The sequence below is a fragment of the Sitophilus oryzae genome, unplaced genomic scaffold, assembly GCF_002938485.1.
Source record: "Sitophilus oryzae breed Bouriz unplaced genomic scaffold, Soryzae_2.0 scaffold_177_pilon_pilon, whole genome shotgun sequence".
Classification (NCBI taxonomy): Eukaryota; Metazoa; Arthropoda; class Insecta; order Coleoptera; family Curculionidae; genus Sitophilus; species Sitophilus oryzae.
In genome coordinates this window covers 4,650,669-4,918,106 of record NW_022146479.1, presented here as the reverse complement: position 1 = coordinate 4,918,106, position 267,438 = coordinate 4,650,669, and the positions used below count along the sequence as shown (strand labels likewise).

Genomic DNA, 267,438 nt, shown 5'->3' with positions numbered 1-267,438 from the left:
CCACAGGTCTATAGTAAATTTAAAACTGGCATGTCATTACGGTCAATTTTATGAGATTTTAACACCTTGCTATGCTCTAGGGTGTAAGCATTCATAATACTTCGAATTTTGGCCTTTGCGAAATTTACTTCAAAGTTGCTGAGAGAATCAGACATGACTCTAACAATCCTTCTTAAGGCTTCATCCCTTTTATTTCGGTCCTTATAATCACTTATTTTATTGTTCCATAAGCAAGGATGTTGTTCGTAGGCTTCCAAAAACTTTATTATTAATTCAGTAGACCACTTTTTTGAAACAAACGACATTTTTACGACTGGAGATGTTTGCTGTATTGTTTACACACAAAACTGGCGCCAAAAAGTAGGAGCGTTGAACTTTACTGGCACATGAATTAGTGGCGCCACTAAACTTGCGCCGGTCGATATTACAGGTTTCCACATACAATAAAACTGGCGCCAGTAATCTTTGCATGTGGAAACCCCGCTTTACTGGCACATGAATTAGTGGCGCCACTAAACTTGCGCCAGTCGATTTTACTGGTTTCCACATACAATAAAACTGGCGCCAGTTGAATGGCGCCAGTAATCCTTGCATGTGGAAACCCCGTTTAAATGTCGAACATAAATAAACAGGTTTTATGTCAATTTATCGAACTATAATTGTTTGCATTGTTTGTGGAAAATAAAAAGTATATAAGGAGTACAGTGACAGGAGTAAAAAAAATCTTTATTGTACAAGAGAGCAGAATGCAATACAGAACTGTATATCGGAAAGTAATTTTTACTGTAGGAAAAATGTGTATCACTGCAGACAAAACTGTGCTATAAAACTGCGTGTGTGTGCAGAATAGGCAGTAGTACAAGTTTTATTAACTGATGGTCTGTGCTATATAAAGAGCTGAGCCTCTGTTGGGGATATCATAGTCAGAACACTTCCCTAAGGAGATGCAAGACCTTTTGTAGTTGGTGGGGAAACTATCCCAGTCAGGTGCTAGGGGAATCCCCTCTGGCACTTAGCTGGGTCTAAAGAACATCTCGCAGTCTTGTCCCTGGATGATGTCGTGGCCAGGGAATTGCCCCAAAACATATCTTATCTTCTTGGCTTGTTCGACCAAGAGGAAATTACCTCACCAAAAACCTAAATCCTATGATGGCGGGACCAGCTCAAAGGGATACGTGGCTGGATAAAAAACTAGCCTCTACTCTCAACTTAATCTGGTATACGCCATTATACTTTGCCCATTGTACCCTTTCTTCTACATGAGAGTCACGGGTACCTCAGCCAGAGACTGATTTGAGATGTTCCTACAGAAAAAAGTCCAAGACTCAAGACTCTTTGAAGTCTGGAGCGTCAGCTGACGTATAAATGAATCTGTTCACAAGATTAACAAGTTTTTCAGTCTATGAAATTGACCGATTTTTTTGGATTTACTTAAATAATTAATTACTTATAACCATTTTAAAACTCATGAGCCTAAGGTGTTTTTATGACGTATCAGAGAAAATAAAGAGGAGAGGGTTAGAGAAATAAAACAAACTGATTATAACTCTTGTTTATTAATACAATGATTAATCGTCGAAAAAACAGTTAAACCATTAACTGAACTTCAACTTCTACATATAGATACAGTAAACAGATTTGGTCGTTAAAAATAACTCATTCTATTAAATTTTTTGATTAACACTGATTTTGAATTGTCGAAAATGTCATCAAATCATGTTATACATCATATAATGTTACATAGAAGCCTATATAATTACAAAAAAACTTATGACTAACAGACATAAAATTTAATATATCTTTTTATACAATTTACATGTAGTTATAAAACCAAAAGAATATACATTAAGAGGCATGGTTAAGTCTGGTTACAATTACAGACACAATTTACTTTTCTTATTAAATGACCCGTGGAGAAGTCAACGCAGCAGGGAGGTAGTATTTATATAATTCTGCTCTAGAGGAGTAACGTCACCACGGAAATTTTAAAGAAATAATTATTTATTATTTAGTTTTAAGGAAAAATCATGATAACGACGACAGCAAAAAAAAAGTTTATATAGACAAAATACTTTACTTTTATTGGGAATACAAATATAAACATATAGATATTTACCTACATAAATAACTAATACAGTTAAAAACTACTTTCTACAGTTTTAACCATGCTTCTTTTGTAATGTCTTTTTGATATAGTAAAAGCTAAAAAATTTTAATTTCAAAACTTAAAATCAAATTAGTAAGTTTTGAGGCTCTCCTATAATTACATGATTTAAAAACATTAGAGCTAAATCATACAAGGCAGTTTTGAGACGGTTTGCGCTGAGTAGGCTGTCGCAAACTGCTTCGTCTCTTCTAGCTCTAATTCAGATATAAAAATTATTTAAAATGTTTTTAACAAATACATATTCTATAAAGTAAACATTAAATACTTTTGTACATATATATATCATGTTGCAGTATCAAAGGCGCCAAACCAAAAATCTAAATAGATACTATAAAAATATTTATTCATTTATCAAAAAAATAACATTTATTTCTCTAGATCCTATAAATTAACATAGGTATATCTACAAGTTTAGCCTTCCTCTATGTTGTCAATATATCAGTGTCCTCTCCCATGATGAATTGTCAACATAGTTATATTATAAACCCCAGGGCATGATGATATTTATGTTAGTTTATATGATATAGATTTGTATGAAATAAGAGAGAAAGGCTTATATACTTCTGTATATAGCAAATCATTTTATTCTAAATACTGCGACGTCTTTTTATTTTTAAATAAAATAATATATAACTCATGATGAAACAAAAGGAATCAGCATGTTTTATAAGTCAATAGTTTAATAATAGCTGTATTAAAAATTATAATTATTAATATGGAAAACAGAAAGTGAAGCAGAATGAATCAACATTAGATTTTTGGTATGTATAAAAGCCATAATGACTGAACATCAGGTAAAAAATGAACTTACTCCTGATCCTGCTTATTTTTATAGAGCCAGTAGCTATAGAGCAAAGATCAAGTGTCCGGAGGTTTCCCATTCACGTTGGCACTTCCTGGGATAATGTTTAGAGAATTGCTACGGTCTTTATCGTGGTCTTCGAGAAACCTGTCCATAAAGTCCGTCAAACCAGGATGAAGAGCGTATTTTTTCTTCTCTAAACGAACCTTGTTGGCGAAGATGTCGTGGCGTTCCGTTTTCTTCCACAAATAGTAGAACTGAACTAGTTCTCCTACAGATCTAGTCCTAACCTTAAAATAAATGAATCTGTTCACAAGATTAACAAGTTTTTCCATGCAACTGATGCGGACGAAACAAAACAGAATTTCCAAACACTTTTTCACACACATGCATACATGGTTAGTTCTTATTGTCTGCAAATAGCCGTATATGCTTCAGGATACCTATTCTTGATCACTCGCAGCTCCAAGGAAGCCATATAACAATATGTAATGCATATATGCAAAGTTGCGAATGATGTCAAGAATAGCACCGCAGGCGCAGGTCTAATTTCAAATAACACAAAGCCTCTCCAAAGTATAGGAGATTATAGCGGAGGCGCCGAGTTAAATTTTCCAGCTTTATACTCGTGAACTTGTACACACATTTACTGTTAAAATTTGCTCCATTTACTGGTTGTATAATAATACATACATTTATTGACACGACAATGACAATTTCTAAACGATACTTAGCTGTATTATAGTGATGAAATATACAACAATAAATATTTCTATTAAGAGGTATAGATAGATTTATTCAGTTCAATAGTATTGCATAACACTGTGCGATATATTATTACAATGCAGTAATAAAAATTCATCGTCCAATAAAAAATGCTAAGCACTAAGATTTAATGGTTTTTGATTTAAGTTTATCTGTAAAGTTTACTGTAATTTCTTACAACAGTAATCATGGATTATTTCTTGGAAAACTACATTTTAAAACTGACAAGGGGTCTGGCTTTCATTATTATAGTGATGAAACAATGCATAAAAGATACTTATTACTAATAAAATATCAATAAAAGGCCATTTTTAAAAAAATAAATCCTAAAGTTTTTCCTGGTAATTTGGGCGTTATTATAGGTTATTATATAACAGACAAAAAAAAACACTCAAAATTTTCTAATAAATTTAAAGCAAACCAAGAGGTCTCTACCACCTGTTAGAAATAGGAGGAAAACATATTAAGTTCAAACTACAGTATAAAACTTAAAATTTTTAAACAAAAAATTTACCATGTTCTGCTGAATTTGATGGAAATTCTTTCCAAATGAGCGAATTCCAGATTCAAAATTTCGACACTCCTCCTCAGACCATAAAGTATCCTTTGACTCAGTTACTGCTGAACTTGGTGGTGCGTTCATCCGTAGCCTTCTCAAAGCCTCTTCTGTATTATGTCCTGTAATGATATTTCTATTTTTACTCGTTTCCTCAAATAAGTTTAACTTAACTAAATACTAATTATTATTTTGAATAGTTCTATTAAATATATATTCTTACCACATTGCTGTAACAAATATAAAGCTTGTTCATCATCTCTTAATAGTGTTCCTTTTGGTATAGGTGGTTTACTAATTTCATGTGCTTTTCTTAAATATTCTTCTACATTCTTGTTAAAAATCTTTCGGGGGTTCCATAGTAACTTATCTTCATTCTCATACGGTGGAGCATTATCATAATAGTGAAGACCTTCGGGTATTTGTGCTTGGTAGTCACCACCAACCATAATAGTCTTCCCATAAAAAATATATCTTACAAAAAACATTCTTAATTGTATTTAAAAGACTTACTTTTCGAATTTTTTGGGCCTCTTCATCATCTGGACCTGACTCATAATCTTCTTCATCATCATCACTTATTCTTGATACAGCTAAAAATTAAACATAGTACAATGTCTTAAAAGATAAAACCGAAAGAATGGCAATGCTTACACCTAAGTAACCGAGACGAATCTTCTGTTTCATCAGCCATTGGCTCATACAATAAACTTAACTTGGAGTGTTTTGGCGGTGTGGGTGACCTTTCCTTTTCCACTAGTGGTTCACAAATTTGTGCCACTTCTTGAGCAGTTTCTTCTTCTTCTAACTCTGATTCAGATGAACTTTCTTTTTCCTTAGCATTGGAATAACCATAAAGGGCTAAAAGTTCCTCTAATGGCATATTACCCTCCTAAAGAATATAATCTCTGTAATATAATCTATTTAGAAAACGAATTTAAATCTTTACCTTCTGGAGGCTTGAAAGTTCAGCTGATGGATCACTGGATTCTCCAGCGGCGAGAGCTTCTTCTTCTTCAAGAGTCCTTTCATCATCAAAATCATTAACGAGCATGTCTATTGATGGATCAAAGAGTTTATCCTTTGAAGGGGATTCACTGCCATTATCACTGTTACTTTTTTCACCTGTATCATTTGGCACACGCGAATCCATTCTATTGTGTAGCTTTCATTACACACTGAATTGCCTTATACACTAAAAAAGTGTTAAACCAAATGTGATAACAAAAATAGATCAACATAAAAAAGATCTAAATTATGTCTTTACTACAAATGCAAGTTTATAAAATAATAATGCACTCTAGTATAAAATATATCAGAATATATATTATTACACCGCAGTATTCTTAGATATTACAATTTGAGTAGTTAAATATTGTTGTAAGAAAAATGCATACCAAAACTACTTACACGTTAAAAATACGTAGAGTTTTCAATGAAATATTTTTCTATCAATAGTTTGCAAATATAACTGGATATTTAAAGATTCTCTAAATTGTTTTTCGTTCTCAAACAACCTTCTTTTTAGCAAAAAACACAAACAAAACCATAAACACAGACCACAAACCATCCACAAACAAAAACGCTATCCCTGTTTATAAATGTCATATCACTGTCAATCACAACTGTCAATTTAGGAAACGTGTTGTTATTAGATCTGTGGTTACTATCATATTTTCAAATTTTCATTTATGACGAGAAGATAAAATCTGACGAAATCATCCTATATCTATGTTCCATCCATAGGTTCCATCCCTCTTACATTTTATTATAGTCTGTGGAAAAATCAATAAACAATTATTTGTTTTTGTTGTTAGAGGACAATCATAGAGGACAATTAATGTTTTTATATTAATAAAATCTAATTATGTGATGCCATTCATAATTGATGTGAAAAACACACTTCTTAAAGAGCGATAAGAACAGAAATATAAAAATGCTTTTTGGTCAACGTGCAAATCCAGCAGAAAAATAGTTTTAGCATATTGGTAGATAGATTTTTAAGGACTGATTTAACAAGGATTTAACAAATATCACTTTGAAAATGAGCCAAGACAGAGATTCTTTGTTGAACAACGGGAGTATAAACTCAATTTCTAGTAACCATTTCGATAATATTGTAAGAAAATTATTCTCCATCATCAAATGATCTGATTCACATTGTTTTATAGGAATCCCATGCTGCAGATAGTGGCAGTCAGGATACACCTTCGTATGCACCTCCAAAAATATTTAGGCAATTATTTGCTGGCTTTTCAGGTAAAAGATATAACAATTTATGGACACAACAATTTCAATGTAACTTTCATATTCAGTTAGTATTTCTATACAGTCCTATGTTAGAAGATTTGATACTGTTATGATAATAGTAATTTAAGAATAGATTCCTTTTTAGCTTGTTTATCGGCATTAAGTGCTGGTGTTGTACTAGGATGGACATCTCCAATTTTAGATTACCTCACCTCTGGAAAATATAATGATATTCCAATTGATAATAATACAATGGGATGGATAGGTATTCCTCTTAATTCTTTTTAATTGCCAGTATGTTAATTATTTTTTTGTAGGGTCCTTCGCAACATTAGGTGCTATGGCAATGTGTATTCCAGCAGGATTTATATGTGATCTCATAGGTCGTAAAAAAGCATTACTTGCTTTGATGATACCATTCTTATTGGGATGGAGTCTTATTATTTTTGCCAGAACTATTTTGGAACTATATTTTGGCAGGTATAACAATTATATCTTATTAGCTTAAGGATTTTTTTTGTTACATTTAAAGTTTAATTTGTTAGGTTAATAACTGGAATGGCTGTTGGTGCTTGTTGTGTAGCAGCTCCCCTTTATAATGGTGAAATTGCTCATCAAGATATTAGAGGAAAACTAGGTAGTTTCTTTCAATTAATGATATGCACTGGCATTTTTCTCGCTTATTTAGTTGGAAAGTTTTTATCTCCACATCAGGTATTGTCAATTGTTTTACCACTTTTAGAAATCTTATTGTACAATTTGTTCATGATAGAAAAATAATTGTGCTATATATATAATTCGATTACTATTTTTAGTTCACTCTGTTTTGTGCCAGCATGCCTTTTGTATTTTTGGTATGTTTTGTGTTCCAACCAGAATCACCAAATTATTTGATGAAGAAGTTTCAGTATGAAAATGCAAGAAAGGCACTCTTAGTATTAAGAGGGGAGAATTATAATGTTGATGAAGAATTATTACAGATAGAAGGTAAAATCGCCATTGAATTATTTAATCAAAAATTATTAAGTGATTTGAAAAATAATTATTATGTTCAACCTGATATAGTAATGAAGTAGTTTTTAAAGAACATAGTATATTAACATTTATGTTGTTTCAATCATCAATACTAAAGTTTCATTACAATATAATTTTTTAGGTCATTTAAAGGAATCCTCTCAGTCAGCTGTATCTTTAAGATCTATATTCTCAAAGAAGTCTGTGAAAGTAGCTATATTAATATCTTTTGGCTTAATGGTGTTTCAACAAATGACTGGTATAAATGCTATTATTTTGTATTCCAGCAACATGTTCAAATCAGTTGGTGTACATTTAGACCCAAATCTAGGCACTATAATGGTGAATATATTCTTTATTTTTATAGAAGTTTGAAAATTGCGTTTCTATTACTTTTAGATTGGTTTGTTCCAAATGATAGCAACATTTTTGGCTAGTTTATTAATTGAAAAACTGGGTAGAAAATTGCTTCTGTTTATTTCAATGTCCACAGTTACAGTTTGCTGTGTGGTAATTGCTATATATTTATCAGTTAAACCGCATTTGGATAATGAAGAGCTTAAGGAAATCAGCTTTTTACCAGTCACAGCTTTTTGTCTATTCGTAATAGCTTTCTCATTTGGTAATTAATATTATTTATTTGTAATACTATCTAATTAATTTTCTTATTTTACAGGAATTGGTCCAATACCTTGGATGATTTCATCCGAAATAATACCAACTGAAATAAGAAGTATGGTCAGTTCCACAGCTGGAACCCTTAACTGGTTTTTAGCTTTTATGGTGACCAAAGTGTATTTACTAGTCGCAGGTGAAGCATGTATATTTTATATTTTTACCGTTTTTACATTGTTAGGAACAATATTTGTTTTACTGGTTGTGCCTGAAACTAAAGGAAAAAGCATAACACAAATTCAAGAAGAACTAAATAATGTTTTTTAGAATATTTTGTTATACCACTTGCTTTTGTAACTTAGGTGTTCAGTTCATTTTAGTAAATGTCTATGTTTTCACCTAAGCTAGAACAAATAGATATAAAATCAATGGTAAGTATATTAAAAAAAAATGTAACTTGCCATACTTTGCAAAATGTGGCTTTTAATGGTTGATAATGTGATACTCAAATTTTTTATAAAAAAGTAAATCTGTATATATTGATTTTGTTCATTAGTCTAATATTTATATACTTCTTTAACTTTACACTTATAGAATTATCCAACAATTCAAATCTAAAACATTATTTTCTTTAGCAGGCCTCCATCAATTTTTTTTTCAAAAATACTGTGTCTCAAAAACAGTGTAGAATTAACTTAGAAATGATGGTTGATGACATCTGGGGATGACATTTATGTAAAAGTACCGTATGATCGAAAAAAAAACGGCGTCCAGTTGGCTGGGAAATGAACATCAATGACATTTCCCATATAAATTTACATATAAAATGATAGCGATCTTCATTCCATAGCCATCGCTGATGCCGTTTTTTCTCGATCATACGGTATTTACTAAATGTTATCGATCGTCATTTGCAAGCTAACTTGATAGTTTTTTTTTCGATTATACAGTATATATCCTTAACTTATATTCTGTTGATAAATTTGTATATGTATGCCCTTTCTTTAATGAATTATTAATATTCGTACTTATATATAAAACCTACTTATTACTAGTTTGAATTGTGAAATATGAAAAATTTTGGAACATAAGAAGTGGCTAAAATGTTATTAGTTTACATATATGTACCTACCTATTTATATATTTATTAATAGTGATTGAAATTTTAAAAGATTTATTTTACAATTTTATAATCTAATCAAATCTATATGTGGTGTTAAAATATATTGAACTATTAAATAATTTGTGTTTTATTATTCTAAAGTAGTCATACCCCAATACTGGCCAAAACTTTAAATAATTATACTGACAATCCAATATCTTACGTTATTTATGCTTATATCCTCTGAGGAAAAACTAGATAACAAGAAACAATCTTTTATTCTTAAATTAACAGTATATTACTAATAATTCATAATGCAGATATCTTAACAAATTCTACTTGTAATTCACTGTCTTTCCAAGAGGGCAACCAGTTAGATCTACTAGTAAAAAACATTTTTACTTGATTATTTGAAGTTGATTTCCATGGTTTTAGATAAGATTTTGATTTGTAGTTATCAGGAAAATCTCTAGGCCCACCAGCACCAACTCCTATTACAAGTCTCATCTACAAAGAGAATCGATCTTAATAATTTATTTAAACCTTACATAGATAACAGCTATCTATCAAAAACAAATAAATTCTTGTACATATTGTTATTGCAATGCATCTCATTGTTATCTAGGTAATACAAATTCTATATTAAAAAGTTTATAATACAAATTCTTACTTTTCTTGGCGAGTTAAATCCAGTTTCTTTTAATATTGTCGAACTTACTGTTCCATAGTTAATATCGTCGATGTAAAGAAGCATTTCATCTAAAATATAAACAGAGACATTATTAGTCTACAATTTTAAATATATTCTGACTAGTTGAAGCCTGGCGCATCCGCCACGACGTCAGGAAAAAAATACTATTTATTTTTTTTTTAATTAAATGAAAAACAAAAAATCCGGCGTCGACAGTTTTTAAAAGAGCCAATTAGCTATCTTTTAGTAAAAAAAGCAACTTTCTAGAGTAAGTCGTTACTTCAGTAGAGACGACACAGATAAACATTAGCATTTTATATATATATGTAGATTATATAATTATACTGTATATAAAAACAATGTAAAAATTTCGGATATATAATTATATATATTATATTATATATTATATCATTTTAGAATTTTTTTAAAAATAGTTTTTTGAAATTTTTGGAAAAAAATATCGAACTTGACAGTGAAATTATTACATAACTATAATTATTACTGTTTATACTTTAAATTGGTTATTTTATGAGATATTTACCTGAAGTCCAACGTAAACTAAATGTATGCATCTCATTTCCAATGAATTGGTTGTTTCTATAGGTTTTAAGATAGCGACTCTTTTTTGGTTCTAATGGGTCTACAACCGGTCCTCCAAATAATAACTTTCCTCCAATATCATCTCCATTATTTCCCGTTAATTCTTCGTTTCCTCTTGCATACGAGATCCATATTTTTTTCGACAGATCTTCAATATCTTCCAAGTAAATTTCTAAAAAAATGTATAATATATAAAAATGATAATAATATGTATTTTGTACTCATTTTAAATATGTTTATACCGTGTCAACATTTTATATTGTTTCATTAAAAAAAAAGATATGTATATTGCACATACTCTGGATATTTGTTAAAAGTAGGTATACGAAATTTGATTTCTTCAACAACTAAAATGTGCTATCTAATATTTGTGCTAATATACTTTTAATATACCGGTGGTGCATTGGCGTTGATAACATAGGAAATCCCATACAAATTTTGAACTGTCCAAATATTATAATATTGTATATATATTTACCTGGAAACAGCCAATCTCCCTTTGGTAGTTTTGCCCGAACTTTATACTCCCCAAATGAAAATGTTTTCTTTGTTACTAACCGAGCAGATATAACTGGATGTTGATACAGATTGATAAACACTCTTGTGCACTCGTGTTGCCTTTTTCTTGTACATCTAAATATAAAATTATGATGACTATTAAATTAATAGTACTTTATGGGGTATTTATATTTTTAAACGGGAAGAATAATCAAGTTCTGTCACACACATTTAGAAAAAAAATCTTTGTATGATAGGAATGATTATAAAAATATTAAAACGGCTGTATCTGTTATTATATTCAAATTCAGAATTTTAAAATATGGTGAATGCGCCAGGTTAGAAAGAAAAATCCATTCGTGAATATATACTCTATGATCGAAAAAAAACGGCGTCCAGTTGGCTGTGAAATGACGATCGATGACATTTCCCACATATAAATTTATGAACATATAAAAAATGACAGCGATTTTCATTTCATAGCCGTCGCTGACATCGTTTTTTTTCGATCATACGGTTATTAATATTGCAGATCATAGAAATTCATATTTGAGGCTATTAATTATTATTTATCTCTTCAAAATCATTATATGTATATGTTCAAAATCTTTAGTTCTAGACATAATTTTTCATTTTTTTTTATTCTGGGTTGTTTAGTATCTTATGCTAAACAGGGTGTTTCCATTTAAACGTCTTATATTAAATAATTTTTAACATGGTCGTGAGCTTATTTTTATTTCGCTTATTTACTATATAAACAGGGTGGTCCGAATTGTATTTGAGAAAATGCAGCAGCATATACCGGAGCCGGAGGCCGGAGGTGTCCTAAAATGCTTCGTTTCAGAGAAATTTTAATTTACACCCTGTAGCTCCAAAACGAAGCATTTTGGGACATACATGTAAACATTATTTTTTTACTTATTTTTATTTTCTGACGAAGTTTTCCGAATACCATTCAGACCACCTTGTATGAACAATATTTCTTGTTTTATGTTCTATTCATTCAGTTTTCTCTTGGACTTGATCATAATAGTGAAATTGATTAATAATCTATAAAAATAGACTGTACAACATGAATAAGGTTCTATGATGTCTTTTGATAATAACTTATTTTGTTGTTTTTTTCTTTTTATATTCTACTGTATGAAACTTACCCATCTATGTTCACGTTACTTGTCACAATATCCTCATCAACTTTAGGCTTAATGTGAAGTAAATTATTTTGGGAAGTTAGTACACTCGAATCGTTTTTGTAAATGACATACTCAAAATCCTAAGGAAAATAAATAATAAGTATATAAAATTTAAATATAAATAAATAATAAAAAACAAATATAGTAGTAAATATCGAATAACTTAATATATATAGAAATATGCATAATTAATTTTTTAAATCTTTTTAAAGTGGATGATTTAAACGTGAATTTGTAGCAACCTACCGGTTCATCAGCATAATATTGTTCAATTAACCATATATTTTCATCAATCGTGTTACTAACAAATTTGGCATCTAAAATCACTTCTCCAACGCAACTACTTTCGCCATCGACTATAGTTATACTCGGTGCACAAGTGCGCGCTTTTTCGAATTGATCTATAGACAGTAGCTCTAAAAGATGTTCCTCAAATTAATTATCAATTATCCTTAAATATTAATTTTTATAATTTTAATCCCAATTTTTTGGATTTTTTTATATATAACAGTATATAAATATTTAGTTTAATTTATTGTAAAGTCAGTTTTTTTATAAACTTTAGCATTGGGCTTTATACAGGGTTTATCGAATGCTTGTTTTTTTTGAGAACCATATATGTCTCCTCAGCATTTTGTTTTTTGTCACATGCCAACACATTAGGGTGAGCCAATTCAATTTTCAATCAAAAATCAATAAGTTTTAGTGCTTATTGATTAAACATTTTCATATTTAGTAAAAAAAAACTAAATTACTCTCAGATTTTTTAGTAAATTTTATGCTTTACAAGAATCTGCGATGTAAATTTTTTTATCGTAAACCGTTTCAAGTTATGGTAGTTTTAATGGAAAAAGATTTTTACGTGTTATTTAAATGGAAAACTTTGAATGTTCACCGACACCTTTTTAAATTGAGCTAAAAATCCGGCCTTCGGGGGATATTTTTTTCTCGGTTACTAAGGTGCGTTCACACCGGCTACGCCGCTCCGCGCCAAACAAAACTTTGTATTTTTTTAGTGCGCACAAAAGTATATGTTAAATAAATGATTTGCGCGGTGCGGCGCAGAGGGGCGCTGCGGATGTGAAGGCACCTTTAGGTTCATTTTAACTCTTTTTAACCTATAAAATCCATAGGTTAATTTTTTTGGCTCACCCTACCAACATATGCCTTGGTTAATTTTTAAGAGCGAAATGAACTTAATTGCCACCAACAATTTGCAATTTTTTCATTGCATTATCATTACTTTTTGGTGTTATTTTTCAATTTCAAAAACTAAGGTATATACCCATATAACACAACACAATCCTATAGATATCTTGAGGATATCCACCAAGGATATAGTAAATATCTTAGGGATATCCAAAAACCAGAGGAGGATATTTATGGGATATCCAAGTGGGACAAAAAAAGTCATCTTCAAGACATCCCTAGGCAAGCCTTTTACGATTATTTAGAATATTTCTAGGATAATACAAGGATGATGTTGGGAGCATTATAGAATATTTTTAGGACATTATATGAGGACTGTTATTTGACAATACTTACTTCATCCTTAGTTTATAGTAAAAACGTTCGCGATTTAGTTTTATTTAGCCACATTTTGACGTTATTCATTGGATATTTTTATTAACAGCTCTAAAATATACCTACATATTATGTCAATGAATTTTGCGTCAAAATTTAGAAGTTTATTTGTATGAGTTAAGAGCTTTCAATTTATGCTGTACCATCGAAAAAAAACGGCGTTCAATTGGCTTGAAAATTACGATCGATGACATTCCTCCTATAATTTTACGTACAAAATAACAGCAATCTTCATTTCCAAGCCACCTCTGACGCCGTTTTTTTCGATCGTATGGTATTATACCAGATTATACTACCCTTTATGGAGTTTAGCAGTTTATGTCTAGCAGCAGAGCTAGCAGCAACAGTTTACATCAAAGTTAGCACACAGGATACAGGTATAATTTCTAACACCACACATTCCAGAAACTCACAATTTAAACCCAAAAATAGGATTTCTGTTTGAATAGATCAAACACGAAAATGGGTTTAGAGATAAAGAACAAGCGATTTTCAACAAATTTTCACCTATAATTTTGTCACAAATTCTTCATTGTGAGAACCTGAGTTGTTCGTCGTTTTTTCGACATTAGTTGAGGTTAGGATAGAATTTCTGCTAGAACAAGGCTAGAACTATGAGTATAAGAAAAAAACTAAGTCAAACTCAACCAGTTTTGTTAGTTTCAGTCATTTTTAAGCCCATCCAATATCGACAAACGACCGAATTCACCTCGAATTTCACTAAATCAAAGAACTGAATAATACACGATGCAAAAACCATCAAAACTAAACAACTGTCGAGATGGACTGTGGGAAATTTTTTGCGCGGGCGTTTTAAATTCTCTGTATTACTGGGAGTGGCCAACCTCATAAATATCCAGATTATCCAGAAGATACCAACAGGATATTTTGTTGCCTTGACGTAATATATATATATATATATATATATATCTATCTGTATGGTTTATTGCATTTTATGTAATATAAAAAGTACTACATAATTGATTTTTCCTAAATATCTAGACGATATTGTTAGGATATTTTATTATCATGAGCATGTTTGGATATCTCAGCTGGATGTACATTAGATATACGACAGAGATATCCATAGGATATTCTATTCTGAGACATCTACAGGATTTCAGGATGTTTGGAGGATATCCTATAGATGTCTTTATAAGATGATCTTATAATGGGACATTCCGACATTCTATGAATATCCTGCGGATATTGTGTGTTATATGGGTATTGATATGAACTAAAAAAACAAAATGCTCGGGAAACTTTTCAACGAAAAATAATGTTTTAGGAAAATTTCCTCTCGAAATTATTGCACAGGGTGTTTTAAAGTTAGGTTAAAAAAACAACCCTTCGATTAATCCTCTATAATAAGCCAACTACTAAAATTTATAATCTTTTAAAATTTATATTTAAATCTAAGTTTACGAATTAAAGTTGATATATATATATATATATATACAGGGTGGTCCGAACTGTATTCTGGAAACTTCGGCAGCATATAAATGTATGTCCTAAAATGCTTAGTTTCGGAGATACAGGGTCTACAAGTTTCATTTTTATTTCGAAAACCATATTATTTTTTCCAAATAATTTCTGAAGTAACGTAAATATTTGGATGAAAATTGGTGTATGGGAATTTTTTGACATGAGAAATACCTACATATTTTTTAACCGGTTTGAAGAGTAATATATTTTAGTCCATACCTGTATAAAACTACTGAGTAAAAAAATATACATTTACGATGTTTTCTACGTGAAAAAGATCTCTTGGAAAAAATCGCTACGAGTAATGGTTTTCGAGATATTTGGAATCTAAATTATGAATACCTGTGATCATTGAGATAAATTAAACATGTTGACTAAATAGTTATTAGACTGAAATTATAAATTTGAAATGTTTTTGTGCTAAAAGTTCAACAGAAACTGTTTTATCATCATTTTTTACAGAAAAATTTATAATTAATTTAAAAAAATAAAAATTTCCCAAATTTATTATTTCAGTGAAATAACTATCTACTCAACGTGTTTATTTTTCGTCAATAATGACATGTATTGACTATTTCCATTCTAAGTATCGTGAGAACGGTGCGCGTAGCGATTTTTACAAAGAGATATTTTTTACGAAGAAAGTCACAGAGATGTATATTTTTTCGCTCGGTTGTTTTATACAGGTACGGACAAAAAGTTATTACGCTTCAAAACAGTCAAAACACATGTAAGTGGCGCCCTCTACTAGTAGGAGTCATATTGACATCAAAATCAAATTTCTCATGTCAAAAAACTCCCAGACACCAATTTTCATCCAAATATTGATGTTACTTCAGAAATTATTTAGAAAAAATCGAAATAAAAATGAAACTTCTACACCCTGTATCTCTGAAACTGAAAAAACGGCCCCTTGTTATGGAAAAAAAACTTGTGTGCTTATATTGTATATGACTCATTCATATTAACTTACTTGTAACTGTATATTTTTCTCCATCTTTCTTATACCCTAAATCTCCAACTTGGAGATAAACCCAATAATAAACCGTATCGCCTTCTTTCAGTTTTAAAGTGGGATTGAAATAAGTGAATTTGCCATTTTCAGGGCGAGAGATATCTTCGTTATATTCTCCCGTTTCTAACTCATGTATGTCTTTATTAATATTGAAGTGAACTCCAAACAACTTGATTTCAGGGTCAGCTAAAAATTGTTTGGGTTCATTGAACATCATTTAAAAACAAAATAATTCCAAGTAATTAATTAATTAAGTAGTGGACCAGGGGTTTTCATTTATGCATCGTTTATGTATATGCACAATCGTCTATTTTTAATCATGCAGATAAACAATATTAGTTAAAATATCAATTTTTGGAAAGTAAACACAACATCAATGTCTATTACAGGATGTCCATAATAATACAGGATGTCCATAAAAGCCAGCACAAAAATACAAGTTATTTATGTTAATTTTAAAGTCATTTTATGGTGTTTGGAATCTTAGTTTAGAATATTCTCCTAAATAACATCTATAATTTTGTGACATAAAGCAGAAATAAAATGTTTTTTGCTACTGGATGATTTTTTATGACTTATTAAAAAAACTCCCATTTTAGTGTTTTAGCCTTATTAAAAACATACAGGGTGACAATTTGAATACGAACAGTATTTAATATTACCTCTACCGATGATAGTATGAAAATTTGGCGATTTTTTTTTGTATTCCTTATAAAATTCTCAAAAAAAATAATGCAGTTTATGTAGACTATAAGACAAAAATGATAAAAGAAATAGGGGTTGATATTTATAATTTTCGGGGTAGGTGCCCTGGGGTTCAAGGGGTTGAAAGTAACACGACAACAAATGCCTCAAAAATTGTCCCCCTTGATATGTAAATTGACGTGTTTCGCCAAATTTTCATACTATCATCGGTAGAGGCAATATTAAATACTATTCGTTTTCAAATTGTCACCCTGTATAATGCGAAATGCCGCATGATAAAAAAAGTTTTTTAGTTTACTAAAAATTGACATAAAATTTGGATAAAATTGACACTATTTATAAAAAGATTAAACAAAAATAGAACGGTTCAAGACGCACAAATCTATTTCAAAAAAATATATATTTTCTGGAATTTTAAACTAATACCGTATGATCGAAAAAAAAACGGCGTCCAGTTGGCTTGGAAATGACGATCGATGACATTTCCCATATAATTTTAGATATAAAATGACAGCGATCTTCATTTCATAGCTATCGTTGACGCCGTTTTTATTCGATCATACGGTACATCATTTGAAAATAATTTTTACTCAATATAAAAATAAATTAAAACCTTCTTAAGGCCAACTGGCAGTATATATAGATAAAGAAGAGTACGGGCTAAGTAAATGACGTCTAGGTGTTGACCTCGCCAAAATTATCATGGCTTGTCATTCCCCAGCCGTGTTTGTCGCCGTTTTATTTCGAATGTATGGTATGTGATTTACGATTAAAAAAATCTGTAACGTGCTTTATCTGGAATATCGACGAAGCATATTTAAACTTACTTCATAAAAAGATGCTCAATTTTAAAATTTTCGCAAAAATTAATTTATTCCTTACTTATTAATGGACATCCAGTATATATTAATTTGAAAATGAGTGTATTTGTTTACTGATGCAATGCTGTGTATATACATGGGGGTTCCCGATTGAAAACAATTATTAACATAACATTAAATTTAATTTGTCATAAACTATTTTCTATGCCTTGTTATTTTTCTTATATGATTTATTACTATTGTTAGTAAGTATATATTAGTATTGCAAGAATTTGAAAAGCTGTTTTTTCTTATATACTATGTTGAAGTTTAGTTCAGAAAAAGTCCCCTTAATTTCAAAAAGTAGGTATTTATATGTACTTACATCAGGGTCTACCCTAAGGTTTTAAAAAACTATTATATTTTTAAAAAACTGTATGTTGTATATATTTCTATAAGATATTAGCAAAACTTTATAAAATACCTTGAATTATTTTTTTTCAAACGTCACAAAAGTGTTAATTTTTGCGACGTGATTGACAATATAAAAAAGTCATTTTAACCCCTAGGCATAAAAGTATGAGAATAATATATTATTAAACTGACATAAAGTGTCAAATTCAACGAGCGAAACCATAGTTTCTCGATAAATAATTACTTACAAGGTATTCCTTTTAACTATTTTTATATTATTTGGAACTGTTTAAAAATTATTTGTGGCGTTTGAAAAAAATAGCATGTTCTATATGTCAAACGTACAGCCTCGCCACAAAAAGTGTCATTTTTACTCCTTATAAAACAATAATATACTATTAAATACTAATAGTACTAGACATTATCATCTGTTAATTATATAGTATCTAATTTTAATAATGACTGAAATGATGCATGTTAAAAGTTTGTTCTTAAAAGATATGATTGAAAAAATTGAAAAAAATACAATATTTAATAGACTTACCTGGAACAGATATTCTCAGACCACTAGGTGTAAAAGCTTGAAGTGCTATGTTAGGTATTTCATATGCGATGTGTCCTTGTATAAGTAATATTAATAATAATAAGACGAGTTTGTTATGGTAATCCATTGAAAATACAACTGACTTGTAGACCTCGTCTTCAAAGAAAGATTTATTTATCGGGTTTTCATTTTTAAATGCAGAAACCAGGCCCGTAACAGAAATCTTAGCATTTAAATTTTAATTTTCTTTTTTGGTGTTATTAGCTATTTGGTTTAAAAAGCTTTCTTCAATTTTAATTATTATTTTATATAATGCAGAAATAAATATGTTGTCTTTTTAATGTAAGTGTATATATTTTGTGTTTTGAAGAATGTTCGTATGTTAAATTATTATACAGGGTTGTTCACCACATACGACACGGAGTATTGTAGCTAAACGATAAGATTTTTACAAATTGTAAGTTTTGGGTCCGTTGAAGGACTATTAGAGCTACAATTTAAAAATATTTTTACAAGATACAGAGTGTCCCAAATAAGTAAAAAATATTATTGTTGTATTTTTTTAAATAGAACACCCTCTATATTATTCTATTTTTAGATTATACGATTGAAATAAAGGTTAATTTGATTAAGATTTATCACACTTAAACCTTACAGTTTTTAAAACATTTTCAATTTTGTGAAATTGCAATAAAAAATTTAAGGCTTCATTTCTCCAAGGGTATTAAAGTTTTTAATACTAAATATTTACTGAAGATTATTTATTGATCAGATATTGTGTTGCAATAATTAAAATTATACTATCTTATACAGAGTGTTCAAAAATTTATATATATATATATATATATATATATATATATATATATAACACTAGCTTTAAACGGCAATAACTTGTTTAATTTAAATGGAACACTCTGTATATTTTACCTGAATTAGATTCACAATTTTAATTGTCTATCAAATTGTATTATCTCTTCAAGTTTTCGTGTAAAACGCATTTTTTTATAATTTAGACCTCATTTATCACTATACCCATGGAATATTGCATCACTATACCCGTGGATTAACCCATTTTAGATTATCTTTAAAGATGTAACAAATTTTCAAACAGTACAGCTTATTTCATTAAAAAATATAAAAAAGCTGTTTAAATATTTTTTGTTAAAGAGGACCAATTAATATGATTCTAGTATTCAAACTATATTAATAATTGACTGTTTACGTTGATTAATAATAATTGCTCCAAATACTAAAAAACTGAATTTTGTATGTGTATTAGACAATGTGGTAAAAAGTAACACCTTATAAATTTTATATTTAAATTTTTGACGAATGCTTATTTATAACAACAGAGACATTCATTTTCATCTCTTATTATTATATTGATTTCTGAGTCAAATCCACATTTATTTAGAATAATTTATTAATTAAAACCTATGTAATTAACTGATTTTTGGGCGGAAATAATAGCAGTATACTTATTGTATATTTAATTGATATACTCTTTTACAAAGATTTAAATAGTTTTCTTTTTGTAAACAAATGGACATGCAATATTATTATTTTTATCACCTGTACAGTTTGTACATATGTTGCTTTAAAAAAATCTAAAATGTCAATATTCCATGGGTATAGTGATAAATGAGGTCTAAATTATAAGAAAATATATTTTCTACGAAAACTTGAAGAGATAGGTAAAAAATGGTATAATACAATTTGATAGACAATTAAATTGTGTATCGGATTCAGGTAAAATATAGAGAGTGTGCCATTTAAATTAAATTATATAAGTTATTGCCTTTTAAAGCTAGTAATTATTTAAAATAAATTTTTGGACACTCTGTATAAGGTAGTATAATTTTTATTATTGCAACGCAATAACTAATCGATAAATAATCTTCAGTAAATATTTAGTATTGAAAACTTTGATACCCTTGGAGAAATGAAGCCTTAATTTTTTACTGCAATTCCACAAAATTGAAAATATTTCAAAAACTGTAAGGTTTAAGTGTGATAAATCTTAATCAAATTAACCTTTATTTCAATCGTAGAACCTAAAAATAGAATAATATACAGGGTGTTCCATTTAAAAAAAATACAACTATAATATTTTTTACTTATTTGGGACACTCTGTATGTTGTAAAATTGTTTTTAAATTGTAGCTCTAATAGTCCTTCAATAAAACCAAAACTTACAATTTGTAAAAATCTAATCGTTTAGCTACAATACTCCGTGTCGTATTTGGTGAACCACCCTGTATATAGACAAGGGTTAAATGTTGTTTTCTTATTCTTATTTATAATGAAACATCCCGCATCTATTTAATTGTAAGTTGTGTATATTGTATATTGTCTTCACAGTATTCTGCCTAAGTTTTGTGTTTTATATTTCGAGTAATATTTTGTCAGTAAGAGATTGTGGATAATCTTTTTTAACAAGGGTTTTATTATTTATAACTAATAAATGTTATTTTCATTAACATTTTATTATTCATATTATTTTCTTTCTTTGCATTAACATTTTATTATTTATTATTAGTAGTAGTTAATCACAATGCAGTTATTTTAACAAATTCCACTTGTAATTCCCCGTTTTTCCAAGTGGGCAGCCATTGAGACTTTTGCTTGAAAAACATTTTAACTTGCTTGTTTGAAGTAGAATTCCATAGTTTTACATACGTTTTTGGATGGTAATGATCAGGAAAATTTCTTGGACCTCCAGCTCCGACTCCTAGCACAAGCCTCATCTAAAAGAATTATATATCATTACAACCAAACTTAATCATTATACAGTGTGTTTAAGATAATGTTTAATCAAAGTTTTTCAGTAATTTTATAAGTTAAAAATAAAATGCTTACTTTTCTAGGCGTGTTAAATCCAGTTTCCTTTAATATGGTTAAACCAATTGATCCTAATTTATTACCATCCATATAAAGGTTTATTTGATCTAAAATACGAACAGAAACTATCTAACAACTTTATATATTATGATATACCGTACATAAGCTACCATATACATAGCTCTAAGGTTCTACTAATAAAATATTTCATATTTTCTCATAGAGATTTCAAATCTATTATTCTTGCTAAATATACCGGGTAGTGCATCGTCGCGTCGTTAGAGACTTAGCAAATCCAATGCAAATGTTCAACTGTCTAAATTGGCTCCTCTATTAATTTTACAGCAGTAGAATAGGTTTTTTAAATGTCTGCCTATGGCTGAATACACATGCCAAATTTGAACAATTTTGGACAAGGCGATTTTCAGTAATTTAAGAAAAGCTGCATCTATTTTTCAATTAAAACATTTTTTTTTAAATTACGTAAAATCGGCTTGTCTAAAATTTTCAGTGTATTCAGCATACGCAGATCTTTTAAAAAACTATTTACAACTTTGGATATGTGATGAGATCGATGGCCAAAAAGAGCTATAGAATATGCTCCTTAAAATCGAAGAAGACGACCAGTGAAGAAGGAATTAGAAGAACAATGAGAGATAGAGACCCCGGCTAATTATTATTATGATATAAAAATACTCGTATGTCTTTGAATATGTAATTGTAAGTGCAGCATAGTAAAAAACAGGTGTGTAAGTGATTTTGAAAAAATGTGGTTTTAGGTAATTTTGAAGAAATTAGTTTTTCGAAATTTTGACAATAATCTCGAATTTGACAGTATCGAAAAAATGTTTTATAACGGATTCACCTGCTGTCCAACGTAAGGTAAATGTATGCATCTCATTCCCAATGAAATCGATGTGTTTATAGGTGCTGAGATAGCGACTTCTTCCTGGCTCAACTGGTTCTACTACAGGTCCTCCATATAATACTCTTCCTCCAATATCTTTACCGTCGTCTGTAGTTAATTCCTCGTTTCCTCTGGCATAAGCGATCCACATCCTTTTTGACAAATCATCAATGTCTTCCAAGTAAATTTCTAATAAATACGGTATTTTTTGTATTTAACAGAAATGAATCCAAGTTATACCAAAGAATTTTGAGGATTTACCTGGAAATAGCCAGTCTCCTTTTGGCAGTTTTGCTCGAACTTGGTACTCTCCAAACGAGAACGTTTTCTTTGTTACTAGCCGTGCAGATATAATTGGATGTTGATAAAAATTGAAAAAAACTCTATTGCATTCGTCTTTCGTATTTCGTGTACACCTGAATTTAAAATGAATCATTATTTAATGAATTACATATACTAAATGTTCAACAGATGGTAAAAAAAATTCTCAGTGATTTTTAGGGTTCCGTACCCAAAGGGTAAAAACGGGAACCCTACTAAGACTTCATTGTCCGTCCGTCCGTCCGTCTGTCACAAAGGTCTATCTTATGAACCGTTATAGATACAGTACGTCCGTCCTGTAGCTACGGGGTATCCGTGAGAGGGGAAACGATATTCTCTCCATGTTTTTCGTAAAAAATTTGACCACGCGTCCCATCAATAAAAATTCGACAAATTTGCAAGTAGCCAATAAAATGAGTGGGCGGAGCGATTTGCGGTGACGTACTCGTCAAGTCGACGTATAAAATATATTGTTGTTTATTTAAATGTTTTTTGTCCGCATTCCTTTCATAGACACAGATCCAGCAGACGAACTGTAGACAGTTGAAATTTTTACAGATAATGTATCCTAACAGATAATGTATACCTAACCTAACCTAACCTAACGGATCCCTTCGTCCGCGAGTCCGACACTTGACCTTTATATACCGTATGATCGAAAAAAAACGGCGTCCATTTGGCTTGGAAATGACGATCGATGACATTTCCCATATAATTTTACATTTAAAATGACAGCGATCTTCATTTCATAGCCATCGCTGACGCCGTTTATATTCGATCATACGGTATACCCAGCTGGCAAGCGAACCTTTAGGTCGGCGTTCACATGTATAGAAGTGAGTCGTTATGGCAATCTAGTAAGTCGGAGTGAGCAAAAATACTAAGTATTTATTACATAACTACTTAATCTGACGCTAGATTCCATGCGCTTGGGAAAATACTCTTCGCCTTCTGTCTTTATTCAGTACATCTTATTTTACTAAGCATGTTGACCGTACTCTTCGTACACGCATGAAAACCGACACCCAAGACCAAAAATGCCGACTCTTAGTATATATATACAGGGTGGTCCGAACTGTATTCCGGAAACTTCGGCAGCATATTCTGCAGATAAAAATAAGTAAAAAAGTTTGTATAAATGTGTGTCCTAAAATGCTTAGTTTTGAAGATACAGGCTGTAGAAATTTCATTTTTATTTCGATTTCTTCCAAATAATTTCTGAAGTAACGTTAATATTTCGATGAAAATTGGTGTCTGGAAGTTTTGTGACACAAGAAATTTGATTTTGATATCAAAATGACTTCTATTTGTAGGGGGATGTGTGTCTACATGTGTTTTAACTGTTTTGAAGAGTAATAACTTTTCCTCCGTACCGGTATAAAGCTACTGACTGAAAAAAATTACATTTCCATGACTTTTTATGTAAAAAATGTCTCTTGGTAAAAATCACTACGAGCAACCGTTCTCAAGATATTTAGAATGGAAATAGTCAATACATGTAATTATTGACAAAAAATAAGCACACGATGAGTATAGCTATTTGACTGAAATAATTAATTTTTATTTTTTTAAATTATTCATAATTTTTTCTGCGAAAAAATGATGATTAAACAACTTCTGTTGAACTTTTGGCACAAAAAGATTTCAAATTTATGATTTGAGTTTAATAACTATTTAGTCAACAAGTTTAATTATGTCAACGATGACAGATATTGATAATTTCGATTCCAAATATCTCGAGAACCATTACTCTCAGCGATTCTTACCAAGAGACCTTCTTTATGTAAAAAAAAGTCGTAAATGTATATTTTTTTACTCAGTAGTTTTTTACAGGTATGGACGAAAAGTTATTACTCTTCAAACCAGTTAAAAAATATGTAGGTGGCGCCCTCTACAAGTAGGAGTCATATTGACATGAAAATCAAATTTCTCATGTCAAAAAACTCCCAGACACCAATTTTCATCCAAATATTGACCAGGGGCGGCTCGTAGCACTGGAAGATGGTGAGGCACATTAGAAGAGAATTTTTATTAGTATGTATATAGGTGACCATTAGTACGAGGAAGTCCAATATCTTCGTAGTTGACCAATATATGAAAAAAAAGTTCTATATAAAAAAAGTGCATATCCTAAAAAAAATATTTTCTTTAAAATTGCAATCGCATTACCATTTTTCTGTACAGAATTAGGTTCAGCATAAAATTCAGCATACATCACACTATTGATTTATTTGAAGCACTATATATGCGGGATTTCCATGATAATTCATATTTGAAAAATTTCATTTTTTAAAAAGTGGTAAAAACCTGGAGTGAATTTAACTTATTGATATATTATTGCTTAAGTATGTATATAGCGAGGTATGCAGAACAAAAGAAGATATCCGAGAAAAAATTACATTATTTTATACAGGGATTTTTTTATGGCACGGCGAACATTGCAATATTATAATGCTATATCTCAATTTTTTTAAATGCAATACACACTGTATATTATTTTTAGTATTTTAGATACCTACAGACTTAAAAAGCGCACATTTTTGTATTTAAAATATTTCTAAATATTTAGCAGTTGCCTTAAGCCTTATGTAATATAATTCGCAATATTATACCGTATGATCGAATAAAAACGGCGTCAGCGATGGCTATGAAATGAAGACCGCTGTCATTTTATATGTAAAATTATATGGAAAATGTCATCGATCGTCATTTTCAAGCCAACTGGACGCCGTTTTTTTTCAATCATACGGTACCTATTACATAGGGCTATTGCAACAGTAAATTTTTATCAAAGCGGCCTCTGGATATTTTGTCTTATATTTTACTCTGTATGGTAAAATTTTGTTTTTCTGCCCATCCTATAAAATTAAATCTCTGTAACAGGTTGCTTTACTTTTTGACTATACGAGTACACAATTTATCTAGAAATGATTCGAATTCGAAAAACTTTACCTGGGGAAGTCCTCTGATGATGCATGGTCCCTCTAAATCATCATATCAATCAACAAGTCACTGCCCACTTTTTAGGTATTTACTTAATACGTTGTAATCAGTAAGACGAGTAATTAAACATGCAATTCACATTAAAAAACGTATATATTAATTAATTAGAGACCAAACAGTGCAATAACCGGCAGAGTTAATTCAAACTGTGATTCAAACTAATCTGTGAAACTAATACAAATTCCCAAATAATGCAATTCTGCATTTTCAGCCTGTCGCCTAAAATCTCTCGGACTGATCGGGAAGTGATACATATTTTTAACGAACGGCTTTTAAGGTTTAAATTTACATTTGAGGCTCGCCTCAATACGGTTTTTTTACGCGTTACTACTCCATACATTTTATCTCTCTTCAACTAAAGGTTTTGCCTATGCTTTTTCTTTTCATTCTATAGATTTAAGATTCCAGTGAACGCTGTCGCTCCGTCAATGCGATATACCACAATACGTTAGACAAGGAAAGGCGAGAGGCAAACCTCTGCACATATACTTCTTAAAGAACAAATGAGATGGATATATATATATATATATCGTGGAGTTTGTCGCATATGGGAAAGGAAGCGCGTTTAAAGGAATGCCATCGACGTAATTTATTGTAGAATGACGGACAAGAAAAATACAATTATTATTGATGCAAATAGGGAAAAAAATATAAAATTGTGATTAAAGATGTATCGATTAATACGTGTAATTCTTCAAATGTATTGGTGAGGCACTGCCTCATCTGCCTCATAGGACAAGCCGCCCCTGATATTGACGTTATTTCAGAAATTATCTGGAAAAAATCAAAATAAAAATGAAATTTCTACACCCTGTATCTCCGAAACTAATCATTTTAGGACATACATTTATACGAACTTTTTTTACTTATTTTTATCTTCAGAATATGCTGCCGAAGTTTAAGGAATACAGTTCGGACCACCCTGTATATCATAAAACTAGTCAGGAGTATGTCTTTATTTCAACACTGTAATATTTGTTTATAATTTGTTTGGACTTACCCATCTATGTTTACGTCACTTGTTACAATATTCTCATCGACTTGTGGTATAATATGAAGTAAATTATTTTGGGATGATAGTACACTGGGGTAGTTTTTGTAAATGACATATTCATAGTCCTGAGGAAAATATAAAAAAAAATTAAAATTTAAACTGGCCATAAAATTAAATAAAATTTATAAATCACTATAGACATGTATACTTTAAAAAATATGTTTTTCTTCGTGCTTTTGTGTATTTTTAGCAACTTACCGGCTCAGCAGCATAATATTGTTCAATTAACCAAATGTTTTCATCAATCGAGTTGCTGCTAAACTTTGCATCTAAAATAACATCTTTATTGCTCGTTTTATTGACAATACTTGGTTCTCTTATATTGCTGACAGTATTAGATTCTTCACTTGGCTTCTTTGGACTTACTATTTTGGAATCGTGTATTAAAAGCAATTCTAAAAATTTCTTTTGTATAAACTATCAACATTTTTGAAATTCACACCCAAAATACACTAATTTTAGAATTTGCGGTGTTTTTTAGGTCTATTAGGTGTTTTTATTTCTATTAATTTGAAATTTATTAAAAAATTGAAGACTAAACATAAACACTAAGGTAAAAATATTGCAAGATTATTAATTCAAGTATAAAGGGTCTTCAATGTTTCAAAGTTTTTTTACTTTCAACTTCATAAATACTATAAGAATAGAACATCTGAAACTTTTTTATCGTTTTTCAAAAATGGTTGCAAATATATTTACTGACTTATATGCCCATCAGGAACGTCTTCATTTTGAACTTGAACTTGGGCCCAATAATATACTATATCGCCATCTTTGAGTTTTAAAGTTGGATTGTAATAAATTAATTTGCCATTTTCACTTAGAGAAATATCAGCGTGATAATCTCCTTTATCTAACAGCGGTATCTCTTTGTTTATATTAAAGTGGACACCAAACAACTTAAAGCCAGGGTCGGCTAAAATAAGATAAATATCTCTTTTTATAGGTCCTACAACATCGGCCTGATATAAACACTGACTTGAGGAATTTGAAATTCAGTTTTTCTTGTATACCGGGTGCGTCTCAAAAGTGGCTCATCTCTATAACTTTTTTATTTTTTCAGTTAAAAAAACGAGATTTGGTATGTTAGTATATGACATAAATTAAGATTGATTGACGCATTCAATTGTTTTCGGTCACTTCCTGTTTCACCGGAAATGACTACAACTTTTGAATTTTAAATGGCACCCTCGGTATTTTTTTACTTTATTCGATAGAAAATGACACTCTAAATAGAATGACATATCATATGTCAATTTTTGACATTTTCGAATATGGTTTTTTTGAAATTGTAACATGTGGTTCATAACGACAATTTGAGTCGAAATACCAAGTGTATGGTATCAAATCATTCGTAAAAAAATGCTTTCTTCAAATATGCTAATGAGCCACACTCGTTCCATTTGAAAAAATTGAGATATGATTAAAAATACGATTTGGGCATCTTTTAACCGGCCAGAACAAGACACGAAAAACATTAGACGATCAAATATATTTTTCCAAGGCTCCTTGATTAAAAATTAATGTTTTTAACATAGTCATAGCAGTCTAGATTGAAATTTAAAATACGATTTGTTTTTAAGCGAAAAAACGTCATACGTCATTATATTCAGAGTGCCATTTTCTATCGTATAAAGTAAAAATATACCGAGGGTACCATTTAAGAATCAAAAGTTGTAGTCATTTCCGGTGAAACAGGAAGTGACCAAAAACAATTGAATACGTCAATCAATCCTAATTTATGTCATATAGTAAAATACGAAATCTCGTTTTTTTTATCTGAAAAAATAAAGAAGTTATATGGGTGAGCCATTTTTGAGACGCACCCGGTAGGTAAAAAAGCAATTAATATAAAGCAAAAATAAATTTAAAAAATCTAAGGGACATTAATTTTCAAGTAGCTGTTTATATTAACAAAAATTAGTCTAAGAAAAAAATGATTGAAGTTTCCTAGTCTCTGGGACAAAAAAGATATAATGCTTATTTAATTATTGAGTAGATTTTAGGGATTAAGAAAATTAGATTGTTAGTAAGGAAAAAATAGGAAATAAGGCTATATTTTTTGAGAAGAAACACCATAAATATGTTAACAGACTCACCTGGAATAGATATTCTTAGCCCGCTGGGTATAAAAGATTCAATAGTTAAAGGAGGCGTTTTAAATGCCTTTTGTCTTCGTATAAATAATATTAATAATAAAAAGACGAGTTTGTTATAATAATCCATTGAAAATTCAACTGATTGTTAAAGCTTGTCTTTAAAGAAGGACTCATTTATCGGAGTTATATTTTTAAACTAATTACATTATATACAGGCCCGTATATATAAATTATCTCATTCTATATTTATATTCTGAACTACTTAATATAATTCAGTCGTATAATTAAGTTTTCGTTGTCATACAGTGAACGATTGTAGATTCATTCTTCAGGGCTATCAGTGATTAGAACAATATGTTATTAGCCAATGACATCGAAATAAATATTATTAAATATTTAGAGGTCATTGTTATTAGCTAATATTATATGGTTCGCTAATATCATTTTGTCTCTTTTTTTTGCATATTTCAGTATTTCTTTTTTTCAGTTATATCAATATTTGCTGCTGTCTTAGAATTCTTTTTCCTAATATTTCCCAGAGAACTTCTCCACAAATTCATCCAGAAAATTTCAGAACTATGAAGGTTTCCTTGTTTACAATTTTGAACTTAGTAATTTTCTATCCTCCAATCTGTTACAGCTTGTCAAATATATGATTACATTTAGAGTTTCCATACGTCCGGATTTATCCGGACATTATTACTCCGGATTTTTAAAGTGTCCGGGACAGATTTGGAAAAGCGTTCGGGAAACCTGACTGTGTATTTTTTAGATTCAAGAATGGATTGGTTATAAGTTAGATCCTAACGAAATCCCTTTTATGGAAGAAACATCAAAAAGGCAATCTGACACCTATTCAATCAACGGAAGATGTGACGCCTCCTGACCTACTAAAATTAATTTTTTGCAATTGCAAAGAGAGTCAGTGCTCTAAAAATTGCTCATGTAGAAAACTGGGTCTTAAATGTTCTTCAAAGTGTGGTCAGTGCTACGGACTCAGTTGCACAAACTTTTGTATTTTAGTTGAGGACGAAAATGACGCTCAGGATGACGTCATAGCAGATTTTATTTAATAACTTTAATTTAATAATAATTTTTTTAATAATAATTTTATTTAATATAAACATTTAAACGTTATTTTTAATTGTTTTAATGCTGAAATTTATACTTGGTTTATCTATATTAACACTATACTGTTAATGCAAAAATTATAGCTGATTGTTTTAAAAAAACTAGAAAAATTAAAAAAAATGTATAGTAAATAATTTGCTCTATCTCTATTACTATTTATTTTAGAAAAAAAAATGATTGAAGGTAAAATATTATTCTAAATTTAATTCTCTACAAAAACATATCAATAGTTTTTTCGACTTCCCCCACTGGGACCGAATGGGACTTTTGAGGGGTTAAATAGGAGATCATTATCTATATATTCTCGTTGAGATTGGTTGGTTACTAATTTTTTCCACCTTTACATATAATACTCGGCTACGTTTACTGGCCTATTTGGTGCGCTCCTGGAAGGTGAATGTTTTTTTTAGTTTATATTTTGTTGGTTCTTGGCTTTTCTGATTTGCGTCCTATAAAAGTTATACACAGGTTCGCTGTTATGTATGGAAATGGTCGATTATTAGGTAAAATATAGGAGGTACCGCAAAAAGTTAAATATAAAAGTCATAGGGTTTATAAATATCTATTACCGGGTAATACATTTAAGTATACAGGGTCGGTCATAAAGTCGTTGCACATCAAATTATCCTTTTTTTTAAATGGAACCCCGTATATTATTGCATATTTCGGTTCTTCCTTCAATTCTAAGTAAAAATCGAAATACACACAATATACCTCAAACCAACCTTAAACAATTTGGTTTAATTAATTTCGATATGTTCAGTTTCATTTAACGATGCCATTCTGCCGAAACTGCGATACTGAATAATATTTGACATTAGTTCTCAAGTTAGCATTCATAGATGTATAAAATGAGAGTATATCAAGCCTGGAAATTACAAAAATTTTGTTTAACCTTTCAATTCTTCAATTTATGTACATTGTGTATTACGATTATTGCTTAAAATTGAAGGAAAAATTGAAATTTGTAATAATATACAGGGGGTAAGGGTAAAAAAAATAAAGTTTGATGTGACACAACTTTATGACCGACCCTGTATACTTAAATTTACTAGTAGCTAATAGGAATTTAAAAACCCATTACAACACAGTTTCGGCAGAATGGTATCATTAAATCAAACCTGACAAATCGAAATTAATCAAACTGAATTTTTTAAGTGATATTTTCAAAAGTCAGTAACTCGGAAACGGTTGGTTTGAAGTATATTGTGTGTATTTCGATTTTTGATTAGAATTGAAGCAAGAATTGAAATATATAATAATATACAGGGGGTTCTATTTAAAAAAAATAAACCTTGATGTGCCACGACTTTATGAACGACCCTGTATACTTAAATTTATTACTCGTTAATAGATATTTAAAAATCGTATAACTTTTGTATTTAATTTTTTGCGGTACCTCCTATATTTTACCTAATAATCGACCGTTTCCATACATAAAAGCGACCCTGTATATTATAACTTAAATTAACTTTACTCAAAATAAATTTTTAGTTTCTTTATTGCGACGCGCGACGTCCGGATTTCAGAGTTGATTTGTCCGGATTTTGTCTGGATTTCTGAGTTTACTTGTCCGGAATTTCCAAAAGCCTTTATGGAAACCCTAATGACATTTGAATATTTCGATGCAGTGTTCCTCCCTTGTTGCACAGTAGAATAGTGTCGATAAATTAAAATCGATAGAGATTTAAATGTCGAAATGCATTTGTTACTCGGATTATCATACTGTTCTAAAGGTGTATTTAAGCGACTGTCGAACGCGCGTATTGCCTACTTCATACCTCATGCTATCTCGGTTCAATCGGTAGTGAACCGAGATAGCCTGATATCATCCTAAATTTTATAAGTTATTGAATTTAATGATTGTCAACTCGCCCAATTTATTTTATCGTTGTTGCATAAAAATTTAATTGCCTTTTCAATAGGTCTTCCAAATGACGAATTGTTTTAGAGCGAAATAAATTTCAGAATGTAATGTTATTTAGCTAAATGTTCCTGTATTAATTTATTTTTAATTAAAGCACTGCGAAATAATGATATATCGACAGCAGCTGCATTGAAAAACTTAATCTATTCTGCAACAACATTTTTATTATCGAAAATGACTGCTCTTTTGAAAAATGGTGTTGTTTATATATGTTACTGTAAATGTCCGAAATGCGGTAAAACCTAGGATAACCGCGCTAAACCTAGGATTTACCAAAAGCATGGGGTAAAAGCCCGAAAACTATTTATTTTGCTTCCATTTCGGACTTTTACCAGACCCAAACAGTAAATCTTAGGATTTACCACACCGCATTGGTAAAAGTACGAATAAGTAAGTGGTAGTGAAAACCATCCATACCCACCAAATAACCACCAAACCAATGCATTAACACCCCCCAAATAACCAGACTAACCAATGCATTAACACCCTCCAACACTTAACCAAGCTAACCAATGCATTAACACCCTCTAAATAACCACCTAACCAATGCATTAACACCCCCCAAATAACCAGTCTAACCAATGCATTAACACCCTCCAAATAACCAGGCTAACCAATGCATTAACACCCTCCAAATAACCAGGCTAACCTAATTAGTTAATGTTTTTGGTAAATCCTAGGTTTAGCGCGCTTATCCTAGGTTTTACCGCATTTCAGACATTTACATTAACAAATATAAGACTGATACGTTATAAAAATCGATATTGTTAAACGATAATCGGTAAAATTTCAATGCCTAAGTAAAGAAAAACAGAGATGTCTTTGTATATCGACATTCTTAATTTGTCGATATTGTTGCTATAAGAAAAATAATTCGTACTTATACCAATGCGGTGTGGTAAATACTAAGATTTACTGTTTGTGTCCGGTAAAAGTCCGAAATGGAAGCAAAATAAAGAAGTTTTCGAGCTTTTACCACTTGGTTTTGGTAAATCCTAGGTTTAGCGCGCTTATATCCTAGGTTTTACCCATAGACTTAAAATAAAGTATAATATATTTTATTTTAAGTCTATGGTTTTACCGCATTTCGGACATTTACAGTGACATATATTTATTGTAAAGTTTATATCCCATCAAAAACATAGAATGTAAAAAAATGCAAAGTATCACAACACAATTCTTCCGTTATAAAAATTTGTCAGATCTCATATAAAATCAAGACAGTTTATTTTATTTAGTTTCTATTTAAGCACGTATTCAATAATTTTGTTATAAATTGTTTGTATCAATATTAGAATAAAAGAATAATCTACCATCTAAATAGTGCACTTAAAAATAAAGTCATTATAATTTTTGTACATATTTTTGTACCTCTCCTGTAAAAGTAGGAATAATGGAGTTAGCTGCTGAACACATTTCACCGACGATATTTACTGTTATAGAAATGCAAATAAGAAATAAGACACTGTTAAGAAATAAACGCTTTAATAAACCCATCGAAATATAAAAAAGTAATCAATGAACAGCCAACAATTTATCTTAGGTGCAGCGTTTTTAGTCAACATCAAGCTTCTTAAAATTGCCGTAATAGCCTAGAACTTCGTCATTAACTAACCTAGTAGGTCTGAGCGATTCATTTACTCTCATAGCCCCAAGTTTGTCGAACAAATCCTTATATTGTCCAAACTTTTCAATCCATCGATCTACAAAATAGAATACTGTAATGGCAACTATGATTTTACCATAGTTTAAGGAAAGTTTCCTTATACTGTGCTTTTACCCCACACTTAAATTGATATAATGTTATTTTTGTGTCTTACCTTAAGTATGAGATTAGAAAAATACTTACTGTTTAATTCATCTAAAGAGCTTTCATCTCCACCTATGTCGGAGGGTATAATTGATTTTGGAAAAATCGAGAATAAAGCCTCTGCATTCTTGTGATAGTGAAACTAAAATGATTATACGATATACATAAATACATCTTTTTTTTAGAGAAACTGAATATATCGACAGCAGCATTTATAAATCGAAACTGTAATCTGTTGTTACACGTCTTTACGAATCTTTCGTACAGGCTGAGTTTGCAAAAAAATTATTAGGTATCTCATTTGATTTGAGAGTTAGGAAAATATACAGGGTGTTTCAAAAAACATGTGCCATCTCTCGTGGGGAAATTCCTCACGTAAAAATAAAAATTATTTTTCATATCAACATAGGTAAGCAATTTAATGCTATTAAAAGTTGTCTCTTCATATTTTGTCGGTTTCTGCATCTTTGATGAGATAAACGCAATTTTATTAATTTGCCGTCATCCAAGTCTAATAAGTGTCTTGTGAAAGTTTTAAATAAGTACTCATTGATTCCTCATCTAAAAATATGAAAAAAAGTTCCTATAAACATGGGTATGGAAATGTATAGTTTTAGAGCTACAGGATGTTAAAGATTTTTAAAATTAGTTTTTTTGTCATTATCTTAAATACCTACCATTATTTTTTTTTATTTGAAATTGCTGTATGTTGGACTAATATTAATAATAACTAATAGTAATAATGTTTAATAATAAATTATGTAAAATATATAATTTATTAATTTAATTTTTATTTTAATTATCTTATTAATTGTGATTAATAAAATTGCGTTTATCTCATCAAGGAGGCCAAATTCGACAAAATATCAAGAGATTTACCCTAATTGGACCTTTAATTGGCATTAAACGGCCTTTACGATTTTAATATCAAAAGAAAAAAGTCAGTGGCGCACATGTTTTTTTTTAAATATTCCAGTAATAACCCATATGCACGTCCCTGGTGAATATATCGACACTTTTTTCGCATTAAAATATGTAGCACTAATAGTAACTTTTATCCTCAAAATTTCATTCGAATCACTTAAAGTACTTGGAAGAAAATGATAATAAATCGACGTATTATTAAGATTTTAACACCCTGTAACTACGAAACAAAGCAGAATCGGACCCATGTTGATATGAAAAATAAATATTATTTTTACGTGAAGAATCTCCCCACGAGAGATGGCACATGATTTTTAAAACACCCTGTATATTACAGGATATATCAACTGAGATATTTTTGCATATAATAATTTTCATTGTCCCTATAAAAATATCTTACCAATATTATTTTTTTAATATTTCAGTTTCAATAGTTTTAATAAAAAAAATATATAATTTGACGCAGAATCTGTAAAATGTCTTAGTTATTAATTAGCATTGCCTTAAAGTTTTATCTAATATATTTTACGTAATTCTCGATACATATATGATAATGATCTTTAGTCTATTGTTGAGTACCATCACAGAATATATAGCTACGCACGGCTATATATTCGTTGGTACCACCCTGTATATAAAAATAATATTTCCTTGTCTTACCCTTTTAGCAATCTTCGCTGGAATGATGCTTTTTATGATATTCATTGTAGTTTCTAAAGCTGGATAAAAATTAATACAATGAATCGAGGCAACTCTGTTGGTGTAAACTTTCTAAAAAAAAATACGTCCAGTTACTCTACACATACACTTCCATTCATGTAGACTTACTTCCATTATAACAGAGCTTTTCTTTAATGTCATAGGATTAACTTTAGTGACATGGCCCATTTTCACACTACCAGCATCGACTACAAAATGGGAGCCCAAAAATAAGTCTTCCCTCATAAGAACCTCGAAAGTATTTAAGATATGACAGAGATACTTTTCCATATCAAAATCTTCAGGTCCATACTGGTCTGAAAACTTGCAAAATATTATTCTTCTGTTATCAGGAGCAAGTTTGGGTAGTGGTACAATATAACTAAAATAATAAAACAGATATTTACTGCATTAGGCTATAAAGTACAAAAATAAAATTAGACTATTTAGAAGAATGTAGAATGAGTTGAAGGGGGCTCAATCACCGTGACCTTAAAGATCTATTGTGTCCCCCTTTCTTGAGTTATCATTCATCATATAGTTTTTAACCCCTCACACATGGGGACCTCCCTGTTGTAGGGGAGACAGGGTATTTCCCGAGGAGTGCACATCTACCTCCTACGATGGTATAAGCCCTTCGAAGGTTGGGGTTTGGCCCTCCGTGCCCTTCACAGTCGAGGAGCTTTTCTCCGGCTGAGGTACCCGTGAGGTGGATGCTGGAGGATCGATCTCCATTTTCTCCACCTCTTTAACTTGGTCTCTCCTTAGACCTGATACCGGTGTTGTCCCGAGTCTGTAATGGAGGATATATCTCTCTTTTTCTATTGCCTCCTTGGATTTGAGGTCATTTCCTATTGTGAGGACCTGACAATGGCCCTCTTACCTCTAGTTGATGACTCGCCTCGGTGTGAGGTTCTCGCTCGCTGTCTCTTGCCCATTGGTGGAGATGTGCCAGCTGTTTCTGGTTCCTTTAGTCTCCCCTTGGTTTTTTAGAAACTTACCTAACTTTGCTATTCTTTATCATTTCTGCTGATGCTGGATTATATTGAAACATTTCAGGTAGCTTATTTCTTATGGTATAATACATATCTAATTTCTCTTTGCATCTCTCTATGCTGAATTTATTGAAAAATAAAAATGCTCTTATTAGAGTTCTATCTGAAAATAATAGATTTTTAAATTTATTTCATTTTTAAAGCATAATTTAAAATCTAAGCTCACTTGGTTGTTCAGGCAAATGCGGTTGGGTTTTAAACCATTCTTCTAGAATATTTATACAATCTTCTATATCTGTTTGTTTCTTTCCAAACTCTGCTTCAATATGTTTGTAAATGATATTTGCATCTACTACTAATAAAGGTTTTCCCATTATGAATTTAATTCAGTACTGTAATTATTATTATTCATAATTAATATAGTGAAAAAAAACTCTTCATTCATTAAATACAGAATTATGTTACTTACCAAAAAAAATATTAAGTAATTTTTTTAAAACTGTGACTGTACAATCGTTATTAAAAATGTGTTTTCAACGGTTGCGAGCAAATGAAATAGAATTTTTATTTTTACTTTTATCTTAATTTTATCTATGAGATAAGACTCTCTATCATTTGGTGTGCAGACCAAACAAATATGAATTTAATTCGACATAAGCTGAATTAAAACAATTTAATAAAAAAAAAAATTTTATTAACCCCCAAAAGTTCTATAAAAATAAATTTTAATATAAATAATTAAAAAAAAAAATAAATTATTGGAAAAAATCAAACTTGATCAGGCACTAAAATTATAAATTTAATCTTCTGAATCACCTTGGAAATTTCATTGGCTTTAGCACATTCAAATTTGATTGACACATTGTTGGGTATGATATACAGGGTGGTCGGAATTGTATTCACGAAACTAAAAACAGGAAAAAAAAATACTCTTCAAAGTTACTCTTCAAACCAGTTAAAACATATGAAGGTGGCGCCTTTTACAAGTAGGAGTCAAATTTAAATCAAAATAAAATTTCTCATGTCAAAAAACCCCTAGATACCAATTTTTATCCAAATATCGACATTAGTTCAGAAATTATTTGGAAAACAAAATGAAACTTGTACACCCTGTATTTTCGAAACAAAGCATTTTAGGACACCAATACAATATGTCCTGTCATGTTTACCTATTTTTATCTGCAGAATATATTGCCGAAGTTTCCCGAATACAATTCGGACCACCCTGTATAATGAACAAAACAAACCATCAAAAATGCAAAGATTTTAAATCCTTTATTACTTCAATATAATTATTTTCGACGAAACCACTTTATTTTCAATTCTGACTATTGTATCAGTGCTTTTAGTTTTTAGGGCTTATTATTCTTTTGTATTGACTGTCGATTTTCAATTAATTTTTGTCTTCGTTCTATGTTTATAGATATTATACACTTTTTTCACTTTAAACTACTTTTTTCTCTACAGACGGGCGTTTTCTAACAATATCAGTATCAACAATAATAATACAGAAGGTTCGAAAAATAAAAGTAATATATTATTTATTCTAATCAGCTAATCATTAGGACTAATTACTTTAGTATAATTTGTAACAAGTGTTTTCTCGGATTTAATTAATTAAATAAATTAATATTGGAGAGATAAGCCTTATCTTTGCCAGGCAACAAAAAATATGAAACTATAAGATAAGCGATTAAAAGTAGCTAAAAAATGAAATTTCTGTATTTTTTTAATTGATTTCTAAACTTTCTCTACATTATTATATTTTTACGTTTAATCGAATTCAAGCTGTTTTGTCGAAATCTTCCCACACTCGTTGGACAGATTATACCACTGAAATAAAACACTTATGGAACTACTTTTTGTTATTATTTACTACTATTCCACTACTACTATTCTTATATATTCGCTTATATTTTTGTAATCGGTGGGAGTTGATGTATTTTTAAAGTGTTGGGTGTTTTTTGTAGGTCAGACAAATCTGACTTCAAGTTAAAATAAAAACTTACTTAAAAACATAATGTTTTCTTGAAATAAAATCTCAATCCAGTGGTTTTTAATATAAAACAGATATTTGAATTGAAGAGCAGTGTTGCTTTGGTTGATTTGCAAACAAACCAAAAAATCCAAGGCTTCAAATTGTTAAATACAACTGTGCTGGGGTCAAATTGAATTTTGTTAAAAATTAATATAATAGATTATTCGATACAGATAGAAATAAGTGCTATATATTCTATATAGATGAAAATCTATAAATCTTAAAGCCTTTTTCAAAAATATACAAAACATTACGTATTTACGGCCCTTTCTAATTTATAAAATGCAGGATGGTAGTTTCTATATTTTTATTATTTTAAACGATAAAATACCATTATTTTGTGAACGGATGAACTAATGCTCGAGGAAATTTAGTGTTAAAGTGTAAATGCGAGCTGTAAATCCTGCACATCCGCTATTTTAAAATATATAAAACGTAAAATGGGGCGCCATAAAGTTGAAAATTGATTTGCTTAATCGAAAAATAATAAAATATATACTTTAAAAAATTGCACATTTTTCTATGTTCAAAATATGCATATTTATTTAAAAGTTACTAGGATGAGATAAATTTCACAGTGGATATTTCTTGTACACAAATTTGCTTAGAATCACAATAAAAGAGTTGTTATTGAGTAAAATAAAAATAAGAAACATTGCACTAAAATATTTTAGAAGAAGTTAACTGGAGTTTTCCACTCCATATCAAGTTACAGCAATTAGGGGTCGGCTCTTAAAGGTTAGGAGAAAGTGTCAAGTTGTCGGTTTGCGTTAACTTTTGTTGTCTATGACGCTACATTATGTTAAACCTCTAATTACTAATACATTGTTTATAATAGATATATTGTTAGTATCGTAGCACAAGCTTAATCAAATTGTCATATTTACTAAATAAAAATAAAATAAATTAATAAAAAATGTGCTGGTATTTAAGCATTTAACCTCTCCTATAGGAATTCTACGAGAGGAACTCCAATATTGTTACTTGGAAAATCCTGAGAACTGTTTATTCTTAGGATTTTCCAAATAGGATATATCTAAAATATAAAAAATAATAAACCTACTTATCAAAAAGCTTACAGACAAAATATAATTTATAATTGTTGCTAAAATACTATACATTTTCTATTGGGAGGACCTGACCAACTCGATGTCCTTAAAATAGAGTTCAGGAAAAGCTGGTGATATGTCCTTACTTGTCTCCTGGTGTTAAATGTCTTTTCATCCTGGCTTTTTCTCTCCTTGCCAGTGCAGAGGTGAGAGGTTCTCGCTCCCTCTCTTGCTCTTTGGTGGAAATGCGCTAGGCTGTTTCTTGATTCGTTTACTTTCCACTTCTTCCAGGAGTGTCTTCGCTTTTACTTCCTCTGGAGCAAATCATGCCGGGTCGAGGAAACAGTAGCTTGTGTAGCCTGTTGTCTAGAGGTAGGCTCCCGACCCTTACTAGAGGAAGAGGTAGCTTCTGTGCCACTTGTGGAGGCTGGTGTCACGGAGTTACCAGCTGGTCGTGGAGTCAGCTGCCTCTCCTGTAATTCCCTTTGGGGTTGGTCCCTTGGAACTTGCACTGTTAATGTTCTCAGTGTTGCTAGGGGGTTTCCCTCCAGCTTCACCGCAAGGGTGAGTCAGGCTATTCACTTCTACAGAGGGTAAAAGAGACGAGAGAGGTAATGGAGACAGGAGACGAGAAATTAAAAAAAAATCAGCTAAAATGCTAGAGGGGATTCCCCCTAGCACCTGACTAGGAGCTTCCCCACCAACAACAAGTTCTCGCTTCTAGAGAAAGTTCCGTGTGGCTAATTTAAAGTCTTCAATGATCGTAGAGCTGGGCCCTTCCTTTTATTAGAACTGGGCTGGTTTTGTAACAATATAAACACAGAAAATGTTTAATAAACTTTTTCTACAAACTCGCATTATAATTTTGGTCTTCAAATATTTCCATTCGGGTATTTTACATCCATTGCAGACTTTGTGGGCGATTATTTATGTAGGATGCTTTTTAAACAACTAGAAGAGAAAATAATAAAATACGTACAATTTTATTATTTACGGCAATTAGGTGCATTTAGTTAGATAGTGTTCCGTTGAAAGGGAGCTCGTTTGCGGTCAAGGCAGGAAAAGTTGGCCATGGAATAATTAAAATCGCCCACTTCAAAAGCATGTTCAAACAAACTGTACTTTTGTCGTGAATATAGGATTAAATTTTGATTGAGTTTGAAATTGTTTCGTGTAAATGATGAGTCCGGCGATATTTCAATGAACGGAGTTTCGAATCAGATGAACATATATACTTAGCTAGAAAAAATCCCTGCGGATTTACGTAAGTCCTGGAAAAATGTGCCTTTTTTACCTTTGTGGGCTGTTGAAAAAGCGACGGGAATATGTGAGTGTAAATAAAAGCCGAAAAGGACTTAAATTTTCTTAGTTTTTTTCCATTTTTTCTTCAGGAAATATCTAACAATTTTAGAATTTTTTTGAAATTATGTTTAATTAGCTCTTTTTTTTTTAAATTTCGTACGACAACAGTAAAACTAACTTAATTACATTTTTTTGTTACCTTAAGGCAGCGGCAGCTAATTATTACAGCGTTTTATACAGGGTGTTTCAAAAAACATGTCCCATCTTTCATGGGGAATCCTCCTCACGTAAAAATTAGATTTTTTTTTTACCAACATGGGTCCGATTCTGCTTTGTTTCGTAGCATATAGGAGGTTAAAAATCTTATTTTTTTCGATTTATTATAATATTCTGCCAAGTTATTCGAATGAAATTTTGATGGTAAAAGTTACTAAAAGTGCTACATTTTTTTATGTTAAGAAAGTGTTGGTAGATTTACCAGGGTCGTGCATACGGGTTATCACTGGAACTTTTTTCTAAAAAAACATGTGCGCCACTGACTTTTTTTCCCTTGCTGGCAAAATTGTGTAAGCCGTTTAATGCCGATTAAAAGTTGTATTTTGATATTTTGTCGATCTCGATCTTCTTAATTAGATAAACGCGCAATTTTATTAATCACAATTAATAATATTAAAATAAAAATAAAATTAAAAATTATTTATTTATTCTAATTTATTATTAAATTTTATTAAAATTTATAAGACTGATGTTCAGTGCTCGATAGAGCAAATTAAATAAAAAAAAATAATGGTATTTAAGATAATTGAAGAGTGGATATACGAAAGGGGGTAAGTGGCCAAAATTCTTCTTTCAACATAAATGAGGAAAACACAGTAGAACTAAAAATAATAATTTTTTAAAATATCTCTTAAAATACATATAAAAAAAATAAATAGACCCTTTCGCTTGGCACTTGCATACTTTTGTTAGGACATGTAACAAGGTATTTATTACGTTCCTAATGTAATAACTTGGAATAATTGGAGTAGAAAAAATTGGTCAAGTGCGAGTCGGACTCGCGTACGATGGGTTCCGTACCATTCATTATCTATACAACATTAGACACTATATTATTATAAACTTTTTTTCCGATTTTAAAAAAAAATGAAGAAACACATTACTGAAAATTGTACTAATCAATAATAAATATGTAAAAAGTAAAAATAAATATGTAAAAATTAAAAAAATACGATTAAAAAACAGTCGCCTTGACTAGGATTCGAACCTGCCTTACTACGACTCCAACGTCATAGCAGCGGAAAGTCCTAACGCTTTAACCACGCGGCCACCGAGGACTTGAAAGATTTTATGTAAAATTCTTACTTAAAAGATAATGTTTAGTGAAAGTACTTTTTATTTATAACCATTTATTTAATTCTGTTTTTACTATTTGTTCTTATAGCGGCAACATAGATACATTATCTGTAAAAATTTCAACTGTCTAGCTATAACTGTTCATAAGATAGAGCTTTGTGACAGACGGATGGACGGACAGCGAAGTCTTAGTAATAGGGTTCTCGTTTTTACCCTGTTGATGGAACCCTAAAAACAACCAGAGTACTGTACCTACATGGAATTTCTACCAGCCGTCGCTATTTAAAGAAAAATTAAAATTAAATTATCAAGTAATAAGACGACACATTTTCTCACTCTAATGGTAAATGTTTGATTTTTAGTTATAGAACAAAAATAATATCTTTAATTCGCTTTCATTTAACTATTTGACCAATTATTTAATTTTTCCTAATTCAACTGGTTAAATGAAACATCGAGTTTATAAATGAACCGTTTAATTTTCCGTATTGTGGGTAAAAGATTACACAATTATACAAATTCTCTTACAGCTTATTAAATTAAATGGGAAAGATATGAAACGAGGATAAATATAAAGAATAAAAATGAGATATTTTGTTCGCCAGTCGAAGAAAAATGAGTCCGATTTAAAACGCATATCGAATCTTGGTTATTTACATATAGATTTCGATTCAATGAAATGGAAATAATACAAACAAAGGGCATTATTTGATGGTTCAGAAAAGCATCCGGCGATATAAATATACATACCGGATATATCACAAGGAAATAGATATGAAAGTTAGAGTTCTTAGACCCTTTGGGCAGTGAGAAATGTAAAAGATTTATACCGGCTCGGCTGGTCCAATAAAGAATTATCCGATAATACCTATATATTATGTTGCTGAGGTTTGGGATCATGCTTGATCCCTCACTCGGAGGCCTTGGGCCCATTGCGATACCCCTGTTATTGATATACCAAACATTCTTCTCATTCTTTCTTTGCGTTAAAGTACTTCCAGTTCTTTGCAAAGTTCCCGATGTCGCTGATGTTGGCTTCTGCTGCTTCCTCTAGTCCCCCCAAAAACCTTGCCATAAAGTTTTAAAGCGTCGCGTCGGTATTCCAGTGCCGGATAGTGGCACAGCAGGTGCTCTATGGTTTTTTCTTCCTCTCCGCATTCTCTGCAGTAGTCGTTGGAAATCTTCCATCTCACGAGGTTTACCCCCGTGGGGCAGTTACCAGTGACGACAACTACAATTATGCGTACTAGGTTCTTTTTGTGTGGGTGCAAAAACATGCAAGAGTTTTCTGAAGGCTCATATTTTCAAAATCGATTGCATTTTAGTGTTAAAAAGCAAAGGTATAGTCAGCAGTTCCAGTTCCGGGACACCTGGCGCTGAAAAGTGCGCAAAGATTTTAAGAATTTTAATTAACACCTCCAAACTGTTTTCTGAAGGCCAAAAATTTGTAGATATCATTCGAATGCAATATAAAAAAAAAAAAGCGTCAAGCGTCAGCGCTACCTTAAACGCGCTGTCAAAAAAATTTTGTCACTCAAAATGATTTATGAAGGCTGAAACTTTGCAAGGTAATAGTAAAAACAATATATTTATTAATAAAAACAGTCAGACTCATCGATAATAGAACCCCGTCAGTTAGCAGTCTGATTGAAGTGAGAATAGTGACAGTACGCGTATAGGCGGGTCTCTTCTCAATATACAGGGTGGTTCGAACTCTATTCCGGAAACTTCGGCAGCATATTCTACAGATAAAAAATAGTTAAAAAGTCCGTATAAATGTATGTCCTAAAATCCTTAGTTTCGGAGATAAAGGGTGACGAAGTTTCATTTTTATATCGATTTTTTCCAAATAATTTTTGAAGTAACGTCAATATTTCGATGGAAATTGGTGTCTGAGAGTTTTTTCACAAGAGAAATTTGGGGGGGGGGGATTTTGATGCCAAAATGACTCCTATTTGTAGGGGGCGCCACCTACATGTGTTTTAACTGTTTTGAAGAGTTATAACTTTTTGTTCCTACCTGTATAAAACTACTGAGTGAAAAAATATACATTTCCGTGACTTTTTACGTATAAAATGTCTCTTGATAAAAGTCGCTACGAGCAACCGTTCTCACGATATTTAGAATGGAAACAGTCAATTCATGTCATTATTGACAAAAATAAACACATTGAGTAAAAAATAGTTATTTGACTGAAATAATAAATTTGGGAAATTTTTATTTTTTTAAATTAATCATCAACTTTTCTGCGAAAAAATGATGGTAAAACAGCTTCTGTCGAACTTTTGGCACAAAAACATTTCAAATTTATGATTTCAGTCTAATAACTATCTAGTCAACATGTTTAATTTATGTCAATGATGACAGGTATTGATAAATCCGATTCCAAATATCTCGAGAACCATTACTCGTAACGATTTTTACCAAGAGACCTTTTTTACGAAAAACACGTGGTAATTGTTTATTTTTTTAATCAGTAATTTTATACAGGTACGGACGAAAAGTTATTACTCTTCAAACAAGTTAAAAAAATATGTAGGTGGCGCCCTCTACAAGTAGGAGTCATATTGACATCAAAATCAAATTTCTTATATAAAAAAACTCGTAGACACCAATTTTCATTCAAATACTGACGTTACTTCAGAAATTATTTGGAAAAAATCAAAATAAAAATGAAACTTCTACACCCTGTATCTCCAAAACTAAGCATTTTAGGACATACATTTATACGAACTTTTTTACTTATTTTTATCTGCAGAATATGCTACCGAAGTTTCCGGAACACAGTTCGGACCACCCTGTATATCCATATTCATCAATAATTTCACACATTTTTTAATAATTTCACACAATTATTAAAAAAATGATATTAATAATTTTCAGTATCGTTCATACTAATCTAAATTTCCTTCTACTGATTTGTATTGACCTGTATAACGTGAACCTAGTTTCTTCAACGATCATTGAGCTTTATGATTATCCGCTGACTTTTGTGGTCTTTTTATTAACTAGAAATCAGCAATCTAAACTATTTCTAAAGTTATCATTAGCTCTGTATGTTTAAAATACAGATAAAGTATTAAACTGAGCGCCCAAATACTCGAATGATATATTTTCAATACCCAAAACGTGTTAAATTCAGTTTCAATAGACTTTATAATCAAGCTTGTTAATCAAGGTAGAGAGAAACCATTCAGAGACTGGGTAAAGTTATAATTTGTTTCAATGCGTATCTCAAACTTATCACGTTAACTTCTAATAAACTAAATTATTTCTTATTTACGTTGTTTTGTTCTACTACGCCTACGTCTCTCTTGTTTTATGTAAACGATTTTTTGAAAAAGAAAGTTGTCGTTCATATATGAATATACAAATATACAGGGTTCGGCAATAGTGCGTCGGACACCTGTAGCTCCTAGAATAAAAAATTTGGAAATTTTGTTTAAGTGTAAACATAAAGTATGTACAAGGATGTATTTAATGTGAAACTATGGATATCGTATGGAAATATATTTACTCATATGTTAGAATTGCGTAAAGTGGTCTGAAAGGAAACCAAATATGCAATAATATACAGCGTGTTCCATTTAAAAAAAATAGTAGTAGTTAAAATATTTTCCGGAAATACATCCTAGAACATACTTTAGGTTTACACTTAAACAAAATTTCCAAATTCTTTATTCTAGGAGCTACAGATGCACGACGCACTATTGCCAAACACTGTATATTATTATTTTTTCTGCAATCTACTGATTGTTGCGTTACTAAAAATATTATAAATTAGGTATACCAATAATGTTTTTTCAAATATCTATAAGATCAAATATTTTGGAGTTCATTTTGGATTTTATACAAATTCTTATAATGTTGTCCACATCCTGTAACGATTCCAAAAATATTTACAATAGTAGACAATATAGTGAAGGACCTTATTAGACATCAGTATGGAGTTACTTGCAGACCGACTGTTCAAAACAGATAAATAAATAATAAAATAACGCATTAATAGTAATAACAATTTAAATTTTGTTATATTCGAAAACAGAGCTCTGTTGCCTCATGGAATTTAACTTATACAACTATTTTCCTGGACAAAATAATATATCTGCCTGGACTAAACCGTCAGTTTGGTTCCTGTGTAAACCGCAAACCTGTAATTGTCGTGCATATTTTATGTTAGAAAAAAGAGGCATGCCCGCGTAACGTGTGAAATATTATTAGCCATCAGCAAAATGTTGCAAAATCTAAATAATACTGGGTGATTTTTAGTTATGGTTTATTCGAAATAATAATAAATGAAATATAGAGAAATAAGAAATTTGTTTTGTTTGAGTTTTAGTCATTGGTTGGTTCAAATGAGCAGTTTAATTAATATTTGGAAGCATTTCTTTCATTCATGACATTGTTTCAATACCTGACAACCCTGAAAAGAAAGAAAAATCGTAAAAGTTGTTCATTAGGAGGCGTTAAGACAAAATTTAAAATACCAATTTTCTCTTAAATTTCTGTGTTTTAGGTATGTGGAAAATATAAGCAATACTAATACTCTTCAAAAAATAAAACACTAATTCACCAAAGGCCACACGTCACGCTATCACACGTGAACCCACGTGTTGCGACGTGGGAAAGAGTGTGGAGGGTACACATGAGATCTGGGACAGACGACACACGTGTAATAGCGTGGAATAGCGTGGGGTGGCGTGTTGCCTAGTGTGTACGCAATACATGTAATTAAATGGAAAAGCATACGCACAGATCTTCATGACGTGGCGTGGCGTGGCGTGTTGGCTAATGGGATCCCGAAATTAGTGTTTTATTTTTCTGTTGTAACACCAAAGATTCCAACCCCCGAAGTGTAATACAAATTGGTTTTATCAATTGTCAAATCGTGGTGAGGCAAGGTTAAACTTTTTTAGTTTCCAATAATCATTTCTTTGTTTTTGATAAATCAAAAAAATTTTACCGTAGAGCTAGATACTGTACCGTAATCCATAATGACTTTGTCAGTAGTATGATTCTTCACACAGGGCGAGTCTTAAATAAGTGCACATATTTTAAGGGGTGGTATATTTCAATCTCAAAATAGAAAATGTATCTTTCGGAATTATTGTGTGTTTTTTTTATACTTTCAGCTAAAGAACATAATATCTTGATAATATGGCATAATATAGGTAGTAGATTAAATTTAGAGAAACGAAAACAGAAAAACCCCAGTGATGATCCTCAAAATTTAATATAATAAAACATTTCTCTTTTTCTATGTTTTTAAAGTAAAATAACTCGATTATATTTTTCTTTGATTTTTGTAGAGAAAGTATTGGGATGACCCGCGTATTTAAAAATAAACATATTTCTTTAAATTAAAAACATTCAGTTTTAAGACACTCTGTATACATAAATAATTATTGATTTTTAAAATATTATTCGCAAACTCGAGAGAGGGGAATCCAACAACAAACAGAGATTATAGGTGTTAGGTAATAGCTTGGTGACTACCGTTCGAGACGCGTCGCGTCGGTATAATATATTATTTTGGTTCGTAAATTGTGGTTATCGTGACAAAAAGAATGTTGTTAAAGGTAAAGTAAATGTTTCTTTATTATTTAACTAATGTTAACTAAAGCAAATATTTTAATTTTTCTGTTGTAATATTCTGTACTAAAGTTTTTCCTTCTTTGTTTGATTTGAGAATTATATAACATGTGTACGTATTTAATGAAATCGATATGCTGTGAATAATTTCGGTTTAACAGTAATCTAAATACAATCCTTTACTGTCCATTCGTGCCGATGTTTTTGGTTCAGTGTGACAATAAGGGCCTCGTTGAGTGTACTATCATTTTTCGACCGTGACTGGGCGAATATCTTAGCAAACAAATGAGCAATCAAAACTAAAGAATGGAATAACTCCTAATCTAAAGATATTTGTCCCAAACCTTCAACTTTAGCTTCGAGACTCGAAACCAAAGACATCATCCAATACAATCAGACAATATCCAAGTGTGAGGACATCACACTTGGATTCTTTGGTATGGTGATCAAGGTTTTCTCTGCCGTGCTCTTAGCGCATCCCAGGTATGTAGTCACAATAAAAAATATTTTTAACACAACGTAGGTTTCTTTATTAATTTAAATTGTTTGTTATACAATTGCCAAAAGCTTACCCCTTCAACTTTGTTGAACGACCTTGGGTTGTTATATAACAGTATGATTTTTTATTCAGATCTACGATTCTTGAAAATATGTGCACTTTTAACATTCACACTGTATAGTATTTTAGATAAAACTATATTTGGACAGGTGTTCTATATTCGTCAGGAAAATGTAAGTACTGCAATATGTTCAAAATTGCCGCGAACATTAATATTTACTTTATATTAGATGAATATGAACTATTCGCTTGTCAGTAATAAATTAACACACATGAGGTTATATTTAATTGGTCCAGTTGACGATCGGTGCATGTTTCGATTTATAGCAATTTCTTGTAACAATAAACAATCAATAGTAGGACAATAATTTGCCTTAAAATTAATTATAAGTTATTAAATTATTAATAACTAAAAGTTATTAAATTATTAATAACTAATTAAATAATTGATTATGACCAAACTTACCTAAAAGACGTAGTTTTGTTACATATTAAGAATGTGCGTAATTTATTTAAAGAAGATTGCAGTGCTTTTATTTTCAAATTACCTTTTTTTTTATTATTATTTTAATAATTAGATTTTGAGTTGAGCACCCCTATCCACGGCTTCCGAGTTACAGTCGATGTTTTCTATCAATGAGCTTTTGTACAGGGTGAGTCAACGATAGAGTTCATTATCTCATTTGTTTCGAGATTTACAAAAAAATGTTAAATATAAAAGTTATAGGGAAGGTTAAGATACACATTTTACCAGTATTACAGTATACAGGATGCTTGAAAAAAGTGTGGCGGATATAACATATATAATATGTTTTTTTTAAATGCGACACCCTATTTTTTATTTTATTTTTAGATTCTGCGTAGAATTCTATATGTTTTTTTATATAATAGTGTTGTATACCTAAAATTAATAGTTTTTGTAATATTTCAATTTGTTTGAACAAATGTTAGATTTCAGTGCGGTAAAAAATTGTCAGCGATGTCATTGTTTCTGAAGTTGGATAACTAAAATTTGGTAGGAGAATTTTATAGAGATAAAAAAAAAGATACATATATATTTTTTTAAAGCAATTTTAGTTAGATGGGGTTAGATTATACGGTGTTCAAAATATATTTATGAATTTCAATCAATTTTTTTAAATGGAAAACCCTATACCTATATTATCATTTTTTTTGATGAACCTTTATAAAATTCTTCAACTTTTATAAGGTTAGCATATTTTTTTTAATAGTTTGGGACTTATTCTGATTTTTAATTTTTTATTCTTTTTCTTTAATTCAGTAATGCTAAAAGATCATAGTTGCCATAAAAAATAAAAATATTTATTATTAATCGTTAACGAGTAGTTTAGTAATTAGTTACAGTTGTTATTATTAGTTTATATTAATTAACTTTGCTGTAATAAACTAAAATTACAGTCGTGAATTTCTTGGTGTATTTCTATATTATGAAAGATGACACTTGGAATTTCCCTTGAGACGAATAGCCATAAATTAGGGTAATACTAGATTACCTATGTAGTTGTTAACGACTACAGATATAGGTAATTTCTTCGACATAAATGTTTTAGTTCTCGTTGCAATTCTGATTGCATTCAACTAAAGTAAAGTAAGTAATAGTAAAGAGTAGCATTTAACTAAATCTAACATTTGTTTAAACAAAATGAAATATTACAGAAACTATTAATTTTAGGTAAATACAATTATATATAAAAAAAACTTATAGAATTTTACGCAGAATATAAAAATAAAATAAAAAAATAGGGCGTTTCTTAAAAAAATAACATATGTTATATTCGCCACACTTTTTGGAGCACCCTGTATATTCTATAATAATTTTAATGTGTATCTTAACCTTCCCAATTACTTTTGTATTTAACCTTTTTTTTGGAAACCTCGAAACAAACGAGATAATGGACTTTACTCTATCGTTGACCCACCATGTACAGGGTGGGTCAAATTCGACGCTTTTAAATGGAAACATCCTTTTCTATAGGAGATAGACAAAAACTAATATCGGTGTCTGGAGCTCAATTTTTGTAAAAACCATGATGGTGAAAACCGCATATCGATATCTGTTACCGTTTCGGAGTTACGGGGTGTTTTTCAAAAATATGCACTTTTAAGAAATCGCTGTAACTTTTTTGCTATGGAAAATTTTGTATTTTTATGAAAACATTTCCAAAGCACCTTTTTACGTAGACTTTAATGGTTTAAGTATATTTTTTTTTAAATTAATAATTTAAGGATTATCAACAGAAAATTTGATTCTTTATATGGGACACCCTGTATATTTTTAATTTATTGAAAATAATTTAAAATTACCTTTCCAAAAATATAACACACTTGATATTTTGCTCGATTCCTCTTCGAGGTATAAAGTATATAAAAATTTGCCCGCTTCAAATGAGTAGGCTTTGAAAGGCACCGGCTATAATGCAAAAAATTCAAGCTGTGAGCATCAATTAAAACGAAAATAATATTTGTTATGAGAGATGCAGAATTTTATGACAATTTAAAATATATTTAACCAACATCAACACATTTAAACTATATCTAATAACAATAAATATAAATAGCAAACCAAGTCATGAGATTTTGCTACAGGTGTTCGACATATCGACCGTCTTCTGTTATGGACAGACGGGGCAGTTTTTGAACATTTCTCGCGGAATTCATAAACTCAGTAGGGGTGAAAGATACCCTCTCATAACTGCTAAGTATTTCTAATTCTTGTCTAGATTATACGGAATAAGGAACCTTTATTCTTCCGCAAATATATCCATAGGATTAGGTCCATGGGCACTAAGTCAGGCGGCCTCGACGGCCAACGGCTGAGTCTTGGTTAGTTATTCAATTATTCTTGAAATAAGCTGCAAAAATTTGCTGATAGCTTCAGCGTTCAGAGGCGGTGCGTCGTCTTGCTGGAAAAAGATGTTTTCGAGTTCCATTAAGGGCATATCATCAATAAGGGGTCCAAAGCCTACTAGTTAAAAGTGGCGAACTTTTAAAAATTCTGTATTTCGAAGGGGATTATAACAAAATGTCAAGTGTGCTATATTTTTGGAAAGGTAATTTTAAATTCTTTTCAGTTAATTAAAAATATAGAGGGTGTCCCAAATAAAAAATCAATTTTTCTGTTGATAACTCTTAAATTATTAATTTTAAAAATATTATACTTAAACCATTCAATTCTACGTAAAAAGGTGCTTTGGAAATGTTTTCATGGAAATACAAAATTTTTCATAGCAAAAAAGTTACAGCGATTTGTTAAAAATGCACATTTTTGAAAAACACCCCGTAACTCCGAAACGGTAACAGATATTGATGTGCGGTTTTCACCATCATGTTTTTGATAAAAATTGAGCTCCAGACGCCGATATTAGTTTTCGCCTATCTCCTATAGAAAAGGGTGTTTCCATTTAAAAGCGTCGAATTTGACCCACCCTGTACATCATTGGGTAATAACCAACTCTAATGCCATTAATAGAGACGTTGATATAGTCAGGGGTGTATTGTTTCTTGTGACATTTTTAAATATAGTAAAAACACCTTTACCTCACGTAAAGTCGGTTAAGAAATAGCAAATTAAAAAAAAAGTGGAATGTATGTGTTGAGCTTAAAATAACTGATGGGATCTCTCATAAATTTTTACGGAACATTACGATTTAATCCTAGATCTAAGATAGCCGCACTGTCAGAAGTTACAGCCTGTCTTAAATTGACATAATTGAACTCTAAACCTGTAGGAGGTTCCATTTCTTTCAAAAACTTCTTTACTAAAGATAATAAATAATGCATCGGATGGAGCACTTAACTTCCTGATTTATTTTCTTTTCCGTTTGCCAAAAAACCTTAAAACTTTTTAATAATACTAATGAAGGTTTCATACAATAGCCGGAAAACTTTTTTGATTCTTTCTGGTGATATTTGAAAATATTAGAAAATATTTTTGTAATTACCAAATTATACAGGAAGTGCCAAAACTGGAAGATTCTCATTCCAATTTTCTTTAGAAAAAATGGTAGTGCCATATCACAACATAATAATCTTATTTATTATATTTATTATTATCAATTAGTTATTTATCCTATTTTATTTTATATATATTATGTATAATTAGTTATTATTATCAATTAGTTATTTATCCACAGGTTTCAGACAAACTTTCAGGGGGCTAATGTCCCCCTTAAAGGTCCTCAAAAAGCAAGGAAGAAAGTGAAATTGGGCTCTAAGGGGACTAACGCTCATCCTAAGAGTCTCATTACTGAAGAAAGAAGCAGCTTGTTAATATTATATTTGTTAAATTTTTGGGAGTGAACTGGATGGGGTCCCCTTGAAGAGGTCAGAACTGCAAGTATTGTAAAACTATATACAAGGTAAGTCTTGAATAAGTACATACACATATGGGTAGTATATCTCGTCGCCAGAAACACGTTTATAAGATTTATTTTCGCGAAAAAAAAAATTGAAAATTTGGAATTTTTTAATTTTTAGTACAGTTAGCCGTTTATTTATATATTAAAATATGTAATACGATTGGCTTATTTAATATGTAGTCAAAATGTGCAGTGATTTAATAAACGGTGCTACGGTGGATGATGGTCTTGTGTCAAGTTGCGTCCCAGGCTTTGGATGTTTTGGTGGACGAGTACCTTACAAGTTTCCAGTTTTTCTGCTACGATTTTCCCTATATCCAATTAAAGAAATATAGGTAACAAAATCACTCAATTGTTGTATCTATATTTTTATATTTTTTGTTTTTACTCTTGGCTTTAGGTCGTTGGGGTTGCAAAGATGTTTCTAGATTTTGTTCATTATTTTATTTTATGACGACGTTTCGACAGTATAGGCCTTTTTCAAGCCTCTTGAACGTAGTTTCCTACAGAGTTAAAATTTGTTAAAACTGGACAAACACAATAACACATATTAACTATTATTTTAATTGTTTTTGGACATCACACTTTAGTATAGAGCACGTATGTATTTCCTAGCAGATCGCTCAATTAAAATAATAGTTAATATGTGTTATTGTGTTTGTCCAGTTTTAACAAATTTTAACTCTGTAGGAATCTACGTTCAAGAGGCTTGAAAAAGACATATACTGTCGAAACGTCGTCATAAAATAAAATAATGAACAAAATCTAGAAACATCTTTGCAACCCCAACGACCTAAAGCCAAGAGTAAAAACAAAAAAATATACAGGGTGTCCCAGAAATAAGTCCAAATATTTTAACTGGTAGTATAGTTCAACCCCAAAAACACGCCTAAGAGGTTTTTTTCGCGAAAAAAAAATTTTGAAAATTCGAAATTTTTTGAAAAAATTTTTGGAATTTTTTTTAGTTTTTAGTTAAAAAACAAAATTTCTTGATAATATGGCAACATAGGTATTGGATTAAATTTACAAGAAAGAAAATCCAGAAAAGATCCAGTGCTTCTCAAAATTTTAGCAAAAAAACATTTTTTTTTTAATTTTCAAAGTAAAATAACTCCGTTATTTTGGACTTATTTGAAAAACGGTAAAGAGAAAATACGTTTCTTTCATCGAGATCTCCCACCCCTTAAAATATTTGCACTTATTTCTGGGACACCCTGTATAGTATACAGGTCAAAGAAACGAAACAAAAAATATATATTTTTATATTCCTGCTTTCCAGTGCTCTGCAGGTTTATACTGTCATACCTTGGACATAAGAAATTAATGAGAAAAATTAGGCACAAGGATTTCATCACTACAATGAATAAATAATTTTTACCTACTTTTCCTCATTATTTTCTTATGCCCTTCATGGATGTACTCTGCCCATCGTGTTTGTAGGTAATTTGTTTGCACGTACTCTAGTATCTTGTTTTGTTTTAGTGAATTGCGTTCAGTGTGCATTCATTACATTATTTTGATCTACCGAAGGATGTGTGTATCAAGTTTATCTAGAACTGTCCCAGCTACAAGAAGTGGCTTCAAGTGTTTGTTGTGCCATAAAAATATTGACATCTGGTTATCTTGGAGTATGCATCAACATCATTTAAGAAGGTATCTTATTAATACGTTTTGCTATTTAGTTCTTGCAGAATGGACATATCTATTTAATCATTTTAGGGGTAGCATATGGAAAAAAATCATTAACCCTTTCAGGTTCAAGGAGCTTTTTAACACGGAGAATTTTATTCTGAGTTTTACAAATTCTGTGTTTCATTCAAATCCAATTTCAATATTTTGTATTATACCGGGTGCGTCTCAAAAGTGGCTCACCTCTATAACTTGTTTGTTTTTTCAGATAAAAAAACGAGATTTGGTATATTAGCATATATGACATAAATTAGGATTAATTATTCACGTATTCAATTGTTTTTTATCACTTTCTGTTTCACCGGAAGTAACTACAACTTTTGATTTTTAAATGGCACCCTCGGTATATTTCTACTTTATTGGATGACACTCTGAATAGAATGACAAATCACATGTCAATTTTTGACATTTTCGCATATGGTTTATTTGAAATTGTAACATGCGGTTCATAACGACAATTTGACTGGAAAAATCAAGCGTGTGGTACTAAATTATTCGTAAAAAATGCTTTTTCCAAATATGCTAATTAGCCACCCTTGTTCCATTAGAAAAAATTGAGATATGATTAAAAATACGATTTGGGCATCTTTTCACCGGCCAGGACAAGACAAGAAAAACATTAGATGATCAAATCTATGTTTCCAAGGCTCCTTAATTAAAAATTAGTGTTTTTAACACAGCCTCTAGATTGAAATTTAAAATACATATTTTAAGCAAAAATGTCAAAAGTTAACATATGATATGTCATTCTACTCAGAGGATCATTTTTTATTGAATAAAGTAGAAGTATACCGAGGGTGTCATTTAAAAATAAAAAATTGTAGTAATTTCCGGCGAAACAGGAAATGACTAAAAACAATTTAATACCTCTATCAATCCTAATTTATGTCATATACTAACATATCAAATCTGGTTTGGCTATCTGAAAAAATAAAAAAAGTTATAGGCGTGAGCAACTTTAGAGACGCACCCGGTATAGCAAGAGCTCAAGTTTCGATGCATTCATTGTAATATCTCTCTAGGTACTCTCCCGTTTAACCGAAACCCCATTGTCCACAACACGGCATTTTTCTAAGTTTAATATTTTACATAGAATACACTAATACCACTAATACTATAAATATGGTTCAGAATAATAATCTCTAAATGTTGCAATAATGAAATCGCGTAATCTAAATTACATTTTATGACTTTGTAATTTTTATTACTGTTTTGTCCCACATATCTACTAACTTTTATTGAAATAATGAAAATTGTTTAAGGGAATTCTTTTATTTCAGTTTACTACATGGGGTGACACACATAGAGGTGACACACTCCCTTTAAAAACTTTCAATATTTTTCACGATGTAACATATGGACCAGACATATATCGATTTGGAAGTTCACAATTTAATGTGAGAACGTGTCCGAAAAATATTGAAACAACAGAAGTAGATACAAAACTTCTATTTTCTCATCATATAGCCATAGTTCACTTCAAAACAAAAATCTATAATATATACGGGTTATATACAGGGTGTATATGAGTATGAACGAAAAAAAAAATAGGAGACAATTTTTTTACTTGGTGTTTTGGTACAATGTTATTTGGTTATACACTCACCGCCACAAAAAAGAGGCGCCATAAAATGTTCATGTATTTTAAGTTTTAATATATTCTGTTCCAATGGGTCGATTTTTATAATTTTTTAAGTTGTATGTAGCTAAATCATTTGACTTTTAGTATCTCTTTCTAAATTAAAAAAATAAAAGTTTCCATCTCTCTCGTGTAAGTGATGAAAAGAAAATACTAAAAAAGACTTCGCTGTCCGTCCGTCCGTCCGTCTGTCACAAAGGTCTATCTTATGAACCGTTATAGCTAGACAGTTGAAATTTTTACAGATTATGTATCTATGTTGCCGCTATAAGAACAAATACTAAAAACAGAATTAAATAAATGTTTATAAATAAAAATGTACTTTCAACTTTCACTAAACATTATCTTTTAAGTAAGAATTTTACATAGAATCTTTCAAGTCCTAGGTGGCCGCGTGGATAAAGCATTAGGACTTTACGCTGCTATAAAGTTGAAGCCGAAAGCAGGTTCGAATCCTAGTCAAGGCGACTTTTTTAATCGTTTTTTTTTAATTTTTACATATTTTTACATATTTATTTTTACTTTTTACATATTTATTATTGATTAATACAATTTTTAGTAATGTGTTTCTTCATTTATTTTAAATTACTTATACGCGCATTGAACATTTCAGCTAAATCGGAAAAAAAGTGTTGAATGATATAGTGTCTAATGTTGTATAGATAATGAATGGTACGGAAACCTTTGTGCGCGAGTCCGACTCGCACTTGACCAATTTTTAAATAAATAATTCTTATAATATTTCTTAAAACTTATTATTATATAAATTCTTTCAATTTCGTTTAAAATTTATAACTAACCAAATATCTTTAATTCGAAATTTACCTAGATAGTTTACAAAGACATATTCAACGGAACAATGCATTCAAAATACGTTACATATATGAAAAAGAAAATGTAGTTCTATAGACACGTAGACTGATATGTGCAGAGCATTTGTTGGGAGTAAAAAAGCTTTTTTAACCGAAAAACTGAAACTGAAGTATCAATTAAAAAAGAAACTCGTGCTGTAACAAACAATAGCCCAGTAGGGCACCAAAAACAGCGCTGAATAGTTAACAATATTAATTGCAGAAGGGGAAGCACTGAAATGTAAATAAGTACTTCGGAATCGTTTTAATTTTTTGTGGAAAATTGTAATTAATTTCGAACAGTAAAAAGTGACTAAAAAAATATTATTCCAAGTTTACTTATTTACATCGTCTTTCAAGACCAACATGTTCTTTAACACAGTGGCAAATTTCAAATAAGACTGCTTCAGTAACGGCCGTATTTCAACAAATATTTGGAAAGAACCTACATATGACGAAAACTAATATTCCATTTTTTTTCAACCGCTATTTGCTGAATACAGGGTGGCGCCTCTCCTACGACGCGGAGGCTCCAAGGAGAATGACAGTTTATATTGAAATGAAATTTTGTGAGCCTTGAGCATTTTTTAAAATTATTATTATTTGTAACGGAACACCCTATATATTAATTGATTTTCGGATTCTAGGAGAAAAATAAAGGCGAATTTTATTAAATAAGTATATGGCTAAAATGTAAGGTTTTTGACCTATTTAACATTTTCTAAAAATGAAAAACAAATTTCAATAAAAACTACCTAAATTGGAATTTACCCGGTATAGTCCAATATGTAGTTAAAATAACCATTGTACTCTCTAAACGCAATAAAAACTTGACCCAGAAAGTTATACAGGGTGAGACAAAATTATCATTGAACATTGGTCACATTTAAAAGCAAGTTACTCTTTTATTTTAAATGAAATACCCAGTATATTATTCCGATATTCAATGGGAAATTAATGTCTCTTCAAAATACTATTAAAGTTGCCTACCTCTCAAACAAAGATTTTCCTAGATATTTTCATTTTTATGATTTAGTGACAGTAGATCTTTATTATTTGGTAAAATATAGGTGGCTGGTGATATGTCTGAGTTACTTCAACATAGATGTCAAATTAGTTTAACTTTAACAACTAGTTATCAATTTGTGTCAGTTAAAACCATAAAATAATTAACTAGAAAGAAGTGTCAACTCTGTGTTAAATCGTGGAAACACGATACGCCACCGAAAGCCTTCGTTGTCGTCTGGAGAACTAATTTTCCAATTGACAGGTTGACATGATAAGGACATGATGGCTTAATTTTCATTTCCGTTTCCGGTTATTCAATGGCGGGTCCTCTTTCAGTTCAAATGTATTTTGTATTTTTACTTTTCATAAATAAAACCAAAAAATTATTTATTCACATATATTTATTTGAAATATGGAACAACGTGACTAAATAAATATAAAAATATAGAGGATTGTATTGTTTCAATACCAATTAGTTAATTATATGTACTTTTAACGTAAATTAGTTAAGGTATAAGCATGACTTACAGTATTTTGTAAATAAACACACGTGTTCGCAGACTTCAAGGACAGAAAACGAACACAGGAACATGAAAACGGGAGCCTTATCAGAGGCCTTATACAAAAACCTGAAAACAGAAAAACAATTTTTTTATACTAAAATTAACAATGTAAAAATATCTATAGGTATAAAATATAAATATACTGTTTAAAAAAGCGTCTATTATTCCCAAAGAGGCCTGGCTTATAAATCAAAAAGAAGCAAAAAGAGACTTTTAGTTGGATAACATAATCAGATTATCAGTCCGATTTATTGCATTATTGACAATAAATCGCACATACTGGAGATAACTAATGTTGGCTATAGTTAAAAATGATCTTACCTTGCTGTAAATTGCTTCCATTTTCAGAAAAATCGCCGATCAAAGATATTATAATACCATATTCTTGCATCTAAAAAATGTAAAAACAGTGTTTATTTACTACCTATTTTTTCATATACATGGGACATACCTACTACTGCAGAAACGTCGTTTTCTCCAGGATTCTTCATGTAATATATATTTTATATACTTTATTACCATTATATTTATAAATTTCAGCCGAAATATTAAATTGAACTTCCAAAACGAAACTAAACGGAATGAATTAAAATGGCGTCGAATATTTTCGAATTTGTTCTAGAACAAATCTGAAGTTGTCTCTGAAACTGAAATCTGTCAATTCTATGAATTCTAAACTGTGAAGTTAGACAATAGTTAGACAAAAACAATGCTGTCCTTGTCTAGGCGGCCATATTTGTCGTGAGGAGAATGACAGGAGTGACACTAATGACTGTTTCCAATTTTCCTATTTCACTGTCACCCCCCTGGTTAAAACAAAAAGAATTCTCAGAAATTTGCCGAAAATGGAAACTTATCCTATATCGGAGAAAATCGACATGATACTATTAGTTGGGAACTGGCAGTGTACATTCACCAATTAATAGAATACTTAAATGCACTTGATTGATCTAGTCTGTCCTTTTTTTTATCGGGGTATGGGTTACAGACAGTGTTTTCAAAACTCGACCAACTATTGTTGACAACATGAAAGAAATTATTATGGTTGCTTTTCGAAGCAAAACTTCACATATGCCTCTTAACATTAAAAGATCTTTTGAAAAGAGTATCATTTTATGCAGCGAACACGAATGAAAGAATTTTGAGCATTTGATTTCATCTAGCTAATTTTTGTTACATAATTATACGTTTATATCTAGTTTCAATTCTGTAATAATTAAAATATATTTTAAACGTGTATCTTTTTATTACCATTGAATAGTTTACTCTACATACATTAATTTTTGTTAAATTAACAAAAGGTATATCACAGCCACCTAGATTTATCAAATAATAAAGATCTACTGACGCAAAATCATAAAAATGAAAATATCTAGGAAAATCGCTGCTTAAAGGGTAAGCAACATTAATATTAATAGTATTTTAAAGATATATGAATTTTCCATTGAGTATTGGAAATAATATACCGGGTGCTCTGTTAACAAAGCAGTAACTTGCTTTTAAATAATGTAATCAGTGTTCAATATTAATTTTATCTCACTCTGTATAATTTTTATGGTCAAATTTTAATTTGATTTAAGGCACAATAATTATTTTAACTATATAATACGCTATACCGGATGAATTAAAATTTATGTAGCATTTATTGAAATTTTAAATTTTTTCTTCATTTTTAGAAATTGTTAAATATGTCAAAAACCTTACATTTTAGCCATATACTTCTCTAATGAAACTCACCTTTATTTTTCTCCTAGAATCCGAAAATCAATTAATATATAGGGTGTTCCATTACAAAAAACACAACTTTGATGTGTAACTTTTTTGGGGACACCCTGTAGAACTCTCTATATTTTTAAAAAATGTTCTAAATTAATCTACACATGCTCACAAAATTTCAATACAAGCTGTAATTCTCCTGGCGTCGTATGAGAGGCGCCACCCTGTATATACATAATAAATTTGAAGGATGGGTTTAATAAAATTAAATGATTTTTCTTTGAACTCTAACTTGTTATTGTTATATGATGTATTTATATTTTATACCAGAAATAAATTTGTCCGTATAATTATGCGATGAAATCAACTAGAATTAGTGGATGTTTTATGTTACAAACATTTCTAAACATTTGAAGCAATCTGCCATTATTTAGATAACAAAGAATTATTGTCGCAACAAAAGAGCAACATTTAAATTATTTCTCTTTCCCATAAAATGAAATCGACTTTATCTCTTACATTATGAAAATTACGTTTCATAAATCACAAAATTAACTTAATCGAGATGATTAATCAATAAAGCCTGAGGGTATATCAATATTGATATCAAAATAGAAAACGAAAAATAGGTAATCATTATTTTTAGAAATAAAACAGGTAAATCAGATAGTTTATACGAAGATGATATATCGCCAATACAATATAAATTAATTTCATATGTAGTCACCGAAAATAATTTTTGTTATATCAAAAATTTAATATTTCTATTCTATATGTAGTTAATACATAATATACTTTAATATTATGTATTTGCTTGCTAATAATTTTCTTATCGCCAAAATAGAATTCTTGGAACCGATATGTGGCTTTAGCCAATGACATAAAAATATTGTCATTGGGTTTAACTACATTTAATTTGTTGTTTGCACTGTTGCATAATGGAAAATATATCGCCAAATGAACGGCGTTCTGTGGTCTCAAAGCCACCGCATTTATTTTCTGATTTAAGATAAGGATTATGAAACTAATTTGGAAGAATAAGCTGGGTGGATTATATTAGAATTAATTTGATTCAATTTTGAGTAATTTGAAGTAAAACTCTATTAAGTATATAAAATTAAAATAATCTCTAAGAACTATTCATAATATAATATTATTCATTTTGTAAGAGTAAAAACATTAAACCTTAGTTTTACGGTTTTTAGAATAAATTTTAGAAATCATATTCAAATCTAGAATTTCAATTTTTGTAAAGAAAGACAAAAGACCTAAGTAGTAGATGTCATCCACAGAATCAAATCCCTGAAGCGGCCATGGGCAGGACTATAGAGTTTTTTTAAAGTTTAATTATTCTTATTTACACATAACAAAAACATACATACTCTGTTATAAATATATTGAGGTTTGGTTTGGTTTTTTATTTTAATTAAAATTAGCCTTGGGAGAATAAAAGGCATACCAGACCAATTTCAAAATTACAAATTATAAAGCTATTTGATAAATATATTTGTTCAGATATTGACAATCAAATATAAATACAAGTATAACAATAATTTATATAACCAGATGTGAAACTATACACAGTAAGTGTAAATATTTATATGGGTAGTATATTTCGGCCCCAAAAACACGCCTGAGGTTTTTTTCGCGATATTTTTTGAAAATTTGGTATTTTTTGAAAAATTCGTTGAAAATACATAGGTACATAGCTACATATGTAGTAGATTAAATTTACAAGAAAGAATCTTAGAAAAGATCCAGTGGTTCTCAATTTTTTTTAATTTTCAAAGTAGAATAACTCGGTTACTTTGGACTTTTTTGAAAAACGGTTGAGAGAAAATATGTTTCTTTTATCGAGATATACCAGCCCTGAAAACGTTTACACTTATTTAAGACTCACCCTGTATAAGTTTATCTTCTGTAAAACAAGGGTTTTGTGTAAATATTTATAAGCATCTCGGATAGAAGTTAAACGTAAAGTCTTCTCTGTGCTATAATTGAATTTGATTATCTTGAGATTTGGCAGATTCATCAGTAAACATTGAAACCCTCCTTTGAAAACTTTTACATTTTTGTCATGCCTCATGGTGTAATAGTTTTCCTAAGATAATCGATAGCATGCGTAGAATACAAAAGACATTTTATAGGTCGATCTGAAAAAGATTTTCCACCTTTAAATACTAAGACAACAGCGAAAGTGTTTTCTGCAATGGCCCTATTGAATAACTCCGTTTTTTGTTATGGAAAATTTATAAATTATTTCAGCTTTTATTTTTTCTTTTATGAATTATTTAGACAAAAATCGTTGCACAGATTGTATTATTAATCTATCGCTTATTTGTTTTAACTTGCTTGATGGAATATACTATATTTTATTTGTTTATTGCTTTTGAATGAGAAAAAACAGACTTTTGTCTAAATGATATCTACTAGTTAAAAAATAAATGTTTGAATAATATTTTAATAATTATTGATGGATTTTTTTGGAAAAAAAATTGATAAATTTTGTCCTATATAATACATAAATATCTATATACAGTTAATACCAAATAAACTTTTAGTCCTGTGACCTTCCGATTTTTAAATTTGCCCAACCATGGATATATTCGGCGCCGTGCTGACTGACTGAAATTTAAATTTGGCGCTGGGTATTCAGGTGGTAGCTCTGCTGTAAAAAATATCAGGTTGCCGCCTGGTTGCCGCATTTATTTATTTATTTCCTGACATTGCTGACATTGTTATTCGTTATGACACTTTAGTTGTGTATTACCAGTTTTTTTAGTTTAAATGAATTGTGTTGTGATAATTTAAGCTTGAAAATGTTGATTGCTTGACTATGTAAACTAGAACCTCTTTAGTGCGAATTGTACAAGATAGCTCTAAAAAACCTATCGCAACTTTATTAGAATATTTTGAAGGGGAAAGCGGTAGTAATGGCTCTTTATGTCCCTTAAGTGCTGTTAAGGTGAGTTTTGTTGATGTAAATAATAACTGTTTATATATTTATAATTAATTTATTTTTGTTTCCTAAAATATTTTGATCAAAAGAGAATATATAAAACTGGACAACGCTCTGCCGGTCAAGCTTAATCACGTGACTAAAGGTTTATTTGTTATGAACTGTACTAATGATTAGATACTATAATAATGCTTTAATTTTACGATAATATTAATGATTAAAGTTTAATATGACTTTAAAATATATATAATATTTTGACAAAGTTATTGTTTGACCATTATTCATTTTTCTTATATTAATTCCGAAGAAATATTCTAAAACAAGGTTTGGATGTTACATCCCTAAGAAGCAATGTAAATGGCATTAACACCCAACACCTGTTAAATTCACTGACCTATTTTACGGACTCTAACCAGATCGACAGTTCGCAGCTTTTTCACACTGCGATGCTTTCTTTAGGATTTCAATTCTAAGAGGGTATCAAAAGTACTGCTACAATGGCCCATTAGATTAGTCCATTTTTTAGAAATATTTCCGCTTCTTAGCGTATTATAATCTTATAAAGACGAACGAAGAATATTTTCCAGATTATAAGTGTTCGTTAGTCTCTAAATTATAGCTTTTAATAAAATTATTTGACACATTTACACACAACAGCAAAGTCTGGATATTTTAGAAATTAACCCTTAATACTTTTATGCATCTAAGTTTAACGGGTTTTACGGGTTTAAACTTTCTAGCCTTCTAGAGTTTCCATGCTACAGAACGATATAGGAATGTCGTAGTTTCAAGATTCATTTTCACCTGTAGAATCTCAGTGGACTGATAAGACCCAGGGGCTTTAGTTATTTTTTTCTAAGTATTTCTATTTTTAAAATATTGATCTTTGTTTAGTTTTTTAATAATACATCTTGTAGTTTTGCCAAGAAATTAATTTATGTTTGCAGTCTTTTGAGAAATAAGTATATGTGCTGGTAATAATTTAAATAAGATTGTGTTTGTCAACTTCTAAATATAGAAAAATTGATCCTAATTTATTTTAAAATATTATTATGTACTCGTAGTCCCATTAATTTTTTTTCTCAAATTAGATAGATCGTTCTATAACCACAGAAGAAATTTTAAAGCAAAAGTGTTTTCTTGCGCTATATTTTTTAATTAGTGTAAAATATGACGATCGTTTGCTTAAGAGGAAGTTTATTTTAATTAATGTGAATTGCGAAACGATTATCTTCTCAAACGTATTTCGCTTGATAGGTTGATTTTAAAAGGTAAAAAGGTTTTGCTTGAATAGCATATTTTCCACAGAGCTATAATATCGTCTTGCCAGTGGCGGGTTGTTATCTTTCAACTAAAACACGTTTAAATGAGTCTATGAACAGTTTTCTTATGTAATATTTATGACATGAATTTACTTAAGTATGTGTAGACCATAAATTTAATTTCTCTTTACTTTTCTCCAAATATTACAATTTGCTCTAATGTCAAAAATGTTTTCTTTATTTTCCTATGTCTTTGTTTTTTCTATATTTATTTCGGAATAATATGGTGAATTTCAGTTGATTTCAACAAATTCCGATTGCAGCGCATCAACGGCAGAAATCAGAAATTACCAGTAAGCATTTCACGCCGCTTGCATGTTGATCGCATTAAAATAAAATTGAAATCGTGGTTTTGCTGGAGTACGAGGTGTGTCTGATGTAACGCTGTTTCGGGTAGTAAAAAAATGAAAAAGAATTCGAACTAGGCATAGTGTTGTGTTGTGGCAATTTCAAATGTTAATACAATTGCCGAAAATATGTTAACGCATAGGACAGCGTAATTAAGGCGTTGTTGGGTGCAATAACATTCAATAACTCAACTTTCCCGGATATTCAACTCTCCCGAAACAACATTTTATAGCTTCATAGTTTCTCACACCGATTTGATCAAAAGCAAAATTGGATTCAAGCAGTTCCACAAAAAAAGTGAAGAAACAAAGTGCTCATTACATAATCAGAAAATTAAATAGACATATACTATGAGATAATAATTTGCAATATTAATAGTATACTTTTTTTAATCAACTAGTAATTAAGTGTTTTATGAACATCCTCTATAAGTAATTATGTACATTTAAAAGATTTTGTTATAGCCGAAATAGCCCCAGTTATGCTCGGTACTGTAGTTGAACTCATCTAAGAAGTTTTTTTTAACTGGAATAATAAATTATAATACAGGTTAGACCTTCTGAAGATATCAAAATATTTACTTTTTTATTTTTAGAACTCTCACTAATTATACTTCCGGAAACACGTTTAGAATAATTAAATAATATTTTTTTCTTATACTCGCTATTTAAACCCGTGTATTTTTATATACTAGTTGTTTACGGTATTCTCCGATGGTGGCAGCACCGGCGGAGAATGCACCAAGCCTATAGATTGCAATAAAATAAATATTCCAAATCTATTAAAGAATATAAACAAAAACCAAAGAATTATTTTTAATTTGGAAAAAAAATTGTTACGAGTCTTCACTGGCTACTATCTATATACCATAAGAAAAGCTTATCCATTAAATTAAATTCACGCCTTCCCGCAATAATATGAAATAAATAAAAGGGGAATTGAATGTAAGTTGAGTTTCATTCAGCTCGGCATGATTTCAATACGCCCTTTTAAACAAAATACGTTTTCATTATCACTGACATATGATCTAATTAATCAAGTTTGCTAAAATCACCGTCTACTTCGGCAGGCAAAATCGATATTATAATTGAACAAATATTATATCTGGGAAACGTACAGTAAATTTTCGATGGAAATTAATAATAAATTAGGATTATCAGGGACCTTTAATAATTCAGTTTTGCTTATAAATTATATTTGATAATATTGAGTTAATAAAATCACGATGGTTATGGAATGGGATTTGTGAATAGAGAACATAAGCTGTAAAATAATAAATATACAATATTTACTATTAACTTATTGAAATAGAAATAATAATAAGGATTTTGTATAAGCTGCATTAGGTACTGAGCCATTTAGCGGTATTGGCCAAATTAAAATAAAAATAAATTATATTAATGAATTTAAACCAGATGCTTTAATAAAATCAGAGCAGTTAGGCGAGGGGCTACCTAAAAGAAAATAATGTGAAATAAGAATAGCAATAGTCCAATATGAGCCGATTCCAGATCACTCCTTTATTTCTGAATATATACCGAACTACAGAAGCTTGGAATAATTGAGGTAAACATTTATATAGTTTATTTGAGTCTTCAATTGCTTCCCACTCTGCGTGAATACGCCTTATAATTATGGAGAGATGTAAAAATTAGTTTAGAGACAGAGAATGCGTGCGGTATAAAATCTCCATTCTTCGCCGCAGTCTTAGCAATCACATCAGCATTTTCATTAACTTTTATGCCCAAATAGCTAGGAATCCATACTAGATCTATACTTGAGCCTTGAGATATGTGAGAGGAGCAAGTCCAGCTATTTAACAGCTAGGTGGTAAATCTTTTGGTGGTAATTCGTTAAGGCATTGTATTACATTTAGTGAATCTGAACATATAACCCATTTGGAAGGAGGTAGGTTGTAGATTATTCTTGGTGGTTCCTTCATAGCAAAGAGTTCGGCAGAAAGGATACTGGTGGTAGGAAAAGTAAGCGATATTTATTAGATACATTATTTTATAATACAACGCATCCTGCGAGAATTTGGAACCGTCCGTGTGTATTAATTATCTGGGGATAGGTCTTCTTGAATAATACCATGAAATGATGTTTTCATCAATGATGGAGGGGGTCATTTTTCGTCTAATTTGATGAGTGTATTATTCATTGATGGAGTAATTAATTCCCATGGAGGAGTAGTGACATATCGAAGTGGCATGCATTCAAGAAGGAATGTTGTGATCTTTGCAAAAATTGAGAAAAACTGGCCCTGAGCTATCGGATCTAGAATCTTGTATAATTTTTGGAAAAATAAGTGGTCGAAAAAAGGAACTATAGGTACGTTGGGATAAAAGGTTTGAATTTAAGTGATATAGCGCATTGAAAAATCACTTTGAGCCGATAGTTTTTGAGAGGCATTGTACCTAGTAAACTGTGTAAACTATGGATCCGTAGTCAAGTTTAGATCTTATCAAATTAAGAGTACAGACAAGAAAAAAAAATTAATTAAAGAAAGAAAAAATATCAAAGAAAGAAAAACAAAAGACACATACGATTATCAAAATTAATCACGAAATACTCGTGTATGGTCTATTTTTGTGACTTGGATTAACAAAGATGTATTGAAGTTAGTAGAACACGAAAAACTAACAAAACACTCATAGAATCGAACACTTGTTTAATAAATAACAAATGAAAAAGTCATCCCAACTTATTCCTCAAACTTTTGAAATACGTATTGTATCTTATACTTACTCCTGTTTTTGTTATCTTTTCAATTTCGGAAAGTTCTGTAACAATATGACGACTTCTAATGTTCCAAAATAGTTTTCACAGTTTTGGGGGGCTTTTATTATTATTATTCCGATTGTTCTAACCTAAAAATATTGAATTTCATGTTCGAAAACATTTGATTAGTAAACAATTTTGTGAAACTTTAATTTATCTATTTTATATAATACATTCGACAAATTAATAGGCTTATATATACATTTATCACTATTTAATATTAATTTACCCCCCTTTTATTAATAATTGACCTCAAATAATAATATGTTGATCAAAATTATCAATATTAATTAAAATTTAATCAAAATTTTGGATAACTAAAACGTTTTTTATATAGTCTTGTTAAAGTATGAACTATTTGTTGAGAGGAACATTTTAAGGGGAAATGTTAATACTGCATATAATAGTAATATATTTAAGATAAATTTTAATAGTTGTAAAGAAGTATATTATGTATGCGCGGCCATGCAAGTCTTAGATTCTTGTGGGAAGAACGTTCACAGCGGACCATTTTATATCTGCTACAAATTGTAAAGAAAAGGCAAGTTTGAAAGAAAACAACTTTTTTAACTTTCTTAGACCATTCTTATAACTAAATGTTTTTGTTCTTCTTAAGGGAATTTTGTTATAGAAATATTAACCATAATAAATAAAATAAAAAGAAACTATAAAGATTGGTTACAGTTTTAGAATTACGTTTTAAATTAATTACAGGGTGAGTCTTAAATAAGTGCATATATTTTTAGGGGTAGTATATTTTGACACCAGAAACATGTTCATGAGTTTTTTTTTAAAATTTGGAATTTTTTGAAAAAATTTTGGAAATTTTTTAAAATTTTTAGTTAAAAAACATAATATATTCATAATATGGCAACATTAAATTTACAAGAAAGAAAACCCCAAAAAAATCCAGTGGTTCTCAAAATTTAGGAGAAAAATATATTTTTTTAATTTTCAAAAGTCAAAGTAAAATATCACGCTTATTTTGGACTTATTTGAAAAACGGTAAAGAAATACTATGTTTTTTTTATCGACATTTACCATCCCTGAAAATATTTGCACTTATTTATGACTTACCCTGTATAAGTTGCTTAAAAAAATACAAAAACATTTATTACTAACTACATGAAGATACGAATATGGTCGATTTTCTAGTACTCATATCATTTAACGTAGTACTCAAAGAAGCTTTTAGACACATCAAATAGAGAGCTTATATTTGCTGATGATGTACCAATTATAGAAAGTCTACCTACCGGAAATGTCTGCTGCTTGAGGCAGATAACCACATGAATAAAATTGTACTACAAATGAATTTATAGAAGATTACACTAATATGCAAATAAAACCTCTAAATAATTATTTAAGACCGAGTTAAAAATGTAGATAGCTCCATATGGTCAGACTGTCCAAAAAATCAGACTGCTAAAATGTATCTAAGCTACATAAATATTGAAGTGCTTGGTAGTTGGAATTATCTTTACGGAGATCATATCAACAAAATTGGGATTGCTTAGGTATTAAATTAATGACTTTCACTAAAGACTTAAGTAAAGTAAAGATTTCAGTTAACGTCTCCTTTTTGCTGCCAGGGCTAATCTGGACGGGGCCTACTTTGTTTACGCGGAATCTGACCCGCGGTCCTCGGCCATATCATGGTCAATGGCCTACTGACTTGGCAAGTGTCTAGATCGACTCTTACTCACGAGATATCCGATCTCATCCGGCCTCGAACCGGCGTGAATGAGCAGTGTGTGTCAATAGATTTTACACTTTTGCCTTTTTTGGACAACAGCACGATATAGAGTTTCGAACCGATCACCCGTCCATCCACTAGTATCGTCTTACGTCGCTTAACTTCGGTGTTCTAATGGGAACCGATGTTTTGACGTAGCGGGGCCGTTGCTTCAAGACTTAAGCGAAGTCTAGGATAATGAGCGTAGAACACAGTACCTAAAAACGTTTAAGAAAAAAAAATGATTATAACGGAAACCTAATTATTTAAATGTTTTAAAATAGATCAGTTTTTAATAAAAGTTTGGTTTGGTTGTCATCACAATTACGAATGACATAATGTGTCACAAATGAGAAAAAAAAAGAATATGTTTTTGTAGCGACTCCATAGTAAGTATAACTAGAAATGCTAATCCGATTAAATTCCTGTTCCTTTCCAGATTTAATGTGTCGTTCTCACTGAGACCGAGTTATTAACTTGCTCGTAGACTGTGATTTAATTTAATTAGAATGGAGATAATCTTCGGACTGGGGCGACAGTAATGCCATAGTCGCGAAAATAAACAAAAAACCAACCTTTAAATAAGGGTAAATTACAAATTAGGCTGTTTATAATTTGGTAATTTTTTAAACTGTGACTGCGGAAATGGATTGTTTAGATTGACGTATTCACAGAGCTGTCTTCTAATATTTTAGTACTACTTTTAGAATATCTGTCGTCGATGTCTTAAATGTGTTTAAAAAAATGTAATAAAAAAAAGAAACTGATAACAAATCCACTTACCAAAAAATATAGATCATTTCATTTAAAAATACAACCTTATTATAAATATATATTTGAATCACCTTGTTATACAGGGTGTCCCAGGCTGAGCGTGCATTAGAAGTTTTTAGAGAACTACAATATTTAGATCGGAGATTTTTTCACATCATTGTTTCACAACGAGATCTACCGAATTCGAATAGAAATAGTCAATACATGTCATTATTGACAAAAAATAAACACGTTAAGTACATAGTTATTTGACCGAAATAATAAATTTGGAAAATTTTATTTTTTTTAAATTAATCATACATTTTTCTGCGGAAAAATGATGATAAAACAGTTTCTGTTGAACTTTTGGCACAAAATCATTTCAAATTTATGATTTCGGTCTAATAACTATTTAGTCAACATGTTTAATTTTTGTCAATAATGAAAGGTATTGATGAGTTCGATTCCAAATATCTCAAGAACCATGACTCGTAGCAATTTTTACTAAGAGACCTTTTTACGTAAAAAATGTCATAAATGTATATTTTTTATTCGATAGTTTTATACAGGTACGGACGAAAAGTTATTACTTTTCAAAACAGTTAAAACACATGTAGGTCGCGCCTCCTACAAATAGGAGTCATATTGACCTCAAAATCAAATTTCTCATATCAAAAAACTCCCAGACACCAATTTTCATCCATATATTGACGTTACTTCAGAAATTATTTGGAAAAAATAGAAATAAAAATGAAACTTCTACACCCTGTATATCCGAAACTAAGCATTTTAGGATATACATTTATACGAACTCTTTTACTTATTTTTATCTACAGACTATGCTGCCGAAGTTTCCGGAATACAGTTCGGACCACCCTGTTTATACAGGATGAGTTTAAATAAGTGTAAATATTTTCAGGGCTGGTAGATCTCGATAAAAGAAACATATTTTCTCTTTACCATTTTTCAGATAAGTCCAAATAACTGAGTTATTTAAGTTTTTAAAATTTAAAAAAAAAAAATTTTTTTTGAAAAAATTTTGAGAGCCACCGGAATTTTTCTGTATTAAAGTAAATTGTCTGAGTAAAGCCGTAATTATGGTAATATCAGAGACTAAGAAATTATACCGTGGGAAAATTTGCGGTGAACAGGCAGTTCCAAAAAGTTTTCGAAAATTATACAGGGAAATTTAAAAGAAAATGCACGATTTTTAACATCTTTTTTTGCGAAAAAAAACCTTATAGACGTGTTTCTGCGGGGTCGAAATATACTACCGCTGAAAATATTTGCACTTATTTAAAGACTCACCCTGTATACCTACATAGATGCCTCAATTTTATACTTGACCGGTAACATATATATAAAATGTGCGCTACTATTGCTCACGTATTTTACAAAGAAGAGTGAGAATTTCTTTTTAACCACTCTTTGTTGTTGTACTCTGTTTTTAGTTATGGTTCAATTATCAGGGAGCGTAAAAAGTACAGATAAAGTTGTTAAAAAATGAACCGAAAGCAATAAAAGAAATGTTTCATCGTGCGAAAGTGAAGACGAAAGCTAAACGAACAGTTGTAGTTTTATTGCGGTGAGGACGTTGGTGTCGGCACATTGGTTGTCTTATAACGCTGTAAAACTATCACATTAAAAATAAAAAACGACACATTTTAGGCCCGTTAGCGGAAAACATACAAGAAGTTAACCTGGAATTGATGACAGCAATTCTGGGGGATGTTATTAAAGCAGGACCATTCATCCTGAGTCGAGACAGATACGTAGCTTAATAAAAGAGTAAGCAACTGCCGCGAAGATATATAAAGCTCCGAGAAAGGGAAAAACAAAAACTAGGCAATTTCAAACGTATTGTTTGCTCTATCGTACGGCTGGTCATTTTTTAAGATTAGTTGACGCTAGACCCTTGGTTTCGTGACATTTTTGATATCCTTTTGTCCCGCGAAATTATCGAGGCGATATTTTTTATCGCCTAGTGGCTCGTAATACGACCATCTATTTACACCAAAACCACCTCGGACGTTTTTCATGATGCCACAAGCAAAAATCTGCTCTACTTTTATTATAACAACAAACAGATTTACTAAAATAAACAAAAATGTTTAGGAAAGAAAGAAGCACTCATGATTATATTTTGACAATCAGAGAAAATGTAAACAACCCTAACACATAATAAAGAGGCATAGTTTGCATTCCTAGACATGAAAAAGACATTTGATAGAGTCTCAAGACAAGAAATGTGGAATACCTTAAAGAAAAAAAATGTTAGTGATAAAATGATCAATGTAATAAAATGTTTATATGACGAGACTAACAATGGCGTAAGAAAAAATAACATGAAATCTGAAATATTTAAGACTAAAGAGTACGCCAGGGAGGAAGCCTCAGTCCACTATCTATACTAATATATAAAATCCTTAAGTGACTGACTCACTGATTAATCACGATCTTGCTCATTCTAGGGTGTAGAGGTTCGATAAGAAGGGATTTTTTGAAATTCCAGTTCCAAGGGGGTGAAACCACCCCTCAAATACTACAATATTTTTTATTTAAAAAACGGTCAAGTTTCCGAAAAAACGCTTAAAACGTATATTTTATTTTGTTTTTTACATATTATAAGATTTTTTGAAAATGTATACAGGGTGTTTTGAAAAATCTTGTCATTGATTAATCACGATCCTGCTTAAAGCGCTTGACGTAAAAAGCTGATTTTTGGAAAACGGATTGACTTTGTTCGATAAGAAAGGATTTTTCGAAACTCGAATTTATCGAATATTAGAACATTTTTTATTTAAAAACCGGTGAGTCTTTCGGAAAAACTCTTTTAAACACGTATATTTTATTTTGTTGTTTTACATATTTTAAGATTTTTTAAAAAAATATACAGGATGTTTCATAAAATATGACCATTGAGTAATCACGATTCTGCTTAAACTGCTTTACGTATAAAGCTGATTTTTGGTAAACGGATTGACTGTGGGGTGTGGAGGTTCGATAAGGAGGGGTTTCTCGAAATTCCAAGAGGGTGAAAACGCCCCTCAAATATTACAATATTTGTTATTTAAAAAACGGTTAGTCTTTCGGGAAAACGCTTGGAGACGTATAATTTATTTTGTTTTTTACATATTTTGAATTTTTTTAAAAAATCATATAGGGTGTTCCAAAAAGTTGGGTAATTGAATAACCACGATTCTGCTTAAACTGCTTGACGTAAAAAGCTTAATTTTGGCAAACGGATTTTTCGAAAGTCAAATTCCAACGAGATGAAACTACCCCTCAAATATTACCAAGTTATATATATAATATCCATATTGTTTTTTCTCATGCTGACATAAATGTGAGAAAATTTTATTCAGTTTGTATGTTAATGGAAATTCTTGCTTTGCTTTATCATCACCATTACAAATGATTAATTCAACGCGAACGAAAATGAACACATTTTACATTTTTAAAGAATTTATAGTATGATGACAATTAAGTTGGTGGGGACACTTACAAATGTTGAAGAGCAACATACCAGTGAAGAAAATACGACAGGCAAGGACTTAAGGCAAGAGAAATAGAGGCAGACCAAAATAAATATGGGACAAAGTAGCAGAAAATAGTTTATAAAGAAAGGGACATACGTGGACAAGAGCAAAACAATTGGCCCAAGATAGGAAGAAATGGGCTGCATGTGTCTATGCCAAGACAGCATAAATATGCAAGAGACCCTGATGCGTAAAATGATTTTTTTCCGATTATGTAAGTAAAAAATGTAAAGGAGGGAGTTTCTGGATATGACCTTTATGGCAACCAGTAAAAGTTGGTTAACCACAAGAACGTTGCATTTATAAAATGAACAGCTAGATAGTATAAAACTGCATATTCTGCTCTACTTACTTGAGTAGAGATTACCAGAGAGTAGAACAACATACTTGGCATTGACACCTATTGTTACCTGGGCCAGATGCTTACGTTTAACATTAAAATTCCACTAAAAACAACTGCCCAAAAATTCAAATTTTTGGAGCAGAAAAAAAGTAACATTACTGAGATATAAGATAATTATTTTAAAACCAGAAGATGATCTGATTACTTATAAATAAGGTAAAAGAATTTGTTAATCATACATTAATTATACTGAAAAATTATTATGACAGTCACATAAGATTTTGCATATATATAAAATTAAAACATTACAATTACAAAGGAACCTTTCCCGAAACGAATATTAATTCTGATTTAATTATTTAATTCATATTTAGAAGCCTAAATATATTAAGTTGGCTTGTGTCAAAGAGACATTTTTAACAGAATTTTTTAAACATATAGGTGTTATGAATTATTAACTCATCGTTTTATAACGTTTGGAAATTAAGTTAACCGTTTAACGCCGTTTTTCTGCGGGTTAAACTTTCCAGCAAACTCATTTATTAACTAATTTAGAAACTTGCAGGCGAAGTATCGCGCACTCGTATGATTTTTATTCGTTTTATTCTAAAAAATGCATGTCATTACAAAATTTAATACCGATAAAATCGGTATATATTATGAGTAAAACAACGGGGCCGAAATAAAATTAATAAAAAATACACAAAGCGTTTTGCTTTTGCATTATAGCAAATTTATTCCCATTGTGTTATGACAGGTGCTTGAAAAATTAGGTTTTCTTCTAATAAAATTGATATTTATAGGCATATAAATAAAACTTTAAACAAACATTATCGGAATTTTATATGAGTGCTCTATTTTTACTGGTATTAATATATAAAATATATTTCATTCTATTAAACTAATTTTATTGTTTTAAATGTTTTATAAGTTTTCAAAAAGGAAATTGTAAATTGCAGTTTGTAGGTCCCAACCTTTGATGTTACAACAGCAGAATAAAATACTAATTCACCACAATACACGAAAACACTTTACTTTTGAATACTGGACGCGCGTTTTGATAACTGTGTGTAACCTCCCAAATACAATTCGGACCATATAAGGTCGCGATGATTAACCCCCTTGCACTCAATCTACATTCCACATCTAACCAATAGAATGAAATTAATTTTCATAAAAAAATATTTTAAATTGTTATAAAACCGCTTAAATGTTGTTAACAAAGAGCAATAGCATAATACTTATACCGAGTACGTCTCAAAAGTGGCTCACCCCTATAATTTTTCTATTTTTTCAGATAAAAAAACGAGATTTGGTATGTTAGTATATGACATAAATTAGCATTGATTGACGTATTCAGTTGTTTTCGGCCACTTCCTGTTTCACCCGAAATGACAACTTTTGATTTTTAAAAGGCACCTCCAGTATATTTCCACTTTATTCGATAGAAAAAAACAATCTGAATATAATGACATATCATATGTCAACTTTCGACATTTTCGCATATGGTTTATTTGAAATTGTAACATTCCGTTCATAACGACAATTTTACTCGAAATACCAAGTGTGCGGTACCAAATTATTCGTAAAAACGCTTTTTCCAAATATGCTGATGAGCCACCCTTGTTCCATTTGAAAAAAATGAGATATGATTAAAAATACATTTTGGGCATCTTTTAATGGCCTGGACAAGACACGAAAAACATTAGGCGATTAAATATATATTTCCAAGGCAATTAGTGTTTTTAACACAGACATGGCACGCTAGACTGAAATTTAAATACGATTATTTTTTAAGCGAAAATGTCAAAAGTTGACATATGAAATGTCATTCTATTCAGAGTGTCATTTTTTATCGATTAAAGTAGAAATATACCGAGGGTGCCATTTAAAATTCAAAAATTGGAGTCATTTCCGGTGAAACAGAAAGTGATCAATTGAATTGATCAAAAAAATAATTGAATACGTCAATAAATCCTAATTCATGTCATATACTAACATACCAAATTTCGTTTTTTTATCTAAAAAAAAATAAAAAAATTATAGGGGTGAGTTTTGAGACGCACCCGGTATTTTGTAATGACTCATTAATGACCCAAAATAGCTTCAGATCAAAGACATTATAAATCTATGCATCAGATACTTAAATTTTGTTTTTCATAAAATTACGCAAATTTGTATGTAAATTATACATTTTAATTTTTTAAACCTTAAGTATCATCCTTGTCTATATATTAAAGTTTACTTATTCATAATATTATTCATAATCAATGGTCATCAAGTTGAAAATATTAAAAAAATTATTATACCGAACTTTGAAAAGAAGCATTTCCTAAAAATAATCCTGGAAAAAAAAATTCTCTCCCCAGAGACGTGAATAAACTAAAATATTCCATCTAAGAAGTAAAAGAGAAAAATAATATGGTAGTAAATGTGCTCACGCCTAGCTCGTCGTATTGCAAAATGACTAACACTCGCGTTGGAATACAAAAATCCCTCGCGATTCGCCAAAAAAAATAAATTTGTTGACGGCAAATTGTTCTTTTTCAGTTTATAGTTTCAAGAGTTCAGACAACAAATAAAAATGATCGTTTTACATTTATTTTAAAATGTGCGTCTACAAAAAGTAAATTGCAAACTGTCTATTTAAGCTATCTCTATTAATTTTTGTACAGGATATAGGTTCGATGTTTTAAAAGTTAAGATTATGAATTCCGTCCTGTGTATAAATATTTTTTAGTATATTTTTATTTCTTCTTTTTCCAAATTTCTTTCAATTTTAGATAAACAAAATACCATACGATAGAAAAAAAACGGCGTCAAAGTCGGCTGGCTAATGACAAAATGTGATAATTTTGGCGGGGTCGAGCCCTATACGTCATTACTTATCCAGTACTTTTCTTTATTTTTTTGATGGCACTGTCAGTTAATCTTAGGAAGGATGTAACTTATTTTTATATTGAGAAAAACTATTTTTAAATAGTGGAGTTTGAAATATGAGAAAAATATTTTTTTTGGAAATAGATTTGTGTACATATTTTTTTTTGTTTATTTATTAATATCTCAGAAACTATCAAAATATATTTACTCATACCTTAGGATTATGTAAAGTGATCTGAAAGAAAGCCAAGAATGCAATAATATACAGGGTCTTCCATTTAAAAAAGATCATCCCGATCCACTCACACTTTTTTGAGCCACCCTGTAAATGTTAAAATATTTTCCTGAAATACATCCTAGTACATACTTTAGATTTGCACTTAAACAAAATTCCTAAGTTTTTCATTCTAGGAGCTACAGATGCCCGACGCGCGACGCACTATTGCCGGACCCTGTATAGTATATAAAAAATAAGGAGGGTATCAATTTAAGTCGGTCCCTGTTTCGAAATAAAAAAAAAGGTCTATAGTCGGGGCAGTTCGAGAATGATCGGCAGCCGAGCGAGAAATTTCTCGCTTTGCTTGTTTTCGCACGTATACCTGGAAAAATCTACACAACGATTCTGGGAAAACGCATATGGTGGATATATCGAACAGAAAGAGGACTGGAAGCAAGGGAAACGGCTAAAACCACAGCTTTAACATGAACTTTCCACTAAATATTCAAGATCAGCGGCATCTATACATCAGATCGAATCGGCGAATGTGTAAGGAATACAAACTGAAGTTAACGCGCTAGAAGACGAATAGAATCCATCGAGAACCAGAAGTAGTAAAATAAATTGGCGAATTCTGTCTTTTTCTGAATAAACAATAACGTGGACGGCGCCAAACGAAGCCAATGAATGAAATTACTTTTGATTTGCAAATACTGCAAATTTACATGCAACAGGCTATACACCTCAGTTTTGAGAATATTTCTACTAAATTAAAACTTACAAATTCAAAATATATAATATAAAATATATACATAGTAAATTGTTTTATTAGGAGTAAAATGACACTTTTTTGTGGCGAGACTGTACGTTTGACAGACGAGCGTTAGCGAATACGACATACAGCCGAGTTGTCAAAAGTTGTCTCTTGATATTTTGTCGTTTTCGGCCTCCTTGATGAGATATACGCAATTTTATTAATTTGCCTTGATTCAAGTCTAATAGCAACTTAAAAAAATTTAATATCATGAACTTGCAAAAGTTTTAAGTTTTCAATAAGTACTGTTTATTCCTCATCAAAAAATATGAAAAAAAGTTCCTGTAAACATGGGTATGAAAATGCCTAGTTTTAGAGTTACAGGATGTTAAAACTTTTTAAAATTAGGTTTTTTGTAATTATCTTAAATACAATTATTTTTTTATTTGATATTGCTGTTGGTTGGACTAACAGTAATAATAACTATATATTATTGCGTTTATCTCATCAAGGAGGCCGAATTCGACAAAATATCAAGAGATAACTTTCAATTGGCATTAACGGCGTATACAATTTTGATATCAAAAGAAAAAAAGTCAGTGGCGCACGTTATTTTTTTGAAAAATATTCCATTGATAACCCATATGCACGTCCCTGATAAATTTATCGACACTTTTTTAGCATTAAAATATGTAGCACTTATAGTAACTTTTACCCCCAAAATTTCGTTCTAATCATTAAAAGCACTTGGAAGAAAATTATAATAAATCTGAAGATTAAGAATTTTTATTAAGACTTTAGCACCCTGTAGCTACGAAACAAAGCCGAATCGGACCTATGTTGATATGAAAAATAAATCTTATTTTTAAGTCAGGAATCTCCCGACGAGAGATGGCACATGTTTTTTGAAACACCCTGTATATCGAGAAACTATGGTTACGCTCGTTGAATTTGACACTTTATGTCAGTTTAATAATATATTTTTGTACTTTTATGCTTATGCGTAAAACTTCTTTACTTTTATGCCTAGGCGTTAAAATGACTATTTTATATTGCCAATCACGTCAAAAAAATTTAAAGTTAAAGTACTTTTGTGACGTTTCAAAAAAAAATACTTTTTTTAAAATTTTATTTTAAATATTTTGAATTTATTATGACTTCATTGACTGACTCCAAATAAAATAATAAACTAAATTATTTTAAATAACTTCTGTAATACCATGATACCAACAAAATACTGGAGCCTTATATACTTTAATAGACAAAAAATGCTTAAATCGGAATTTATAATCTATTCAAATAATATCAAAAACTAGTTTATTAAAGTTAAAATAATTTTCAATTTAAAGTTTTATTACATTTTATGCATATATAAAATATTTAGCTCTTTCCAACACTGTACAAGCAGAGTGACATCGTGCTCCACATTTTGGACAGTTTACCACATTTCACTTTTTCCATAATAGCAGCATATTGAATAGACAGAATCATTATTTTTCTCTCTACTCTAGCTTTTTTTCATATTAATGAATTTTGAATATAAATTGGTTTCGTAATACTCATTATTTTGCAAACTATTTTTAACAATTTATTCTTGAAATATATTTTGATAACAAGTATTAAATTTATAAAACAGTTATATTTTAAATATGATTTTTTATCTGATTGCGGTAGTTACTAGTTTAGTTATGTGTAATAATAATTTTTATCTTTTTCATCACTACAGTTTTTATGACTTTTCTGTTATTTTAGATTTTTAAAATTGTTAGTAAGTAAAAAGCATTGGACAACTTCAAAATACTTTCCTGTGTGTATAGGCATTTCAGTTGATTTCAGCAAATTCCGACCGCAGCGCTTCAACGGCAGAAATCAGAAATTATCAGCATGTATTTTACGGCACCGTCCCGGTTTACAGTTCATGTTGATTTGACATTAAAATAATATTGAAATTGTGACTTTGTCACAATATTTAAGTATTTTAGATTTTTGCTAGTCCAGTAAGTAAAATGCAGTAAAATAACTGAACAAGAATTCGAACTAGGCGTCGTGTTGTGTTGTGACAATTTCAAATGTTAATAAAAATGCCAAAAAAATGTTAACGTGTAACGGAGAGCGTAATTAAAGCGTTGTTGGGTGCAATAACATTCAATAACTCAACTTTCCTGGATATTCAACTCTCCCGAAACTTTATAGCTTAACAGTTTCTCACACCGATTTGATAAAATGCAAAAATAGATTCAAGCAGTTCGACGGAACAAGTGAGTAAACAAAGTGCTCGTTACATTATCAAAAAATTAAATAGACATATGTATACTATGAGAGGATAAAATATAGCTTGCAATATTAATGGTATACATTTATAATTGACTACCTAGTGATTAAATTTTTTATGAACATCTTCTAAAATTATAATTATTATTACCTTTAAAAAATTTGTTTATAACCGAAATAGCCCCCAATTATGACCCCACTAGTAAAACCAGTGATTAAAACTATGATTGCTGCCGTATATAAATTCATCTAAATTTTTTTTTTAGCTGGAATAATAAATTATAATACAAATTAGACTTTCTGAAGCTATCAAAATATTTTCTTCTTTAGTTTTATTTTTAAAATTTCCACAAATTATACTTCCTAACACTTTTAGAACAATGATATAATAAATTTTTCGTATATTCGCTATTTAAACTATGCTATTTTAAACTATACTATTTAATACATGCGATATTCTCCGATGGTGGCAGCACCGGCGGAGAATGCACCAATCTTATAACGGATAAAAAATTATAAAGATAAGTTGTTTTATAAATCATATATTACTAGATTTTTAGAACAGTATTAGCTTGATCTCATGCATTTTTTTAAACACTCTTCAATATCTGATCGAATCGAACCTTTAATTTTTGCTCTTCCTTTTTTTGTCTTTGCAAAGTTTTGCACGATACGTAATATTTCTAGTAAAATGTAAAGTGCTTTTCTGTGTAAGTTGCCACTTCTACATTTGCCCTTCGTGCTAAAATTCTCTCTAACATTTACAGAAACGGACTAAAATTATTTATCCAAACGGAGTTGAAGCAAAGTGTGCATTTGCTAAATTGAATAACCGCCATTTGGTTTTCAATCAACTTTACATGCACAGTTCATTCTTGGCAATGCAACAAGGAAAAATGTTTACTTTAAATCTAGAAAATGCTCAAAGTTTGTTTTGGACCAAAGTCAACGAATAATTATTATTTGAATTCATTTAACTGATATACAATAAAAATAACTAACTTTTTTCGTTTCTAAAAGATAGATTGAAAATATATAATATTTTTCAATAATATTTTAAAATATATCGTTGCAAATTTTTATGCGCAGCAAAATGGGCAAAATGGGTATAAGCTAGTAGATTTTAAATGCGTAACAGGTGTTCAAAAATGAACCAATATTTTGAATTAGTTTGTATTTACACTATTCTTCCAGTAAAAAAACATAGTTTGTTCGTAATTTGAATAAACTTTTGTTTAAATCGTGTTGTGAAGGCCTTTTCTTCAAATATTTTGTATTCTGACCGGAGTTATTTTTTCCGTGTCTCCATAGTTATTTTTTGTGGTCAAAGGGACCATACAAAAAGTCCAAAACGATTGTTGCTGATAAATTAGAAAGTATTTTGCTAATAGCAAATAAATTCGTCTCTGTCAAACTCCGTCTTGTATCTCAGATGTTTTTTCCCACTTCATAATGCTGGCCAAATTTATTTTTCTTTTATAATACGTTTCTTGCTTAACAGGGATTGAAATGATTACCTACATAATAATCAATCATTTTTCATATAGGTGATATAAAAGCTGTTACAACACAAAACTTCTTTTTATTTGTTAATATTCCAGTCTAATTTGTTAAATGTTTTCTTCGCCATTTCAAAAGATTTCCCTTCTTCAATTTCGTAAACATGTATTTTTATTAATTTTAGTATCTTTTACTCCCCACAAATACTGAATTTATTTTAAATAAAATATATAGCACAAAATAAACACTAGATTTATTTGTCTATAATTAAATAAATTTTTATTTTAAGAATCCACAAAAATAATATCAACGCTACAAAGGAAGTTTGAAATAGTAAAGATAAAAATAAAATAAATGTTTGAATGAAACTTGAAAGTTTGTAACATTTTTATTAAGAAGAAAACTGACATAAAGGAAGGCCAAAAATGTTAAAGATACTAAAATTTTCAGATGTCGAAATTATGTATGAGGCAAGTAGAGACACAAGACTATATAAAGATAGTTGCTTTTACGTTTGAATTTTTAGACGGTCCACTAAAATATTTCTTTTTATGGAGGCGCACTAAATTGTTCGTATTTTTTTAAAAGTATTTATCATGTATTTATATAACTCACATGTTTTATACAGGACGAGTCTGAAATAAGTTTATACAGGGTCCGGCAATAGTGCGTCGGGCATCTGTAGCTCCTAGAATAAAAAAAACTTGGTTATTTTGTTTAAGTGCAAACCTAAAGTATGTACTAGGATGTATTTCAGGAAAATATTTTAACTTCTACAGGGTGGCTCAAAGAAGTGTGAGTGGATCGGGATGATTTTTTTTTTAAATGGAACACCCTGTATTTTATTGCATTTTTGGCTTCCTTTCAGATCACTTTACATAATTCTAAGACATGAGTAAATATATTTCGATAATTTCAAAGATATTAATAAATAAATAAAAATTATATATTTTTCAGCCTTCCTTAAAAAATTATTAATAATTCAAGACCTGTCCTGAAATCAAACCTATATTCGGTATTTACTTTAGATAGTCTGTACTTACTTTGCTATAAATATAGAAATCATAAATCATACAGGGTGTTCAAAATTCTACGCCAAACTTTCTAAAATATAAAATAATTTTTTTTCGTTTTTTTTTTAATGGAACACCCTCTATATTATATTTTCAATAGACGGAGAATTAAAAAATCAACATGTTTTGTATTTAGAGTATTTCAAATTTTTTAACGGTTTCGCATATACAGGGTCCGGCAATAGTGCGTCAGGCATCTGTAGCTCCTAGAATAAAAAACTTGAGAATTTCGTTTAAGTGCAGACCTAAAGTATGTACCAGGATGTATTTCAGGAAAATAGTTTAACTTCTATTCGTATTTTTTTAAAAGTATTTATCATGTATTTATATAACTCACATGTTTTATACAGAACGAGTCTGAAATAAGTTTATACAGGGTCCGGCAATAGTGCGTCGGGCATCTGTAGCTCCTAGAATAAAAAAAACTTGGTTATTTTGTTTAAGTGCAAACCTAAAGTATGTACTAGGATGTATTTCAGGAAAATATTTTAACTTCTACAGGGTGGCTCAAAGAAGTGTGAGTGGATCGGGATGATTTTTTTTTTAAATGGAACACCCTGTATATAATTGCATTTTTGGCTTCCTTTCAGATCACTTTACATAACCCTAAGATATGAATAAATATATTTCGATAGTTTCAGAGATATTAAAAAATAAATAAAAAATATGTATTTTTCAGCCCTTCTTAAAAAAATTATTAAAAATACAAGAACTGTTCTGAAATCAAAACTATATTAGGTATTTACTTTATATAGTCTGTTCTTACTTTGTTATAAATATGGTAATCGTATATCATACAGGATGTTCAATATTCTACGCCAAACTTTCTAAAATATAAAATAATTTTTCTTTCTTATTTTAAATGGAACACCCTGTATATTATTTTTTTATTAGATGGAGAGTTAAAAAATGAAAATTTTTTGTATTTAGAGTATTTCAAAATTTTGAACGGTTTCGCAGATACGCGCAGTATTATTTCATATGGAGCTTTCAATGGTAAAATACGAGAAAAAAATCATTGGGTGGCTTTGATAAAAATTTACTGTGGAAAATTCCATATGAAATATAAAACCGCAAATATCTGCGAAACCGTTAAAAATTTTGAAATACTCTAAATACAAAAAATGTTCATTTTTTAATTCTCCGTCTATTGAAAAAATAATATAGAGGGTGTTCCATTTAAAAAAACGAGGAAAAATTATTTTATATTTTAGAAAGTTTGGCGCACAATTTTGAACATTCTGTATAATTTACGATTTTCATATTTATAGCAAAGTAAGTACAGACCATCTAAAGTAAATACCTAATATAGTTTTGATTTCAGGACAGTTCTTGTATAATAATTTTTTTAAGAAGGGCTGAAAAATATATATTTTTGATTTATTTTTTAATATCTCTGAAACTATCAAAATATATTTATTCATATCTTAAGGTTATGGTGTTAAGCTTAAAGTGATCTGAAAGGAAGCCACAAATGCAATAATATACAGGGTGTTCCATTTAAAAAAAATCATCAAGGTCCACTCACACTTTTTTGAGCCACCCTATAGAAGTTAAAATATTTTCTTGAAATACATCCTGGCACATACTTTAGGTCGCACTTAAACAAAATTCTCAAGTTTTTTATTCTAGGAGCTACAGATGCCCGACGCACTATTGCCGGACCCTGTATATGCGGTTTTATATTTCATATGGCATTTTCCACGGTAAATTTTTATCAAAGCCACCTAATGATTTTTTCTCGTATTTTACCATTGAAAGCGCCATATTAAATAATACTACGTGTATCTGCAAAACTATTAAAAATTTTGAAATACTTTAAATACAAAAAAGTTCATTTTTTAACTCTCCATCTAATAAAACATAATATACAGGGTGTTCTATTTAAAAAAAAACAAAGAAAAAATATTTCATATTTTAGAAAGTTTGGCGTAGAATATTGAACATGTATTACATCGTATGATTTACGATTACCATATTTTTAGCAAAGTAAGAACAGACCATCTATAGTAAAAACCTAATATAGTTTTGATTTCAGAACAGTTCTTGTATTATCTATGATAATTTATTTTTTAAGAAGGGCTCAAAAATATATATTTTTGATTTATTTTCTAATATCTCTAAAACTATCGAGAAATATTTACTCATATCTTACGATTATGTAAAGTGATCTGAAAGGAACCCAAAAATGCACTAATATACAAGGTGTTCCATTTAAAAAAAATATCCAGATCCACTCACACTTTTTTGAGCCACCCTCTAATTAAAAAGGAGAAATTAGGGAAAAATCAACTATAAGAAGTTAAAATATTTTCCTGAAATACATCTTGGTACATACTTTAGGTTTGCATTTAAGGGCCGGCTACACGTACAAGCTTTACCACGAGCTTACCTGCGCAACCCTGTTTGTATCGGGAACTCGCTGTGTTGTAGACGGTAAAACGGTAGCACGCACAAACTAACAAGCGCCTGCGTAAACGTCGCGCTGCTAAAGATTTTAGTTTGCGCAAACCGGTTTGTGCGGTGATATCATACGTGTAGATCAGCGAGTTCAAGGTATAGTTTTGTGACTTTTAGAAAATGTCTAATATTCGTACTTATTCCAATAAGGAGTTTATGACGAGTTTTATTGAAATATATTGATTGTTGCCATGTCTATGGAAGATAAAATTGAAAGATTATTCCGATATGCCCGACGCACTGTTGCCCGACCCTGTATATTTTCACGGCTGGTAAATCTCGATAAAGGACAAATGTTTTCTCTTTACTGACTTAGACCATAGAACCACTGGATTTCTTTCTGTATTTTCGTTGCTCTAAATTTACTACTTAAAATATAATGTTATGTTTTTCAATTGAAAATTAAAAATTAATTTAGAATACAATTTTTCTTCGCGAAAAAAACTCATAGACGTGTTCCTGGAATTGAAATATGCCACCCCTAAATATCGTCATCATCATCATTTTCAGCTTATTCATCCATTTCCAATTATGGTGTAGCCTCCGTCACATATCTAGATAATCTCTTTGTAGTTGTGCTCATTGTTTTTTATCCAATTTTGTCCTGCTAATTTCCTTATATCATGGTCCTATCTCAAGTTTGTTCTTTTTCTACGTCTCTTCTAGGTTCTTCTTGACAGGTGTCCTGCCCATTGCTACTTGAGGGATTTGATTCTGTGGATGACATCAATTACCTGGGTCTCTGTCGTATCCCTTCTTTTTTTACGGTCTTTCTTGGTTATTCCCAACATATTTCGTTCCATTGAGCGTTGTGAGTTTCCTTCCGTTTTCTCCTTTTCCGTTTTAGGTATCCAGGTTTTGCATGCACCTACCTTCGACCAATGTGTACTACCAGGTAGTCCATATTGGTCGAAGTGGCATTCTAGATTTTAATATGTTTGAGGTTCTTCAATGGTAACAAACACAACAAACAAACAAACAAAAGAGAATACCAAACATTATACAAATTGTCAGTCTTATTGTTTAAAATAAGCATTTATAAATATTTACAATGTCAAAGAACAAAAAAATAAAAATAAGATTCAAAAATATTCAGTATAAGTTTATACAAAATATCAATGACCTCTAGATAAATTTACCTCGATGTCATTGGTAAATATAGTAATCGCAAACATTAGACCAGTGTTTACAAGATCAAATTCGATTATCAAAATATAAGTCATTTACTTCACCTTATCTAGCAAATAAGATTTCAATGCTTTGCGAAATGAAGTAAATGATGTTATGGATTTGATTTCAAATGGCAGGTGATTGTGCATTTTTTCTCGTTGTATAGTATTGAACTTTTAACTAACTCTGAGCGTGGGGTAGGTAGATAAAGATCTTGCTCCGCGTTCCTGAGAGGATAAGTGTGAGATGACCTTTTATGAGAAGCTGATACATGCTTACGTATTAGGCAAACGGATTCAAATATAAATAAGGAAGGAAGAGTTAATATTTTTAATTTTTTAAAAAAGTCCTGGAAATGAGTTCTGCTGTTTAGTCCCAGTGAATATCGAACAGCTCTCTTCTGGAGCTTGAAAATGCGGTCAAATTTAGTCGCACAACACGTACCCCAGAATGGAAGGGCATATCTGAGGTGCGACTCAAAAAGTGCATAATAAACAGTTCTAGCCACTGACAAGTTAAGCTCCTTAGAAACAGATCTTAATGCAAAACAGGCAGAGCTTAATTTTTTCGACAAAACGTCGATATGCATGTCCCATTTCAGAGAATTGTCTACAACAAGTCCTAAGAATTTTACAGATTTTACGACGTCAATGGTGGTGTTGTTAAGTACAAAAGGCTGCAGCGAGTTTTTATACGACAAAGCTTTAGTTTTAGAAATGTTGAGACTCAGGAGGTTCGAACCGCACCAAGATTTAATGGTGATTAAGTCATTTGATATAATCCTATTAAGTGCCGTGACATCTTTGTTACTCCAAGTGAAGCTAGTGTCGTCCGCAAAAAGACATATTTTACCACTGATGTTTATGTTAGCAATGTCGTTAATATAAAGAAGAAACAAAATAGGGCCTAGTACTGAGCCTTGTGGTACTCCACATTCTATTGACTTGCTAGAAGACAACGTGGTATCCACCCTCACAAGTTGACTTCTGTTGCTTAGATACGACTTAAACCATTCGAGAGATTTTCCCCTGAACCCATAGTGCTGCAGTTATACGGTAATAAAATAAAATCGTATTGAAATAACATATAAAATACCGAAATTAGGAGCCTGTTAAGGATACTAGAATGGCATATAAATAAACAATTAAATAGTAATTAGAGAAAAAGAAGTATCCCGTATTCGCAAACGCATCCACTTGAAAAATAATGAAAAATATTCAGTTTTACATTTTCCAGCTCTTTGAAACCAAAATAAAGAGCCAAGAGACGGATGCGGCACTTCGAGTGCTCTTGAATACATCAAAATCGTCGAAAGCCCTACTTTTCGCGGGCTCTGTTTGCTCTCAGAGACTTTTAACGCGAAGATACGATATTTCGCTTTTAAAATGCGAAATTTACGCCCTTTTGATGACGCACTCAACTACACAGACGTAAAAAAATAAGTTTTTGAGTACGGCCTCGGCGTAATCTTAATACGAACGTTCCTTTTTTCGCGATCAAACGGTTTGCTCAGTTTTCTAATGCTCCCATTCTAGGCGTCGTAAATTCGAAAAAAAGCCGCTACTGCATTTGCATAGTTCATAAAATCAGTCTTAGGAATAAGAGAAATATTCCTTTTATATTATATATACTTTTATATTCTAATCATTTTACATTCTGATTTTTTAGTTTTGAAAAAAAAATAAATAAATAAAATTATAAAATACAGGGTGAGTGTAAAAATATTTGCACTTATCGAAGACTGACCCTGTATATCTTTGATACCAAAGAAACATACATCTTTAAAGTATTTAAAATTATTTCCTAGAATTTTTTGAGGTATATGAAGAAAAAATACTATACAGGGTGAGTCTTAAATAAGTGCAAATATTTTCAGTGCTGTAGACCTCGGTAAAAGAAACATATTTGAGTGAGTTATTTTATTTTGAAAGTGAGTTACTGAAATTTTGAGAGTTATTTTATTTTGAAAATTTTCAAAAAATGACATTTTGCATAAATTTGAGAACCACTGGATCTTTTCTGGATTAACTTTCTTGTAAATTTAATCTATTAGCTATGCTGCCATATTAACAAGAAATTACTGTTTTTAACTAAAAACTGAAATTTGCAAAAGAATTTCCAAAAAATTCCAAATTTTCCAAATTTTTTTTCGCGAAAATCATAATCGTGATTTTGGAGTCGAGATATACTACCCCTAAAATATTTGCATATATTTAAGACTCGTCCTGTATGGTATTTTTTCTTCATAGACCTGAAAAAATTCAAGTAAATTATTTTAAAAACTTTAAAGATGTATGTTTCTTTAGTATCAAAGATATACAGGGTGAGTCTTAAATAAGTACAAATATTTTTGGGGATAGTATATTTCGACCCCAGAAACACGAATATGAGGTTTTATTCGCATTTTTTTTTTAAATTGAATTTTTTTGAATTTTTTTTAGTTTTTAGTTAAAAAACATAATTTCTTCATAATATGAACACAGATACTAGATTAAAAAAAAACTAAAAAAGATCCAGTGGTTCTGAAAATTTAAGCAAAGTTATTTTTTTGGAAATTTTCAAAGTAAAATAACTCGGTTATTTTGGACTTATTTGAAAAACGATAAAGAAAAAATATGTTGTGTCTTTTTTAATATGTTTTTTTTTTCACCCTGTATAGTCTTGAGTTTTAATCATCTGCTGATGATGCTAACATGGTTAGCGAAACGTGCGTCCAGTGTAAAAGTAAAGTGTTTTGGTGTATTGTGGTGAATTAGTGTTTTATTTTGCTGATCAAAGATATAATTTACAATACTGCATTAAAACATTATTTAATTTAGAATATTAGACTAATTTACCATAATATATCAAAATACTTATACCGGTTTCCAAAGTGGCTCACCCCTATAACATTTTTATTTTTTCAGATGAAAAACGAGATTTGGTATGTTAGTATATGACATCAATTAGGATTGATTGACGTATTCAATTGTTTTTGGTCACTACCTGTTTCAACGGAAATAACTACAACTCTTGATTTTTAAATGACACCCTCGGTATTTTTTACTTTATTTGATAGAAAATAACACTGCGAATAGAATGACATATCATATATCAACTTTTGACATTTTTGCATATGATTTATTTGAAATTGTAACATGCTGTTCATAACGACAATTTGACTTGAAATACCAAGTGTGTGGTATCAAATTATTTGTAAAAAAATGCTTTTTCTAAATATGCTAATGAGCCACCCTTGTTCCATTTGAAAAAACAAATTCTAAAGCTCCTTGATTGAAAATTAGTATTTTTCACACATTGAAATTTAAATACGCGAAAATGTCAAAAGTTGACACATGATATGTCTTTCTATCGAATAAAGTAAAAATACCGAGAGTGCCATTTAAAGATCAAAATCTGTTGTCATTTCCGGTAAAACAGGAAGTAACCAAAAATAATTGAATACGTCAATCAATTCTAATTTATATCATATACTAACATACCAAATCTCCAAGTTTTTTATCTGAAAAAAATAAAAAATTTATAGGGGTGAGCCACTTTTGAGACGCACCCGGTATATTTAATACATGTGCTGAATTTCTTCTTTTATTCTATTTTATTTCCAACGTAGAATTTTTTAGACTTATTTTACAAGCCAGAAAAATATATTTATATACAATTCTCATCCTGAAGTACAGATCATAATAAAAATAAAACAATATAAAAGAAAGACGTTTATATAAGAATTGTCACAAGCATCAGTGATGTTATATAGTTGTTTTTACAAAATAAAGACACCCTCCTGTCTTGTCTTATTGTTTCTGACGCGTTGAACATTGTATCTGAACGCACTGGCGAGCAAATTCTATTATACTCTTCAACGTTATAACACATGTAAAACTACACTCTCACGGCTGTGTTCTCGAATATTTTTAGCGAACTGTAAACTAGGCTAAATTAATAGAATTTTAAATTAGATAGGTTTACTCTACGTGGGTATAAAATTTGTTTTAAAAGCCGTTAACTTGAAATGTATAATCTGCTTGGCAAAATAGTCTCTTGCTTTCTTTGCTGGAATCTAGATAATTGGTATAAAAAGCAAGAAAAAAAGTCAAAACGTATAATTAAGATTAGTAACTGTAAGTATCTCGTGTCATATGTCTTACACTTAAAGGACATACAGAGGATCCTATGGTTCATTAATTAGTTCGTGCCTTTAGCCCACTAAAATCTTTGTAGCATAATTTAGTTTCAAATTTAAAAGTTTCAAGTTAAAGTTATTTTCACGAGTTCTTTATCTCTAATGTTAACAGGAAGGAAGTTAAGAATTTTATTTTAAGTGCAAAGAGTATGAATGAAAACACACGTTTTGTTTTTTTAACGAAACACTCTAAATCAATGCATTATAGGCTTGGCGCATTTCAGTTGGTTTCGAAAAATTCCGATCGCAGCCCTCCATACGGCAGAAATCAGAAGTTTTCACTATATCTTTCACGCCATCCCGGTTACAGTTCATGTTGATAGCATTAAAATAATATTGAAATCGTGGCTTTGTCGTAATATTTACGAATTTTAGTTTTTTGCTAGTGCAGTTATTGAAACTATAAAACACTCAGGTACGAGGTTTTTGTGATATAACGCTGTTTCGGGTAGTAAAAATTTAGTGAAGAAAAACTGGAACTGGGCGTCGCGTTGTGTTCTGACAATTTTAAATGTTAATAAAATTCCGAAAAATTGATGAAAGGAGGGTGTAATTACGTGGTTGTTGGGTGCAATAAAATTCAATTACTCAACTTTCCTAGATATTCAACTCTCCCGAATCAACATTTTATTTTACTTCTTTTTAAATTATACTTCCCAACACTTTAGAATAATTATATAACTTTTTTTTCGTATATTTGCTATTTAAATCTATGTATTTGTATATACCGATTGTTTACGATATTTTCCGATGGTGGCAGCACCGGCTGGCTTGAAAAAAAATTCTCAAAAACTCTGAGGTAGAGGGTTTTTTTTAAAAGAGACAAGAAATATAGCAAACACCAGGAGGACCATGTTACTAAATCAATGGTCGGTGGCGCTGAAAAAAAATTATGAAGAGGTGGAGTTAGTTTTCACCCTTCCTGTACTTTTTTTTGATTTTTGTGAAAGTCAGGAAATTTTATTCAAATCGGAATCGGTTCTAAGAATATCTTAAAAAAAGCGTTTATTTTTTTAAAGTTTGATGCCCTCTAACGGACAAATGAAGCAGTTTTGTAAAGAGGTAAATTGTGTCCAACATAATATCATGCAATACAGATCTAAAAATACGCAGTAGTTCTATGTCCACGGCACATTAGGACACCCTGTATATCTAATGTACTAAAGGCTAGCAAAGGTTAGTCTTGGGTCGAGATTTCCGTATGTAAGAAGAGTACAATGCGTTTATAATGTACTGAACAAAGAGAGAACAGTAAACACGTTGCCAAACGTATGAAATAAACCGAGAAACTGTGCACATTGCTAAGAGACGTTGAAAGGGATATAGCAGATTTGTTGCAGTTAGCCGCTCGATCCAATCAGTACCTCTGTCAGTACTTGAAGTTGAAATTCTAGGGAAAGGTGTACATCATGTATCCAGCTTCACGATTTAATTTCGTCTGGTGATGATTTATTTGTTTATTTATCAACGAGTCGTTGTAATTTTCCCTATAGCTTGAACATTTTTAAGTGCAAGCTAGAAACACATTTTTGGTAAAAATAAGTGGTATCGAGTTGGTGTTCGACAGTGGTCGCGCTATTAGAACTCTGAATTCAAAAATCGATATCTCGAAATCTATTAGAAATAATTGTTTGTAGTTTTTTCAAAAACTTCCTTAATATTTCTGCTGTATTTTTTTCGTAGTATGTGAAAATCTTTATCAATAAAAAAATTACACGATTGCTGAAAATTGCTATGCTCTAAAAGTAAATGAATGGGTTGTTTACAATTTTTGAATGGAAAAAAACAACGGTATCGAATATTTCTTATGTAAACATATTGTAAAATATCCGATCTTCAATAAAAAAAAGTTTCAATATCTAAAGTGGTTCTTGAGTTATGGCGTGTTATTTGTTAAAAAGTTGAGTTTTTAAATTATCGCGATTATTGATATTTTCTCGTTATAAAAAAATGGCACCTTAAAGATATCCTTATAATTCCATTTCAGATGCTCAGAAACATGTCTAATGATTTTATCTAGTTATCTTTCCGAAAAAAGTCTTTTAAAAATAAGCGGTTTGCGATCGTGATTTTACTTTACTTGATAGGGAAAGGCCTACCGGCAACGTCGCAACAACACACCGTCGCATTTCTCTCACTCCGACTTAATAAGATCCCTATGCGATTTACTTTCACACGTGTAAATACCGACCCAAAAGTAACAGTTGCCAGCCCGGTATGTATATACTTTTGAAGAAAATTTAGATTTAAAAAAGTGTTAGTAAAGTGTGATTTTCATAAGCGCCTAGAAAGTTAATTGTTGGACAACTGTTGCGGTTGAGTTTGCCGTCGAGATAAATTAAGGACTTCAACGACGGTTCCGCTAAGCAGTAAGCATTCTGTACCTGTATCTGTACGAGAAGAAAAGCGTGTGATGCAGCGACTCAGCTTCTCGTCTATCGTTCGGTTCCGCGAGCGCAGCTATTCTCTCCAGCTTCTGTCGCATTTCCCAACAGCCTGCGGCAGTCTTCTCGCGACTTCTGTCATGCCAACTTGCTTCCCCGATCTGCCGGATATCGGGACGCGCGATCCACGTAAATAAAATCACTTTAAACTTTTGCCGCAAACCGACAGCGATCGCAAACGATGGCCAAAAATCAACGCCGAAGTGTCACCGTCACTTTGTTGTACGTCTTCTTTATCATCAACCAAGGTACCAATATTTCTCAAATTTTTATTAAGTTTCTGTTTCCGCACATCCATGTATGTGTGCGTCTAACAGGTGTCTCTTTTATTAATACATATTTAAACAACATGGAACGGCTTTGGTATGGGTTTGGGACCTTGTTTCTCCTCATGTATCACGTTCGTAACATTTTTGTGATATAATTCTCATAAATATTTAAATGGTCTCCCAAGCTTATTAGCCGTAAAAAGTTTCAAAGTTTTCTTATTCAAATAAAACAGACTTTCGTTTGCATACATAAACTTTTGGAAGCTTCCTTTTAGAATTATTGCATAATTTTTATGTATAGGGTGCACGTTTCCTTATTACTTTCTGTTTAATAAAAGTAAAAATACAACGCATATGTTTAAACTTAATCAAACTGGTATATATATTTATAAAATGCATTTATTTATTACTACATTACTATATCATGTCATTACAATATTATTTACAACAATTAAAATTTAAATTATTGTTTATTCCAACTTAAAATGCACTTTCAGGAAGTTTAAAGAATATAGTATCATTATAACTATTTTATATAATATAAATTATTATTTAGCGTGGTTTTTTTCTTAATTGTATATTTTATTTTTTTTATATTTTGTGTTTCTTCTAATTCGTGTGTGAGCTATTTTTTTTTAAAATATATTTAAATATACAGGGTGAGTCTTAAATAAATACAATTTTTCTTTAATAAAGTGGTATATTTCGACCGCAAAAACACATCTATGAGGTTATTTTCTGGCAAAAAATTGATTTTTTAATGTTTACTTAAATGTCATAATATATTGATAATATGCAAGCATATGTAGGTAGTAGATTAAATTTAGGAGAGCAAAAATCATTTTTTGTTATTTTTCAAAGAAAAATAACTCGATTATATTGGACATTCGATAAACAGAAAAAAGAAAATATGATTCTTTTATTGATTTTTTGCTAAATTTTTTAGAACCACTGGATCTTTTCTGGATTTTCTCTTCTTAGGCCGAAATATACTACCAGTTAAAATACTTACACTTATTTCTGGGACTTATATTCTGTATATCAAATTAAGTTATAAATACCGTATGATCGAAAAAAACGGCCTCCAGTTGGCTTGGTAATGACGATCAATGACATTCACCGTATAATTTTACGTATAAAATGATAGCGATCTTCATTTCATAGCCCTCGCTGACGCCGTTGTATTTTAATCTATATTACTTTGGAATTTTCTTTTTTAAAAAAACTTTTCTGCAGTTTAGTGGACGATAATTATTATACTTCTGAATTTTGCTCACTTGTCAAATATTCATAATACTTTTGGTATCAATTTTTAATTTGTTATTTGATTAATATTAAATCTAAATATGAGATAAAGATCGATATATTCATTTTAGGTTACTTCCCAATGAAAATATTTTCAAATACAAATTAATTTCATTAAATAATTAAAACTACGTTTTCTTCGCTTAACGCAAATAGTTGTTAAAAAGTTAATCTGATTATATACAGTTATGTAGGAATTGTGTGCGATATAATGCTTCAACAATTTTCGAGTAGTTTTCTTGGATATTTCTTTTTTACGCATTATTAATTTATTTCTTATTCTACATAAGTACCTTATTTATTTTCAAGCTTTTGTTATTCTTCTTTTATTATATCTTTATTAACATGTTCAATTTTTATATATTACAGAGAGTATAATGAACATAAATATACTATTAATAAGATATCATTTATCAAACATGTTAAAAGTTTTGTCAGTAAATATTATATTTTAATAATAATAATAATATAATATATGTATATTATTAGATCAAAATATAATATTTTTTGTGTTAAACAAATGTATGCGAAATGTGATTTTATTTTCAATAACGAAAAAAAGTTAATTAACCTTTAGCTTACGGTTTCGTATAAATATTTATTGGATACGCGCGTTACAACTATAACAATATAAAATGGAAATAACCATAACGGTGTTATCTGTAACTTTAATTTATTTATTCAACTGACAGAAAGCAAAGTTACAATTGTTTTTCATTTGATTTATACATTATTTGCATAGAAATTGACTTATTTAAGCTAGTGTTTAGCATTGTTTTAACTTCTTGTATTTCCAGCTATGGCTGGTATTAAATTATTTCATAAATACGTGTATTATTACATGGTCAGATCCTTTGCAATATTACATATAAATAAAGCTTTAGAAGCATTGTTAGAACTTAAATTTCATTAGAAATTTAGGATAAATTTATTTTTATTTTTATATATTTTCAAAAGTTTATTAAAAAAATTGTTTTTTAAAAGTAATAAAGGACACCAACATAAAAACTTTGTCATTTGTTATATCTAATTTAAGGTAAAAACATGAGCTTTTATCTTATGTTGAATTGGTACATTCTTATAACAGGCATTATATCAGACTATAAAGTGACTGACCATTTGAGAATAATAAATATTCACGTAGCCATAGATTTGATTTATTATCAGAAAGATGAAAAGGCTATTCTTTAAGTCAAGAATTTTTAGAGGGAAAAAACATTGTAGTATTTGCAAAGCAATAAATCTAAATAGAAATATTAAAGACCGCAAAATTAAAATATACCTAAAATACCTTTTATCCCTTGACTTGATAGATCAAGCAAGAAAATAGTAAACAACTGGACGTATTTTCTGACTTCTTTTGTATTTCAATATTAATAAAAATGTTTTTATTAACAGTATTTATTTTCAACTTTAAATTTAAGTTTACCTTATTAAAACGTAAATGTTTAGGAGAAAACGAAACTTAAAACAAAGAGAATTTTTGTAATTAAAATGCCTTTCGCTAACAAATATATTTTGTATATTTAAAAAAAGTCTTATTTGAATAAAACGCTGATTTATTTTGAATGTATAATACCATCATAAACATAGAAAGTAAAAACATGCTCTGCAATAATTATGATGACTTGGCACTTGTAAGGCATTATAATTATAAAAGAATAATCTACTATTTCGATTACTAAGTAAACCTAAACATTGCACTTAAGAATAAGTTTTTTAATTAGTAGAATATCGAAATCATTTAATTGCCAAGTCATTATAATTATTACAGAAATAAAGATGTCTAATATTAATAGTAACAATTTATAACAAAATTGTTGTGTGTTTTGATGATCTGATATTTTGATAGATCTAGACATTTTGGGTTACAGGGTGGTCAAAAGTGTCGCTAATACTTTCTAGAAAAGGAAGGTACGGCTGTGCTCGTATTACATATTTAAAATACTTGGTACGTGATATATCAGAGTAATTTACCGTAAAGAGTACATACATGAAGAATTATTTTTATACTGTTGAATTTAATTAAAGGTGTTAAATATTTTTTAAAAATGATCAAACACTTAAGATACGAGTTTCTTAAGTTTTTCTCTTTACGGTGCTAAATAAAATTAGGCAACTTTTATATGGGAGCGTTCTCCCAATAAAATCGTTCCTATAAATTCATACGATATTTTGAGCCTTTAATGTTTACCTCAATTTGCAAAGACCGTGAGCTTAAATAATTTGAGTAATTTGAATTATTCGAGTTATTCGACCGGTTAAAACATGTCTCTATTGCACTTCTCGAAATTTAGCTCGCCTTATTTTAACGATAATCGTGTTAATTAAATATAAGTTGTTTTTATATTAGAATTTAACTGCTAGGATTTTGAACTGTAAAAGCTCAAATAAATAAATTAAGGTTAGCTTTTGTTTCTAGTCTAATATAAAGTTAGGTATTTATAAAGAGCATCAATCAGGTTTTAGTTGACCAGAAAGTTTTAGAAATATACACATAAAAATATCAATATAGATTGAAATGTATCAAAAATATTTAAAAAAGCAAATATTCACTTTCTGTCATTGACAAACTTATTACATTTTAAGTTAAAGAAAAGCTAATATTTGTATTTTATTATGTTTTGAATTACTGACGATTCTTTTAGGAACTTATATGAATTTACAGGTATAAATGATCAGACATTTAAAATAAAATGAAATCTAACATCAAAAACATTTAAATCAATTAAAAACATTTAAAACAATAGCAAATATTCACTTTCTGTCATTGACAAATTTATCTCCGTAGATTTTTAGTTCTGTAACTTAAAAAAAAATATTTGTATTTTCTTATCTTTTGGATCACTGACGATTATTAAATTGACTACTTTTAAAACAATAATAATAAAGTAACAAAAAGTGCATCATAGACACCGAAATTATGAATTTACAGGTATAAAATATTAAGCATTTAAAATAAAATCAAGTATTAATTATGTTTTGCATATTTCAAAATTTCTTGTTTAATTATGCTTTAAAAACTTATGCGTTTCAAGATTTTACAATACTTTTTATGTGCTTTTTGGCGTTATATTCTACACTTTTATAGTCTCTGAGACAAAAAAATATGCTTTAAAAGCAGATCTTTATGGGAAAATTGACAAATCTATTGATTTTAAACACCATTAACAATTAAAATGTATTAAATTAACATTATTACTTTAATCCTTCAGTGTGACAGTCTTTTAATTAGTTTAATATTAGATTATACGGAACGTCAATCACGAAGTTAGTTTTTTTATCTCTGCAGCTACACTATTTAAGTAATAAAATAAATTGATTATTTGTTAGTTGACCGTAGATATTTGGATACAGAATTATTAATATTATATTTTAAATAAAGAGATAAATTAAATCAGAATTAAAAATTATAAACAGGAATAGAGAAAACTTGTATTGGACTATATTTTTTAGATAGACCAGTAAATTTTAGTGTTTTTAACAGCGATAACCTTCTAGTTTACGATGGCCACACGGCATGCATAAATTGCCGAAACGAAGATTGATTGTTTTAAACTGACAACAAGAATAAATCATTGACAATGCTGAACACTTCTTAGGCCAGCTAAAATCATTTAACACGGAACAAAAAGGGTATTTTTTAAACCCAAAGACTAGAAAAGCTTCTAAACAGTGTCATTATTTACTTTATCTAGTTTAATAGTTGTTGTTTTATGGCTAAACTCTCGAATATTTTATCATTATGATATTATATATTTTTTACGATCTTGTTACATTCTAACCAGTGTTAGGCATATATTAAATATAATCTGCTTACTTTATTTATTTTTAAACAGGTTTAAACAATGACGAAAAGTCTAAGACAAAGTTTCTTATTTGACTGTTATACGCCACATTTTTTTTTAAATCAGTCGGAGGATAAAAAATATAGTAAAATATTATAAGTTATAGCCTTGTTCGCTAAGTTTGGCCACCCTGTAGATAGTTAAACCCAAATAATTATTCTATTAAAAAAGTAATTTCAATTACATTCAACATCAAATTCAAATTTTGTTGTTTGAACTTTTTTTTTGAAAAAGTAGATAATATCGCTAATTTGGATTTTGGATTACCTTATAGAGGGTGAGTCTTTAGTAAGTTCAAATATTTTCAGGGGTGGTATATTTCTACCCCAGAAATACATCAGGTTTTTTTTTACAAAAAAAAGAAAATTTTGTATTTATCCCTTGATAATATGGCAAAATAGGTAATAGAATAAATTTAAATGAACGAAAAAACGAGTAATCGAGGGTTCTTAAAATTCATTTTTATTTTTTTTTTATTTTTAAAGCAAAATAACTATATTTTCGATTTATTTGGAAAACGGTAAACAAAAAATATATTTCTTTTATCGAGATCTACCAGCCCTGACAATATTTGCACTTCCTAACCTAAAAAAAACTAATCCTGTATAATGAGACATATTTTTTCAAATAAAAGCCAAATCGAAAAATGGTATAATAAAATAAGAATTAACAAAAATAATATCATATTGTTAAAAAAATGCGTAGTTAATATTTTTAAAAATACGTAGTGACTGGCAAATTTCTTAATAAGATAAATGCGCTGCTATTTCTTTAATAGCACGGAAGCATCAAGTGCACTGCTGTGTGCATTTTCCTAAACATTTTGCGATATTTATGCATTTCGTAATTAGTTACATTTCATACAGTTGAAAAATAATGTAAGTGCCAAGAGGGAAACAAGTAAGTGTAATAAAATATATAGCTCGCTTGGGAAATTAATATAGAGTGTCTTAGTCTCGACCTTTCCGGGAACAGACTGCTGCTTATTTTTCACCAGTCTGTGACCCAGTGCATTATGGGCTAAAAACTTGGGTTGTTAGACTTAACCCCAATGAAATATGACTGTTTCTTGTTTCTTAATTTTTATCTTTTGAGCTCCTGAATAAATGCGGTTGTTTCTTACTTAAAATACACCGCGCGTCAAGTGAACCGGATAATTCCAAAATTTAGGTGCTTAGTTACTTTTTACGCAAACGGAATAATAAACGGTTTTAAGTGTATTTTCCGTATTTTTTCACCCTCGCCCTTTGGGAATATTAGGGGGCCTAAGGGAGTGCTTATTAGCAGATCATTCAAAATATTTACCGAGCCAGTAAAAATAGCATTATTTATTTTGTTTGCATTTTTCTATTTTGAAATGCAGTATTATATATATCCTAAAAACTCTTGTTATATAACTCTTATAGAGTCAGCATCATTAAGCCCTCTTGATACGGTTGATACATCCAAGTGTATTTGAGATTATCTTTTAAAAATTTTTTTGCTTGTAGGACTCTTTTTTTAAATATTATAAAAATCATATCTTAAAAATAACATATTGAGATGTTAATATTCATATTTCGATGTTATTGTTGAAGTCTTTTGGGTTATCAACTAACTGGGATTTTCTAACAGCGCTTTCAGATGGAGGGGACCCCGGCCGCGACGGACCGTCCATCGTGTTTTTTCAAGATAGCCGTCGGACGAACTCCGTCGGACGGAGCATATGCGCTCATGTGAAATTGTTCATATAAGCTCATGGTACTTTGCACTATATAAGCTCACGGTACTTGGTACGGATGAGCCATATTGAAAAAACATCCGCGCGGACGCTCCGCGCGTACGGTCCGCTCCATCTGAACGCGCTGTAATGCTTCTGGAGACAAGCAAAGGTCTCGATATGATAAATATTTATAGTTCATCTGATAAACTTGTAAAGAACATAAGAATTGCAACTTTTTGCTAACTTAATTAATAAAACTATAAAATCATAGTAATGAGGATAACTAGATACCCTATATGATTAATACACAGGGCGGTCCGAATTATATATGGGAAACTTCAGCAGATAAATGTAAGTAAAAAAGTCCGTATAAATTTATATCCTAAAATGTTTCGTTTCGGAGATAGAGGGTGTAGAAGGTTCATTTTTCTTTCGATTTTTTTCCAAATAATTTCTAAGCTACCGCCGATATTTGGATGAAAATTGGTATATAGGTGTTTATTGATATGAAAAATCTGGTTTCGATGTAAGTATGACCCCTACTTGCACGGGACGCCACTTACATATTTTTAACTGTTTTGAAGTAATCACTTTTTGACTTCTATTTTTGTACCTACCTGTATTACAATACTGTATGAAAAAATATACATTTCTGTGTTGTTGCTGTGCCAAAGATTCAACAGAAACTGTTTTATCGTATTTTTCTAGAAAAATTCATGATTCAGATTAAAAAATATAAAAAGTTTCCCCAAATTTATCATTTCAATTAAATAAATAATCTAGTCAACATGTTTATTTTTTGTCAATATATTGACATGTGTTGAGTATTTCCATTCTATTCTAAACATCTTGGAAACGGTTGCTCGTAGCGATTTTTACCAAGAGATATTTTTTACGTAAAAATTATGGAAATTTATATTTTTTTACACATTAGTTTTATATAGGTACGGACGAAAAGTTATTACTTTTCAGATCAGTTAAAAAGCAGGTAGGTGGCGCCCCCTATAAGTAGAAGACATATTGACATCGAAATCAAATTTCGCATATCAAAAACACCAATTTTCAACCAAATATCGGTATTAATTCAGAAATTATTTGAAAATGAAATGAAAAAATGAAAAAACCGAAATAAAAATGAAACTTCTACACCCTGTATCTCCGAAATTAAGCATTATAGGACATAAATTTATACAAACTTTTTTTTAATTTTCATCTGCAGAATATGCTGTCGAAGTTTCCCGAATACTATTCGGACCACCCTATAATTTTTATGTGCAAAATATGTATAATCTCCTTCTTTAAACAGGTTTATCCTTTTGTGGTTTAATTGCTAACTAAGAAAAACAATTCTATTCCGATTTTTCTGTAGAAAAAACTAGAACAAGAGAAAAAGCTAACGACTCACAGCCGAACTAGTAGCGCCAATGCTAATTTTAAATAAACTTTTGCTACCTCTTCGATATAATATATGCATTAAAGAGAAAAAGCATCTTTGCTCGTTTTTTGACATTTACATTTCGTTTCCGTATTCTAAACGCGTTAGGTAAGAAAAATGACTTTTAAAATAAGAACGTATCACCCAACGTTCTCGACATTATTTGCAAAATACCTACTACCTACCCAATGAATTATTCCTTGATATTGTCGTAAATTTTTCCATCTCGTATGCGGGCAATAAAATATATAGCAAGTCTAAAAAACTAATATACTTAGAGTGCCTTTCCGATCTTTTAGGAGCAGATGTCTGCTTATTTTTCACCATACTTATATCAGCACTGTCCCTTACATCTTTTTCTACTAACCCATTTAATTTTTCCAAAATGTAGCCACTGTCCATATCATTACTTGATTTTTTTTTGTTAAAAACACTATTCTTTATTTTAGATATTGTATTATCGCACTTTCAATTTGACGAATTTAGAATTTCCTTTTGACATCCTCTTTATTTATTTCCGTTTTTATATACCGGGAACGTTTCAAAAGTGGCTCACCCTTAACTTTATTAACTTTTAACACTTTTTTGGTTTGTTACTATATAATATAAACAAAAATTCATTTCCTGTTTCACCGGAAATGACAACAACTTTTGATTTTTAAATGGCACCCTCGATATATATTTACTTTATTTGATAGAAAATGACAGTCTGAATAGAATGATATATCATATCTGAGCTTTTGACATTTTCGCTTAGCGCAAAATTTTAAATTTCAATCCAGAGTGTCATGGATATGTTAAAAACACTAATTTATAATCAAGGAGCCTTGGAAAATTTGATTTGATCGTCTAATGCTTTTAGTGTCTTGTTCTGGTCGGTTAAAATGTGCTCAAGTCGTATTTTTAATCATATCTCAATTTTCAAATGGAATGTGGGTGGCTTATTAGCATATTTGGAAAGAGTTTTTTTTTACGGATAATTTGGTGCCACATACTTCGTATTTTGAGTCAAATTGTCATTATGAATTGGCGTGTTGCAATTTCATATAAACCATATTCGAAAATGTCAAAAGTTGACATATGGTATGTTATTCTATTCAAAGTGTCGTTTTCTATCGAATTAAGTAACAAAATACCGAAGGTCCATTTAAAAATCAAAAGTTGTAGTCATTCCCGGGGAAACAGGAAGTGACAGAAAACAATTGAATACGTCAACCAATCCTAATTTATGTCATATACTAACATACCAAATTTCGATTTTTTATCTGAAAAAATAAAAGTGTTATAGGGGTGAGCCACTTTTGAGATGCACCCGGTATACTAATTTTTATAAAATTATTATCGAAGATGTCAAATAGATAATTAGGAAAACAGATAAAATGCTTTAAGCTTGATGTCATATTTAAATAAAGAAGTGAAGGTATTTTAGAATAGTAGTGGCATTATTATTTTTGCAAAAAAAATAAATCTTGATTATTTGGAATAAAGATTCCTAGTCAAAATAAATAAAAACAACGGAAGTCCGAAATTCTTTTAGTTTCAATACTGAATCATTGTCCACCACATTCAAACTACAAAATCTGTTGTCCATTAATACAAGCTGAACTAGTAGTTTATACCATATTTAACCAGGTAGCGCCACGAATAGCTTTAATAAGTGAGTATTCCAAATTACCAACAGTATTCCGAATTAGCCTCATTTCCTCTAATATAAAAATGATAATATACTAATAATGTATAACGAAGAAATAAACATAAAACACATTTCCTCTACAGGACAGTATCATTTGCCTTTCAGATTTTAATAAGGCCAAAATAACAGGGTATTGCGTAATTTTTTTACTTTCATGTTCGCTTTTAAAAACGCTTTGTTAAAAGCTTCATATGCTGGATATACACTTTATGTTTCAATCAAAAATAGAACAAAACAGAACCATACGAACATGTAGTGTACTGAGGTTAGTTTACAAATTGCCAAGTATGTTTGTAATTTGCAATAAAAAGACCACAATAATTATGAATAAATGAGTTTCATATCGTGATTAAAAAGATAATTACACTATAATTAAATTCTATGACTAAAAATACTATAAAACGTGAAAAATATTAACTGCAAATGTTAGAAAGTTTTGAACTGAAAAAATAAAATATATTTTTTTTTGTAAAATGCCACTGTGTTTCTAATTACAACATGGCACACTTCGTTTAGCTCTTAATCTTTAACCCTCAACTGGCGTGGTGGGATCCAGCGGACCCCAAGCACTATTTAAACCTCTGTAAAATGTTTACGTTTAAGAATTAGGTCTTGCCGCGCCATTTACCTTTAAGTTAGGGTACCAATCGCCTTTAACGCTGCTTGACTATCAGATAGCCATCTTATCTGATAGTCAAGCAGCGTTAAAGGCGATCAACTCAGTCATCATCAATCAATTCGAAATTGGTCAAAGAATGCATAGAGAAGCTGAATAAATTAGGCAAAGAAAACAAAGTCCTCCTACACTGGGTGCCTGCTCACCAAGGGATAGAGGGCAATGAAAAAGCAAATAATCTAGCTAGGAAAGGAGCGAACACTCCACTAACTGGACCAGAACCGTTCTGCTTTCCAAGTGGTAACCAACTCAAGGCGGAACCCAAGAACTTGGAAGATTCCATCCGCAACCTGGAATGGAAATCTTGCAATGGTCTAAGACACTCGAAGAAGTTTCTGAGGGCTTATGATCAAGAAAAATCACAGATCTTCCTGGGTCTGAGTAAGAACAATCTACGGATTGTCACGGGGTTTTTAACAGGACACTGTCTCCTCAATGAACACCTCAGTAGATTGAAACTAAGAAGAAACGGCGAATGCAGATTCTGTGGGGAAGATGGGGAAACACCAGTACACCTCATCACTGAGTGCGCCGAGACGACAACCATTCGTGCCATGAATTTTGGTACGACTGATATTGGAGATGGAGAACTACCCTCTATAAAACCGTCCCAGATACTGGCTTTTGTCAAAGCCCTGGGACTGTATGATGAGTTATGATTCAAGAAAGGGGGACACAATGGATCTAAGGTCGAAGTGATTAACCCCCCTCCCACTCATTTTAAATTCTAAATTCTAGGGTACCAATATGCAACTGTTAAAGGCTCACTTGATTTTGTCAAGTATTGTTCCTACCAGCGGGGGCTAAAGTTTCATTGGGGTCTGTGTGGCACCACCACGCCAAGAATGTTACATTATTAGGATGGTGGGTAGTCTAAAAAGTGTGTCTCACTGGGACGCTAATTTTGAGGAAGCATTAATTGAGTGGTTTGGTGAACTTAAAGAGGCTTAAGTGAGATGAAGACCATCGAGACATTGATTTTTCTCCGAAGAGTAACCATAACTCCGATTCTGAATCTCTTACTTATAGAAGAGAGAAAATTGAATAATCGATACCAGAAAATAAAGAGATGTGGTATATGGCAACCATATGTCAATGAAGAAATGACAAAAAACAAAAATCTCATGAATCAAATGTGCACGATCCATGTGCGGCAAATGCAGAACCTATATTAGCATGAACTGTATTTAAAAAAGTTATGTACATTCAAGGTTTGCAGTTTTGTTGAAAATAATTTATGTTTATTAACTTTAGCTTCACATTTCAGTTGTTGGTACTTTTAATAATACGGTAAAATCATAAAATATATATGTTTTTAATTTCTATGGGTTTCTTAGCCAAGTTATATTTTTGTTGTCAAAAATTCCTAAAAAATGCGTTTTACTTTATTTTTGTGTCCGTTCTTATTAATTTGTTGAAAATTAATGAAATTGTTTATTCATAAGTTTGAATATATAAACAGTGTTAAAATAACAAGCTTTTTATAAAATCTCTTCATCATGTATTTGAAACTGAAAAAAAATTGGGGTCCGTCGGACCCCAGAACGCCCATAAGCGTTACAATAATAATTCACCACACCAGTTGAGGGGTAACTAGTTTTTACAAACAACAAAAAATAAAAAGTGTCCATTGAAATCGAGATTGAAAACATGAATGACAAATTTATGTAGAAATTTTTGACATTATTATACAGGGTGAGTTTCCTAGGGTGTTCTCTATGGGTATCTCGGAAACTACTGGGGATAGAGGGTCAGTTAAATGGGGAAAGAATTGCAGTTTTGTGGGGTCATAAATATGCGCCTTTTAAAAAACGTAAGTAACGTTCACCGGTCAACGTATCCTAGAAACTGTATAGCCAAGAAAAGTTGAACCAATAATCCTACACGCTTTTATTCATTTGAAAAACTCTTATTTACAATTTTTGTTTATTTTTATTTACAAAGTTTGGATGTGACAATTTCACATTTCTGAGAGCAACGACGATTGAACTTGTTTCCATGGAACTAAGTGAAATTAGTCAAAAAGATAAGAATTGGCTGGCTATAACTCAGTAATTTTGTGAAAGAATCATATTATAGTTTATATCGCTGAAAAGCTTAAAAAATGGCGCTTTTTATGAAGTCATGGCCAATTATGGTTTCTATTTAAAAAAAAACATATGTTTGTGTCATATGTCAAAAATGACAGGCTTTAGAAAAAATCGGAGAAAACAAACTCATTAGGAATGTGATTATCTACAACTTTTATTTGAACACTTTTTGTCTAAAATAGATTATAATGGAATTAGGAACAATTTTTAAAATAGCCAAAATTTGTTTTTTCGAAATATCTAGTAATCCATGAATTTTTTCAAAAATATGAAAGGCGCATATTTATGACCCAACAAAACTGCAATTCTTTCCCCATTTAACCGACTCTCTATCTCCAATAGTTTCCGAGATACCCATAGAGAACATCGTAGGAAATTCACCCTGTATATTATTAAAAAGTTATATGAATTTTCTTTTTATATTTATGTCATTCTACCTATATTAATTTAATAAACACCACACAAGCGTTTATTCATTACTTAGATATTCCTATCATGCCACTTTTAAACAGCCATTTTTGGAATGCCATTTATTTTAACTGCGTTATGTCCTTTATTGCAAACAATTTATTTGGCATATGCTATATATAGAGTGCTATTTGTAGTTTTTATAACGAATTCATTTAAATTCTAAATGTAAATTTTAAATTGTGTTTATTTAAAATAAATAAAATTGCAATTTTGCGTGTACCTATTAGGTGTGTTGTTTTGAATGGCGAATTTAATATAAATTGGTTTATTTTCAGTTTTAGGGAGCTAGTAATAAGTTTTTTTCTAAGCACACACACTTTCTTAAAAGCTTTTTTTTTCTCTTTTTGATTTTTCTATAATGGTGTGTGTAATAAAGACTGAAGATATACAGGGTGTCCCAGGCTGAGCGTGCATTAGAAGTTTCTAGAGAACTACAATATCTAAATCCGAGGTTTTTTGCACATCATTGTTTCACAATGAGATCTATCGATTAAAAATATTTTCAATATGGCGGCACTTCCGGAAATACCGGAAGTTGACAGCAACTTTCTTATTTTAAATAGGTACCCCCATTTTTTATTACATAGTTAAATTCTTTGTAAAATTTTATGAATTTTGATATTAAACACTCTATACCTAAAATTAACCGTTTTTGAGAAAAAAAATATTTAAAATTTTTGAACGAAAAAAACTGCCTGTCAAAATTATGTATATAGCCTAAACATCAGATTTAGTGATTACCACAGTCACTGCGACATAAAAAGAAGACATGTGGCTATCAATTCCAAAAATTAAATTGCTCATATATCGTAGGGTAATGGCGGTAGCTGTCATGGTATTGAGCGATTAAAAAATTATCATAAATCATTTTTTTCAAATGGAAACCCACTTTTTTATTTCACTAGTGAAAAGGGTTTTCAATTGGTTACTTTTTGACTATACATGTTCCTATACCGAAAATAAATTGTTTTTAAGTTATTTAGGATTTAGTTTTAAAGCGTATATTTTTCTTGATTTTAAACAGTAGCCTATGACTTTAAACGTCAAGTGATGTAAAATAATAGATCTGGCCATGTCATATGTCATGTGTCATTTGTGACACTTTGTTCAAAAAGCAGTATTTTATCGATCATCATTTCCAAGCCAACTTATTTGCTCTGTTTTTTTTTTCGATGATACGGTATATTATTAATATCAACATCAACTATTAGAGATATCACTAAAGAGCGAAAATACGAGATCTAGTATTTCTATAAATACACTTTTTAAACTTTTAAGCAGGCAGTATTTATAGAAAAATCAAATAATTCGTTTTCTGACAGATTGAAATGAATTGTCTGGCTGTTTGACACTTAATGTCAAAGATCTAGATAAAATCAAGAAAAATATACGTTTTCAAACTTAATCTTAAATAACTTAAAAACGATTTATTTTAGGTATAGGAACATGTGTAGTCAACAAGTAACGAATTGGAAAACCTTTGCGCTAGTGAAATAAAAAAAAGGGGGTTTCCATTTAAAAAAAATGATGTCTGATAATTTTTTAACTGCTCAACTCCATGACATCTACCGCCGTTATTATATTACATTTAAACAATAATTTATTTTTGAAATAGATAGCCACATGTCTCCTCTTTATGTCACAGTGGCTGTGGTAATCACTAAATTTGACTTTTATGCTATACAAATTAAAAATTATTAGTAAATATTTTTTTTTCTCAAAAACGGCTAATGTTAGGTATGAAGTATTCAATATCAAAATTCATAAAATTTTACAGAGAATTTAAATATGTAATAAGAAATGGGGGTACCCATTTAAAATAAGAAAGTTGTTGTCAACTTCCGGTATTTCCGGAAGTGCCGCCATATTGAAAATATTTTTAATCGATAGATCTTGTTGTAAAAAAATGATCTCTGATGGATGGGGACACCCTGTATATGTCAGTCTTCATTTTATTAAATATTATTATACAATAAACAAGTGCTTCAAGGTTAAATCATTTAAATTAAATCCTAAACTATCTCATATAGTGTAATAGTATAATAAGGGCACGGAAGAAAAATCTCCTTAATTTAATAATATTGATAGATAAGGTTTCATTATAAAGATAAAACGGTACTTAAAAGCGGTATTATGTATTAATACAGGATTAATGAATTCCAACAACGAATTAAGTGCAGGAATAAGTATCATTAAGAAACCCACTAAGAAAGTTCATGTCCTTACGTAGGTTACGACTTCTTTTTTACGTAACGACCGTTTTTAATTTATGAGACTATTATATGTGTTCTATATATAGATATTCTGTATTAATAAAATATAAATAAATGATAATAATTATTTCTAAAATCAAGAGAATGAGTTTATTGCTGAAACAATGTCACGAACCTAAGATAATTTATTAAATATCTTCGTAAATAGCTTTCTCAAATCAACTGAATTATTGTATTAGAAAACACATCTTTTAATAAAATAAAGCTTGAAGTCCTGCCCACGCGAGCCTTGGTTCCTCTCAATGAAGTACCTAGGGGGTATAACGTCCTTGCCGTCCCACCAAAATTCCTTCTTATACAGGGTGTTTCAAAAAACATATGCCATCTCTCGTGGGGAGAATCCTCATTACTTTTAGTGATTCGAATTAAATTTTGAGGGTAAAAGTTACTATAAGTGCTACATACATATTTTAACGCTAAAAAAGTGTCGATAAATTCATCAGGGACGTGCATATGGGTTATCACTGGAATATTAAAAAAAACATGTGCGCCACTGATGGTTTTTGTATCAAAATTGATTGTGTCTTGATATTTTGTCGAATTCGGCCTCCTTGATGAAATAAACGCAATTTTATTAATCAGAATTAATAAAATTAATAAATCATATATTTTACCTATAAATTATTATTAAATATTATTACTATTAGTTATTATTACTGTTAGCCCAACCTACAGCAATTTCAAATAAAAAAAGCGCCGGGAGGCACGTATAGCCGCCCATATTAAAATATGTTAATATCTCAAAAACTGCGACTTTGACTGATTTTGATGTTATTACAAATTTTGTTGCAAATATTATTGGGCCTTTGTTGGTATGAAAAATAAAACTTATTTTTACGTGAGGAGTCTCCCCACGAGAGATATATAAGCATATGTTTTTTAAAACACCCTGTATATACATTTAATCACATCTCCATCTTTTGCCCTCGGATGGAAGAACCAAGAGTGGTCAACGGCATATGATCAAGCAGGCAAGGAGAAACCACCTGATTAACTTTTCAAGAGCACATATGATTTTTTCTTGTAGCGGTCATTAATAGTACATATTTATTTTAATACTGAAAGATATTACATAGAGTAAGAGCATTTAATTTTATCGCATTTACATGAAGCAGAATAGATCCAGCAACCTTTGTCTTTTAGACAAAAATGTTTTCAACAGCTTTTTCGATTTTTACAACCCAGCATTAAGCGTTTTTTTTTTTCAGAAATCTGAGCTGAAATTCAAGATCGTAAATGTAAAATTTTCTGATTTCTCCTCTGTAACTATTCTAAAAGTAAATTTTATTGGGGGTTTAACCTAGGTAATTTACAATTTGCGACAAAATTTGATTCCTACATTTTATATTGATCTTTTATTAGGCGATAAAGTACAGCTGATGGAAATGGATATTTGATCCTAACTTAGTAATTGCAGATTGCGGAACTATCTGTACTAAGTCATGTAAACCACTTTAGAGTTCTAGAGCTACGATTTAAAATAACTATTTAAACTAGTAATAACTTATAACAGAGAGTGATGTATTAATTCGAACTGTTAGACAGAATATTTTAAAAAGAAATAGGTTTAAAACCACTTAAACTAAATATTGAAAACTTAAAATCTGATTATTTATAAAATAAGTTTAATATTCCATTGGAACAAAGTCTTTACTTGAACAGGAGTTTGACCAACCAATTAAAAAAATTAACATTTCATGGAGTATATGAAAAGACTAGCGTGTACCAGCGACTTCGTTCGCATCGAATTAATCATTTGTAATGGTGATGATAAAGCAAAGCAAGATTTCCATTAACATACAAACTGGATAAAAATTTTCTCACATTTATATCAGCATGAGAAAAAACAATATGGCGATATTATTATATTTATTTATCCCAAACACACAAATCGTGTAATTACATGAGATATACAGATATAATAACTTATATAATAATAACTTGGTAATATTTGAGGGGTAGTTTTATCTCGTTGGAATTTGAGTTTCGAAAAATCCGTTTGCCAAAAATAAGCTTTTTACGTCAAGCAGTTTAAGCAGAATCGTGGTTAAGAAATTGCCCAACTTTTTGGAACACCCTGTATGATTTTTTAAAAAATTTAAAAATCTTAAATTTTTTAAATTTAAAAGACTAACCGCTTTTGAAATAACAAATATTGTAATATTTGAGGGGCGTTTTCACCCTCTTGGAATTTGAGATTCGAGAAACCCCTCCTTATCGAACCTTTACACCCCACAGTCAATCCGTTTACCAAAAATCAGCTTTAAACGTTAAGCAATTTAAGCAGAATCGTGATTACTCAGTGGTCATATTTTATGAAACACCCTGTATAAATTTATCAAAAATCTTAAAATATGTAAAACAACAAAATAAAATATACGTATTTAAGAGTTTTTCCGAAAAACTCATCGGTTTTTAAATAAAAAATATTTTAATATTTGAGATAGTTTCACCCCCTTAGAATTCGTGTTTCGAAAAATCTCTTCTTATCGAACCTCTGTATGTCAAAATTGAGCTACTTACGTTGAGTGGTTTGAGCAGGATCCTGATTAATCAGTATGTCAGTCACTTAAGGATTTTATATATTAGTATAGATAAAAAACACTTCAAAAAGTTTTTACAGTTATAGTAAATTATTGATCTTCTGAAAAAAAACGAAACTATAAGAAATAGAGCAAAGTTGAAATTACCGCAAAAATGTACAAGAGGCGCTCAATCAAATGCCATTTAAAAATTGTGGCAATTTTCAATAGATAAAAACCCGGTGATTAGTTTTTATTTTTTCCCGACTTTATATTTAACGAGATATTGAAAAATACAGTTTTTCATTAGAGGTTTTTTTTTCTATTAAAGCGATTAATGAGTATTAATTTCCTTTTTAAAAACTTTTTATTTCAAGACTTTAAAAAAATTTTTTTTATAGACCAAGATACTTTTAAAAGTAATAACTCAAACATGCGAATTTTTAGAAAAATACTTTTTAAAGTGATATAAAGTACATGAATCTAATTTTAGAATTATATTTAAATTAATATTTAATATTTAAAAAAAAAATATTCATTTAAAGTATCATAATAATATAATATAAATAGAACAGAAGACAGTTAAAATATTTTGTGAAAAATTACCGTTTTTTATTTCATCATTGCGGCATCGTTAAATATCCAGTCTTGCCCTGCTTCCTGACTAAATGACATCTGATAATAAATTGGTTTTAAAAAATCATTGTACGAGACCCGATGTGATTAAAACGACCAAACATATCAATAGGGGAGAGGCTGAAAAATTTGGGGCCTTTTTTCTCTTTCGAACCAATAGTATGAATGAGCTGGTAAAACATTCCCAACCGCCTGTAGATATTCTGTTTTAATTTACTCTTCCAATGTTGTAGAATGTATAGGAGGAGAGTTAATCACAGCTACCTTACAGATCTATTAAGCCCCCTTTCTTGAGTTATAACTCATCATACAGTCTCAGGATTTGATTCTTCGGGCATTAGTTCTGGGAAATTTCTTTGAGTATCTTAGACCGGTTGGAGGATACCCATTCCAGGTTACTGATAAATCTTTCCAGGTTCTTGAGGTCTGCTTTAAGTTGGTTACCACTTGGGAAGCAGAACGGTTCTGGTACAGTTAGCAGAATGTTCGCTCCTTTTCTAGCTAGATCCTGTGCTTTTTCATTGCCTTCTACTCCTTGGTAAGCTGGCACCCAGAGTAAGGAGACTTCATTTTCTTTGCCTTATTTGTTCATATTCTCTAGGCATTCTTTGACTAACCTTGATGGTTACTGAGTTGATCGATTTTAGTGCTGATTGACTATCTCCTGTTTTGGTTTTGGAAGCATCAGTATCCCAAGTAATGGTATCGTCTTTTAAGAGCAGTTTCAAGCGGGAACCAACTGAAAGCAGCAGGAACGTAGCAGAACTGAAGAATCTGGAAGACTTCATCCGTAACGGAATGGGTGTCCTCCAACGGTCTCGACGGTTCTCGACTGTCGGTGTCCTCCACTCGAAAAGTTCCTCAGAACTTACGACCGAGAAAAATCAAAGGTTTTCCTTGATTTAAGTAAAAACAATCTTCGGATTGTCACGGGGTTTTTAACAGGACACTGTCTCCTCAACGAACACCTCACTTGGCTGAAGCTGAAAAACAACGGCGAATGCAGATTCTGTGGGGAAAATGGGAAAACACCAGAACACCTTTTCACTGAGCGCGCCGAGACGACGACCGTTCGTAACATGAACTTTGGTACGGCTGATATCGAGAATGGAGAGCTGGCCATTGTGGAGCCGTCTCAGATACTGGCTGTGGTTAAAGCCCTGAGACTGTATGATGAATTATAACTCGTTATAACTCAAGAAAGGGTAGATCTGAAAGGTCGCGGTCGCCCTCCTAAACATTCTACATTCTACATCGTCTTTTACCTGCTGAGCAAACGTTTCTCTCGTCTAATCCTATTTATTGCTCACTACTACAGTTAAGTGTTTCTCAAAGTTATATATTCTTGGTATGTTATCCTAAAGGGAGTTGGAAGAGTGGAATTTTTTATTTGAGGGTATTCCAAACTGTTGATCTGACAATTCTCCAAGTACTGTTTCCGTCAATGACCATTCTAATAATTGTTGCATTGGCATATCTACCGACGTTAATATCCAGGAGTCTTAGATATAGAATGACCTTCATTGCTGCTGTTGAGTATGTTCTCATGGCTCCTGTGATGCAGATGCATGCCAGTCTCTGCATTTTGCACTGGTTTTGCCTTGCTGTACGTTGCTCTAGTTTTGTGTATCAAGCAACTGCTCCATAATTAATTATGGGTCTTACTATTATTGTATACATCCAGCGCAATTCTAATGTTAACCCAATACCAGAAAAAAAAATTTGGATCATCAAGAAAGAACCAAAAAATTACGCTGGAAAATGATTCGAAGATTAAAAAAAGAAGGATATTGGTAATTGTAGAGAAATTCGATCCAGATTTAAGAACATTTCAAGAATTTCCATTAGTGATCTTGCTACACTTGCACAGCTTCAATAATCACCAATTTTTGTTTTCTTTTTTGTCGAGCGAGTACACACTAGACCATCATAGTTGCCAGACAAAACACATAAAAACCAACAAAACGAAATAGTTCACTCTTTCTTTCATGTTGGAAAACATTGAGTTGTTGTTTGGTTGGATGACATGTAATAATAAGTTAATTAATCGATAGAAATATCTGTTCCTTTTTGGGGTGATATTTTTCCTGGTCAAAGCAGAAATGATTAATTATTATTCCGCAACGAAATTGTCACAGAAAACTATATTTTGCCTGGGAGTTCTCGCCGGCTGACTTACACTGTCCAGTTGAGTTGTGCGACAGCTGTCGTTTCCCTTTTCAGCGTCCGCATAAAACAGAGGGCAAAAACGAATCTGCATCTCATGTCGCTACACACACGAGGTAGACTGCGATGCCTAAAAAGCGGAGTCCTTTGCCCTTCTTGCCTCTCGCTATTTTTCTCGGCACGCCGGGAAAGCCGGCTATAACGTGTTACAGAAGCATTGGATACGAAGTTAATTACAGAGTCTTTGTTCATCGAGACATAGTAATCCAACGACGGAACAGTACGGATAGTATTTGTCTATTAAAAAATAATTAAATTAGTAATATCATGATCTTCATATTTAGATTGAACTTCCATTGAATGTTTATATGGTACTGAAGTTGATGATGTATAGACGCGCGTATGAAAGAGTATAAAAAGTTTCATTCAATGTAGAAAATATGATGGCAGGCCTTTTGGGGAACGAAGAAGACCGTGTAAAGCGGTGTACAACTGCATTCGACAGATACTGGAGAATAAGGAGAGACATATAAGGTATGCAATGATGATTGGACTTCCATGGATACTCAAATTAATATTAAGATGAACACTCCAGATATTCAAATCGATGTGATGATATTCAAATTATATATGTAAAATTTTTCATGAGATAGACTTTGGATATTTTCAAATATATATTGAGATATAACACTAAAGATCTTCAAATAAATATTGAAATAGATATTCCATGAGTATAAATTTATGCTGGAGGATAGAAATGGTGAATATGGAAATGCTGGATATAGAAATTAAAACCATTTAAATTGATAATGAGATGATGACTATATATTTTTAAATAGATGTTGAAATAAAAACTAGATTTCAAAGGGATGTTGAGATAGATATTTTCAATAAATGAGAGCATAGAAAAGAAAGTGTCAAATTAATATAGAGTTTCTATATATTGATGTTTTTCTTCTTAATTATCAAATTTTAGAGTATGTTTGGAAAGTAGAGTTCTTGACTCGACGTGACAAGTTTGGTATCTAAAGAATTATATGTCTTCTTTCTTCTTTACAGTGCCATACTCTATATAGAGCGTCGGCGTACTTGTGATGTGTGTCATCGGTGTTTAACAAGTACACGGGACCTACAGTTTATCACCGAATCCGAACGGCACTATTTGAGAGGCTGTACAAGGCAAATATACTCAAGGTGGTCTGCCATTGCCTTCCTTGAGGTGGCGGCTCGTTGGTCGCTCTATTTAGATAAATAAATATTTTTTTATTAAATAAATAAAGCGACCGTACTGGCTGGGGATCGAACCCAGTACCTTCCGCTCCGCAGATCGACACACTAACGCTGGAGCTACGGCCGGCCACTATATGTCTTACAGTCTTCGAAATCATCCGTTTCCTGTCATCATTCATCAAATATTTAAGAACACTGAATACAAATATTACTAAAATATTTTTTATATTATGAAGCATTAGATTAGCTCGTATTCTTATTGTTTGCGATAGAGATTTGATTTTAGTTGCTGTTTCTGGTCATATACTACTTTTTTTACTTTAATTGTTGAAAATGAGGTGGAAAATCGATGCTGAGGCAGGAACTAAAAATATTTTATGTTGATATGAAAACTAGAGTTGTTATATTAGTTGAAATCAACATATTCTTCTATTTGCTGATTGTGGCTAACGAAAAATTATTATTTCAAGACCTTTGGTTAAAACCTTTGATGATTGTTGTAACATAGTGACCCTATATTTTTATACGTTTTCGGGTTGTTGATGTTTACGATCACACTGCGTGACACTGCAACAAGCCGATTACTAATGTTCAACATCTCTTCAAGCTTTTATTCCCAAATGAATTTCTGTTTATATATTAATATTATTGCAAATAGAAATTTGTTATTCCTAAAAAATATATAATTTGGAAAATCTTTATTGGAAAAAAAAGGTGGCTTCTGTCATAGTACTCTTCTAATAAAAATAAGGCTTAACGCTTTCCGTTCAATTACAAAAGAAAAGGGGTCTGTCCAATAATTGGCAGAGGGTTTATAATCTTAAATGCCAATCTAGACAGCATTAAACCTTAATCGAAAACTCCTATATTAGGGATGTAGTAAAATCAATATACGTTTCCTAGGGTTACTTTTCCAGATGTCTTCGACGGAATTAACTAGAAAGTATCTCACGATTAAAACTATTAATTTTATTTCTGTATTTACGGGGTGTGTCTCTTTTAATCCTAGTTCATTTTTCTTTTGTTTCTATCTCTTTTATTAGTCTTCCTTTAGTTGTAAACACAGGGTGTTTACAAAACTTAGCTGTTTCTTATATGCTTATTTATTTCTTACATATGCTGTAATTTGGAACGATATGTTCTAATGTTTTTTTTTTAATTTTGTCTAGGCATTGATACTAAAAATATTTCAGACTTTCATTGTTTTTATTTATTTTATATATAGTTGTAGTAAGATTTACATATTTTAAATAGTTTTTCATAAGAATGATTTCACTTCAATCCAGTATAATGTTTATTATTAAAGTTTGTTGTAGCTATTAGTTATACTATAATCCATTTATAAAATAAAACTGTTTAGAACAAAAAATATTAAATTTAATATACGAGATATATTTATCGCTATTTTGCCCGTTCAAACAAATCATTTTTAAGGATGTGCCAGTTGAAAAATGCACAAAGCTTAATTAGTATTTAAATTTTTCTATAAAGGTGTGCGATTGAGATTTAATTAAAAAAGTTTGGGGAAGCAAGCAATAATGACAGAAGAGTGTTGAATTAATTGCAGAAAAATATGCAGGCAGGCTCATGAATAAAAGGTCAGTTAATGGACAGTTTAGAGCAATAGACTGCTTTGAAATGGCCACGCAAACCTATTAAGCGAAAAGACTAATTTATTTGCATTTTAAATTGTTGCCTGTTTCCTCGACAGTTTCAAAATCTGCCAGTCTGACGCTTCTTCTTAAAACATATGAGTTTCAAATATTAGATAATAATATTCAAATAGTTTTCATCAGGATAGTGTTTTAATATTTAAATGGCAACTTTCGGAACAGGCAAACTTTTTGTGACATTAATACGTTAATTTAAAATAAAAAAGCAGTTTTTTCTTTGATCACTTTAAAAATTAATTCAATTTACTTTATATAAAGATCAACAATTTTGCAATTTAATAATATAATTTGCTGATAATATTTTACGTAGATAAAGCAGGTGCCTTTATGTAAAAATCCCAATTTTCAAAAAAAATCTTATCACCCGTTTCCTATTACCATCGCCGGAACGTCAATTACCGATAGCGGCTAGACAACTAACTTTTAATTTATTATTATATCTCGAGATTTTTGATGATCTGTCAGTGTGTCAGTGACAAAATTAAAGAAATTTGACAAGCGATAATTTATAAACTATGAGGTATAATTACTAGATATTTTGGCAATATAGCCAGCTATAGTATATCCTCATGTTTAGTAAAAATTAATATTCTTGCTTCATCCAGAAGGGAGGTACTTGGTAGTCAAAAGTGCCGCTAATACCTTCGAGAAAAGGATGGTACATCTGTGCTCGACTTCGCGTGTATACTAATTGTATTTTTTTCTATTGTAGACATAATGTAATTTTCTATGCTAACACTAAAAATGTAAAATGATAAGATATTTCTATAAACTAAACTTTTATATAAACCTCATATTGCTCAAATAAAAACTATATTGCTTAAATAAAAACACTCGAAGTATGTTCGACGAAAATACGTATCAAGTTTGATCATTTTTTTATATATTATATTTTTAATATACTTTCGTAAGTCAATACTTGGCGTTATTTCAGTGTAGATTATCTCTCCCACATTCTTTATTAAATTAAGTCTGTAATCTTGACTGACGCTTTCCAGAAGCCTAAAATATTTGTCCTTGTTAGAGATATGTTAAGGCGTTATATCTTGTTGACATTGTTCTTCCTCTCCTAAATAAACTGGAAAGAGAATAATAATTGATAAAATTTTATCTAAAAAAAGGAAATTACTTCTTTTATTAGACTTTTTCATAAATATATCGTGATAAAAATCATTCTGTTACGCTGTATATTCTTTACCGGTCTATACATAGGAAATTGATTATATACTAGAGTCTATAATACTACGAATCTATAAGCGCCATTCTAAAAATGGTGGCGTGCATATTGCAGTAATGTAAAATAAGCGTAAATGATCAATTTCACCCTTGAAGATAAATCTCCCTCCATTATACCATACTTTGTAACTGTCAAGTGAGTGTCTTAGTTTACATAGCACAAGCCCTTTTAGGACAACCTTTCTATCGTATAACAATTTTAAATTGAAGAACATTTTGTGCATTATAGTATTTTTTGTCTCGCGAAATAATAATATAATGCTCTAATAAAATTGTTATAATGAATAACATCTAAATTAACATATCATGTTTGAGATATTAGATATTTACTACATTTTCTTCAATACAATTCCACGAATATCCCAATTCTATTGTGTTTTAGATAATACGTCATATCTCTATTGTGACGTTAGTAACTAATCGATCTTAATTTCTTTTTGAAGTGATGAAATTTTTTATTTCACTTGTTAACCCTACTACTATTATATGTCGTTAATTAAATATTAATGTATCTTTTTTTATGAATCTTGCTATTTAAAATATTTTGAATCACTAATATCTAAAAAAGTGTTAAAATATATTAAATACCTGCGATAGTGAGATATTTTACTTTAAAAATTTAAAGATATCTAGACTTTCAAATTTTGGAATTAAAGCCAACATCACGCCAACATTAAAGCAAACATTCACGAGACAGAGGCAATAAAAGATCGCGCACACTATACCTACACGGACCGGCACGGACCAGACCAGTAAAATCTACCGGTGAAGGTGACCGTGTTATTTAATAGAGTAGAGCACACTAGACCAGTACCAGCACGTACCGCCACAAGCCACGACCGTCAAAACAGGTCGAGTCGGTCAGGGACAAATATGACCGACAATTTTTATGTCTGGTCGTGCTGGTCCGACCTAATGTGCGCACCGGCGAACCAGCACACCTCCACAAACATGCAAATATTGAAGGGTTCGTCGGTATTTCGAGTACGCTAACTGGCTCAAGTCGCATGATGTAGGTTAGATTTCGTTTATTTTTGTTCGAACCTTTAAATCGTTTTAAATATGAATGATACGAGCCAAGCATTTTATATATAGAGACCAAGAAAGAAAAGATGCAATATGGGAGTCGATAGCAAAAAAAATAATCAAATTTGATTTGTAACATTCGAAAATATTGGTAAAACTTTTCTTCGAATCTTTTTAATTCAGGAAACAAATGATGAAATTCGCCATATTGCTTTCTCTTTTGATTTATAGGGTGAACCCAAAATCTTCTTTTTTTCTTAGCTTCCTTCTCTGAACTACTCATTTTCAATACTTCTATGTTGCACGCTCTAGTAGTTGAGCCTTGAGAACTGTACTTTTTTCGAAACTCTCGCTTATGTTGCTGGTCTGTGGCGGTAAAGCGTGCGACGTCATGCAGGATGCAGGTTTGTGCTGTGTTGGTCCGTACTGGTCCGTGTAGGTATAGTGTGCGCGATCTTTAATATTGACAATAGACAATATATGTTATATCCCAATAATGAACAACTTTTTCGCACCTTTTTTTCAGTGCCTTAAAGTTCCCTCTGCAAGAGTAACTGCCCAACAGCTCACAGACAATTTTTTTTTTCAATAACAGTGACATTACATAAATCATAAACACTATTGCATAGGTCTGTTGACTGGACCAAAATCAAAGGCATGGTTTTAATGTAAAAATTACGAATAAATGTTAGCGTCTTCAAAAGCAAATACCTCCAAAAAAATAAAGCTATTGAGATCAACCACAAAATAAACTATCGAGAAATTAATGATGCAGCTAGATAAAATGATTTTCAAATTTCTTGCTTTTTTGACATACCCTACAGGTGGTGTTTGGTCCCTCGTATAATTGGCTTTCATTTTTAATTTAGAAAGAGATACTAAAAAGTCAAATAATTCAGCTACAAATTGCTTAAAAGATTATCAAAATTGGTCCGCTAGAACACAATATACAGGGTGTTCCAATATTCTCTGGATATAGAACTACTACGTATTTTTGATATCAAAATATGTAAGTTCATTGGACACAATTTACACATGCAAAAGTGCTTCGTTTGTACGTTATTCCGAATTGAGATTTTGGGTGTCTATATTTTGTAGAGAATGTAGAATGAGTAAGAGGGGGGTTAATCACTGCGACCTTAAAAATAATAAAAAAAGCTTTTCTTAATTAGATAATATTGTAAATATTATTAGTTATAAATATTATAAATAAATAAACAAAAGATGTTATCGTGGGGACTATAATAAAAAAGAAGAATCAAATTATTGGGCAAACCTACAGTAAGATTAGCCATGAATTATGGCTAAAATACGACTACCCGTAGACAGTTTTGTTTATTGTTTTCTCTGGGCCAAGGTGATAGCGGCGAGGTATGTTGAAGTACCTCCGCCGCGGTTTTTTGGTAGTAACGCTTGCGAATTGTGAGCTACTGCTTAACCAGGTTGCAAATGGTGCCTAGTGCCTCGTTTGGTTCCCTTTTTCTTTTTACAGGATCGCTTGTTCATCGTTACTGATTCCTCCCGTATTGACGAAGCCGGAAGGCAGAAACACTAAGTGTCTACGGGTAGTCGTATTTTAGCCATTCATGGCTAATCTTACTGTAGGTTTGCCCAATAATTTCATTCTTCTTTATTATAAATAAATGTATTGCCCAGGCATTTGTAAATATCAATAGATATGCATTGTTATCACTTATCTTTTAATTTTATGATTTTTTTTAACTTTAAGTTTTGTTATATTATAAAAAAGAATTGGATTTAATTTAAGATTTTATTAATTTTGTTCCTCGAGCTATATTTCCAACTTTACAAAACAAGAATGCCAATATTTCTTCTATAGGTATATCGAATACCGTATTTATCTTTTTCATTTCGTGTTCTGAGTGATACACTTAGCTCTAAATCTACCTTTTACACCACAAACAAAGCATTAAAAATGGTAAAAATGTACATTTTTGCGGGCAACAAAGTGATTTATAGAAAATATCTACCTGATATTACAAGAGAAGTGTGACTACCTTAACGATTCATGCATTTTTAATAAAAGCAATATTATTCCTTTAGTTTGAAAACTGAAATATGCTCACTGATACAAAATAAGCATTCAAATACTATTAAAACATTATCTAATGCTGCAAATATATTTTACTATCTCGTAATTTTCGTATTATACGAAAATAAAATAATTTATATTATCTAGAATAGTATTATAATAAATATAATTAAATATAATTAAAATTCTATTATTTTATCTCATTAATTGTACTTGTAGTATTAATGAGGACTAAATGAGTTTATGAAGTGTATTTGTGCACTATATAATTTTTGTTTAACGACATAAAAATAATTTAATATATTTATACTTCCCTAGTTACTTTATAAAACGTTTCGTATACGTTTTTTATATCGCGCTCTTTATAATTGTTTGAGGAAAGTGCATGTTCTAGCAGTTAGAAATTTATTGACGATTTTAAGAAAGTTGAAACTCCCTGAGCTGTATTTTGAGACGTTCGTATCTTGTTACTGCAAAGTTTCAGCCACTTGCATGTTACTGTAATTCATAACTAGTGTTTCAGTTAATTATTTAGGATTCTGAAACAATTCAAAATAAAATACAGACAGTTTTGCATTTCATAATTCACTTGTATACGAGTTGCACTTTTTGACGAGTAACGAATGAAAAAAAAATGTGTTAATTTTTCTATTATAAATCTTTAGTGTTTCTAGTGTATCTTATATATATTATTAAAGAATCTTGGCATGATAGCTAAACTCGATAGTATTTATACAGGGTGACTCTTAAATAACTGCAAATATTTTTAGAGGTAGTATATTTCGACACCAGAAGCACGATTATGAGGTTTTTTTCGCGAAAAAAATTTTTGAAAACATGGAATTTTTGGAACAAAAATTTAAAAATTATAATTTTTGGAAAAAATTTTGATTTTTTTTTTAGTTAAAAAACATGTTTTCTTGATAATATGACCTATGGTAATCTATTACCATAGGTTAAATTTACAAGAAAACAAAACAGAAAATATCCAGTGGTCTCGAAATTTAATTAAAAAATCATTTTTTTTTGGAAATTTGGTGCAGTTTTTGGTTTGGTTTGCAGTTAAGATAAAAAATAGTCTGGCTAATCTGTGGAATGGGTAATATGTCTGGCAGATGAAAATTTGGATAAAAATTATTGAAGCCATTGCCCTTATTTTTGAAGCCCTAAAAATGTATCAGATGATAGTTTTTATTATAATTACAGCTGCAAATAATAGTCTGGCTAATGTGGGATATCCCGAAAGCCTTGCCAGACTCGTCCAAAAGATACTATCATAAACCATAATCAAAAACCAGCCAGACTTGCGTTTGACTATAGTTTATGATAGTATAAAATGATACGTCATTTTTCAAGCATGGGAAAATAAAGGTTACGAATTTCAAAAATCTGTTCAAATTTTTGCATTCGCAAATTTTCAGTCAGACTGTCTTTACTCCATTTGAGATCTGCCAGACTGTTATTTCCATTAATAAAATGATCCATTTTAATAAATGTCAAATATTTATGACTGGGAAAATAGATGGACTTTTTTAGTTGTTTATCTAGTGTAACACATCCGAAAATTTTAGCCAGACTCACAAATTGCCATTTAATGTCACCATTCGAACATATTTTTATATTATTTGCCCGCTGGCAAAATAAGTACAAAACTGTCTCTTGGACTATATTAAATACATTTTTGCTTATAATTTTGTTAGAGCATAAAAACATTACAATGTACTCCACGCATCGGAACCGAGACAAAATGATGAGAACAATGGACATACTCCAATACAAAAAAGAAAAATAACAATAAAAGACAGCACCTAAAAAATATTAAAAAAGACTGAGAGAACTTTAATAAATGATGATGAATTGCACTTAACTTTCGACAGCAAATTAGCTTTTGATGTTGCGTTATAAAATTTCCTCAAAACATATTTTTCATAATTTATTTTCTTTTGCGTTTGAGTATATCCCTTGTGTCTGTTCGTTTAAAGCGATTTTATTTACTTTATTTGATCCTAAAACTGTCTTGCTAAACCATTTTTTTTTAGTTTTTAAGTAGTCGAAAATTGCTTTAAATATTACCAAGAGATGCTTTCAATTAAAAATCTTCAAAGCAAATAATTATTCTATTTAGATTGGCCAAGATATCTTCCGAAGTAGTTTTGCTGTTCCTAAATATCGAGTCTTTAAAGTAATTACTGAACGAGCCAAAACTATTAATTTAGTCTTAAATCTAGATATACGGTTGGGAAGAATAATTGAAGACTAACCTGCTACTTGTATTAATCTCTTTAATTTCAGTTTACGAAAGGGACTTTTTTTCTATAAACGATTTTTTATTTCTTTCAGGGAATTTATCTTATTTCATAATTTCCATTTTTTCCAGTATAATTTAATTTTAATAACGTTTTTGAGGTTTTCTCATGTGTGACTCATTCTTTCATATAGGTAGCTATATATTTACAGCATATAGTAAAAAAGGTTTAAAAATCTTTCTAAAAAATATATTACCAACAAGGCAATTTAAAAAACTTATATGTATGTAATGATTATACTTTATAACTATATACTATAAAATTAACAGCCACTGGACAATTTCCACAGCATTCTTTGCTATTTCACTAGATATAAGAATAATAGAATTTTCTTGATTTTCCTTTTATCTACAGAAGATAGAATATATCAGTAACAATTTAAAAACAAAAATATTAAACTTAATGTTCATTTCCCGCATATAAATTTTACAGCACTGTAAATAAGTCAAGATAACAACCTATTTTAGAATAGCTAAACTTACATTGTCTAAGATAAACTAAAAGTTTTTGAATCCCATGGACAAGTCATAATACTCTCAAAACATCCAGTTACAAGGATGGTTTTATGACTTTTAACTGGTGTTGCGATGCATGGTGACACAATGTTGCTAATAACGTAAAATAAATTAAAACATTTTAGTTTAACTCTGTTGTTAATCTAGAGTTAACAAATTAACATGGTTAAAATTTTAGGTTAATAATTTGATGATGGAATTCATGGCTTTAAATATGTTTATGAAGTTAAATGTCATATTTTAATTAACTCTTATGAAAGTAAATTAAAATGTCCTTAACCCTATCTATTTATTTCAACATAATGTTTTGTCCAATTAATTTTTTTAAATTATTTTAAAAAAATTCAGATTACATATCACGAATACCATATACATATACATAAATAAATTTCGTATTTTCGACACCATTTTAACTCAATTTATCATCCATATGTCACATAAAATATACATCCAGCTGCATCATGGTTAATTATTTTTATTTAATTATTTTAGTACTTACAGGGTGATCTAGGGTTCTGAAAAAGCTCTATATTAAGTTTTTGGTTGGCGAATTTTTATTTCAATTTTTTAACATAATATAGGGGCAATGGTAACGCACATTTTGAAAATATTTTTATCAATATCGGGTGCGTCTCAAAAGTTGCTCACCCCCTATAACTTTTTTATTTTTTCATATAAAAAACGAGATTTGGTATGTTAGTATATGACATAAATTAGGATTGATTGACGTATTCAATTGTTTTTGGTCACTTCCTGTTTCACCGGAAACGACTACAACTTTTGATTTTTAAATGGAACCCTCAGTATTTTTTTACTGTATTCCATAGAAAATAACACTCTGAATAGAATGGCATATCACATGTCAACTTTTGACATTTTCACATATGGTTTATTTGAAAATATAATTCGTAACAAAAATTTGACTCGAAATACCAAGTGTGTGGAATCAAATTATTCGTAAAAAAATGCCTTTTCCAAATATGCTAATGAGCCACCCTCGTTCTATTTGAAAAAATTGAGATATGATTAAAAATACGATTTGGGCATTTTTTAACCGGCCAGGAGAAGACACGAAGTGTTTTTGACACAGCCATGGTACTCTAGATTGAAATTTAAAATTCAATTTTGTTTTAAGCAAACATGTCAAAAGTTGACATATGATATGCCATTCTATTTAGAATGTCATTTTCTTTCGAATAAAGTAAAAAAATACCGAGGGTGTCATTTAAAAATCAGGAAGTGTGAAACAGGAAGTGACGGAAAACAATTGAATAGGTACGTCAATCAATCCTAATTTATGCCATATACTAACATACCAAATCTCGTTTTTTTATCTGAAAAAATAAAAAAGTTATATTGGTGATCCACTTTTGAGACGTACCCGGTATACAGGGCGAGTCAAAACTAAATGTTGTATTTTTCTCCGCTATTTTAAATGGAACACCCTGTATTTTGTATCATAATCGAACAAGGTTTTGTTTAATCTTTTTGTTTTATTAAGTACTGTGTATACCTAAGATCGATATTTAAAGAGAAAATAGTGTATTTTTGAAAATATAAGACAAGATCTGACTTTCGCTGTTTTAATTATACGCGTTTATGACATAATATTGAATATTACGTCTAGTTACTAATCCATTACTTTTAAAGGTAGCTTCTTCCGAAAATAATATTTTCGTTAAATACTCCAATTCTCTTATGAGATATATTAAACATATACATTGCAAAATTCATTGCATTTATAAAAGGGAATCGTCCTTTTGAGCCGATATTTCTCGAGAGGAAGAATTCGGATTTTCTTCTTCTAATACTAATAATACATTCAGCTTACTGTCTTCTTTTATACTTTTATTCTATGTAATTGATTTTCCTTGATTAAATGAAATTTAGGAACCAAAAACCAAATATCGAGCTTATTCAGAAGCCTGGGTCACCCTGTATGTGTGCGTATAACTTGAGCATGTATTTAAATCAATTCAAATTTCTACAATTATGTGACATATATAGGCAGTATAATACGGCGAAAAATTTGCTTCCGAATTAAAGTCAATATATAAAACATATCTTCGAGAGTGCAAATCAATGTAAATGTCAGAATGGGGCACAGCAAAGGTTTAGCTTAAAATAATTAACAGCGCATTATTTAACTTTATAAAATGTCCTTTGATGTCATCTTGTTTCTGCGTTACTATGGCTTTACAGCAACTGTAATTCCCTACATGTACTTATATTTAAGAAGTGCCAAGAAAAAAACGGACAAGCGGAGTCCGACTCGCTCACTGAAAGTTCTGTAAAAATTTGTAGGTACATATTATAAATAAACTTTAAATAAATAAATACTACAGTATGTCCCCGGATTGTCTTTACACAAGGAAAACTTTCATATTATTTGCATTTTGAGAAAAAAACTTGCTCGTTCTACAGTGGTTAATCCCGTTTATGCTTTTTCAAATTTCCATACAGTGATTTTTTTCTTAAAATTCAGAAGTAAACTTTTGGACTTAAATAGTTTTTATGCCTACTCAGTCCACCCTGTTTATGTTTGTGGTGTAAAAATACCCTTACTTCTAACCTGATCTCTAAACAAACTATATTAACACCAGCTTGTTCCCTTATTGCGGTCCGGTTCGATAAAATAAAAACGAAAACACAAAAGGTAAACTAAGGTACTTTCCAGCAAAATATATTACAGACACAGCTACACTTAGTAAGGTTTTACTCTAAGGAACAGTAGAGGACGCCAGCCAGTGCTCAATGAATACGTTATCGGCTTACTCTATTCCATTTTATTCTCTTTTTCATTTAGAACTCAGAGGGGAGAACGAATGTACTGGGGACTGACTTGGGATCCAAAGGATAAGTATTAATATGTCTCGACATGGGAAGAATATGCAACGTTTTGAGACTAGGGGAGAAATAAGATGATTCGGTCAAAAATTAGCATCTGTAAGGGAAAATTATATTATTTTTAACAGCAATATTAAAAGATATAATAAAAATATAATTTTAGAGCAAAATAAGAACCTAAGCAATAAAGTTTTTGCATGGTTACACAGATATACAAAAATGGGTATACCAGATTACTTCAGCCTTTGTGAGTTGATCCTTGTGTCAACAAAAAACAAATTTAGATTTGCGAAATCCATTTAAGCACTGTTGTCTCGTGTCATGCTAAGTCTTTCTTAAAAAAAATTATCAGACCAAAATATTTATTTTTTAAGTAAAACTAAAACCAGAGTAATTTTTTGGTTTTAATTATGTATTAGGATGATTTACATGTTAAGAAAAAGGAAATTTTCCTGTGCTTTTATTAATTTCAGGGTATATTGTATCTCGCTATTACGTGTGCGTTTAAATTTAAATCCGGCATGTATGAATTAACATATCCGTGTTTTAAATTTGAGATTTCGAACTGAGTGTTTAAAAAAATAAATGAGAAAACGTAATGTTTTTTTAATAATGAAATAATAAATATATTTTAAGGCCTATTACAATAAAATTTTGACAATTTAACGTCAATAGAGTATAAATAATGACTATATGTTTATGGCGGGTTTTACCACTTAAATAAAAATCAAAAAAATTAACTTAGTAACCGTCAATGCGAAGTTGGTCAAATAATGACTATAGAGAAGCTGAACAAATTAGGTAGAGAAAATAAAGGCCTCCTACTCTTGGTGCCAGCACACCAACAGATAGAAGGTAATGAAATAGTAGAATATCTAGCTAGAAAAGGAGCGAACACTTCACTAACTGCACTAATTGAACCATTCTGTTTCACTAGTGGAACCAACTTACAGCGGAACTAAAGAACCTGAAAGACTCCATCGTAACCTGGAATGGAAATCATCCATAAAGAAATTTCTCCGAACTTATGACCGAGAAAAAACAAAGATTTAAATACAAACAATCTTCGGATCGTCACTGGGTTATTAACAGGACACTGTCTCGTCTATAAACATCTCAGTAGATCGAAGCTTAGAAACAAAGGCAAATGCAAATTCTGCGGGGAAGATGGGAAAACACCAGAACACTTCATCACTGAGTGCGCCGAGACGACAACCATTCGAGTCATAAACTTTGTTACCTCTGTAACTAACCTTTGTAAAACCGTCTCAGATACTGGCTTTTTCCAAAGCCCTGAGACTGTATGATGAGTCACATCTCAAGAAAGGGAATGTAGAATAACGTAATGTAATATAACGTGTTATGTAATATAACGAGTTATAACTCATCATACAGTCTCAGGGCATTAACAAAAGCCAGTATCTGAAACGGCTCCACAGAGGCCAGCTCTCCATCCTCGACATCAGCCGTACCAAAGTTCATGGCACGAATGGTCGTCGTCTCGGCGCAATCAGTGATAAGGTGTTCTGGTATTTTCCCATTTTCCCCACAGAATCTGCATTCGACGTTGTTTCTCAGCTTCAGCCTACTGAGGTGTTTGTTGAGGAGACAGTGTCCGGTTAGAACCGTAACCATCCAAAGATTGTTTTTACTTAAATCAAGGGAAACCTTTGATTTTTCTCGGTTCTGATGAACTTTTTCGAATGTCTTAGACCGTTGGAGGACACCCATTCCAAGTTACGGATGGAGTCTTCCAGACTCTTCAGTTCCGCTTTCAGTTGGTTCCCATTTGAAAAATAGCACGGTTCTGGTCCAGTTAGTGGAGTGTTCGTTCCTTTCCTAGCTAGATCATTTACTTTTTCATTGCCTTCTATCCCTTGGTGAGCAGGCACTCAGAGTAGGAAGACTTTATTTTCTTTGCCTAATTTGTTGAGCTTCTCTATGCATTCTTTGACCAATTTTGACTTCGATTTCATGGTTACTGAGTTGATCGCGTTAAGTGCTGCTTGACTATCGGATAGGAGAGCAATTTCCTGTTTTCGATAGTTTGATTTTGAGTAGGTGTCCATTGGTTTGGAGTATTTAGTTTTCGGCCCAAATACTCCTATCCCTGTCCCTGCTTTGGTTTTGGAAGCATCAGTATACCACGTTATGGTATGGTCTTTTATATGCTGAGTAAGCGTTTCTTCCTTCCAATCCTTTTTATTACTCAATACTACAGTGAGGTGTTTCTCAAAGTTGTAAATTCTTGGTATGTCATTCACTGGGAGTTGGAGAAGTGGAATTTTCTTTTTGAGGGTGTTCCAAGAAAATTCTCCCAGTACTGTTTCCGTCAATGACCATTCTAATTAATTATTGTCGCATTGGCATAACTACCGACGACAATATGTAGTGGTGTTAGGTCTTGAATGACCTCCATTGCTGCTGTTGGACATGTTCTCATGGCACCTGTGATGCAGATACATGCCAGTCTCTGTACTTTGCACAGGTTTTGCCTTGCTGTACGTTGCTCAAACACAATAGATCTATAAGGTCTTGGGGATTAACTTTCCCCCTCCCATGCAACCTACAATCTCTATTTAAATAAAATAATTTAATAGAAAACTTAACTAATTTAATTATTTGAAATGAAAAATTGTTTTATACTATTTAAAATTAATGACTAAAACTTAAAGAACTATTTCTAAGATATTGGTGCCTCAAAATACGACATCTGTAATCGTGCATTTGAAAGTATTGAACCGAAAAGAATAGACTTCATTATTTACATCCAAAAGCAACAAAGCATTGTTATTATCAGAAAATCTGAACCGGTTGAGTGTATTGCCTTTCCGATTGCGTTATTCCAACCTTTGTTGTCAGATCTTAGATATTTTACAAATTTTTTATCAAAGGTTTTTGCATCCACCTGTTAATTTTTAATTTATGATATTCCTGTTATTATTATTTATAATTTATTTTTATATTAGTTCCAGTCTAAATAAATCTGATTTAGAGATAAAATTTAGCAAATGCTTTTTATATTATATTAAAATAATCTGTGAGGTATTTTAATAAAGAAAATTTATTGATTATTATCCCGGTAACATTGTCAGATGTTGAGGGCGCGAAAAATATCATTCTCGATTGAAATTAGTGACGATAAACGTTCATTTTTCATATAATTTTGGTATAATTTTAATTCGTTTTGAACATGAAAAATGTCTCTCATGTCATTTACTTATTATTACCATTATAACTTTTTTATATATTATAGCGAAAACCTTCAATGTCTCTCTGTTACATTTCTCTAAAATGATTAACTGGCTTCAAAAGTTTTAATATTGATTCGATATTAATTTCTCAAATTATTGATCTTGTTACAATCCTCTTATTAATTGATTAATTTATTATTTTGTTAAAACATCTTTTGGTAGTAGCTTTTTTATGTTAGTTTTTAAATATATTATAAAATATTTGTCCTTGTAAATTCTGAAACTAATAGCTTCTCACATAGAAAATCTAGTGTATATTTTTATGTATAAAGAATCAATCTGCTGGTGCTTGTTCTCTTATAACACTATGCAGACACTCAGACCATCTGACGACTCGTGTACTTGTACAAACATTTGTTATTGGGATATACTTGTCATGTGGTGTGAGTAGTTTCCTTGTGCAATTATTTACCACTCGTCGCGCCGCGTGAGCCCCAAGGCTTGTTGCAATAAAATATTGTTTACAAAGATACTATACTTGCCAAGTACGCAAATATTGCCGTACTTGCCAAGTACACGAGTCATCAAGGCGCGTTCTCACGACTCGTGTACTTTGCAACTATTTTTTATTGGCCTACAGGGTCGGGCGAGAATGCGGCGTAGTTTCTATAATAAATAACATAGAAATGCTGTTAGACTCCCGACGCACCATGTATACCCTGTATACCAATTAAAAATGTTTGTCAAGTACACGAGTCGTGAGAATGCGTCATCAGAATCCGCCTTAATGAACAGGATGTACTCTATACATATGCTGAGATATGTGATTATGTAATGTCTTCCAATGAAACATCTTTCTGATGTTCCTCGACTAGTATTGCTAAAGATGTCTTGATCTCGTCAACGCGATCGTATATAATACGTGCAATTGCGATCGTATATAATATTTTTAGTATTGTTTTCTTCGACAACACCTCTTAATGTTATAAAGCATTAAACGGTAATGCTGGAAGTACACACTCGCCGAGTCGACCCGAGGTGCGACAAAAAAGGACGGTCCTAACCAATAACAATGTACCTATATATCGTCAATTTTTTGTCGCGCTTCGGCGAGTGTGTATTTCCAGCGTAAGAGCGTCCGCACACGGGTCGTCTGGCTTTCGAAGCGGAAGCGTCTCGAACTCCGAGCGAATCTCCCTCCACTCTACTTATTATCTATTATTATAGTATTAAGTAAGTAAATAATAGTGTCAATCATTTCGACTTCGCGTCGACCGCCGCACGACCCGTTCGTGGACCTACTATTACTTACGTAGGAAGTAGAGTGGAGGGAGATTCGTTCCAAGTTCGAGACGCCTCCGCTTCGAGTTTGAGACGACTCGTGTGTGCACGATCTAAAGTTCTCGTTTATTGGCAAACCTCGTTTAACTGAAAACTATTTAAAATAGTTTCAAATGTATCTGAAACTTGTTTACGAAATGCCATTCATGCGTTCACTGTAGAGTACCGTCGCGTCGTTGAGTTTTAACAATATGCTCGGATTTAGCTGTTCGGATTTTAGGAAGGCATTATCTAGTAATTAATAATTAGTGAGTTTCTGCTTATTACCGCTTAATATCGGGTTTATTGGGTATTTGTATATTATTCATAGCACCCTTTTTAGCTAGCGGTGTTCTAGCTGCCTTAAATATGAAAATAATAAAGGAGGATTGGAAATTTTGCCCATATTCAAACCCTAAATATTTCCGTCGTTATTGGGTGTGTAGAGATAATCATAAAGGGACATTGGGGGGGGGGCGTTTTAAAATGTACTATACACATTGCCGCTATTTTATTAGGTTGAGAGTTACAAAAGATTTTTAAAGAATACATTATGGAATAAATCTATAACCAGACTAAAAAACAAATTTAGATAGATATAAACATCTTTATTTATGAGTTGCTTCATTCGTTGAAATTAGATTTATCATAAGCTCCATAATTGCCACACAGGTTAATCCTACGTATTTTCTAGTAATGGTAATGCATGTCTTTAGTTTTGCCTTTAATGCTGTTAAGTCTATTGGATTGTTGACAAAGTTAGAGAGGAAGGATTTTTAATGCAAATTAACACAGACCAATTTCATTAGAACAAATCCCTGAAAATTTATCTTTTTCCAATATGTGTTAACTCAGAGTTAATAAAATTTCATTATGTTTAACTTGTGTGTTTTAATGCAATAATATTTCATAAAAATTTTAATTTTTACTAGAACTTTACTGAATAAATAATTTAAATATAATTATAGGTTTTCAATTTTAGAGTGTGGAAAACCTGATAATTATCAAATCAAAAGGGAACGACAAAAACAATTAGTAATAAATACAGTAATTCGGCTGTTATTTCTATTCAAACAAGCTGTCCAATATTAAAACTTTGTTACATGTATATCGAGAATATTAATTAGTTTTAAAATGTAGCATTAATTTCGAACCTGTGAAATTATATTATTATAGATATCAATATTATTCCATCAATTTGTATGCTTTGTAACTACTTTAAACTATATAATTAAGTTAAACCGGGGATAATATTAATCAAAACTCTAATATTTGTCCAAATTATAAAAAGTCAATATTTGCATTTTATATATTATCATTAAACTTCTTGTTTAATGATTTAGCATTCGTATTTAGCATCGCATTTTAATTTCTATGCTTCTTGTATATATTTGATATGACTTAAACTTTTAGTTACGTAATCGAGGGCGCGATTTTTAAATTCATTGTTGCCAACCATGGACATATTCGGCGCCGGGCTGACTAACTGGAACTTAAATTTCCCGCTAGGGATTCAGATGGTAGCCCTGCTGTAAAAAGATTCAAGTTGCCGCATTTATTTATTTTTCCTGACATTTTCATTCGTTTTGACACTTCGGTTTTGTATTACGAGTTTTTGGTTTAAATAAATAGTGTTGTGATACTTTAAGTTTAAAATTGTTTACTAGCAAACCTTGCAGACGAACATTGTTCTTTTTAGAACATCTTTTAGTGCAAAGTGTACAAGTACAGCTTAATAGCCGTAAAAAACTTTATTAGAATATTTTGAACGGGAAAGCGGTAGTAATGGCCCTTTATGTCCCTTAAGTGCTGTTAAGGAGGTGAGTTTTGTTGATGTAAATAATAACTTGTTATATATTTATAATTAATTTATTTTTGTTTCCTATAATATTTTGATTAAAAGAAAATATATTAAAGTGGGCAACACTGTGCTGGTCAAGCCTAATCACGTGAATAAAAGTTTATTTGGTATGAACTGTATATTATTATTATATCATGAACTGGTGACGACATGTTCAAAGTACCTATATGACTTTAGTTTTTTTCTAGGTTCAACTTTAGGCCTAAATTTTGATGGCATTCTTAAGCAGTAGTTCTTCATTCTTATTTCTAGTTCGTCAAGACTGATGCACAATATCATCAGTAAATTTTAGATGATTCGCCATCTAATCTTTTTTAAGACATTTATTATTCCCATCTAAATTTGTTGAAGGCGTTTTACAAAGAGAAACGGAATTTCCATGTCTGACGTCTTTGCATGTGGAGAATTTTAAGAATCCATAGTATATTTTGACTGTTGCTGCTCTGTTTTGATTCCGGAAATATTAATATCCCCTTATATTCACTGACATTTCTCCATTTTATTGATTCTGAATATTAATAAAACTAAGAAAATAATTTTAGAGATATATTTAAAAGTTTGTGATATCGCGCAATCGAAAACAATCAGAAAATTTCCATATTTCCGGTATATGAGTACAATAACTATAAAATTATACAAATCAATAGAAATAACATTATAGCAGTCTCCGCAAAATTAAATCCTGACATGCAATCGAAATTGTTTCCCTACACACAACAGCCGTTTCGGGATTCCGTTTAGATTATTGTTATTATTGACTAATGATCTTCTTCATCATTAATTCTCCATATCTGTCGTGCAGGTTAACCTTATTCTTTATCTATTTGACTCAAATACATAGCTTGTTATTTTAAAATACCCCTACAGATTGGTTCTATTATTTTTCAATATGTCCTTAATGTTTCCGCTATTTAGACCTACGGCTATATAATTTTAATGAAAATATTTTATGTTAATTCAATAATGCAGTACCATACATCCGTAACGACATACTATTTATTTTACAATTAATCCATTTCACGGTAATACCAAAATAGCAATATCACAAAACAATAAAACCTTGTCTCCGTACAAATATTGACGATATTATAACAAAACATACATAATAATCAGAGCAAAATTAAATTTAAAGCCCAATTAATATGAGAAAATAGGTATGTTTAAAAGTAAAAGATTATTTATGAGCCTAGAATCGCAAATCTATATATAGACTGTAACTTTTTATTTATGCAAAAAACAAATCAGATCAATGCATTAAATATTTATAAAAGCCCATTTTCACAACTTTTATATATTTCTATTATAAGAGTTTACTGAATTTTTTGAATTTATCGTTTGCTTATACTATACCGGGTGCGTCTCAAAAATGGCTCACCCCTATAACTTATTTATTTTTTCAGATAAAAATCAAGATTTGGTATATTAATATATGACATAAATTAGGATTGATTGACGTATTCAATTGTTTTCTGTCACATCCTGTTTCACCGGAAATAACTACAACATTTGATTTTTAAATGGTACCCTCGGTGTTTTGTTGCTTTATTCGATAGGTAATGACACTCTGAATAGAATGACATATCCTATGTCAATGGTTTATTTGAAATTGCAACATACGATTCATAACGACAATTTGACTCTAAGTACCAAGTGTGTGGTACCAAATTATTTGTAAGAAAATGACTTTTCCAAATATGCTAATGAGCCACCCTCGTTCCATTTGAAAAAATTGAGTTATAATTAAAAATACGATTTGGGTATTTTTATTTTTAACCCGCCAGAATAAGACATGAAAAACATTAGACAAAAAACTCTAGATTAAAATTTAAAATTTAATTTTGTTTTAAGCAAAAATGTCAAAAGTTGACATATGATATGTCATTCTATTCAGAATGTCATTGTCTATCGAATAAAGTAAAAAAATGGCGAGGGTGCCATTTAAAAATCAAAAGTTGTAGTAATTTCCGGTGAAACAGGAAGTGGCCGAAAAAAATTGATTACGCCCATGAATCCTAATTTATGTCGTATACTAACATACCAAATCTCGTTTTTTTTATCTGATAAAATAAAAAAGTAGGGGTGAGCCACTTTTGAGACGCACCCGGTATACACAAAGAATAAATCATTATCAATAAAAACCTTTGCTTTATTTTCTGTTTGGTTGAACTTTTGCAGACTCAACGCCACTAACAATTTAAAAGAAATCAATTATAGGTGTACTTAAAAGTTACTGAATGTTTTAAATATTTACTAACTGACACTGTCATTAAGATCTGAATTTTAATGTATTTTAAATTATAATATATATATTTTACTTTACTTACTTTTAACGAATATTCTATGCTCAACATTCGTTCAATTTTTGTTCGAAATTAAAATTTTATAGATCAAAAGACTTCAATATTATAATATCTAGTTTTATTATGATATCTACCATTTTTTGAAAAATCTTTAATGAGTTCATGCTTAAATATAAATAATTTACTTAAAAATAATGTAGATATGAAGAAAATAAGTGGTGAATTGCAAAGAGACCGGTGTCTACATTTTCTTAATAATTAATCACAGTAAGTGTGTTCTTGTCGACAAGAAGACAACCCGCTTCACGAGAAGGAGTCCTAAGAGAGATGTTTAAAATTTAACTAGAAATTAGTCGCAAAAGAGAAACTCAGCATTTGTTGCCTTTTTAGTTAACCGTCCTAACTAGCAGCGTTAGTTCATAAACCCATAGAAAAGTGAGATTAGTTCGTTTTCTCTCCTTCTTAAACTGTTTTAAGCTCCTTCAGTCTTGACGAAGTCGCAAATAAATGACAGTTAATACAGATTATTTTCACCTAGTTTAATTAAAACTTGCGTTACATTTATTTATAAAGAGCTATATAAAATTATTACATTTTGTGTATTGGTACTCACAATTTTTAGCCGACCATACCAACAGGTATGGTAGACTATTAAGATCGGCAAAAAAAAGTTTTTTTTCAATTTCGCTCAAAACGAGTTATTTGGATCATAAATGACCTAAATACAAAATATTTTCGTGGTGTCTGTCTGTCTGTCTGTCTGTCTGTCAGCCCGTCCGTCCGCCCGTCTGTAACAACGATAACTCAAAAACCGCTAAACCGATTTTAACCAAATTTGGCACAAAAATACTGTGGCACCCGAGAATCTGGCCATTAGATTTTAGTGGGGGTGGGGAGTTAGTAAGGGGGTATGGGAGGGGGTTAAAAATTTTAAAAACTCTAAAATTACAGTAGCTAGCGAAACTCGGTTTTCAATTTAAGATTAGGAATAATATTTGCAACAAAATTTGTAATAACAACAAAATCAGTCAAAGTCGCAGTTTTGGAGATAATTGAAACTAAAAGAACTGCCTACCAAATTTTTATTAACATATTTTAGTATGGGCGGCTATACGTGCCTCCCGGCGCCAATTTTTTAAACTTGTTTTTGATATACGGAACATTCTCTAATACATCACTTACATTTTTATAAATATACTGAAATATAAAACTTTAAACTGTGTGTGGCCAATAATTTAATATATTTCTTTATATTCCTAAAATATACAGAATGAGCCGAAAAAGCTCCATGGTAGATTTTACACTAAATTTGTAGTTTTGTTTATTGTTTTTACAAATATACACTACATTTTATCAAATGCGGAAGAAGAACTTCACATCTCAAAAATTTGCATTTTTGAGATGATTTATTGCTATACACACTAAAAATTATTCAAATTGTATTTTATGTTAACAAGAAGGCAGAACCAAAAGGTACTTATTAGGTTAGTTTGGTGGCATGGCGAATGCTACGTAATATTAAGACCATTATCATTTCAGTAAATTTTAAATTAGCTCTCCTGAAAATATTTTCTTTTTAAGATTATGATTCTTTTCTTCTGCATTGACGATTTATAGTATATAAAAGGAATGTTTTGAATATTTGTCGGTGAGTAAATTTGTTATAAAATTAGCATTGCAAAAATTACGATCACAATATGACCAGATTAAATTTTCCACACATTTAAAGATCTTAATTAATAATTTAGAAATCTTTATTATCTGTTTAAAAGCCCAATCTCTAACGCAAATTTAATCATTTCCATGTGGAAAAGTAATAAACGGAAAGTTGAACTGAGCGCGAGCGTTTAAAAAAGCCCGAACATATTCTTTGATAAATTCAAATCTTGTGAGATTAAAGTGTCACTCTGCGAATTTATTGAGAAAAATAAAAAAGAAGCAGCGGTTTATCGTAAATCGTGAATAATAAAACAGGTTGTTTTATATGTACATTTTATTAAAGGGAAAATCGCACACGGTTATGAAAGGAAAATAAAATTAATAAGGTTTTTTGTAAGCTGTATAAACATATACAGGGTGGTACGAATTGTATTCGGGAAATTTCGGCAGCATATTCTGCAGATAAAAATAAGTAAAAAAGTTTGTATAATGTACTAAAATGCTTCGTTTCGGAAATACATGATGTAAAAGTTTCATTTTTATTTTATTTTTTTTTTCATATTTGGATAAAAATTTGTGTTTAGGTGGTTTTTTGACATGAGAAATTTAATTTCTATATCAATATGACTCGTAGGGAGCATACATGTTTTTTAACTGGTTTGAAGTGTAGTATATTTTCGTCCGTACCTGTATAAAACTAATAAATAAAAATATACATTTCCGTAATTTTTTACGTAAAAAATGTCTCTTAGTAAAAATCGCTACAAGCAACCGTTTTCAAGATGTTGGAAAGGGAAATAGTCAATACATGTCATTATTGACAAAAAATAAACATATTGACTAGATACAATGACTAAAGAATACAAAGACATGTAACGCCCATACTAAGGGATGGCAAAGGTTAATCTTGGGTCGAGATTTCCGTATGTAAGAAGAGTACGATACGCTGATAATGTACTGAACAAAAAGAGAACAGTAAAGACGTTGCCAAACGTATGAAATAAACCGAAAAACTGTGCACATTGCTAAGAGACGTGCAAGGGGATATAGCAGATTTGTCGCAGTCGACCGGTCAACCCAATCAGTACCTCTGTCAGTATTTAAAATTCTAGGGAGAGTTTACGATTTATAGGTTGAAATTTTTTAAGTGCAAGTTAGAAGCACTTACATTTTTGGTAAAAATAAGTGGAATTGAGTTGGTGTTCGACAGTGGTCGCGCTATTAGAACTCTGAATTCAAAAATCGAAATCTCGAAATTTATTAGAAATAATTGATTGCAGTTTTTCCAAAACTTTTCTTAATATTTCTGCTATATTTTCTTCGCAGACAGTTTGTGAAAATGTTTATAAATAAAAAAGTTACACGATTGCTGAAAATTGCTTGCACTAAAAGTAAATGGATGGGTTGTTTAAAATTTTTGAATGGAAAAAAACAACCTTATCGAATTTTTCTTATTTAAACATATTGTGATAGATCCGATCTTCAAAATGAAAAAATGTTTCTAAAAATGGTTCTTAAGTTATAGCGTGTTATTAAGTTGGGTTTTTAAATTATCGCGATTACTAATGTTTCTTCGTTATAAAAAATGGACCCTCTAACGATATCCTTATAATTCCATTTCAGATGCTCAGAAACATATCTAATGATTTTATCTAGTTATCTTTTCGAAAAAAAAGTCTTAAAAATAAGCGGTTTGCGATCGTGATTTTACTTTACTTGATAGGGAAAGGCGTACCGGCAACGCCGCAACAACACACCGTCGCATGTCTCTCACTCCGACTTAATAAGATCCTTATGCGATTTACTTCCACTCATGTAAATACCGATCCAATAGTTGCCAGCACGGTATACGGGCTGCAGCAGAATTTGTTACGTTAGACGCCATTTTGTTGGTGTCAACGAATGAGTCATCAGCTGGTCATCAGCGACAATTTTAGCGATTTTTAATAGTTTGTGTCTAGCGAACTTTGTATAAACTTTATTACGATAGTGATTAGTTGTTCAACTTTCAACGTTCAAATGTAAAAGCCGCAGCGGTAAGAAAGAGCCAGGAGTTACGTTTCATAGGTAAATAAACAGTCCATTCCACCTTTTTAGCTTTTAAGTTTTCTTATTGAATTCAATAATTATTTTTCTGATACTATACATATGTACTTGATGTGTGCTATACGAGGATACTAGTTTTGTAACTTTTGTTAACATTTTAATACGTTTTTTTGCAATTAATTAGTATGATACCACCGTATACACCAGAGGTGTAGTCAAAACATTTATCAAAAAATATAAATATCTCTTCAAACAGCTAAGTTAAGAAAAATATGTGCCACGGCACTGTTTGGTGACATGGTAACAATTTGCTCTCGGGGGTTATTTGTCCCTGGATTCTTTAGTCATTGACTAGATAATTATTTAACTGAAATGAAATAATTCTTTAAGCTAATCATGAATTTTGCTAGAAAAAATACGATAAAGTCAACCAATCCATTCAACATGTATAATAATTTTTGGCATTTATGACATGTTTTCACACACGTTTTCATTTCAATTCTAAATATCTTGAGAAATATTACTCGTCGCGATTTTTTTTTACCTTTTTTACGGGAAAAATGGCGGAAATGTATATTTTTTCACTCAGTAGTGTAATATAGATATGGATGAAAAGTTATTACTCTTCAAAATAGCTAAAAAATATGTAAGTGGCGCCCCCTAATAGTAGGAGTCATACTTAGATCGAAATAGAATTTTTTATGTCAAAAACACACCAATTTTCAATTACAACCAAATATCGGCGGTAACTCAGAAATTATTTGAAAAAAATTGATATAAAATATAAAATTGAAATTCCTACACCCTGTATCTCCGAAACAAAGCATTTTTCCCGAATACAATACGGACCCCCCTGTATATTCTCTACTTTTAGGAGAAAATGCGTTTCTGATAACGTGCGTTTGCTTTTATCATGCTCGTTTGGTTTTCGAATAGAATAAACCCATAAATTTGTTTTTAATATTGCCCTAAAAATCCAATAACATTTATTTGCATATGTATATTACATGTTTTATATGCCACTATAAATGGCACACATTCCAGTTTTAACAACCTATTTATTTTTATTTTATTTTTAAAAAGACGGTCACTGGTATCATTATTAATTTCTAAAATTATTCAGTTAATGTTGAGGAAATATTTAAAAAATATGTATACAACTCTAAATTGAACTCATGCTGAATAATATTTTCTCGTCATTAAAGTTTGATCCATGCCTTCTATTGATGACGTCACGAGCAAATTGTTAGACCTTCTCCTTTCTCGACAGTAATGTCTTAAAAAACGTACACTTTTACCTTCTCAATATAACAAATTTACATTTTTTCATAGATTTTTCGTAGTATAAGCATTATCAGAAATTTTTAAAAAAGGGGGTTATCCTGATTGCAATATGTGATTTACTAGGTGCGCCAATTGTCTGGATGTATCTTTTGTCATCTTTTTTATGCACTCTAGCTGTTGGACCGACTCCGACGTATCCTGAAGTCTTTTTGTTTTCGTATTGTTTATATGACACAAAATTTCAATTCCCATGATGCCGGCAATTAAAAAGAACGATTCTAAAGGATTTTTACTTCTAGCTAGAGTTTATAAGATCTTTTATTTTGGATGTTATAGTCCCACGTTGATAAATTAGTTATTTAACTATTAAAACCAGTGAGTTATATAAAAGAATAATTATTTAATTACTTTTTTATATAAATCACTGGTTTTAAATTTGGTTTGGTTCCAAAAAAAAATCCAAACCAAACCAAATCAACAGAAGAATTAAGTTAGCATGGAGTACTTATGGAAGAAATTCAATCATATTCCAATCTAGAATGCCACTCTTTCTAAAGAAGAAAACATTCGACCAATGTGTACTACAAGTCATGACCTATGCATCCGAAACCTGGGCACTTAAAACGGACATCATAAGGAAACTACAGGTCGCACAACGCTCAATGGAACGAAATATGCTGGGAATAACCAAGAGAACTGTAAAAGAATAGAGTGGATACGACAAAACAGGTAATAGATGTCATCCACAGGGGGTTAAATCCTTCAAATGGCAATGGGCAGGACACCTGGCAAGTAGAACGGACAACAGGTGGATCGCAAGAATTATAACATGGTACCCACGTGGAATTAAGATACCTAGAAGAAGGCCGAACCTGAGATGGGACCATGATATTAGTAAAATAGCATGGTAACTTGGCGGACGTTTTCAAAAATTTAGACTGGGAAGAAAAGGGTATCAAAATATGTGGACAATATTTGAATCACCTAAGATATGCGGATGATATCGCCTTTAACAGAAAAGAAAGAAGAACTGGTAGAAATGGTGGAAGAACTGGATACAGCCGCTAGAAGAATTAATAGGCCTAAATATGAACTACACTAAAACTAAAATCATAACAAACACAGATGAAAACATAACAACCAGAATAAACCAAGAAAAAATAGAACAAGTTGAAGAGTATACATACAGTGTGACCCACTCAAGACCGGGCACCCTCCATAAAATCTGTGTTTATAGTCCGATTTTGATGATTTTTTTTTCAAATATAAAGTTTCAAAAAATGTACTTTAGGGCTCAATGTCATGTTATTTCACAAAAAACAAGGCCTACTTAATAAAGTTTTTGTGGTGAAAAATTTGCAAAATCATATTAGCGATTTTTTTCAAAAAATTTGAGTACACCCCTACATTCGGCATCCCCAAAACAGTTCTGTACCAAATTTTGTTTAAAAATATTAATTATTAATAATTCTGCAGTTAAATTAAATAATTCCCTATTTTTGCCAATTTAACGATGAGTTATCACGTAACCCTTGAAAAAAACAATCCACGACAACGAGTTTTATTACAAACAATGATAAAAATACTACAAGCAACACAATAACCGAATAATAAGTTAAACATATTCAAATAATTCTAGTGGCTTCTACCAGCCCTCCATTCAGTTCAATACATTTGTCGCATCTTTTTCTTAGATTAACAGTTACATTCCTAAGCTGCTGTGGTGTAATATTTGCAGAAGCCTCTGTAATTCTAATACGTAATTCATCTACAAATTGAGGTACACAATTCATCTACAGATAGACTTGTAAACTTGTTGCTTTAAGAAACCCCAAAGAAAGAAATCAAGGGGTGTTAGGTCCGGGTATCTCGGTGGCCACTCAATTAGCGGGCTATTTCGACCTATCCACTTATTTTCAAAATTTTCATTTAACCATTCCCTGACAACTGCCGCGTTATGCACAGGTGATCCGTCCAATTGAAATTTTAAATTCAAACGGGTTTGGCATGGTAAATTATGTATTGCATCCCAAAAGTCATTAATCAGAAAATTCAAAAACGTTGGACTATTCAAATTTCTCTCAAAAAAATATGGACCAATGATTCTATCATCAAGTATGCCACACCACACATTTAATTTCTGAGAATACTGTCTTCTTGTATTGATCACCCATTCAGGGTTTTCGACTGCCCAGAATCGCGAATTTTGAGAGGATACTACTCCGTTTGTACTAAATGTTGCCTCATCACTAAATAAAATTTCTTTTAAGAAATTTCTATTATTTAAATACTCTGCTTGAGCCCATAAGCAGAATTCTAATCGTCTAACATCATCTCCGTTTTCCAAAGTGTGTAAAATCTTTGGTTTAAAGGGTTTAACTTTATTAGTTCGCAAACATCTCCTAATATTTTCCCTTGGTATATCCAAATCAACACTGGCGCCTCTAATGCTTGCACGAGGATTGTTACGAAAATATTCTAATATTTCCTCATTCCGCCTATTTATTCGATGTTCCGGCCTTCTGTTTTTTAGTAAGTATTTTGACACACAACCAGTTTCATTAAAAACTCTATTTATTCGTTGAACCGTGCTTCTACTTACTGCAGGTCTGTCGGGATGTCTGTTGTTAAATTCTCTGGCAGCTTCTCCTGCTTGAAGATAGTTATCACCCACTAAACGAATAATTTCAATTTTATCCCTAATATTTAATTGTTCCATAATGCAAATAATATTTCTTGATACAACACTTTTCTGCGTGCTATTAAATTAATATTCAATTCTACGCTGCAAGAATTGACAGCTAATAAAACCCATTGTTGTGGATTGTTTTTTTCAAGGGTTACGTGATAACTCATCGTTAAATTGGCAAAAATAGGGAATTATTTAATTTAACTGCAGAATTATTAATAATTAATATTTTTAAACGAAATTTGGTACAGAACTGTTTTGGGGGATGCCGAATGTAGGGGTATACTCAAATTTTTTGAAAAAAAAATCGCTAATATGATTTTGCAAATTTTTCACCACAAAAACTTTATTAAGTAGGCCTTGTTTTTTTGTGAAATAACATGACATTGAGCCCTAAAGTACATTTTTTGAAACTTTATATTTGAAAAAAAAATCATCAAAATCGGACTATAAACACAGATTTTATGGAGGGTGCCCGGTCTTGAGTGGGTCACACTGTATATCTGGGACAAATAATTAAACTGAAAAAAGAAAACCAAACAGCTGAAATAAAGAGACGAGTAAGACTGGCCTGGGCAGCATTTGGAAAATTAAGTTACATATTAAAAAACAAAAGATATTCACCATACCTCAAAACTAAAGTATATAATCAATGTGTACTCCCTATACTTACTTACGGATCCCAGACCTGGACACTAACAAAATCAAATATGGATAAGGTAACAAAAGCTCAAAGATCTATGGAAAGACAAATGCTACATGTAAGGCTGGCAGATAGAAAAAGGAATGAGTGGATCAGAGGTAAAACAAAAGTAAGGTATGTTAGAAGTGAAGTGGCAAAATTGAAATGGAAGTTTTCCGGTCACAATGTCAGACAGAAGGATGATCGATGGAACAAATGGATCGTAAAATCGAGGCCCTGAGAGAATAGAAGAAGTAGAGGAAGACCTCAGATGTGATGGGGGACGTTCTGAGGAAACATGCAGGCACAAGATGGATGAGCACGGCGACAGAGAGGGAAGAGATTGGGGGAGGCCTATGTCCAACGATGGACCGAAGAAGGCTGAAGAGATAGATAGATAGAACTTGGGCCCGCATAGCCAACAATAGACACGAAGGGCTCAACTACAAAGAGAGTACGTGAAGGAGGTTACACCATAATTGGAAATGGTTGAATAAGCTGAAAACCATGATGATGATAATAATAATAATCTATTGTTCATTTTTTTTTAATAAGATGATTCTATTAGCAGTATATTTTTAATATAGATTTTATTAATCCTCGATATATTTAGTAAACAATTCGAGTTTAACGAGTTACGTTTTAAGACTCTTTTTACGTCGTTTACAAACAACTATCGAAATAACATTTGGACCGGGTTTTATAGAGAACACGTCTGTGAACTGAAATTTAATAACCAGAACTAAAAAAGTTCAAAACTGAGAAAATTCCCATTTCTCCTAACTTTGTTATTTAGTAGAAAGAAAAGTTTTAAATAATCAATAGCTTAGTTCAATAAACCCTACTTTTTGTAAGAAAATATAAAACTTTTAAAGACACATTATCGTTTTAAGTTGTTGCCGTACTTTCGCTCCTATTTCTATCAATATTCACATTACAGACAGAGTAAAAAAAGGAACTTTTGAAATATTTTCGCAGGCATACTTCGGCGTTTTTTAGATTTGATATCTGTGACCTACATTCTGAACTATTGACGAAACTTGGAAAACTATCAACGTTTCAATTCTTTAAAGCCTGGATGTTTAAGGAAAGGCCTTTTTTCTGGAGCAAATTTAATCCTAAAAGTTCAAATATTTATTTCGCCGTAAACTTGACCCGATCAAAAGTGTATTTCATTCTTCATAAAATATTTATCGATATATTAGAGGCCGAACCTTTTACAGAATTTATTAAGGATTAATATAAGACCGATTAAAAAAGTGTAACTTTATTATATAACAAATAAAACGCTTTTTTTTTAATGCTTCGAAACTTAATTACAGGTTTTTTCTCTGTATATATTTCAACTTTAGATTTCTTTAAGGTATCTATCGGAGATTAGTTGATGATTAGGGTTAAAAATTATTTACTCACTAGAATTGCGGACTTTAACATAACTAATAAATCTGTAACTTAAAAAAAGGGAAACATTTACATTATATGTTATACAGAAAGGTCAAATTATGATTGAAACATCAGAAATAATATATTGACTTATAGCAACGATATTTCCAGATTTCGGTAAATAATTCGGTATTTCTTTCCTGTACTAGAAAACCATTTGAATCTCTGATATTTGTACATTAGGCGTCGTCTATTTATAGTTTAGTATTTATTTTCAGTCACATTCAACTATTAATAAATTGCTTCATTTATTATTGGTTTATTTGGGTGATGTTATAGTAATAAAATTAAAAATATATATGTTTTTTTTTTGTTTTGATTTGGTTCTTGGTTTTGGTTTTGAGTCTGTAGCAAGAAAGGTTTAGACAGTACAATATTTACATTAAATTTAAATAAGTACAAGGTGCAAGCAACTTCCAGTCAGTAACAAAAATAAAAAAAATGTTACTCCAGTTATGCATTAGAAAAACTTGTTTATAATGGTACTAAATTAAAAAAAACAGTACCAGATTTTAAAGAAAAATTACATATCATGTTCGACGAATAAAACAACCAACAGAAACATTTTATTTAACCTTTTTGTTGATGTTTTTGTGTTCCTTTTGTTGCGTTATTTTATATTGTACATGCATTTAAATGCATTTATGCACTCAAACAGACGGTTAAGTCGCCTAATAATTGGCTAATGTGAAAAGAATTGCTCCAAAACACACACAATGGGTATTTTTATTATACTTTAAAGCGACTCGTTTTTTTTTTCTGCGCCGTTTAAATAATGTAGCTCATTCACGGACAATCACTTTATTAAATCGCAAATTGTATTTTAAGACACTATTGTTAAGATTAAAATATTTTTTTAGCTGATAAGGTGATACTCCATATAGTATTGGCGTTTCTATTACAAACATTTGTTTTAGTTTTGGTTTTTGACAAAAATAGTATAATTTTACAATTTTCCTTCTCTATAATTCTTAAAAATGAACGATGAAAATTAATTACGGAAAAAATCCAGAAAAATTTGTTTCGTCACTATGAGAGCAATTCTTATCTACTTGAATTGATATTGTCTGTTTTTATTTGCATACAAAGTTTATGTATTATTATTATCTAGTCAAACTTTAATATTATTGTGAGTAATATATTAACCGAGAAAAAATTGGAGGATATCCTACAAAAAGAAATGAGATCCCATCAAAAAACTAGAAAAGTTGTGAGATCTTATGTAAAACCAAGTCAGTTCATTTTATTTAGTTTCTATTCAAGCACCTATTAAACAATTTTGTTATAAATTGTTAGTATCAATATTAGACATCTTTATTTTTGTAATAATTATAATGCCTTGGTAACTGCACGATATGATATTCTACTAATTAAAAAACTTTATTCTTAAGTGCACTGTTTGGATTTACCGAGTACTCCCACTTGGGTAAAAAATGTCGTACATGTACTGCCAAAATATAATTTTACTGCCAAGCGACTGTCTATGTTTGCCATATAATTATAGTCGACTGATGCCTATGACTGCCAGCGACTGCCAAGAAAACGTACATGTAATTTCAATAGTGAGACATCCCTCGAGATTTACTTGGTAATCGAAATGGTAGGTTATTCTTTTCATAATTATAATGCCGTATAATTACCAAGAATACCAAGCCGTTATAATGATTCCAGAAATAAAGATATGTAATATGCACTGTAATAATTTATAACAAAATTGTTTAATAGGTGCTTAAATAGAAACTATTTAGTTTCTATTTAAGCACGCACTTATTTTCATACAAAACCGGCAAGTAGACGAACTACAGTCGGATGAGATTCTGGGAATGGTATCGGATCTCACACCACCAGCCCAACTCTTGACGCGCACCTACAACGTCCTGTTTCCGAATAGGGACGAATGGGATAAGCCGGGAACGGTTTATTACATGCGGAAATGTGTTGGTACACGGATGGATCCAAAAACGAAAAAGGATCTGGCGCAGGAATTTACTGCAGCAGTCCAAAGAGTGAGATCTACCACAGTCTTGGAAAACGCACCACAATTTTCCAAGCTGAGCTATATGTTACTGAAACCTGTGTGCAACTGCTGGTAGAACAGCAATACACAGGGAAAACAATATGCATATTTTCGGATAGTCAAGCCGCGCTGAAAGCACTTGAGACAACGAAAAGCACGTCTATGACGATTCTTCATTGTAAGAAACTACTCAATATATTAATAGATATGAACAAAGTGTCGCTAATATGGATACCGGGACATGTCGGCCTAGAGGGAAATGAACGTGCTGATTCCCTCGCCAAAATTGGTGCAGGCTCGCCATTGATGGGCCCAGAACCGACACTTAGCGTTCCAAAAAATCTCGCAAGAGACAGGCTCTGTGAATGGGTTAGGGGTGCGACGTTCCGGGACTGGAATGACAGTCCCGGAATAGAACATGCCAATAAAATCCTAGCAGGGCCATCCAAACATAGAACAGGAGAACTCCTAAAGGCCTGTAGGAATGGAGCGCGTACACTCATTGCAGTGTACACGGGCCACTGCCGGCTGAGATCACACCTATAGAGGATGGGACTGGTGGAAGACGCCGTATGCCGACTCTGTATCGAAGATGACGAAACAATGAAGCACGCTATGTGTACCTGCCCCGCTGGGGGCAGAACCAGGTTTGAGATGTTTGGCACCCATGCTAGACCTATCAGACCTAGGAGACATATCACCCTCGGACATAACAGCCTATGTTAAAAGGCTGGGTCTTGAGGGTGAACTTCAACGCTCTTTGTATATTAGAACTTGTAGAAACTGAGCCACAATAAGTCCTCGCGGCCGCAGTGGAGGGTCCCATGGGACCCACTCTTAGTCAATACAATACGGCCATATTTTATTTAAAATTAACTGACTTGGTTCTACATGAGATCTTACAACTTTATATAGTGGAAGAATTGTGTTGCGAGACTTGTTACATTCTGTTTTTGTGGGTTTCTTATTTACTTGGACTCTACAAAGATCTCATACAGGGACTTGAAAAATAGAAACTCTTGAAAACTTAAACTTAAATAATAATTACTAAATATTATAATGAATATAGTATTTTTTCATAAACTTAACCAGAATTATAAAAAAAATTAACTTATGTGAAATCATATTTTTAGCAATTTTCAGCGAATAGCATCTATTTATCGAAAAAAATTGATGCCCGTCAATTTTTCAGTGTAATATTTATCTCTATTTATAGTTTATAGTTGAAAGTAACGATTTTCACAAACGGTAACGGCAACTGTTGAAAGTTCTTTCGCCGGCAGAATATTATTCTAAGAGAGACAGACTTAATGGGGACTTTGAGGGAGAGCTTGTTTTCTCACAGTTGTTGTCGACCCAAACTTCTAAGTAAAGAGTGAACTATTAAGTACATTTAATGGATGGAAAATCCCTCACCGCCAAATAATGGGGTCGGCACGGACTTTTCTTTATAGCCTTAAACCACTTATAATTATTTATTTTTATTTCGTCGGAACAGCGATTGTTCTATGTTTACTTTTTCGCCAAGTTAAAGACACGATTTTATTTATTCCCGCGATTTTAAACTTAAATTATACAGGGTTAACTTCAATAAAAATAAGAACACTTATAGGGAAATAATTCCTTTTATTGGCTCGTTTAGTTGTTTTTATCTATTTTTACATCCAGTCTTTTTTTACTTCAAGTGTTATCCATCTCATAACAGGCCTAAGACTTAGGAATGTAATATTATGTAGACTAGATAGATTTTAAATAGAATACGAGTATTTATACGTACTACTACTACTGCCATTACTCGCTGACGAGTATTTGACACACATCAGAAGATGGTTACGCAAGGTTTTTTCTTTCATGAGCTTTTCTGTGACTGAAAAGCCCGATACGTGATGTTATCTCTCTTCCGCACTCCGGACATTTAAAAATCTCATTGCTTTGTTGCCTCTTTACTTTTTGGTTGCCGCTGTTAACTCAGTTTACAATTCTTCTCACTTATTCTGCATGTTTATCCCCTTGACATTGTACCTTTTAAATTATTTTTTTGTTTTGAATTGTCCACCCGTTTTCCTCTTACCGTCTATAAGCTCACCGTAAAGCAGAGATTTTGGTAGGCGGTTCTTGGCATTCTGCATACGTGACCAGCCCATCTTAAGCGGGATTGCGGAATCATGACTTCAACGCTCTCGCAGCTAGCTTTTTCAAGAACCGATACGTTTGAGACATGGTGTATTGTTTAGAAATTTAACATTTTTTATTGTAATTATATTGTGGTTAAATGAATAAAGGATTTATACAAAAATAAGCAACAAACGCGAGAAATAAGAAGCAATGATATAATATGTAGCTTATCAGTATTTTCGATTTGACTTTGGCTCATTAAAAACTCATTTCTGCTTGGTGTTATAAATGTTTCACTATTTATACTCCCCATTGTATCGTTAACGAATTTTAAATGTCATAACGTATATTGCAGCGCGAAATATTTTCGCAAAAAGTTATTTTCTGTTTTTGCGGTTGGGCTGACCAATAATTAGTATCAGTCAGTCATATATTTGTATTTGAGTGAAATAATGGGATTAGATTCGTTTCAATTTGTGAATTATCGCGGCCAAATTAGTAATTGCATTGGAATTTTATATAAGCGGATGTAATTCAGTTTTTGGATTTTGCAGGTAAAATTTTGTTCGGATTATAAATTTTATAAATTAATATTCAAATAATCTTTAATTTAAAATTTAATGAATTTATACATATTCCAAAATGTTAACAACATTACATGTCATTGTCATATACATATATTGCATAAAAATATTCATAATCATATATTATAATTTATACAGGGTAGTTCAGGATACATTATATTCCGAAAACTTCGGCAGCATATTGATAAAAATAAGTAAAAAAGTTTATATAAACGTAAGCCCTAAAATGCTTAATTTCGGAGATACATGGGGTAGAAGTTTTTTTTTTATTTCGATTCTTTCCAAATAATTTCTGGACTAATGTAGAAATTTGAATAAAAATTGGTGTTTGGTTAGGTTAGGTGAGTTGAGAAATTTGATTTCGATGTGAATATGGTTCTTATTTATAGGGGGGGTGGGGCACCTACATATTTTTGAAGTATATAGTTGGAAGATGTTACTTTTTTTTATTCCGGTTTAAAACTACTGAGTGAAAAATTAAAAATATTAATTTCCTCCATTTTTACGTATAAAAGATCTCTTGGTAAAATCGCTACTAGTAATGGTTCTTGAGATAGTTGGAATCGAAATAATCAGTACATGTCATCGTTACCAAAATTTAAACATGTTTACTAGATAGTTATTAGACGAAGATGAAATCATAAATTTGAAATATTTTTGTGCCAAAGGTCTAAAGGTACATTCAGGCTGAGGGCGTCGAGCGTTGCTTCGCGTTTGCATCGCGTCCGCGTGTCGAAATGGAATCAATTCACTTAACTTAAATTAGACCGTTCAGGCAGACAGCGTCGCGTTTAACGTTGCGTTAGCGTCCGCTGAGCGTCGGGGTTCGAGTTCAATGGGGCGGACGCGACGCAAACGCGACGCGACGCTCTCAGCCTGAGTGTTCCTTAACAAAAACTGTTGCATCATAATTTTTTGTAGAAAAAAATAAAAAGTTTCCAAATTTATATCAGGCAAATAAACTAATATCTAGTTTCCATGTTTATTTTTGCCAATGAAGACATGTATTGATAATTTACATTTCAAATATCTTGAGAACGGTTACTCGTAGCGATATTTGGTAAGAAGCCTTTTTTACGTAAAAACGACGGAAATGTATAATTTTTTTATGCATACAGGTACGGACGAAAGGTTATTACTCTTCAAATCAGTTAAAAAACATGTAGCGCCCCCTACAAGTAAGAGAGTCATATTGACATTGAAATCAAATTTCTCATGTCAAAAAACAGTAGCAACAGGCACCATTTTCTATCCAAATATCGACATTAGTTCAGAAATTATTTGAAAAACATCGAAATAAAAATGAAACTTCTACACCCTGTATCTCTAAAACGAAGTATTTTAGGGCATACATTTATACGAACATTTTTGCTTATTTTTATCTCAGAATATGCTGCCGAAGTTTCCCGGATACAATTCGGACCACCCTGTATATTTTACCTCAACGTTCTGTGATCAAAAAAAAAAAATGGAATGAACAATCTTTGGAAGCATTGAAAAGCTAAAGCAATTTCAAATTTTTGAAGCTCCCTTTATAACAAACAACAGATTTTAATTTCTTTCTAGATTATGAGCTGTTGATAAAGTAAACCTAACCTAACCTAACCACACAGTTTATTAAAGCACATTTTAAAAATAGTAAAATCTTTATGAACCGTATAAAATACCTAATACAACAACAAATACTACTTTTGAAACTGTTCGGCAATCAGTAGCAACAGCAGAAGTATGCTTGTAACGTGTGATAGCCCAATATACAAATACTCTCGTCTGATATCTAGAGATTTCAGGATCTTGAAAATCTCACCAACGTTCTTATCGACTTTATGGAACGCCATTACGGGAATTCTGTTCTTTTTATCGTTCTAGTATGTAGAAGAATATGTAAAACTTTAATATTGAAACCGAACAAGTGCACCTTTAACATAGAGTAGTTCTAATGATTTGCTTTTCTAATGCATTTTAACTGTACTAATAACGGAAAAAAATATCTAGTCTAATTCTAAAACAATAATTATAGTGTATTAATAGAGAAATAAGTATACTTGAGCAGCAGTTCAGAGCAGTTCAAAAACATCATGCATCTACTAAAACATAATATACAACATTATCACAATTCTTGTCAAAAGTCACGTTTTTGTTTATATCAAGAAATGCTACAAATTATAATCAATAAATGCTAAAGACATAATCATATGCATTAATTTGTTTTGACCCGATATATACAAGCGAAATATAAACAAAGCTACTGTTTATTTACTGATAGTTTTATGTGACCACAGACTTAATAAAATACAAGATTTGACGTCCTTGTGGCAGTTTTGTGAATTGGCGTTCAAACTACTGTCCAAACTGTCATTGTAACTACTAACTTGTAAAAGGTTATATTTTAATTTTTTTGTAAATTCCTCAAATCAAGCACTTTTTTCAATTTGGTAAAAAGAATTCTCGCAGTATCCAAGTACAGATTTAGAAAAAATACATAAGATAAAATTTAAACTCATGTATAAATTTTTAAATAAAGTATTTTTTTATTTATTTTTTTAATAAAAAAATCATCGGGTTTGTATATCTTGTGTTTGTCTAATTATGTATATTATTTGTCTGAGGTTGAACACAAATTTATAACATATAGGTATAGAAATTTAATGAGATAATGTTTAGTTTAATATGCACATGCATAACAAAATACAAATTATTCATAATTGCACTATTTTTAATTATTTTATTTTATTATAATTGAAAATGTATACATAATTATTATTCGTACGATAATTGTTTACAGTATTCAATTATAAATATAATTGTAGTATGGTTTATCAATCTGGCAACATCATCGGTTTGCTATAGATGGATAAATTTTGTATGTTGCAAAGCAAGTAGCTTTTATGCAGTAAAGAATGTTTAATTATTACTATCAATACTTCATTTTTTAAATTCATATAAACTTATTTCTTTTCCTTTATTTTTGTAAAAGAAAAATGAAAAGGTCACTTTTAGGTTAATTGGTTAAAGGAAGATGAATAATTCTAAAACCTTCACTCGGTATACGTAATGAAGTAGGAAACTTTGCCGAAATTTAGCGGACTTAGGTAAACCTATAGAAGTTTCCCAATGATAACACAATGTATTAACTGCTGCTACCAGAATTTCCAGCAAACGTGAAGACTACTATCAAAGAAAAAACAAATAAAAATCGTTTGAATTTATTTCTTATTATTATTTTATTTATTTAAGATAGGAGTTTTAGCTTTACTTACACATATAACTAGATAATAATCTAATATATAATTTAATTTTCTTAAATTGAATTTTCTGTATTAAAAACATTTTATTTTCTTATCTGTCAAGTATTAATGAGGTATATGGAGTAAACTTTAAACATTTTATTAAATTTAATTTAGGTTCTTACTTCGATACATATAAAAGTTCATTTAAAGTATTTTTTAAACGTTTACATTATATTCTGCAATGTAATAAAACAAGATGGTTAATGAAAACAATATTAAGTAATTATTACGTGATAAAGTCCAAGTATAAGGAAATGACTATCGTGGTCTATTAGATTATGAAAGTTCTAACGAGCTCTATATAAACTAGTTACGCTGTTATAAAATAAAAGATGAATCAGACAAGTTATATTTTAGTTATGAATTTTATTTGTGATGATCATTAAAGAGCGCACCTCAATATTTGGTTTAAAAGTTTTGTAGAAATTAGGTTTGATGAAGCTGGAAATTCTCTATTAAATTGACTTTCCTAGTTCAAAACGAGTACCTTGGCAAGTTTTGTAATTCTATAGAGTCTATTGATGTTGTGTTGGGTCGAAACTCGTTGCATAAATTAGAGCACGTCCTCTTCTGCTGAAATTGTTGCATTTTAATGTTCTATTTATTAGAACGAAGGGATTTCTAATATCCGGCATCTAATTTCAAAAAGGACTTAGACTTCGGTTCTGTCATAGTGGGGTAGAATTATTATTTTGCAAAGTTATGCCGACATTTGGTATGGTAATTCAAATTGTTACAATGCAAGTCCAGCAATTAAAATGAAAAGGTTACAGTTTCTGATTTTCATTGTATATTTCATTATAATTTGCGGCCAAAATAACATTTTCACATGGCGCATATGGCGTCATATTTCCAACTTTAGGCCGTCTGGGATATTTTAATACAAAATTTTATACATTGCAAATTTCGAATTCGCACCGAAACGAATAATTTGACCTGTAAGTCCGCCGAAAACTTTTTGTCTCCCTTGTTTGCCATTCGAAAATGCTGAAACTGGCCACACTTAAACATTGAATCACAGAATTTATATCAAAATGTCTAGGCTCAAATTTTTATATTTTTTTCTATATATAAGTTTATAAAAAAAACTCTCACTCTGAAAAATATTACATTCGTTTATTCCAGAAGTATTATTACATTTATACCAAAAATGGAAATCTCTTGATACGTGTTCAACTTTATAGATAACTTTTTCAAAGACCCATTAATCAAAAAAATTAATGAATGTAACTTTTTTATTTTACATAAAATAAAACTAAAGTATAAATTTGACAAACAGCAAAAAACACATGAGCAAAAGTTTGATAAATTAAACAAACGTAATTGAGAATAATTTGTAAGAATTTCGTTTATTACTTTCCAACAAAGTCCAATGGTAATATAATCGATAAATCTTATTGTAGTTACTGCAAAAACAATAAAAGTCCTCATTGTGTTCGGTTTCTATAAAGAACTTGACATTATCTGAAAATTTGATCAATACCATTTTTATCTTCTACGTAAAATAAAATAGATTTTGAAATTTTATTATGGTTACTGTAAAAGCAATAAATTTCTTCCCCGTTGGGTAGTAGTGCGCGTTTCTAAAGCCACGTAAATCTAACTCATACTGTATAAAACATCACTCTTAATATTTAATAATGGCTGACGGTTTCGGCGTGGTAATTTTTGTATGAGGCTGCCAGTAAAAGTTTATGGAGGCAACCAGGCACGGCATTTTAAAAGCACGACTGAAGAATTCATAAAATAGCTTGCGCAACAATGGGCCGTTCAAACGTGTGTCCAGCGATGGGGCCACAAGTCACAAAGGCTCCCGAAAATTGCTTTTTTGGGATAAGCCCATTTATAATTTAGCCGATGTGATTGACACAGAATTAGACAACGGATATGCCCTTCCGTGTCTCCTTGATAAGATATTGTTTATCCATAATATATGACGATACGTAAAAAAAGCACTAAACAGCCTCGTAGGTATTGAAAATTAACGCTTGATTGGCCGCTTTTCCAAAAACCGAACATAAAAAAAGTTTTATCATAAATTGGGTCAGTTCGTTACTCAACTTTTGTAATAATATCGATTTTATGTAGTATTTTTTAAATACATGCACTGTCACTATTTCCAAAGCGTGATTAATTTAAATTTTCTATATTAATATGGCTTTCTTTGTATTTGTAAGTACACAGTACTGTGTAAGAAATTAGATAAAAAAAACTCAAATACTTACAAATAAAATATGTCAGTATTTTTATTATGAGTTCCTAATAAATAAACTTTTCATAACTAATAACGTTGTCAGTTTAAATCGATCGTAAGATCATTGAGAAATAAATCTAACCTCTCAATAAAAAATCTCATTTTCGAAAACCTTTCCGTTTCAAATTCCGAAATAATAGAGCTTAAAATCGAATCATTTTAGTGATGCTACGTATCCGTCTTTCTCTCATAGCGAACAATATTTATTCAATTCAGTTTTATTAATCTGATCTTGGAACATCCAGAAAAGGTCCGACATGCTATTCCCATACGAAAAGCGATGGGAAAGAAAAATAGAATAAGTCAAAACAAGCCTGAAATAAGCGCAATTTATAGTATGATAGCTTCGTGGTGAGGGAAGTGCATTAACGATATATCAACTTTTTCGATTTCTTTTCAGGTATTAATTTTAATTTTATTATTACATATTTCGGTTAATTTCTTATTTATTCGAATTTAAAAAGAATAAATACTACGTTACACATATACGAATTAGAAACTAAAACGTTTGACAACTCCGATGGTGCAAATTTGTATTGTTGGCATGTTGGACTAAATCTACCTAATTTAATTCTAATTCCTAGGAATATTTGGTAGAATTCTGTACGGACTTCCACATTTCACATTCTGCTTTGGCCTCTTTGTCGCATTTTATGTTACGCTTTCTAACTCCAATACACCATCAACACTGAATAAGCATTTCTTACCGCCACAAGTAAAAACATACATAAACGACGACATATTAACAGTTTGAGAAAAATATATATTTTTATGTATAAAAAATATATCCCAAATTTTAAAAATAAAACATGTAAGTGGTTTATAATTTAAACCTATTATTTAGTGTCTCCCTGTATCGTTGTTTACTATAAGTCAGTCCAACGACAAGATCCTTGACAGTGATAGATGTGTCATTTTAATTTCAAAGTAGTTTATTTTATTTTACAAAGAAATAAGTTGGTGCAACTGGAACGCGTAGCAGGAAATTAATATATTTAAAATTTGACTGAGAAGTGATTACTTCAAAATATTGTGAAAAAAAACTGTATAAAACTGAAAAAATGTAATCGAGTTATTTTATTTAAAACAAACGGTACGTGTTAATACAAAACAAACAAGAACAAAACACCACATACCAACGATCATTGTACCATATACGAGATGCACTTATCTAAGACGAAATGGTATACAAACTTTATTGATGGTAACTTTATTGGTGATATAAGACTTTCTGCCTGGGCAGCGAGTATTAACTAAAAACTGTGTTCTAGATCTACAGTTGATTTTCCCTCGATTTTTCCTCCACTTACTTTCAAAAGACACAAAACACATGTAATAACACCAATCAAAATGTATTATCTTCCAAAATGCAGAGTATTTGACATAATTTGACACAAAATTATAACCTATAATTTGGACAAGCCTCAAAAATCTAAAGGCGAGTTCATACGCATTGGCTTCCGTCATGATCTGTCATTTTTTAAATAAACCAATAAAATTGGTTAAAAACAACAAGAGACGACGCTTGACGGATTTATATTTAAACCCATCCATAGTTAACTTAAAAAGTATTAGAAACTTTTTCTAGTAAAATAAATAGATTTGTATGGGACGTCATCTGCTTTTCTTCTGTCATCGTCTGTCGAAATCTTACCTGCGAAAAAAAAACAGAGTATAATTAATGTGGGGTTTAAAAAATTCAATGAAATGTCACTCATTTTTTTAATTAAAACTGTGATTGCAGTTTCGTTGCATTACAAAATTTTCGAATATACTACTAAAACCTTATTAAATCATTAATACCGCAATATAAAAATATTTTTGAAACAAAACTAAATATTTTCGAAACTCTATTTTTGTGTCATAGTGTTGACGTTAGTTATCACTGTTATATCGGATCCATATTTTGTTGATTATGCCGTATTTGAAATAATAAAAAATGAAAAATATGTTTATAAAAAATCTATATAAAACAGATTTATTTCTGTAATAAATGGAAGTTGCTAAATATTATTTTTGTGTCGTTTGATGCCATTTACGTACATCGTAAAATAATACAAAAAATAAATAAATTTAAAAAACCTATCTGCAAGTTCGACGTTTATTCTAACCGAAACTCAATTTTCAGCTGTGAAATTTAGTGCCAATTCGGTTTTTACCAAACAGTGTATCACGGCAGAAGTTGTTGTTTGATAAAATAAAAGAACAAATCTATATGTTTAATTAAACTTTTTCCACGAAATAATATTGTCGCGTTTTCAAACCAGAAAAATATATTTCTATACGAGTACAGCGTTAAAAATATTTCTAAACAAAATAAAAATAACATTTATATATGCGTTGACAATTCAATTTTGCACAAACCTAAATCAACACTTACCAGGGACATATCCAGCATGAATAAGCAATAATAAACTAGCAGTTTTTACATAAAATACAGGGTGTTTCCTGAAACTTGTACCTTCGTGGGGAGATTCTTCATAAAAAGACGATTTATTTTTTATAACAACTAGGTTCTCTATTTGGTTTCGTAGCTAGAGGGGGTTAAAGTCTTAATTTTTTTTCGATTTATTGTATTTTTCTTCCAAGTATTTTTACCAATTTAAATAAAATTTTGTGGATAAAAGTTATATTTAGTCCTGACAGTCGAAGTTCTTTACCGCATTTAATTTTTTTGAAAAATCTCGCAAAGTTTGTTAAATTTTATGACTGCGCCCCTTAGCGTCTACATTTTAAAACTTATTATTAGTGATGGGAAAAACCGATTAATTTCAATAATCGAGTACTCGAGTTTCAAGCGATTGTAATAACGGAGTAATCGCTCGAGCGAAATATCACTCGTATTTAGAAATACAGTTTTTCACCCGTCGCTTGTTCTTGTTGTAAGTACTCGTTGACGCCAAGCGCCAAGCAGTAAGTTGCATGCGCAGGGCACATATTCTTTCGGTGATGAATGGCAATGGCCGATGATTTCGGTTATTTCAAAGCATTGTCGATGTAGGTCGTCAAATGTTGTCCCTCAGAGACACAACGGACAAATATGTCACATTAAAATCGGATTTCAATTTATTTCATTCTAGGGTCGCTTGCGCTCGTCGCTTGCGCTTGTCGCTTGCAACTCGTGACTTGCATCGCTCGTTCATAATCGAGCGATGTCGGTTATTTCAATAATCGAGTACTCGAGCGAATTTTTGTTGGATTCCGATCATCCAGTCCAGAGTTATTAACATTTAAATAAAAACAGATCTAACCTTCCCCCACCACTTTATTTTATCAGATAGGGGAATATGGTTCTAACAAAAAAAATTAAGATTTTGAAGCTATAGTATTTATAGTACCCCTCATCTAGGCAAAATTTTGTAAAGTTTCCATTTTTTTATTTTAGCAGTTGCGCCCTCTAGCGGTCGTTCTACAAACTTGAAAATAATTTCCAGCAATTTCTCATAACCCCTTTAGTTATAATTTTTTTTGCAGCAGGCCCTACGGCTTCGACTTTCCGAGATACAGCCGAGAGCTATTCTTAGTGGGACACCTTGTATATTCTTACTCTTAATCTATAATCTAAATTTTTCAATCACCAGTACTGTGTCCAAATGCTACAGTTAACTGGAAATCGAGCCTTGTATGATTATCGGCTAAATGATTTTTTAATGAATTTCTCCGTCTGACAGCTTTAACTGATAGAAACTGGGAAAAGTAGTTAATCTAATGTATGTCACATAACAGAATTAGACGGCGTTCAATTAAATTTTCTTGGTTGTTTGGAAAATCCATAACATACTATTAATAGATTTAGTAAGAGTTTTAGTCAGTTTGGACATTCTTGGCTGGCTTGACTAGTTTCGGTTTCGCCATAATCGATTTTACACATTTTCAATGTAATTAAACATCTAGAGTTATGTATATAAGGTTGTATCGTGAGAGAAGTTCTAGTTTCCGATAATTAAGTACTAATTAATTTCGCACTAGAAAATGTTTAGAACCGAGACTAGAATGGATTTCCAGTTATATGAAAATTGAGAATGGCTTTTAAAAGGCTTTAACGATTTTGAGCTAGAGTGTTCTACAAGAAACAAATTATAGGGTTTGCCAAATGCTGTTTACCAAAAATGGTATATATATATATATATATATATATATATATATATATATATATATATATATATATATATATATATATATATATATATATATATACTATATATATATATATACTATACTATACTCTGTTTTACGACTCAGGTAACATTTCGATAGACGATTACATAAAAAAAGACTGCTGACGTCCATACCAAACATTTCTACTTTTCCCACTAAACCAAACCAAACCAAACCAAACCAATCCATTTCTTTCATTAAAAAAATATATAATATTTTTTTAACTATGGATGGGTTATAATATATGAATCCATCATGCGTCGTCTCTGTTTGATTTTAACTAGCCTTATTGGTTTATTTCAAAAATTACAGATCATATTTCAACATGATTGGAGTGACGGAACGATGGACGACACACGGAAACAGATGCGTATGAACTGGACTTAAGATTTTTCAGACTTGTCAAACTCTTGCCAAATTGTAGGTTATAATTTGTGTCAAAAGCAATCACTAAAGAATCCAAGGACAAATAACACCTGAGAGCAAATTGTGCCGATGTCACCAAACAGTGGCGTGGCACATATTTTTCTTAACCTAGCTGTTTGAAGCAATATTTTTTTTTTTGATAATTGTTTTGATTACGCCTATGGTGTATCATCCTAATTAATTACGAAAAGAAACGTATTAAAATGTTAACAAAAGGTACAAAACTAGTACCGACGTATAGCACATATCAAGTACATATAGATGTTAATTGAAATTGAAAAATAATTATTATCGAATTCAATAAGAAAACGCTAAAAAGTTGGAGTGGACTGTTTATTTACCTATGAAACGTAACTCCTGGCTCTTTCTTATCGCTGCTGCTTTTACACTTGAAAGCTGAACAACTAATCACCATTGTAATAAAGTTTATACAAAGTTTACTACACACAAAATATTAAAAATCGCTAAAATTGTCGCTCGTGACCAAATGATGACTCATTGTTTGCCACCAAAAGAAAGGTCTCTAAGGTCACAAATTCTGCTGCAGCCCGTATAGGGGCGTTACATGTCCTTATATTCTTTAGTCATTGGTCAAAAGCAATGACCTAACCTAACCAAATACAAGGACATGTAACGCCAATATACGGGCTGCAGCAGAATTTGTGACGTTAGAAGCCATTTTTTTGGAAGTAATAAATGAGTCATCAGCTAGTTATCAGCGACAATTTTAGCGATTTTTAATAGTTTGTTGTGTGTAGTGAACTTTATATAAACTTTATTACAATGGCAATTTGTTAAGCTTTCAAGTGTCAAAGACGCAATAAGAACGATTCAGGAGTTAAGTTTCATAAGGAAATAAACAGTCCACTCCACCTTTTTAGCGTTTTTTTATTGAATTCGATAATTATTTTTCGGATATTATCTATATGTACTAGTTTTGTACCTTTTGTTAACATTGTAATACGTTTTTTTCGTAATTAATTAGTATGATTCCACCGCATACACCATAGGCGTAGTCAAAACATTTATCAAAAATATAAATATTGCTTCAAGGGGCTATGTTGGGTTGGCAACAGTTTGGTCTCGAGTGTTATTTGTTGTTGTTTTAGTCATTGGTCAAAACTGTGTCAAATAACCTGCATTCTGGAAAATTATAAACTTTTGCGAAATGCTTTTGCATTTTGGTTCGTGTTATAACGTCTGTTTTGTGTTTTTAAAGATAAGTGGAGGAAAAATCGAGGGAAAATTAAGTGTAGACCCAGAGCACAGTTTATATTCAGTACCCAGATAGTTTTATTAGCGACCAATAAAACTTGTATACCATCTCCTATATGGTACTGAAGACTGAAAAACTGGAGTAGCTGTAAACTAAAGACATGACACGATAGGTAAATGATAAATATTAATAAATGAAGGAAGTTTCTTGAAGTTTAAAGGTAAAAAATAGTTCTTTTTTATGGATTTTTTGTGTTGTAAGGCGCACCGTAAATTTTTATTTTGAAATACAATAACTGGATTAATTTCTTTCAGGTTTATACATTTTTTTCAAAATAAGTTTTTAATTATTTTAGTTATTTAAACAATAAGACTGTTGATTGTTTTAGTTATTTAAACAATAAGACTGACAACATTATTTGTATAATGTTTTGTATTATCTTTTGTTTGTTTGTTTGTGTACCTTGTTTGTTTACTTTACCTTTGTCTACAAATTGTAAAAATTTTTGACAATAAAGGCATTTATTTATTTATTTAAGTAATAAGTTTCAGTAATAAATAATCATTTTGTCACTAAAATTTTAAATATATTAATTTCCTGCTTAGCGTTCCAATTGTGCCAACTTATTTTTTTGTAAAATAAAATAACTAAATAAAACAAAAACTAAATAACTACTTTGAAATTAAAATAACAGACACATCTATCACTGTCAAGGATTTTGTGGTTGGACAGACAGGTATATATCAAATGTTACAGTTATTATTATCATTTTTTTTAAATAGGACACCTATATTAGAAATGTTATACGTAGATATAGCATAGGTAGATGCCCATATGCCCTTTCCCTTTAATAATTAAAATTGGATTTTATAAAAATATGTAAAATTACTGTCATATTATCATACATTATTTAATCATAAAAAAATAATTAATTAAGTATAAATATTTTATTTTATATTTTAATAACTTAAAAATATTTATTTATAATAACAATTAAATACGTCCTTAAAATTCATGATTTCTTAAAATATACCGCTAAATTATTGTTTAATTATAAAATTGCAGCTTTACTATGTTCTAAAGTCAATCAACATTTGCACAAGTTTCCAATCTTCTGTAATGAAATACACATCCCAAAGTGGCAAATATTAATTAAGCACACAAGAGATCTGATTTTACACCTTCCATTCAGCAGTATTATAAAATGGAATTCCATTAATTGTTCCTGATATTATACTGCAAAATAGTTTTGCTATGGAATTTTGTTTTGAAAGTTATGAAATAAAAGTATCTATATATATATATATATATATATATATATATATATATATATATATATATATATATATATATATATATATATATATATATATATATATATATATATATATATATATATATATATATATATATATATATATATATATATATATATATATATATATATATATATATATATATATATCTATATATTATAACTTTGATATAACTTTTTTATCATTACATTAGTCGATCTAAGTATTATATAACGAGCAAATTTAATGGTATGTTCTGGTAATATGCTGATATTTTAGCCCGTATTCATATTCAAAATAAAACACTAATTCACTACAATACACCAGAACACTTTCGTACAGTTTACTTTTACACTGGAGGCACTTTTCACGAACCATCATCAGCAGACGATTAAAACTATTTTGAGTTTTGGTATATTGTAGTGCATTAGTGTTGTTGTAACACTAAAAGTTCCAACCCCCAACAAAAAATTGTTGAATTACTGTCTGAATTACTTAAACATCCTCCTTACTCGCCATATCTGGTCCCAAGTAATATCTTTTTTGTTCCTTAAGTAAAAAGTTTCGATGCATTTAAAATTAGTCACAATAAAAAAATCAAAGTTAGTAAGACTCAGAGTTAAAAACTATGTATATGTTAAAATTGGTAAGTAGACCTAAAATATTTAAAGTACCCTCGTATGGTAATCAATACATATTTGAAGAAAATAGTACGCTTTTACGTTATAATAATATATAAATTAAATAAAAAATATTTTTTCAGAATTTAATTCCAACCGAGGCATCTCCAATCAATCAAAACCATAAACATATACTTTCACATTCCAAATATAGGTGTGAAATAATCCACGTTTGTTTACTAAATTTGGCGGTTAACATTTCTAAATACAAATTTAATTGGAAAATTTCAAGGGTATACATACTCACACGAGTGCACATACATATCTGTATCAATAAATGGTCATTCAAAATTCAATTAATTGTTAAGTTTTAATAATAAACCCGGACATTGTGCAATATACGATGCGTAATTGGAGCCATTGCATAATTAAAATTCATAATGAACTTAATTGGGAAAATTAAATGACTGCAGAATATACTGCAGCCATTATATTACAGGTATACATTTAGCACTTGTACATTATCACATTAAATACATTAAATACATTACATTTGCTGCTTTAAATTGTTTAAGATTTATCAGTCTGAAACAGTGATGGGCAAATGCAAGACCAAAACCAAAACTCACCTTGGTCTTGGTCTAGGTTTTGCAGATAACAGATAGATAGTGGTCTTAGTCTTGATTACAGTTGAGGGTTGGAACCTTTGGTGTTATACAACAAAATAAAACACTAAATCACCACAATACACCAAAACACTTTTACTTTTACACTGGACGCGCGTTTCGCTAACCATGTTAGCATCATCAGCAGATGATTATAAACTAAAAAGAGTTTATAATCAGCAGATGATTATAAACTAAAAAGAGTTTATATTAACTATGGTTAGCGAAACGCGCGTCCAGTGTAAAAGTAAAAGTGTTTTGGTGTATTGCGGTGATTTAGTGTTTTATTTTACTTAATCTTGGTCTTGCAGTGTCCGGTCTTAGTCTTTGTCATGCTGCAAGTAATTTCTACATAGAAATTCTTTAAAAAATAGTTTTTCAGGTAACTTAAAATAATTCATTTAATAAAAATAATTCATTTAATAAAACTTTAACGAAAGAAACAATGTTTGTCGGATCAAAATTTCTCTCTTGTTATATAAGACTCATATAAGATTCTTGGTCTTGGTCTTGCAGATAACAGATAAATAGTGGTCTTAGTCTTGGTCTTGCAGTGTCCGGTCTTAGTCTTTGTCATGCTGCAAGTAATTTCTACATAAAAATTCTTTAAAAAATAGTTTTTCAAGTAACTTAAAATAATTCATTTAATAAAACTTTAAAAAAAGAGACAATGTTTGTCGGATCAAAATTTCCCTTTTGTTATATAAGACTTATATAAGACCCTTGGTCTTGGTCTTAGATAAATAGTGGTATTGGTATTGGTCTTGCAGTGCCCGGTCTTGGTCTTGGTCTTGCTGCAAGACTCTTGCAGATCTTGAAGTTAATTTCTAGACTGCAAGACCGCAAAAACCAAGACCAGTCTCGCTCATCTTGGACTGTTTCATCTTGAAGATTGTTTCATAGACATTATATCAAATAACTATAATATCAAAAATCTAACTTAGTATAGACGTCAAGCTTAGCCAGAATTAATAGATAGAGTGGAATATTTATACTTATATAAAAATAGTTTACTTAATTTCATCAAAGTAGTAAAAAAAAATATTAACTTGGTCAACATATATATAAAAAAAAATTCAAATATAAATACCACGAAGTGATAACGACACACTAAAACTGGTAAATATTCGTTTATAAATCCTAGTAAATGGAGATATAATATTTCATTTAATAAATACACTTCGTTCTTTTATTTTTGTCTAATATATATTGTGGGCAACAAAACTACGAGTGATATATTTCGTTCAATCATTAAGAACTTAAAGGTCTCGTGTTTGAGTTTAGAAAACGCCAGCATGATAAATCATTGTTATTTCGAGCTGTTTCATCCATTTGCGTTAAAGCGTAGTCTGGTCCATCTTGCAACGGCACCGGAAGATGTTGAAAACAGGAAATAATCTCTTAAACTGTTGTTGTCGCTCATTTTCAGCTGGCTGGTATCGATTGCACGTACACGGGACCTCGGCACAGCAGCCCTAACGAGTGTGTTACAGCTCTCTGCGATACACATCCGCAAGCATGCATGAAATATTTAATGTAATTCGGTAGTGGATCTCGAAAAACTGAGAGCTGTCCCATATTTTTCGCTTTAAATTCGTCATGTCGCGATTTACATGTTTTTTTAATGCCAATGTACCTGACGTATACATACGGATTAGCTCGATAAAGATATCACTTGACCTTACATGCACTAAAAGGACCTTAACCGTCGGGGAGGTATTTTTGCTCTTTTAGTATTCCTTTTACGGATCGACTGCGTTAAAAGGTATTTTTTCGACTAAAAGAGTCACACGGACAGCCCATTTTTTTTTGGATAAAACGTTAAATATATTAACTTTGCTTCTTTTGATTACATTTGAATATACTAGATTTTAAAATAAAATGTTTTTTCATGTTTAGGAATTTATTATAGGTTTCTTTTCAAATTGTTTTCTTGTTAAGTCCCATACTCACTATTCACTGATGTAGTCTATTCACAGACCGCCGCGCCGCATTGACGAACCGCATCAGCGAATAGTGAGTACGGGGCTTTACTATTTTAAATGAAACTATAAAAATATTTTATACAAAAAAAAATAAAAAAAGGAAAAGGTAAAGTTATTTAAATGCTTCCAACTCTAAAACAACAGTATAAGGTCTGTAAAAGAAGTTTAATTTTCAATCGTATTTTTCATAATTTATTTGGATCTGATACTTATTTTTTTTATCTCATGTTTTTCCATATTTGGAATGTTCTTAAATAAACAGTACGTTATTTCAGTTATTTTATACAAAAGAAAAAATACAAAAATCATTACAAAGTAGTTCTTTATTACACGAGTATTTTATTTTATCTTAATAACTATATTATTTACTTATGTAGAATATATATGTATTTTAATGTTATTCTATATTTTTATACTTCTATACTTCGCTGAAGCGGTTCTTCAATGCGGTTCTTCCAAAAAAAACGCATCATCGGATAGTGAGTATGGGGCCTTACTATTTTTTTTAAGTTATTTAAATGCTTTTTTTAAAACAGGATAAGGTCTATTAAAGAAGTTTAATTTTCAATCGTATTTTTCATAATTTATTTGGATGTGATAATAGTGTTCTTCTTTCTCATCTTTTTCTATATTGGGTATGTTTTTAAATAAACGGTACGTTATTTTATTTATTTTGTACAAAAGAAAAAATATAAAAATCGTTACAAAGCAGTTCTTTATCATACGAGTATTTTATTATATCTTAATAACTGCATTATTTACTTATGTACTAGAATATATGTATGTATATTAATGTTATTTTATATTTTTGGGGATATTTTTGTTTTAAAAGAGATGGCTCTTTAAAAAATAACAATTAAATAATTCTAAAGTAAATAGACAAACATATATAACATTTTTCCTAAAGAGACATGTATGTTTATTCTATGCATTTATAGATAATGCAGTTTTATGTGTTTTTTTTTACTAATCAATGATATTTTTAGTAAACTTATGATATAAAAAATTACACATAGTATTTTCTAATAAATTATGATAATGAAAATAAACTTATCTGACATAAGGGATTCGTTAAGTGTATCTCATTATTTATCTTATAATTATAAAATATAAAATAATTAACTATTAAATGCCGTAACCAAACGAAGGATATCAGATAATTAAACACGATATGCAAGTTTTGTTTTAAGACTGTCTAATAAAACGACATCGTGCTTCTAAGAGTTTAGTCAAATAAAAGCAACGTTATTTCTCACTATCAAGAACTGAAAGGAGCATTTTACCATTTCTACCTTTGTATAGTCGTACTCTATATTAAAGCATTCTAAAATATGACGTCTGGCTGTTTGTTTAGTAAATACTTGACGTTATAAAATTAATTTAGAAATATACCTCTGGCTTTAATGCACTTTCGAGAAATGTACCTAGATATCAGTAGATAAAAATAAATAACAGCAGTTTTTAAAAATAATAAATTTATAAATATTTCAAATTATATTAATTATTATATTAACAAACTTCAGTAACTTTACATGTTTATATATTTAAGAATTTGAATGTTAGAGAATGCAATACAAGCTAGTTAGTTTACATACAAATATGATGCATTTTAGCAAGCGAAGTGTCAAAATTTGACATGCAGGTATATACGTTTTCAGTTGTTTAGTTAACTTTGGGCAGGTGTTTTCATGTGTACGTTTAATTCAAATACAAATCGCCAGGAGAGAATAGCAGGGTGTATTTTTTCTCTATTTTTGTTTAAAATGTAACCGGGGCTGTTTGTGTTGGATTAAGCTTTTAATGAACTAGCCTGAATATAAATCTAGAAACGAGAATATATTATAATAGTAACGGCACACATTTATATTTTAAGCAAGAAAATAATATAAAAACGTACGTAAAAAAATAAATTATTTAACATATCTCTAATAATAAATTGATATATTAATAATAAACAAAATTTTAATTAATAGAATAGAAGTAAAAATACAGTGTAATACATACATAGGCTATGAAATGAAGATCGCTATCATTTTATATGTAAAATTATATGGGAAATGTCATCGATAGGGTCATTGTTGTTATACAATGCAGTACAAATACTAGAAAGTAATTTATAAAAAATTATTTTATAATATAGTTTTAAAAACTCTTTAAATAAAATAATCTAATAAAGCATACTTAATGAACATAATAAATAAAGTAATACAATGATGTAAAGCTTTTACGCGTCACGTGGGCCAATGTTTTTGATGTGCCACATAACTGCTCGTATTGTAAACAAAGATCGATGTTAAATTAATTAGTTTAAAATTTAATTTGAAGAACTTCTACACCGCACAGCAATTCAGAGTTTTAAAGTTGTTTTAAATTTATGTAACAGAAATTTTGGCTCATTATTATTTCAGTATCTCCTGCTTCATTTTCAAAACAACGAAAACAAATAAATACCAATATTATATTTACTATGTAATATACATTAATACATACTTAACGTAACAATTAAAACGTCAAAATATTAAAGTACATACTTTTGCAGCGGATCAAGCGAAAAAATAAAAATAAAATAATGTTTAATAATAAATATTTTATTTATACGGTGAGTTTAACAAATAGTATTTCTTCTTGAAATTGTAACAGTATAGTCATAAACAAAACAAGTCCAAAAAAATTTCTTTACATAAATAGGTACATACGTACAGCTGAAGCAAATAAGAATGTGTTAAAAATAAATTAATTTCTCGACACAGAATTTATAACATTTATTTTTGCATTTTTAGTATTCCATTTAGAAAGTTTGAGATATTAGATTTATTTAAATGTCCTGTATCGAGCAATTAAGAGATTCTGTTCTAAAACCTTTTACTTCTACCACTGGTGACGTGTTAATTAAGTCACCAGATTAAACTGTCCAAAGAGGGCTATTTATGTCTAGGAAATGAAGGTGGCTTATTTAAATATATATTATTAAGTTTTGTTGCTTTAAATACATTACTGTACACTTAAACCCCAATTTCATAAATTTTCTATGGCAAATTAAACTTATAATCAAGCGGATTTAAATTTTATTAAAAATAATTGAAAAAAAAGGTTTTTATAATTTAAAATCAAGTGCAAAACAGTTATCTGTACTAATCGGAAAAATAAAAATAATAATGGAGAGAAAAATTGTTATAGCAAGAATATCTAAATTTCTTCGTCCCTTATCCCTTATTTAAATCAATTGAAATCTGGGAATTTATTGAGCCATAACAATAACATAAAAAAGTTGACCCAAATAGGGCCAAATGTTAGGCTTTCCTCTAACTTATCACCCAATGCGCCGTTCCCTTTGCAAAACGTATACGATAGTTTTTAAATTTACTTGCAGTTATTTGGAGCAAGTCGTTACATGAATGTAACATGAAGATCCACAAGCGCGGACATCAAACTTTAAGATTATATCAAGTGGAAACTCCAGACTGATAGCTGTTCCTTTTATTTTGCTTCAATAATCCCGTGTTTAATAGCGATAAAGAAAATTACTCGCTAAAAACATGTTAGGGACGAAAAAATCATTTGATGCTTTTATTGTGTCAGAACTGTTTGTCTTGTCAAAAGGAAACGATCTGAAAATTTAATCTCGTTAAATAAGGAACTAATAGTAAACAGGTTTTGACGTGTTAATTGTCATAGGACATTTTTGTGTTTTATTATAAAGACAAATTTTAGTAATGCGAAATAGTACAAGCATTTCCGGCTGCAGGATTAGTACACAATTCATATTTTTAATCAAATCTAATTTTTATATATATTTATTAATAAGAGAATGTACTTTTAACAGGGTCCAATCAAAAAGTTGTCGCAAATAGGGGTTGCCACGGTTCAAAGTTTTTCCTACTACTTTATATAGGTCCGGCAACAATGCGTCAGGCATCTGTAGCTCCTATAATAAAAAACTTAGGAATTTTGGATAATCGTGAACCTAAAGTATTATTAGGATGTTTTTCAGGAATATATTTTAACTTCTATAGGGTAGCTCAAAAAAGTGTGAGTGGATTTGGGATGATTTACATAATCCTAAGATATATTATTAAATATGTTTTGATAGTTCCAGAAATATTATTAAATTAACAAAAAAAAAATCATTTTTTTTAATATCAAATCTACAAGAAATGTCCTGCAATCTAAACTGTAGCTGGTCAGTACTTATTTTGCTATCAATATCGTAATCTTAAACCATGTAGGGTGTTCAAAATTCTATTAGAGGAATAAAAGTTAAGAAATTATTCTATGTCAGTAGGCAATATGAACTCAGTAAATATAATTGCAACAGATTGCTTTCTTTGTATTCTTGTCGATTTTTCTATGCCCTTGGTATTTCCACAATCTTCTCAGGGTAGCCATTAAAAATGACAAGGGAGAAAGAGAATAGGAACTAAGCTCGAAACGCAAAAATTCATTATCTGAATGTTTTACGCTGGCAAATTACTGGAAAAGTGTGGTTGGATTGCAATTATAGTTTTCTGTTTGTACAGAGTTGTTCATAAATCAAGATATTTTTCACTTCATTTAAATTTGATAGATTAAGAATTACCACCCATAATGCGCTCTCTATTTTTCATACATATCTTTTTTAACAACTAACAGTGGATTCTTTCATCTGCAACTATTAACTGTACTTATATTTACACGTAGTTGAAATATAATATAAATGTGATTTTTTTATTATTGGAGGTAGAAAAATTGTTTGAATCACTGTCTATATGGCATTCAACTTAAAACTATAAAAAAAACATACTACTACTAGACTCTAAAATTTATAACCTTAATAATAAATTAAGAGTTTGGAGTACAGAAAAGGTAGGTATTTTCGGAGACAACCAAAAAACGCTAATTTTCAACTGGCTGGTGTGCTAGAAGTTCTTCAGAGAGAAACTTAGATAACAAAAATTATAGAAAATTGGATTGCATTAATTAAATTACTTTAATATTGAATAAAAATATTTATATAATATTGTATAATAATATTGAATAAAAATATTTATATAATAAATATAATATAATATTGAATAAAAATACAAAAGTTAATATTTTTAAAGTTATAAACAAAAAACCGTAAAAATACAATTTTTCCACTTTTCGGTGCAAACCTCAAATTCTAATTCAGCACCCTAAAAAACATAATAAATAGAAGAAATCAGAACTACCTCTAAACTTTCCTCCAGAAGGCTTTTTGAGTACAATTTGACCAGACTACGAGTCTGTACTAAGTAGAAATGTTTGTAGAAATATCAACCCAGCTAATAACCATAAATAGTTTCATAGTTGTCGATTTTCGAAAGGAATCAGTACATGTATAATTATTTCGTATATTTTTTATTTTATTGATTTTATGGAAAGCACTGTTCATTAAAATGTTGTATCCTATGTTATAGGGCTTGTTTCTCTCTACAATTTTCTGTTTCACAATGTACCGTTTCTGTCGGGGAAGGGACCATAGTTTCATAGTTGTCGATTTTCGAAAGAAATCAGTACATGTATATTATTTGGTATATTTTTCATTTTATTGATTTTATGGAAAGCACTGTTTATTAAAATGTTGTATCCTATGATACAGGGTTTGTTTCTCTCTACAATTTCCTGTTTCACAATGTACCGTTTGTGTCCGGGAAGGGTTCATAGTTTCATAGTTGTCGATTTTCGGAAGAAATCAGTACCTGTATATTATTTCATATATTTTTCATTTTATTGATTTTATGGAAAGCACTGTTCATTAAAATGTTGTATCCTATGTTATAGGGCTTGTTTCTCTCTACAATTTCCTGTTTCACAATGTACCGTTTGTGTCCGGGAAGGGTTCATAGTTTCATAGTTGTCGATTTTCGAAAGAAATCAGTACATGTATATTATTTCGTATATTTTTCATTTTATTGATTTTATGGAAAGCACTGTTCATTAAAATATTGTATTCTATGTTATAGGGCTTGTTTCTCTCTACAATTTCCTGTCTCACAATTGACCGTTTGTGTCGGGGAAGGGATCATAGTTTCATAGTTGTCGATTTTCGAAAGAAATCAGTAGGTACATATATTATTTCGTATATATTTCATTTTAATGATTTTATGGGAAAGCACTGTTCATAAAATATATATCTTTTGGTATTTACTACATGAATTCTCTCTCTTATTTCTTGTTTTTCTTTATAGTTTCTCAGTTTTTGTATTTATTAAGCCAGACAATATTTTAATAATAACAATGATAAAAATAAATATTTTGTTTCCATCGTATTAATTTTTATAGTAATACATTCAAAAGTGTCCTATAAAATTATAGAAGCAGCAAGATATAGTTACTATTTTAAGGTGGAAAATATTCTGTCTAAAATAAACTGAACCGACATATTCTGGCAATGTTGTTACGTCTCAAGGAACATAATTAAAAAGTTTCGAAATTGTCTACGCAAATAGTGCAACTGTTTAATTAGTAATTCTTATACTTAATTATACAAAACTTGCGACTTGTCTCGGATTTTATAAGACACCATTAACACGTACATTTCTGACTTTATACGAGCTTAACTTTCATAAATATTAAGACTAAAAACTACCCCGCCATCAAAACTACCGGGTACAGTGAACAAACACTAGTTTATGTAAAATACTAAACTTCATCGGATTACAAACAATCGAGAGATAAGCTTAATAAATCCTTCATTAATCGCAAATGATTATTTATTACAGTGCCAGTTATATCAGATCAACGTTGAATAACTTAAGCAGGCTTTATGTTGGCACTTATAAAATTTAAATTACTAGGGTGGCAGGAATAGTTCCCGACCAAACCGGGATACACGGCATTTTCTCTTAAAATTTCTTCTCGAAGTAGTTACATTTTAAACAGTTTTACTTTATTATTTTGTTTTTATGCTTCTGACGACGGGTAAAATTTTACCCCCTGCAACGTTTAACATCTTTTGTTGCTTAGGCAAATTTGTTTGCCAGTAAAAAGCCACTGACAAGCGTGTTTATTTAGATTTAACACACTGACATTTTACAAAATATAGCCAGACTTGTTTCAAAATATAATAATTTTATTTTAGAAATTTAGTAGAACGTATTCTTTATAAAGTCTACGACGCTATAACATGATAATGAATATATAATTAAAATTAATCTTCACAGCGCAGTCCAGAATATTAAACAAATCTTTACATGTCTTGAAAATGGTCAAAATAGAATAAATAATGTCTTCTGGACTACTAAAATGTCATTTATTGCTGCTAAAATATGACGTTGCTACAAATAAATATGGTGGACCATGGTAGCAAAGACCATAAAGACTATTTTATTATTTAGTTTCAAATAAATCAAATTAGTTATATTTAATTCGCCGATATTGGCAGAAATACACAATATTTTGTGATATAAATATTTTAAGTATTACGAGTATATAAACAGATTTTATAAAAAGGGATACAATTGAATTTTAATAATGTATTTTATGATGTGTGTTGTAAAAGAGAAAGAATTTTTTATATTAATTTCAAAAAAGTTAAAAAAAATATCTTAGGCTGTATTTATATATTTATATGGGTATTATATTTGGTAAATTTACAAAGGGGGAAATGATAAGAAGAATTTTAATAAAATGAAAAAAAAATATAATTAAAAAAAACAAAAAGGTTTGGTTGAGAATCGTCGGAAAAATGTATACAACGTCAATTTTATTTTTATAATCTTCTTTAGGAGATATATATTTAGTCTTAAATACCCTGACAATAAAATTCTCGGAAAATTACAAAAATGTAGGAGTATATTTTTTCAGGATTAAAAAAAATACGGTTTTATAATAAAACGTGACAAAACCATAATAATTCCAAGTTGCACGTCCAAATTACAAAACGTCAAAGTCTCTTTTTTGGTTAGCTCAAATACGATATCTATCGCCCACTAGTGAATTAATGATCAAAAAATTAAAAAAGCTGCATGGGTCGGTAAAAAATTGTAATTTCGAATCCATACTTTTTTTTAAAAATCCAAATTTACACAGAACTATCGACCTATTATAGGGATCCGGCTTTACAAAATATTGATTTGAAAGGCGCATGTATTAATGTTAAAATGGATTTTATGCAAAGCTGCCTTAGTGTCAGTTTCAAATCGATATTTTTAAAAAGTAACTAAGCTAATTAAAGAAACTGTTGGAAACTCTAAACTAACACAAACAATTATTTGCTTTATTTTTAAAATCAGTGTTGCAAATGGTTAGACTGGGTTAAAAAAAATAAAGCCAGTTTTAAACAAATAATTTAAAAAATCGCAACTAATTAATCCAAAATAAACTTTATATATTAGTTCATAAAATCATCTAAATGTATTTCTAAATATTTTTGAGTAATTACCACATCAATAAGTATTACTAGCGAGAGATTAATACCAGTTACTGGTAAAATCGTTAATAATTCACACATCATACATCGCAATCATTTTACGCCGAATGAATATATTTAACAAGTAGTACAAAATGATCAAAACCGCAAAATCACTTTTCAGGTGCTTCCACTTAACAACGATACAATAACTACCCCATTGAAAATCCCCCCTAAATGTAACGAATGGAGGGTGAAGAGCCCAGTTGGTGGGGTAACTTTTGTATAGGATGAAGTTAAAAATTACTGCGTTGTTGTCACGTATACATAAATTTGTAAATAATTCTGACTTTCTCTTTAACGAAAAATATTATAACAAAGGTCTCAAAATCACACTGGAAAAAAATCGTTGGGATGTGACAGAATGGCATACATTCTCGGTATAGAAATGAAAGAAGCATTACTACTTTCCAAGATATAGGAAAGAAAACAAATATCATGAAAAAAGATTATGTTAAATGCGAAACTTCTTATAAATAAAAATAAAAAAAACTTTCTTTTTAATTGGTCCTAGCCACAAACAACAAATAAAACTTATTATTAATAAGGTTTCTCCACTCAAGTTTTAAACCACTTTTCGGAATAGTGTTTTTGATTAAAGTTTTAGTAAATAAGAAATAAAATGGCAACACCGCAAAGTACCTCAAATAAAAATAGTGTTCTATATGCAGAATTTTATGCAGAATCTAATTATCTACAAAAATGGGGGTTAAGTCGCACCCCCATTTTTTAAAAAGCTAAATAAGTGTTTCTTGTGACACCCTATATACAGTAAAATATTCTTAATATTTTATACCCTTTATGAACTATGCAAGATCTGTGTAAAACAATTTTCGACACAATATTGAACTTCCTCGAACTAATGGGCTACCCTGTATAACTGAAATTTTAATTTCCCTCAGTTACAATATAATACTTTTATAAAAATAACATCTAAAAAATAAATCTTTGAATTTTTTTTTAAGAAGTAAATAATAATAAACTCTTTTTATTTTACATTCTATATTTTGAAAAATTTATTTTACAAAATAGTAATAATACTGTTAATATAGAACTCCAATAATTATTATACACGAGTAAGCATTATCCAGAAATATACTTTAATAATTAGGCAGTTAATTAAAGAAGAAGAATGTTTAACGCTGTAATTCAAATAATACAAAAATGAAAAAGAAACACGAACAAAATAATTGTATAAAGTAAACATAATTTTTCGCTAATTAAAAACAAAATCAAACAAAACGAGTCCCGTGATTTTTTAATTATATCTCAAAGGACTTGTATATAATTTCTGTTACAGTTATTTAAATAAGTTTAAAAACGTTGCTTAAATGTTACAAAATACAAAACATCGATTTTTAGTATATTTTTATAAATTACTCAAGATCTGTTAGAGATATTATTCAACGGTTTGTGTTGGTATTAGTAACTATACACATCTCAAACTATCAAATTCGGGAAGAGGATGTGTTTATTAACGGGACAAACTTATTTATATTGTTAATTTTAATTTCTGGTCAGTATTCAAAGGGACAACCCTTATATTATTACTTATAGTATTAACTACACTACCATGTTCTCGACAAGAGGGATAACTGTAGGAAAACTCTGGCCTGATATAGTCTATATTCGGGTGAAACCCTTGAGCCTCATTATCACTTTCTTTATTAAGCTGGGTTCACTAACGACTCAGTAAATTACGTTACCCAGAAGAAGGCATATGGTTGCCTGGATTGCTATCCCTTCATTAATAACAATGAATCAGTTATGTATCTGTAATAATTAAAAAAAAATGAAATAAAAATAGTTTTTTAAAATAAAATATTATGTTTGCAGAAATTTTTCTCGAGACCTAAAGGGACGATATGCATAACAGAAGCTTGTCCTTTCTGAAATAATAAGAAAATCGAGTCTTGTACGATGTTCGAAAATATAGAAAATCTTATTATATTAATATCACATCACTAATGGTATAGGTATAATAAATATATAAAAAGAACTAAAAAATCTCTATTAATTCAAACAATACCAATTTTAGATCATTATATTTATAAATAAAGAGAAAAAATACATAAAGGATAGAAAATTATCCGGCCTTTGTTAATTTCTCACGCTTCGAACGTAAAGTTTAAGTTTCGTTTTAATGTGTGTGAGGACAAAAGCATTTTGATGTAATCAGGCAGAGAATTAAAGGTTTTTGCATCGTTCGACATGAAGGAGCGCTGATCCGTTGATGTCCGTTGTTTAGGTGCAATTAGATATTCGCTATCCCCTGTCGGAGTTTGTGTGTCTATATCTTTAGAAAACCTGCTGAAATTATATAGGAAATTTTCTTTATAAATATAAAACCAATAATATAAAAATACTCTTTAGGTTGGGACCTTTTTGTATTAGGAACAACAGAAAATTACAAAAATACACTACAACATGAAAAAACAATTTATTTGAAATACTCAACGAACGTTTTGCTAACCATGTTAACATCATCAGCATATTTAATCATTAATATACAAGGAACGCAAGATTTACCTCCTCTACTATATTTTAATTGAGCCATGTGCCCTTTGAATCTTGTTATAAGGTGGGTGGACCATGGAAGACCACTGTAATGAATAAACATTTTTTGTTAGTTCATTTACTGAATAAATTACAAAAAACAAATTATTAATTAACACTTTGTTTTATCGTGTAACATATACATTACTTTTTTTATTCTAGTTAAACTTAACTTTTATTAAGCTCTTCCAAACGGCCTTGCAAGGAATAGGGCTCCATACAAGGCCAATATTATAAATCAGTCATTCAACTTAAAACTAGAGTTGTATAATCAAAATATCCGCTTTTACTAAAAAAACTCTGTCATTTAAATGAAAAATTAAATGCTTAACTTCTTTAAAAAACTCAACGAACGTTCCTTGAACACAACCGTATAACTAATAATATTTATTGAAATTATTTAAAAATGACAGTAATGCGTATTATATCGATAACAAAATAAGTGCCAATGCGTTTTAGAATGAAATTACAAAAAAAATACCTATAATGGCCTATTTATGGGTTTGTTCTTTGTAAGGCCAAAATGTATTTTTAATTAAAAAGTTGAATAATCCTTATAAATTATAATATTATAAACATAAAACATTGTTTCAACTTTCCCGGTACGTATTTATATCTAAAAACTAAATGTTCATATTTTCGTGATTTGTAAATGTTCCTAATAAGGACCATGTATCCTAGTAAGGCCAACCGCCAAATTTTTGATTGGCCTTATAAGGAACCACCGCTCTCATAGGAACACTACCTATATTTTAACTGAAACCAAATCAAAATTATTATTTTTTTTAGAACCATCACAAATACTTATATGATAATTTACAGCAAAAAAAAATAAGATAATAATAGGTTATTTACATGGTTATGTACAAGTCTACGAAGCGAGGGATCGCACTAACAAAATCGTCTGTGTCTTTGAGTTTAATGGAGCTTAGTGTTAGTGGAAGGAATTTATCATCACATGACAATCACTATGACTTTTTTATAGTTGGCCTCCAAAGGATCATGCCTACTACCGTCTATACTCATATATTTCGAATCACTATTTTTTGATTGGTAGATATTGATAATGTCCTTTGTTTATACACATTTTCTTTGAAACAACTAAGCGGTATTTCTATTTTCTATATTGACGTATTTATTTTCCATTGGTTCAATTAAAACTACGATTTCTCAGCGGATGTTTCTAAACTCGATGTGATTTCTAATTAAGTGAAAGCGTCTTTCATTTGAACTTAATATCCTTACAGGATATTTTGTCGAGTACTGTAAGTTTTGTTGGAAACTTTAACAAAAAATCATTTTTTATTCACGTTGAAATATTGATTCACAAAGATATATTGGTCACCTACTAACGATGTGGTACATAAATTTAGTGCTGTTATAGTTTTTCCATTATATGTCGACATTAACCACGATACCTGTCTAAACCAGTATTTTTTTTACTGTGAATAATTAGTTGTCTTATTATTAGAAAACGGATATATATGAAAATTGAAGCTTGAAGCTTCAATTTTTTGCAACCAGATAAGTAGACAATAAAAAAAATCTAAGAAGCTAAAACAAATGCCATTGTAGGAATATAGAATTACTTTATTTTTTATAACAAATTCAATTAATAATTTATGGTGGAGAAGATTTATAAGCCTCCATTTTACAACATTTGACAATATGAATGACAACAACTATATTGACTTCAATTATCACAGGAATGAAATGGATACAATCTCATTTAGTATACATAAGTGTTTTATTACTCAATTGGAAACATACTTGTTTATTTTTCCAAAAAAGGAACGTCGTGGAGAATTCACAATATGTATTCTTATTTTTTTTATTAAATAAACATAATTAAAAAACGTTATGTTAAAATAATATTGACTTTTATCCAAGATTTATATTTTCTGAATATAAAATATATGTGTGTGTCTCACTGTTTGGAATTACATGTACATTTTCTTGGCAGTTGCTGGCAGTCGTTGGCATCAGTTATGGCAAACATAGAAAATCTTCTTCACAGCCATTGGCAGTCGCTTGGTAGTAACATTATATTTTGCCACAAGATGTACATTTTTAACCTAAGTGGGACACCCCTCTAGTTATTATTATTTACGTATTTCTTCCCTGATTCTCCTGTTTTCTTGTTGCCATCTTCAATTTTTTCTTAAATTTTATCTATAAACATGACAAAAAAAAGTTGCAAATAGCGTGTCCTACCATGAACTACTTTCATTGATATAAAAAATGTATATTCAGGAGAAAACTTTACCACATCACAAATAAAAAGATCTTAATCTAATAAAATCCACACGCATTAATGTCTAAACTGTATAAATAAATACTTTATGGGGACCATCGGGTACGGGTATAAATTTTATTCCATTCTCTTCCAGTTAATCAAATAATTAAATTCTTCTTTGCATTCCGGAATAAAAGACAATCCTAATTAGATGAAATAATTAGATAACAAAGCTTCAAAGTTAAATTTACCAGTGACCTACGTTCAAAAAGATGACATTGTGTCTTACAAACTAATCTCATTATAATGTATTAAGAATCTTTTAGTGGAGAGTTTAAAAATTCTGTAATAGGTAAAACGTAGATTATAATATAACGCGATAAAAAAACTGAAAATTAAATTATGATTATCAACTTTTGACCGATGTTTCTTTGTAGGTATATCTATATTAATATAAACAAAAGATGTTATCGTGGGGACTATAATAGAAAAGAAGAATGAAATTATTGAGCAACCTACAGTAAGATTAGCCATGAAACATGGCTAAAATACGACTACCCGTAGACACTTAGTGTTTCTGTCTTCCGGCTTCGTCAATGCGGGAGGAATCAGCAACGATTAACTAGCGATCCTGAAAAAAGAAAACGGGGAAGCAAACGAGGCACTAGGCACCAATTGCCACCTGGTTAAGCAGTAGCTCACAATTCGTAAGCGTTACTACCAAAAAACCGCTGCGGAGGTACCTCAACATACCTCGCCGCTATGGCCTTGGCCCTGAGAAAGCAATAAACAAAAGATGTTATCGTGGGGACTATAATAAAAAAGAAGATTGAAATTATTGGGCAACCTACAGTAAGATTAGCCATGAAACATGGCTAAAATACGTCTACCCGTAGACACTTAGTGTTTCTGCCTTCCGGCTTCGTCAATGCGGGAGGAATCAGCAACGATGAACTAGCGATCCTGAAAAAAGAAAGCGGGGAAGCAAACGAAGCAGTAGCTCACAATTCGTAAGCGTTACGACCAAAAAGCCGCTGCGGAGGTACTTCAACATACCTCGCCGCTATCACCTTGGCCCAAAGAAAGCAATAAACAAAGGATGTTATCGTGGGGACTATAATAAAAAAGAAGAATGAAATTATTGGGCAACCTACAGTAAGATTAGCCATGAAACATGGCTAAAATACGACTACCTGTAGACACTGAGTGTTTCTGCCTTCCGGCTTCATCAATACGGGAGGAATCGATGAACTAGCGATTTTGAAAAAAGAAAACGGGGAAGCAAACGAGGCACTAGGCACCATTTGCAACCTGGCAGCGGTTGGCACCATTTGCAGCAACAAGGCACCATTTGCAACCTAGTGGTTTTTTGGTAGTAACGCTTACGAATTGTGAGCTACTGCTTAACCAGGTTGCAAAAGGTGCCTGGTGCCTCGTTTGCTTCCCCGTTTTCTTTTTTCAGGGTCGCTAGTTCATCGTTACTGATACCTCCCGTATTGATAAAGCCGGAAGGCCGAAACACTAAGTGTCTATGAATAGTCGTATTTTAGCCATGTTTCATGGCTAATCTTACTGTAGGTTGCCCAATAATTTCATTCTTCTTTTATTATTAATAATATTTAAAAAAGAATCCTTTAATCAGTTTTGCCTTATACAGGCATTGAAATAAAAATTGTAAGTAAATTCCAAGTAATACAGAGATGATGATTAGAATATCAAGAATACGACCACAAGCAAATGAATATAGATATTATGTAAGAACTTAATCTTCGTCTTACTAAATCTAGACATGTTTAAAATAAAATTATTAATTAAAGTGTGTAACACTAACTATTAGAAATAGCAACAGAAATATAAATACATTTATCCACCCCCAAAAAAAAATTTCAATACTTTATAGGAAAGTTCTAACCTATAATCTGTGCTACTTTAGCCCTTATACAAAAGAATAACGAAAACGAATATAATGCTTTTATTTACCTTTGCGTCAGATAAATCTGGGAATTTCTCGAACTTCAATTTATCTCCCAACGTGTAACTTCATGTAAATGACTTTTGGGTCATTTATAACCGACCCCCAACTTGTAAACAAATCGATTACCACGCAAACTTTATTCTGATAATCAGTCTTTAACCAAAAAATACTTTTAACTAATTTAGTTTCACTAGAAAACTCAATCTTCACCACAAAGTTTCAAATCTTCAATCCATTTTATTAAGATCTTGTTAACTTTTGTTAATAAGCAGAAAAGAATATACAGGGTTTTTCACACACACATTATACACTTAAAGGGTTTAGAATTAAATGAACAGGGTGAGTCAACGATGAGTAAAGTTCATTATTTCATTTGTTTTGAGAATAATTAAACAATGATAAATAGAAAAGTTATAGGAAAGATTAAGATGTACATTTTAAAAATATTACGGAGTATAAGGGTCTTCAAAAAGTGTGTTTTTTTAAAGGCAACACCTTTGTTTTTGTATTCTGCGTAAAATTTTATAACTTTTTTATATACAGGGTGTCCCAGAAATAAGTGCAAGTATTTTAACTTGTAGTATAGTTCAACCCAAGAAACTCGCCTATGAGGTTTCTTTCGCGAGAAACATTTTTTGAAAAATATTTGGGATTTTTTTTAGTTTTTAGTTAAAAAACATAATTTCTTATATATAATATGGCAACATAAGTATTGAGATTAAATTTGCAAGAAAGAAAACCCAGAAGTGAGACAATGGTTCTCAAAATTTTAACAAAAAAATATTTCTTTTGGAAATTTTCAAAATAAAATAACTCCGTTATTTTGGACTTTATTATATACTTATAAAAAGAGAATATGTTTCTTTTATCGAGATCTGCCAACCCTTAAAATACTTGCACTTATTTCTGTGACACCCTGTATAATATTATATACCTAAAATTAATAGTTTTTATAATATTTTAATTTGTTTAAACAAATGTTTAGTTTCAATGTTGTGAAAAATTGTCAGTAATGCTCTTGTTTCTCCATAACTTTAATACATATTAACCTTCCCTATAACTTCTCTATTTAACATTTTTGTGAAAATCTACAAAACAAATTAGATAATGGATTTTACTCTATCATTGACTCACCCTGTACAGTCCAAAAAAATAACAAAACATAGATTATTCTGATTAAAATAAGCAAAATTTAAATATTATTATGTGTAAAATAGTTTAAAAAGAAAGTTAAAAAAACTAAATATTAATTGAATAAATAATTATGGTTTACATACGTAATAAAAAACAATCTTTATTTACCTAAATGAACATGCAAATAGGACTGTTTATCCCAATTGTTTATCCTACACATTCCCATAGGCCAAATAAACTGATTTGAACGGCTAATGCTTGCTGATCCGGACGTCTACGTACCACTTTACATTGAAAATTTTAGTAGCATAGTAGCTGTCACTATTCATTGACTCCAGTTTCTCTTCGACTATATATTGTTGAGGTTTGCTTTAATTGAACTCCATTGTGTTTAAGAGCCGCCATTATCATATACAATACATTTACAGCAGCGAAAAATCACTATTGGGTATAATATGTCAGGTGTTAATAATGAAACAGTGTTCTGTTAGAAATAATAACAGTAACAAAGTTAAAAATTTTCTTCTTTATTATTTAAGCAACTTAAAGTAAATCTTAACACCAAAGAAGACAAACACATATCTATTGCTTTAAAAGATTTAAAAACTTTGTTGTTTTTTCTTCTTGTCTTGGTCAATACAGTTGTCTTATTATTTTTACTAAAAAATAATTAATTGCCGGTACTATTCTACGATTGCCCTACTATTCCAGCTCCTAGGACTTCTACCTCCTAATTAGTAATATAAGTAGGTACATAGTATTCTTTGATTTGAATTTATTATTCGTTATAATTTATTATTCTAGTTAAAAAAATTTTTAGATGAGTTCAACTATGGTAGCGAGCATAGTTTTATCACCGGTTTTGCTAGTGGAGCATAATTGGAGCCATTTCTGCTATAACGAATTTTTTTAAAGGTACATAATTATAATTTTAGAAGATGTTCATAAAACATTTAATCACTAGTTGATTAAAAAAAGTATATATATATATATATATATATATATATATATATATATATATATATATATATATATAAACGGGATTTGGTTTAAGTATTTAATACTCATTTCCAACTACAGCCTATTGCTGCCTTCCCGTTACCCTACGCCACACATCTCGATTTAGAGCGTCATCAGCTTCTAGGTTACGAGCTTCCATTGCTTCCTGTAACCGTTCCGTTCCAGGATTTTCTAGGTCTACCTCTCTTTCTTCTGCCCTGGAGAGCCCATTGAAAAATTCTTTTGGCCACCTGTTCTCTGGCATACGCAGAACATGTCCAAACCATTTTAAGCTGGATTTTTCGATTCGATCCAGTACTGTCTCCTCCGATGCATTCATGATACGCCTGACCTCGATGTTTGTCTTTTTTTCCATCCTAGATATACCTGCACTTCTTCTAAGGTAGTCCACAGCTCTGAACCATAGCAAAGAACTGACTCCACCAATGTTCTTCCAAGTCTCTTTTTAGTTGTTGCAGATAAGTTTCGGTCCCACCAGAGGCTGTTAAGACATCCAATAACTTGTTTGCTCTTCTGAATTCGGGTTTGTATTTCTTCTTTGCCCAAACCCTCGTTGTTGATAGTAGCACCCAGGTATTTAAATTTGTCTACTTGTTAATCTGGACGTTATCATTAATGAAGACTTCAAAACAAGCGTTGGAATTGACAGCTAAGTATTCGGTCTTCTTTAGACTAACCTGAAGTCCCCATTTGTTGTATTTTTGATAAAGCCTCTTAGTCATGAACTCTAGATCGTATGAGTCCTGCGCAATCACGACCTGATCGTCTGCAAAGCTCAGGGTAAATAGTGTGTTGTCCCCAATAGGTATTCCCATACCTTGACATTTTGTCTTCCATTCCCTTAGGGCTACTTCGACGTAAGCGTTGAAGATCAGAGGAGATAAGCTGCATCCTTGTCGCAACCCTTTTGTGGTGTTAATTGGATTAGATAGCCTGTGTCATAACTTAACGTACGATTCATTTTCTTTATATAGCTCTTTTATTATCTTAAGCAAAGGTCTATCTACTTCTAAGATATTCAATACTTCCCATATCTTGCTGCGGGGAATAGAGTCGTACGCTTTCTCCAAATCAATAAACGCTAGATGGACTTCTTGATCTACTGCTATCTTTTTTTCCATCACCTGCTGCAGGACAAAAAGGTTATCTGTGCAAGATTTTCCCGGTGTGAATCCGCTTTGGTCTTCCGAGATTTTGTCGTTACGTGGGGTCGTTACGATTTTTATTTTTAAAGATGGACACTATGTGAGCCACTCGCCATTCTCGGGGTAGTTTACTTTGCAGGCAGCACTGGTTAAATAGCTCTGCCAGACGCCAGCGCAGTCTTTGGATTCCACACTTCAACAATTCGGCTACAATATTACCAGGACCTGGTGACCGTCCATTTTTCATTCTTTTGAGACTTTGATGTACTTCTCTTTCGCTTATCATTAAAGTGCCTGCAAGGATGTTCTCATCTTCTACTGCTTGGAATTCTGGTCGGTTTTCTGTCAGTAATTCTGCATAGTAGTTGCGCCATTTTTCTATATCCATTCTATTCAAGAGCTTGTCCGTTTGATTGTTTTTCATTTGTCGGATTGTTCTCCATACCTCAGTACTCCGTGCGCCCCCTATTAGGCTTTCCACTTGCTGGCACCTTCTTTCCTAAATATCTGTTTTTCCTACCTTAATGGCGGCTCGTACCTCTCTATTTTTTTGCTTGTAATGACTCCAGTTAGTATCTGTTCGGTCTGAGAGCCATCTTTGATAGAATTTTTGTTTGTCATTGATTAAGGCCTTTATGCTGTCAGTTATCCAAGCTGGTTCGTTCATTCATGATTAAAAAAGTATACCACTAATATTGCAAATTATATTTCATCCTCTCATAGTATATGTCTATTTAATTTTTTGATTATGTAACGAGCACTTTGTTTACTCATTTGTTTCGTCGAACTGCTTGAATCCATTTTTGCCATTGATCAAATCGGTATAAGAAATTATGAAGCTATAAAATGTTGTTTCGGGAGAGTTGAATATCCGGGAAAGTTGAGTTATTGAATGTTATTGCACCCAACAACGCCCAAATTACGCTCTCGTTTACGCGTTAACATTTTTTTTTAGGCAATTATATTAACATTTCTATTATGTTTCTTGGGGGGTTTATAAAAATTACAAATCATTGACAACTAAACTTATGACATGAGCTTCACTCTTTTTCAGGTATTCACAGGTGGAGGTGTACTCCGATAAATATATAACAATTTCAAATTGTCACAACACAACAAAACGCCTAATTCGAATTCTTTTTTACTTATTTTTTACTATCCAAAACAGCGTTACATCACACAAACCTCGTACCTGAGTGTTTTATAGTCTCAATAACTGCACTAGCAAAAAACTAAAATACTTAAATATTATGACAAGACCCCGTTTTCAATATTATTTTAATGCGATCGACATGACGCGACGGCGGCGTGAACTATATATTGATAATTTCTGATTTCTGCCGTATAGTGCGCTGCGGTCGGAATTTGTTGAAATCAACTGAAATGCACCAAGCCTATAACTAATGTTTTTTTTTCTTTTTAGTCTATATTTTGACAAGAGATTCAAATTAGCTCAAAGTAGTAATAAAAGAAGTCAGTGACTGGAAAAAATTTACCTAATATTGAAATTATTACAATAATTATTCATTATCTTGGAAGGACATACTATAAAGAAGAAGAAAATAGGAATAGGAAAGGAACAGAGGATCGTTAGAGCTGCATCGAAGTTTAAGTTAGATGATGGCAAAGCAAGTTTGCTGACAGCAAATTTGCCATTCACCCGGTAGGAGGAAACCTATTAATAGTAATTAGGTTATTCCTAATACGCTGAGCTGTGAGCACATTTGCTCTTAATAAAGTGTTTATTCTGCAGGCCTCGATAACGACATGGCTTGGTTTGACGCCTATAACAGCCTCCGTACTGCTCGTATTATTATACGCATTAATGTTAATGGCACTCATTATTGCCGCCCCGGAGGTTTATTAATTACCACAAATCGTGACGAATAGACCAAATTTTCTCACAGGCGAGAAAAGCAGACTGACAAATGGCGCGCAATAAAATTGTGCTTTTTCGTTCTCCGCATATTCTGGATTTCGGATGCCCGTGTCGAGTTCATAAATCAATTAATATGTACTCCGTCTTAATTATTCTAATTCGGTTGCAAATAAGATGCAATTAAATGATTTTGCCGTGAATTATTAGCAAGGTTTTGTTATAATTTGCTCTAATTCCTTGCTTACATTAATCAACCTTAGAGAAATTCGATATTTTCGGGAAATTTTAATGACAATTTTTTCCCAAAGTGTTTCTCTCTTTCTCTAATTGTGTCTTTCTTTTATTTAGTTTCTCTGTGGCTCTCGTCTCCTTTGACTCGTGCTGGAGACCGCCTCTAGACCGAGCGCTCTCAAGACGAGGCGAGAGGCACCGAGGCAAGACGAGAGCCCCAAGTACACACTCGCCTCGGGTCCCCTCAGCGAGCATGTACTTGGTACAAAACGTTCAGAGCGCGAGGCGAGAGGACCCGAGAGCAGGCGAGAGCCCCAAGTACATACTCGCCTCGTCTCGGCGAGTGTGTACTACTTGCACCATTACAGAAAGGGTTATTGCGCTTAGACATCATAGAAATAAGTAAACATAGAGGCATTCACATTAATTGTTACCATATTATAACATTTCTTAGTTCCATAGCTAACTAATATAAAGGATTTTTTTACGCAAAGGGTGCATTAAAAGTTCTTTAGAATCTAATATATCATGTTAAGTTTATTTTCGGGTGTCTTTTATTTTTAAAATATTTTTCACTTTTTCCCATTTCCCCGGTTTAACCGGAAGTGGTTGTTATTTTATTCGTAAATATTCGTAATATTTTGAAGTCAACATGAAATTCTAAACACATTTTGGATATAATGTCATATAGCCTATAGTTCATACCAAATAAACTTTGAGTCACGTGATTAAGGTTGACAGGCACAGCACTGCCCACTTTTACATATTTTCTTTTAATCAAAATATTTTAAGAAACAAAAATAAATTAATTATAAATATATAAACAGTTATTATTTACATCCACAAAACTCACCTTCTTAACAACACTTAAGGGATATAAACGGCCATTACTATCGCTTTCCCGTTCAAAATATTCTAATAAAGTTTCGATGAGTTTTTTACGGCTATTAAGCTATCTTGTACACTTGCCACTAAAAGAGGTTCTAAAAAGAACAATGTTCGACTGCAAGGTCTGGTAGTAAACATTTTTTAAGCTTAAAGTATCACAAAACTATTTATTTAAACCAAAAACTCGTAATACAAAACTGAAGTGTCAAAACAAATCACAATGTCAGGAAATAAATAAATAAATATAGCAACTTGACATTTTTTACAGCAGGGCTACCACCTGAATCCCCAGCGGGAAATTTAAATTCCTGTTAGTCAACCCGGCGCCGAATATGTCCATGGTTGGAAACAATGAATTTAAAAATCGCGCCCTCGATTACGTAACTAAAAGTTTAATTGATATCAAATATAAGTTTATTCGTTTATGAAATAATTATAACTTTATATCAAAAATTACATTTGCAGGGCTATAGATAAATAAATATATTTTAGTACCAATGAGTAGTTTCCATAAATTGTATCTCTTCGCACAGAGATAATTATTACTAGTAATTATCTTCTATTTTTCAGTCGAAATTTAAAAAACATCATAAAGATATATGCAAATTATTAAACAGAATGATATAATATAGTCCTGATTTTAATGTTATTTAGCATAAGTATAGAGACGTATTAATTGATATTGGGTAGAGTAGAGTTGTTACAATAATTTTAACTGAAGCAATTGGCAATTAATAAATGGAATTGCACCATAAAAACGAATGAAAATTAATTATTTGTTGTTATTTGAACTCAGCGAATGTAATAACTGTTTTTGTGTCGCTTCCTGCGTGAGGTTTATAACTTTCGGACAGGTATTGACTATATGATATACTCTAGTGAAAATGTAATAATATCAGTAATTAATAAATATTATAGTTTATTGCAAATTATTGCAAATACTAGGCTTATTTGTAGAGAAGGTAATTTGAATTATGCCCGGGCAATCAATATTCAAATTTGCGAGGGCACAGCATTTATAATGAGTTGTAAATATTACATTTCTGTTATGATGCGGGCTCAGGTGTGGCTGTTTCACTAACGAAAATCATTTATTAATCCCTTGTTTATAAACCAAAATCGGCTAAGCCATTCTATACATAAATTCCACGTCGGGAATTATTCTGTCCACTTTTCTTTTTCGATAAATTACAATGCGTTTCTTAATAATTATCGATTTGTTTGTCATATTTTATACAGCTTATTTATATTTCAGCTCTGACTGATGGACCCCGCTTTGTCGAACCTATACCAAATGTGACAGTACCTTTGGGCAGGGACGCCAACCTACCATGCGTCGTGGAGAATTTAGGCACTTACAAAGTAAGAAAAATTAAAAATTGTTCGTCGCATACTATGTGGTGAATAAAATAATGTCACAGTAAACTTAGATATAAGTCAATGAAAGTTTCACCTATCGATTGCTCATTGTCACAACATATACTTTCTAAACGTTAAAATTAGAATTAAAAATTTAAATAATCTCCAAATAGAAATAACACTATTTTAGTTTAATAGTAACAAAGTCAAGAACTTCCAACTAATGTTAACATATAAGTAAACTTGTATTTAAATATAATTCTAATATAGGTACTGTGGCGTTGTTTTTATTTAATCACAGCGTTAGCATTCTTAGAGTTATAAAAATAGTTAATAAATAATTTAAAAATAAATTGTTTTCTACAACTTTTCAAAGGTGAGATGAACCGCTTATTTAAAAATAGACATATTTCTTTAAATTCAAAATATTCAGTTTTAAGTCACTCTGTATACATAAATTCGTAAACTAGGAAGAGGAAAATCAGACCACGACCAGAGATAATAGATGTTAGGTAATAGCTGTTAGACTACCATTCGAGACGCATTGATGTTATTTTGGTTGGTTAGTCTTGTGACAAAAAATGTTATTAAAGGTGAAGTAATGTTCTCTCATTACTTAACTAGTGTTAACTAACGCATAATATAGCTTATTAATTTGTCTGTTGTAATATTCTGGTGCTAAATATTTTCATTATTTATTTCATCTGAGAAATATATCATATAACATGTGTATGTATTTAATGGAATCGATTATGCTGTGAATAATTTCAGTTTAATCTAAATGCAATCATTTACTGTCCATTCGTGCCGATGTTTGTGGTTCAGTGTGAGAATAAGGGCCTTGTTGAGTGTACTGACATTTTTCGACCGTGCATGGGCGAATATCTTAGCTCACAAAAGTGCAACCAAAAACAATAAATAGAGTATCTTATAATCTAAATATATTTGCACCAAACCTTCAATTTTAGCTTCGAGCTCCGCACCCAGGGCCTTAGTACCTGCGGGTGGGGACCCGCTAAACTAAGAAAAATCTCCCCCGTTTTGAATGTAATAAACGTGGTATGTTTTGAATGTATTCAAAACCTTGGACCTTGGTATGAAATACAGTATTTGTATTATTATTATTTCTCATTTTTTAAAGTTTAGAACAACATAGATTGATTCTTTGGAATAGTGATCAAGGTTTCTCTGCCGTGCTCTTTTACTTGTGAATTCCAGGCTGGGTACGGTACTCATTTAATTTTATTTTATAAAATAAGTAGGGCTATTTATAAATTTAGCGTTTGGCTTCCATAACCTATTCTCCTCAAATTTTCTAAAATATTGCTTCTGTCGGGCGCATCCCAGATAATCACAATAAAAAGATTTTTAACACAATGTAGGTTCCTTTATTTAATTTAAATTGTTTGTTATATAGTTGGGCCAAAATATTACCTCTTCAAGTTTGTTGAACAACCCTGGGTTTCCTTAACGACCTGGGGGTTAAAAATAGAGTTTTATTTATAGCGAATAATAAATAGGAAATATACAGGTAAATAAAACCAAATGCAGTCATTAATCAATAACTTTGTTAAATTATGGAAATTGAACCTAAACGATGGTAATAAAAAATACTGCCTACATTACTACGTATATAAATAAAAATTTTAACAATAAAAATAACAAAAAATAAAATAAAATGCGGGAAAGATTCCATATAAGATCTTCGGCAGAACCCTTATCTCGTGAATTTTATGAATACAATTCGGCCTGAGATGCAAGTATATATTATGCCAAACGACAGAAGAAATAGCAAAAGTAATAAGCCCAAGCTCTTTGCGGAAAAATATACAGAGAATTGTGATTACTACACTAAACGATATTTCTTGGTAAAATTAAATTAAAGCAATTTACAGAATTGATGGCCAGTTTTCTTCCTGAAAGAGGAGGCATTAATCAAATGAATTTCGCTTGGTTTAAATTGGGTCTGCATGAAAAGAAGTTGATCGTAAACTACGTATGCAGTCTGGAAAAGGTAAATTTATTCGGTTTACTTGCTAAGGAAATTATTCCATTAGATGTGCAGACGTTAGACAGTGAAACAAAATAGTGGGAATCTATATACGGTAGCGTTGAGCTAAGTGCTCGGGTGCCTAAAAGCCATAACAAAATATAACAACAAACGATATAATTCAAACAAATATCCGTATTGCTTATAGAGCCAAGCTATTAACAGTTTGATTGTTTATACACTAATTATATTTTATAGTTAAATATAATTAATTTACATTAAATACAATGAAGCTAAATCCTCCTACGTCCTGTTTTGAAATATACAGGGTGTTTCAAAAAACATGTGCCATCTCTCGTGGGGAGATTCCTCACGTAAAAATAAAATTTATTTTTCATATAAACATAGGTCCGAGTCTGCTTTACTGCTCTGTCTCGTAGCTACAGGATGTTAAAATCTTAATATTTTTTCGATTTATTATAATTTTCTTCCAAGTACTTTTACCGTCACGAATGAAATTTTGAGGGTAGAAGTTACTATAAATGCGACATATTTTAATGCTAAAAAAGTGTCGACATATTCACCAGGGACGTGCATATGGGTTATCACTGGAATATTTTTCTAAAAAAAGCATGTACGCCACTGACGTTCTTTTCTCTTATTAGCGAATTAGTGTAAGCCGTTTAATACCGATTAAAAGTTGTCTCTTAATATTTTGTCGATTTCAGCCTCCTTGATGAGATAAACGCAATTTTACTAATTTTCCTTGATCCAAACCTAATAGCAACCTTTAAAAGGTTTTAATATCTAATCATTAACTTGCGAAAGTTTTAAATAAGTACTCATTGATTCCTCGTCAAAAAATATGAAAAAAATTTCCTATAAACATGGATATAGAAATGCATAGTTTTAGAGTTACAGGATGTTAAAACTTTTTAAAATTAAGTTTTTTCTAATATGTTTTTTGTAATATGTGTAATATGTTGTGTGTGTATCTTAAATACCATTATTTTTTTATTTGAAATTGCTGTAGGTTGGACTAATAGTAATAATAACTTATAGTAATAATAAATTAGGTAAAATATATAATTTATTAAGTTTAATTTTATTAATTGTGATAATAAAATTGCGTTTGTCATCAAAGAGGCCGAGTTCGACAAAATATCAAGAGATAACTTTTAATTGGCATTAAACGGCTTACACAATTTTGATATGAAAAGAGAGAAACACAGTGGTGCACAAGTTTTTTTTTGAAAAATATTCCATTGATAACCCATATGCACGTCCGTGATGAATCTATCTCCACTTTTTTAGCATTAAAATGTACTTTTACCCTCAAAATTTCATTGGAATCACTAAAAGTACTTGGGAGGAAATTATAAAAAATCGAAAAAATATTAAGACTTTAATACCCTGTAGCTACGAAACAAAGCATAATCGGACGTATGTGTATGAAAAATAAATCGTATTTTACGTGAGGAATCTCCCCACTAGACATGGCATATGTTTTTTGAAACACCCTATATAGAATCGGATTACTTCCGAGGATATTTAGGAAATTTATTTTGTTTTATTGTTTGATAACGTATCAGATGGTTACATCGGAGCTACTTTTTACGACGGTAATGATTAAGGCACTAAAATTAAAATAATCCTAATGAAAAATACTAAAAATATATAGGGTTGTATCAAAAAATATGTGTTTATGAATTTATAAGTTGTTCAATAGTTTAAAAAATAAACAAAAGATGTTATCGTGGGGACTATAATAAAAAAGAAGAATGAAATTATTGGGCAAACCTACAGTAAGATTAGCCATGAAACATGGCTAAAATACGATTACCTGTAGACACTTAGTGTTTCTGCCTTCCGGCTTCATCAGTACGGAAGGAATCAGCAAAGATGAACTAGCGATCCTGAAAAAAAAGGGAGCAAACGAGGCACTAGGTACCATTTGCAACCTGGTTAAGGAGTAGCTCACAATTCGCAAGCGTTACTACCAAAAAACCGCTGCGGGGGTACTTCAACATACCTCGCCGCTATCACCTTGGCCCAGAGAAAACAATAAACAAAAGATGTTATCATGGGGACTATAATAAAAAAGAAGAATGAAATTATTGGGCAAACCTACAGTAAGATTAGCCATGAAACATGGCTAAAATACGACTACCCGTAGACAAGGCAGAAACACTAATTGTCTACGGGTAGTCGTATTTTAGCCATGTTTCATGGCTAATCTTACTGTAGGTTTGCCCAATAATTTCATTCTTCTTTTTTAAAAAATAAATACATTTGAATTTTTTCCATTGGTATATAAATTATCTTTTAAATATATAAAAACCTATGAACAATAAACGCTCTTTTTGTGCGTGTGCTTGTAAAGCGACAGGTAACCTAATTTTCTAGTTGAATAACATTATTAATAGAACATTTATTTAAACAAAAACAACCTTCTAAAACTAGCTAACACAATGAACTATACAAAGTTTGCAAATTAGTTACTGGTTAGTTTATCAACTAAGTAGTTTCATTATTAATTTTAATCGGTTTTATTATACATTGGTGAAATGTGGTTATCAAATTGTTAACCTCATTTAAAATATTGTAAATAAAATTTAAAAATGTATAAGTTATTTAATATTCTTTTACCCGTGCGATTTTTAAATATTTAAATTATTCAAGAAAATGCGTTCATCGCACATTTAAAACCCGTTCTATTCTATTAATTTAACTAAAACCGTTGATAGAACCCAAACTTGGGATTATGGAAACTTGTAAAGCTTTCAATTTGACTACTTTAGCACGTATCTGAATTGAATATATTTAGTTTCATAACCTACTGATAAAACACTGCTTTGAACAAGTAAATTGAACTTTAAACTGATCTAACTTAATTCTGATGAGTTCTAATACTGAAAAAATATTTGCTTTGTGAAAAATGAACTGTCAAATAAAAAAGATATTTCAAATATACCTTATATTTTCTAAGGCTTCAACGTTACTTTTCTTTACATTTATTGATACCAACATGAAATATCTCTTAAGCATATTATTTGTCTTTTGGTTTGAAAATTTTGTAGGTATGTATTCGAATTCTACCTATAATAGGTTTCTGACACTTGCTTCATTAAGCATTAAATCAATGGCATATTGTTCCCGAGCATTGTGTTGAATCCGTTATTTTAAACCTTTATAGTATATTTGTATCATAACACAATACCGGGTGCGTCTCAAAAGTTGCTCACCCCAATAACTTATTTATTTTTTCGAGTTTTTAATCACTTTCTGTTTCACCGGAAATGACTGAAATTTTTAATTTTTAAATGGCGCCTTCGGTGTATTTTTACTCTAATCGATAGAGAATGACACTCTAAATAGAACGACATATCATATGTCAACTTTTGACATGTTCGCTTAAAAAATCGTATTTTAAATTTCAATCTAGAGTGTGTCAAAATCCATGGCTGTGTCAAAAACACTTATTTTTAATCAAGGAGCCTTGGAAAATATACTTTTCCAAGGCTCCTTGATTAAAAATAAGTGTTTTTGACACAATTCTCTAATATTTTAGTGTTTAGTTCTGGCCGGTTAAAAGTTGCCCAAATCGTATTTCCATATGCTCATATCATATCTCAATTTTTTCAAACGGAACAAGGGTTACACATTAGCATATTTGGAAAAAACATTTTTTATGAATAATTTGGTACCACACCCTGCTAAACCTACAAAAAAACACTAGTATTAAACTAAATTTTAGCAGAAAACATTTTTTTTTAATTTTCAAAGAAAAATAACTCGGTTATTTTGGATATTTAAAAACAATATAGAGAAACTATAATATACCGTATGATAGAAAAAAAAACGGTCCAGTTGGCCGTGAAATGACGATCGCTGACATTTCCCATATAAATTTACATATAAAATGACAACGATCTTTATTTCGTAGCCATCGCTGACGCCGTTTTTTTTTGATCATACGGTAGCTTTTATCGAGATCTACCAGCCCTGAAAATATTCTCACTTATTTAAGACTGAGGCTGTGTAACACGATTAAAGGAAATGGCAATCATACATACACAAGTATTGAAGATTCATATTTAGTAAACAGTACGCAAACATTATTTTTTAAATTCAAATCATTCCAAAAGTGAAAGAATAAAATAAAAAATCCATGAAAGTTAAAAATAATTCACTATTTTCTGAAGATATGTTTCGTAATCAAAATGGTATTTTTAACACCTAGTAGTAATATTCTCTTCAATATTAAATATAAAAATACAGGGTGTATTCCATTGAAAATATAACATCTCAGTGAAAAGTCGCTAAGATATTTGCCTCCGTAATTTCTTAACCTTGGGGAGTTTTACTAAAAAATATTTCATTACTATTTTTAATTTTTTAAAATTTTGTTGCTTTAACAATGTATTTTAGTTGCGTTTACAGTAGTAAATCTGCATGTAATATTGTTAATAAGTAGTCAATTAATTTAACTAATCTAATAATACTATGTAATAATAATCACATAATTGCAATTAAAAGAACAAAGGCTCTATTTTAAGGCCTGGATTTAAGGCCTGTCAAACAAACAATCCGGCATATTTATATCTGTAATCTAATAGTAGCGGGGCCTATTTCATAGGAAATTACTTGTTAAATTATAAAAACGTAATTCTGTACACTTTAATTAAAAAGAAGCTGCAAAGAGCCGCAATGGCGCTAACTTGAATAGGCAAAGGAATAGCACGGCGAACGCTTTCAGCTATAGTTTTTGTTGTTAAGTATTTTATTACCCTCCCCACCTTTACACTTTCTAAACCTTGGGTCCCAGCGACAATGCCCAGGGAAAACAACAGCTGTTTCTTACGCGTTATGGCCTAAAGTGCAATATGAGGATAAAGCGTGACACCTAATCTGCACTAGACTCTAAGATACCGTTGGCAAAGGTCCAACACGTATCGCGAATACTAAATCTTAAATATAATGTGGTTATTTAAGTTTTCTACTGCTTCAAGTTGCATCTAAAGTACGTTTACTTTTAAACTTATGGATGGTTTGTGTACCTTTAGCTTTAATAATATTGCCTCGTTTTACATGCCCAACCTTTGGAGTTATACCTATGTTGTCTTAACACTGAAAACGTATAAGACCAAAGTTTTTAATCTCTTCTCAAATAGTTGCATTTTTTATATCCAAAATTAACAGGGTCAAATTTTTGAAGACAGTAGTGAATTAAACTTATGTTACCAAAAAAAATTGTTTGTGCACTGTGTACGCATATTTGAAGTAAAACTTCTTACTAACAGCTATTAAATTGAAGGATCTGAAGAATTTATATATTTTTATGAATACTTTTTATATACTTCAAAAAAATTAGAGTTAATATAAAACCGTATACTATTTTAGCTTCGACTGTCTTGTCATTATTCGATTCATTATTTTATTCTCAGAATGTTGTTAACAAAAGTTTTATCTTAAAATAAAATTTTAATCAATCACAATTGTTAATCTCCATCATTTACCAAATTAATAATACAGAAATTACAGCTAAATTACAGTGATTTGCGGTAATTTTATTATTACAGCAAAAATCTATTCTGGACTATGTAATAGTAAAGCAAGCATCGAAAAACATAAAAATTAACGATTGCAGAGTTCAGCGTGGAGCTAACTGTGGGTCGGACCACTACATGGTTTTGGCAAAGCTCATTTTTCTTTCATCGGAAGTCAGTTATAAAACATCGAGAAAGAGTAGAATACACTGAAACGCCTGTCCATGAAAACAAAAAATACAACCTAAGATCATTATATAATGAAAGCACCAAGTATCTGTTTAAACAGAGATTAAAGCATGCCTTAGAAACCCATAAAATAAGTGAAAACATTGAGACGGAACATGAAAACATCAAAAAAGCATTATATCAAGCGGCACATGAAGCTTTGGGATACGAAGCTGGAAAACACGTAAAAAGGCAACCGTCGTGGCTCACTGACGAAATTAAATATTTAATAACAGAAAAACATAAGGCTTATAACAACTGGCTTACAAATAGGACAACGGAGAACAGGTACCAATACAAACTTAGAAACAACAAAGTCAGACAAGCAATAAAATAAGAAAAAAACAGAACTTGGGAAAACAAATGCGAGGAGATTGAGAGCATGATAGGAGGTGACCAGAGCACAGAAGTCTGGAGAACTATTAGAGAACTAAAATCAGATACAAAGGTAAGAACAACACATGGATTGACCTAAAAACCTGGACATCCCACTACAAGGCACTATTAATTGAAAGTAGGCCAGAGAAGTAGTAGGCAGAAGGCTCAGCCAATATAGAAGAACATCTAGAAACAAAACTAAATATATCAGTGGCAGAAGTAAAAAAAGAACTTAATAAGATAAAAAATAAAAGATCTTCAGGTCCAGGTAATATCCCAGCTGAGCTACTAAAATGCGGGGGCTACGCTCTGATCGAACGTTTGGTAGCCCTTATGAATAAGTGCCTAGCAATCAATAGAATACCCCAAGAATGGAAAACGTCTCATTTAGTATCCATATTCAAGGACTAAGTGTGAATTGTACGATGGGCAGGTTGTTTAGTAAAATTCTACAATTCAAACTTAGAGCAAATATTGGCCATAAAATTGGAGAGGACCAAAGTGGATTTAGACCGGGCAGATCTTGTGTTGACAACTTTTTCATACTTCAGCAGCTTCTGGAAAAACAAATATCCGTAGAACAGGAAGTTCACTTGGCTTTTGTAAATCTTGAAAAAGCCTACGATACAATACCCCGTCAAAAATTGTGGAAAGCCCTCGAACGGCTAGACGTGGATAAGGATCTCTTAAAAATAATTAAAGAACTGTACAATAATAATGTATCGCTCATAAAAGTAGGAAATCGACTGTCTGAACCTATACTAACCACAAAGGGTCTCAGACAGGGCTGCAGTCTCTCCCCTTTGCTTTTCAACGCCTATGTAGAAGTCGCGCTAGAAGAATGGAAAAGACAATGTGAACCTATGGGTATTCCTATAGGCGCACAAAAATTGTTCACTTTAAATTTTGCTGACAATCAGGTGGTGCTTGCGCAGGATGCGTTTGACCTTGAATAGATGATGAGAAGACTCTATGTACAATATGAGAAGTGGGGTCTACAAGTAAGTCTTAAAAAAACAGAATATCTAGTAGTCAATAGTGAAGCGGCCTTTGAAGTTCTGATTACCGATGATACTCAGGTCACACAGGTCAACAACTTCAAATATTTAGGGTCAATCGTGACTAAACAGGGCATTGGAGAGGACGAAATTAAACTCCGCATTCAAGCTGGCAAGAGAGTAGTGGGATGCTTGAATTCATTGTGGTGGGATCAGCATATCTCTTTTAGAACCAAAAAACGGCTGGGACAAATCTTGGTGGAATCTTGGTGGATGTGCTATGGTTGCGAAGTATGGGCTCTAACAGCCGAAATGAAACGGATACTTACAGCAGTCGAAATGGACTATCTCAGAAGGAGCGCAGGTGTATCGAAAATGGACCGAATTATCAACATAGAGAGAGATTAGACACCGAATGAATGCTCCAGAGACAATTATAGACAGGGTCGAAATCAGAGGTCTCAAGTGGTTTGGCCATCTATTAAGAATGCCGGAAGATCGATGGCCGAAACGTCTGTTTCAGTGGAGTCCTCCACAAAGAAGAAAGCGAGGTAGACCAAGAAGGTCGTGGAACAACACAATTAGTCAAGCGATGGCATCCAGAGAGCTGGAAGAACTGGATGCATTTGATAGAGAGGTTTGGCGAAGGCGAGCGGGAAAGCAGCAGTAGCTGCATGCTTGATTAATGGACAACCAATGTCTAATCAAAAATCCCGTATGTATGTGTATATATACAGTAATTTTATTAATTTTTACGAATATTCTCGTTGATTATTGGTTTGAAATAAATGTGACAGTGGCCTCCAATGAAAATGCGAGTTAGTAACTCTAAATTCTAATTCTGAGCTGGCAAATGAACTAGATGCTTTACCTAGACTGTTATTCAGAAGCTACAAACCTATCGATGAAAATATGCATGTCCACATCAAGGTTGGTACAGTTTGGTATAGTATCAAATTTATTAAAGTGATTTTCTTAGCCGCGTATGGCACAAATCGTTACCCAATGTTGTCACAAGCTTATTTTTCATCGTGTCATCATCATTCATCGTTAGTGTGTCACCGCCTTGAATTTTTACTCCCAACGAGCGTAAAGAAGTTTCACTTCAAAAATTAATAAGACAACATTTCATCAATAAAAATTCAGTATGGTATCTGAATTAGTAATTTTACAGATCTCTAATTGTATTAAATGTTAAAAGTGAAGCACCCTGTACTTGACCCTTTCGGCTCTTTGATTAGAAGAGACATTCAAAGAGGTATTAATGCCGACGCCTAAAATAAAATAACTAAATTTTAATTGAATTCCAAGGAAACCTCCATTAAAAAGGATTGAGGAAAATCGCAAAATTTTGTTTAATACACATCTGGAATGAATTATTAAGTTCAACGAGCGAGATTACTTTCTGTTTACAATGAATCTCTTAAAATTAGTAGGGGAGTGACAGAGAACCACTGAAAATACTCTACTTTATTGCATTCCAATTTCAGCACAGATAAGGTCAAAGAATGCCAGCCGAAGATGGGAGATTTGATTTGTTGAAACGGGGCGCGATGAAAGAATTATCTTATTAATGAATAGAATAATTAACGCCGAATATAAATATGTACTTATCCTCTATTAAAAAATATTTAAAAAATAAATATGTAACTTTGTCTGTCGTTGTAACTAACTTGTCGTTGGTAAGGAAGGTCCTAGTCAAATGCTAGAGGGAATTGCCTCTGGCTATAGTGTCGTGGCCAAGGAATTGCACCAAGACATATATCGATGCCGGATGGAACTACCCTGTCCATCATACCAGGTTCCCTTTACTGTCTGTGGTCATGTCACATGGGTATAGGGTGTGGGAGGGTATTGGCTTAACCTCCCGGACCCAGAGGGCACAATCTCATTAAAAACCTAAATCCTAAGATGACGGAACCAGGTTAAATGTGTGCGTGGCTAGATAGAAGACTAAACTCTAGTAGTCTCAACCTTCGAAGCACCAGGAGGCACCCTATTGCATTTACCCTTTACTTCTACATTCGGGGCTGTGTAGAAGTGGACAGACTAACTCTTGCTGTGAAGCTAGAGGGAGACCCCCTAGCAACACTCAGAAGTTCCAAGGGACCAACCCCAAAGGTAACAGGATAGGCAGCTGACACTTGCACGAGACCTGCCTCCACAAATGACACACAAGCTACCACCTCTAGTAAGGGTCGGGAGCCTACATCTAGGCCCACTGAGAGTCGATCTTAGCGAAGCAGGTCTACGGAGATACATCCGACTCCTACACCAAGGATTTGTTCCAGAGGAAGTAAACGCGAAAACATTCCTAAAAAGGGGAAAGTGAATGAACCAAGAAACAGCCTGGCGCATCTCCACCAAAGTGTAAGAGAGAGAGCGAGAACCTCTCACCTCTTAGCAGCTTTGCCAGAACTCCAATGTAAGGACATTGAGCTGGTGAGTCATCAACTCGAGGGAGGAGGGCCATGGTCAAGTCCTCCCGATAGGAATTTACTTCAAATCTAAGTGAAATAGGTGGAGAAAATGGAGACAGATACTCCAGCCTTCAGTCTTCCTCAAGGATACCTCAGCTGGAGACAAGCTGTTCGATTGTGGAGGGCACGGAGGGCTAAACCCCAACAGCGACAGGGTATGGCCTTTGTAGAATGTAATTGTCCACTCCTCGGAGGATGAACATCTGTTGCCACAGGAGGATAGGAAATACCCTGTCACCCTACAACAGGAAGATTGCCATGTATGATGAGTTATAACTCAAGAATGGCGGACACAATAGATCTTCAAGGTCGCGGTGATTAACTCCCCTTCACTCATTCTACATTCTACATTCAACATTCTCTATTAGACCATATAAGTAATATAAGCAGAAAACAAGTTCCTAGCTAATAATGCAATTTTATAGTTACCTTAACTTTAACAAACTAGGTATTGATATTTACTTTTAAACTAATTATAATTTATAACTACATATTAACAAATTAGTAGATCATCTCGTTTACTATTTATCAAAGTGGAAAACCACAAAAAGGTGTATAAAGAAATACTTGCATAAATTCATTTTTGCTTATAAAGTAATAACATTGCTAGTCTATTGAGGAAACTTCGTACCGGAAAACTTTTTAATCGATTTTCTCTCGTTTTTTTCGATAAAAAAGATTGTTTCACAAGCACCGTAAAAGCACAAATTTACGTTCATTCAATGTAATTCTGCCGATAAAAGCCTTGTTTACTTATATACTCAGTTTGTACAGGAACATGAGTAAATATAAGCGTTAAAATTGATGTATACTAAAATTTTACATAAACAGTTTCATTAATAATCTTCTTTGAATCTTTGAATGAAAATGCGGTTGGTTCATCGTTGGCAAATATTTACAATAATTGAATTAAGAAATAAGACATTTTCAATGAATAAAATATAATGGCCAATCTATATCATATATAAAAACTGTTTTCAAAGAGAATACAGATTATAAAATAGTAATTAATAATAAAATATAGACCATTTTGTGGACTCACGAAGACAGTGTTAGTTTAGGGGCAGTTTTAGTCAAAAATAACTCAAAAACCATTGTTCACAAAATTTATTTTCGCACTAAGCCAAGATACCTAACCCGTCCAATGTTGTTTCGTACAATTTCCGAAATTTTCATAATTCTATGCCTATGTTTCCTATGTTTCTAAGGCCTTTGAATATGTGTAAAAAACCGCCAAAAATGGGAATTTTTTCGACTTTTCCATGCATATAATCATGAAAAATGGCGATGTTTGTCATGTCACTAATTTTGTTAAAGCGGCTGTTATTTACTAACTAAATGTGTAGAATAAGAAAATAGTCATCAAAATATCTAAAAAACAAAGGTCCAAAAAATTAATTTTCCTACAAAAGATACCTAAGCCTTCATAGTTGTGTATATTCCGAATCTACATAAAATTTCCTACAAATGCCAAAATTTTGATAATTTTTCTTAGGCCTTTGGAAATGTGCAAAAAATGTTTCGACTTTTTTCCATACATATAGTCATAAAAATTGGCAATTTTTGTCATGCCGATTTTGCTAAAACTTCTGTTATCTATTAATTAAAAGGTGTAGAATAAAGAAATATAGGCCATTGTGGTCTTACCAGTACAGTAATAGTTGTAGGGGAAGTTAAAGGGTTCAAAAAATTAATTTTCTCTAAATTAATTTTTTGATAATAAAATATATTTTCAAAAATAATTTTAATTCAATTAATAACACTATATAAATGATTAATTTACTTAGTTTCCCAAAATAATGCTTAATCCTGCATTGAATATTGTCTGATTTTTTCGTTTGTATGCTCCGTCATACATTCAGTCTAACAACTAAAAATCTCCGAAACGCATGACTCCAGAAATTTTAAACAAAGGAATGAAAACGTTCCATGTAGAAAAATGAACAAAAAGCATCGAGGTAAAGGGAGATGTAAAAAAGATATCAAGTGGAAAGCTGTAAACTAAAAACGACCATAAGCAAACAAGAATTTTGTAAGTCTGAGAATATCCTATATTTGAGGAAGCTTTAGTGCTTTGAGGAGGTGTTTGTCTAAGGTTCTAAATACCCTCGTTTCCCCTATACACAAATTAAACAGCTCTAGTTATAATTTACTGTATCCCGACTATAATCTCGAAATTTCTAACTTAGGCTAAGCAAATCTTTGTTTCATTAAGTGTACGATACCATCTTGCCTTCCTTTTATTTATTAATTTTATACTTTACGCTTGACGAGCATTTATTCGAGCAGAATTATTTGTTTTAAGGGAAGTGAAAGGCTCTAAACTGTCTTGTTCTCTGTTAAGAAACTACAGAATTTATTTTTTTTATTATTTTCAATACTTTACAGAACTTTTTTTATCTTTATGGGTAATGCATACGTTTTTAGTCAAATAAACTTAGCAAAATAAAACACTAAATTACCACAATACACCAAAACACTTTTACTTTTACACTGGACGCGCGTTTCGCTAACCATATTAGCATCATCAGCAGATGATTCTCCGTGCCCACTGAGCGAGTAGTAGAGTGATTGTAGTTTAGTTTTAATCATCTGCTGATAATGCTAACATGGTTAGCGAAACGCGCGTCCAGTATAAAAGTAAAAGTGTTTTGGTGTATTGTGGTGATTTAGTGTTTTATTTTGCTCTGTAACACCAAAGGTTCCAACCCCCAACTGTAATCAAATAAACTTGCATAGCTTCAAAGGACCACACATTACTTATAATAATAAGATAATTCAACACCTCCTCTTCCAAAAGCACATGAATTCTTAAAAATATTTCTTCTCAAAAAATCATGTTTACATAAAATAAAACAAAAATAGGAAGCAAGAAGGATATTTAAATTTTTTTGACAATAAAATTATATTTCATTATTACCAGAATTATAGTATAAGGTAATAGTTATAAGGAGCAAAGTTAATAATTAAAGAGGTTTTATATCGCACGCCATATTCTGAGCAGAATAACTTTAATTAATTGTATAAATTGCGGTTGTTCTTGAGATTAGATTCAAAGTTGAAATTCTGTACCAATTTTGCAAATTTTATTAATATCTCCATTCTCAAAGGAGTAGTTAAACAGAGGGGTAAAAATTTGTTATTTTATTAACGCTGCCTTACGTTACACAGTACAATTTTCATTTTATCCCTTATTATATTTCGCCCTAAATTATTTACACAAAAGTTTATCAAAATATACAATTAGGAAGAATAAGTTATGGTAAATACTATAATAATGTATTAATGATCCCTTACTTTGAAAGGTGTATATTTATTAAGGTGTATATTTATTCACTTACCAATATTATCATAAAATGTATACCGGGTGCGTCTCAAAACTGGCCCACCCCTATAACTTTTTTATTTCTTTATTTAATATGTTAGTGTATGACATAAATTAGGATTGATTGACGTATTCAATTCTTTTCGGTCACTTCCTGTTTCAGCGGAAATGACTACAACTTTTGATTTTTAAATGGCACACTTGATATTTTTTTACTTTGTTCGATATAAAATGACATATCATATGTCAACTTTTGACATTTTCGCTTTAAACAAATTTGTATTTTAAATTTAAATCTAGAGTGCCATGGCTATGTTAAAAACACTAATTTTAAACCAAGGAGCCTTGGAAAAATAGATTTGATCGTCTAATGTTTTTAGTGTCTTGTCCTGGCCGGTTAAAATATGCCCAAATCGTATTTTTAATCATATCTCGATTTTTAGCCGACCATACCAATAGGTATGGTAGGCTATTAAGTTCGGCAAAAAAAAATTTTTTTTAATTTTACTCAAAATGAGTTATTTGGGTCACAAATGACCTAAATACAAAATATTTTTATGGTGTCTGTCTGTCTGTCTGTCTGTCTGTCCGTCTGTCTGTCTGTCTGTCAGCCCGTCCGTCCGCCCGTCTGTAACACGATAACTCAAAAACCGCTAAACCGATTTTAACCAAATTTGGCACAAAAATACCGTGGCACCCGAGAATCTGGCCATTAGTTTTTGGTGAGGGTGGGGGGTTGGTAAGGGGGTATGGGAGGGGGTTAAAAATTTTAAAAAATCGTAACTCCAAAATTACAGTAGCTAGCGAAACGCGGTTTTCAAATTAAGATTAGGAAGAATAATTTCAACAAAATTTGTAATAACATCAAAATCAGTCAAAGTCGCAGTTTTTGAGATATTAACATATTTTAGTATGGGCGGCTATACGTGCCTCCCGGAGCCAATTTTTTCAAATGGAACGAGGGTGGGTCATTAGCATATTTGGAAAAAGCATTTTTTACGAATAATTTGATGCTACACACTCGGTATTTCTAGTCAAATTGTCGTTATGAATCGCATGTTGCAATTTCCAATAAACCATATTCGAAAATGTCATTCATTCAGTCATTCTTCAGTTCATTCTATTCAGTGTGTCATTTTCTATCGAATAAAGTACACAAATACCGAGGATGCCATTTAAAAATCAAAAGTTGTAGTAATTCCCGATGAAACAGGAAGTAGCAAAAAAAAATTGAATACGTCAATCAATCCTAATTTATTTTATATTCTAACATACCAAAACTTGTTTTTTTATATGAAAAAATAAAAAAGTTACATGTGAGCCACTTTTGAGACGCACCCGTTATATTATAAAAATATGACACAGAACGAATTCTTCAAAGTATTACAAATTTAACAATTAATTAATATTAACATGATGAATTAAATCACAATAGGTATTGCATTACATAATATTACATTCAATTTTTGACTACTTATTAACTGAATATAAATGAGAATATGTCACATAGAATAGATGCATTAAATGCATTATTTCTGAGTCTATGGTAGCGGTTGTTCTTTAATTAATAGCGAACAATTCCACGAAGCCACCGATTCAATACGTAATGAAGCAGATGTCAGTACAAGACGAATATCTAAACATTTACAAGAAGTAATTATGAAACTCACATTACAAATTCAAAACATGCAAGATTTTGAAACGTTTCCTATTGTGGATGCGAGTAAACTATTCTTCGTTTTTTTTAAGCCATTATATTTGAAAAAAAAGCATTCACGATTCTTAAACGCTTAGTAGTTTTCAGCAAATAAATTATTTAATAGGCATAATTTTCTTAATTTCCTTTATGAGTTCGGAAGATTAAAATATTTAGCCTGAAATATCTTCTTTTTGTGTGAGAGCTTTTAAAAAGGAAACCCGAAATCTTTTTTTCAAAGGAATTTGTCTTTAAACAGATTAAAATGTGCTCTCCTGCTAAACGTCCTAGTTTCGTCTTATTTAATTTTATCCTTAGATCTAAAGACTATGTAACTATTTATCCATTTGGAAGACGTTTAAGAGTATTTAAAGAGAATTTCTCTATAAAGTATTTAAATGGAAATGAGCTAATATACGAACAGTCTTTTTATATAATTTAATACCTTACATTGAAATATTCTACTACTGTCTCTATAATATACATAATTATTCAATTTCAATTGTTACTAAAAATTAAGTGACATGGAAATTGTGAATATTTCTGTTCAGGACCTACTCAAAAAAAATTATTTAAATAAATGTGCAGTTTTTTGTATTAGGAAATGTCAAGCCATTGACAAATAACTATATGGAGGTTTGGTTTGGTTTGGTTTGGATTTTTTTTAAAAAGGCTAAGAGTGGAAAATATAACCCAGATATCAAAAAGGCCCATAATTTCAAGCTAATCGAATTTATTTAGAAATTATTTAATTCTGTATTGTTGAATACTGTCGTTTTAAACCTACTTTAGGATTTTTTTAGAAACTTACGAAAAAAAATGTTAAGTCTTTTTTCTTATTATAAAGTTAAAGGATCAAAAATTCTAAATAAAGAAAAAAACACGTTATGCCTGAACTTCTCATCCACTAAAAATTATTATATCAAAGTTAAAATACTTACTTTAAACAGATTAAAATCTTTTCTGTTCCTTTATGGCATGATGTATTTTTTCTCTTTAATTCCATCTTTTAAATCCGCAGACTATGTAACTATTTGTCTATTTCTTGGGGAACTTTAACATTATTTCTCCGATGGAAGAAAATTATTTTCTTATAAAGCAAATAAAAGGAAAACCCAATAATCTCTTATGAACGGAGAAGTGTATTTCATTTAGCGAGTATTATACGATGTTTTGTTCCCGGGTTTTCTTCGATGGTTGTTTGTTTAGGATTTGGCCAAATCATTTCAAACAGGTACAAAGAAGCTAATCTCAAAAATTGCTTTCCAATTATTTATCTTTTTATTGGCTGATTTACGTAAGTTTCAGTGATTTATAACATAACGAGATCTATAGCTTTACCTCTTCCTGTATTTTATTCAGGGTGTCTCCATAAACACAACCATAAATAACAACAAAAAATACAGGTAATAGATGTCATCCATCGAATGAAATCCCTCAAGTGGCTGGAAGGACACCTGGCAAGAAGGACGGACAACATATAGACCACAAAAATTACAGCAGTCTTCTAAGAGACCTAGAAGAAGACCAAACCTGAGATGGGACAATGATATTAGGAAATTAATAGGGATAACTTGGGCCCACATAACCAACAATGGGCCTAACTACAAAGATAAATAATGTGAGGGAGGCTACATCATGATTGGAAATGGTTGAATAAGCTGGAAATGATGATGATGATGAGTATTAATGTTGATAGGAATCAGTTTGTCAAATTAAATACTATAGGCCTCACAGGTTGCATTGTTTCCCGGTAGAGGACCCCGTATTATCGATAAAAATTGCCGAATAATTTTAATATTTCAGTTTTGATAAGAATGTGATAAAAAGTAGTTTAAAAAACTATAAAAAAATTACTACAAACTACAAACAAAAAAAGTTATATTTTATTCGCCATCAAAAATAAATAAAACAAACTGCTTAAGCTTTAAACTGTCAAATATGGGTTTCAAAATATTTGTATCTATACATTTTCCTATTACTAAAAGGCTCTATCACAGATAACATATACGAGTAAAGTTATGTTGTTATCTGTGGTTCTATGAATACAAAAAATGTTTTGCTATCAGCTATAGTAGCTACTAACAGGCTAGATATGATCTGTAAAATATTTTTCATTAGATGTAGCATAGGAAAATATTTATGCAAAGTTGTCTATTTGTTTAGTGAATGAAAGGAGACAAAAATTTAAAAAAAAAACATAAATGACACTTTTTAAATTATTTTTAGCACGTTTTTATAAATATCTAGTAACAGAGGTAATTATAAAATTTAATATAATGAAAGTTCTCTTTTAAAAGACGAACAACCAAAATAAATTCGTTAAAAAGTGCATTAATGCTGAGAGATTTTTTGTCTTCCTCTTTTTGCAAATGTCATTTTTGACGTAAAATTAATTAAAAATTAAAAAAACTATTATAAAATTAGGTATAGGATATTTTAATAAACCAAAGTATATTTAGAATTTATCGTACAGTTAGAAAATGCCATATTTAAGATGTTCCATTTTACTTAATCAAGTTGACATCTTAGTTCTGGTATAATAATAGTCTTACTACTTATAGAACTTAAATAGACATAATATATATAAAAATTTTCGATAAACTATTTTGAAGCATTTAACATTAATCTTCCTTCTTCCTTAACAAAACATATCATAATAGAAAAAGATGAACATGACATAAAATTTAATCCTTTCACCGTTTTGATGTAAACTTTAAGGAAGTTAAGAAATTCCACTGCAATATCTGACGTTATTTGAAAAGAAAGGAGCCCGAAAAATAGCTAGAAGAATCTAAAATAGTAAAAGTAGACTTTACTCAACAAAATATATGAAGTGTATGACATCGAAGTGACTTCTACCGTTCTCAGCAAAACAGCAGGCGAAAAATTTGAAATATATACTTTTGTTTCTATTATATCAAGTTAATCTGACATTCGAGATATTATGATACAAATATGTATGATGTTATTTTTAGTTCAAAATGCATTTTAAAAATTTGCTTTTATTTATTTTGGGTTGCACCAAAATTTTTTTATCATTTAGGACACACATCTTGCAAGATAATTAAAGTTTGTAATTTTTTATTTACTGTATTGTTAAAATTTGATTACTACTAAAATACAGTTCATACCAAATAAACTTTTAGTCACACCAGCACAGCGTTGCCCACCTTTATAAATATTCCTTCAATCAAAATATTTTAGGAAAAAAAAAATTAATTATAAATACATAAACAGTTATTATTTACATCAACAAAACTCACCTTCTTAACAGCACTTAAAGGACATAAAGGGCCATTACTAACGCTTTCCCGTTCAAAATATTCTTATAAAGTTGCGATGAGTTTTTACGGCTGTTAAGCTACCTTGTGCACTTCGCTCTAAAAGAGGTTCTAAAAAGATCAATGTTCGACTGCAAGGTCTGCTAGTAAACATTTTTTAAGCTTAAAGTATCACAACACTATTTATTTAAACGTAATACAAAACTAAAACGTCAAAATGAATGACAATGTCAGGAAATAAATAAATCTGGCAACTTGACATTCTTTACAGCAGAGCTATCACCTGAATCTCCAGCGCGAAATTTAAATTCCAGTTAGTCAGCCCAGCTCCGAATATATCCATGGTTGACAACAAGGAATTTAAAAATCGCGCCCTCTATTACCTAACTAAAAGTTTAATTGATATCAAATACATATATATTTATATTTTGATTAATATTTATTGTTCCAGGTTGCATGGATTCATATAGATAGGCAGATGATTTTGACAATACATCGTCATGTCATAAGTAGAATACCACGCTTCAGTGTGTCACATGACAATGCCAAAACATGGTTGTTGCATGTAAATAACGTTCATAAGGAAGATAGAGGCTATTACATGTGTCAAGTTAATACGAATCCTATGATAAGTCAAGTTGGGTACTTGCAAGTTGTTGGTGAGTATTGGATTTTAATAATCTTGTTAATATTTTTGTTATATAAATGTATAAAATTTTTATCGAAAATTCCTGGCGAGTTAATATTTTATTTGAATACTCTTTCAAAGCGTCTTTTCTTACTTTATTTTGCTTATATCTCTTGCGAGTAAATTCCTAAACAGCTTAAACTACCGAAACTAATGTTTAGCTTCGTATAAATTGCATTGTTCACTAACCAAGATAAATAATGCACTGAACTCTTTGTCCTATATTGATTTCAATTCAAGTGATTGACATTAAGAATTTGTAGATTCTAACGATTTCCGTTCTCGTAAAAGAATTTAATTTTATTGTTACTAAAATACCTTCTGCAAAAAAGCTCTGATATTTAAAATATTTAATAGCAAAACAAATAAAATCCTTATTTTATTTTATTCTTAATTAATTGCTTGTCCAAACCTAGAAAAGTGATAATCATCATCATCATCATCATCATCATCATCACCATTTTCAGCTTATTCAACCATTGCCAATTATGGTGTAGCCTCCCTCACATATTTAGATAATCCCTTTGTAGTTGAGCCCATTGGTTATCTATTGTTAGCAAAATAAAAACACTAAATCACCACAATACACCAAAACACTTTTACTTTTACACTGGACGCGCGTTTCGCTAACCATGTTAGCATCATCAGCAGATAATTATAAAACTGATGTTTTTATTTTGCTGTGTAACACAAAAGGTTCCAACCCTCAACTGTTATCTATTGTTAGCTATGCGGGCCCAAGTTCCTAATATCATGGTCCCATCTCAGGTTTGGTCTTCTAGGTCTATCTCAGGTTTGGTCTTCTATACCTCGTGGGTACCATGCTGTATTTTTTGTGGTCCATCTGTTTCCAACTGTTTTTCTTGGTTATTCCAAGCATATTTCGTTCCATTGAGCCTTGCGCGACCTGCATTCATGACTGGTAGTACACATCGGTCGAATGATTTCTTCTTTAGATAAAGTGCATGGCATTCTAGATTTGGATATAATTAAATTTCTTCCATAAGTGAAGACTTCCATTAGAAAAGTGATAATAATTACCAAAAATATAAAAACCAATAGTTTTATTTTAAAGAAATGCAATATTATGCTCCTCATTTTAGCCACAACAAGTGGTTATTTTTTATTATATTTTTTTCAGTTCCTCCAAACATAATAGACAGCCTAAGTACCCCCTCCAGCGTGGCAGTGAGAGAAAATCAAAATGTAAGCCTAACTTGCAAAGCAGAAGGATTTCCCACACCGAAGATCATGTGGAGACGCGGAGATAGTCAGGAAATCACAGTACGAAAAAGAAAAGGTACAAAAATATTAATTTCTCTACAGGGTGTTTTTCTACAGCCGTTAAAATTTTGAAATACACTAAATACAAAAAGTATTAATTTTTTGCTTATACATCTATTAAAAAAATGTTGTTCCGTTTAAAAAAATTAAAAAAAAAGGTTTTATATTTTAGGACGTTTGGTGTAGAGTTTTGAACAACCTGTATGATAAAAGATTACGATATTTATAGCAAAGTAAATAAGACCATAAAAAATGTCTATATCTATGTGGCGGATTCATCTCTCCAAAAAATCCTATGAAATCTTCTGAAAATTACTTATCAGAAGTTAGGTTTACAGATATACAAATATGCCTAACGAACAAAAAAATGCTTAACGTTTCGAAAAGTTTATCTCTTTCCCTCATCGGAAGCAAAAAAAAATATAAAGAATAAAAAATAAAATAAACTATTTAAAATATTTAAATTCAACTATTCGAGAACACTTTAATAAAAAAAAATATTTTTTTAAGAACATAAAGATTATTTAAGATAGGGAGATTTTCACAAATCTAAGATTTGTCAGGATTGATGGGACACAGGGCACAGAATAAATTTTAATAACGCCAAAATTATAATGAAAGAAGCGATGGCCTCTAAAAGATAAATAAAAGAGGCTTTTTTAATACAATCTAATAAAAATAAATGTATTGCTCATGCATCTGTAGATGTTAGTAATGTATGATAATCGCTTCTTTGATTTTAAAGAACATAACATAAATACACATAACATACGTAAAAATTAAAAATAATCATACAAAAAGTTTGGGGCTTTTTGGTTTTACCTTATTAAGTAATTGTTATCAGATAGTAATTGATAATTTTGAAGTTTAACTTGATATAATGTCATTTTAATAGAACGTCAACGGTTTTTGTAGACGGATCTGTTTTAAAAAACTAAAGTGTTCTAGAATAGTTGAATTTAAATATTTTAAACAGTTTTTTCTTTATTCTTTGTATTTTTTTGCTTCCGACGACGGAGATGGAGAAAGAGATAAACTTTCCGAAACGTTAAGCATTTTTTTGTTCGTTAGGCAAATTTGTATATCTGTAAACCTAACTGACAAGTAATTTTCTTGCAGTGGCGAAATACCCATATAGGATTTTTTGTTAAGACTATTCAAAGTAAATACCTAATATAGTTTTGATTTCTGGACACTTCTTGTATTTTTAATATTTTTTTTTAAAAGGCAGAAAAAAATATATGTTTTATTTTTTCTTAATATCTCTGAAATTATATTATAACATATTTAAAAATATCTTTAAAGAGGATTATACAGGGTGTCCCAGAAATAAGTGCAAGTATTTTAAGTGGTAGGTAAATTTTTTTAGTTTTAAGTTAAAAAATATAATTTCTTAATAATATGGCAACATAGGTAGTAGATTAAATTTACATGAAATAAAAAAATTATTTTACGAACTACAGATACCCGATGCACTCTTGCCGGACCCTGTATAGAAGCACTTTAAATCGCTTTAAACACATACGACCATTTAATAGCTACATGCCTGTTCAAAGTCACTACATAATATATCAGATATTTCGATTTTTTAAGTGTCTCTTTTAGTTGGGCTATTCCCAGAAGGTTTAGCTGAATTCGTACTATAAAAGCTCTTGGTCAAATTAATTGTTTATTAATTTTTAAACACTTTAAAATATAAAATATTTAGATACGTATTTATAACTTGGTAATTTCTTTCCAAACTCAATCAGTTTTTTACTATTATTATTATTACTCCATTTTATGATTTTAATGCTAGACTTTTAATGCTAATTAATAAAGACAATAATTACTGATATTGTATTGTAGGTTTAATACTAATTACTAATGGTGTAAATGCGACAGACCAATAATCAAAATAAATATATTATTAGTACCTGTAAAAAGGTTTGGTTTCATAGTTGTCGATTTTCGAAAGAAATCAGTATATTTATATTATTTCGATTATTTTTTATTTTATTGATTTTATGGAAAGCACTGTTCATTAAAATGTTGTATCCTATGTTATAGGGCTTGTTTGTCTCTACAATTTCCTGTCTCACAATGTACCGTTTGTGTCCGGGAAAGGTTCATAGTTTCAAAGTTGTCGATTTTCGAAAGAAATATGTACGTGTATATTATTTCGTATATTTTTCATGTTATTGATTTTATGGAAAGCACTGTTCATTAAAATGTTGTATCCTATGTTATAGGGCTTGTTTCTCTCTACAATTTCCTGTTTCACAATGTACCGTTTCTGTCCGGGAAGGGTTCATAGTTTCATAGTTGTCGATTTTCGAAAGAAATCAGTACATTTAATTATTTCGTATATTTTTCCTTTTATTGATTTCATGTAAGACTCTGTTCATTAAAATGTTTTATCCTATGTTATACGGCTTGTTTCTCTCTACAATTTCCTGTTTCACAATGTACCGTTTGTGTCCGGGAAGAGTTCATAGTTTCATAGCTGTCGATTTTCGAAAGAAATCAGTATATTTATATTATTTCGTATATTTTTCATTTTATTGTTTTTATGGAAAGCACTGTTCATTTGCAAAAACCACATTCAGTGATATAGTTATTAACAAATGCATCAGACATATAAAGCAAGCTTTAGTTAAAAATTATTACCCACAATCATTTATCGAAAAAAACATAATATACAGGGACCACACATCTCTAATGTAGGGATAATTCAATTTCTCGGAATGTAACTGGATTTTTTATACAGGGTGGTCCGAATTGTATTCGGGGAACTTCGGCAGTATAAGCAGATAAATATAAGTAAAAAAGTTCGTAACTTTTCTTTTTTTTTGCTTTATAATAATGTATGTCCTAAAATGCTTTGTTTTGAAAATACAGAAATTGAAGTTTCATTTTTATTTATATACAACTATTGAAGTTTCATTTTTATTTCGGGTTTTCCAAATAATTTTTGAACTATAAACGATGTATGTTTGAAAATATACATTTCCGTAATTTTTTACGTAAAAAAGATCATTTAGTAAAAATCGCTTCGAGCAACCATTCTCAAGATATTTAGATTGAAAGTAGTCAATACCTACATGTCATTATTGACAAATTGAATATACAGGGTAAGTCTAAATAAGTGCAAATATTTTAAGGGTAATATATTTCGACCCTAGAAATAAGATTATAAGGTTATTTTCGCGAAAAAAAAAATTGAAAATTTGAAATTTTTTGCGTTTTTTGTTAGTTTTTAGTTAAAAAACATAATTTCTTTATAATATGGCAACATAGGTAGTAGATTAAATTTACAAGAAAGAAAACCCAAAAAAGGTTCTCAAAATTTAAGCAAAAAATATTTTTTTTTTAGAAATTCAAAAAAAGTTCAAAGTAAAATAACTCGGTTATATAGTATTTATAACTCGGTAATTAGTAATATAACTCGGATTTATTTGAAAAATAGTAAAGAGAAAATATGGTTCTTTTATCGAGATCTACCAGCCGTGAAAATATTTGCACTTATATAAGACTCATCCTGTAGATAATTATTTGACTAAATGTGAAAACTATGTATTTCTTTGAATGAATAATAAATTTTTCTTAGAAAAAAAATATGATAAAACGGTTTCTGTTAAACCTTTGACACAAAACATTTCAAATTTACTATTTCAGTCTAATAATTATCATGTATTGATTCCAAACATCTCGAGAACCCTTACTCGTAGCGATTTTTTTACCAAGGGACCTTTTTTACGTAAAAAAACGGCGGAAATGTACATGTTTTTCACAGTAGTTATATACAGGTAAGAATGAAAAGTTATTACTCTTCAAACCAGTTAAAAAACATGTAGGTGGCGCTCTCTGCAAGTAGGATTGATCCCAAATACAAATTTTCATCCAAATGTCGATGTTTATAAGATTTGTTTTACTTACTTTTATCTACTTAATATACTGCCAAGAAGTTTCCCGAATACAATTCAGACCAACCAATAGATTGAACTCAGTTCGGTCTTAAAAGTCTCTATTAACCTAAAAGCCTATGTTTAGCGTTAAAAAAACAACGAACTTAAAACTGAGAGCAATTTTAACAAAGGAACGTTAAAATTGAAATAGTATTACATGATTATTCTTTCAGTTTTAGGCGTGTTTTAATTTTCAAAAAAGTCTTAGGTTATAGATGCCGCGGGTCTCATTATATTCAAACTCAATCTAGCCAAAACGACTTCAGTGGAAAATAATAGTCTGTGAAAAAATCTCACAGCGAAAAAATGCCACAGTCCCGCCAAGATCAAGTGAAAAAGAAGTCTCCATTATTAAGGGACCAGCTAACTTCTTCGACATAAACTTTGTTGACTTGCATGGATAATTAATTAATATTAGTCTTTTTTACACTCCATTTTTAATGACTTCAGCATTCCGAAGAAAAAGTTACTTTAAAAGTTCTTAATGTTTTAATGTCGTAAGTTGGAATTGTTCCCTGGAAGGTTTTTTACGGATTAGAGAGCTAAAAGTTAAAAAGACTAATACACATCTTTGATGATTTGCATAATTTCCGCTTAAAATGGAATTATAAAAACCTGGATGTTTTCGTTTCAGTTCATTTTTCCTTTAATGGACCCTTTTAGTACTAAATTTTTCGTTTCACGTTAAAAATATATATATAACATTTTTGATATACTCTCGAGTAATATCTGACTATAAATAAATATCTGAAATATTGTCCATTAGACGCATTAAAACTATGCGGCCAAAAATAATTGCCAAATCAATATTTTTTCCCATACTTTTTTAGTTAAACTCGGAAACGTTATTCAGCGATGTCAATTAAGAGAAAAATTATTTTATAAATGTTTTAATCAATAATATGTTATAGAAATTAATTAAATTAAATTGTTGCTATAACTTCTTAGAAAATTGACAATGAAAATTATAATGCAATCATCTAAAAAAAACTATCCAAAAAAATCCTTTATGGCTATTTCGCCACTGCACTGCAAGAAAATCTACAAAATAAAATAGTTATTTTTTGTAAACACTTCTGCATTAGGGTACGTTTAGCTGGATTTATAAACTCAGAAGTTGGCGTTCAGTTGAGGTTCAGTTGCAGTTGGATGTTCGCGGCAGTTGAGATTCAATATTTTTGCATTTATAAACTGTCAGTTTCGGTTGTAGGTTAGGTTTGGAATTGTGAAAATTTCGAACGTTTTTCTTTTGATTTAAAAATACTTTTGGTATTTGTCAAAGTTCAAACACAGAAACACACCAAACCAAACACAGTAATCCACGATTACGCAAAATATAAACATTACATTACCAGAAATAATGAAACAACAATAAGGGTCATTTTCCAATGCAACGGCGTACTGTGCTTCACGTGATCGACAGGCGCTTATTCATTAGCTGTCGCCGAACGTCGCCAGCTGTCGCCAACTGCCCGCAACTGCCAACATAAACATTGACCATCTTTGAACTCCGTTGAACGTAAAACGAACTGCCAACTTTTCGACCAACTGACTTTATAAATGCGCGCGTTCATTTCATAGCGTTGAACATTTTGAACGGCAACTGAACCTCAACTCCCGAGTTTATAAATCCAGCTTTTATGTTGGAGCTGCGATAAACGATAAAACCAGTGAATTAGCGCTGCTCTTATCGTTGCTCAACTGCCAAGCGTGTCTCGACGCGTTGCTCCAATATAAACACCTACATAAATTAATATAATAATATTTTTTGCTTCGCTACTATCGCTGCTCTTATCGTTTATCGCCGCTCCAACATAAACGCACCCTTAAACCTAAACGGACACTGCTTGTCAGAAGTTATGTTTACAGTTATACAAATTTGCCTAACAAAGAAAAAAATGCTTAACGTTTTGGAAAGTTTATCTCTTTCCATCGTCGGAAGCAAAAAAAATACAAAGAATAAGGAAAAAAACTATTTAAAATATTTAAATTCAATTATACGAGAGAAAACTTTACTTTTTTAAAACAGATACGTCTACAAGAAACCGTTGACGTTCTGTTAAAATGGCATTATATCCAAGTTAAACTTCAAAATTAACACAATTACTACCTGATAACAATTACTTAATAAGGTAAAACCAAAAAGCCCAAAATTTCTGTATGATTATTTTTAAATTTTACGTATGTTATGTTTATTTATGTTATGTTCTTTAAAATGAAAGAAGCGATTGCCATACATTACTAATATCTACAGATGCATGAGCAATACATTTATTTTTATTATATTGAATTAAAAAAGCCTCTTTTATTTTTCTTTCAGAGGCTATCGCTTCTTTCATTATAATTTTGGCGTTATTAAAATTTATTCTGTGTGTTATCTTAGATTTGTGTTTTTTTTTTCTTTGTTAGGCAAATTTGTATAACTGTAAACATAACTTCTGACAAGCAGTGTCCGTTTAGGTTTAACGCAGAAGTGTTTACAAAAAATAACTATTTTATTTTGTAGATTTTCTGGCAGTGCAGTGGCGAAATACCCATAAAGGATTTTTTTGGAGAGATGAATCCGCCACATAGGTATAGACATTTTTTAAATAACTATGTATGATTAAAACAATAGACTAGACTTACTTGCGGAATTGAAGTCGGTCTATCTATAAAAAATGAGGTCCTTTAATGGTTTCTATTTGTATTTCCGATTGAAGATTTTCCCCATTCGCTCTAAAAGTAATGGATAGTTTTATCAGGATTCGCCTGTATCTTCAAAAAGGCACATCACATTATACAGGAATGCAATTGGCGAAGCCGTTTTAAATATAAATAGCGTTTAGGGAGCCTTATAGTTTATCGTCACATAAAAATACATTTTTCATTGTAATGGGCTTAAATAGTTCGTATTTCTTAGACATTTTATAACACAATGTATGTTTATCTGTCGTTTGTAAGTCAACAACAAAAAGTTCTGCAGGAAAACTTTCGAAAATTTGAAAAGTAGACAACCGGAAATACCTTTTAGACAAAAAATAATACCAAAACATTACCTTCCACTTCAGAAGAGGTTTTCTCGTCATATTTCATTCCCCATTCCAACCCAAAAATCCTACTTCTTCCGCTAATGGTAAACTGCTGATGGACACCAGTCTTCCACTTCAGAATGTTTTCTCCTTATGATTATGTTTTAATATGGTATTTTAGTGTTATTGTTATATTTTGGTTTTAATATATTCTTTTGGTGTAAATACTGTTATTCCATTTTGAATTTTTGCTCTTCATCATTATGTGTTCAAATTTATATTTGAAAATAGAGGAGTCTCGTTATATTTTGGATACAAAATGGATTTGATCGTCTAATGTTTGTCTTATCCTGACCAGTTAGAAAATGTTTAAATCGTATTTTTAATCATATCTCGATTTTTTCAAATGAAAAAAGTGTGGCTCATTAGCATATTTGGAAAAGGCATTTTTTTACGAATAATTTGATACCAAACACTTGGTATTTCAAGTGAAATTTTCGTTACGAACCGCAAGTTATAATTTCACATACACAATATGCGAAAATGTCAAAAGTTGACATATGATATTATGTCATTCTATTCAGAGTGCTATTTTCTTTCGAATAAAGTAAAAAACCGAGGGTGCCATTTAAAAATCGGAATCAGGAAGTGACCGAAAACAATTGAATAAGTGAATCAATCCTAATTTATGTCATATACTAACATACCAAATCTCGTTTTTTTAACTGAAAAAATAAAAAAGTTATAGGTGTGAGCTACTTTTGAGACGCACCCGGTATATCTCATTGAATATAATGTCTTTATATTTAGAAAATATTACATTTTAGAGTGAAGTTTAAATGTCAGATACCACTTCTTATTTGGACTATACTATTCAAGGCATGTGTTGGCCCGATTTTCGCCATATCTCATAGACAATCGGAAATACCTTTTAGACAAAAAATAATACCAAAACATTACCTTCCACTTCAGAAGAGGTTTTCTCGTCATATTTCATTCCCCATTCCAACCCAAAAATCCTACTTCTTCCGCTAATGGTAAACTGCTGATGGACACCAGTCTTCCACTTCAGAAGAAAGCAGTCCTGCGATGTTTTCTCCTTATAATTATGTTTTAATATGGTATTTTAGTGTTATCGTTATATTTTGGTTTATATGAATATGAATATATTCTTTTGGTGTAAATACTGTTATTCCATTTTGAATTTTTGCTCTTCATCATTATGTGTTCAAATTTATATTTGAAAATAGAGGAGTCTCGTTATATTTTGGTTTTGATATATTCTTTTGATATTACTTAATTTGCAACCCAAAAATCCTACTTCTTCAGCTAATCATAAGTTGCTGATGGACACCAACCTTCTAGTTGAAAAGAGAGCAGTCCCACAAGGTGGTGAAAATTCAGCAACATTTTGAAAAGTTACAGTAATTTTGACTTTCTTTTAGACAAAGTATTTTGTTATAAGGGCTCTCAAATTCATTCAGTACCCGATTATGATCTACCATATATTCTTTTGACTATGAGATATTCCCAATTAATAATTTTTAAGTTATCACTCTATATAAGAACTGCAGGCTAAAACTGAAATATTAAATTAAAAAGAGTCAAATATATATTATTGATTTTGCCCATTCCCTTTCTTTTTGTTCAAAAACTAATTAATGCATGTAGCTCTGGCTGTCCTATAGCTCTAACGAGAGTTGCTGGATGGTTATAATTCTTCGAACTGTGTAAAATTTTTATTGTAAGCTTGGCTTCTTTTTTAACTATTTTTGCCGTCGACAGTAATAATTCTACATTTTTCCACGACCCGTTTATTGTTAAATCTAAATAATGCAGCCCTTGATGTAATATTATATACCTATAATATCTAGACAATATCTAACGATAAATAACAAGAACTACCAATATCTAGACACAGCCTATTCAAAACCAGCCTGTCGACTTACAACTTGCCTTTATATAGATTTTATTTTATATAGATATGTAGTTGATTGGTCTAGGATGACAACACTTGTTTTGAGATCTTTGCTTCAAAGTAGTTTCAAAATTTTTTTATTTCACTCATCTTTATTTTTTGAAACTACTTTAAAACTTAACAAAAAACTTTAAAACTTAAAAAAAAAACATTGAGAACATCAGGAACTACATATTTGTAGTCCACAAGCTGTGTTGTAAAGAGACGTGTCTGTATCTCGGTGCATTCTAGTCCAAAATATATTTTTTTTTTGTTTTAAACCTGTTATACCAGGCTGAGCGTACATTAGAAGTTTAGGCTGAGCGTACATTAGAGGTTTTTTGCACATCATTGTTTCACAATGATATCTATCGATTAAAAATATTTTCAATATGGCGGCACTTCCGGAAATACCGGAAGTTGACAGCAACTTTCTTATTTTAAATGAGTACCCCCATTTTTTTTATGACATATTTAAATTCTCTATCAAATTTTACGAATTTTTATATAAACACTCTATATCGAACATTAACCGTTTTCGAGAAAAAAAAATATTTTAATTAAATTAATTTAATAAAGAGAACACATGTGGCTATCTATTTCAAAAATTAAATTGTTTGAGTGTCATATAATATTGGCCATAGCTGTTATGTCAAAGGAGCTAGATAAAATCAAGAAAAATGTTTAAAACTAAATCTTAAAAACGATTTATTTTAGGTATAGGAACATGTATAATCAAAAAATAACGAATTGAAAAACCTTTTCACCAGTGAAATAAGAAAGGAGGTTTTCATTAAAAAAAATGATTTATGATAATTTTTTAGTGACAGCTATGGGCAATATTGTATGTAGTATTGAAATAGAGAGCCACATGTCTTCTTTTTATGTTACAGTGGCTGTTGTAATCACGAAATTTGACGTTTAGGCTATACAAATTTTTTTGACAGGCAGTTTTTTTCCTCCAAAAACTGTAATTTTTTTTTCTAAAAAACGATTAATGTGTGGTATAGACTGTTTGATATCAAAATTCATAAAATTTTGCAGAGAATTTAAGTATGTAATAAAAAATGGGGATACTTACATATTTAAAATAAGAAAGTTGCTTCCGGTATTTCCGGAAGTGCCGCCATATTGAAAACATTTTTAATCGATAGATCTCATTGTGACACAATGACGTACATAAAATATCCGATCTAGATCTTATACTACTCTAGAAACTTCTAATGAACGCTCAGCCTGGGACACCCTGTATGTACAAGTAATTTGAGTGTTTCTTAATTTTTAAAAGCTTTTGTATTATTTTTCTGTAAATTTGAAAATGTTTTTCTTCTGTTACATGTTTATATTGAAAATATTAATAAATTATGAAGAAGACCTATCAATGGTAGAAACGTAAATAAATGTAACTTATGGTTTTATGTGTTTAAATTGCTGACTAAGACCAAGAATAATTCCAATTATAATTAATATAATAATAATATTTAAAATATCGATATCATCCCTAATCAAGTTGAAACTAATATCACAGACTAGGTATTCTATATGTATACAGATAAAAATCTTGTCCTTAATTCGTGGTACGAAAATTGTTTTTTATGACGATGAGCAAACGAGTAAAATTTGCTGTGCGCAAAAATAAACTCGCGTTTAAACAGCGTAAGAACTGGGCCGGTCAGGCGCTGTGCACAATTTTAGAGGCGATAAGTGGGCGTGCTATGTGCGCAAACTAGTAACCTAACTAGTGCGCGACTTTGAAAATTGGAATCACGAAAAACAATGCTCTTAACGATAAGTTTATAATCTGTATAATCTGTGCTAATATATTAAGTTTTAAATTACATACATAAGTAAATTGAAGATGGGCAGAAAAGAACTAAAAAAATGATAACCTTCACATGCTGAGTGTCGTAAAAAGGCTCCAGTCAAAATTATATTATGTTACAGTGGCTGTTTACGAGGGCGAACATCTGAATCTGACCCGCATAAGCAGGACCGAAATGGGTGTTTACCTCTGCATCGCCACGAACGGGGTGCCACCGTCAGTCAGCAAGAGGGTAGTTGTAGACGTGGAATGTAAGTGTTTTAGACCTTTGTTTATATACTGTTATGGTGTCCCTGCGAAACGAGCCCTACAGGGTGACCAGTGTTGAAATCTTTATATCGGAATTCATATAAATACGCCCAAAAGAAGGATGACATGTTTTGAATATCTATTTGTTTATATTTTTTTGTCTAAATGTTATCAAAATTCTCATTTTTCTCCAGAAAAATAATAAAAAAAAGTCGGACTCGTCTGCCAAGGGTTCCGTACAAAATTGTAAGTACATATTTTAAATAAAGACTACAGTATATTCCCGGATTGTCTTTACAAATGGCAAAACTTTTTTTTAATTATTTAAACATTTTAAAACAGCAAAAAATATGTCGTTCATTAAAATTATATTACTAACAATCTATCAAAGAATGAAAACGAAATTATATTACCATAGAAACGCATTTTGATTTTTAGGACTTAATTATTAGAATTAAATTATATTTTCATTTATATATTTTTTTATTTTCTCTAAAAAAACTAAAACTGTATGGAAATTTTAAAAAGTGATACTATAATGGTTACAAAATGTATTTATTACTTTATTCAAAAGCGTTATAGAATAAACTTAGGAAATTATAATTTGGCCCTAAGTCAAATCATTTATACCGGGTGCGTCTCAAAAGTGGCTCACCCCCTATAACTTTTTTATTTCTTCAGATAAAAAAACGAGATTTGGTATGTTAGTATATGATATAAATTTGAATTTATTGACATATTCAGTTGTTTTTGGTCACTTCCTGTTTGAATAGAAAGGCATATCATATGCCAACTTTTGACATTCTCACTTAATAAAAAATCGTATTTTAAAATTCCAATCTAGAGTGCCATGGCTATGTTAAAAACACAAAACACAATTCTTAATCAAGGAGCCTTGGAAAAATGGATTTGATCGTCTAATGTTTGTCTTATCCTGACCAGTTAGAAAATGTTTAAATCGTATTTTTAATCATATCTCGATTTTTTCAAATGGAAAAAGTGTGGCTCATTAGCATATTTGGAAAAAGCATTTTTTTACGAATAATTTGATACCAAACACTTGGTATTTTAAGTGAAATTTTCGTTACGAACCGCAAGTTATAATTTCACATACACAATATGCGAAAATGTCAAAAGTTGACATATGATATTATGTCATTCTATTCAGAGTGCTATTTTCTTTCGAATAAAGTAAAAAACCGAGGGTGCCATTTAAAAATCGGAATCAGGAAGTGACCGAAAACAATTGAATAAGTGAATCAATCCTAATTTATGTCATATACTAACATACCAAATCTCGTTTTTTTAACTGAAAAAATAAAAAAGTTATAGGGGTGAGCTACTTTTGAGACGCACCCGGTATATCTCATTGAATATAATATCTTTATATTTAGAAAATATTACATCTTAGAGTGAAGTTTAAATGTCAGATACCACTTCTTATTTGGACTATACTATTCAAGGCATGTGTTGGCGCGATTTTCGCCATATCTCATCCTATATTTAATGAGATGTAATTGAAGTTTGACAATTTGCAACGGAATTAAAAATAATTTCAATGTAAATAATGTGAGAAATATTATAAAAAACAAATATTCAGAAAAATCAGAATAAATCTTAATGGAATTGAAAACAAAATTACCGAAATACTGTGATATAAAAATATTACCTTAACCAACAGTGGTTACTGCTTACTATTTCCTGTAATTTAGCCGAGAATCTGGACCACCATTCGCTCATTTAGTGATTTCCTTATGGAATGAAAGTTCGGGGTCTCTAAGGCCAAATTTAACACCTACACACTATTATAGTAGATGTATACGAGTAAACTACAAGCTCTAGTAATACTGTGAGGTGCCTTTACTATATATACAGGGTGTTTCAAAACAAATGCGAAAAACTTTAGGGGGTGATTCCTTGTTCAAAATAAAGTGCTTTATAAACGTTGGATCAAAAGTCAACCATTAGGGAGATATCGCGGTACAAAGATGGCGGAAAAATAATGTTTTTATTTTTTATCTTGAAAACGAAAAGAGATAGACTAATGAAATTTTATGGAAGCATTACTGTTATGAAAAAACACTTTCAGGTAATTTTTTTACTTTTTTAAAATGAGTGGAAGGGGTTGAAATAAACTACCCCTATCATTCTTGTTAACGAAATTTAAAGAAAAATCTTATCAAACACATGCAAATGCTTTAATTTGGATAGATTAGTTTGTTTAGAAACTTTTTTATCTCTTGTGTTTTTTTGATAAAACTCACCGATTAGAAATTAAAAAATAAAATGTAAAGCATTACATGTCAGGACAAAGAACATTTTTAGATTAAGAATCTAGTGATAATAACGATAATAACGATTAATTTTTTTGCATGTGTTTGATAAGATTTTTCTTTAAATTTCGTTAACAAGAATGATAGGGGTAGGTCATTTCAACCCCTTCCACTTATTTTAAAAAAGTGAAAAAATTACTAGAAAGTGTGTTTTCATAACAGTAATGCTTCCATAAAATGTTATTAGTCTATCTCATTTCGTTTTCAAGATAAAAAATAAAAACATTATTTTTCCGCCATCTTTGTACCGCGATATCTCCCTAATGGTTGACTTTTGACCCAATATTTATGAAGCAAACTACCCTTTATTTTGAACAAGGAATCACCCTGAAGTTTTTCGCATTTGTTTTGAAACACCCTGTATATATGTATATATAAAGCATTATTATCACTTAATATTACTTTTTGTTTTCTGTATAAGGGTTATAATATAAACCCATCTTTATTTTTTTAGGATTTGTTTTTAGCTATTCAAATTTCCTTCGTCTTTCAAATCACTGAGTTACTCAATATATTTACAGTTAGGGTTTGATGCAAATTTTCGATTGTAATTGAGAATTGACTGCAAAGCCAACTTAGATCATCTTGTGTTATGGGAAAATATTATTTCAATGAACCTCACAGATATACGAGTATCTAATGTAATATCTACCAAAAATAAATTTTGAATTATGCATTCATGTATAAACTTTAATTTTAAGAACTTTACAATTCACTAAATATTATTTGGTTTTTTATTCTATAATATGTACTTCTTAAATCTATAAAAACAATGAGTGGTAGCATATAGAGTTAGCATAATATAACATGATCAACAACAAATTGTCTTAATCAGCGTTCCTATTTAATATCCTGACTGTTTTTTAGTATAGACATCAAATCTTTATATTCTTATTTTATTTTGGAATTTAAATACGAAATAACTGCTACAATAAGAATTATTTGAAGAACCAGGAAAAATTTTAAGAAAAAATGAGCGCCCTGAGAGAGAAATTCAATATATACCCAAGCAACAAGCCGCATTATTAAACATACCTCCCAAATGACTTGCAGATGTTTAGAATGGAAAAAGTAAGATAAATAAATAAAGTCGCAGACATATCGGAATGAGGACAAATTATAAAAGTAAACGAAACACAAAAAGACACGCAGACGCTCCGTTAAATATTAAAGGCGTAATAGAGTAGAAAAAAGAGAAAACACACTGAATTATTTAGGGAGTTGTGAGCATATAAAATGGCTGAAAAAATGACTGCGACCAGTGCAGGCTGACTTCTGTATTTGTGATGCCGACGGAATTTCACACTGAAAATATTTTTTAAACTATACATTTTTAAAACATTTAGACACGGACGTGCCGTGGAAGTACATAGATATGATTGATGACAACTCGGCAAAAAATATTCTTCTGCTTTGAGTTAAGAGCATGTAGAAGGATATTGGATATACAGGGTGTCCCAGGCTAAGCGTGCATTAGAAGTTTCTAGAGAACCACAATATCTAGATCGGAGATTTTTTGCACATCATTGTTTTACAACGAGATCTATCGATTAAAAATATTTTCAATATGGCGGCACTTCCGGAAATACCGGAAGTTGACAGCAACTTTCTTATTTTAAATAGGTGCCCCCATTTTTTATTACCTACTTAAATTCTCTGTAAAGTTCTATGAATATTGATGTTAAACACTCTATATATAACATTAACCGTTTTTGAGAAAAAACAAATTTTAAATTTTTGGACGAAAAAACTACCTGTCAAAAAAAATTGTATAGCCTAAAAGTCAAATTTAATGATTACCACAGCCACTGTGACAAAGAGAAGACATGTGGCTATCTATTTCAAAAATTAAATTGTTCAAATGTCATATAATAATGGCGGTAGCTGTCATGGAAATGAGAATGGAAATGGAAATCCACTCTTTTTATTTCACTAATGAAACGGTTTTTCAATTCGTTACTTTTTAACTATACATGTTCCTATACCTAAAATAAATCGTTTTTAAGTTATTTAAGATTTAGTTTGAAAACGTATATTTTTCTTCATTTCATCTAGCTTCCTTTGACATTAAGTGTCAAACAGTCAGACAATTTCTTTCCATCTGTCAGAAAACAAATTATTTGTATTTCCTATATTATAAATACTGCCCGCCCCCCTTGAGAGTTTAAAAAGTGTATTTATTTATGTATATATCTCGTATTTTCACTCTTTAGTGATATCTAATAGTTGATATTATTAATAATATTTCGTATGATCGAAAAAAAAAACAGCGCAAAGTTGGCTCGGAAATGATGCTGCTTTTTGAACAAAGCGTCACAATATGATATCGCCAAATCTATTGTTTTACATCACTTGACGTTTAAAGTCATAGGTTACTGGTTAAAATCAAGAAAAATATACGCCTTAAAGCTAAATCTTTAATTAAACAAACTTAAAACTTTTTCCTCCTTAATAAAGTTTACTCCAGCCTAAACAACCATCATTCTACAGCAACAATTTTCTGTGATTTTTCTAAGGCGTTCGATTGTGTAAATCATAAGATCCTAATTAATAAACTGCAGCACTATGGGTTCAGGGGATCATCTCTCGAATGGTTTAAGTCGTATCTGAGCAACAGAAGTCAACTTGTGAGGGTGGATACCACGTTGTCTTCTAGCAAGCCAATAGAATGTGGAGTACCACAAGGCTCAGTACTAGGCCCTATTTTGTTTCTTCTTTTTATTAACGACATTGCTAACATAAACATCAGTGGCAAAATATGTCTTTTTGCGGACGACACTAGCTTCACTTGGAGCAACAAGGACATCGCGGCACTTCATAGGATTATATCAAATGACTTAATCACCATTAAATCTTGGTGCGATTCGAACCTCCTGAGTCTCAACATTTCTAAAACTAAGGCTTTGTCGTATAAAAACTCGTTGCAGCCTTTTGTACTTGACAACACCACCATTGACGTCGTAAAATCCGTAAAATTCTTAGGGCTTGTTGTGGACAATTCTCTGAAATGGGACATACATATCGAAGCTTTGTCGAAAAAATTGAGCTCTGCCTGTTTTGCATTAAGGTCTGTTTCTAAGGAGCTTAACTTGTCAGTGGCTAGAACTGTTTATTATGCACTTTTTGAGTCGCACCTCAGGTATGCCCTTCCATTCTGGGGTACGTGTTGTGCGGCTCAATTTGACCGCATTTTCAAGCTCCAGAAGAGAGCTGTTCGATATTCACTGGGACTAAACAGCAGAACTCATTGCCGGGGCTTTTTTAGAGAATTAAAAATATTGACTCTTCCTTCCTTATTTATATTTGAATCCGTTTGCCTAATACGTAAACATGTATCAGCTTCTCAAGAAAGGCCATCTCACACTTATCCACTCAGGAACGCGGAGCAAGATCTTTATCTACCTACCCCACGCTCAGAGTTAGTTAAAAGTTCAATATTATACAACTCGAAAAAAATGCACAATCACCTGCCATTTGAAATCAAATCCATAACATCATTTTTTTCATTTCGCAAAGCATTGAACTCTTATTTACTAGACAAGGCTTTCTACGCCGTTAATGAATTATATTTGAATTGAAAATCGAATTTGATCTTGAAAACACTGGTCTAATGTTTGCTATTGCTATATTTACTAATGACATCGAAATTAATTTATTTAGAGGTCATTGATATTTTGCTATAAACTGGCTAAATATTTTTGAATATTATTTTAATTTTTTTTGTTCTTTGACATTGTAAACATTTATATATGTTTATTTTAACAATAAGACTGACAATATTATTTGTATAATGTTTTGTATTATCTTTTGTTTGTCTGTTTGTGTACCTTGTTTTTTTTTACTTTGTTTGTTAGTTTACCTTTGTCCACAAATTGAAAAATTTTTTGACAATAAAGGCATTTATTTATTTATTTATTTATTTAAAAACGATCTATTTTAGGTATAGGAACATTTATAGTCAAAAAGTTACGAATTTAAAAGGCTTTTCACTAGTGAAATAAAAAAGTTGGTTTCCTTTTGAAAAAAATTATTTATAATAATTTTATAATTATTTTTAATCGCTCAATTCTATGACAGCTGCGGCCATTATTATATGACATTCAAACAATTTAATTTTTGAAACATATAGCCACATGTTTTCTCTTTATGGCACAGTGGCTGTGGTAATCACTAAATTTGACATTTAGGCTATACACATATTTTTGACAGGCAGTTTTTTTCGTTCAAAAATTTTAAATATTTTTTCTCTCAAAAACGGTCAATGTTAGATATAGAGTGTTTAATATCAAGATTCATAAAATTTTACAGAGAATTTAAGTACATAATAAAAAAAGGGGACACCCATTTAAAATAAGAAAGTTGCTGTCAACTTCCGGTATTTTCGGAAGTGCAGCCATATCGAAAATATTTTTAATCGATGGATCTCGTTGTGAAACTATGATGTGCAAAAAAATCTCCCAGCTAGCTGTTGTAGTTCTCTAGAAAGTTCTAATGCACGCTCAGCCTGGGACACCCTGTATGCCCTATCGGCAAGCGAAGTCCGGTGATTACATGTTTAGAAGTAAATCGCTATATAATAAATAATACTTGCTCTTCTTTCTTCATTCGTCTTGATCGTATTGACTATTCGTACACACACAAATCGGCACCCAATAATGCGTGTAAAACAGTACGATATACCGGGTGGTCCGAAGTGTATTCCGGAAATTTTGGCAGTATATTCTGCAGATAAAAATAAGTAAAAAAGTTCTTATAAATGTATGTCCTAAAATGCTTAGTTTTGGAGATACAGGGTGTAGAATTTTCATTTTTATTTCGATTTTTTCCAAATAATTTATGAAGTAATATATGCTGCCGAAGTTTCCAGAATACAGTTCGGACCACCCTGTATATTTCTTAATTGTTTTTTGGTAATATTAATAAATATTTTTATTTAAATAATATGGAAATATTAAAGTATCGACATTTCGATATTCGTGGATGTCTCTAAGCATTATTTAGCAGAAAGACTATTTGTTAGTCCACTGACAGGAACGAAATGTTTCCTTTAATTTGCACCCTGACTAGAATGTACCGATCGGCCCTACTTTTTATTTTATGAACAGTCTTAAAACAAATCGACCGGTTCAGAGTAAATTTGTTACGGCTTCTACGTTTCCTTAACCCTTAAAAAGCATGTGTTCATAGAGAAATTACCTGCCTGGCAGCCGCTTTGGGGTAGATATAAAATAGAAATCATTTTTGTTGCTGTTAAGGTAAAAGGCAATTTATTTTGTTTTCCGCTAGCGAAACGTATATTTTCCGGACATGTTCTTACACAGCCTCTGCTCCAGCCTTCGCCGCCATCTTGAACGCGTTATATTTTGTGACATCTTGTAGCTATTCATTTCTCAGCGGGTTATGTTTATATCTCATATCTGTCATCTGGGGAACAAGTTTTAGTCTGGGGCCGCCGTGTCGTGGGAAGCTTGCTCTTTTTTATAGAATTGTTTAATACATTTAGTGGTCTCTTCCATTTTTTACTTTTCATCGCAATTTTCTGCGTATACACCATACATTAAAGGGTATTTATCAGATAACAAATATCTTTCAGAGCTAAACACATTTGGTTATTATAAAAACTCTGAATTCATTGCCACTAGTAGTTGTTTTTTTAAATACAAAATTTATTGTAAAAAAAATACACCTGCAAAAAAATAACAAATGAGTAGTCAACAAGAGATTTCAACCTGTTAGAGTAATAACCTGTCAAAATAGATGGTCAATCAAAACAGGCTTGACAAAAGAAATTTCTACGCTTTCAAACGAGAGAGCTCGTTTTCAGTTCATTTTTCTCAACGTCAGCAAGATATCTAACAAATAAATTTAAATTGTTTTGAATCATTAGTCGTTATGTGGGCAAAAGAAAAAGAGGACTTGCTGGAGAAAATAAGATTTGTTTTTCTTTTGGAGAAAAAATTTATACAAAGAAAAATTAAATCTTAAAAGACTAGATGTTAAACAGTAAATATAATTTAAAATTTGTAATTTTAAAGCTTTGTCCTTAAAGCACTTTTATTATACATAGCTATAAAGGTACCACAAAATAGTGTTATCTAAAGTTATGCCTATATGTATGCCTAAAAATATAGTTACACAATACTTAAATGTAAATTAATAATATTCAGTAGACTCAAGAGGTATATTGTAATAAAACTGTTGAACAGTGCAATAATACCTATTTTTTAGAAAGAGCGTTTATTGAAATGAATGTTTATTATCTTCATACCACAATGAATAATTTATAATTCTATATATTAATACTTTTTCTATATAGTTATTTTCTGTTCCAAAAGTCATGTCCCCGAAATTCCAATATAAAAGTCTTTAAGAAATATGATTATTATAATTATATAAAATCAATTATCATTTTGTATAAATTATTGTATATGTTTCATTAAACAGAAAAAAAGTACTTTAATATAATTGTCAAAAAAATATCTATTATCTTAGTTCCACCAATGATATGGGTTCCAAACCAGCTGGTTGGTGCACCTGCTGGTACTGACGTTTCTCTGGACTGCCATACCGAAGCTCATCCTAAGGCCATCAGCTACTGGGTTAGGGACAATGTGATGTTATTACCTACCAAGAAATATGGAGCAGACCTAACAGAGAATAGTTACATGTAAGTTTGACACTAATCTGTAAAGATAAATTAAAAGGGTAAAACAGACGATGTGTGACACAAAACTGACTTGAGAAAAGTGATTTATTGTTGCCAAATATCTTGAACTTGAATTGAAAGAATTGGTAAGATGCGCAACCTAATAGGCAAATTCGTGACAAGATTGACTTGAATTCTCACGTGTCACGAAATCGCCCATAAGGTTACGCATTTTCTTATATCTTCAATCAACGGTAATACAATTAATATATTTTTTAACACAAAGAAAGAGATCTTGAAGAACTGAAACTATCGTTTGTGAGGGTACCTAAGTTTCGTTATAAATTGTTCAATTGGAAGAATAATCTTTATAAACACTCTATGTTTTATTAGTGTTGTTCTAAAAAGTGACATAAATGTAAACTCATGTTTCAATCAGTAATTTGAGAATAGTCTTAAAATTCATTTAATAAAATTAAACTGAATAGAGCAATTTAAAAAAAAAGTCAATAATAAACATTAAAAAATAGACAAGAAATTTGTTGACTGACAAAACAGTTTTATTAAAAAAGGGTGTTCCACGTGACTCAATATTATAAAATTTATTTTAAGCCTTGTTAATTAATTAAAACAAAATACATGATTTCTTATGAAATTGTAACTATACTTTAATAAAATATAACATCAATTCCCCCAATTAAATTAAATTACTACTTTCAAAAGTAGAAATTAGTGGTTTTTTGTTTGAACAAAAGCGCTTTATTAAAAAGGCAGTTCCGCGTGGCTCCTGTCCAAATAAAAACCCACTACAAGTTGGAAAAAAGGTAAATTGGTTCAAGAGATCAGCTAAGCTTAAACCAATCGAAGTATATAGGTATATATAGAGCACGCTATGTGTGTTTTCGCTAGCGAAAAATCCAATTTTGCCCCATTAATAATTCGTGAATTCTGTTTCAGGGCGCACATGAAATTGACTGTCCGAAACCTCCAGGCGACCGACTTCGGCAACTATCGGTGCATCTCGAAAAATTCCCTCGGGGAAACCGAAGGCTCCATCAGACTCTACGGTAAATAAAATTCCCTTTACAAACACGAAATTTACTTAGTTTTTTTGTTCTTTGTTTCATTCTTAAGTTCAAGTGCCCAATTACCTCGACATAATTTGCCGTTATCCATCCAACTGAAAACAAACCCTGATCAAATTATTATTTAAGTACTTCGTTAGATACTTTCTATTTTCCCATCAATTTTCAAAGAAATTATCAATTACTTTAGTTGTTATATTCCAGAAATATAATATAAAAATTTAATAATTATAATTAAAAAATCACAATTATTATAATTAAATCAATAGTAAAATAAAACATGAATTAAACAAATTAAATAAATAATTAATTACAAATTAAATAAATTTTAATCCAACCCCCAACTGTAATAATTATAATCAAGTAAATTAAAGGAAGAAGTTCCTAAGTATATAATCTAGTAGAATAGAGTGGGCAATATCCAAATATATTTTTATTAGTTAATTTGATTATGCGATATTAATATTTACACAGAAGAATAATTACGTACTTTTCAATTATTTTAACCTTAACTTGAAGTGCTCAATTACATCTATATAGTTTGCAGTTATCCATTGAACTGCACAGGGACTGTATTAAGCTAACGATGAATTTACTACGTAATCACCAATTAGCAACCGTAACTGTAAACTTGCCACTTAAACAAATTAAATCTCATTTTGGTTAAACCTTATTTTTGGATAAAATTAATAGATAATTTGAATTGGAAATAAAAATTACTAGATATATGTCTGTTATAAAAATTCTGAAATATCCCGATTTGTGGGAAATTTCGAGATCCAAAGAAAAAGGGAAATTTTAACCCAAAACACCATGTTCGTGGGAAATTTTAAAGTTCATCTATTAAGCGCCAATTAGCACTCACTATAACAGCTGCGTTCGACATTACAAATCGCAGATGAGGGCGGGCAGAGGCCGAGTTAAATCACGTGATTGCGGAGTATTCGGATATGCGATTTTGAAGACGAACGTTTTCGGAGCTGTCAGAGCCTTTCTGTTCAAAAATACTATAAATATAACCTATTTTCTGTGTGGTTCGGTGATATAACCTCAATTAAGAAAAAAAAAGAGAAAAAGACTTTCCATTTAAATCTGCCTAAAATGGATATAAACACAGACCAGGCAATAGGTCTGATGTTAAATTTTGCGAACAGTATATTTTTTGACAGCAGTGATAGTGAAACAGAAGTAGAAAGAGCTCCAAGGGTACAACAATATGCTGAAGAAATTGTGCCACGACTTTCAGATAAAACATTTAAATCTCATTTTAGAATAAACCTTTGTACATTTGAAGACTTACTTGGCAAGTTATATAGCGTTTCTGACTCCACAGTTCATTGTGGAACAGTGCCTGTGCCACTTGATAAGCAACTTATGGTTACAATTTGGTGTTTGGCAAACTTGGAGTGTTTTCGGTGAGTTCTATTCTCAGAGTTATATCAGAGGCAATATGCAACTTTTATTAACCATGGTAAAATTCAAACCTTGTTTTGAGCTGATCGTTTTGGGATCAGTAGGAGTACTTGTTGGAGCATTTTATACAGAGTTTGTAATCTACTGCTAAAAGTAAATAAGAAATTTAAAATTATTTCTTGGCCAAGTCAAGTAAGGGCAGAAGAAATTGAAAGGGAGTTTAGGGCCATTAATGGATTTCCAGGTAATGTTAATTTGGTTTTCAGTTAATTAGTTATGTTTCATCTAAATGTTTATAGGAATAATAGGAGCAATAGATGGGTCCCACATAAGGATTCTGAAACCAAAAAGAAAACCCTAACTCATACTGCAATAGGAAGAGCTACCACTCAGTTTTATTGCAGGGGGGCATGCGACAGCAAAAAATATTCTTGGACGTTTACGCAGGGGAACCTGGGTCTATACATGATATGCGTTTATTTCGAAAGTCAGACCTTAACTCAAGAATAAGAAATGGCTCTGTGATAATTTCAGAAGATCATCATCTTATTGGAGACTTGGCATATAAGTTGTCACATTATTTACTGGTTGGTTTCAAAAAATAATGTAGTTTTAACCCCTGCCCAAATTAATTTCAACAACAAACTGTCACAATGCAGAGTAGTGATAGAAAATGCATTTGCTCTTCTAAAGGGCAGGTTTCGTCGTTTAAAGTCTTTAGAAACAACTAGATTGGATCTAATCCCACTAATTATTGTATCAGGAACTGTTCTTCATAATATATGCATATTAAATGGAGATCTACTGGAAGATATTGCAGATTTACAATTGGAAGAAGAGATTTTAATTGAGGAAAATGTTTATGCAGTTGTTGATGATCTAAGAGAAGATTTGCAAGCAGTTCGAAAGAGGAATAATATAATGAATGCTCTACTAATGAATTAAAACATTATAAATAATAAAATTCTATAAGGAAATACCCCCCAATTTTGTTTTATTAGTATATTTTCCTTTCTTGGCACTTATAATATATTAGTAAAAGCAACAGAAACTATTATTTTTAATTTAATTTAACAAAATACAAACATATACATACAAAATGTACAAAAATATAAATACTTATTAAAATGTAAACAAATTATTTTATTCTTGCTTTCTATTGCTTTGTTGGCTCTGTAATATATCAATATATTTTTGAAATAGGTTATTAAAACAATCCTGTCTCATCATTTTTTCTTTATGTCTCCTCTCTATGCTGTTAGACCTGGCCGAAGATTTTCTCTTTTTAACAAAATTAGAATCTTGTAGTGTCTCCTCATTTTTATCTTCTTCATTATCAGTAGCACTCTTCTTGAATATCTTTTCTCCTGACTTATTTACTTGCAATCCAGAGCTGCTGCTGCAAGTAGCAACTGGCAATATTTCTGGTTTCTTGAAGAGAACAGCATGCATTGCATCAAAGAACTCCCACTTTCTTCTTTGCTTGCCTGAAGTATTATTGTGATCTACAATTTCACGATATATTTTTGTCAGTCCTTTCCATTTGGTTTCACATTGCTGCCAAGTTAAGGTAGTTCCATGTTCCTCGTTAAGTTGGGAAGAAATTTTTGTCCAAATATGTTTTTTTACACAGGTTTGAAACTGTTCATCTCTTTCACTAACTAAATTGATGAAATATAGAGTTAAATCTCTGGTCCACAATCTCTTACATTCTTGTATTGAATTTGTAGAACAACTTGAATCAGTTGGCGAAAGAGGACTTTTTTTATCGAGGAGTTCTAAAGTTGAGTTATTAGCTTCTATATCTTCATATTGCAAATTTATAGGTTCATAGGTACTTTCTACAAATACAAGTATAAAAATAGTTAATTTAGGTATTTCGGTATTCTTACCTTTTTTATTGAAAATATATGTTTCATTGTTTATTTTATGTATCTCTGTATTTTCATCCAGAATTTCAATCACGGATACTACAGCTTCCTCCATTTTTATCTATGAATCTAAGTTAAGAAAAAAGCGTTTCACCGTGGTATTAAAATCTCGTATAAGTAATTATTTATATGCAGTTATAATGTAAAAACCAAACTTTGATCTGCTATGGATCTGCTTTAAGTCCCGGCCACATATTATTCCCGGCTTTAGTTCACATTTGAGGTTATATTATTGCCATAAATCGACCGGATCGACAAACTCAAACAAATTTCCCGCCTTTTTTTCGTTGGAGCTCGATAAGCTCCTTCAAATTATCCGGAGGAGATCGAGCCCGCTCGGAGCGCTCGCAAATGTAATACCGAACGCGGAGCAGATTGAGAAAATCAGAAAGATCTGCAATGTCGAACGCAAAAAGATTGATTAAGCGTTCGAGGAGGTAATAGATTTGTAATGTCGAACGCAGCTAACGTTCCGTCACCGTCACGTCGAGCCGCCGCGCCGCACAGTGGATCGAGGTATACGGAAATATGGACATTTGCTTTTATTTTCGAACTATTAATCTGATTTGAATAATTTCGATTTTTTTGAAGAAAAATAACCATCAAGTATTTAATTTTAGTCACAAATTTGATTTTTTCATGAACTCAAGATGGCAGCCGATATAAAATACTAAATACAGTATTTTCACAAGTATTTCCTAGTTGATTTTTACCAACTTACTTGTGATATATTTCTTATACTATTACTTTTGACCACTAACTAACAAGATTTCATTCGTCATATTTATTTTTTAGTAGAAAAATTGCCAGACATTAGCTATCAAGTTAAAAAATATACAGGGTTGTTTACGCTATTCGACACGGAGTATTATAGCTAAATGATTAGATTTATACAAATTTTGAGTGATGGGATTGTTTATGAACCACTAAAGCTACACTTTAAAATTATTTGCAAAACGTACAGAGTGTTCCAAATAAATAAAAAATATCAAAGTTGTATTTTTTTTAATGGAACACCCTGTATATTATTACATTTTTTAAATTTTTACTATTAAAATAAACGTAATATAATTATGGTTTACCGCACTTACGATTTTGTGAAAATGCACTAATAATTTTATGTTTTATTTCTCTAGGCATATTTATTTTTTTAAAACCAAATATTGTACTGAAGTTTTTGTATTTACTAGATTATGTGTTGCAATAATAAAATTAATACTACCTCATACTGAGTGTCTATAAATTTATTTTAAATAATTATTAGCTTTAAACGGCAATAACTTGTTTAATTTGGACTAATGGACCTGTATATACCCTGTATATTTTACGTGAATCAGATAAAGATAAGGAAAATAATTGAAAATATTGAGGAATATAAATTTTGTCTCATACTGTATATATATATATATATATATATATATATATATATATATATATATATATATATATATATATATATATATATATATATATATATATATATATATATATATATATATATATATATATATATATATATATATATATATTTATATATATATATATATATATATATATATATATATATATATATATATATATATATATATATATATATATATATATATATATATATATATATATATATATATATATATATATTTTATATAAGATCTTTGAATAAGAAGACTAAGGAAGGAGCATATCAAAATCTTAGGTACACCGCGATGGGCCTCAAATATGGCCGACTTAAATTCCGGTTTATCAGTGTCGTTCTAATTTTATTTAAAAAATGTAAAACTATGATGTAGGGTAGACTCAATAATTTGTTGTTTTATTTTACGTTGTGAATAAATGTTGGTAGTTATTAAAATTGTTATAAAAATATATAATTCTAATAATAATAGATAAGTTATAATAAGTATTTATTAACACAAACATCCGATGCGCTACTGAAGCAGGTAAGTCAAATTAACGTATCTAAATTCTTTGACATCTAATCTTTGACAAGTAATAAATAAAAGCTAAAATGCAAGAAAAAATATATAATTTAGTTAATTTAAGTGAATTTCATAAATGATCGGTTTACTACACGTATGTATATTATATAGTCACTTACTAGCGAAAAGTTGTTCCATTATTTCACTCAATTTTTGCCGGGATCTACCGCACGCTACACAACCAACTATTTTAGAGTCTTTTTCGATAAATCGCGATAGTGTCACTGTTAATTTAAGTTCTGCCACAATTTCCATCTAGATTTACTACCTTTATACAACTATCAGTAGTAGAATAAATAATAAATAACATAAAATAAGCTCCGTAAAGACTGACAAATACACAAAATTTCAAATCAAATTCAAATGTGTCAAATGAATCGTCAAACAGAACTGTCAAGGATCCCCACCCTAGAGAGCTTTTATGGTGGCTTTTCCGCCCACCATGCATGAATACATGGATAGCATTATGCTCCTTCCTTAGTCTTCTTATTCAAAGTATAAGATAGTATGATATACAATGTAAATTGTAATTTGTTTTTTTTAATGTATATCAAATGCTCCAAAACATAATATTCCTGTATACAAATATATGATAAACATTTGTTCATATTTAATTTCAAGCTTATACAAAAATAAAATAATAAAGAGTATTATTCGCCAATTCAGAATTTGAGAACTTTAGTTCGTTTTGTTTTTGAAAAATTCCAGCGCCAATTACCGCAAATGTTGAAGTTAACTCTTCATTACACAATGAACTCTATCGAAAACACCTATATTTCGGCTTCCTCACGTGCAATTATTTAACGAGCCATAAAATATAGATGGTGCTGCAGTTTACTTTCCTAGATACGTCGAAAAATATTCGAAATAAGCAGCTACAGATAATTTATAACATAGTTTAAAGCTACAGGAAAACAATCTTGTTATTTCTGATCATTGCTGTATATATCATAATAGCAAAGGTTGGGAAATACAATATACGACAAGATGAATGTTATTATATATTAGTATACAGGGTGAGCCACTATTTCAAAAAATTATCGGCATTCCTGTTTCAAATTCTCACTTCTTTCAAAATAGGCGGGTAATAAAAAACTTTATTTTTATTTTTAGGCTGAAAAAGATAAACTTAATTGATATCTCATTAAGTTTTCTATAAAAATTGTCAGAAAACAAAATAAAATATTTCCAAATACGTATCCTATCATGCCATTCTAGAAACAATACCTGAATTGCGTGAAAAAAGCAAAGGTCTTTCGCTCAATTTATTATGACAACTGACAGTCTATCAATATTCTTTTCAAGTTCTTATAAGAATATATATTTTCGTCCGCACAAAACCTCCAGATCTATTGAAGCCGCAAAAAATATGACAAAAGATGATTTGGAGGGAAAAAATGTATTATATTCATACGCAGTTAACTGTAAATCGACCTATGTCAATTTTAAGGAACGAATAAGGAGTTTAATAATAATTTTATTAAACAAAAAAAAAATTATCTTTATTAGAAATGGCCTAATGCGTTAAATTTTCTCTATTGTCAAACGTAAAAGTTTACGTACGCTATTTACACAGACACAGGAAGTTTTGAAAATCCAATAGGTAAAGATTTGTATGGGATAGCCAGAATTTATGAACTAACTTCTCTATTATTTTCGGGAGGCAGAATTTTATCGATCGTTTGTTCTCACAAAGTTGATTAAAAATAGTTCGGTTCTGTTAATCGTTGCATAAGCAGTAATTACCTGGATTCACAGTTAGTTGAGCTGATTTAAACGTACGGGGTTTACACTAGGTGAATTTTTTATTAGAGCGCAAACTGTGGAACTATGTTTAAGTAATTGTTTGACCCAAATAACATTTGGAAACTTTAATATTACTATAACCTTGTGGGAATATCGTCAGTCAAGTTAACTAGTTAAAAATCAAAATATGTATTATATCTAAAAGGCCACTAGATTCTAAATTTAGATAGGGTAATATGGCTTTAAAGCAATAACACGTTACCTAACATTTTCAGATTGTTTACAAATTTTCCTCTATTACGCATAAAATTGGTTAAAAAAGTAAAAGAAAATAGCAGAAACATGAATGTTTATGTTATTGAACAAAATATGTGCGAGAAAACCTTATAAATATGAGAAATCAAAATAAAACACTAAATCACCACAATCCACCAAAACCCTTTTACTTTTACACTGGACGCGCGTTTCGCTAACCATGTGAGCATCATCAGCAGATGATTATAAACTGTAAGTTTATAACGCGAGTTCAGTGTAAAAGTAAAAGTGTTTTGGTGTATTGTGGTGATTTAGTATTTGATTTTGCTGTGTAACACCAAAGGTTCCAACCCTCAACTGTAATATGAGAAATGTTGAAAAATAAAATTCTGTTACATTTTTGGATTTTTCTGAAAAACGGTAAGAGACAGCCAAAAAACTTCAGATTCGTAATCTACGACCTCAAAATAGGGCGCGTAGAAATTTTTGTGAAAAATTTCCATTTTCTCCATAATTACCAAAATTATATCAGGACGAGCTACTCAATCTAAAGCAAAAATAAAAAATATACTGAGAACTGATAAAATGTTAACACATAATGCGTTAACATCTGATAATCATTTCTTTGTGTGGTTTTTGATTTTTGTAATATTTTTTTTTTCAAATGTAATATTTCAATGAAATATTTATGTCTAGAATATTGATCTATCTAACAATTTTGACTTGCTAATTTCATTGTTTTAACTACTTGTAGTGTTACACGTATTTTGTTCGGTAATTCGCAAAACCTACAATCCTACTACCATGTATTTGTTATCTCACATTCAACTATTTTAACAAAGAAAACAAAATTTAAACGCGCATTACCACGTAAGCTGCTGAATATTTTTGGTTTTATTTTCCTAAATTTCATTGGAGCTTTTTAAAACAGCCGCGATAAAACTGGCTAAATCTATTTTTTATGAATCTTCGTTAAGTCGTTTGTGTAGCAAACAATTATTTATTTATAAAGTAAACTAATGCTGTAGTTAATACAGAGATTATAAAGACAGAAGTTAAAAAAGAAATACATAAATATTTTATTTAAAACTGAACAAGTACGAAAATATTTTTCTTCTGTCGCTTTAATAGTTCTTTTAAGTTTTAAGCTGTGGAAATTACTCTTGGACTAGAATTACCGTAAAATAATCATTTTTGCATATCATAAGAATTTTCTACGCCCGTTTAATTAACACTAAGTCTATAAAGAGCTCCATAATTCTTCTTTCAAAGTTAGTGGAAATTTCTTAAAAACCGTAAGTCATTTGACCTTCTCTAGTGTCCGCAGTGGTTGAATTTTAAACGAAAAGGAAAATGTTTTAGTTACCGATGAATTATAATAACTTTCCAGCGATTATAACCTATTTTAGCATCAACCTTTTATTTCAATGATATGAAATTTGCTTTTTAAAATATGTTTCTTAATACCTCGTGGAAAAAATATAAATACAAATATGAATTATATAAATAGAAACAACTGTCATAGGGTTTTGAACGATTGCAGTTTTTACACAATGCAACGTTCAATTTGTTTACAGAATGGTAAGCGTACGAGTATTATTTTCACTTGTCAAAAACGTAGACGGATTTGCAAGAAAATCCCTTAAGATTTATCGAATGTTATAGTGTGTCTGAAGGAAAATATGTTCATATAAACCGATCTGAATATACACCAGTGTATTTCAATAAGAAAATTACAATAAATATCAAAATATACTAAATAACAAAATTACATACATAAATACAAATACCTATGTTATAATTATGTATGCTGTGTAGGTGTATTATGTTTAAACCCTAGCCTTAAATATGACATTCACTATATTCATCTCTTGATTTATCATTCGTCTTACTTTAACTAAATTTTACTTAAGGCTTAATGGGTGGAAAACCATCACATTCATGAAGCTGTTTTGGGGATAAATAAAATAACCTTTTGCAACCTCTACAAATACGTAATTTGTCCGGACGTTCGCTTTTTTCCCAAAAACTAAATTGAAATATGGCTAGACCGGCAATGACGGTTATCAGTCAAGCTGAGAGGATTAATATTATTTTTTCTTGACCCTCTCTACGCTCGTATTTTTTTCAGGAACATTTGCTTTTTTTGTTTACTTGTTTATCTATTATTTAGGTAATAACAATAAAACGACTTTCTTATGACGAAGAGATAAATAAAATAAAAATAATCGGACAATATTTTATACTATTTTGGCAGTGATTACATCTGAGTTGACAGTAATTATTATATTTAGGGGTTTCAATTGGTCCTGACATAGTTTTCAGAAAGATTAATCCGCATTGTTATTGAAAAAATCTATCACAGTATACTAAAACGTTTATGTAAATTTTGAACGTACTTTTCCTTAGAAGATGTCTAAAGCGTTATTACCTGGGGTACTGTAGTGCTCCCGCCAAGTCGAGCACAGCCGTACCATCCTTTTCTTGAAGATATTTTTATCACTTTTCACTACCCTGTAACTTTTAGGACCTAACGTTTTGGATAAAGGAAGAATATTAAATTTTAATAAACATCAAGTTTTGAATTTTAGGTAACATTAAACCTAAAATAAAAAGAAAAATTTTGAAATATCCTTATGGATTAAAAGTTAGTTGTCTATCCGCTACCGGTCGCTGACTTTCCGACGATTACATTTTTCTGCCGAATTACCGTAGTGCCGAATAATTTAAAAAGTGGTAGCATCTTTATTATTTTAAATGGAACACCCAGTATATTGTTACATTTTTGGGAACTACTTTTAAAAAAGGTCTGTCTAGCTCTACACACAGTCTCTACACTCATAGTTGGTCCTAAATTTCTTAATATTATCAAGTCGATTTCCTATTTCAGATGCCACCAAAATCACAAAAAAAAAGCCTTACTTTCAATAGGCAATTTGTTTGAAAAATATTGTGATCTTATTTATTTTCAAAAAAGAGTACGCCATTGTACTTATAATAAGAATAATTAAAAAACTTTTGTATTTAACAGATAATTTCTAAAAAATTTCAAAGTATTTACGAGTACTTTACACAAGCGTTTATCCGATATTTTAAAAAAGAAACAAGAATAATTTTACAAACACTCCTCCATTATCCTAAACTACTTCTAAGTTTAATAAATGCTTTAATTTTATTTTTTCTTCTTAAAATTCTGATTCAGAGCTGTTCATTTCAAGCATCCAACTTTTACGATCAGTTATCAATATTCAGTGGAAAAACTTTCTTCAACAGATTAACCATATATTAGGAAGTTTGAAAGTTTTGCAAAAAAGGAAAAACTTTGCGATTTATATTTTATAGAGACGGGCATTTTTAAAATGGGAGCCCTTTTTTATTTCCCTTATAAATTGCAAAATAAACATCATGTTTATTTCCAATAATGTTTGCAAAAATAAAGAAAATATAACGTATTTAAGTGGGATTCAACATTGGGTAAGACTTTTAGGCAATAATCTCTCATTTTAATCTCTCCAAATCTACAGACTACATACATTGTTGACTAATAGGGTTCACTGCCGAATGGATAAAGAATATTTCATCTATTTATTTTCTTGCTGATAATATATGTTTTATTTATTTTCAGAAATACCCATGCCTACAACTATATCTCGACCTACTGAAGTTAGGAGTCAGCTTCACAAAGAGAGTAAGTATAGTGTTACTATATTACTAGTTTCCACTCTGGTAGATACTACTGTAAAAAGTTTACTGGGTTACATTAAATAAAGCTACTTATTTCTTGAAACTCCTTAATCTAAACTACTTAAGATACCTCCTATGACAGGGCAGTAAATATTATTAAAGTAATTTTAATGAATAAAGTACATGGTTTAATAAAATACTTAACATCATTCTAAGCATATATAAGCAGGGAATATATAGCATATATATTCCCTGCATAATCTTTACCTTGTTCAGTGAGTGAAACAAAAAAAACTGGTGCTGTCTTCCAAACTAAAACACATATTATGTCGTTGGCATTTTGTGTTACGTAGATTAATTAATTTTCCTTATATTTCGCCATTAAGAAACATATTAATTATTGTTTAAAGCAGATGCAATCTGGTGCAATATTTTATGGTATTTCTGCGTTATAATTAGAGCTAGGAGCGTGAATAAGTTGTAATATTTGTTTTGTGTAGTTGCTTCTCTAACCGCCCGATCAACTAGTTCATTACCAGCTATACCAATATGTCTTTTAGACAAACAAATAATATTTTGGATTTACGCGTTTATGGTAAATACACGCCATTAATTTTGGCTTTGTATAGTAGTTGTGGATTCACTAAAACGTTATTTCGAAGATTGTTTATTGCTATTTACGTTTAGAAACTGTAATAACACTTTTTCATAACACAAAGGATTATAATTAGTATTAAATTTTCGTTGCTTGGGGGTAACCGAAAATATAATTGAAAAATAACGCATATAATACACGGAACATTGCAGTTTTAATGTGTCATGTGGAAGAAACATAATATATAATATCACGGATAGTTTTTATTCCAGTTTATTTTACAAGCGACCTCGTAGGGAAACCCACAGACCCCTACGTTGCCAAGGGTAAAGGATGAGTAACTTAACATACCACTTAGCCCTTAGTAACTTTCTCTTTAACACTGGACGGGAGTTTACCAACAAAACTAACTAGTTTGATGAAAAAAATGGTTGGCGAAACACGCGTCGATTGTTAAATAAAAAGTGTTCTGGTGTATTGTAGTGAACTAGTGTTCTAACTTGAACTAAAAGCTCTTGAAACCGCTCTTGAACTAAAAATAATATTAATACCTACCTACTAAATAATAAAAAAATGATTGGATATAACTTCATTTACTTTAATTTTTTCTTTGTGTGATATCATAGGCATTGAAATATTCTGGAGTAAATTTCTAAGTCAGCTCCTGTAGGATTCTAGAATGTTACCATGGAGAGTCGTGTATACGGGGGTGATGAATTTTTTATAGAATTCTTTAATACTTCCGTTCGGTTTTGAGTAAGAACTATCTGAACTTTTTGTATAAACCTACATTGTCTAATAAAACTCTTTCTTTCTTCAGGAAAAAAATAAATGTATAAAACTTCTGGTTGAAAGTAGTAGACTGTAGTAGAGAATGATGATTTATAAATTAAAATGTATTTTTGGACTGACATTGTCTTTAGTTTTAAAGCAAGTTTTTTCGAAAAGATGTATCACAACTCACCTAAATTCTAAAACTAGTGAGCTTAGTATATTAGAGCATGGCATTGTGCTATACGTGATGGTTAGGTTAGGCAGTGCCGAAACGTTTTGCAAAGAAAAGACGATCTAAGTCAGAAAAGTTTTTATTTCTATATTTTACTGACTGTAAAAGAAACAAAGATATATAATTGCGTAAGAAGAAAGATGATTCAACAAGAAACGCCTATCGGACTTAAGACAAATTGTATCACCGAAACAAGAGTATATTATTAGCAATTAGGGCGTATATTTTGATAACATCCCCTTAATACAACACTGGGGCTTCTATAGTGCTGAAATTGCCCGCTTCCCTTAGTTAGGTATTTATCTTTGCATATTCACAAAACGCGGAGCATACGCCCTGCGAAATACGTCTAAACGACTTAACTTTGCCAGTTTCCGTGTAAATGAGATCATGTTTAATTTAAAATGCTAGTCATCTTGCTACAGGGGACCACCGTCTGCTTTTTCTTCTCAGATTTTAGCAAGTTTTTTTTCAGTAATTTTCGGTCGTTCTAATTATTTCCTTTGGCATAATATACAGCAGTTTTTTTAAGTTTTGCAGTATAATTAAATAATAAATACATTTACACATTCACTACTAAATACTGACGATTATTTTCTTACTAATTTTTCTCGATGCAAAAACTCAACTCAACATGTATTTGATTGAAGTCAAAGATAGTTGCACTAACACTAACAGTACCTTGCAGTCTATACATAGTATTTTTCAACTTTAGTAAAATATATAACAATGTATGGCACTAAACTAAAGCTTTTTAACTGTTTTTTCACACTTCAGAAAGTAATTTTAAACGCTTGACCGGTGATATTCAGAAAGGTTAGAAATATCCAAAATCATTGATATTTAAGTATATGCCCATAAAAAGATGCAACTTTTATAAAAAACAGATTAGATTGTTGGTATATATTTAAAAATAACTAATAGGTAGGTCCAAAAAGGTCGAAGAGTTCATTTACCAACACTGACCTTCAATATGTTTTCATACAAACGAAGTCATAACCGAGTGTGTTACGATTCACATTTTATATAAATATTATTTTATGAAAGTTATAGTATCTTCTTAATGGATTTTTAAAACTTTTATTATTATTATAGATGAATAATTATTATTGCGATAACTACAATATTTGAAAACAGTAACTTCTTCTTCATTTTTAATTATGTAGAATTTTGTTAAACGTTATTTGTGTGCTCTATACATTACGTGTAAAAATAAAGAAATATATATTAAGCAACAGTTTGAATATAATTTCAGAACTATATTATTATCTCCAATTGAAACAATAATAAAATAAATAAATAAATCAACCTTTATGTGTTTCAAAAACAGGAAAATCAAACGTATTTATACTTTTTTGTTTTTCCCCTTGTTTTTATTGCAGTAGTGGAATTTGAAAAAGAAAATGTGTCATGCAAGACACCATTTGAAACTGGCTTTATATTCTTTATTTAAAGAAGGTCTTATTTTTCAAATTTTCTTTGCGATAGTCTGGCGGCAGAATTTGTATAAAAATTCTTTTAAACAATTTTAAAACTAAATTTATAAAGTATTCTATTGGTATGAATATTAATACAATTTTGACACATGAAATAAATAGAAAACAAAATTTTCATATACTTCATATTTTTCACATAAAACCAATATCATGAATGTTCACTTTTTAGACTGACTGTTTAAATTATTGGTAATCTTTTACACCCCCTCCCCCCCATATTTATGATTATACTGATATTACACCAAGAAATAACGGAATAAACCTGCAAAGGAAAATTTACATTATATTATACAGGGTAATTTTTATGCTAACATCGCAGTATTTAAAATGTTATATCTCATTTTTTTTAATGCAACACCCTGTGTATTACTTTTCTTCTGGATGTAGAATTACAGAATAAATATTAGAATAAAGCCACTTATAGATCTCTGTCTGGTATATTTTACCGTTGAAAACCCCATATGTAATATAATACAGCGAATATCTGCAAAAACTCTAAAAATTTCAAACAATTCAACACTTCAAATACAGAAATTGTCTAAACGAAAAATAATATACAGGGCATTACTTTTAAAAAAAGTATAGATATAGCACTTTAAATATAACGATTTTGGCGATGCCATAAATATACCCTGTATAGGATAATGTAAATTTTTCTTCGCGGGTTTATTGTATTATCCTTGGTGTTTACGAAAATAGAGCAAAGTATTAATAAATTTGTTTTCACTCCAGTTTTTAACCACTTTTCGAATATAATGTTTATAGCCAAAGTTTTAATAAAAATGAAATAGAATGGGAAGACCACATAGTGCTTCCAATAAAAAATAGTGATTGTTATGAATAGAAAAATGGGGGGGGGGGGGGCAATTTAAAAAAAAACTTATTGTAACTTTTCCTTAAGACACCCTGTATACAACAAAACATTTTCAGAATATGCATCATTATAAACCATGCAGCATTTGTATAAAACTTTTTTTTTGTCAACAACGACTATATTGGACCTCGAACTAATGGGCCTCCCTGTAAATACTAGGAAGTCCCCAAAAGGAAAAACTTATTTTTCAAACAAAATTGTAAATATTTGTTTTTATTACGTATACGTTGAAAATCTCTGGACAATATAAGTTTTTTCAATCCATCTTCTGGATTGCAGACCAATTTATATAGATATTTCGTATTCAGGAAAACATGTACTATAGCTTACAAAGTTAAATATATTGCACTTTGGGGCGTAATTCCAACTTTTGGCAACTCTTAAAGTTCGAAACGAACTTTGTTCAAGGTATTGTTACTTTCGACTTCTTTTGTTCAAAAAGTAAATATTGTTGTTGCGATTTGATTTCTAATTGAAAGGCTTTTACACAACAAGCGCATTTCTCTCGGGAATTGAAAGTTTATTATACACTCGTATTTGTTCCATCAGAACCTGTAGCTTTCTTCTTGGCTTCGCGAAAGGAACGTATAGTTTTTAAATTGGCCTTTGCCAGTTTTACAGACTCTGTTTATAATAAACGTGCCGAAGCTGCTTACCGTGATACGTGCTAGTTACATGTTTCTACCTATTTCTAAAAATATTATAAAGTAAGTTACATAGCTTTAACGAATTGTAACGTTTAATTTAAACCTAATGGTATTAAGATGAATTTTAGAAAGGTCATTTTAAAATATATATTCTATGCATTTCAGCAATAAAATTTTGTAAGCGCGCTAGAAGCACAGCAGCGATACGAGCGCCTTCATATTTTTTCGCACTCTATATTAATATATGCAAAGCTATTGATATTTAAATCCCAGAAATATTAGTTTTAAAGCGGTTTTCCACCTATATACCTATAAGAGCGAAAAGTATTATTCCATTTGAGGTTCTAAGTGCATCGAAGAAATAAATAACGTAGTATTCTTTTAATATTTCTTTTAAATTGTATTAGTCCAGGATATTTCAACTTATTTGCATCTAAAACGTAAACCGGAAATATATTTTGGAGATAGTGTTATTCCATAATCTTGTATATTATTTTAAGCATCTCATTATTGTAAAATAACATAGATATAAATTATAAGGAATATTTGAAGGAGCTTATTATATATATATACAAGTTGTTCCTTAATGACATGCTAACATTTAAAGGCGTGATTCTTGGACCTATTCTAAGAGAAAAACTTGATATGAATATACAGGGTGGCCCATCGAAAACGTTCCGTAAGGCATAACGGCCAGGGTAATTTTTTTTTCAGAAAATCCAAAAACACGTCAATTTTGTTTGTGAAGGGGACAATTTTGCCCCAAAAATGATGGCAAAATCTTCAACCCTCTAAGCGGGGGTGTCATCCCCTAACTTTTTTCAAACGGGAAAGGGGGTCAAGTGGCACCGCAATGAAAACAGCTATCTATTCTCTATATTTCCCCGCTTCGTTTTTGAAAATCGGTCGAGTCATTGAGAAAATATGAAGGATTGAAATTTGAAAAGTTTATTTAAACATTTATCAGAGTAAATGATAAGGATAAATTCCTTCGACCAATTTGCTGGTTTTTCTTATTATTTCTAGATGTTTACGCATTTTTTCACTTGCCACAAGGTTGAACGATCAGGTCCGGTAGTTGCTAGATAGCTGTTCTGTGACTTGTGCGTTCAAGTTCTTCTCAATATCGTTAAACTTTTTAACAATTATGGTGTACTCACTTGCAGAAAACGTGGATATAATCGAACTTTATTTTGAAAAATAATGAATGTAGCAATCGGTTTGCGCAGATATTCAATCAACGCCATCCTGACAAATACCTTTATGGCAAAATTGTTCGCGATTTAGTAGCAAAATTTCCCGAAACAGAGGGAAAATCCTGTAGTAAATGAAGCTATGGAGGTATTCGTATTGGGCCAAGTTGCCATGGATAGTACGCTGAGTACAAGAAAATTAGCCAATAAGACAGCGACCGGCGTGAATCGTACAAGTGTGCAAACGATATTAAAAAAACACAAGTTCCACCCGTACAAAATTCAGTTGGTACAAGAACTCAACGAAGACGATTTTGATCGTCGCGGGCTGGTATTTTTGAAAATTCTATTGTGGGTCAGTTTAACGATATTGAGACCGCACCTGATCGTTCAACCTTGTAGCAAGTGAAAAAATGCGTAAACATCTAGAAATAATAAAAAAAAACAGCAAATTGGTCGAAGGAATTTATCCTTATCATTTACTCTGATAAATGTTTAAATAAACTTTTCAAATTTCAATCCTTCATATTTTCTCAATGACTCGACCGATTTTCAAAAACGAAGCGGGGAAATATAGAGAATAGAAAGCTCTTTTCATTGCGGCACCACTTGACCCCCCTTCCCATTTGAAAAAAGTTGGGGGATGAGACTTCCGCTTAGAGGGTTGAAGATTTTGCAATCATTTTTGGGGCAAGTTGTCCCCCTCACAAACAGAATTGACGTGTTATGAATGAAATTTTGATAAAAAAAAAATATTTGAAAAAAAAAATATCCTGGTCGTTATGTCTTGCGGAACGTTTTCGATGGGCCACCCTGTATATCTCAATCATGTCTTAACATCTTAATTTCTGAGATACAGAGCGGTAAATTTTTCTAAAAAAAAAACTTTTTTTCATAATAACTTTGATTTTATTACAGATCTCATTACGAAACTTGATTACACGTTTTCTATCTATCAAACTACTTTTTTTGGTGTACAAAGAATTTGATTTATTACATCCAGTACGTCCAACGGGTTTTACATTGAATATTTTTGGAGAAAAAAGTGGTACACTACTGACTTCTCTTAAAATAAAAATTATTTTCAAAATCTCCATTCATTTCTAAACATTTTTTATCTCTTGATTTTTTTCGTCCGAATTACGAAACTTGATTACACGTTTTCTATGTATCAAACTACTTTTTTTGGTGTACAAAGAATTTGATTTATTTAAACCAGTACGTCCAACGGGTTTTACATTGAATATTTTTGGAGAAAAAAGTGGTACACTACTGACTTCTCTTAAAATAAAAATTATTTTCAAAATCTCCATTCATTTCTAAACATTTTTTATCTCTTGATTTTTTTCGTCCGTCGAAAAGTTTTTGCTTAGAAAAATTAAGTCAGTTTATTTCAGGGTCAAATCGCTAAAAATATGATGAGGTGACTGTTCTGTGGAAATAATTTTCAAGCATTGGCTGGAAGGAAATTAAGAAATAAATCCATCAGAGATATTTAAAAAAAATAGAAAATAACCTGTATCTGAAAAGTTAGGATGTTTAGGACATATATATTCATTATAGAATAGGTCCAAGAATTACCTCCTTAAATATTAGCATGTCATTAAGGAATACCCTGTATAGAATGTTTGATATCAAAATTCATGAAATTTTATAGAGGATTTAAATATACCGGCTAAAATCGGGTATACGTTTAATTTAAGAGAGTGGCTGTCAACTTCCGACACTTCCGGAAGTGCCTCCATATTAAAAATATGTTAAAGGGAAAAATCTCGTCCTGATATATAAATGTGCAAAAAACCGATCTGGATAATTTGGTTATCTACAAAGTTCTAATGAGAGCCTAGTCAGAGACACTCTGTATATCGTAGCGCTTATGCCACTTGTCCCTATATTTTGATTATTTGTTTATTTATCTCTTACAAGCTTAACAGAAACATATTCAAATTACAAAGCATGTACAGGTAATTATTTACAATATAAAAAAATCTCAATAAATAAATTTCGAATTAAGATTAAAACGACAAAATAATACCTAAAAAGTAAAATGGCAATCACCAAAAATTAAAATAAAACAACAAAATAAGTAGGTATATAATATCACAGAGAGTATTGGTACTTATTATAACAGAACAGTTCTTAGCTCATTCTTAAATCGAGTCAGGCGAAAAAAGGTTTTTGGTTGTGTTGCTCGCGGCTACGTAAAAAATTGAAAGCACCTGCGTGTTATAAGCCGGCACCATCAACCCAGTACGCAATAGGAAATCCTGATCATATATGATGTTATTGAGTAATTTAAAAAAATATATTCCTGTGGTCATACTCCTTGTTAATTAATATTATTAGCCAGGTATCTTAGAATTAAAAGTGCTTACTCTGTAGTAACTTCTCATTACTAAAATGTAACCTATTGTAAAATTATTAGCCTTCCAAAAACTCATCCACTTTTTTGCCACGAGTTCTTGGACTAATTTTCTAATTAGTCCAAGAGCAGGACTACCCGTAAAAAATATCCTGAGATAAAAGACTTGTAATTCTTGAATATTTTCTTTCTTGTTTTAAAGAGCACTTCGTATAAAATATGATAAACCTTATTTGTAAAATACCTTACTTTCAGAGATAAAAGCAAGCTATTATCATTATTGTTACACATTTGCAAGTGTAAATAAGAGCGATCTACTTATACGGTGTTTAGTATCTTTCATAAAATTATTCCGACTCATTACGGAAACCTTTATTTAAATGTATTATGTTGAAGTTGTGTTCCTTTTGTTGTTCGAAGCACCTGCCTTCTTTAAAAGGAAAATGAAACTGCAAAAGCGCAACTTTTATCGCATACGAAAATAGCCGCAGAGAGAATATTCTGTCCCTGTCTTTACACAACTTCGGCCATTAGGGCTTGCGCGCAGATACAGGGTCGAATCAGGCACCAACTTCTCGATAGATAAGGTTTAGCAACTGGCGTACTTCAAAAAACTTTCGCTGTTTATTCGAAATAACTTGCTGATACGAGACCGGCTTCTTAATTTCAATCTAACAGGTTTGTAAGGAGCCTAAGAGACAGAAAAAGCTTAACCAGCGATGATCATTGAAGTAGAGATAGTTTAAAGGTCCACTCTATACATTTCCTTAAGGCAAAACCACGCAGTCGATGCCTAGGACTGAAATTATATTGTATATTTTGGCGTCAATAATTGTATACACTTACTACTGTATGTATATGTATGTATGAACTTACTAACAGTACTGGCTCAAATTGAGTGACGACAAACCGAACGTATTTCTTTAGAAATGTGGTTTATTTTAATTTCAAATATATTTTGGAACAGTAAAGTCCACCGACAGACTCAAGATCTTCACAATACACGTTGTTAATTCGCATTTGCTGTCCTCCATTCACGCAGTTGAGCAGCTCTGAACTGTTCAAGAACGCGATACTCTCACTCCATTCAATTGAGTCATAAAGCTCCAGAACTGTTCCGCGCCATATGGCGGCACGAGCCTATCGCGCACAGCTCCTTTCAGAACCGTTCTCGAGTAGCCCCAAGGCGTAAAGCCCGGAACTCGAAGTTCGCGAATGGAGGACAGCAATTACAGTCAAGGATTGCACTGCGCAGTCCAAACCTCGCGCCTCGATGAAAAACTGTATGTTGTACCTACCTTCAGTAATTAAGAATGTAGTCCTACGCAGTTCGAACATATCAGTAAGTTCCGAAATAATGCATTACATACGTCTGCTACTTTGTGTATTTGAAGACAAAACAAAATAAATTACATTAAAATATAAATAAGTAGGGCGAAAATATAAATAATTAAAATTGATTGTTTGTTTGACATTTCTAAGTCAGTTATCATAATAGCCTTCGTAAGTCATCTGTAAATTCATTGTTATTTTTAGAAGCGGCTTAATTCCATCTATTTATCATCTTAGAGTCTATAGTAGAATTGCAGATTAGAAATTATTATCGCTTAAATTTTGAGATCTAGCCCCGCTTATGTGTTTTACAAACCGTATTCAATTAAACTTGGAAATATAGGTAAACTATACGTTTTATTCCGTAAATATTACCTTCCAAGGCCGTGGGTAGAAAATGGCTCAGCACACACAAAGCGCGTATCTTATGTTTGTTATGTCATTATTATCATTTGTAACATGTTTGTCTCATACAAATCTCTTGCCTGGGGGAGGTTGTTCCCACTACATTTATTTGTTTAGAAGTGCCAACGAAATACCCGTCTGTAGTTTCTCTCGGTTTTCTTTAATTTAGAAAACGTGCATTCCTATTCAATGGTTTATATTTTCGCGTGTAATATTACCCCCGGGTCGCTGTTTTTATTACTATTTTGTATCAAACTAAAATTACTTTTGTGTATGATCATCTGTATAAAGTCATTCCTTTTTTGAATTAAACGTAGCCGAAATATTATTTCTAGTTTGCAAGTTTTGTTGTATATTTACTCTATTTTTTAACAAGTCAGTAATTTATTTGTTATTGAACTTCGTCATTCAAACAAAAACTGTTGACTGTTCTATTGTGCATTTTATCATAGATCTATTAAAGCGAACTGTGACGACTCGTGTACTTGACAAGCATTTGTTATTGGGGTATACTTGTCATGCTGTGTGAGTAGTTTTCTTGTGCAATTATTTGTCACTCGACGCGCCGCGTGAGCACCAAAAAAGCACGCGTGAGCACCCTTGTTGCAAAAAAAAATGTTGATTACAAAGATAGTATACTTGCCAAATACGCAAATATTGGCGTACTTGGCAAGTACACGAGTGGTCAGAATCCGCCTTTAAACAAATGTTCGGCTAAACAAAAATATTAGAAAAAATATATAAAGTCTAAAGGCGGGACTCTGACGACTCGTGTACTTGGCAAGTACACCAACATTTGCGTACTTGGCAAGTATACTATTTTAAGGCGGACTCTGACGACTCGTGTACTTGACAAACATTTGCTATTGGCATATACTTGCCATGTTGTGTAAGTGGTTTATTTGTGCAATTATTTGTCACTCGTCGCGCCGCGTGAGCGCCACTCGGGTACTTTGCAAGTACACCAATATTTGCGTACTTGGCAAGTATACTATTTTAAGGCGGACTCTGACGACTCGTGAACATGACAAACATTTGTGTTACTTGCCATGTTGTGTAAGTGGTTTATTTGTGCAATTATTTGTCACTCATCGCGCCGCGTGAACGCCACTCGGCTACTTGACAACTACACCAATATTTGCTTACTTGGCAAGTATACTATTTTAAGGCGGACTTTGACGACTCGTATACTTGACAAACATTTTTTATTGGCATATACTTGCCATGTTGTGTAAGTAGTTTATTTGTGCAATTATTTGTAACTCGTCGCGCCGCGTGAATGCCACTCGAGTACTTGGCAAGTACACCAATATTTGCATACTTGGCAAGTATACTATTTTTTTAAACAACATTTTTTTCATTTGTAATCAAGAACAAGCTTGGCGCTCACGCGGCATGACCAGTGACGAATAATTGCACAAGTAAACCACTCACACAGTATGTCAAGTATATGCCAATAACAAATGTTTGTCAAGTACACGAGTCGTCAGAGTCCGCCTAGTAAACAACATGTTTTTGCAACAAGCTCGGCGCTCACGCGGTGCGACGTGTGACAAATAATTGCACAAGGAAACCACTCACACAACATACACAACATGGCAAGTGTATCCCAATGACAATTTTTTGTTAAGTATACATGAGTCGTCAGAGACCGCCTTAATATCTGACACTATTCTCATACACTCAGTCTCCGAATACTAAACTGGTTTGTAATTTACAGTAGTAGTACAGTATAGTAGTACAGTGTAAATATCCACCACAAGACATATACGAAATAAATTGAACAAAACACATTGTACAAAGTCTATTAAGTTTCCTACCAATTATTGCATTTCAATAGCATCTAAATAATTACGTAGAACCAGTGCCTATGCAAAACATAATAAGCAATTATTTCCAACAGTCATTGTCACTTCATCGTAAATTTAATTGTTCTTCCTTTGAAGTTAATAAACATTTCGAACGCATTGCATGTCAGTTATTAAATTAAATTAAAAGTAGGGCACTAATTGTTTTAGGCAAAGTTGGTGTCAATTTCATCCGGTTTCAACAAAACTCTTCCCTTCACACAAATTCCATTACCTTCCGTTTTGATATTCAGTATTATGAAGCTTCAAACAAAAGAAATGATTTAATAATACTTGTGTACTTTTTAAAACTGCATTCATAATTAAATATTTTCGGAAGTTTCTTGTTGTTAAACTATAAATATTATTGTAACAAATTAATAGTGTAAGTTACCAAGTACTCAAATTGTAAAAGTTTAAAAAGAATATTTACATAATAAAGACCACGCAGAAGAAGCATTAAAGTAGAAAAATACATAAAATTTTGTACGAAACTCCTTTTACGCTGATTGTAAAAATAATACGACAAGTTCGGAACATAACATTTTATTTTTATTGTTTCCAAATACTTGTTTTATTTGCAAACGTCAAATGTATGAGTTTTAGTGGCTTTTATAAATAAATTGAAAATGCATTAGGAAATAGAACAAGTTTTAACGGAAAAGAGTTCTGCTAGTAAAAATAAATTTCGGTTTTTATCATATCGGTAGAATATTTTTAATAGCAATGAACTAGTAAAACCATAAAAAAATGCATTTGGGATTTTGAAAAATATCGCATTTAATACTTATTATCATTATTTCAGTAATAATTCTATCACTTTTATCAAGGAAATATTTTTAGCTCGAACTAAAATATTATTTCTATGACGTTGCCTGCCCTGACGGTTTTTTTTATTCGATCACATGGTACTTAAGTGTTTTAGAACATTACTTATAGTAATCCAAGGGAAAAGATAAAACTTGTAAACTTGTTATAAAATAAATTTTGGAATGAATTTGCTTATTAATATAAAATGCTGAACTCTCTGTTTCTTTCAGATCTTGCGAAAAGGAACGTCAGCAAAATAAGCCAGGAAGAGCGAGTAAAAAGCAAGATGATGTCATCTTACGACAGCGACGAAATTAACTCCCATAGAGAAATTGAAAATCGACATGAATCTGGAAATGGTTACCATACTCCTTCTAGTCCTCAACTATCAGGTAACTTTAAAATATAACTTAACTTTCATAGGTACGAGCGTAGTTTCTATACTGTGTAATCCATATTTTTTTATAGTGCGGCTTTATGAAATTTCACAACGAATTAAATATTTTGAGTGCTGAAATTCAAATACAGGGTCGCTTTTATATATGGAAACGGTCGATTAATAGATAAAATATAGGAGGTACCGCAAAAATTTAAATACAAAAGTTATAGGATTTTAAAATATCTATAAGCGAGTAATAAATTTAAGTATACAGGGCCCGTCATAAAGTCGTGGCACACAGTGTTATTTTCAAAAGTCAATAACTCGGAAACGGCTGGTTTGAGGTACATTGTGTTTATTTCGATTTTTGCTTAGAAAAGGAAGAATTGAGATATGCAATAATATACAGGGGCTATTTAAAAAAAATAAACTTTGATGTGCCACGACTTTATGACCGAGCCTGTATACTTAAATTTATTACCCGCTAATAGATATTTAAAAATCCTATAACTTTTGTATTTAACTTTTTGCGATACCTCCTATACTTTACCTAATAATCGACCTTTTCCATACAAGCGACGACCCTGTGTAAATATCGTAGTGCCACAAACCATTTATTGAGACACTGCCTTTTGGTCATTAACAAAATGGAGAATTCAGAATTCCCCTTATTGTGACTCTATAACTATATAACCATATGAATATTTATTCAAATGCTCTATCTGGATAAACAGCAATCACACTCACCTTATAATATCTCTGGAAAATGTAACATAGAGAAGAAGACCATAATAGATATGTAAATGGGGCAAAGGAATAGGTTAATAACTATCAAAAATTTAGTCCAGGCTAACATGTGATATTCACTAGATTATAAATATGGACTGTTACATGGATGTTCTAATACTGCCCAATAAAGGAAGGAGAAAAAGAATAAACAAGGAGAAACATGTATCTGCAATCCTCAAACTTTCTCTGCTAGAAGAGTGTAAAACGATACTTCAGTATTATAATAAGTAAATGCGCTCTCAGAATCAAAGATGAACTATTTTTAACAAAAGTGCTAATCAGTTTGTCCAATATAATAAAAGTTATTTACTTGGTCCGTAAAAAAGTTGTTTTAATTAAAAATAAAGCATTTAGATCAGAATTGGCTTTTCCTATTTATTAATTGAATTGGGTTTGATTTTCTAGCTCACCCGTCCAGATTTATTGCTAAAAGATAAAAATATGAAATATCTAAAGCCCAGAATTTGTATTTACCGTTTTAATAAATTCAATAAATGTGTCGATGGTATTAAAATATAAATAAATGGAATGGAAGGGATATAAATTAACGTCTCTGTAATTTTTCGAGATTTACTAAATGTGTTGCTTTTAGAAGGCAAAGATAATTTAAATACAAATTAACTTATAACCTCTTTGCTCGTAAATATGCCTTTGATAGTAAAATTGTAAATAATTTTACAACTTTAGTGAATAAAATGACTGTACAGGGTGACCCATTTTAGTTGAAATCATACAGTAGAATTTTTAGAATTTAGAATGAGTGGGAGGGGGGTTAATTACTGCGACCTTATAGATCTATTGAGTCCCCCTTTCTTGAGTTATAACTCATTATACAGTTCCAGGGCTTTGACAAAAGCCAGTATCTGGGACGGTTTTATAGAGGGTAGTTCTCCATTTCCAATATCAATCGTACCAAAGTTCATGGTACGAATGGTTGTCGTCTCGGCGCACTCAGTGATGAGGTGTACTGCTGTTTTCCCACTTTCCCCACATAATCTGCCTTCGCCGTTTCTTCTTAGTTTCAATCTACTGAGGTGTTCATTGAGGAGACAGTGTCCTGTTAAAAACCCCGTGACAATCCGAAGATTATTCTTACTTAAACCCAGGAAGATCTTTGATTTTTCTTGATTGTAAGCCCTCAGAAACTTCTTCGAGTGTCCAGGTTGTGGATGGAGTCTTCCAAGTTCTTGAGTTCCGCCTTGAGTTGGTTACCACTTGGAAAGCAGAACGGTTCTGGTCCAGTTAGTGGAGTGTTCGCTCCTTTTCTAGCTAGATCATTTGCTTTTTCATTGCCTTCTATCACTTGGTGAGCAGGCACCCAGAGTAGGAGGACTTTATTTGAACAGTCATACAGTATCTTTCTTATTAGTAAAAATAGGAGGATGCGGTTTGCACTAACCTGTCTCACTTTTTTGCCAAACTAAAGATTCTTTTAAAAATTTTGCAAATTGGGACACTCCCTGTACCTCGGTTATTGTGAAAGGTGTGAAGAAGGTGAAAACTGTTTCTTATAGAACTAAGTAAAATACAGTAGCGTAGTGTCTTCCACGAAAAACATATTTTTGAAGATATGACCTAATGTTATGTTTTCTTAAGTAGAACACTCATAGAATATTTATAAATCATACGTTCTGGCTTGCTTTGAGCTTCTCAAAAACATATATAATTTATTTTCACTATTTACTGCAATATTTAAAAGTTTTAAGTAAAAGGGGCGATTAACAAAAAAATCAGTGATTCAGTGGTAACAGTTTAAAAGTAAAACGGCCTACACACGTAACGATTTATCGTACTGCATGCAGTACGATATCCATCGAAACTGCCGCATTACCGATAAATCGTAGCGTGTGTAGGGAAATTGGATGGTTTGCAGTATGCAGTTGTCAAATCGTTTGCAGTACGGAGCTTCCGTAAAATATCGTATCAACGGGTCGTGTCTGGGGTGGGGTTTGAACGCGTGGAGTGCCCCCTGCCGCAGCGCGCAGTTACGATAGAATTTTTATTTATTTTTGGTTTAATCAATATTATGGATTTAAAAAATAAGACGTTCTGGGAAGACTTTATTCATTTATATAGAGAAAATAGATGCCTATGGGATGTGAAATCAAAAGATTATGCAAATAAAATGAAAAGAAATTTCAGTTATGAAATTTTGTTTATTTTTTTTTTTGAATATTTGTTTTTCTCCAGCAACCAGTTTTTACACCATTTTTGCTTTTTGATTTCTTTTTGTCATCATCTTTATCTATCAGCAATACCGCAGCTACAAGCACGGCAGATTTCTTCTTTGAAATTCTTGACATAACGGTAGCCCTTCTCGACGAAAAGTGAATAATCTGAACTGCGGCAGTACAATGTGTTGCATCGTGTGTACAAAAAATGGCTGTACTGCAAGCCGTGCGATTTTCTTTACGTTCTGCACTTCAACGCGCAGTACGATAAATCGTTACGTGTGTAGGCCGTTTAAAATATTTTAGTTCATATACATATTACATATGAATATTTTAGTAAATGCCATTTTTTATTATCTATCAGGGCCTACTAATAAGAAAAAAATATATCTTTTAAATTTTACAGTAAATAGTGAAAATAAATATAGAGTGTTATATATTTTTAAGAAGCTCATACCAAGCCGGATTGTATAATTTATAAATATACAGGATGTTCTGTCTGAAAAAAACGTAACTTTAGATTATATATCTTCAAAAATATTTTTTTCGTGGAATACGAAACTACGCCACTGTATTTAACATGAAAAGTTTTACAAGAAACAGTTTTGACCTTCTAGATAGTTTGCACAATAACAGAAATACGGGGAATGTCCCAAGTTGTCAAATTTTGTTTACAGCATCTAGCGTTTGACAAAAAAGTGGGATAGATTTGTGCAAACCGCATCCTCCTATTTTCACTAATAACGGAGATACCGTATGATCGCAACTAAAATGGGACACCCTCTACATACAGAAAAGCATTAACAAGAACTGTCAAACTGAAAATAAACGGATATTCAAAATTCCTTCTTGATTAACGAAAATATGCTTTATTCAGAAACAAAATGTTCATCAAAGCTATTATTAAAAAAATTTGGGCACCATGCCCCCCCTCCCCCCTCTGTAGCCGCCACTGGGTGGCTTTGAAATAAGTATTGGCTTGAAAACTCTTTATTTTCTGAGTCAATGATTGCCTTTTAAGTTAATGAGTTGTGTCGCCAGCATTTAAAGTAGGGTTCACAATCGGGAAATCCCGATACCGACAGTACCGGAGGTTCCCGGGTCTTTTGAGACATCAAAGAACCGACACCCGAAATGATTAATTCCCGATTCTTTCGGTACTTTCGGGACTCGGTAACATTTGGGGTTCAGATTCCAGAGTCCCGGTTCTTTTGAGACACCAAAGAACCGGGACTCGAAATTATTAATTCTCGGTTCTTTCGGTACTTTCGGGACTCGGTAATAATAATTAAAAACATATTTTTTGTTACGTGCGAAAGTCTTTTGATATTTTCTAGCGGTCGAAATGAAACTCTTCTACATAAGTAGTGATGCCATCTCTTACTGTTCTTACTTCTAAAGTTATTTTGAAGTTTCTATATTGTTTATTAGCAATTATTGAAGTTTTAATATGTTATTTTTTTATTTAGTATAATATTTCTGAATGTATTAGTTATATTTTTTCGTGTTATGTTATCATAGGCATTTACATCATTAATTGAAAATTTTAATTTTTTTTTGTAATTTAATTAAGTTGGATTCGAGGTTGGTTGATGTTGTTTGATGTAATTTTTAAGCTACCTATGTGTTGTCTTTTTTGTGCGCTTGTGTTTATTATTTGTGTTTAGTTTGTGATGACATGTTGATGTTTACTTTCTCATGACTTAATAATTTGATATTATTTTTATTTGAAACTCAATTTTTTATCGGTTTTATTTTTGGGAAACATCCCTTGCTTGCCAATTGACTAACTCCATAATCGTTGAACGAAAATATTTTAGTACGGTTCTGGAAACTCTAATTAATACTACCAATTAGGGTTCAGATCTTTTTGGCCATCACAGAACCGGGCCTCGGTAACAATAATTAAAAATTTTTTTTTTTTGTGACGTAAGAAAGTCCTTTGATACATTCTAGCGGTCGAAATCAAATTCTTCTAAATAAGTAATGATGCTATTTCTTATTGTTCTTGCTTCTTTTCTCTTTTGAAGTTCCTATAATATTTATTCTGTTATGTTTTAATAGATATTTGCATTTTTAATTCAATACTTTAGGGCTTTTGTCTCAAATAAGTGTTAAGTTGCTTTATGTTGTTTGATGTGAAATTTAAGTTACTTATACCTTTTTCTTTACTTGTGTTCATGTTAATTTTTTCATAACTGGTTACTTAATAATTTGATATAATTTTCATTAAAATTTTCAATGATTGATGAACACCAACACCACTGAACAAAAATTAGTCAGTACCGAAAGTACCGAAAAAAACGGGAAATCCCGGTTCCTAAGAGGCGCTGTACCGAAATTCCCGGTTCCGAAAAACAGCTCCGGTTTCGGAAACCCTAGTAACATTAATTAAAAAAATATTTTTTGTTGCATGCGAAAGACCAAAAAAATACTATAATAAAGTGCAAATTCAGTTTGCTAAACAAAGCTATTTAGATGAGAAGCGCGTTGAAATTGTAAAAGCGTTTTACAAACTTGTTTTTTGTCTTTCTGACGGTGATTGTTACATAAATAAAATATAAATAGCGGGTCTCTCGACCCAACAACACTGTAACTTCCAATAAAAACCTAGTTGATCCAGTTGCTCCCGAATAAAATATCCTCAAGAGTGGAGAACTGAAACAAAAGCATGCATATTTAAAGGATCAAAGATAAAATGTCAGATCGTGCAAATATCACGGTTTCAATCGATTTCTTTGGGACGGTGCAGAGAAATGCTTTTATAGTTTTTCTCTTTCTGGATTTTTATTAGGTCGTTCCAAATAATTTAGTAATAAATTTGTTCAAACTTTAAGATCGACACTACTTTTATATTTTATTCAATCGAGTATTACGTCCATCTCGAACATATTAATATTAAATTTTTCAGTTCCAGAGTACATATAGTAAAACATAGATCCTATCAAAAACATAGAATATAAAAGATGCCAAGTCTCGCAACACAATTCTTCCACTATAAAAAGTTGTGAGATCTCATGTCAAACCATTATTTAGTTTCTGCCTAAGCATCTATTCAACAATTCTGTTATAAATCGTGAGTATCAATATTATAATATAACCTTAATATAACAAAGAGGGAACAGTGAACACGTTGCCAAACGTATGAAATAAACCAAGAAACTGTGCACATTGCTAAGAAACGTGAAAGGGGAAATAACAGATTTGTCGCAGTCGACCGGTTGACCCAATTAGTAGATTAGTACCTCTGTCAGTACTTAAAGTTCTAGGGAAAGGTGTACATCATGCGTTCAGCTTCACGGTTTAATCTCGTGATACTTCATTTTTTGTTTATTTATTAACGAGTCATTGTAATTTTCCCTATAGCTCGAAAATTTTTAAGTGCAAGTTAAACACTTGCATGTTTGGTAAAAATGAGTGGAATTTTGTTGGTGTTCGACAGTGGTCGCGCTATTAGAACTCTGAATTAAAAAATCGATATCTCGAAATGTATTAGAATGAATTGATTGTAGTTTTTCAAAAACTTTCTTCGCAGACAGTATGCAAAAATCTTTATAAATAAAAAAGTTACACGATTGTTGAAAACTGCTATGCACTAAATGTAAATGGATGGGGTGTTTAAATTTTAGAATGGAAAAAAACAACCTTATTCAATTTTTCTTATGTATGATCCGATCTTCAAAATAAAAAAAGCTTCAATATCTGGTTCTCAAGTGGTTCTTAAGTTATGGCGTGTTATGTGTAAAAAAGTTGAGTTTTTAAAATTATCCCGATTACTGACGTTTTCTCGTTATAAAAAAAATGGACACCCTAAAGATATCCTATAATTCCATTTCAGATGCTCAGAAACATATCTATTGATTTTATCTAGTTACCTTTTCGAAAAAAAGTCTTAAAAATAAGCGGTTTGCGATCGTGGTTTTACTTTACTTGATAGGGAAAGGCATACGGGCAACAACGCAACAGCACACCGCAGCATTTCTCTCACTCCGACTTAATAAGATCGTTATGCGAATTACTTCCACACATGTAATTACCGACCAAAAAGTAACAGTTGCCAGCACGGTGTGAAGTGGTTAGAAAACTAGAATTAATCGATTAGATATTAGCTGATTTTATACAATAATTCAAATTTTGTGAATTATTGCTAGTCAAACTTCTTTATTTTGGATAGTAATTCACTCACCGTCATCAACATTCTAAGGTACTTCTCGATGTTTCACGAACTTCAAATGTTTAACTTTAGGTAGTTTTTAGGTAGCTTTAAGCTTATAACGAATGGAAAAAATGAAAAGTCTCGAAATATCCTTATGGATTAAAACTTACTTGTCTAGCCGCTACCGGTACTTGACTTTCCTCATTTTATATATACAAGGTGAGTCTTAAATAAGTGCAAATATTTTCAGGGCTGGTAGATCTCGATAAAAGGAACATGATTTCTCTTTACAGTTTTTGAAATAAATCTAAAATAACGGAGATATTTTACTGTGAAAGTTTCCAAAAAAAACTACTTTTTGCTAAAATTTTGAGAACCACTGGATCTTTTCTGGATGTTCTTTCTTGTAAATTTAATCTGCTACCTATGTTGCCATATTATCAACAAATTATATTTTTTAACTAAAAACTAAAAAAATTTCCAAATTTTCAAAACTTTCTTTCGCGAAAAAAACCTCATCATCGTGTTTCTGGGGTCGAAATATACTACACCTAAAATATTTGGACTTATTTAAGACTCACCCTGTATATATAAATGTAACAACAATAAATACAGAGTTTCTGAATTATTGCTAGTCAAACTTCATTAATTTCGACAGTGACTTGCTCACCGTCATCAAAATTCTAAAATACTTCTAGAAGTTCTACAAACATCAAATTTTGAATTTTAGGTAGCTTTATGCTTATAGGTTTGGTTAGGTTAGGTTGCTGGGGTTTGGGATCATATTTGATTCCTTACTCGGAGGCCTTGGGCCCATTGCGATACCCCTGTTTATTGTTGTACCAAACCTTCCTCGTTCTTTCTTTGCGTTAAAGCACTTCCAAATTCCCGATGTCGCTGATGTTGGTTTCTGCTGCTTCCTCTAGTCCCTCCAGAAAACCTTGCCCTAAAGTTTTAAAGCGTCGGTATTCCAGTGCCGGACAGTGGCACAGCAGGTGCTCTATGGTTTCTTCTTCCTCTCCGCATTCTCTGCAGTAGTTGTCAGAACCTTTCCATCTCACGAGGTTTACCCCCGTGGGACAGTTTCCAGTGACGACACCTACAATTATGCGTACTAGGTCCTTTTTGTGCTCTAGTAGTTGTTTTGTCATTTTGCTATCTACCACTGGCCATAGTCTTCGAGCTGTAGCGCAGTCCTCACGGTGTTGCCACGTCTCTTGCTGCTTGGCTTATGGCAGTTCCTATAGCCTCCTTCGGTGTGTTGATCGTCACAAGTGGTGGGTCATCTGCCACGGCCTCTCCCCTGGCCCCGTCTTTGGCGAGTCTGTCTGCTTCCTGATTGCCCACCACATTGCTGTGGCCTGGCACCCAGCACAGAGTAGCCCCGCCCTGAAGCAGCCAGGACAGTATTTCTCGGCATTCCATCACAGTTTTCAATCTCACTGATTGCATGGTGATGCTTCTTAAAGCGGCCAAGCTGTCAGAGTATATCACTATATCCCTATTGGTCTATCAGCAATTTTCTCTCGTATACAACTAGCCGCTTCCTTTATGGCGTAAACCTCTGCTTGTAGAACATTACATCCAGCCTTAAAGATCGTCGGATGTCTAGTTCCTCTGAGAAGATGCCTATACCTGTGCCCCCTGAATTTGCGGAAGCATCTGTGTAGACTGCTATCTCTTGAGGGTTCATTGCTCGGTTGCTTTCCCATTCTTCTCTTGTCGGGATGCGAATCCTTATCTTTTCTCCAAAATTATGTTTGGTGAGCATATAGGCCGTTTTCTGGTCTAGCAGATGTGGACTCGTGTTCACCATGATTTTCCCTATCACTGGCAATATCCTCGAGTGACCGTAGTTGGTCTGGTTCCACAGATTGGATTTCCTTAATCTTAGGGCACCCTTAGCGGCCAGATCCTTCACGAGCCAGTCGATTGATTGCAAGTCCAGAATTGCTTCAAGCGCAGCTTGCGCTGTGTTATTCCTTGCTCCAGCTTTATGCTTATAACGAAAGGAAAAAATGAAAAAATCTTGAAATATCCTTAAGGATTGAAAATTATGTTTATAGCCGCTACCGGTAACTAAAAAAACTACTAACGACTTTCCAGTCGACAAAAAGTTAAACACCAGAATTATTCGATGTTATATTGTCTTCTTATTTACATACAAAGTTTATGAAATTGCACGATATGATATTCTACTGTTAGATTTACGTTTTCACTATTTAAATTTACTTAGTAATCGAAGTGTTTTTTTATAATTATGGTGCCGTGCGCAATACCTAGTCATAATTAAATTACAAATTAAAATTACAAAAATAAAGATGTCTAATATTGATACTAACAATTTATAACAAAATGGTTTAATAGGTGCTTAAATAGAAAATAAATAAAATAAACTGACTTTGTTTTACATGATAACTTTTTACAGTTGCAGAAATGTGTTGCGAAACTTGGCATGTTTTTACATTTTATGTTTTTGATGGGATTAATTTTTATATTACATTCTCTACAGAAATATTAAGAATTAAAATAATAATAGTGCTGAGATAAAATAAAAACAACACTAATTCGCCACAATAAAATTTAAAAAAAAAATAAAACCAGAGTCAACTTATAAATAATCACGATCGATGATTACTACATACGACTAATTTTACATACACATTATCATTGACCATCATTTCTTAGGTAATTTGACATAGTGTGTTCCGATCTGGCGGTATATTTATTCTTTTACAAAGTCTTTTTCTTATGATAATAATAATAATTCATCGTGTAAATAATAGATACAGTTTTGCAGTAAAAAAACGGCGTTGTCCTTATAGAAGCGTCATATTTTACACGGTTCAATGGAAACCCTATTGATTTGTGATATATAGACTGCCTATTTGAATTTTCCTTTCGTCCAAGTTCTTGTTCTCGTGAATTATTTTTGCGCTGGACTTTTGTCATGGGATTCCCCAAACGGTTCGCTTAGACGTTCGCATACGCCCTATGCATTTTTAATATCCCTCAGCAGTTTTTTCTAGTGATTTATACAACTCATTTCAATTAGGTAGAAGATTATACCTACATTTTATGATCTTTTAACACTGACATTACTCTCACTGAAGAGAATTATTTCTACTAATTCGATACATGCTGGCCAGAATCGATTGTTGAAATAGGAAAATACAAAGAATAACAAACTTGTGCGTTTTACGGAAAATCGTATGGTCGGCCAAATTTTTTGCACAGCACGCTGAATGTACTAACTGATGTAAAAATAATGTTTTTGTTTCAGGATGCATCAGCATTACCAGATGGACGTTTCCCCAGTTCGCAGCTGTGATCCTCAACTGTTTTTTCTACCATTGCCGTGTGTAACCTATCGTAAAATCGATGTCGGCCTTGCTGATTTCATTATTTCATTTAAATAAACTTCTTTATTTTCGAAAATTGACGGAAATACATCACAAGCAATTGACGATACATATCTGAAAAAAGTTGTGGTTGAATCTAAAAAAGGAATCACAGGAATATACGGCCAAGTCTCAAATTTAATTCTTGGATTTGTTAAAAACTGTAACAATTAGTTATTTTACGAAAGTCAATTAACAATTTTTAAGACTTGATATAAATTCATTCTTTTATCTGTAAAATGTTATTTGGTCGGTTGATGTTATTTGGTCGGTTGAAATGTAATTTGAGTTCGACAAATGACTGGTCTAGAAATACCCGAATGAACTGGAGCCGCTTGTAAATAAGATAATCTGTGAATTTCTCCATGCAACTCGGATAAGAGCAAGTATAGATGGGTACTAGAGATGAGCAACAAATCGCAAACTGCGATTCATTCGCAGCGATTTCAAATTCGCAAGCGCAACCTACGATTGGCTCTCATAGGAAACTGCGACAGCGATTTTTTCTATTTGCAAGTTTCAATTTCGGCAGCCAATATTACTATAGTTGCGATTTGCGATTTTGCTGCGATTTGCGATTTTGCTGCGATGGTGACTTTGTAAACTAGGACCGTGATAACCTTCTATCTGCGAGTTTAAATTTTAGGAGTTGCGAATGTAATTTTGTGGTCCATTGAAGCTTATAGTAAACTGCAATTGAATTTTTTCTCTGATTTTATTTATTTATAGAGAAGATAATATTTTCTAGGGCCAAGATCGGTAATATACCGAGTGTTTCTCAAGAGTGGTTCGCCTCTATAACGTATTCATACGTAAGCATATGACATAAATTAGGATTGATTGACGTATTCAATCGTTTCGATCACTTCCTGTTTCACCGGAAATGACTACAACTTTTGATTTTTAAATGAAATCCTCGGTATTCTTTTACTTTATTCGATAGAAAATAACACTCTGAATAGAATGCCTAGTACAATATTTAAATATTAAAATCGCAATCGCAGGTCACAGCCGCAGCGATGTAAAAATCGCAATCGCAGTTTCAATTGCGATTGGAGAATCGCAATTTGGCTCATCTCTAATGGGTACAAGAATACTTCTTTGCATACTCTGCACCAAGAAATCCAAAAG

At 30.9% G+C, this 267,438-nt stretch overlaps 7 protein-coding genes across 8 annotated transcripts; 2 read left to right on the top strand and 5 right to left on the bottom strand.

The window, feature by feature from the left end:
• Positions 1-1,537: 1,537 nt before the first annotated feature.
• On the bottom strand, positions 1,538-5,889 carry LOC115882315 (mesoderm induction early response protein 1). 2 transcript variants are annotated; one of them, XM_030900310.1, is made up of 7 exons: positions 5,701-5,889; positions 5,240-5,485; positions 4,945-5,182; positions 4,804-4,883; positions 4,514-4,745; positions 4,249-4,412; positions 1,538-3,259 (listed from the first exon to the last, which is right to left on the bottom strand). In XM_030900310.1, the coding sequence occupies exons 2-7, from the start codon at positions 5,441-5,443 to the stop codon at positions 3,026-3,028; spliced, it is 1,152 nt and encodes a 383-aa protein (XP_030756170.1). In that variant the 5' UTR covers positions 5,444-5,485; positions 5,701-5,889; the 3' UTR covers positions 1,538-3,025. The 2 variants fall into 2 exon arrangements, with proteins under 2 accessions (XP_030756170.1, XP_030756171.1); XM_030900311.1 differs by having other exon boundaries at positions 1,538-3,254.
• A 198-nt stretch (positions 5,890-6,087) lies between these two features.
• Positions 6,088-9,411, top strand: LOC115882236 (facilitated trehalose transporter Tret1-like). The gene is made up of 9 exons (XM_030900157.1): positions 6,088-6,409; positions 6,462-6,549; positions 6,686-6,805; positions 6,858-7,020; positions 7,086-7,254; positions 7,356-7,527; positions 7,697-7,896; positions 7,954-8,176; positions 8,231-9,411. Exons 1-9 carry the CDS (start codon positions 6,335-6,337, stop codon positions 8,494-8,496), a joined length of 1,476 nt encoding a protein of 491 aa, XP_030756017.1. The 5' UTR covers positions 6,088-6,334; the 3' UTR covers positions 8,497-9,411.
• Positions 9,412-9,530: 119 nt separating this feature from the next.
• Positions 9,531-18,974, bottom strand: LOC115882237 (beta-1,3-glucan-binding protein-like). Its single transcript, XM_030900158.1, has 8 exons — positions 18,801-18,974; positions 16,296-16,523; positions 12,500-12,669; positions 12,215-12,333; positions 11,041-11,195; positions 10,504-10,734; positions 9,942-10,030; positions 9,531-9,778 (listed from the first exon to the last, which is right to left on the bottom strand). The coding sequence occupies exons 1-8, from the start codon at positions 18,925-18,927 to the stop codon at positions 9,581-9,583; spliced, it is 1,317 nt and encodes a 438-aa protein (XP_030756018.1). The 5' UTR covers positions 18,928-18,974; the 3' UTR covers positions 9,531-9,580.
• A 2,339-nt stretch (positions 18,975-21,313) lies between these two features.
• On the bottom strand, positions 21,314-29,318 carry LOC115882513 (beta-1,3-glucan-binding protein-like). Its single transcript, XM_030900609.1, has 8 exons — positions 29,026-29,318; positions 27,630-27,842; positions 27,125-27,321; positions 26,873-26,991; positions 22,810-22,964; positions 22,507-22,737; positions 21,660-21,748; positions 21,314-21,547 (listed from the first exon to the last, which is right to left on the bottom strand). Exons 1-8 carry the CDS (start codon positions 29,150-29,152, stop codon positions 21,350-21,352), a joined length of 1,329 nt encoding a protein of 442 aa, XP_030756469.1. The 5' UTR covers positions 29,153-29,318; the 3' UTR covers positions 21,314-21,349.
• Positions 29,319-33,551: 4,233 nt separating this feature from the next.
• On the bottom strand, positions 33,552-37,090 carry LOC115882465 (alpha-tocopherol transfer protein-like). Its single transcript, XM_030900536.1, has 7 exons — positions 36,981-37,090; positions 36,738-36,903; positions 36,518-36,674; positions 35,646-35,898; positions 35,478-35,588; positions 33,933-34,035; positions 33,552-33,786 (listed from the first exon to the last, which is right to left on the bottom strand). Exons 2-7 carry the CDS (start codon positions 36,883-36,885, stop codon positions 33,638-33,640), a joined length of 921 nt encoding a protein of 306 aa, XP_030756396.1. The 5' UTR covers positions 36,886-36,903; positions 36,981-37,090; the 3' UTR covers positions 33,552-33,637.
• A 55,907-nt stretch (positions 37,091-92,997) lies between these two features.
• Positions 92,998-267,236, top strand: LOC115882356 (lachesin-like). Its single transcript, XM_030900384.1, has 10 exons — positions 92,998-93,226; positions 188,783-188,889; positions 209,266-209,473; positions 210,644-210,802; positions 221,646-221,774; positions 230,598-230,772; positions 231,709-231,818; positions 242,786-242,848; positions 255,642-255,803; positions 266,190-267,236. Exons 1-10 carry the CDS (start codon positions 93,160-93,162, stop codon positions 266,270-266,272), a joined length of 1,263 nt encoding a protein of 420 aa, XP_030756244.1. The 5' UTR covers positions 92,998-93,159; the 3' UTR covers positions 266,273-267,236.
• On the bottom strand, positions 234,326-235,640 carry LOC115882357. The gene is made up of 2 exons (XM_030900386.1): positions 235,142-235,640; positions 234,326-235,090 (listed from the first exon to the last, which is right to left on the bottom strand). Exons 1-2 carry the CDS (start codon positions 235,233-235,235, stop codon positions 234,393-234,395), a joined length of 792 nt encoding a protein of 263 aa, XP_030756246.1. The 5' UTR covers positions 235,236-235,640; the 3' UTR covers positions 234,326-234,392.
• Positions 267,237-267,438: the final 202 nt, after the last annotated feature.

Coding starts and splice junctions, on each gene's coding strand:
- LOC115882315 (XM_030900310.1), bottom strand. CDS start 5,443: ATGGATTCGCGTGTGCCAAATGATACAGGTGAAAAAAGTAACAGTGAT. Junction 5,183..5,239: donor AACTTTCAAGCCTCCAGAAG/GTAAAGATTTAA, acceptor TATATTCTTTAG/GAGGGTAATATGCCATTAGA. Junction 4,413..4,513: donor ATATTTGTTACAGCAATGTG/GTAAGAATATAT, acceptor ATATCATTACAG/GACATAATACAGAAGAGGCT.
- LOC115882236 (XM_030900157.1), top strand. CDS start 6,335: ATGAGCCAAGACAGAGATTCTTTGTTGAACAACGGGAGTATAAACTCA. Junction 6,550..6,685: donor ATTATTTGCTGGCTTTTCAG/GTAAAAGATATA, acceptor ATTCCTTTTTAG/CTTGTTTATCGGCATTAAGT. Junction 7,255..7,355: donor AGTTTTTATCTCCACATCAG/GTATTGTCAATT, acceptor TACTATTTTTAG/TTCACTCTGTTTTGTGCCAG.
- LOC115882237 (XM_030900158.1), bottom strand. CDS start 18,927: ATGGATTACCATAACAAACTCGTCTTATTATTATTAATATTACTTATA. Junction 12,334..12,499: donor AATATTATGCTGATGAACCG/GTAGGTTGCTAC, acceptor TATTTTCCTTAG/GATTTTGAGTATGTCATTTA. Junction 10,735..11,040: donor GGGAGATTGGCTGTTTCCAG/GTAAATATATAT, acceptor ACATTTTTTTAG/AAATTTACTTGGAAGATATT.
- LOC115882513 (XM_030900609.1), bottom strand. CDS start 29,152: ATGGATTATTATAACAAACTCGTCTTTTTATTATTAATATTATTTATA. Junction 27,322..27,629: donor CGTTCCTGATGGGCATATAA/GTCAGTAAATAT, acceptor AGAAATTTTTAG/AATTGCTTTTAATACACGAT. Junction 22,738..22,809: donor AGGAGACTGGCTATTTCCAG/GTAAATCCTCAA, acceptor CGTATTTATTAG/AAATTTACTTGGAAGACATT.
- LOC115882465 (XM_030900536.1), bottom strand. CDS start 36,885: ATGGGAAAACCTTTATTAGTAGTAGATGCAAATATCATTTACAAACAT. Junction 35,589..35,645: donor AAAGCTCTGTTATAATGGAA/GTAAGTCTACAT, acceptor ATTTTTTTTTAG/AAAGTTTACACCAACAGAGT. Junction 34,036..35,477: donor CAGCGAAGATTGCTAAAAGG/GTAAGACAAGGA, acceptor TAATCATTTTAG/TTTCACTATCACAAGAATGC.
- LOC115882356 (XM_030900384.1), top strand. CDS start 93,160: ATGGCCAAAAATCAACGCCGAAGTGTCACCGTCACTTTGTTGTACGTC. Junction 93,227..188,782: donor CTTCTTTATCATCAACCAAG/GTACCAATATTT, acceptor TTTATATTTCAG/CTCTGACTGATGGACCCCGC. Junction 231,819..242,785: donor AGGCTCCATCAGACTCTACG/GTAAATAAAATT, acceptor ATTTATTTTCAG/AAATACCCATGCCTACAACT.
- LOC115882357 (XM_030900386.1), bottom strand. CDS start 235,235: ATGGAGGAAGCTGTAGTATCCGTGATTGAAATTCTGGATGAAAATACA. Junction 235,091..235,141: donor ATATATTTTCAATAAAAAAG/GTAAGAATACCG, acceptor TTGTATTTGTAG/AAAGTACCTATGAACCTATA.